A 288,358-nucleotide genomic window follows, 5' to 3' on the forward strand; every position below is an offset into this window, starting at 1 on the left:
AGCAAACCCGGAGCTTGTCAGTTCAAATCCTGGTACTGACACCACTGTGTGACCTGAGGAAGTCACTTCACCTACCTATGCTGCAAAAAACAAAAGCAATGCAACGAATTGTACCTCAGATGTTGCAAGTTGCTAGGATAAAGGCACAAGTCAAATAAATAAATATGTATTATACACATATAGGAACATGTATTTTCAGTTAAGTCATCTGTAGCAAACCTTTATAAATGAGGGTTTCTCCTTTTTAGGTAGTGCAAACTGTTTTCTCTTGGAGAGCTTTTTTCATTTCATTGAAAATTAAAGCAGCAACTGCCAAAATATGTAGCTTTCTTATTAATTTTTCAACATTGTGTAAAATAACTGCATACTGAATCATTTATTCGGTAAATGAACTTGTGAAGAAGGTGGAGCTGGAGTATTACGTCACTTCATTAACGTAAATGCCGTGACGGGGGGGCGGGTGTGTTGTGGGGGTTGACGGAGAGCTGAAGGCGGATGACGGAGATAGGAGGGTGGATGACGGAGAACCGACATCGGAGAACTGAGAGCGGACGTTGGTGGAAGGAGGGAGGAGGGGTGACGGGGGAGTCCTCGCAGGGAGGAGGAATATTTTGTTGAAGGTAGTAGGAATGATGGAGTTTTCTCTGAGAGAGGAGGATGTCCTAAAATGGGCACCGTATAATACAGCTATTTGCCAGAGTGGGGATCCCAAGAGAAATGTTAACTGACCAGTGATCCAACCTAACAGCAAAATTGATCAGACAGGTGAATAGTTTGTTAGGAAAGTGGGGGTTGAGGACCACACCCTATCACCCGCAAATGGATGGACTAGTGGAGCGATTAAATGCCACCTTAAAACAGATATTGAGGAAATTTGTTAGCATGACTGAATCAGATTGGAACCAATGGCTACCATACCTGTTGTTCGCATACCGGGAGGTTCCGCAGGCATCCACAGGATTCTCTCCATTTGAGCTGTTGTATGACTGTCATGTGCGAGGACCCCTTTCGGAAACCCTAGAGAGAGATAGAGACAGAACTGAATCCCAAAATGTGCTAATATTTGTTCTTAAGTTGCAGGAAAAATTTGCCAACCTGTCTCAATTGGTAAAAGTAAACATGGAAAATGTACAAGCCAAGCAGAAAGCGTGGTATGACAAGGCAGTCAGAGACCGAAAACTTACAGTTGGACAGAAGTTACTGTTATTATTGCCTACCTCAGAGAGCAGTCTTTTAGCCAAGTGGCAAGGTCCATACACTGTAGTTTCTCAAAAAGGTCCTGTCACTTATGAGATTGATATGCCTGATCACCCTAGGAAATTAAGGCAAACTTTTCATATTAATATTCTGAAGCCATGGCAGGAATATACTAACCCTTCCAGTCAGCTATTAATTCATAGTGTTCCGGAGGAAGAGAAATCAGAGGAGCAGTACTTGCCATCATGTAGAGAAGTCCAAGAAGGACCATCATTGGAACATCTAGAAGAGACAAAAGAGTAGAAGTACAACAGTTGATTCCTGAGGGTCTGTTTGGATCGTTGCCTGGTAAGACTCCTCTAATACATCATGATATTCACCTTACCTCCCCAGGTCCTGTGAGAAAACACCATACTGTAGGATTCCTGCACGCCTACAAGAGGTTTTCAGGGAGAAGTTGGAACAGTTGAAAGGTTTAGGCATCATCGAGCCTTCAGTGAGTGACTGGTGTAGTCCTGTGGTACTCGTTCCTAAAAAGAATGGACACATGAGGTTCTGTGTGGATTACAGTAAGCTTAACACCATCTCAGCTTTCGATACCTACCCAATGCCTAGAGTGGATGAGCTGGTGGAGCAGCTAGGTCCTGCAAAATATTTAACAACAATTGCTCTTTGCAAAGGTTATTGGCAGGTCCCACTCACAGAAGAGGCAAAACCACTTACCACTTTCAGGGATCCCGGAGGTTTGTACCAGTTCATGGGTTATGCCATTTGGGTTGCATGGATCTGCGGCAAACTTCCAGCACCTCATGGACAAAGTGCTGCAAGGAGCAGAGATGTACACTAGAGCATACATAGATGACATTGTTGTGTACAGTAAGACCTGGGAGGAACATCTACAACACCTGGCGGATGTGTTTGATAGGTTAAAAACAGCTGGGCTCAAGGTTAACCCTGAAAAGACAGTCATTGCCAAAGAGAAAGTGCAATACCTTGGGTACACCATAGGGGGCGGTTTGATCCGACCCCAAATCGACAAAATGGCCACTATAAAGGATCGTCTGCGTCCTGGAACAAAGAAGCAGGTCTGGTCATTCCTTAGTTTGGTGTTGAGGTACAGAAGATTTATTCCCAATTTTTCTGATATTGCAGTACCCCCTCATCGACCTGCTTAAAGGATCTGCACTACGAAACGTCAAATGGACAGAGTCATGTAAAAATGCCTTTCAATCTCTGAAAAAGATATTTTGTAAAAATGTTCTATTGCATTGTCCTGACTTTGCGAAACCTTTTATTTTGCAGGTTGACGCCTCTGGGGAAGGATTAGGAGCAGCCTTGATGCAGGGGGAGGGTGAAGAGAAGAGGCCAATTTTGTTTATTAATAGGAAGCTTTTTGACCGGTCTCACATACTAGACACCTAGAGTGTAGGCTAGTGATCCTAATTCCCACTACACCGGGTGTCACACAACTCATAAATCATTAATGCGTAGAATATTTTTTACACTTCAGGGCACTGGCTGGTTTACAAAAACAAGCCATACCAGCTACAATACAATGATTTCTCTGATTGAAAAGCCTTACATTGAAAAGATATCTTATAGTGGTAAGAAGAGCAAAAAGTGGATATTGCATCACCTGAGACTTTTTCAGGCTGTTTCAATCCTTGATTTACTCTATCTTTAGTGAAATGTTGCAAGTGTGTTATCTAGTAATGGAACTCATTTAGGAAAAAAAAATATTGTATTCTGTCTAATAATTATTCTCAACTTCCTCTTCTCCTTACAATATTATTTGTAAGACTGGCTTCACACTCCGTGACTTTGAGTTGGAGAGCATGTCACACTTAACAACTGCAGTTCCTGGACCGTGAGGATGTCAGATTACTTGACTATGAATCGCATGTGATGATAGACTGCATGACTTCCTCAGGACTTTTCTGCATAGTTTTGAAATTTTTGCTCATTTTGACAGCTAATTAACTTGCTAACTTACCCTGTCATTAATTATTTATGCCCCTCGGAATGCATTCCAGACAATCCATAGGGGTTTTGACAATCAAAGATTCTGAACATTTGGTCACAAATGGTGTATCTGTTCATATTTTGTCTGTGTTTACCACACTGTCATATTGATTCCTTAAGAGGAATGCTGTGTTTTGCTGTCTCTCTGGCAAGGGTTCCCAGAATGCTCTGCAGCAGCTCGTTGGTGATGTCATTGGAGTGACAGCTTATAGATCATCCTTTAGAGATCCCTTAGGATCTGATTTTGACAGATAAACCCTGTTTCACTGTGCTAAAGAACTTTATTTTTGCCCTTCTTGGTGACTGAATTTCTGCCCGTGTTCTTTGCCTTTCCTTTATCATTCTCTTTTTGGCTTTGATGCTTGACTGTATTATCTTCTGGTTTTGACCTCTTCCACATTCTCTGACTATAATTCTTCTGGTCATTTCTCATTTTTTCATTTACTGTCTCTCAGAACTGGTGGTTGTATGAATCTTTTCCAGGGGTGTTTAGATCTTCCACAGTCTTGGCCCACCTTCTTACTTTTTTCATTCTGTCATACTATGATAGACTGAGGACCTGAAACAGACAAAGCCTTCCTGCTATTTGTATGGTCCAAAACATCCACTTTCCTTTTTCTCCTGGCACCAATGGTACTTTTGTCTGAACACTCATTGATTGTTGACTCTCGCAAATGCTGGAGCCGATCACCACAACTAGTGACAAACTCACTACTCTTTGTTGTAATGAATTATACCGAACTATGAATACATTTCTGGAAATGTCGCACTGCACAACTGGTGGACATGCAAGTGCAGTGTGGCTGACCACAACTCTTCCTGCTTCTCTTCTTGGTATCTGGATGTGGCCCTTGGTGCCCCTGCTCTACTGCCAGGATGTTCTCCTGCATATGGAAAAGTCATCTTGGAATAAAGCAGCGTTGAAATCATCGGATGGAAACGTTCTCTTATCAGATTGGACAGTCAGCACCGACTCCAATCTAGAAAACCCATGAAATCGAGCAGGTGGCTAGTTGGCTGAGGTCTCCAGGACTGTGACTTCATTTTGACTTTGTCTTTTACAATTTTGATCTCCACCATTGTCAACTGACCATTGTTCATCATTTAATTAATGGACAGATATTGTTAGTTTCCATTTAAGTTTAATACGTTTCTACCTTGTTCTTTGTATGTTTTAGAAAATCTGCATTTATATGTGTACCAGTTCAGTATTAATTAAGTAGTATATCTGTACTTGTATTTTAAATGAAAATTGTTCACAGCACTCTTACCTGCGCTCAGTGAATAAATAACATGAATTGCATTTTATTGTTACTTTTATTGTAACTTGTTAAGAAAATGCAAATGAAAACTTTGAATGAAAATCTCCAGAACAGTTGTGGAGGATGACGGGATCTTAGGCAGCCTTGGATATAAATATCAATTGAATGTAGTATTAATATTATTATGGTTTGTTAGCTGTAGCAGTATGCTAATGAAGTATGGAACAGTGATGTTAAGATTCCAACTGAAGTTCTCACAAACAAAATTCTTTCTATTATTTCACAAGGTCAAACAATATTTGGTAGATAATTTCTATGAAATCTTTAATGCATGTTATGTAATATATACTACAATCCAGCAACATGGGTTTTAGTGAGGTCTTGCTATTTTTGAAGTCTGAAAAAGCTTTTGATCGAACTGAATGGGGTTATGCATTCACTGAATTAGACATTTTTGGATTTGCACCCCATATGTTTGCATAAATGCACACTGCCATGTGTACTAAAAGCATTGATTGAGTTCTCAGAAATCTAATGCTGCCAGATTTCTGTTAATAGCAATGCATTTCAATTTAAAGTTGCTCAGATTTCTTTAATTATCTTATAGTAGTTCACATACTTAGGAATTTGAATTAAACAACAACTTAAAGACATATTCAAATTTAATTCAGCGACCTGATGGAAAGTGTCAATCAAGACATTATTAGTTGGCTGTGTCTTCATCTTACATTAGAGGAGACAATTAACATTGTTAAACTGAATATCCCCTTAAATTCTCATTTCCTGTTGAGTGCACTGAGATATATGTTAATGAATAATTCTTTTAAAAATTACACACAATTGTAACATCATTCATTTAGAACACAAAGAGGCCACAGATAAAAGAAATTCATTCTTCACACATCTAGAGCTAAGAGAGAGGTGGGTGCTATCTAACGTCTGCTGGGTTTGAGATATACTTACTGCCAAACTGCAAAAAGAATCAGGAAGGAGTTAAACAACTCTGACTTGGTTAGCTGTGTGGAGAGCAAATCCTACTGATCACTGTAATGCACTCCTCTCAGGACAACCCAAAAAAGACATCAATCGATCGCAATGAGTGCAGAATGCAGCTGCTAGAATCTTAACTAGGAAAAGAAAATCCAAACACATCTACTTTTGTAGTTTTGATGTCATTACGCTGGTTACCCGTGCCATTTAGAATTGACTTTAAAATACTGCTTATGGTTTACAAAGCCTTAAATAATCTCGCTCCATCCTATATTTCAGAATGTCTTTCACCTTACACTCCAAATCGTAACCTTAGATCTTCAAATGAGTGTCTGCTTATAATTCCAAGAGCTAAACTTAAAAGAAGTGGTGAGGTGGCTCTCTGCTGTTATGAACCTAAAATCTGGAATAGCCTGCCAATAGGAATTCACCAGGCTGTGGAACACTTTAAAATACTGCTAAGAACACATTACTTTAACATGGCTTTCTCATAGCTTCATTTTAGTTTAATCCTGATATTGTGTGATGGCTCCACAATCTATACTAACCCCTACTTTCTCTGCTGTTCTTTTTCTGGTTTTCTGTGGTCGCGACCTGTGCCACCACCACCTGATCAAAGCACCATGATGTCCTTACATTGATGGATTGGAGGCCAGAGCTCCACATGAACATCATTGTCATATACCTCCAAGTGAAACTTAAAAACCACGAGCACGGATTGAGGTCATTTATGTTAGTTAGAATGCCTAGAGGGGGCTGGGTGGTCTTGTGGCCTTGGAACTCCTGAAGATTTTGTTTTTTCTCCAGTCGTCTGGAGTTTTTTTTTGTTGTTTTTACTGTCCTCCCTGGCCTGGCCATTGGACATTACTTTATTTTTTGTTAAGTAGAATTGCCATATTTTCTTTTTATATTTAGTCTTTTTTCTTTTTTTTCTCTTCCTTTATCCTGTAATCACTTTGAACTACATTTTTTTTATGAAGATGTGTTATATATTTAAATGTTGTTGTTGTTGTCATTCCTCTGTAATTTGTTTTCTCTGCACTTCTTCATTTACCACCAATTATGCACAGACCTTCTGCTCGAACACTCATTCAGAGTAGACCACCTATAGGGGGCACTTTATTATTGTGATGTTGTGGCCAATTGTTCCCTTAATAAAACAATCATATTTGTGCCCACCATCCCTAAGGTGTGCAATATTTAACATACACTGTGAAAGGTACTTGGACTAAAGTCGTGCATGTGAGCTTCAAGAAAGACCCATTCACACTTGGCTGTTGTAAATTTCCAGTGTTTGTTTAGAGTTTTTCATACTTTTTTCAATGCGGTGGGCTGGTGCCCTGCCCGGGGTTTGTTTTCTGCCTTGTGCCCTGTGTTGGCTGGGATTGGCTCCAGCATCCCCTGTGACCCTGTAGTTAGGATATAGCGGGTTGGATAATGGATGGATGGATACTTTTTTCAAGCGCTTTTCAAATGTTTTCAAGCTTTTTGTTTATTTATTCACTTTCACGTGTCTCACATTTCCCAGCATTTTCAGAGAAGTATTTTACAGGGAGAATATGAGTGACATCATTTCCATTTTGTAGGCTGTGAGTTGTTGTCGTGTTGTGAGGTGCTTGTCGTGTTTCCAAAAAGTCTTCAAGGACTTTAGTGCTCTTTTCCTAGTGATGACAAAACAGAAGAGCAGGTGTCATCAATGTCATGAATGAACATATCGGGTTCACCCTGTTGTGCAGCAAAGGGAAATCGAAAGAGAAATTATGGACTCTGAGACAGCATCCTGAAAACACAGCTTTAAATTAGCAAAGAAAATAATTATTTCACAGAAAAGAAAACCTGCTGCTGTCAGTATAACATCATGTAAGTTCATGATCAGGCCATCTAGTAACACCTAGTGAAGAAGAGGTTATCGTGCACAAATGGTAATCAACGCAAACAAATTGAACATGCACTATATGGACAAAAGTGTTGGGACACCTGACCATTACACCAACAGGGACTTTAATGACATTGCATTGAAATACATAGACTTTAATATGGAGTTGGTCCCCACTTTGGCAGCTATTTTAGGTTCCATTCTTCTTGGAAGGCTTTCCATAAGATTTTGAAATGTTTTTATAGGAATTTGTGTCAATTCATTCTGTAGAGCATCTCTGAGGACAGGCACTGATGTTGGATGAGAAGACAATTTCTGTTGCAATTCATCCCAAAGGTTAAGATGGGGTTAAGGTGTGGGCCAGTCAAGTTCTTCCACACCAAACTCATCCAAAGATGTCTTTACGGACCATGCTTTGTGCATCGGGGCACAGTCATGCTGGAATGGAATAGATTTAGAATAGATTTTAAATAAAAGAAAACCATATGGTCCTGCAAATGTTTAGGCCAGGGGTCTGTTGGTTTTTAATTGCTCATAATTAGCAATAACATCCAAATGACAAAAGAGACCAGCATTTCTCCGTTTAGCTTGTCACCATTTACACCCGTGTGTATTTATCATGCAATATTAGGTTTAATTAAATACTTGGAAGGAAAGTGAAGAGAATAAAGTGAAGGACTGAGAATTACTCATCTATTTTATCCATTAAATCATTTGGATGATATCCTTAGAAGAGGAAGAAAAGGATATGAGAATTACCTGACATAGCAGAGTTAAAACACTAACAAGCCATGAACTTAAATTATTGCCAAGAATTGCTTTCTAATTAAGTATCCGGGTTAGAACAAAAACCTACAGCCACTTCGGCCCTCCAGGACTGTGATTGAGGACCCCTGGTTTAGACAGTAACATTATGTGGTAACTGAAGATGAGCCAAGCACAAATTCCCTCATGTATTATATAAAGGTAATTTTTAATTGCAATCTACGGTACAAGTTTATATTGAATAGCATGTGTTTGAAGAGTTCAATCACAAAGCGCACATCACAGAACTACTGGACTAAAAAGATTGTCAATTAATAAGAGTCTTATGCAGTACTTGAATGAAATGTTACAAAAACATGACATATTCTGGCCTGCATGTTAAGATGTATACTGTTGTTACAGAATGTGATAAACACTATTTTATAAACTTCATATTGACATGGTGAGTCATGAAGATGGCAAATGTAATGTTTAGTGGGAGAGTTGTGACTTGAATTGGTTGTGTAGGTGAAGCAAGGGTTTGAGAATGAGCTGGCACAGAGCGGTTCATGGGAGAGCTTGGCTAATTAAGTATTTGTGTGTGATCGAGACATTAGTGCAACCATCTCTCATTGACAGCCCCAGGTGTTGGTAGTATAGCGCCTACACTGCTGCATGAAAGGTCTGAGTCCAGAGAGAGAGAAGGGAAAATAAGAAAGAAATGGAAATGAAAGCACAGCATATGTCCAAAAGCCAGCAGGAGAATTTGAGTGATAGACTGCCGGTCAGGTAGAAGTCTGTTGGAGGAGAAAGTGAGATGATTGTCAAGGATCAAGGGTTAAAGGTCCTAGAGTCATTATAGATGCTGATAAAGATAGCAGTAAGTACAGGAGGCACAATTCTAGCGAACACTGGCATAGATAACTAAAAGATAAATGAATAGATTGGTACCCATGGCATCAACAGTCTACTAATCTATTGTTGAATGGAGCAGAGGGGAGAGGAGGTTCACTGAATAAGAAGGAATTATGGCTGACTGTGATTTTATATTTTTATCTGTTTACTCTCAAAGTCTCTGGTTTTAAGGATCTATGCATTGAAAAATATTTATTAGAATTTCACAATGACTCTTTAAATTTTCCTTATTGGGCAAGAAACATGCACTTTTGTATTTCTTTACACCGCAAAACAAGTGTTTCCTCACGCTATCCTTGATTTCCGAACTACAAGATTCCGCGACTATGGACAATGCCAACATCCGAAAGGGCAGTGTGAGGTTTCACTGTCGACAGCTTTAGCCAAGTGCTTTATTTACTTCTATTGATTTACTTAAGAATTTATTGTTAATTATTATGGTCTGCTGCTATTTCTCTACTGCTCCCTCTGTTTGCTTGTGTCACCATGATGGCCTTCATGTGCTCTGTCAGCTTGTATACTGTAGTTATTCCGCAATGCTTGTTGTTAACACAGTCAGCCAACATGGCAGTGGTTGAGTTTTTAAAGAGGTGAGTTGCTGTAGATGATTTGTCAATTTTACCTGATCTTTTTGTAAAAAATGGTTGAGTTCATCTTTGTGAACTTTTCTCATTTTATAATGAATTCTCCTTTTCAGTTCTAGTCTATAAAGCATTAAGAAGACCAACACCCACGTAGATAACGCTGGTCTTGACTTGTAGCTCCACTCCTCACTGAACCTCATCATCAGGCCAGTGGTGTCCTTCACTGGGCTTTGTTAATTCCATCTCTCACAGCTCAAGGGTTGGATGTTCAGCATGCTTAATAATCTCAATATCTGTGAAATGGAAGAAGCTTGAAACCACAAGGACTCTTCCTAGACTCTTCATTCCAGACAAACTGAGTAACCAGATAAGAAGGGCCTTGGTCAGTGTGGCGTTCAAAAACACATTAGTGACTCTACCAGAGCTTCAGCAGAGATGGGAAAACCTGTCAAAATGACAACCACCTTAGTAGAACTCTATCAATTATATGTTTATACTAGAAGAATACCCGCGCTTCGCAGCGGAGAAGTAGTGTGTTAAAGAAGTTATGAAAAAGAAAAGCAAACATTTTAAAAATAACGTAAGATGATTGTTAATGTAATTGTTTTGTCATTGATATTGAGTGTTGTTGTCATATCTATCTATTTATATATATCTGTATATATTTATATATATCTATATATATATATACATATATATATATATATATATATATATATATATATATAGCAAAATACCTGTGATTGGCAGCGAGAAGTAAAAAGAAAAGGAAACATTTTAATAACGTAACATGATTGACAATGTAATTGTTTTGTCATTGTCATGAGTGTTGCTGTCATATATATATATATATATATATATATATATATATATATATATACACACACACACACTGACACATATACAAACATATATATATAAATATATATATATATATATATACATCTATACACATATATATGCACAGTTATATATATATATACACATATACACACATACATATATATACATATACATATATATACACATACTGTATATATACACACACACATATATACATACTGTATATACACATATACATATCTACATATATACTGTATATACACATATATATACAAATCTACATATATATATCCACATATATATATATTAGGGTGGACTCGATTAAAAAATTAATCCAATTAATTAGAGGCTGTGTAAGAATTAATCTTGATTAATCGTATGTAATCACACGTAAATTTGCCCCAAATCGCAAATGTTTTTTTTTTAATTTAAAAGTGTTTTAGTGGGCGACAGAATCAAATAATAGACATGTACATGAATATTGTAAACTGAAGCTGTTTTAATTTCTGAAAAAAAAGCCTTTAAACTGCATTTGAATTCAAAACAGAAACAAAAATATCCCTGGTTAAAATTGGGCAGACATAAAAATAAAGTGGTAGTTTAAGTACTTTAAGTAGATTTTCAGAATAGTATTGTCTTTAAATAATAATAACCAAAATTTCAACATAAAGTACAGTTTTTCTTCTTAAAAAATAAGTCAGAAACATAAAAGGTAATTTGACCAACTTAATCTTTAAACTCTGAGTAACCTTAGCCAAAATTATTTTGTACATTAGGCTAAAACAGTGTGATCATTGAACATTTTGTAATTAGATGTATTTAGAATTACTAACGGTCACGGAAGTCCAATGATCCCCAGTAAGAGCCACAAAGTCCGCTTTCTGTAATGCATCTAATTTTGCTTGCTTTTCAGTGTGCACAAAACCACGCTTTTATCAAGGCTTCGCTCGGGAAGTCGAAATGATCAGTCGTAGGAACGCGCTTTATTCCGACTCTAACATTTTTGTAGCTGTGATGTGTGCATCAGTGTAATGGATGTACCAGGAAATCATGCATTGACAAAAGTTCCGTTTGCTTGGAATTGAAAGTGTGATTAAATGCGTTATTTTTTAACGCGTTATGGAGGACATGCATCGAAGCTTCTCAGCTGTGCTTGTGCTAATAAAGGGAAACATTTTAAAAATAACTTGATTCAGCGTTAACCGAATATTTTTTCATACGTCCCAAACCAAGAAGATGTGAAGGTAAAATGAATCGGATAGCGCGCGTACATACTCAGTGCATCCCCTCTCGGAAATCGAACCTCGAATGTCCGCATTAGAGACGAAGACTCTACAATTGCGCCACAGCGTGTGGCTTGTCTATGCGAGTATGTACTGTAGATCGGGATTTATATATACACTAGCAAAATACCCGCGCTTCGCAGCGAAGAAGTAGTGTGTTAAAGAAGCAATGAAAAAGAAAAGGAAACATTTTGAAAATAACGTAACATGATTGTCAATGTTATTGTTTTGTCACTGCTGTGAGTGATGAGTGTTGTTGTCATATATATATATATATATAAATATAAATATAAATATATTGTGAACGCTGGCCCCGGCACAGACAGACGGACAACATTGTTTCACCACACACCATTTATTTTCACCAATATTATTTACAAAATGGCTCACGTGCACCCCAGTGCCTTCTCGCACCGAATTCCCCAAAGTCCAGGCCCACAGTCTCTTGTGCCTTCCTGGCCGCCTCCAGTCCTTCCTCTTGCTCAGTCCACTTCCACCCGACTTCCACACCATGACTGGAGGGAGGCGGCCCCTTAAATAATGCCCCGGATGAGCCCCAGGTGCTTCCGCCATCTGTTCCTTGGCCACGCCCCAGCGTGGCGGAAGTGTCGGCTGCCTTCCTGGCAGCTCTCCGGGCGCCACATAAAGTCTTCCCCCCGGCACTTCCTGGTGTGGCGGAAGTGTCGGCTCCGGGATAATTAGGCACTGGGCGCCGCCTGGCGGGGGCCACGGGTCCCTGCAGGGCTGGGCTTCCATGCCCTGTACCCGAGGCCCCCTGAACCAGGACGGACGCCCCACTCTGTCTGGAGGAGGCACTCGCCCTCCTCACGTCCTCAAGGTGTCCGGCCGGGCTCCAGCCCCAGCCGCGGACCGTACGGGATAAACCGGCATCGGAGTGCCGCCTGGCGGTGACCACGGGCCCCTACAGGGCTGGGCTTCCATGCCCTGTACCCGTGGTCCCCAACAGAACCAGGACGGACGCCCCCTCGCGGTGTGGAGGAGGCACAAGCCCTCCTCTCGTCCTCCAAGGCGCCCCGGCCGGGCTCCAGCTCCGGCCGGCGACTGCATGGGATCAACCGGCATCGGGGCGCCGCCTGGCGGTAACCACGGGCCCCTACAGGGTAGGGCTTCCATGCCCTCAACCCGTGGCTCCCAACAAAACCAGGACGGACGCCCCCTCGCGGTGTGGAGGAGGCACACCCGGCTGGGGACCACAATATATATATATTTACACACACACACAAACATATATCTATACATATCTATACATATACACATATATACATACATATATATCTACATATATACACATACATATACACACACATATATAAACATATATATACATATACATACATATCTACATATATACACACACAGCTATTTCAGATCAGTGCAATACGCTGTTTGTTAAAACGGATGACACCGCTCTTACGTGCAAGTCTGCGTGGATATTATGAACTATCGTATTTGTTCAAGTTCTATTTAAATTTTAAATAGAAGGAATTTTTATTTAGTCGACAGAAATATCTTTGGTAGGAATGGTAAAAACAGACAGGAATATTATTCCTGAATAAATCAACTCAAACCTTAAACAACTTATAATATTTTGCTCTCCATAAAAATATATCCTGTCTAAATTATACAAGTTAGAAATAAAGTAAACGTTAAAAGAACAAACATTCAAATTTCTTTACTCTTATGTAATTTTATATTTTATAAAAATAAACTTAGATTTTAAATATCCCAAAAGATTTTGCTCTCCATAAAAATATATCCTGTCAAAATTATACAAATTCAAATATGAACATGCTGCATAACAAAACCTGGAAATATAAATAAAATGTGTTCCTTTCAGCAATAACAAATCAAATCATTCAGTTGTCTTTGCTCATATGTCATTTTAGAGCTGGACGCCTGGCATCTTTTTGGCACAGGTTCGTTTCTGTTTGGTGTGAGGTTCTGTGTTGTGGAGATTCTCAGGATGGATTGCAGGTGCTCATCAGTGAGGCGACTCCTGTGTGCTGTTTTGTTAGTCTTTATCACTGAGAAGAGCTTCTCACACAGATATGTGCTACCAAACATGCACAAGGTTCGAGCCGCATGTAGACGGACTTTTTGTTCTTCAAAGTCACCAAAGCGCCGTGCAAACTCAGTGCGCCAGTTTATCAGCAAAGTGCGATTTGGGAACACCGTAGTGACGACTTGGTTTAACATTACTTGGTAATAGGGAAAGTGGGGCAAGTGGTTGTGTCTCCCATAAAAGCAGCTCAATTGAAATCACTTTGTGATTGTGCACGGGTAAAACGTCCGCTGAAGTGTCAGATTCTTATTTAATTCTTCTGCTTTCTGTATCTTCTGCATTGCATTCAGGTCTTTCAGGTTACCCTGATGTTTTGTTTTATAGTGCCGCCTTAGATTAAATTCTGTAATTACAGCCACATTAGCTCCACAAATGAGACACACGGGTTCAGTAAACATATACTCAGCCTCCCATCGGTTTTAAAGGCTCTATTTTCAGAATCAACTTTTCTCTTCAGCATCGTGTGAGCTAGCTTCGCAATAACTTGCAGCATCTTAAGGTAGACTTGATTAACGCGGTAACTGTTCGGCAAGGCAGCTGAAGCGCTGCATTATGGGATCTGTAGTTTATTGTGTTACCAGCGCTTCATATACCCGGGCTTTAATAACAATAATACAGTATATAAAATGATCTCGGGCGGATATAATTACGCCGGGCGGATGTGGCCCTGCCCTTGAGTTTGACACATATGGACTAAATAGAACTTGAAAAGATATATTTTTTCAAATGTGATCGCAATTCAGATAGAGTTGACGCGCACTACAGCCTGCATGCCTCAATAAGTCATCCTCCCTTGCCCTTACTTTTTACCGCTCATCTAATGAATACACTGAGTATGGCTTTACCAAAACAATCACTGATGGCTAATAAAGTATCCATTATTCGAGTATGTAGATCGGGTTATATATATATATATACATAATATACACAACACAAGTAGTGTGTTAAAAAAGGTAGAAAAAGAAAAGGGAACATTTTAAAAATAACGTAACATGACTGTCAATATACAGTATTTGTTTTGTGAGTGTTACTGACTGTTGCTGTCATCAAGGATTTGATTATCATTATTTCTTTCAATCAGGTTCGTATTTGTAGGATGTGTTGTGTTCAAGTTACATTCCGTGTTTGTCAATCGTTGTAAAGATGACAGGTTTCATTCATCGATTCGTTTCTTACTGCATCAATAAACAGCTCGTCTTCTTCTTTATCTGAGACCTGACACACTGCATGCACGGGTTTTTTACACTGTCTTCCTTTAGCGGGACATTGACTTTTTCCAACGTGTGCTTTGTTTCCGCAGTAGTTGGATTTATGAATATGCTTGTATGTATGAGACGCTTCATATTTTTTGCTGCCTTTTCAATTGTGTAATTCGGTTTTGTTCAGCTCTTTGGAACTGTTGCCTTTTATCTGTGCACGCGCCAGTTCACGTGAGCCTCGGTGTACATGCATCGAAGGTTCCCAGCTGTGCTGGTGCCATCTCGTGCTATGTCCGTGGCTGTATTTAATGTTACCTTAGTCCTGGCACTTAAAACTTTCTCTCGCAGTTTGCTGAGTTTGTGTCAAACACCACCCTGACCATCTCATCTTCCTCTCCATAAGCACAGTCCTTAACCCGTGAATATTTAGTGGCAGTTTGCTATTGGATTGCCGCTGACGGACGGCCTTATATGGGCAGGCACTAAATTACAAACGCCAGCGGCAGCCTGTCTATGAACTTAATTTAAAGTGTAGGTTTACATCGTGCTTTGTTTCAAGTAGCAGAACTCATGAATATGATTGTATATGTCACTTGCTCGCTTCTTATTGTTTCGCTGCCTTCTCAATTATATAATGCATGTTTTCTTCAGCGCTTTTTGAGGTCTTCCTGGTTTTCTATGTACTGCATGATTACGTGGGAGGCGTGATGATGTCACACGAAACTCCCCCCACGGCGTTGAAGCTCATCTCCATTACAGTAAATGGGGAAAAACTGCTTCCAGTTATGACCATTACGCGTAGAATTTCGATATAAAACCTGCCCAACTTTTGTAAGGAAGCTGTAAGGAATGAACCTGCCAAATTTCAGCCTTCCACCCACACGGGAAGTTGGAGAATTAGTGATGAGTCAGTGAGTGAGTGAGTCAGTGAGTGAGTGAGTGAGTGAGTGAGTGAGTGAGTGAGTGAGTGAGTGAAGGCTTTGCCTTTTATTAGTATAGATTAGAGTGGCAAGACCAAAGTCACTCTTGAGTAAACTCATATGACAGCCCACTTAGAGATTACCAAGTGGTTTTTAAAGGCTTTGTCTGATGAGGTAAAAAAATGAACTCTTTGGGCAGAACTCCGAGCACCATGTCTGGAGAAGACCAGGCACTGCTCATCAGCTGCCTAATACCTTCCCTATCGTGAATCATGGTGGTGACAGCATCATGTATGGGGATGTTTCTCAGTTGCAGGGACAGGAAGATTGGTCAAAATTAAGGGATTGATGAATTGAGCCAAATTTAAAGATGTCCTTGAAGAAAACCTACTCCAGTGTGCCTATGACCTCAAACTGATGTGATGGTTCGTCTTTCAACATGACAATGACCTGAAGCAAACAGCCAAGACAACACTGGAGAGGGTCCGAGACACATCTCTGACTGTCCTTCAATACCCTAGACAAAGCCCCAACTTAAACCCCACAAAACATCTGTGCAGACACCTGAAGATGGTAGTTTGCAGACGCGTCCCATCTAATCTCATAGAGTTTACGAGAATTCGCCAGGGAGAATGGGATAAACTGCCTAACTCCAGGTTTACCTAGACAGACTTACACAAGAAGACTCTAAGCTGTAATTGCTGCCAAGGGGGCTTCTACAATGTACTCAATTAAGGATCTGCAGACTTATGAGAATCAGGGATTTCAGTTTTTGATTTTTGTTAAAATTGTAAACCTTTCTGAAAACATGTTTTCACTTTATCATTAGAGGGTTGAGTATAGATTGATGGGCTGAAATGGCACATTTGTCATTTTAAAATTAAATCTACTGTACAAGGCACTAAACTGTGCTGAAAGTAAAGGTGTCTCAAAACTTTTTGGATCCTGTCACACACGTGCGATTAGGAGGCAATCAACAGGTCCAGAGGTGAGTGATTGGCTACAAGATGGGGGGTGGTATGATGGTGCTAATGCCTCTCTTTCTAACTCTGCAGAACTAAAGAAGAAAAATAATCATTTCACACTCGCAGCAACCCATATCTCAAACGGTTCATCATACACTCCAGGTCCCACCATGATGACGCCCCTTCCGGTTCCCGCTGATGACGTCACTTCCAATCCCGCCATAATGACGTCACTTCCGATCCTGCAATGATGATGTCACTTCCAGCTCCTGCTGATGAAGTCATTTCCGGCTTTCATAATTTCCTGTAGCCATCTTGTTTTTGTATAAAAGTCGACTGACATCTTTTGTTGAATGTCTGATAAAAATCTGCTTATCAACTTGACCGAGAGAAGAAAAACATTATGCAGGGCAAATCCCCAAACCATTATAATTGTCTTGTGAATTATTAAATCACAATCCACTGTATTTCAGCACGACCCAATGTGTCTCCAATTGCTCCAAGTGTCTATAAGCATTGGTTTCAAATATACAATTTGTTACAATTGATTTTGCCTTATTTATGTGATTCCCACCTCTGATGATTATTTTCCTCCTTTCCCCATTTTCCTTTGCAGAATTCTCAGTTGGCAGCTTCTGTAAGGTGGTGGACATAATGAACTTCTCGCACCTGAGCGTCCTTGGCTAGACGGAAACTCCATCCCCCTGAATGCCCTCATGCCAGAGACGGCCCTCTGTCTGCGCCTGGCATCTGTCATTGATTTGTAGGCTGATGATGGGCAATATTGGGTGGAAACCCACTTGAAGCTGAGGGTATGGAATGGCAGTGGGAGTGTTTATGTGTGAATGGGTTCCTGTTGGCCTCATTTGTGCCGTCACCTACACCCACTGCTGCCCATAGCTGAAAAGATATGTGATGTGAGGAAGGCGTGTGCCAATGGAGGGTGAGCTATGTACAGTATCTATCACTCGTGTGAGGCCCATTAATCATTACTAATCTTCTTTGTGTCTGTGTGTGCACTTGTGACTCCCCACCACCATAGGTGACACCTGGAGATCATACATCTAACTATAATCAGAAAGTCTTGTGAATGGATGAACATGACTTCAGCCTTGTATAGCATATATGGAAACAGTCTGCCATAGAAAATCCAACCCATATGCGACTGGAGGACTTTATTTTAATTCTAAACATTTTGAAACCCTTGATCACAAATTTGAATTACGTGGGTTTGACAATAATATGTTATATTATGTTACATTTGTAAGCACCAATTAGTCAAGACTGTATGGATTCTAATTACTTGAGTGACTAACTTACTAATGGGCTATAAATGAATTACTGTATTTGTATAAATACTGAATAAAACATTTTTATTAAAAAATGTCAGATCCATCAATATTTTTTTTAATTTATTGTCTGCTTTCACATTTATAATTTTTGTGGTTTAAATCAGCCATTATGAAAATCTGTATATTAATTCTTTATGAGCCATACTGTATATAGATTAAATAGGATCCATTTCTTAACACAATCACCCTGAGTCATCAATTATGAATATTTTGTGTAAGTTTAGAAAATGACAGAACTATTTGACTTTTTTAATGCAAAAAACTAAAGAAAAAAATGTCTTAATGAGTGTAAGACACCATCATTCACAATGTTTTTAAGACATGCAGTGATTTACTTCATGAGGTACAATTACATAATAAACAAGAACAGTTTTGTCTGATATCTCCAATATTAAAGTGTGTCCTTTAATTTAAATGTTTAAAGTCCAAATATTCTCAATTGTAATAGAAAATTGTCCTTTTTTACCCTCTGATGGAGGGCCATAGAGTACCAGATCATTAGGAAAGGATCAAAAATCAAGAATAACATCATATTTGAAATCACCAACCTTGAAATAGTCCAAAACGATACCCCACAGGCTTATGTCTGAAGTTCGTCACTTTTAACCTTCTGGGAGTCACTCTTAAGAGTGTTGGGACCACCAGTGAAGAATCAAATATCAAAAATATTATCATACTCATAATTAACCTCAACCTCAAAATAGCATAAAATGATACTTCATATGCCTATATTACTATTACCAGTATTTTCAAAGTTTTGTGAAAATTTGTCACTTTGATCACTTGTATTCCATTAGGGGTGAACCTTTGGGGTTGGTTGATGTGGTCTGCACAAGTTCAGTTCCTTCTGATTATTTTAGCTAAAGACACTTGTTTGTTTATTCTTTGTCATATAGATGCAATTTTCAACATAAAATATTGTCCAAAAAGTGCTTAAAAATAAGGGTTTTTAAGTCTAGAGGGTCAAAAACAGAGGAGGACCCCAAAAAGTGTAATGCCTTTTATAACTAGACATTAAAGACAAGTCAAATGGTATGTCGTATGTGGGAGTTTTCTCATACTAGTGACTCAGCAGGCACTGGACAAAAAAACTGAAGTGATTTCAATGCATCCATATGTAATTCTTTTAAACACAAAAACAGAACTGTTATATGTAACATAATGATAACGAAAATTCACTTTATTGGCCATATACAATGTCTTCCTATAACGAGCTTTTTGTAGTGCAGGTCAATGGGAAGCGTTAGCTGATCCCAACAGCAACAGGCGCAACTTTAACCTAAAATGAACACACCGGCCCACATTGTGTCAATTTAGAGTCAGCCTGATATGAACGTCTTTGGAGTGAGGAGGAAATTGGAATACCAAGTGAAAATCCTTGCATCCCCTCAGAGACCACAAAGTCCCAAAACCAAACCCATCTAGTTGGATGTATGAAATATGAGTGCTACCATTGCCCGCAATGCCATCCACTTCCTATGTTTACTGAAAGTATTCAGATACCTTCACTTTCTGCACACTTTATTGTGTTGGACATTTAATTTTAAATGGGAGAGTTTGCTATTTTTGCCCATTAACTTACGCTCACTAAAACATAATGACAAAGTGAACAGACTTCTTGTGTCACTTGGCCATATCCATTCTGAGTGCTGCTCTATCCCAGACTGAGATGTGACAGAGGAGATGGCCAGTTTATTCAGCTACAGCCTCACTGACAGCAATCATTAACTAAATATAAAATGAGCCAGGGAACAGAAGGTCATGAGAATCGTGAAAACAGAAGGGCTTGTCAAAGATTTTCCTTTGATCAAGAAATCTTTCTTCTATTTCCAGTTTTTGTCATCACCATTTTAGAACTCACTCGAAAATTGTTGGAAGCTTAGACAAAAATATTGGAAAAAATGTGCAGGACAATGTTTTAAAGTGATATGTAAATGAAACTCTATAATGAATGTATCTGATGCTTTTTTATGTGTGATCCAGTGGCCACTGATTTTAATCGTACTTTTAATTTCTTTGGCTGTATACCACTGAAGACCCAGTTGTTTGATACCTTCACTTTAATACTCAGTATAAAAGTAACAATTAACCTTATATGAACATGCATGGGTTTTAGAGGAAATATAATGTAGATAGATAGATAGATAGATAGATAGATAGATAGATAGATAGATAGATAGATAGATAGATAGATAGATAGATAGATAGATAGATAGATAGATAGATAATTTACAGTATAAAGTGCTTTCCTGATATTTAAAGCACTTAACATGGACAGTAGGAGAACCACTTCCACCACCAATGTGTAACATCCATGTGGATAATGCAATGGCAGCCATTTTTGTGCTAGTGCACTCAACACACATTAGCTATTAGGTAATGAAGTAGTGATAGTCAATAATCAGGACCATCTTAACATATGGGCACAATGGGCACTGGCCTGCCACCCCAGGAGCATAGTGGCCCACAATGTTTCTAATGTCTAGGTATGTTTCTGTTTTGCTGTAAAACCAGGGACCCCAGCACACTGTTTTGCTCTGGGGCCTATGATGCTATTAAAATGGCTCTAAGTCAATTAGAGACAGATGATAATTAGGGGGCCAGAATAGACAAGGTCATAATGGGCAAATTCTGCCAGAACATCAGGATATAAGATATACAGAATACAATTTTTTTAATAATCCAGCAAATGCTTGTGACCACAGAGAGTAGTCAGTACCTCGGTTTTATGTCTCAAAGGAAGGATTTCATAGAGAAACATAGTAAAGAGAAGCAGATTATCCACAGACTACACAAAGAGTGACCAAACCAGGATTCAAGCTCATTTCTTTGGATATAAGTGGTAGCATCAATAACTGATGCATCACATTAGAACATTAGAAAAATCATGACACCCAACAAGCTCATCCGTCCTATTCACCTAGCTTCTCCAAAACTATTTAAGATCGAGATTTGAAAGTCTCTAATGTACCACTTTCCACCACACTACTTGGTAATTTATTTCATGTGTCTATGAGATTCTATGTGTCTATGAGAAGCATTGCTGTGCTCAAATCTCATGAGTGTGTGGGTCCTTGTTCTAACTCTGAAGAGGTTCTCTTTTGACCTGGATGACATTATGAAGAGATGTCAATGTTTGAGAAGCAGACGCTGTGCCTGCTTGTGCAGATCAGCAAGCTGCTAGTGTCATGAAGGAAGCTGTCCTAGCATTTTGATATTACATGGATAGTGTCAGGGATGCCAGGGGAGATGACCCGGCTGTGACACCTTGGAGGACCAGAAGAGGGCGTACTCCCACCTTGGACCATGTGGGGGCCACCACCCTGGTTGCTTTGGGGGCCACCAGGCCAGGGGGGTGCCCCGATGCCTTGGGAACCCTGGACCTCAACACTTCTGCCACACCAGGAAGTGCTGGGGGGAAGAGAAGCAGGGACACCTGGAGTGCTTCCGGGAGTACAGCCGGCACTTCCGCCACACTGGGGCGTGTTGGTGGGAGATTGCCGGGAAGCACCTGGAGCACATCCGGTGTGGATAAAAGGGGCCGCCTCCCTTCAATCAAGGCTGGAGTCGGGTGAGGAGAGGACAAAGCAGGAGAAGCGAGAGTGCAGGCGGCCCGAAAAAAGGCAGAGAGTGAGAGAGGCCTGGACTTTGGGGGACTTGAAGGGGCATGTGTGCACGTTTGGAAATGTAAATATTGTAAATAAACGTGTGGTGGTGGAATTGCAACATGTCTGCCTGTCTGTGTCCAGAGGGCGTTCACAATAGATATCATATTACTGTGACTAATGAGGCTAATATTCATTTTATTTAGAATGTTACTTCATTATATGATTTGCAACTCAAAATATACATTTGATTGTTCCAAATAGAGAAAATACTGTATGTACAATATTCCCAATACTTAAGTGGTGGCACCTAATATTAAATTATGAAGGATGTATCAAAGTCTGAGAAACATGAAACCCCAGGTGAAAAGCTTAAGTTAAGAAGACACTGACAAGTAAGGGTTGCTTTGTATTCTTTCCATTTATTTGAACATATCAAGCTCTTATGACATGCAGGTCATGATGCACACCATTCAGGAACACTGGCTATCTGATTTGTGCTCAAGGCCAGTTGCAGCATGAGCAGCTGGCATCGAAAACCAGGCCAGCAGCGCAGTTCTGGTTGTAGGTGACACCATTCATGCAGTGCCAGAAATGGTTCTTGTTGGAGGTATCGGGGTAGAGGCCATTGGCTTTACCAGCACAGAATCCGCTGCCTCCACTGCTGCTTCCTCCACTGCCGCTGCTGCTGCCTCCACTACCGCTTCCACCACCAGCTGGAGGGTTGGGAGCCTGGGTGATTGGGGGCAGAGGGTTGGCGGGGGCGGTGCAGCCTGAAAAGGGTAAACAACACAAAAGTAAGCATTAGATACACTTGCTAACTAGCAGCACACCTCACATATACAGTACAATGGAGAGCACTGCATGAACATACCAGAGGTGTTTATTCCCAAAGCGCTCTTCAGGGTGTTGATCAGAGGGTACCTGCCCTGGTTACAGAATGTGCCAGAGAAGTCATCCAGATCAAGACTCCAGACCATAGCACCTCCAAAGTTGTTCTGCATGAGCCAGTTAGTCTGTAGAGGGAAGCAGAAAGAAGAATAGTGAGTGTGTTGAGAGCTGAAAATCAGACCCTATTCTGGAATAAGGGTAAATAAAAGTGTCTGGCTTTAAAATTGGTAGATTGACTGTACTGAAGTAGAAAGTGAAAGAGAAAAATAAGAAACATGAGAAATGCAAATTTAGGGCTAACTTGTGATGATGTAGAACCACAAAGAATAAGACTTTTAGCACAACCATTCTCTGCAATGTCTGGAATGTGCCGGATGTAATCCTACTAGGGTCCTACTGGTGTTTGATCAGTTACATTTGCTTCATCTCTGTGTCCAGTGGTCACATTTGAAGTGAAACTCTCCTTCGAGTTCAATACAAGTACACTTTAGTTTGTGCTAATGCCCACCTTGATCTTGAAGCTCTTCTCGTTGTCATAGCCGACCCACAGGTTGCCATTGTATGCATATGGGACGTCCTGAGCAGAATCCCAAGCCTGAGTCGCTCCCTGACCGAGGAAGGTGCAGATCTAAAGAAATAAAGAAAGAGAAAGATGTAAGAAGAAGCATTAATTTCAATTTGTTTTATTTTTGTATACCACTCTTCACTGAGTGCAGGTGCAGAACACAAAACAAAAGGTTCACAAGTAAAATGCAATTCCAACTACGAACGACTAATTACAGAATGAGTACATATAAAGATTCAAATTTGTTTAAGCATTTCCCAAATAATTAACATAGAGGGGACTTAACCATTTTGAACATTAAAATTATTGCTGAACTATGGAAAGGAGGAAAATCAAGCAAAAAAAATGTGCATATGGCGTAACATTCAGGTGTGTTCATAGACACAGGAGCAGCTCTCGAAAAAGTAAAAGAAAAAATATAAAAAATATACAAGGTAAAATAACCGTTCTCAAGTAAAACTGAAAAAGTAAACTCACAGAATGTACGTCTATTATAAGAAAGACATGTTTGCAAATTCACCAGAGCTTTTCAATGGGAGATTTTGAAATTTTAGAGATGGGTACAGCATGTTGTACTCCAGATAGCTCACCAAATATAACGTGGAGACAAATTTCAGTGAAGAATAAGTGGGGCAAATTTCAAAAAAATGGTCCGCTGGGAATCGAGTTGTTTCATGTGGATAGACAGACAGACATTATATGTCAACATATCAACAGACAAATATTCACTAAAAGAATTTCCATAATGGGACCAAAACAAAATCAAAAAACTGGAATGCTAGAAACACTACATGTGCTCAGAATAGTGGATGTTGCGAAGCTGAAGATACAAAGTGCTAGAACAGCACCACTCTTTGAACTCTCCTTTGTCTTCTTCTGCTCCACCGATTAGTGACTACTGCTTAATTAGCATATCCTAGCAACAGAGAATGGCAGAAGAGGCGGCTGGGGGTGGAGCCTCCAGACAGGCAAGCCACTGCTACACACCAGTGAAAACAGGAATAGGCCGACCAGGAGTTGATTTCTCATGCTGTATGTGAGCATTGGTGTGCCGGATTACAAAGAAAGAAGAAATGGTGTCATCAGTCATCAGCTGTATCAGCATGTGATGATGAGAAAAGATTTGTGGAATATAAATTGCTAATATCTCTGTATATTCAAGAAAATTTATATTACAGTCTATAATTATGTTTTAACCTTCACTTTTCTCCAGTTTAACAAGTGACACGGTGGTTGCAGACAAGGATTACAAGGTTTACAATGACATTCACACCTGACTTGGTCAGAAGGGTGGATCCATTCATTTGTCTCCCACACAATGATCCTGAAAGCCATACGGATTATATAAATCAACACCATACTGAAAGCAAAGCATTTCTTTTTAAAAAGTCTAAAGGAGTGTTGTCATCTTAAAAGCCCAGCAAGTGTTTTGTAATGTTAGTCTTGCAGAGCTAGTCGTGGTTGCCATATCAAAACCTTTAATGGAATCAAAGTCAATTCTTAGCTTTTCTGTTTCTCTTCTGAATCAAGATTCCTAATGTTTGACACAACACTACTATCATCCTTATTTGTTGTTAAATCTGAAATGTGCCATTATAGCTTGGTGATATTCCAGAATTACACATACTGAACTACCTGTAAATAGGCCTATCAACAACTACAACAACAATCACACAAGGAATGCCTCAATGGTCCCCTCAGCCTTGACTTCCAGAGAAGACAAGGAAGAACTCAAAGAAATTTGCAGGGAAAAAATGTAAAATATCCCAGGAAAGACAATCCAGAGAGAGGACTCTTTCCAGGTAGATTGGATGTGCAATGAATGTAAAGAATGGGGTAAATGCAAAACACAAAACAAAACACAAGCTAGATGACCAATCTATCATGGCCACCTCAGAGATGCAACAGAGCAGTACAAACTACTTTGTTCTCACACAACACTTCTAACCAAGTACAGGCGCAGAGTGAAGCAGCTACTTTCAAGGAAAAATGTAAGAATAGATTAAATCATTGACTAAATGCAGGATAAAGATATGTTCAAATACATCAAAAACAAATTAGAAACTACATTAACGTAAATGAAAAACACCATCTAACCATAAGTTAATTATAGAACCACAGCCAGATTGTAAAAAAGGAGAGAGACAACTCAGAGCTGACTTGATTGAGATTCTGAGAAAACAGTTTATCATCATGGCTCAGATTTCATGTGACCCTGTAAGAATTTGTTTTACTTTTCACTTTGTCTGGTATTTTTCCGCCCCCTCCATAAACTCCAACAACCAGTTTCAGCAGCCAAGGTCTAGATCTGTCACACCCAAGGCTGTCACCTGACTAGCTTTTCACACAGCCCTAATCTCAAATTTAAGATGCTAAGTCCTAATGACAAGCTTACCTGGCTTCTGGGGCTCACCTGGTCAACATGTGCTTACTTTAAAACATGACTTCCTGGCCTGTCTACAGGAGATGGTGTTTCTGTTCTGGGTTGGGTTTGACTTGATTTAGTATGAACTGTCACGGAAGCCCAATTATTTGATTGCTCTTTGCCAGCCCCCTCCCCATACATCAGTGGTTCGCAACCTGTGAAGCGGGCCCTCTTAGGGGTGCGTGAAGTAACAAAAAGGGGGCAGCGAAGATGTGAAAAAATGAAAACAAGAATCAAAAATATGAAAAAAACATCTGTTGAAACCAAAACAAATTAACTTAAACTACATTCTGATACTAGAACAATAAATATAGAGTTAGATAAATGCCATTAAAAGTTAAGTACATATAATAAAATATTCATCTACATTTCAAAAAAATGTTAGGGGCGGGCACGATTAAAACTGTTATAAAAACTCGGTCGCAAATACTTCAAGGTTGAGAAACGCTGCCATACATTCCACCATAGATAAATCAACTGACTCTGATCATGTCTGTTAGTCAGAGCTAAAAGATTCACCTCATAGTAGGACCAGAAGTTGGAATGCCTAGTGTAGAGTACTTGTAGGGTATTTGTTGGTACTATAGGATTACACATCTTTTAATATTACCGAATATACCCAGCCCAGTTTGGTAACCTCAAAATCACATCTCTGCTTTTTGCAAATAATGTGATCCTGTTGGCTTCATCAGCTGAACATTGCAGCAGTTTGCCACTGACCATGAAGTGGTCAGAACAAGGATCAGCACGTTCAAGTTTTGGATCATGTTTCTCACACAAAAAGACTGGAGTGAATACTCCAGGTCTTGGGAGAAGTTTAAATATCTTGGGGTCTTGCTCACAAATGAGAGAATAAAGGAGGAAGATCAGAGTGGTGTCAGCATTAATGGAGAACTTGCACTGGTCAATCGTGGTGAAGAAAGAGCTCTCTTGAAAGTTCTTAATGTATTGGTTAATCTATATTTTTACCCTAACCTGTGGCTATTAACTCTGGGTAGTGACCGAAAGAAGTATATTGCGGATACAAGTGCTTGAAATGAACGTCCTTTGCAAGGCATCTCAGTTCAGAATTTGGAGATAAGATTAGGAGTGCCAACATTTGGGGTGATCTCAAATTAGAGCTGCAGTCAGTTGAAATAGTTGAGGTATCTGATTAGAATGCCTCCTACATGCTTCCCTGCAGAGGTGTTTTGGGCATGTCCAACCTGGAAAAAACCTCAGGGCAGACCCAAGACACGTTGATGAGATAATATATTCCAGTTGGCCTAGGAATGCCTTGGTATTGGAGGGTGTTAGAGGAGGTGGCAGTGAAAAGGGACGTCTGAGCTTCTTTGCTTAGACTACTGCACCCAATAGTTGGATTGGATAAGTAGTAGAAAATGGATGGATGGATGGATGGATGGATACGTCTACCAACAATACAGAAGGCTGATTTTCTGGCCCTTTTCAAAAAAGTTTTTTTTTTGGCTCAAGTTTGATGTGATCTTGCAAAGTCATTCATTATGTTTCATTTTTCTTGCAATTTATGTCACTTGATTACTCTTTCTTCTCTTTCTTTCATCCAAGCAGCAATCTTAAAATTAGCTATTGCTCATATAATAATATTCTTTATTTTTTTCCACCTATCTGAAAAATCCATCCATCCATTATCCAACCCGCTATATCCTAACTACATGGTCACGGGGGTCTGCTGGGGCCAATCCCAGCCAACACAGGACGCAAGGAAGGAAACAAACCCCGGGCAGGGCACCAGCCCACCGCAGAGCACACACACACACACCCACCAAGCACACACTAGGGACAATTTAGGATCGCCAATGCACCGAACCTGCATGTCTTTGGACTGCAGGAGGAAACCGGAGTACCCAGAGAAAACCCATGCAGACATGGGGAGAACATGCAAACTCCACTCTCGGGTCCTGCGTATCCTAAATGTGAGGCAGTAGCACTACCCACTGTGCCACCGTGCCGCCCTATCTGGAAAATGTAACAGATATTCTTTATGCCATCTATTTCATTCAGTCATTGGCTTAAGTTTTTCAGTGCACCTTGCAGCATTCAAATGAATGACAGGGCTAAGGGACCCACCTCATAGTAGGCCCAGAAGCCGGATTGCCTGGTGTAGGGGCCAGCAGGTCCTGGTCCAGTAGTGGAAGCTCCTACGCCATTGTTGGAGGGATTGGCCAAGACGAAGGTGTGTCCATAGGTGGGGAAGCCAACCAACAGTTTCTCAGCTGGAGCACCATTGCTCTTCCAGTAGTTCATGGCATATTCCTGGTAAAAAGAAGAATCAGTATGCAAGAAGATTAGAAAAAAATCATTCTTATAAAAAGACACATCCATGAAATTTCATAACTTTAACTGATATAATGTTACAGGTATGAAGCAGTTATTTAGACATAACAAAAAATGAAAATAAAATTGTTCAAAAAGACATTGGAGTGGTGCAGTACTTAATGCTGCTGTCTCAATGCTTTTGAAAAGTGAGTTCAAATTCTGGTCCATTCATGTCTTCTATGCAGCTTGCTTCTTACTCTGCCTCTGCCTGGTAGTGCATTCTCCTCACATTATCTCAAAACACATACAAGTTTTATAAAAGGCTTCTTTAAGGTCACCAGTTATGGGCAAGTGTGGTTGTTTTAGTGAAGGTGGCCACCTAATGAACTGGTGTTCTGTTCAGGAATACTTTCTTTATGGAAAACAATTCTGGAGGGGTAGACCCCCAACATCTGCCCCCCTGCATAACTATCAATATATTATGAGGGTTGAGTAACTTTATGAACAGATGCATTAGGAAAGGCTGACTTGAAAAGATGAGCCATTTTGTTTATCTATTAACATGTCTTAATATTAAAACAAAAAATGTTTAAAATTGCAAAATTGACTTTATTGGAGATATCCAATTGAATTCCTTTTACAGTTTGGGTGCTTTTAATATTTTTTTTTTCAATTGTGGTACAGTGTGATGTGGAAAACTATATATAAAATGTATGAAATCTTCAAATATACATCAAACATGTTTTCAATACTATTTATTACTAATCCACCAGGGAAACAGGCTAATGGAAATTTATCATTTCTAACCATGTGCCCTAAATACAGCATGGAAAATGTCCATCTAACTATTAATTTTCTAATCTTCTTATCCTAACAGCACTGGACTGGACTGGGTGCCCGTCCATCACAAGGACCATTCACATACACGCAGACTCATTCACACCAAGCCAAATTAGAATCTCCATCTTACCTAAGATGTTTGTCTTTGAGATGTGAGAGGAAACAAGAGTATCAGAGGAAAACACATGTAGACATGGCAAAGCCATCATATGGCATGAGGTGGGGTTCAAACCCAGGATTCTGAGACACAAACCATTACGCCTCTCTATTATCTCTTATGCAAAGAGTGGTAAGCACCATCTTATTATTTTTCCATATAAATTTAAAGTATACATAAATGTATATAATAAGCACCAGCTCCGCACAACCCTAAATGGGTGGATAGCTCAGAAAATGGGTGGATGTATAAATATATTCATGAAAGATCATTAGTTTTTAACATCTCCTGAAAACAATTCTTTCTTTGAGTGTCACTTTATTCAATGATTGTGGATGACCATAATGGTCACCTGCGGTCACCTTGTAGACACATTGTATCAAGTTCTTCACATTTCACAAATTAAATGTTGATGTTTTGATTCTCTAACTTCTAGATGATGCATTAAAGCATTAAATATTTGATAAAAATTTTGTTTTGATGTGTTTATGTATTTATTTGTAGACTAGTTCTCCTCAGCTTTACTTACCACATTGAAGTAGATGTAGCTGCCCTGGTCAGCGGGTCCCTTGTACAGTGGGCTGTTCTCGCCAGTCTGGGTCTCCCAGGATCCGTGGAAGTCATAGGTCATGACATTGAGGTAATCAAGGTACCTGGTGCAAAGTTAACGGGACTAAGGTCAGATCACTGGGCCATCGATTTTTTCATTTTACTGTTGAATATAAACACAGTGCTCTACTCACTGAGAAACCTCAGCGATCTGATATCCAGAGTCAATGTTGGACTTTCCAGCAGCCACGGCAGCGGTGATCATGAGACGAGGGCGGTTGGTCTGTTTGGCCTCAGCCTCAAAAGCTGCCAGCATTTCCTAAAAGTAAGAAGGGGTGGAAGTTAAATGAATGGAAGGTGTTGATCTTCTATTCAATGGAATAGTAGTGGAAATTAGTTTTGTGTGGGAATACGTGTGTATTTGGTTTGCAGCTTAATATTGTAGTTAAGAAGCGCAATATTAATTTGTTTGAAGATGATATTTAAAAACATTTTTGTTTTACGTGTAATGTACCTATTAAAAGTAATGAGTCAGCATCAAAAAGACTCAAATAAAAATGCGCTTGCCCCTGCTGGGACAGATGAATTGTCTGCATTCATAGATCTTTGAAGAAAATATATCACCCATGTCTTAACATTTCTGGTTTTATTGAGTAAAGTGGTTATTTTAAATGGCTTTGCTGGTAACATAACTATACCTGCATAAGGACAGTGTAGAGCTGTTTGTCCTGAGGGAGACTGCCTCTGGAGCCAGGATATTCCCAGTCAATGTCCAAGCCATCAAATTCGTAGCCCCTGAGGAACTTGATCACAGACTGGATGAAGGTCTGGCGGGTTGCAGAAGTGGCAACCATGGCAGAGAACCTGACATGTGGGAATAAAAAGGTGGACAACAAACAATCAGACTGTGTTTGAGTTTGGATTGAAAGTTAGAAGATCAGAGAAGCCACAACATACTTAGCTGTTCCAAAGTTCCAACCACCAACAGACAGCAAGGTCTTCAGGTTCCCATTCCTATGGAAGAATGGAGTTCATGATTAAATCAAGCATCTCACCATTTGCCTAAATTCTTATCTCTTTTTACAGTTTTACTCACTGGTTTTTGAGGCCGTTGAACTGCTGGTAGAGGGTAGCATCATCCCACTCGTAGGTGCTGATCTGGTTGTTGTTCATTCCAGCAAAGGCATAGATCATAATGTCACATAAGCATGGGTCGACATTCTTGGGGAAATACTTCCCAGCTCCTGGTCTGTACTGGCCCCAGTTAGTGAAGTAACATGAAAGGATGTAGGACGATCCTGTGGTAGAAAAGGTTATGTCATGTGAATGGAAATGCAGAGTCCCCCAAGAGTATTACCAGTCATGTATTACTTCATAACTCCATGACACTTTTAAATGTATTTTGGTTTTTATGGTCACTATAGCTAACTTATGGAAGTAGCTATTAAAGGAAGCATTTACAGAGAATTTCTAGCCAACAACACTTGGACACTTTGGACTGTATATAGTAGCTCACCAGTTTAAACAGACTGAACATTCAGAATGTGGATGAGACTTTTCTGAACATCCTCACAATATCTGCAATGTCCTTGTCGTAGCTATTTCTGATTACCTTATGTGCCTATTGTGAATTTCATCAACCTGTGGGGTAGGAACGGTTATATATTGTGAATGGAAATGTGGAGTTCTTTCAGTAATGTGTTATTTTGTATCTGTCCAACACTTTTAAATTTAGTCTTACTTTGTAGCTCACCAATGACTAGTTACAAAGTTTAGTGAAAATGTTTAGATGTTCAACCACTTCAACAGCATCAAAGTGGACTTCAGATTTGATTCTCCAATATAAAAAGACTACAATTTGAAAGGTTTTTAATGTGGGTAAGAATTACCAGAAGAATTAGTACCATCTTCAAAACTCTATAGTGTTCTTGTCTGTTTTTTCTGTACTTTATACAGTAAATTCCCTATTTCCTAACACTTTTTAGTTTAGGTACTGTGAAAGTGCATCTATTACTCGTTTCCACGTATGTAAGAAGACCTTAAGAAAGGCTTCTTTTGGTCTTCATGACACTTATTCATCTTTGTGCAGTATGGAGTAATGACATGATGACTTCTTAATATGAAGGGCTCACAGGTCTTATAATAATATGTAATATCATGTCCCAGTCAAGTCACCCAGACTACTCCAAAGTGAAGTTTGCAGACTTTGCAGAGATGAACAAACACTTTACCGGATTTTTGGAAGTGTTATGGAGATCCAAAAAAAGTATTTGGTAAAGTCTTGTTACGTAAGAGTAAAACGAGTAATGGATACTTTTGGACTTAAGAACAGAAGAGTAGTTTTGGTTAAGTGTACGCTGTTCAGCTCATCATCTACTATCCTCTTGATATCTACAGAATATTAATGGGTAGATATTTGAAGGTCTTCACGCATTCATTTTCTGTTTCTTTAATTTTAGTAATTTGCACAAAAAATGAAATGTTATAATTTATAGATCACATTCTCAATCTTAATTCATTATAGTCATATTTAAACATCATTTATTCTTCATTTTCATGTACAAAATGAAAAGAAGACAAAAGTTACATGTTGACTACTATAAAATGTTTTCCTCCTTTGACTTAAAAAAGATGCAATATCCTCGCCATCTTGTGTATGTTGGTCAAATGTGTAAGTAAGAATTTCATTGTACTCGGTTATGTGACAAGAACTTAGAACTTGAACTTGAATTAGTCTCCAGTCAATGCCTTTTAATGATGAATTGCTTTGCCATTCTTGCTTTATATTTTGAATGCATTCCAGTAACTTTCTCCTCAAAATTCTTTTCACAAAAAATGGAAAGAGTCTTTCAAACACGGCCCAGATAGCTGCCTGGAACCTCAACTAGATCTTCTTAGATCTGAAGCTTGCTCTTCAGTTTTCAAGCGTTAAACATAGACAGTTAGAAACTTTGATAGACTAAAGTTAGTGGCCTCTACTCAGATTTGTGACCCCTGATGACTAAAACACTACTGCATTACTTCATATCATCATTTAAATTTATATCACCAACTCAAATATTCTCATATTTGAAACTAATATATGCATCCTTTGCTTTTTTATTTTCATTTACAGTAGGTTTGTTGCTGCCTTTGGCATATCAGGTATGCAATATTTCTAGATATTCTTTTACTTTCTGCTACTGTTGCCTTCTATACACTGTGACTATTTTGTTTTTATCAAATCCCACTTTAAGGGAAATCAAATTTCAGAAAAGTGCTGTAAGGAGAGATGACCTCTAGAAATCAAATATTGTCAAGTGGACTTAGCAGTCTGGTATCGGCAAGAGAAAGTTAGAGGTCAGATTAGTACTCACCTAGCTGCAGGTGCAGCAGGAAGGCCAGACCTGAAGCAGATAAATGGAAAAATGATGTTACAATAGTGCCACTCTAACTTTCCCCAGTAGTAAGTAAAGGAAAAAAGTGCTTATGATGTCTGTGCCAGCAGAGAAACATCTTGATTCTACCACCTCCCACATTGAAGTAATGGTTAATTTTGAACCCATTGCAAGTTTTACTCAAACAGAATAAAGAGAAAGACAATTTAACATGTACTCACCAGTCCAGATCAGCAGTTTACCCATCTTGAGCTTTGTGCGACAAACCAATGGCTCAATACCCCTTTATATACTTTGAAGACACACCTCAACCCTTCCTATTTTTAGGTAAGCCAGCCCCTCGATTGTTTGCCTAAAGAGGTGATAAAATTGTTCCCTGTTTTGAAAAGTGGATATAAGTTGCTGACACAGCAAAAATGGGACTTTAGAGGTCAATGAGAACAAAATCATGTCCTTGGATGTTCTGGAAATCTTCTAACCTTCAAAGCTGTTTGAAGAAGTGTTGTGTTTTTCTTTTCCATTTAACATTGTTAAACTGAATATCCCCTTAAATTCTCATTTACTATTGAGTGCATCGAGATATATGTTAATGAATAATTCTTTTAAAAATTACACTCAATTGTAACATCATTCATTTAGAACACAAAGAGGCCACAGATAAAAGAAGTTCATTCTTCACACATCTAGAGCTAAGAGAGAGGTGGGTGCTATCTAACGTCTGCTGGGTTTGAGATATACTTACTGCCAAACTGCAAAAAGAATCAGGAAGGAGTTAAACAACTCTGACTTGGTTAGCTGTGTGGAGAGCAAATCCTACTGATTACTGTAATGCACTCCTCTCAGGACAACCCAAAAAAGACATCAATTGATCGCAATGAGTGCAGAATGCAGCTGCTAGAATCTTAACTAGGAAAAGAAAATCCAAACACATCTACTTTTGTGGTTTTGCAGTTTTGATGTCACTACACTGGTTACCCGTGCCATTTAGAATTGACTTTAAAATACTGCTTATGGTTTACAAAGACTTAAATAATCTCGCTCCATCCTATATTTTAGAATGTCTTTCACCTTACACTCCAAATCGTAACCTTAGATCTTCAAATGAGTGTCTGCTGATAATTCCAAGAACTAAACTTAAAAGGAAGTGGTGAGGCGGCCCTCTGCTGTTATGAACCTAAAATCTGGAAGAGCTGACCAATAGGAATTCACCAGGCTGTGGAGCACTTTAAAAAACTGCTAGAAACACATTACCTTAACATAGCTTCATTTTAGTTTAATTCTGATATTCTTATATGCATTTAATTATCATTATCATTCATGGTGGCTCCACAATCCATACTAACCCCTACATTCTCTGCTGTTCTTTTTCTTGTTTTCTGTGGTCGCGATCTGCGCCACCACCACCTGATCAAAGCACCGTGCTATCCCTACATAGATGGATTGGAGGCCAGAGGTCACATGAACATCATTGTCAAATACCTCCAAGTGAAACTTAAAAACCATGAGGACTGCTTGAGGTCATTTATGTTAGTTAGAATGCCTAGAGGGGGCTGGGTGGTCTTGTGGCCTTGGAAGCCCTGCAGATTTTGTTTTTTTCTCCAGTCCTCTGGAGATTTTTTTGTTTTTTCTGTCCTCCCTGGCCTGACCATTGGACCTTACTTTATTCTTTGTTAATTAGTATTGCCTAATTTTATTTTTATATTTTGTCTTTTTTCCCCTCTTCCTTCATCCTGTAAATCACTTTGAGCTACATCTTTTGTATGAAAATGTGTTATATATTTAAATGTTGTTGTTGTTCTTGTCATTCCTCTCTAATTAGTTTTCACTGCTTCATTTATCACCAGTTATGCACAAACCTTCTGCTCCAACACTAATTCAGAGTTTACCACCTATACTGGGGGCACTTTATTGTTTTGATGTTGTAGCGAATTGTACCCTTAATAAAACAATCATATATGTGCCCACCATCACTAAAGTAGGCAATATTTAACACACACTGTGAAAGGTACTTGGAACTAAAGTCATGCATGTAAGTTTCAAGAAAGACAATGAGCCCATTCACACTTGGCTGTTGTAAATTTCCAGTGTTTGTTTAGAGTTTTTCATACTTTTTTCAAGTGCTTTTCAAATATTTTCAAGCTTTTTGTTTATTTATTCACTTTCACGTGTCTCTCATTTCCCAGCATTTTCAGAGAAGCATTTTACAGGGAAAGTATGAGTGACATCATTTCCATTTTGTAGGCTGTGAGTTGTTGTCGTGTTGTGAGGTGCTTCTCGTGTTTCCAGAAAGTCTTCTATGACTTTAGTGCTCTTTTTCCTAGTGATGACAGAACAGAAGAACAGGTGTCATCAAGGCGGCACGGTGGCGCAGTGGTAGCGCTGCTGCCTCGCAGTTAGGAGACCTGGGTTCGCTTCCCGGGTCCTCCCTGCGTGGAGTTTGCATGTTCTCCCCGTGTCTGCGTGGATTTCCTCCGGGCACTCCGGTTTCCTCCCGCAATCCAAAGACATGCAGGTTAGGTGGATTGGCGATTCTAAATTGGCCCTAGTGTGTGCTTGGTGTGTGGGTGTGTGTCTTGCGGTGGGTTGGCACCCTGCCCAGGATTGGTTCCTGCCTTGTGCCCTGTGTTGGCTGGGATTGGCTCCAGCAGACCCCCATGATCCTGTATTCGGATTCAGCGGGTTAGAAAATGGATGGATGGAGGTGTCATCAATGTCATGAGTGAACATATCGGGTTCACCGTGTTGTGCAAAGGGAGTCGAGAGAGTAATTATGGACTATCAGGCAGCATCCTGAAAACACAGTTGTAGATAAGCACATAAAATAATTGTGTTATTTCACAGAAAAAGAAAACCTGCTGCTGTCAGTACAATATCACGTAAAGTCATGATCAGGCCATGTAGTAACTGCTAGTGAAGAACAGGTTATCGTGCACAAAGGGTAATTAACGCAAATGAACTGAACATGCACTATATGGACGAAAGTGTTTGGAAGCCTGACCATTACACCAACAGGGACTTTAATGACATTGCATTGAAATGCATAGACTTTAATATGGAGTTGGTCCCCCCTTTGGCAGCTATTATAGGTTCCACTCTTCTTGGAATGCTTTCCATAAGATTTTGAAATGTTTTTGTGGGCATTTGTGGGCATTAAGTATCCATTATTCATAAAGCTTCAATTGGTGATCTGTTTTTCTGCATTAACCTCATATTTTTTCATACTTCTTCTCAAACCAAGGGGGTGCGAGGGTAAAATAAATCAGGAAGCGCTGATAGATATATATTGAATATATTGAAATAGTTTTACTGTCAAATAATGCAAACAGTACACGGCACATGTTTCACCCTAATTCTGGGCTCATCGGGTGTACACACTCACTGCACCCCCTCTCGGGAATCGAACCTCGGACGTCTGCGCTAGAGGCAAAGCCTCTCATGTTGCACCACGGCGTGTGGTTCGTTTATTTGACAGTATATAGTTCGGGGTGTATATATATAAAAATAAAAATATAAAAGATAACTTCAGTAGCCACAATAAATGCCTTTATTGAATAGACAAACCAGGGGTGAACAAGTTCCTTTCTACTGCAGCCACAGCCGCGACACACATAAAAAACATCAATAATAACTCATAAACTTGCAATATTATTTAGGAAAATCGAAACATTTTACTCACTAAAAATTCGAGATTATTTGTAAACAAAATCCATCGTCCTCTCTCCTCAAAAACAGTTCAATTACTCTGTCGTACGGATTATCCGTGCGCTTCAGTTCCATCAAAACTTCACTTTCTATCGCCATCGAAGCTAATGCTGAAAGGCGAACCCGCCCTATGGCATTTCTGGCATAAGTTTCAATTCGCTTTAGGGCTGAAAATGTCCGCTCGACAGAAGTTGTTTACACAGGAATGCTCACAGCCAAATATACCAATGTGAACAGCTGCCCCATGCTCTTATTCAGATTTTTATGATGAAGGAAGTCAAGGAGATCAGTGAGTGATTTTCCTGCAAAATCATGGCATACATCACAGTCAGTTCTGTTTTTAGCCGAGACAGATCAAAAAGCGCTCCGTGGCTCTTGTGTTAAAGTGGAGAAGGCTGCATGCCTGAAATTTTTCTTGTATTCCCGAAACTTCTAGGGCTCGAGGTGCGTGACAAACATCAGGTTTTTGTGGTCTTGAAATCTGGTCTGTGTCTGGCAAATAATATTGTCCAGAATCCTGCCATGGAGTTGGCTATAGTGCACGCAACGATCTTTTGCTCGGAGCGTTTGCAGTGCGTTCAGTGGCCTCGGAGAGTTCCTCATATCGGCTTCTATCCAATCAATGGGTCTGAATACGGTGACGTTGCTGTATGCCTGCTAGAGGGCCCTACTGACACCAACTCAAAATCTGATTGGTTGAAGCAACAGGTTAATCGACATTTATTCTGTGTTAGAGTGCCTCCACAACAGATTGTGAAAGCCTCTCTGCCTGGCAACAAATGATGGCTGAAATGTGATTGGTTAAATGTTTAATACGAAACTCCGCCTCCCACGGCTATCGCGCTGCATTCTATTACAGTATATGGACAAAAAGATGTTCCAGTTATGACCATTATGCATAGAATATCGAAATGAAACCTGCCCAACTTTTGTAAGTAAGCTGTAAGGAATGAGCCTGCCAAATTTCAGCCTTCTACCTACACAGGAAGTTGGAGAATTTGTGATGAGTGAGTCAGTCAGTGAGTGAGTCAGTGAGGGCTTTGCCTTTTATTAGTATAGATTCAGTAGCATCCAGTTGCACTGAAGACTGGCCTTGGTCATTGGTGACCATGAACTCAATGGTCACACTAACAGAGTTTCAGAAGTTCTCTGCTGAGGAGAACCTGTTGGAAGAAAAACCATTTCAGCAAAACTCCATCAGTCAGGCATTTATGGTAGTAAAAAGGTATGTGACAATGTATAAAGGACTCTGAGAGCATGAAAAAAAAGATTCTCTGGTCCAATGAGGCAAAAATTGAACTCTTAGGGCAAAACTTCAGGCACAGCTGACCTCCTACTTAATACCATCCCAATGGTGAAGCATGATGGCAGCAGCAGCATGTTACAAGGGTGCTGCTCAGCAACATGCACAGGACGACTGTTCAGAATTGAGGGAAGGATAAGAGAGAGAGGTTAGAAGCACACGCTGATACAGCACATTGCTCCACCCACCACACAACAAACCAACTCAGGATCCAAGATTGGGACCCAAGTGTAGCCATGCAATGGGTGACACCTCAGCAGCACACTAGTTCAGATGGAATGGAACCAATGTGAGGTTTTTATGGTGGCTGGAGTGCCAATTCTGCCACCAACCCCCAGGTTTTTCCTTGCAGGTTGGAGGGCCTACATGTAGGGCTGGATGCAGATTAACATCATACCCAGGACGGAGCAATTGCAGGTTAAGGGCCTTGCTCAAGGGCCCAATGAAGTAGAGTCACTTTTGGCTTTTATGGGATTCATTCGGCCAAATATAAAGAGGTCTATGAAGAACATCTGCACAGCAGTGCACACAGCCTCAGACTGGTGTGAAAGTTCACCTCTCATCATGACAATGACCCAAAGAATAGAGCCAAGACAATGCTGGGTGGGCACTGGGACAACTCACTGTGTGCTCTTGTGTCACTGTGTGTTCCAGGCTGAAACCACATAGAACATCTGTGGAGATACCTGAAGTTGGCAGTTTTCAGAAGCTTCCCATCCAATCTAATGCAATAAGAGAATCTGCTAGGAAAGATGGAATAAACTTCCCAAATCCAGGTGTGCAAAGCTTGTAGGGACATACCCAAGAAGACTTGGAGTTGTAATTGCTGCCAAACCGGCTTCCACAAAGTACTGAATTTAGGGTTTTGAATACTTAGGTTTGCCAATTCATTACAAATCAATCTGAGAACATTTTTTACTTTGTTATTATGAATTAAGTGCAGACCGATGGGCAAAAATGGCACCTTTTCCATTTGAAATTAAATCTTCAAGGCAATAAAGTGCGCAGAAAGTGAAGTGGTCTCAATACTTTCTGAATCCACTGTACACCTTCACTTCTCGCCTAGATGATGATGAAGATGGCACAAAACCATCTAGAAACAGAACACAGTTTGACACCTGCAACAAGCAGACACATCTATCTGGCTGATGCATGAATGGACCCAACTTAGTTAAACTCAACCTTCCATTAAACTGAGTTTTCCCAGCTGGGACCCCAAATCTTTTATCATTCTTATCGTCTTTATTACAGCATGTTTACACCATACTTTCAAACAATTCTTCCTTAAATAAAGCCGTGTATCTAGAAATTTCTGTTACTACATGCAAGTTAGACATTTTATTGCAAGAAGCCAGGCTGACATTTTTAACCTTCTATCAAAGTCTCCTATGGAAATTATACTATCAAGTTGTGATAAAGTTAAATATAGCATTTCCAGCCTCTATCAGTGTGTTCAAAGGAGCGTACGTGTGCCTCTAGATAATCTGCAGTAGCTTTAGGAGTGAGACCTTTCAATTACATTTTCAGATAATGAATAGAAGTCAGGCCTTGATAAAATGCACTTCATCAATTTGTGCCGAGCAAAGTCTACTTCAACCCTTAATTGTAAATCACATACATCTATCTCTTTCATCAAAGACTATTCATAAAGCAATGAGTGAAAGTCGTTAGACATCTGACTCAATGGTTGCTTGTGCTGCATGTGCCCTGCTGAGTCCCATTTTGAATAAAATATCTTTCAGATGGAATTAGATTCACTTTAATTCCTAATCCTCTTACAGCTCTGTTTGAAGTAATAAGTAATGGAACATTACTGTTTAATAAACAATCTGTTATCATAACTTACACTTTGCTAAAGCACGTTTGCCTTATCTTAGTGACATGGAAGAATCCTAACCCACCCTCTCAAACACAAAGGAAAAAAAAGTCAGATTAAATTGAAAAAAAAAATCAAGCAATAGTTCAAAAACTCTTTAGTCTCTGACGGTTATTTATTAATGTTGTCCTCAATTAATTAAACTGCTGAACCTCTACAAACCTTTTAGATACCCCCATATCTTTAAGTGATTACTTCATATTAATTCTTTTCTTTTTATGCTCTCTAGTTGAATAGCAAATGGAGTATCCGATCTGATTTAAATAAGATGTGCTGTACTGTAGCGATGAATGTCTGACTGACTTATAACTTACTCATTGTGATGTAAACTATATAATCAGTATAATGTAACAAAAAGAATAAAAAAAATCTCATCTCTAGAGAGTGAAATGCCACACAATGTGGTGTGGTGGAAAAAATTAATTTGCAAATGACTGAGGAAGGTATGAGGATTTCAGAATTGGACTTGAGATGAATGAGTGACTCATTCATTTCTTTATGCTATTGCTTTTGTATAACTTAAAATATTGGCACCAGAACTTTGGCAGCCAAGATCAGAGCTACCTAACATTCTTTTCGTAACTTCAGAAACATTTTCTATTGTTGAAGAGTGAGGAGGGAGATGAAAACCTCTGGCTTCTTGTTTTGATAATTCTATTCATTATTTTGCTATTCTCTGTTCTCCATTTGCTATTCTTATCCTTTCTAAAGGATCCTCATTTGCCCTTCCAGCACAATAAATTCTAAGATACATTTTAGAGGTTGGCACCATGGGCGAGTTAAGGATTCATGATTCATTCAATTATTATAATATAAGTTATAATTTAGGTCAGGGATGGGTATAGATGTACAAAGCACACACTGTGACAGTTGCTTTATCCAGGGTAATTTGCTGGACTACAGCATAGACAACGCTCACCTACTTTTTGAGTTCCACCTGATACTTTTTTTTTATTAACATTTGATTGAATTTATTTAAAGCAAGTAACATTCTATACAAGCCAGTCAAACTTGATAAACTAAATTCTAATCAACTCCACCTATGAGAGAGAGACCAAGGTAAACAGCCAGAGTAAAAGTTTAAGAGTAGAAAAAAAGGGGGAGAAAATCCTTTTCCCTAATTTAAGTGGTTTTTCTAAAATGTTATTAATTAGATCATGCCAAGTTTTAAAAAAAGTTTTGAACAGATCCTCTAAGTGAGAATTTTTTTTTTCAATTTCAAATAGTATATAACATCAGTTGCCCACTGACTTTACAAAGATAGACTAGGATTCTTCCAGTTGTGCAAGTATTTCCTTAAGAGGCATTAGCTCTCCGAAGTAAACAATATAGTAATATGACAGAAAAGGCGATATCCCTCCCATCGTGATTACAGCGGTATAAGAATCACATGAGAAAATTATACTTTAGCTTACATTTACTGACGGTTGACGCGGTTACAGACGGGAAGCATATGACAGACTTTTATTCAGGTGGAAGTCTGGATCTACGCCGTCTGCCATTTTTTCGTCACCACGCTGAGAGGGTTTTCGGACGGAGGTCCGACATAGCTTCGAAGGGTTTGGCTGTTGTCCAAGCCTTTAAATACTGTCTGCTTCACTTGCTGGTCTTCTCTGTCTCCAAGCAAGGGCAGGTAGGGACTGAACTCCTCCTCCACAAAATACAGAAATAACATAATGCCTACATGCCAGTTCTCATTCTCCCAACAAGGAAAGAAGATTTTGTACTGACAGAGGACAGAAATACTGTTCTGTGTTTAAGCTGACTGTACAATCCTCCAGTTGTCTTTGGCTATCTAGTCTATGCTTGGTTGGCAATTCTAAATGCTGAGCCCCTGTGTGCCAAACTTAGCATGCACATGTGAATGGAGCCTTTAACAGCGTTGATCAGGACAGTGACATAAAATATTAATGAAAAATGTATTATACCAGCAAGATAAGTCTACGTGCCAATAGTGTAGTAAAGGTAATTCCAGTTTGTTTGTTCTTCTTTACTTTAAGCCCATTTGGGAGTCCACCAAACACAGCTATCAATGGGTTAGGAGAAATTGTGACACCAAGGCTGTCTGAAAGGCATTTCAAGATTTTGGTCCAGAGTGATGTTAATTTGGCGAACGCCCAAACATGTGGCCTAGTGAGGCTGGATCTCGATTGCAATGTTCACAGGTTGGACCTTGCCCTGGAAACATTTTGGACAATTTTAAATGAGACCGATGTGCTCGATTAAAGATTTTAAGTTGAATAATTGAATGCTTTGCACATATGGATCTTGAGTGAATTGTATGCATGACTTCCTTTCACTCCTTTTCTGAAATGTTGAGTGAGAGATCCTTTTCCCACTGTACTCTGGGATTTTTGAAAGGAAGGGACTTTAAAATAGTTTTATATATTAGAGAAATGCTGCCCGTGTCCTCAAGACTGATGAATATTTCTTCCAGAATGGAAGTAGGTGGGAGTTGAGGAAAATTGGGTAGATTGTGATTAGCAACGTTTCTAATTTGGAGGTGTTGAAAGAACTGCGTTGCTGGGAAGTTAAATTTGGAATGTAATTGTTCGTAGGATGCAAAGACGTTATCTATGTACAGATCTCTAAGCGATTTAATCCTGAATGTTTTCCAAATATTAAAAACTACATACCTTTGAGAGTGTGGAAAAAGGTGATTATCGTGCAGTGGTGCCAAAGATAAAAGCTTCTCTGTCTTGAAGTGCTTCCTACATTGATTCCATATTCTGAGTGAGTGAAGCACAATTGGGTTGTTAGTATATTGGTGATGACTTGTACATATTGGGGTACAAAGCAAGGAATATAAACAAGTACTGCAGGATTGTATTTCTATTGCAGACCAAGACTATGTATGTTCATCTATTTCTGTCCATGTCCAGGTTTTTTTCACTATTTTCTGCCCAGTAATAAAATTGAAAGTTAGGTAGAGCCATGCCACCTTCTGCCTTAGGTCTATGCAGGGTCGTCCTTTGGATGTGGAGATATTTTGCATTTAAAATAAATGAGGTTATGATTGAATCTAATTTCTTAAAAAATGATTTGTTAATGTATATGGGATTGCCTTGAAATAGAAAAGAAACTTAGGAAGGATATTCATCTTAACAGTGTTAATTCTTCCAGGTAAAGTGAAATGAAGGGTTTGACCATCTATGCAAGTCTTGCTTAAGTGTTTCCATGCAGACAGCAAAATTTTGTTGAGAAAAACCTTTATGTTTACTTGTGATGTTTACCTCTAGGTATTTAAACTGATCTGTGATGATAAAACGATAGGTGTTTAATCTAATATTGCGAGCTAGAGAGTTCAGTGGGAAGAGCACACTTCTATTCAAATTAATTATGAGTCCAAAAATCTTTTGAAATTCTGCTAGTGCCTTTAGGACTGCAAGCACAGAATTTTGTGGATCTAATATATATATATAGTGCCATATCATCTGCATATACTGATATAGTGTTCAAGTCCTTCTCTGATAATCCCCTTTATCTCATAAGCATTTCAAAAGTGAACTGCCAGCAATGGTGACAAGGGGCATCCCTGTCTAGTACCATGTTCTAGTTTGAAGTAGTCTGAAAAAGTGTTGTCCAGCTGACCCTTCTTAATTGACTACTGGGAAGAAGCAAAGTTACCACCCAGGGGCTGGATATCCAGACTGAGAGATGTGCACTTGTTCATGAAACTGTTGCAAGAGTTGATATTGAAAGTCATAGAAATTATCATCAAAGTCAAAGCATAAAACCATACAAGTAGCCAAATGTGAATAGCCAGAAATCAGTTACCAAAAGAAAAGTTCACAGGTGAACTGCCATGAGTCAGAATTCAAAAGACATGCTGTCCCCAGAAGAACATGTAAAAGCATTTGTGGAGTCGTGAGGGGAGTTACAATGCATTGAAAGTTGAAATCCATCTAACAAGGTCAAGCACTTAAGTTGTTTTGTGCTTGGATCCGTAATCTCAGACACTGTGCTAACTGCACCACAAAGAGATTATGCCTTATTTGGTGTCCACCTTTGGTCAATTCAACTGATTGGTCCTAATTACAAAAGGCACACACCTGTCTATAGAAAGTCCAACACTTGAAAACGTGTGTCAGAGCAAAAACCAACCCACAAGGTCTGAGGAATTACTTGAAGAGATTAACTTCAACTTCATTGTCATATGTACTCAGCACAATGAAAATCTTATTCTGCGAGTTCTCCAGCCATAGACAAGAATACACAACAATAAGCTAAAAACACTCAGGTGAAAAGGAAATGCAAAAACAAACAGAAGGAAGAGTGCACATGCACGTAAACAGATGATTCAGTGTAAGCTCTGTAGATATATGGTCTCAAGATGGCCTTCCATCCTCCAGACAGTATTGAGGGGAGGGACAGTGGATGAGTTCTATTTACAAGCTTGATGGCATAAGAGAGAAAACTGTCTTTTAGCCTTGATGTTTTAGCTGCCAGGCTGTTATAATGTCTGTCTGATGGTAGCAGTATGACTAGTTCATGTTGTGAGTGTGTTGTGTCCTTGTTATATGCCCTCATGAGAACTCTGGTGTTACAGATGTCCCCTAGTGCAGGGAGTTCTGTTCCAACAATATTTTGCGTAGTTGTTACGGTCCGCTGTAGAGTACTTTTGCCAAAACAGAATGTGACTAAGTCGGTGAAGATACTCTCAATTGTGTATTTGTACATCATACAAATGCTGCCAGGGTAAGGATAAGGCAGGTCCAAGTGAGATCCTCCAAGATGTTACTGCCAATAAATTTCAATGTGGCCACCAGAGGTGGGTAGTAACGATTTACATTTACTCCGTTATATTTACTTGAGTAACTTTTTTAAAAAATTGTACTTCTAAGAGTAGTTTTACTGCACAATACTTTTTACTGTTACTTGAGTACATTTGTGAAGAAGAAATGCTACTCTTACTCCGCTACATTGGGCAACACTCAAATTTTTACTTTTTTTTCATTAGATACGCTATGTTTGTGCCAGAGAGAAGCCGCCAGTGGAGCTACTGCATGACTGTTTTACCAATGAGACGTAGCAACAATAATCACCTGACTCCATTTCACCAATCAGACGTAGCAACAATAATCACATGGCTCCATTTCACAAATCAGATGTAGCCATGTAGTCACATGACCACACACAAACTGTTTTGCGTCCTAGCAGCACAAATTCTTCACAGACAGGGAAAGAATACTGTACTTGAAAAATGAGATCCAACTCCTGCTGAAGCTTAACTATCACTTCACTGAGTGAAGAACAAGCAGGTTTTAACCAGACATGCACAGAAACAAACAGTCAAGGTAAAGTGAGACTTCTTGTTTGTGCACAAGCTTCCTTGTTCTAATGTTATTTTCTATCAGCTGTGCTGTTTGGAGGGCAAGTGAATATGCAGTATTATAATGTCAGTGTACTACAACCTACTCAAAGCATCATGATGCTCCGATGGATGGATTAAAAGCCAGAAGTCTACATGACCATCATCATCAAGTTCATTCCGTGAGAACCCTAAATCCCAAGAGGACTGTTTCATTTATGTTAGGTAGAATGTCCAGAGGGGACTGGGCAGTCTAATGATCTGGAATCCCTACAGATTTTATTTTTTTTCTCCAGCCGTCTGGAGTTTTTTTTGTTTTTTCTGTCCACCCTGGCCATTGGACCTTACTCTTATTCTATGTTAATTAATGTTGACTTATTTTATTTTCTTATTGTGTCTTTTATTTTTCTATTCTTTATTATGTAAAGCACTTTGAGCTACTGTTTGTATGAAAATGTGCTATATAAATAAATGTTGTTGTTGTTGTTTACAGTATATCTTGTCACTGTAAACAGTTTGCACTGTTCAAACATGCATGTTACCTACTGTAGGTATTGGCTTCAAACGTTTTGTTGTGAAAAACTGAGATTTGGAACTTTGTGTTATTTGTGCATCTTTATTTTGTAAAGATGTTATTTATTTTTACTAATTTTTTATTTTATTATTTGGAAATAGTAGAATTTGCACATTATTTTATATTTCTGTCTGTCTTATTACAACATTTCTAAAAAAGAAATAATTTATTATGTTCAAACGGTTACTCAGTACTTGAGTATTCTTTTCACCAAATACTTTTTTACTCTTACTTGAGTAATTATTTGGATGACTACTTTTTACTTCTACTAGTAGTAATATTATTTTGAAGTAACGCTACTGTTACTTGACTACAATATTTGGCTACTCTACCCACCTCTGGTGGCCACTCTCTCCACCTCAGTCTTTCCAATTTACAATGAATGCACACAAAATTGTGTTGAGGCACAGAGTTTGAGCAGACCGAGAACAATTTCTTTAGCATTGAAGGTGCCTAAGAGCATAGGGACCTCCATAATTCTTAAATGGAAGCAGTGTGGACCAACTAAGGCTCTTCCTAGAGCTGTCTGCCTGGCCAAACTTAGTAGCTGGAGTAAGAGGACCTTGGTAAGAGAGGTGATCAGCAATCCATGGTTACTCTGGCAGTGCTCCGTAGAACCTGTGTTACGATAGCAGAAACTTCCAGAAAAACAACCACCATTGCAACACTCCACAAATCTGGGCTTTACATCAGAGTGGTCAGACAATACATTAAAGCTCACTTGGAGTTTGCAAAATAGCTTCTAAATACTTGCACACTGTGAGAAACAATATTCTCTGGTGTGATGAAATCAAAATTAAACTGTTTGGCCTCAATTCTAAGCATCACATGTGGAAAAAAACAGGCTGTACTCATCACCTGTGCAATATCATTCCAGCAGTAAAGCATGGTGATGGTGGTATTAGTCTGTGGGGTTACTTTTTAGTGACAGGGACTGGAAGACTCGTCAGGGTGGAGATAAGCTAAATGGAACAAAGTGCAGTGATATCCTTAATGAGATCTCTGGACCTCAGACTGGGCCACCTTCCAACAGGACAATGGCTCTAAGCACAAAGCAAAGACAACACAGATGTGGCTTAAGGACAACTCTGGGAATAGTTTTGAGAAGCCCAGCCTGAGTCCATGCTTGAACCAAATCAAACACCTCTGGAGAGACCTGAAAATAGCTGTGCACTAATGGTCACCATCCAACCTGACAGAGCTTGAGAGGATCTGCAGAGAAGAACGGCTAATTACCCCAAACCCAGGTGTGTGAAGCTTGTTGTGACGTACCCAGGAAGACTCCAGGCTGGAACTGCTGCTAAAGGGGCTTCAACTAAATACTGAGTAAGAGGTCTCAGTACTTGTGCCAGTATAAGATTTCAGTTTTTTATTTTTAACATTTCTAAAATTTCTGTTTTCACTTTGTCAGCCTAGGGTATTGAGTGTTGCTTGGTGGTGAAAAAAAAATTAATTTAAATTATTTTAGCATAATGCTGCAACATAGCATAGTGTTAAAAAGTGAAACAATGAAGAGGTCTGAATGCTTTCTGAAGACACTGGATGTAATAAAATCTCTTTTGAGAGACAGGATATTGCTATTTTTCTCTCTCATATTACATCCCACACCCCCAAAATGGAGGGCTGATGTTATGATTATTTTGGCATTTTGACGTGTTCAGATTCTTGCTTTGTTTTTATTCTGGGTCTTCCTTTCCCTCCTACTATTGTTATTCATTTTTATCCCCATCTGTGTGATGTTTCCACTCCACCACTTTGTGTCATGATTTGGATAGCAGGTGTTCTCATTTTGTATATTTTTCATATTTTTCATCGCTGTGGCCATATTGTGCGCAGTTGCTATGGCCATTACCAGTTACATGAAACAGCAATCACCTGAATTATTTCATTGCTTCCTGCCTAAATAAGATGACTCGCTACCTTCAATGTCCACATTTCTGGATTTTCTACAACAACAACAACATTTATTTATATAGCACATTTTCATACAAAAAGTAGCTCAACGTGCTTTACATAATGAAGAAAGGAAAAATAAAAGACAGAATAAGATATTAAAATAGGACAACATTAGTTAACATAGAAAAGGAGTAAGGACTGATAGCCAGGGTGGACAAAAAAAACTCCAGACGGCTGGAGAAAAAAATAAAATCTGCAGGGGTTCCAGGCCACGGGACCACCCAGTCCCCTTCTGGGCATTCTACCTAACATAAATGAAATAGTCCTCTTTGCAGTTAGGGTTCTCACGGAGTCACTTGATGTTGATGGTCATACAGACTTCTGGCTTTTAATCCATCCATCATTGTTGGAACATTACGGTGCTTTGAGTAGATGGTGGTGGCACACGCCACCACCAAATGGACACCGGAAAAGGAAACAGAAGAGAGAGTAGGGGTTAGTACAGATTTTAGAGCCACCATGAATAGTTATTATAATGAGTTGGGTGTACAGAGTATCAGGATTTTAATTACAGTGAAGTTATGAGAAAGCCATGTTAAAGTAATGTGTTTTCAGCAGTTTTTTAAAGTGCTCCACCGTAGTCTTCTCGTGCTTAGGTTATTTCAAAGTGGTGAATTGGGTTTTTGGTTTCTGGTTTCAGTACTGGGCTTTGGTGATCTGAGTTTTTTGTTTTGTAGGTTTTTGACCTTTTGTTTTCTTGGCCATGTTTTCTCTGTTTCATTTCCCAATCCTTGTAAAATATTTGCTGTCACCTGCTTTATGGTATCATAACATTTGGGGTCTCGTGTTTAAAATCTTGCTTAGACTCCATGCTAAACTTTAGCTTATATTTAAAAGGTAAAAATGGTGTAAACACTAAAAGTGTCAGATTAGTAACACCAAACATATGCTAAGTTCTTTTATAAAACTATGTGCTCGTGCTCACAGTTTTAGCAACTACCCAAAAGTAACCAGTGTGATGTGTATGCAACATGGGAGATAGCTGCAGGACTCTTTTCACTGTAATTTAATCCTAGTGCTAGTGCTCCGGGGGTTGGCGCTCTGCCCTAATGCCTTTCTCACCTCCTCCCTCTGCAGACCAAATGATTGATGGCTAGATCACCTCTGACGTTACTTCTGGTGATTGTTCACCTGGACAATTCTCTTCCTGTCAGAAAGACCCAAAACTGGAAGCCCCTCCATCTTGGGATGGTTCTGTTTTGAACTCACGTCTTCAAAGTTGACTCCGCAATAAGCCGGGGCTTGATTTTACCGTGTAATTTCTGGTATTTTATAATGTGGGTCGTATAAGTCGAATGCAGAAAACTCACACTATTGGGCCAAGAGATTATGATATACTAATGCCCACCTGAGAGAGTAACCACTGAGCACACTGCCTTTTCTTCTACGTATTGTGCCTACGTGACCACACGGTAATACCTGAACTATTCAGAAGTGAAGCTTGCACTGTTTTGTGTTTTTTGTATCTCACACCCTCATACACCTTTATCGTAACAGCATCCCTTATCTACGATGGAGCCTTCGATCAGAAGAAAATATGAAGCTGGTTTTAAATTAAAAAATCAAATTGGTAATCTGCGCTGCTGCAACAAAATTCAATGTGTCTGAGAAACTAATGTGACATTGGAGGAGGCAAGAAGATGTAAAAAAAAAAAAAATTGGCACATTTTTGAAAGGGCATATAAGTTGGGGTCTGATTTTATGATCGATTTTTTCAGGTTTCAAGACCTGACTTATACTCGAGTACATATGGTATTTCTGTTGATTGTTCAAAGCCAATTATACGGGTTGACCAGACTGGTACCCCAACTCTGTATCATTGTCATCACTTTCTCTTACACCGTATATGGTATAAAAGCACCTTTTTTGAATATTCATCACCTAATCACCATATAAATTTGGCCATGTTCCTGAGTGATGTCTTTACTACAAACCAGGGAAGAACACACAGAACTTAAGATATTACTGACTGAAATGGAGAACTGCAAAAACGTTCTAATAACATTTGAGCATCACATATTAGTTGTAGGGCGGCACGGTGGCGCAGTGGGTAGCACTGCTGCCTCACAGTAAGGAGACCTGGGTTTGCTTCCCATGTTCACATGTTCTCCCTTTGTCTGTGTGGGTTTCTTCCGGATGCTCTGGTTTCCAAAGACATGCAGGTTATGTGCATTGGCGATTCTAAACTGTCCTTGGTGTGTGTGTGCGTGCCCTGCGGTGGGCTGGCACCCTGCCCAGGGTTTGTTTCCTTGCCTTGCGCCCTGTGTTGGCTGGAATTGGCTCCAGCAGACCCCCGTGACCCTGTAGTTAGGATATAGTGGGTTGGATAATGGATGGATGGATATTAGTTGTATATTAATGAAAATGAAAGTGCTTTCTGTTTACAAAAGCAAATTCATTCTTTGGTGGTGCCATAATCACAACACGTGTGCAGTGAATTGAGCCGATTACATTAGGAAAATCAGGAATTGTTGCAAATTGACTTTTGTTCTTTTGCTTGCTCACCCTGACTGTGAGGATGTATCTGGGTAGCATCTTAATTATATCATCCCATATAGATGGCATGACATGGCTCAGGGCTGACTGCAAGATAACTGAGCCATTCGGCAAGTTCACACTGAAAAGCACCTTTGCCAAATACCCTACGGTTGTTAGAATCTGTGGGGGAATGGAGATTGTGTGATTTCTGCATGACGGCCACTGTAATGTAGACTCTAATGCGACACTCAACTCCAACTGAATGGCTCCAAGCCACTCATCATCATTGTGAGCCAAAAAAATCATTGTGATCCCAAAATGTTTACACCTTACATAGACTGCCATTGGCAAAATCATTCAAAACAGCTAACACTGAAATTGCCAGTTACTGTATGTCATACAGTATACAGCTCACCCATTTTATAGACAAATATAGACAAGGCTACACACTAAGGAAATTAACATTAAGAGTGTGCATTAGGCATTGATACCAACATTGAAGTCAGCAGTATTGCTAGAACATGTTTGATCTAATTGATTCAAGAATAATGGAAGGTGACTGACACATTATTGAAATATGCAATAAAATGAGTTTTTCTTTTCATTTCATTGTTCGGCCACCTGGAATCACTAAAGTTGCAACAGACAAAAAGTCTGCATAGGACTTGCAGATGGTGGAAATTTGCTATAACACTAAGCTGATTTTAACACCAAGTTTATGTTTTATAAAACCCCAACCTTTGTGCAGTAGCTTTATTTAAACATAAACACGTTTTATTCATGAGGCCATTAGAATCTATACTAGCGTCATGAGGCACAAGGAAGGGGTCATTTGAGGAAAATTCTCATTCATTCACCCAGAAAAGGGCCAATTACCAGTTAAAATCTTTTAGATGGTGTTGGAGATGGATAGTGAGGGCGACTCAGCCGGGATGCCCAGGAGGACCAGAGGAGGGCTTACATCTTCCCTAGACCATGTGGGGGCGACTGCCCTGGTTCCTTTGGGGGCCACGGGTACAGAGCTTAGAAGCTCAACCCTGTAGGGGCCCGTGGTCACCACCAGGGTGCGCCCCTATGCCTTTGGAGCCCTGTATCTCGGCACTTTTGCCACACCCGGAAGTGCTGGGGGGAAGAGGAGCAGGGACACCTGGAGTGCTTCAGGGGATGCAGCCAGCACTTCCGCCACACTGGGGAGTGTCAGTGGAAGATTGCCGGGACACACCTGGAGCACATCCAGGGGAATATAAAATTGATCGCCTCCCTTCATACAATGGCTAGAGTCGGGTGGAAGATGGACAAGGTCTCTGGAGGATGCAAGGAGGCGGCCTGAAGAGTGAGAAGGCAGTGTGTGTTGGCCAGGACTTTTAAGGAATTTGGGGTTGTGTGGCACTTACTTGTAAATATGGACTTGATTAATAAACGTGGGTGATTGCAACATGTCCGCCTGTCTGTGTCCAGGCCAATCGCCACAATGGATATAATTTATATATGTTATGATTTCATTATAATTTTATTTTTTTTCTGTGCTTTAAAAATTGTTATTTTAGGATATGAAGTGTTTTTCACTCTATTAAAAAACAATGACTTTTTCCATTGTACCATTTTCTTTTCCTTATGGGTGCCAAGGTAAGCGGACTGGGTCTTAGAAGGAACAGAAAATAAAATAAATTTGGAGAAATGCTGGTCAAAACCAAGGGAATAAATTGAACATTCACCCAAACCAAACGACACGTCAAACTCAAAGAAGGGAAATTTAATACTAGTGGAAAGTATACTTTCACAAAGACATTCTAGAGCAGGGGTCTCCAACTTTTTTTCCCCTGAGAGCTGCTATTACAAAATGAAAATGGCCGAGAGCTACTCATGTTTTGTAACGTTTATTCTCATAGCTTATTTTAACCCAAACAAGCTGAATAAGCTTGTTTCGCCTGAACGTTTACAAAATGTTGGTGTCCACAACTCACATTTTGCATTAAAACATCACAAAAAATATTTAGTTCATCTGCAAGTGCATTTTGTATGTTTGTATGCATTTTCTAGTGTATCTCACACTATTGAATTAAAATATGAATGCTGTCGAAAAAAAACCAATGCAAATCCAAATACACAGATATGACTTATTCATTTGTCATTTTGTCACATGTCACTGTTTCACTTTATTCACATGTCCGGTTGCATGTGTGATGTGTATTTTAGTTAGTGAGATGACTGGCATTGCATGGAGTCAACAAGAGAGGCAGGTGTCTGATGGAGTGGAGCCACTTAGGTTCACTCTTATGGAGTCGTCTGTCAGTCTTGTTCTGAACTTTGGTTTCCTGGAATTCATGTCAGACTCACAGAGGTATGGAGACCCAAAAAAAGCAGTCATTTTCACAGCTGCTTGGTGAAGATTCTTATAGTTATCTGGCTCTATTAAGCTCCAGAAATACTGAGAATGCTGTTGAGACTTTAACTGCAGATTATTTTGAAGGTTTACTAATATATATTTAAAATCCAATGCCTGTCTGTCTGCTTTTCACGAGAGAACTTCTTAACGGATTTAGATCGGGTTTTTTTCTATAATTTGCTTGAACGTTGATTTTGCGACTTCTCTCATTTCGCTATGTATGACAGTTCGCTTGCGGTACCGATTTATTTACGCAAATGACTGAGACGCAGCGGGCTGAGGGGAGGGGCCTTCCTCACTCACTCTCCAGCTTTGGGGTGTGTTCTTTAACTCCACTTAGCTAACAAACGAGAGAACAATTGAGTTCAGCTTTGTTTGATATTTGAAATAAAGTTTTACTTTGGTCTTGATGAGTTTGAGTCCAGATATTCTCTTAAGTGTATGCCACATTGAAAAGATAGATTGCAATTTAGATTGTGGATCGTGATGTTGTGTTAAAAGGATTGTGATATGATTTTTGGAAAGATCGCCCACCCCTAATTTGACTAATCAAGTTTTCAAATTCACGTAGGATTCATTAACCCTTTGACGAGCTACTTGGAAAGGGGTTGCAAGTTACCGGTAGCACACGAGCGGCGTGTTGGAGACCCTGTTCTAGAGTTTCTTAGATTTTCACAAACATGGACAGTGAATGAATCTGTGAGACTGACTTTTGAAATGTTGTGTATATGAAGCAATCTGACTGACTTCTGGGCACACTCCCAGGTGCACTTGTTAGCAACCAGATGACAAAATGGCTATGTTCATAAAAAAACATTCTGATAAGGTTCATCGCACCATCACCCTCTGCTTCCTGTGTTTTAGCCAGTTCTGCACCTATCTACACACTGAACTCCCACTTCTTTTAGTTTGATGCCCAACCTCTCATTTGGCATCTTATTAAATACTTTCTGAAAGGTCAGGTCAGGTTGGGGAGCATGCACTGGTACAGTGTGGTGCCACACCCACCACATGACAAAACAGCTCGGGTCCTAGTTGGCAATCTCCCAGGCAGACCAGTCCCACCCTCCAGAAATGACCAGTCATCTGCCACTGCCAAGTGTTACATGGACATCCCCGTGGCCTGGTCCAGCCATGAGTGGTTGGGGTCCTCAACAATGAGGATCTTGTGAACCAGATCAACCTCCGAGAAATTGAAGCCACATGGTCAGTTTGCCATAACTGACCTTCCCTCACAATGCAGGTAATATGCCTCATTCTGAACATTAAGATAAATAAAATCATATGCACCACTTTGATCGTATCCTTTTGTTGCTTCCTCCAGCATGTTAGTAAAACACAACCTCCCTCGTATGAACCCATGGAGACTGATCAGTAAAACACCTATTCTTCCCATGTATTGCTCAATAATTCCTTCCATTAATTTACTTGTGCACATTAAGCTTAATGGCCTAGAGTTATTTAGATCGGCCCAGTCACCCTTTTTATATACCAGGATAATATTAGCTATTTTCCACTCCGTCAGAATTTCCCCAGTGAGCAATGACTTCCTAAATATTTGTGTAAAGGGTTTATATATAAATCACTAACTTAAGCACTCGACTATAAATGTTATCTAGTCCTGGTGATTTGTTTGATTTCTGCCTATTTAATCTAAGCTGCACTTCTCCCTCAACAATTTCCCAGTCACTCAATACCTCCTCAGTAGCCTCTTTCACTGCTGAAATGTTGCCCACTTCCTCACAATTGAAGACTTCAGTAAAGGTTTAGAGTATAAGCTGTTTCATTGTTTTTATGTTTTGATTCACCTCTACCTGTACCATCCCTGATACACTTTTTCTGAACTTTTTTTTTGATTACTAAAAACTGTAAGTATTTTTGGGGTCATCTTTTACTTTATCTTTTAGCTTCCCTAATATCCCTTCTAATGTTTGCTCTCATGCTCTCAAATGCCATTTGGTTAGTTAATTTTTCTTGTAAGATTTATAAAGCTGTCTTTACTAGTGGGACTGCATCCCTGTCCTCACCTATGGTCACATACTGGATAAGAACTGAAAAATAAGACTGGGAGTACAATGAGGAATCTAATGAAGAAAGCAAACTTTTTGAACACTTTATTTTGTTGCAGATTTAATTTTAAATCTTAAACCGTCAATTGGGGAAGAGGGAAAATATTAATTGTCAGAGGTACGGCTTGGTACAGATAGGTTTCTCAGTAATTCATCCAGGCCACAGGTCCTGGTAGTGTGGCTGCCGGCTGGGTAAGGGGTCAGCCGTTACACTGAAACTCATCAAGATCAACCTACCAAGACTGATACATTTTAGCAGAGGAGAGCCTCATAATTGCTTATGTCCTAACAGTGAAATGCTCTCTTTTTGTCCCCCATTTACACCCTGCACAGGCAACATTTTATGATAGACTCTTCTAACAGTTGTCACGTACAGTATGTGCACCAGAGGGTCACCTGCCAGTTTCGGCTAAAGTAAGTAAAAAATCAACCTAGTGGGGTGGGATTGCGCTATCACTAGCAGTTTTGTCTCCTTTTTCCTTCAAAGTCTCAAGAAACCACCCCTTGAGGGCAATGAGGTAAAGGAAGCCCCGCCTCTTCTGGTCCACTCGATATAAAAGGGGAGTGCTCTCAGAAGGTAAGCTCTCATTTCGATGCTGACCTTGCTTCTGTGCAGACCTAAGCAAGACCCTGTAACTTCCAGAGTGAAGGACTGTATACTCAAAAAGAATAATTGAGGTGTATATTTTTTGTTACCTTTATTATTTTCCTTCCATTTAAAATGGGGTTTTGTCCAGTTGGCACCCCAACCATTTGGCTTTGTCCTGCCTCTTCATTCACTCTGCTACACAGTCCGTGGACACTTAGCAGGCTCTCTCACGTTCTCTCTCTCTCTCTGTATATCTATATTTCAGTCCCATGGATAGCACAATACAATTTATTTCAATCATGTAATTTGCTGCACTGTGCAGTGATGAACGTTTAACATGAGGCAGTACTGCATGAACTACAGTCATGGCCAAAATTATCGGCACCCCTAGAATTTTCCCAGAAAATGCACCATTTCTCCCAGAAAATTGTTGCAATTACAAATGTTTTGTTATACACATTTATTTCCTTTATGTGCATTGGAACAACACAAAAAAACAGAAAAAAAAAGCCAAATCTGACATCATTTCACACAAAACTCAAAAACCGGGCTGAACAAAATTATTGGCACCCTCAATTTAATATTTGGTTGCACACCCTTTGGAAAAAATAACTGAAATCAAGCGCTTCCTATAACCATCAGCAAGCTTGTTACACCTCTCAGCTGGAATTTGCGACCACTCATCTTTTTCAAACTGCTCAAGGTCTCTCAGATTTGAAGGGCGCCTTCTCCCAACAGCAATTTTGAGATCTCTCCATAAGTGTTCAAATTAGATTTAGGTCCGGACTCATTGCTGGCCACTTCAGAACTCTCCAGCGCTTTGTCTTCAACCATTTCTGAGTGCTTTTAGAAGTATGTTTGGGGTCATTGTCCTGCTGGAACACCCATGACCTCTGACGCAGACCCAGCTTTCTGACACTGGGCCCTACATTGCGCCCCAATATCTTTTGGTAATCTTCAAATTTCATGATGCCTTGCACACAGTCAAGGTATCCAGTGCCAGAGGCAGCAAAACATCCTCAAAACATCTTAGAACCGCCACCTTGTTTGACTCTAGGTACTGTGTTATTTTCTTTGTAGGCCTCATTCCATTTTCTGGAAACAGTAGATTGATGAACTTTACCAAAAAGTTCTACCTTGGTCTCATCTGTACAAAAAGGATTTTGGCTTCCTCAAGTACATTTTGGCAAACTCCAGTCTGGCTTTTTTATGTTTCTGTGTCAGCAGTGGGGTCCTCCTGGCTCTCCTGCCATAGCGTTTCATTTCGTTCAGATATCGACAGATAGTTTGAGCTGACACTGTTGCATCCTGAGTCTGCAGAACAGCTTGTATATGTTTTGAAGTTGATTGGGGCTGTTTATCCACCATTCAGACAATCCTTCATTGCAGTCTTTTATCAATTTTTCTCTTCCGTCCACGTCCAGGGAGATTAGCTACAGTGCCATGTGTTGTGAACTTCTTGATTATGTTGCGCACAGTGGACAAAGGAACATGAAGATCTCTGGAGATTGTTGATATTTTTCCACAATTTTTGTTCTCAAGTTCTCAGACAATTTTCTGCTCTTCTTTCTGTTCTCCATGCTTAGTGTGGCACACTCAGACACACAACAGAAAGGTTGAGTCAACTTTCTCCATTTTAACTGGCTTCAGGTGTGATTGCTATATTGCCAGCACCTGTTTCTTGCCACAGGTGAGTTCAAACGAGCGTCATATGCTTGAAATTAAACAATTTACCCACAATTTTGAAAAGGTGCCAATAATTTTGTCCGGCCCATTTTTGGAGTTCTATGTGACACAATGTCAGATTTGGCTTTTTTCCTCTGTTTTTTGTGTTGTTTGAATGCACATAAAGAAAATAAACATGTGTATACCAAAACATTTGTAATTGCAACAATTTTCTGGGAGAAATGGTGCATTTTCTGGGAAAATTCCAGGGGTGCCGATAATTTCAGCCATGACTGTATTATGGAAGGGTAATATCCACGAGCGGTGTGGTGAAAAGTTGGCGACAAAAAAGACACTGACACACAAGAGTTGCTTCATATCATTGAATTTACTTTAAACTTTTTCTTACATATTGTGCTTTGTTGACATAAAGCTTGTGACATATGCTATGCAATCATTTACTATTCAAGCCCAGTTGCAGCAGGAGCAGCTGGGGTCAAAGACCAGGCCAGCAGCACAGTGTTGGTTGTAAGTGTTGCCATTCAAGCAGTGCCAGAAGTGGTTCTTGTTGGAGGCATCGGGGTAGAGGCCATTAGCTTTACCAGCACAGAATCCGCTGCCTCCACTGCTGCTTCCTCCACTGCCACTGCTGCTGCCTCCGCTACCGCTTCCACCACCAGCTGGAGGGTTGGGAGCCTGGGTGATTGGGGGCAGAGGGTTGGCGGGGGCGGTGCAGCCTGAAAAGGGTAAACAACACAAAAGTAAGCATCAGGTACACTTGCTAACTAGCAGCACACCTCACATATACAGTACAATGGAGAGCACTGCATGAACATACCAGAGGTGTTTATTCCCAAGGCGCTCTTCAGGGTGTTGATCAGAGGGTACCTGCCCTGGTTACAGAATGTGCCAGAGAAGTCATCCAGATCAAGACTCCAGACCATAGCACCTCCAAAGTTGTTCTGCATGAGCCAGTTGGCCTGTAGGGAGAAGAAGAAGAAGAAAAAAACAAGAGAATGCATTGGCATTACAAATGGTTGTATTTTCATCTGCAGAAAACAAGTATATGCCAGTAAACAAAAAAAAAGAAACAAATAAAAAGGATGACTGCATCATGTATTCCTTGTCAGTCTGTGATCGTTACTTCCATCATTAGGAAGGCTCAACAATAGATGCATTTTCTATACTGACTAAAGACATGAAATATTTCAGAGGCCATCCTAGTACAATTCTACAAAACCATAATTTCAACCATAATTGAAAGTGTGACCATCTGGTTCGGTCCCAAAAATAAATTACAGCGTGTTTTGAGGTCTGATGAGAAAATCATTGGCTGCACTCTTCTGTCTGTTGCAGAACTGAATGTGTCTAGCTTCATAAACCACATCAAAAGGACCACTACGGACTCATCTCACCCAGGTCATCACTTGTTCCAAAATCTCCCCTCTGGTAAACACTTTGGGTCAATGAAAACTAAAACTAATAGACAGTACTGTTTTTTTTTTTCCCAGAGCCATAGCCCTTACCATAGCCATCGCAAACCAGTAACCTAGACTATCCTCCTCACTAATTTGTATGTTCTTTCAAAAATGAATATTTGTGCATGTGTGTGTATTTTTGGATTTTTTTGATTTGATATACTTTGTTATTGCCCAAGGGGAAATTATATTTTTGCGTGACCTATGGGTGTTAGAATGTAGGGTGAGCCATTGTACAGCACCCCTAGAGCAGTATATGCATATACACATGTACTGTATGTGTGTACATGTGCCAACACTCTGTACACACACATGCTTTCATTTGCATATCTCCTGTTTATAATATACTATATCATAAAATTTTCAAGGTCATTGGGTTCTGGAGCCTAGCCAAGCACAGGGTGCAAGGCAGGAACAATCCCACGGCCAGGGTGCCAGTCTATCACAGGGGACTGTTTATAATATGTCATGTCATCTCATTTTGTAACACACTTAATCCAGACTGGGGTCACTGGGGGTTGACAGGGCTGGGGCCCATCCAATTTATATTATACGTTGTTTGATTAATGTTATTTGAATATGATGTTGCTTTCTATTGTAAGCAGCTTCCAAGCTACCAAGTTAAACTGCTGTACATTAAGTGGTACCAAATAAAAATGATTCTTACTCTGATTCTGATAAGAAGCCTGCCAAAACTGAACGCCATTATGAACACTGCTGCACATCCTCTCTTTGACACACTAACACTGAGGACTTTCAGCCAATGAATCATTCAGCAGAAGTGCATCAAGAAACACAATGGGGCTCCTTTATAGCAACAGCACTATATCTGTATAATGGATCACTGGGACTGGGACTGCCAAGTCAGAAGTTTTCTTTCTTTTTAATTTTCTTGCATTTTAGTCGTTTTGGAGTAATTTCAGAATATAGTCTTTCTTTCTTTCTGTAAAAAGCCTAATTTCCCCTGGGGACAAATAATTTTGTTTTCTCTCACTGCACTGTAAAACAGAATGCTTTAGAATCATTTGATCCTACTGCCATGAGATTTTATAATGCTGTTCTCAATAGAAGTGATTCATGTCCTGGTTGACACTCTGCCTTTCAACACTGTAACAATTGACCTATTTGTACTTTTTACTATTTATTTATTATTGTTTGTTCTCCTTGCTTTTATAATAATTTTTAAACAATTTTTACTGTTGTGTTTGGACTACTGGACACCTGAATTTCCCTGAAGGGATGAATAAATGATCGATCTATCTATCTATCTATCTATCTATCTATCTATCTATCTATCTATCTATCTATCTATCTATCTATCTATCTATCTATCTATCTATCTATCTATCTATCTATCTATCTATCTATCTCTGTCAAAAACAAGAATTCTAATTCTGAACTCTACCAGGGCCATGCTGTTGTGATTTGTCTGTCTGGTTTACGCTAATGCCCACCTTCATCTTGAAGCTCTTCTCATTGTCATAGCCAACCCAGAGGTTGCCATTGTAAGCATAGGGGACGTCCTGAGCAGAATCCCAAGCCTGAGTTGCTCCCTGGCCAAGGAAGGTGCAGATCTAAGGAAAGGAAAGGAAAAAAGGCAAAATGTGACATTAGACAAATGGAAGCAAGTAGGGATTAAAAAGAGTCGGCGTGTAGACCACGAGGTAAGGTAGCAAGTCATCACTGCACAATGTGGGTTGTGTTAATACTTGAGATCAGATAGTAAAATCAGACTCTAATCTCTTCCTTGAATGAGCATATGAGAGCAAGTTAAGCAAAGCAAAACTATCTCCTCAGACATGGTGTCAAATTTGGCCTCTATTAGCATCTTCTGGCTATTCCAAGATTTCTTTTTAAAATTGCCTCGATTTCTGAGTTTATTGTAATATCTCATTAAATTCAAAACATCTAATGAGGATCTTTAACTTAAAAGTTCTTAGTTTTTATCTTTATCTTATTCAGGCTACGGTCACAATGAATATTACCAGTAGTGCAGAGGTCTGGCTAATGCACATAGCATGAGTCAAAGGTTTAGGAAGAAGCCAAGAAATTCATAAAGCCAGTTGTCCTCCTGGTGGGTGCCTGACCTCAGTCAGTGAGGAGATGACCACTCAGCCCTGCTCACAGCACAACCTCCATGCAAACGATATAAAAGCACACCACCATCAACATGCATGTTTTCATTTAATTAAGACTGAATGAGGACCAGAAGTCGGCAAAGGATTCAAGAAAGCCACAGATTGTTGAATTACAAATGGTACTCCCATCAAGACCTGTCAAGCCATGTCATTAAATTGTAAGTTAGTCTACAATTTCTCTGTGAAAAAATAGATATTACTGGCATTATTTACAATCTCAAAGTACATTTAAAGTTGTAAATGTCAGCGTTTGTGTATCATTCAGCTTGTTGGATTCTCTAATATTAAATGTATTACTAGTATACAGTATATGTCTATCATCAACTCAGAAGGCTGATTTTCTGGACATTTTCTGGAATAACTTTGCTCTTTGGCTCACATAAAATCTGATCCTGCAAAGCCTTTATTATGTTTAATTTTTCTTGCAATTTATTTAACTTAATTACTCCTTCTCCTCATTTTTCCATCCAAATAGCAATCCTAAACCTATCTATTATTAATATAATCATTTCCTTGTTTTTTTCCAACTATCTGGTAAGCATACCATAAGCAGATGTGCTTATGTCATCTATTTTAATCGATCATTGGCTTACATTTTTTAGTGTGCCTTGCAGCATTCAAATGAAGAACAGGGCTAAGTGACCCACCTCATAGTAGGCCCAGAAGCCGGTTTGCCTGGTGTAGGGGCCAGCAGGTCCTGGTCCAGAGGTGGGAGCTCCTACGCCATTGTTGGAGGGGTTGGCCAAGACAAAGGTGTGTCCATAGGTGGGGAAACCAACCAACAGTTTCTCAGCTGGGGCACCATTGCTCTTCCAGTAGTTCATGGCGTATTCCTGAGAAGAAGAAAGATCAGTATGCAACAAGATTAAACAAAAGGAACACTGCCCAAGGTCCTTCAGTGAAATTTCATGAGAAAAATAGAAATAGTGATACCATTTTAAAGGTAACTATGCTGTTTTTTCTTAAGAATATTTCAAATAATGTAATGGAGAGGAGTTGACTTTATAAGAGAGCCATTTGAAGAAGTGCTCTTATTAAGATATTGAAGAGGACTCCTCCATTTATCTGATTGCTGATATTATCTAGAATAAATCTTTCATCTCTTCATGCACTGAAGTTAGAATATGGTACACATTATATAAAATAATTATATTAAAAATGAACAACATAATTAGCAATGTCTGAAAATGTGTTTCATGTGCAGGTCCATGACTGATCTCAAAAAGCATGAGTGGTGTGTTTGTTACCAACAGTATTGTCCTTAGTTTTCCACTTTCTATCTCTAATGGATCCAAAAAGTGGCTATTGCTAGCTTACACAGTTCATCCATCTATCCATCCATTATCCAACCCACTATATCCTAACTACAGGGTCATGGGGGTCTGCTGGAGCCAATTCCAGCCAACAGAGGGCACAAGGCAGGAAACAAACTCAGGCAGGGTGCCAGCCCACCGCAGTTACACAGTTCATTTAAGTTCAATTTCATGTATTCTTGTAAGGAGCATTTTATTGAAATTCTGGCATCTTGCCACCATTATTAGAGAAACTTCATTATAATTAACTAGCTGAAATACCCAGCGTTGCCTGGGAGGAAAATAAAGTGTATTTTTTTAATTGTTTGAGAAAAATATAATTAAACATAACACAACTTTAAAAAATAAAAATAAATTAACAAACAATGAAGACTGACTAATGTGCCTGTCTTACAGTCTTGTATGTACTGTATGTTATCATCCAGTTGAAGTTCAGATCTGGAGAACTCTATTTAATTTCAAAAGCAATAAGTGCATTGTGTCACTCGAACATAAAGAAGGCTGGCAGTCACCTCCAGTTTGCCCTCTGGTGGTCGTTTTGAGTGTCAACTGGATGATAACATGCATACAAGACTGCAAGATCACCCCCACCCTACCCAGAAGAGGGTGGCTTAGGGTTGATTTCACCATGCAGTATTTTTAGTCAACTAATGAGAAACATTTGTATCAAGTTTCATGAAAATCGCTCCAGCCATTCAGAAGTGATGCTGGAACATACATACAGTACATATACTGTACACACACACATACATTGACTTTTTATATACGTATATAGATTACTACATGCTTTGAGCCCCCTATTTGTTGATGAAACATTAAGTATTGTAATCAGTATATTTTGATTTTATATATTAAAGTCAAGTTTTGCTGGTGGATTGCTTCCAGCTCTATGTGTTTATGTATTTATTTGTAGACTAGTTCTCCTCAGCTTTACTTACCACATTGAAGTAGATGTAGCTGCCCTGGTCAGCGGGTCCCTTGTACAGTGGGCTGTTCTCACCAGTCTGGGTCTCCCAGGATCCGTGGAAGTCGTAGGTCATGACATTGAAATAATCAAGGTACCTGGTGCAAAGTTAATGGGACTAAGGTCAGATCACTGAGCCAACAACATTTCTCTTTTAGTGTTGAAAATAAAAGTGGTGCTGTACTCACTGAGAAACCTCGGCGATCTGATATCCAGAGTCAATGTTGGACTTTCCGGCAGCCACGGCAGCGGTGATCATGAGACGAGGGCGGTTGGACTGTTGGGCCTCAGCCTCAAAAGCTGCCAGCATTTCCTAAAAGCAAGAAGGTGTTGAGATATACCTGAATGAAGATGTTGTTGCAGATCACTCTGGCTTGCTATCTAAGAACTTTCAAAACATGGATACCAGAAAATACTGAAAATGAGTTTGTCTATCAAATATACATTGTCTACTCAGCTGGATCAATTCTACATTCATGCATCTGTATCTGTGGTTAGATTCTACATTCAAATATCTGTATTGAAAAGTGATCACCCTTGTGGTAATTTCAGTCTTGACATTTCCACACTTACAGGGTCTTTCTTTCTATCTATCTATCTATCTATCTATCTATCTATCTATCTATCTATCTATCTATCTATCTATCTATCTATCTATCTATCTATCTATCTATCTATCTATCTATCTATCTATCTATCTATCTATCTAAACTGTGGTTCTTTGCTGGTAATGTAACAATACCTGCATAAGGACAGTGTAGAGCTGTTTGTCCTGAGGGAGACTGCCTCTGGAGCCAGGATATTCCCAGTCAATGTCCAAGCCATCAAATTCGTAGCCCCTGAGGAACTTGATCACAGACTGGATGAAGGTCTGGCGGGTTGCAGAAGTGGCAACCATGGCAGAGAACCTGTCATGTGGGAATAAGAAGGTGGACAACAATCAATCAGACAATGTTTGAGTTTGGATTGAAATTGAAGCTAGAAGATCAGAGAAGCCACAACATACTTAGCTGTTCCAAAGTTCCAACCACCAATAGAGAGCAAGGTCTTCAGGTTTCCATTCCTATGGAAGAATGGGGAGCATGTTTAAATTGAACATCTCAGTATTTGCCTAAATTCTTATCTCATTTTAACAGTTTTACTCACTGATTTTTGAGGCCGTTGAACTGCTGGTAGAGGGTAGCATCATCCCACTCATAGGTGGTGATTTGGTTGTTGTTCATTCCAGCAAAGGCATAGATCATAATGTCACATAAGCATGGGTCGACGTTCTTGGGGAAATACTTCCCAGCTCCTGGTCTGTACTGGCCCCAGTTAGTGAAGTAACATGAAAGGATGTAGGACGATCCTGTGGTAGAAAAGGTTATGTGATGTGAACGGAAATGCAGAGTCCCCCAAGAGTATTTACCAGTCATGTACTACTTTATAACTACTTTATAACTCCATGACACTCTTGAATGTATTTTGGTTTTTAAGGTCACTTTAGCTAACTATAGGAAATAGCTGTTAAATGGAGCATTTACAGAGACTTTCTAGCCAACAACACTTGTACACTTTGGACTGTATATAGTTCACCAGTTTAAATAGACTGAACATTCAGAATGTGAATGAGAACTTTCTGAACATCCTCACAATATCTGTACTGTCCTTGTTGTAGTTGTTTCTGTTTACCTTATGTGCCTATCGTGAATTTCATCAACTGTCCCCGCAATGGTCTTTTAAACCAGTTCTGCTGAAATAGTTTGCTTTTCATGTCATCACTCTGTTCAAGACCCTGGGTGCTTTAAATGCCATTCTCAGAGTGTTTATCTACAATGCCATTGGGTATTTACCTCATTTTTGTGTTTGACATATAAGAGTATTCTAATTAAAGGAATGCTCCATCCAAAAGTGTGATTTTTTTATATTGTGATGGACAGCAAGCTAAAATCCTTGCAGAGAGGGTAGTGTAGTGAATGGACTGGGGAGATAGCTTCCCAAGAGTGCATGCTTCCCAACATGGTGGGAGGCAGGATTCCTGGGCCATTATGCCCATTCATGTACCTGCAGGGCAGGGCTGGATTAACCATTAATCAAAATAAGCACTTGCTTCGGACATCAAGGGAAAGGGGGCACCACAGAAACCATGGGTCATTTGGTGCAAAACTGCAAATAGTGCGACTGAACCAAGTTCCACAAAAAGGGGCTCCCACATTATGTGAGAAAATGACATACATTTGAATCCAAAAAATAAAAAAATAGTAATAATAAAGGTTAATGATATATATTAATCTTAGGAATACAACAAAATTAAAATCTGGTAACTGCCATACGGTCCGACAAGACTCACGTGATCGTTCTTGTCTTGGTCATGTTGCTTAGGGCAACTAAATGTCTTAACATTGTCTTGCTGCAGGGCATGCTGGGGATTGCAGTCCCATGGCACAACCCTGCTGGGTTATGTGGGTGCTGACAGGGGAAGCTGCAGGGAGCTGTCCCTATTTTCCAGCACTCCTGCCTGACCTGGGAATGATTCCGCATTAACTTGAAATTACTCCTGGGTCTGAAATAAAGGGGACTCTGTCCACTAAAGGATACAAGTCAGGCGAGGAGTCAGACTAAGCTCACCTGGGAAGAGTGGAGGGAAAAAGAAGCTTGTATTGTAGTTGTGAATGAAGAATGGATCAGTACAAAATAGTAATTTGTGTGCACTGAAACTGTGTCTGTGAAGTTGTGTCAAGAGTTAGAAGGCCATGAGATATCCCCTAAAGGCCACAATATGTTATTTACTTTTTGTAATTTGCAGTGACGGTCAAGAAGAAAATTTATACTCATGTTTCATCCCAAATAGAGATGACAAAGTTTGAAGATGAGATGGTCTAGTGTTTGGCACAAACTCAGCGAAAGTGCGAGAGAAACTTTTAAGTGCTGGGTCTTAGCTAACATTAAATAAAGCCGTGGACATCGCAAGATCACACAAGAAATGGGCTCACGTGAACTGACTGTGAACGCAGTATGTAGAGAACAAGGAAGAGCTCCAAAGAGCGCTGAACAAAAAACGCAATACACAATTAAGAAGGCAGCAAAAGAATATGAAGCGAGTGACGCATACAAGCATATTCATAAGTGCAGCTACTGCGTAAACAAAGCACGGTGTAAACCATAAGTTTAAATTAAGTTTATAGACACGCTGGTGCTGGCGTTTGTCATGCCTACGGCAAATACAATATTCGCGAGATACAAGTTTAATGAGAAGACACAAGGTATAAACGAGACTTTGGATCACTTTGTAATGGAGTTAAAATTACTGTAGCGAGAAACTTTTAGCTGCCGGGTCTTAGCTAACATTAAATAAAGCCGTGGACATTGCAAGATCACACAAGAGATGGGCTCACGTAAACTGACTGTGAACGCAGTACGTAGAGAACAAGGAAGAGTTCCAAAGAGCGCTGAACAAAAAACGCATTACACAATTGAGAAGGCAGCAAAAGAATATGAAGCGAGTGATGCATACAAGCATATTCATAAGTGCAGCTACTGCGGAAACAAAGCACGGTGTAAACCTTAAGTTTAAATTAAGTTTACGGACACGCTGCCGCTGTCGTTTGTCATGCCTACGATGAATACAATATTCGCGAGATACAAGTTTAATGAGAAGACACGGGGTATAAACGAGACTGTTATTTTTAAAATGTTTCCTTTTCTTTTTCATAACTTCTTTAACACACTTCTTCTCCGCTGTGAAGCGCGGGTATTTTGCTAGTAGTTTAATAAATTAAAACCCCATGACAGCAAGGTGGTTCTTCTCACTAATCGTGGCACCGCGACATGTTACATATTGATTAACATGCGAGTAAGAATGTCACTGTACTCTGTACACAGGACAATTAGAACCCTTAAGTGTATTTCCCAACTAAAATCTCAGATCCTATCGACTATTCCAAATTCAGCCAATCTTTTACTTTCCTTTTTCACTCTATAGTTATACAGTTGCATTGTTTCTCCACTTTGATTGCAAAACATAATTTTATTTATACACTATAAACAAAATAGAGCCTTCTTAATATTTTGGCTTACAGTAAAATTGCCTCAAAGTTTTTTTTTCCACAAAAAGCCTACATAGGAATTTAAATGCTGTTTTGTAAAGTCCAACACCATGGACATGTCAACCCATCTGAATCCACATTATTAATTTCCTAAAGACTTTGGGGTTCTTCTGAGGTTCTGCCACTAATATTCACAGCTCAGATTTCCATTCTGCACTGCCTAAATAATTTAAATAAAGGCCCCTCAAAACCTTCTTATCGCTTTGTCGATACACTTCATTCAGTACAATTCACTCAGCAATGAGGAAGTCTCAGCTGACCTGAACTCCATCTTGTTATCAACTTCCAGCATGTAACTCTAAATCAAACAGCCAGATGCCTCAAAAGGATTACTTGAAACTAAGGTACAGAATGATTTGTTTCTTTTTACTTTCACTAAAATGGCATTGAATCTTTACAGAATTACTCGCATTTCCTTATAGGCCTTAGTACCATTCACCGAAGTACATTAATTTATTTTGCGGCATGGTTCCTAAAGTTATTTTAGCTCTTTCTTATGTTCCTTATGGAAGGTTTCACATAAAGTGAAAACCAATTAACTAATCTACAACAGTGTTATAGGAAGAGATGACTTCTAGATAGCAATATGCGTCTTATGAACTTTAACATTGGTCAAAGAATTCATTGAGTACTCACCTAGCTGCAGGTGCAGCAGGAAGGCCAAACCTAAAGCAGACAAATTGAACATTGTAGTTTAGTCAGCATCATGGACTGAACAAATTTTGCATACTTTAAGTATAAAATCATGCTGGTGCTATCTTTGCCAGCAGAGTCAAGTCTAACACTTATTACCCTCAAAAATGAAGGCAAATGGGGCGATCAAGTTTAAAACTAACAAAAGGATTTACTCTGAGAACAAAGAGTATGAAGAAGAAAGGAGTACTCACCAGTCCAGATCAACAGCTTACCCATGTTGAGTTCTGTGCAATAGACGGTGTCTCTCTGGCCCTTATATACTCAAAGGACTGCCTTTATCCTTCATATCATTATGTAAGCCCAGGCGTTCGATTATTTGAACAAAAGACAAAGCCTTTGCCAAAAGTGATAAAAATGTTCCATGTTGTAGATGGTCCAATAGAATTAAATTTTCAGCGTCATTGAGCACTGTGCCATGTCCTTGAATGTGGATGAAAGTGTGTGTTGTTTGAACATTTTGAAAATGTATGTTTTTTTATTGTCTTTATTATAAAATGAAACTATCAAGCAGTCTAAATGAGGTATGAGGGCTGAACAGTCTTATTAATCGGTGGTCCTCTGAAGAGTGCTGGCCATGTCACCCACTCAATTGGCAACAGTGATTGTTAATAGTATAACCTTTATTAACTCTGTCTCACCATGTTGGAATGGTATAAGGTATTTTAATGCAAATCTGACAACTTATGCTCTGATCTTTTTTGTTTAGGTAGCTTTTAGATTATAAGTAAAAAATGAATTTTTATTTTCCAATTTGTTTAGCTACTGTATGTCAGATTAAGTAACTTACTCAGTTTACATAGTCAGTAATAATGGAGATCAAACATACGGGCTTCTGTTTATGTACCACTGGAATGCATACAGTACCATATCAAATGAGGGGTAATATATGGGGCATATCATAACCTTACAGTTTCGTAACAGTGTCCACTGCAAGAAATGTTATGTAAAACATTCATGGAGTGGATACATACAGTGGATTTAGAAAGATTTCAGAAGCCTTCAATTTCTGCAGTTAGTTGTGTTGTAGACTTAATGTTAAATGGATACATTTGCCATTGTTGTCCATCAATCTACACCTAATAACCCATAATGACAAAGGGAAAACATGTTTTTCGGAAAGGTTTTGCAAATTTATTCAATATCAAAAACTAAAATTGCTCATTCATATAAATATTCAGATCCTTCCCTGTGACACTCCATATTATAGCTTTATTTCTCCTTGAGATGTACCTAGAACCTGGTTGGGGTCCACCTGTGGTACAATGAATTGTTTAAAAAGGCCCACACCTGTATATACTGTAGAAGGTCCTACAATTTACACTACATGTCAGGACAAAAAACAAAGCCATGAAGTCCATGGAACTCTCTGTAGACCTCTGCCATCAAGTTGTTGTGAGGCGTAGATCAGGGCAAGGGGATCACTTTCTAAAGTTTTGTGTGTTCCCAGAAATGCAGGGGTGTCAATAATTGTGAAATGGAAGAAGTTTGGAACTAACAGGACTATTCCTAGAGCTGGTTGATTGGCTAACTTGAGTAACTAGGCAAGAAGGACCTTGGTCAAGGTGGTGGTGAAGAATATAATGGTGACTCTAACAGAGCCTCAGGAGTTCTCTGCTGAAATGAGATAACCTGCCAAAAGGATTAATACAGTATATGACGTTTTAGAGCCCTGGTGATGTTAATTGGTCTCAAACCTGGAGTTAAGTGGGCAGTTTATTCAGGTAAGGACACCCTAAAATTTGTAGCAGCCTCCAGGCTTCTTCTGCACATGGTGACTCACTTGCCTTCCCTGCCCAGGTGGTGTTGGTCTAGTTGGCATCAGGTCACCTCCAGAGGCGAGGGCACCTCTTTTCTTTCTAATCTTATGTTGGCCACGATGATCAAATGCCCGTGAAAGGTACGTACACACCAAACGATGCACTTAATCTTAAGTGCTTCTGATTAAAAGTCTGGGCAAACATTGCCTGCAATGGCTCCATTTGGTGTTTCTATTAAAAACTCTGATAACTTTAAGCAAATAAAGGAAATTAACTAGATTCCTAATGCCTTGTTTCTAGTGCAAGGCTACACGTTTATGTAAGACAATTTTTAGATGTGCTTTCCAATGTTTTTTCTGCTAGAATGTGTCTTCCTATGCTTTAGATGCCAACCCCAGCCACACTGTGAATTTATGGTTGAAAGTCATACATTATAAGCTTCTTTCTGTAGACACTAACTGTCACTAACTTGAGAAGCCAAAATTGCGGTAATTTTATGAGCAATTTCAGATGTTTCTTTCTGGAAAGGTTTTCATCAGGCTATGGAGATTATGAGTTTGTTGTAACAAATTTCCATTCATTCTATCCAGAGATGTTCTTTGCATTGTCGATCAGGTTGTGTAGTCAGAAAGTTTTGAGAAAGCAGATGTCTTTTGGAGTTAATAATGAATCATACTTTTATCTACCATCCACAACAGGGAACATTTTTATCACTTTTGGCAAAGGTCAATATAGTGCCTTTGCTGTTTTATATTGTGACATGGGGCCCATCAAAGTACCACCTAGACAAAGTTAAAAGAAAACAAAACTATACAGCATTCATCTCCTTGAACATCTTTATGTTTTAGTGTGGAATCCTAATGTATTTAACTGAGATTGTTTGCCATTCATAAATGTAAAGTATTCTATACCATCAAAGTAAAAAAAATCCAAAATTAAAAATTACAACAGAAAATAACTGATGCCGTGTGTATTCACACAAACTCTCAGTGAATATTTTCTAGGACCTTCTTTGGCAGCAGTTATACCTGTGACCACCAGTGTTGTATATTTTGAAAGCAGATGTTTGGCCCATTTTTATTGGCAAAACTGAACAAGCTCAATCAATCAGGTTAGATAAACATCATCTATAAGCCACGATCTTCATGTCATTCCACAGATACTCAAGTGGACTGTGGTCTATGTCTTCACAGGGCCACTCCAGGACAATCACCTTTTTTGTTTTTAAGCATTTTCTTCATGTTTCAGATTGTTGTCCTTATGGAGAATGAAATGCCTCCTAAGCCCTAGTGTTCTTGCAGACTCAGCCACTTCTCCTCCTGCAATTTTTATACTTATCCCGTTCCATTTCCATATAATGTACAAAGCACCTATTGTGAAAGCCCATGCCTGTCTGTCTGTCCTCATGAAACAACTCACCCAAACCCTGTGGACCAATTTTGTTGAGATGTGGCACACCTTTTCCTAAAGTAATTTATCGATATTTATTCAATTTTTTGTTGCAATATCTCAATCCTTTAAAATGTAAAAATTCCCATTGAGAAGCTTCAGCAAATTTGTGATCTCATCCATCATAAAATTAACAAACATTCTCTGCATCGTCAGCCAGGAATTAGTTTACTGTTTCAGCTTTACCTTGACAGCAGTTGCTTGAATTGAATATTTTGTATTTTGTCCACTGTTACTTGTCTGACAGTCATTCAAATTATCCAATGCAGGTGAGTCAGATGCCGGGCAGAGTGGGCAGGAGCTGACACAACAGCTCCAGACGCCGGGCAGAGTGGGCAGGAGCTGACACAACAGTGCCTTCACCTGCTGCTTTAGGTAAGTAACTAACTGGACAAAAAAATCACTTCTTTAAAAATAAATGGAAGGGGAAAGCAATTATGTAATCAAATATAAGAATTAACTGATATTATCTGCAGATTGTTATTGTAAAGAACTGGCATTACCAACCTGGAGCTAAATGGTGTTTTACCTAAATAACATGGGAAAGATGTAGCTGCCCTAAGTGAGGTAAAATAGGATAGGTTTAAAAATGGACCATGATATCACGAGTTGGGGGCATTCTGTGGCTTAAGCCCTGATCTCTGGTCCTCAGCCTCTGACCTTTCACTCCCAGCTATACAGAAACAATCCCAGCGGGCCCCTGATCTTCTTAACCATATTGTACCATTTGTATTCCTATTACATTACGACTTACGAACGAGGCCACAGCTGCGACGCATGTGCCTTAGTAACTGCCGCTCCATCATCTTCAGCCTGGGGATGCTGCAAGCGGCGGCTGGAAGGGGGCAACTTCGCTGCTCGCGCAATGTAGTGTCCCTCGGGTGGCTCCCGGCGCAAAGCGGTGACCCATGGTCCATAGTCACCGGGGCCACAGCTATCGCTCGTGTGCAGGATGATGGTTTGCTGCCCGCCTACTATGCCGCCGCAGTTACTGCACCTGACTGGACGCAGGCTGGATAGAGTGGAGGGGGGTGTTTCACTGCCCACCTAGCACACACAGCTGGTAATGCTGCAAGCGCTGATGCGGTTGTGGCTGAACGGAGGCCATTGAGGGTGAACGGGGCCGCGGGGGTAGCATTGTAGTGTGCCTCGGATGGCTGCCTGTTGAATTGGGGTTGGGTGATTCACTACCTGCCTTTGGCCGCACCATGTTTGTTCTCGGTGGGCGGACACTGCAGGCAGCATACTAAAGTGGAAGTGACTGTGAGGTGGGCGAGTGATGAACCCCCACCTCGCTGCCGCAAGTCAGTCTCAATAGCAAGCCTGCTTGTACTGTTACGCACATAGCAGGAAGTTGTCTCTTGTCAGTACATTAGACGTGTTGATGACGGGTGCCTTCCTGCTGTGATAGCGTGTATAGTGCTGTGCAGAAGAACTCATCTTAACCTTTTGTCTTCACCCTTCAAGAATGTCTCTGAAACACAAATTTGATGCAAGTGATACAGTAAAGAAGAGAAAAACCATCACCATTGAAAATAAAGTAGAAATAATAAAAAGGTGAGAGAGAGGGGAAACTCCATCATTCATTGGCAGAACACTTGGTTACAGACGGTCAACAATAGCATTTATCACAATAATGTACCTGTTCCAACTTTCATACAAATTCAACTTAAGTACAAACCTACAGTCCCTATCTCGTACGTAACCTGGGGACTGCCTGTACTTTCAAAAATGTAAGAAAATTGTACAATTAGTCACAGATCTTCCACCCACTAACACATATCAGTCAATGACATTTTCACATAACTTGAATTGTAGGCTGCTGTTTATGGAAACCAATGAGCCACCACACACCTATTTGTGCTCAGTTTTTAACTCCACTGTAAAGTGCTGTTAAAAATAAGATATTTAATGTGATCTGCTAACCCATGAAATTACAGTCTATTGTCGCTATTACTTTTGAATATGATTTATTGTTACAAAATAACTTAAAAATGTAATGACTGACTCTTGGATGAAGTAAATAAAAATGTGAATGGCTCCAACTTTCATATCATTTAACTTAGTCAATAAGCGTACCTGAATGTTACGCCATGCGGACATTGTCCTAATTGTTGTTTCTGAGCTTTCCATTCCTCATCACGAAGAAGCATCTCCAAGGCATACTGTTGCCAAAACCATTCTTTCCGTTATGGATGGTGGTCCCATTGTGATGTGCCGTGTCAGGTGTGCACCAACCAAACCGCTTGGGACTAAAGCCTAAAAGATCAATTTTGGCCTCATTAGACCAGAAAGTGCCATGAAAAAGTATTTACCCCTTTCCTCGTTTCTTCTAGTTTTGCTTATTCATAATACTTGTTCCTGATCTCCAGAAAAAAATGTAATAAAATACAAAAGACAACCCAAATAAACACTTGTGATAGACAGCCGGGGATCTTGCCCGGTTGGGACACCCTTTTGAGGAGAGGACCTTTGGAATGGACATGTCAACAATAGTATCTCCCCCGGGACACGAGAGGGCAGCCCCCCTGGTTTGTATTAGCCCAACCCTGCTGGGGCCAGTGGCCACCATCAGGGGGCACTTGGACAGCTCCGGAGCCTTGGAACACAGCAATTTGGAAGAACTGCCAGAAGAGGAGCTGAACTCACATGCAGCACTTCCACCAGGTGCAGCATAAAGGAGGCCGTCTCGCTCTACTCGGGGAGCTGGAGCCGGGAGGAGTAAGACAGAGCTTGCGAGTGAGGTATGGAGGTGGCAGAAGAAAGGATTGAATTTATTGGGGTATGGGGTTTGTGCATTGTGTTGTGCCAAAAAATCAATAAACATGTGGGTTCTGGACATTGTTGGTCTGTGTGTCTGTCTGTAGCCGGGCTGATCTTCTACACACTATACACAATTTTTAAATGATCACTTGATTTTTTGAAGGAAAAAAGTTCACCAACACTTATGTCACCTTCCCCAATGTGACAAAGTAATTGCTCCTTAAACGTGATACTTGGTTGTGTCACCTTTAGCAGCAACAACTGCAATCAGACTTTTTTGGTAACAAAAGATCAATCCTTGGCATTGCTCTGCAGAAATTTGGACTCTTGTCTACAGCATTGCTTAAATTCAGCCCCATTGGGGAGTTTTGACTATGAAAAGCCCAGTTAAGGTCCTGCCACAACATCAAAAAGGGGCTCAAGTTCAGACCTTGACTAGGCCTCTCCAACACCTTAATTATATTTTATTTTTTTCAACTATTCAGAGGTGGACTTGAACAGGAGCTTCAGATGATTGTCCTGCTGTATAACCCAATTGTACTTGAGCTCCAGATCACAGACTGATGACCGGACATTGTCCTGCAGTACTTTGGTAGACAGCTGAATTTACGCATCCCTCAATAATGGTAAGATGTCCAGGCCCTAAAGCAGCAAAGTATATTTACACCATCACACTCCCGCCGCCATGTTTGGCTATCAGCATGATGTTCTAATTCTGAAAACTTGAATTACTTTTACACCAGATGTAACGGGACCCACATCTTCCAAAACGTTCCACTTCTGATTCATCAATCCACTGAACAATAAACCTCAAGTGTTTTTTGGCACATGATGCTTTAGGTTTCTCTTCTTTAGCAGTGGTTTTTGCCTTGCAACTCAACTCTCCCACGGATACCATTTCTGTGCAGTCTTTCTAATGGTGGAATCATGAGCACTGACAATAACTGAGCTGGGAGAGGCCTGAAGTTCCTTAAATGTTCATCTGGGTTCTTCTCTGACTTCCCAGATGAGTTTGCTAAGGGCTTTTGGAGATGTTTTGCTAAGCCAACCACTCCTGGGCAGATTTACCACTGCTCCAAGTTTTCTCCATTTGGAGATGACGGCTGTCACAGTGGCTTGCTGGAGGTTTTAGACAGATTGCTTTGTAACTCTTTGATAGATTTTATTAGCATTCTTCATCAGGTTTTCTGGAATTCTTTTAATTGAGTTGTGTGGTGTGCTGCTTGTTGAGACCTTTTAGCCAACTTCACATTACTGGGAAGGTTCTTTTTACGTGAAGTTTAGAGTCAGTATGAGTTACAGCAACCAAACTCTGTTTGTCTAGTCTAATTTAACTCATTATCATTTAAATTTGGTTTACTGGTTGAGTGACTAAAGGGGTGTTATGGCCTGTTAAAGGCTAGGGGGTATAGAAGTAGGCTGCAGACAAGTAAGAGAGAGACAAACCTGCTTGATACTCCATTTATTGTCAAAAAGAAAAACCTCAAAATATGAGGAAAGTTGTACACAAAACAGAAGTAAGGCAGGAGGACAACACTAACTTCACGATCTAGCTAAGTTTACACAGCTAGATGCACACTATCCACATCTATCATGTAGATGGTTAGCTAACAACAATTACATTTCTTTAACAAGCAATAAGAAAAAAATCCCAAAGCCAGGCCATCCAACCCTAACTCTCTGTACCTTTCTCTGTGATACCCAAATCCTTCTCCTCTCACACACTCTCTCTACCCTAAAACCCAAACAAGCTTCATTTTATAACCTACCTCCCGCCTACAAACCCAGATGATTTAATAACAGTGGGCAAGTCAATAGGTGGGTAATTAGGGCAGAACTCAATTAAGTCATCTGCACCAAATTAAAGAAAACAGGCTTAATTTACCAAGTAACGTAACAGGGGCAATACATTTTTAACATGGGTAATACAGGTGTTGATAATCTTTATTCATTCAATAAATAAAATGATCATTTTAAAATGGTATTGTGTTCATTCATGTTGTCTTTTGTATTATACAAAATTTGTTTGGAGCTCAGAAACATTTAGGTGTTATGATTGAGTAAAAATAGAGGAAATCAGGAAGGGGGCAACTATCTTTTCACAGCACTGTAAGTGGCCTTTAGATTTGGAGGAGGAGAAGAGGAAATTGCCAATGGAAATAGGGCACGGGTTTAAGATCCAAAAAACTCAGTGGGCTGCTTCTGCTACATGACACGTGGGTTCAGATCCCATTACTGGCACTGTGTGGATAAGAGCAAGTCACTTCACCTGCCTGTACTGCAATTGGAAAAACAAAAGAAATGATTGTATCTCGAAAGTTGTAAGTCACCTTAGATAGTAATGATAATTTTGCTGCTGTTTGTTGGGGAGGCAGTATGACCCATAAGAACACTACAAGGCTGGACAAGGTGCTGAAGGCTGGTGGATTCGCAGGGAAATGTGGTGGAAAGGTGTATGGAGAAGAAGGTATGGGCCATCCTTGACAATAGCAGTCACCCTCTCCACAACATTTTGGAGGGTCGGAGAAGTAAGTATAGCACTTGTCTTCTCTCACTACACTATAGAACAGAACACTTTAGAAGATGTATCTATCTATTTACTTATTTATCTAAAAAGGTGGTTTACTCCAAAAGAAGTCTGCATATTTGTACCCCACTAATAGAATTTTAAAGATGTTCAAACTATGCTGTTGATAGGTTGGATTACAATCCTTTCTTTTGTGTACATATAATATACTTTAACATTTTAAACCCCTCCGAAGTGTTTCCATTGGCCCCCCTTGGTATTTATTTATCTAAATAATATTTATCTTAGGTTTACTGACTGATTATTCTTTCCATTTTAAGCAGTCTGATATTTTATCAATGAACCTTTTCAAACTAACAGTTTAAATAGCAATGGGTAAATTCACTTATCGGTAGATAAATGTCACATGACCCTACAAAAAGACAAAAAGTTTCAAGGACCTGCGTTTAATCACCGGTCTGTGTTGTGTCTGCACATTCTACCCAATGAAGATGTGTCTGTTAAGTTCATTGAAAAACACTAAATTGTGTTTCTCAAGTGATGGAATGACATCCCATCAAATGCTATTTCCTATGTTTTCCTGATGATGCTGTGACCAGAAGAGGGCATTGTAGAACCCCAAAATCTAGACACAACCTCATCGACACAGGTCCCAGTTTAAATAAAAGGTTTATTTACACAGGTACCTTTCAGCACAAATTTCTTGTTAAATATAATGAAATCTTCTCTCTTTCTCTTTCTCTCTCTCTGCTCCTCCTCTCTTCTTCCCAGGCAAGCCTTGTCCCTCCTTCATTACCAACTCCAACTCGCCTGGATGAGTTAGAGCAGCTTCTTTTATCTCTGACCCGGGAGGACTTCTGGTGCTAGGACATAGCCCGATGGAAGCACTTCCAGGTCAAATGAAAGTCCCTTAAAGTAGGGATTGCAAATCCTGGCAGCTACTCCTGGCAGCCCCCACGGAACCCAACATGACTGCCCAATGCAACTACAAGTCTCAGCATACCCTATTGGATGCCTGTGTGGGAATCCAAATCCAAGAATAGTACTTGTATGTTGTTGTCTACCCTTGTCTCCTGGCAGGGTAAAGGATCCATGTCCCAACTTAGCCACTGCTGGTAAAGCATTTCCTTCAATAGAGGTGAGGATAGGAGCACATGCTGATACAGTGCACTGCTGCACCCACCACATGGCAGATCAACTTAGGATCCCCAGATTAGGATCCAAGTGCAGCCATGCAATGGGTGACACCTTAGCACGGATTTTTGGCATCCATTACTTCATCCATGTTGCAAATGAGGAGTTATTTCAACAAAGTGGCCTGAAAAGTCTCCATAACATCATTGCTCATTGTAGACTATGCTTCGCTGGCCGCGTCTTTTGAATGGCAGCTAATCAAAACCCAAAAATGGCCATGACATGGAAACTATCAGTCAGTCGGTGAGGGAGGGGATGACCATGAATAACCTGGTGTGGGACTTTCATTGATAATCTGAAACGACTTGATATGTGATGGGCTGAGGCAGAAGAAATCGCAACCGATCGTATTCACTGGAAACGTGTTGCCTGATATGCTACATAACTATTGGTGGAAATAGACTAGATTAAACTAGAATGAGTGAGTGTGCAGCTGGCGGCTGAGCTCCATGGTAAAAAATATCATCAATATTTCAATCCATTAATTTTATTTTTTGACAGTTTTGTGCCCTGACCTTTAGAATTATGATAGCCAAAATGTCCAACCTTTACATTCTGTAGCTGTAATTCTTAAACTGGGCCAAAGTGGACCAGAACTCAGTTTCAGTAAACACTCTTGGTCCATTTATATCATGTCTGTCAAGCTCAATCCATTCATTTTGCAAACTGATTATCCTCTTAATTGTAGCAGGGATCTTTTCCAAGTAAATGTTTTTTGTAAAACTGATCAGAATCCTGGAAGCAGCACACTTTGTGGCTGCTGGGTAGCTGGAACCCTAAAACAACTAAAGTGCCAGGAGCAGTCTGGTGATAAGAGGAAGTGTGGAATGGCAGTCGGCACATGATCTGGGTTCTGCATCACAAATAGTGTTTTGTCAGTTTATGATGATAGGGTGGCCAGATCCTTCCACAACCAATGTAATCTAGATGGGAAACATGTTGATATAGGCGTGATCTTTGAAATCACAGAACATCTGATTTGGCAGACAGCATCTGTTTTCAATAAAACTGACAAAACTGTTGAGTAAAGACAGTGAATTGGCATTCCTACAAGGCACTGCACAGTGTAATGTGCAGACTGCAATGTCTGCAGAAAGAACTGCACTAAAAAATTGGTCACTTCTGAAATATGGGCTAAATAATGATTTTAAGAAAAGTATTTAACATGAAGAATAGATGTTGAAGATGGATGGGCATCCTAGCTGGGGATGGTTGTTTATTCTGTTCCGGGTCAGGAGGCTGTATAACGGATAGATAAATACAGACTACAACCAAGGACTTTGTGTTCCCCCAGTACGCTGGGTGGCTGTCTAGTGTGGCTCCTGTTTGAATGCTTGAAAGCGTTTACTTGGGAGTTGTAGCTCAGCCAAGGAAAACAGAGAGAAAATGGAAGTAGCATTATGCCTGTTTGTTTGTGTGCAAAGCATCTTTTTGGAAGTAGCCCCACTTGTAACAAAAGTAGTACCTTAATAAAAGATTCTTTTGCACCAGAGTCTCAGTTGTGTGTCTGAGATTTTGGGTTTATATATACTAGAGGCGCCCCCAGCTCGCTTCGCTCGCGAACCCCGATACTTGAGCTGCGTACTACCTTTTTTGAAGTTCTGCAAAGTTGCAGGGGATGCGAATGTACAATTTACTAACTATTTTACATTACAGAAAGTAATTAACCATATAAAAAAATAGTAAAACATAATAATTTGAAAGTAAATTATGTTTCATGTTGCGCTAGAGTTATTCGTTGCGTAATATGATTTCATTCTGTTTAGCTCTGAAATTAACTCTCAAAAACGTTTTAAACTTATACTTTTACTGTAAAACTCAAAAGTCAAAACAATATTTTGAATTAAATTTTCATCAATAGCGCATTGAATTGTGATTCTGTGTTTATACTTTCATCGTGACAATGCAACATATATAACTGCTTGTGATTGAATTTCATTTCTTTCTCTCTATTAAATAAAATGACTTTTTTTGAATTTTTGGATCTGAGGTTTGTAAATTGTCTTTGCAAAAGCTATTCTAATGGGAAACTGTTAACGTTTTAATACAAATGACATATCTACTTTGTTGTCTAATTTTATCCCCTGCAGATGTACTACATTACCTTTCTTGGATACATCCTTCTTTCCACAGTAATTTGTGTGGAGGAAGACCGGACGGTGTTAACAGTTATAGATATTCTTCAGGATATTGTAATTGGATGTTTTCATGTTCCACATGATCACCACCAACTGTTTCAGCATAGTCTACTGATATGAATTTAACCACTTGCAGTGTAACCGATTGACATGTTTGGCATTGATTCATTTGATATCATTGTTTCTCGGTGCTAGGATTGCCCGTGTACTCATTTTTTCTGTTGATAACCCTTCGTGATGAAATTCTTCAATAAAATTTGGACATAATATGTCTTCTTTAATTGGGAACTTAAAGTGAGGAAAATGTCAAAATTTAAAAGAGCTGAGAGAACAAGAATTATGTCTGTCAAAAGCATTCACACAAATGAGAAGTGAGAGTACCGTGTACGTGTTTTTCTATGGTTGAGAGGAGGGCGTGACTTAAAAAACTCTCATGGCCAAAGTCTTGACTCACGATACTTGAAAAAAAATCTTCCAAAAAGTCTTGTCTAGTCGCAGGATTTTTAAAAATTTTTTATATATTTTAAAATATATATATAATAGCCATCCCTCTGCCCGCATAGAAGTGAAACAGGACAGTGAGGAGGGCCCTGCCTGGCTCCCTACTCCTGACATCACGCTTCCCCTCCCCTTAAGCCTCTGTCTTGGATTAGCGAGAATATATCACCCCTGCAAATGATTGAATGAATCTGTTCCGCAAGCAAGCTATGATACTTAGCACAATGTCAGAGGTAGCAAAATCAAATAAAACGTTCAGGCAAATTACAGAAAAAAACCTGATCTTAATCCATTAAGTAGTTCTCTCGTGAAAAGCAGACAGACATACAGACGGACGTTGTATATAAGCCCGTACTGTAAAAAGCCCAGACTCGTAGAAACCAATTATTCTCGCACTTCAATCAATTACATCAGTTGTGTATTAGCAGCTCCTTGTCAGTTTCGTTTTGCTGATGTGCTTGCCTTACTTGTGTATTAGCGGCAGCGGTTTCACTTTGGTGACAGAACCCTACTTTGCTTCATTTCATCAATAATTTTCAAGCATACGAGGTGGCTACCCCAAACTCCTCCAGACCGCGAGGGGGTGTCCGCCCCGGTTACGTTGGTGGCCTCGGGTAGGGGGCATGGAAGCCCAGCCCTGTAGGGGCCCGTGGCCACTGCCAGGCGGCGCCCCACTTCCAGACCATCATCTGCCACATCCGGCCGAGGATGGAGCCCGGCCGGGACGCCAAGGAGGACCAGAGGAGGGCTTGAACCTCCACCAGACCATGAGGGGGTGTCCACCCTGGTTATGTTGGTGGCCTCGGGTAGGGGGCATGGAAGCCCAGCCCTGTAGGGGCCCGTGGCCACCGCCAGGCGGCACCCGCTGCCTGAATAGCCCTGGAGCCCAGCACTTCCGCCACACCAGGAAGTGCTGGGGGGAAGACGACATTGGACACCCGGATGGCTTCCGGGTGCGCAGCCGGCACTTCCGCCACACAAGGGCATGTCTGTGGAGGAGTGCTGGGGAGCAGCTGGAGCCCATCCGGGTTCCCATAAAAGGGGCCGCCTCCCAGCAGTCGGGGCGAGAGTTGGGAGGAAGGAAGACAAAGCTGGCGAGAGGACAGGAGGCGGCCAGAAAAGGACTGTGTGTCCTGGACTTTGGGGAATCGGTGCTGGAGCCATTGGGGTGTGACTGTACGGTAGACTTTTGTAAATATTAGTGTAAATAAACGGTTTGTTGGGTGAAAACAAAGATGTCCGTCTGTCTGTGTCCAGGCCAGCGTTCACAATATATATATATATATATATATATACTGTATTTAGAAGTGAAGGTCTGTAATATGTTTTACATATTTCTAACTAGAAATCCACAAAAGGGGAAGATGAATCAGCCATCCATCCATCCATTATCCAACTCGCTATGTCCTAACTACAGGGTCATGGGGGTCTGCTGGAGCCAATCCAAGCCAACACAGGGCACAAGGCAGGAAACAAACCCCGGGCAGGGCGCCAACCCACCGCAGGGCACACACAAACACACCAAGCACACACACGGGACAATTTAGAATCACCAATGCACCTAACCTACATGTCTTTGGACTGTGGGAGGAAACTTGAGTACCCGGAGGAAACCCATGCAGACATGGAGAGAAAATGCAAACTTCACGCAGGGAGGACTCAGGAATGCGAACCCGGGTCTTCTAACTGCGAGGCAGCAGCACTACCCACTGCGCCACCGTGCAACTCCAAGATGAATCATATATTTAAAATTGTTTTTTATTCCTAAGCTTTCAACCAGTATGAGGAGTCATCATCAGAGGAAAATTATTAGACATTCAGGAATCAAAGGCAATATATAGCAGCTGAGAAAGGGGTGTAGGTGGGTGTAAGGGAGAGGAATAATAAGGTGGGGTTCAGAGGGTGTTGGTCATAAAGTCTTTTTAACATGTTCTTCTTTTCAAGCCTGCATATGCTATTTTCATGTCCATGTGTCTGTTGATGGTGTTTTTGTTTGACAGCCACATTACAGCCAGCTCTCTGACACTTTTAGTATTAGCCTTGAATCTTACCTGCACTGTGTCCCAGTTAAACGTATGTGCTATTTTGTGCCCTGATCTGGAGAAGATGTGCGCTGTACTTTCTGCAAACACCAAGATGATAAGTAAGGCTGTGCCAGGTGGAATGGGAGTTCAGGTTGGAGTTGATTGTCTGCAAAGGTCTGTGGTGATTCCTATGTAAATGTTGTTTGATAAATGCCTTAGCAATAGCTGTTTGGTGTGAACAGATGGAAAATCTATCATATAGTGGATTTCCTATCTATCTATCTATCTATCTATCTATCTATCTATCTATCTATCTATCTATCTATCTATCTATCTATCTATCTATCTATCATATAGTGGATTTCCTATCTATCTATCTATCTATCTATCTATCTATCTATCTATCTATCTATCTATCTATCTATCTATGTGTGTGTGTATATGCGGTATATACAGTATATTATGTACTTCTTATAGTTGAATGTAGGTCTTTTGCATTGTAATCCAGGCCTACTTTGTCATCTCCCAGTCCTGCATTACATTGTTACTCTGAAGGTGACTTTCTTCTTCGTGTTTGTTTCCCTACTTAAGCACTGCTTAGCTCTAAATGTGTCCTGAAACTGTCAGATTCACCAGGTAACTTTACTGCCACCTGCAGTTGAAAACCAGCATACCAGGCACTGTTAAGATTTGTCACACTTCAAGGCTAACCATACATCCCTACTTATTGGTTGTATTATTAGGGTATAGTCAGATTTTACTTGAAAGTATTTTTATTGCAAGAAAGATTTCTCATCATGTTTTTCAGAACTAAAGACCAAAAGTCTAAAACTCAGTAGGTATCTACAAAGCTGACCTCTGAACGAGTTTTTTTTTTCCTGGGTGACTTTTGTGAAGTCTCATAAATGATGTCAAATATACTATCCAACTTCACTACATTCTTTGATTTAATGCAATTGCATTAAATTGCTATTATTACAAATTATTACAAATCTCTTCTTGTTCCGGCGTCTTTGCGATCCTCTAAAAGATCCATCCTATAAAAGATATTGTAATAGAAGCTTTGGGTTCTGATTATATCATGTCATTTTGCCTTTACTTAATAAAAAGTTAATCACAAAAAAATAAGCTTTGGACTGAGAAATGTTGCTACTCTGTAGAGCTGGTGGATAGGAGTTGATCCTGAACAGTTTGTTGACAAGTTCTTTCAGATGTCATAATACCTGATTCTAAATCAGTTGTCGCATCTTTGAATGGTTTCAGAAAAGAAACCACAGTTGTATCTTTTTGTTGATGCGGCCAATCATCAAATTTCTGTAACACTGAACCCAACATATTGAAATTAGAGACAAGCAGACACCAGGCACAAGTCCAGCAAAACACCCATTTATTTGAAGTGTAGGAAATGTTTCCTTTTGTTTCCCCACCACTGTACTGTGTACAGCACAATAAACACACACCTTCTTTCTCCATTTGCCTCCACTCCTCCTCTGGAAAGCTTCCCCCCTCTCTCTATCTTTCTCTTTCTTTCTCTCTCTCTCTCTGTCTGTCTGTCTGTCTGTCCCTCCTGCCTCTGGCTCTGTAAGTGAAGTGGGGCAGCTCCTTTTATGTTTCACCTGGGAGTACTCCAAGTGGCTCATTAGTAAGGTCTAGAATCACTCCCAGGTGTGGTGAAAGACTAAAGTAGGGTTCTGCAGCTCCCCCTGGTGGCTGCCATGGAACACAACAGGGCTGTGCCAGACTCCAATTCCCATGGAGTCCTGCAGGGAGGTGCTGCTGGAACCCAGGAGTACTGCCATCTAGTGCTTTGGGGGAAGCAGTGCCCTGTGTATATCTGCTTTTTTATCTCATTTAAATTTAATTGTAATTTTAATTTACAGACTCTAGCTCCTACCCACTCCAGCCTGCAATACTTAAAATCCATTCTGCGTCGCAGCAAATGCATTGGGCCTCGCGAGTACCATGGTAATCCTGTGGGTGTGCAGAACTTGTCTGTTGCACTCAGGACATTTTTTTTTTTCGCCACAGAAACCATAAACTGCAGACTGCTAGGCATTTCAAAATCTAAATGCTGATATAAGACATAATTTTACCTGCTAAAATCTTTATTTTAATTTTTTTTTGCATTTTGAACTGATGTTAATGCAAGCAAGGTATTTGACTTACATTTTAAATCATTGTTAATCTGAATCTTTATCTTTGGGTTAATTTCTTTTGAATGTGCAAAAATAACTTAATTTGTTATCCTAGGGTAATTAGGATCAGAAAGCACATCATCTTGGAAAAGAAAACATTGACGTAATGAGATTATTGGTGATTTGTGTATTGATTGTTAAATCTAGATGAAAAATGGTCCTTTTAAGTGGTAATCATGCTACATATTAACAAGGGAACAAAATAAGGAAGTAGAACAGGAGAGAGAAGATCGTCACCCAGACTGAATCTGAACTCCCAGAGACCTTTGTGAAATGAAGACAAATTTCCACAGATGCGCACCTGGAGTCCACCTGTGGCAAATTGAACTGATGGACACCATTTAGAAAGGCAGACACCTGTGTATAGAAAGTCCCATCATTTACAAGTCCAAGGAACTCTCTATAGATCTCCATGATCAAATTGTGATGATGCATGGAGTAACAAGAATGCCCTGTGTTTTTAAAACAAGTTAGTGTTTTTGGGGTCTCCGTTAGAACATAAGACTGATTTATACACTGCTGGAAAATGTTATGAAGTAGTCCTGTGGTAAATTCTTCCAAGTTTCTTTCAGGATTTGCTAGAACACATTTTGATTTTGGCTGCTTTCTGTTCTTTTTTTTCTGTCCAAGTGATTCTTCACAGCTTCAGTTATGAGGAGATCCGGGCTCTGAGGTAGCCTAAAGCTGTTAGTGTTTCATCTACAGACATCCATTCCAAGTAGGTCTTAATTGTATTTTCAGTTTTTGGCATGTTTTAGTATGTTATCATCCTGGAAGATTAATATTTTGCCAGGAAATCTTTTTCCCAAAAGTACAATATGATGACTAAAAATGTGTTTATATTTTTCAGCAGTGCTCATTCCACTGATCTTGACCAGATTCCCTGTGCAGTCGGCTGAAGTGCACTTACAGACTACGACAGAGTGGCCACTGTGCCTCACACAACACTACAGACAGGCTTCTCACCAACTCTTCCTCTGACATACGGGCATCTTTGTGACCCCAAATGTTCAAATTTGGACTTATCAGCCCTATAAGACATTTCACCACTGCTTGCTGCTTTGCGTTATATGGCCTTTCACATTCTACAATCTACTTGTTGCCATTCCACAAGGGTGCTGCAGCATGTGCTACAAGTCCAGTTTCCTTTAAGCCTTTTGCACAGTTGAAGTACATGCTTTGGCGCCAGAAGGCTCTGCCAGACGCCGAGAAAGCACTTTGCTGGATTTCCTTCTGTCTTTTAAGGATGTGACCTTTGAGTCCTGTTCATTACATGCTGCCAGCATTTGTGGGCACAATTGGTTCCAACTTTTTGGCCACTGCCTGTGTGGGAATTGTTAGAACATTTTGCCTAATTTTAGTTTTAGTTACTGTATTGGCTGCTGACATTGCTGCCTCTCACAACAGTCTGTGCCAACGTAGATTAATACTGAGACCAGCTGGTGTCAATCCATTTGCTTCTTGGCCTTCATTATTACCAGCATACATACTTTATCTAATTCTTTTCCATCATTTGTAATTATATAATAATGTGGATCCAGTCTTGGAATTATCCCCAATTTCACACAGTCTTTATTTTGCCTCCTGTTTTTAACACCCTGTGTGTCATAGCTGGCATAACAAATCTCTGGGAAGCCTACAGAATTTGCTCGATGGCAGGTGGACATTTACATTCTTTGGACTGATTCTTTTTTGAATCCCCCATGCTGTGTACAAGACCTTGTATTTCATAGTTTCCATAACCAAACCACAAACATTCTCACAGTTTGATGAAGTCCTTTCTAGTCTCCTCTCATTTTAAGGTCTTCACTTTTCCTCCTTGTTCCCTCATTCCACATATGGCTTCTTGCTTGATATTCAAGAGATCTATATTTTTGTCCTATTTCTGTATTATCTTTATATTCTTAGCAGGAATATGAAACCTCTAGGTTCAGGCTAGGGTGTAAACTTCAGATGTAGTCTTTCTGCTCCCATCTTCTTCTGGGATCACCAGCTTCCTTTCAACGACATGTTGTTACATTATTTTAATGACTTGTCCAGATATGAGCGACTAGGCTGAGAGGTATACGTAAGAACTGTGAGAATAAATTGAAGGAGCTGAATGTTTTTATTAAAAGTGTTAGATCAGTGGATTCAGGCTGCCACTTTAAAATGAGTTCAACGACAGCACAGGGACACATTTGGAAGCTTGTTAAGTGAACATTTCATACACATGGCAGAAACATTTTCTTCAGACAGAGAACCATAGACACATGGAACGAATTACCAAGTAGTCTGGCAAAGAGTAGGTCTTTAGAAGATCTCGACTAGATGTTATTTTGGAAGAATAAGTTGAATAAGATTGCTGAGCTTTGTAAGTCTGAAGGACTTGTTCTTGTCAAAATTTGTATAATGCTCTAATGTGTGTATGGCAGCATGATTGTGTATGACCTGAGACCTCATTTATAAAGTTTGGTTTTTCACAAAAAGAGTCCCAAAATGTGAACACACAACTTTCCATACAAACATCAAGATTTCTGAAATTTCCTCTTGGGATCAATAAAGGATCCATCCTTCTATATAATTGTCGGGATTGTCCTTCCGTCCCGTGAGTGCTACGCAGGCCGGAGTTTCACACACGCCCCATGCACGATGGGATTTGTAGTTTCGTTTTTCCAGGTAAAAGATGATTTTCTACTCCAAACTGTGCGATGTCTTCTTCTTTCCTACTATATAAAAGCGGTCGGGATTGTCCTTCCGTCCCGTGAGTGGAAAGCGTAGCGGTATTCCGCTTATCACAGTCTTACTACTTGCAGCTTGCGGTACGAAGCGACATGATGTGAGCAGAGTTCTGGTGCTCCCATCGTTCCCTTGCTTTTCTGCGTGATGTGCTGGAAAAATAGACAAAATTATGTCTCTGGAAATAATTAATGTTGATGGAGTACAAATGCTTCACCGCGTAGTAAATATCAGGGGGGTTCAAAAGGGTGACCTCAATATAGAAAAAAATTTTAAATTTCATCACAAAAATAACAGAAACTACGAGTATTAAAGTAATACCGCTCAAATGCAATATAACCAAATTAATGAGTTTGTATAAAATATCAAATTGATCTACATATTGAATTGCCTTAAGAAGTGGTCAACTTAAAAGTCGGTCGTCTAAAAAGGCAGGTCAGCCTAGTACACTCATAGGACTTGAGCACAGCAATGCTTCAGCAGTGAAGAGTACCCAATTGGATTTCCCACAAATGTTAGAGTGTTTTTCTTCACACAGAGACTAAGAGACATATAAAATAAATCGCCAAGTAATATGGTGGGGAGTGACGTATTAGAGACTTTCAAATCTTGACCTTTTGATGAAGCTAGGTGAATAGGATGGATGAGCTTGTTGGGTGTCTTGGTTGTTCTAATGTGATGCAACAGTCATTGATGCTGCCTCTCATTTCCAAAGAACTGGGTTTGAATCCTTCTTTGGTCACTCTGTGTAGAGTCTGTGAATTATTTGCTTCTCTGTATGAGTTTTCTCCATGAAATCCTTCCTTTGAATGAAACATAAAACTGAGGTACTGACTCTCTGTGGTCACAATCAATCCCTAAATCCTTCAAAAATAGTATGGTGTACCCTGACGTCCTGGCAAAATTTGACCATTATGACTTTGTCTTCCTCCTAATTATCGCCTGTCTCTAACTGACTATCACTACTCTATGATCTAACAGCTGATGTGCGTTGAGCACAAAATGGCTGCCAGGGCATTATCCAGGTGGATGCTACACATTGGTGGTGGAAGAGGTTCCCCTAGTGTCTATGTAAAGCGCTTCAAATATCCGGAAAGCACTTTATACTGCAAATCTATCTATCTATCTATCTATCTATCTATCTATCTATCTATCTATCTATCTATCTATCTATCTACAGTATACTTGTGTTTAAGTTCTCCCATGGATAAGTCTGGACTTGAATTGACCTTATAATTTCCGGTATTTTATAATGTCAGTCGTATAAGTCAAATGCGGAAAACTCACACTATTAGATTATGATGTGCTATCGCCCACTTGAGAGAGTAACCACGGAGCACACTTAATTTATTTTCTATGTATTGTGCCTACGTGACCACGCGGTAATACCTGAACTATTCTGAAGCGATGTTTGCACTGTTTTGTGTTTTTTGTATCTCACTCCCTCAAATACCTTTATCGTAAGAGTATCCCTTATATACGATGGAGTGTTGGATCAGAAGAAAATATGAAGCTGGTTTTAAATTAAACGTCATTGAAGTGGCGAAAGAAATTGGTAACTCTGCTGCTGCAACAAAATTCGATGCGTCTAAGAAACTGATGTGACATTGATGGAGGCAAGAAGATGTAAAAAAAAAAATAAATTAAGTGTCATATTTTTGAACTGGCGTATAAGTCGAGGTCTGATTTTATGATCGATTTTTTGGGTTTCAAGACCCAACTTATATGCACGAATATATATGGTATCTATAAAAGAAAACTTGACAGGGTTACATGCGTATATTTACTACAACTCTAAGCCATATGTATGCAACATTTCCAAGAAAGTGGGAAATGGCGACACCCTTGATCAAGTGGGCAATGCAGGCAAACCAGCTAAACGACGACGTGCACACATAATAATTCATATCTCCAAGCTGTTGCTATAATGTACATTAACATCACAAACATATTACACCTCAAAGTGATAAATATGATGCACACACTGTAGTTTAGTTCCCTTTTTAGAGAGCCAATGTTGCATATTTAAATGGAGAACTTTTTCGGTTATTCATCAGTTAATATTGCCTACTTGTTGTCAAACTTCAGCTGCATTGTGCTTGCTGTGCTGGAATCCATTACTGGACTGGGCTCTACATCCAGTTTTCGTATGGTGTAGGTACACATGAATAAAACATAACATGCTTTGCCACCCTAAAAAGTCAATTTGCAGCAGTGTCTGATTCTCCTAACGTAATCGGAGCACTTTATTGCACTCATATTGAGGCCACCTAATAAGAATGAAGGTGCTTTTGTTAACTTTGAGGAATGATATTCCATCAATGCACAAGTCATCTGCGATGCCAATATGTGGCTGACAAACTTCATGTCTCAGTGGCCTTGGCCAAGCCGCCATTTATTTATTTTGATGCAAAGTTACTTTGACAGATGTGATGGGGCCGTATGTGGTGAATGACTTGTTGGTAAGTGGTAAGGTAACTGGCTGAACCCTCAGTGTTTCATATGGCCTGTAATATTCATTCTAACAGCAGTCAGGTCATTACATGTGCCAGGTAATAGCAGCTACCTGCTCAGGTACTGATGCCTTACACCTTTCCTGGACCCCAAGAACACAGAAGAGAAGCACTATAATGCCAAGCATGATCTTGCACTCTCAATTGTGAAGCACATCCATACACTCTTGAATGCAAGTGGTGGGGTCTTGAAGCATCAGAAGGGGGCTCCTGTACCAGCCAATGAAGTTCTGCATCATCATGACTGCATATGTATGAGGTTCATTAGCATGCTCCATATATGAATGTGTAATCGTAGCGTTCAACATGCATTCTCATACGCATTATTTACAAGGTGATTGTAATGTATGAAGGTTAAATTGCATAGAAATGTGTATATGCCATGTTTTATAAATCTGATTTTTTGTTTTTGGAATATGCACGTTCTTGGGTTTTTTTTTTGTTTTGCTGTGCATATATTTTCATGTTCAAATAAATGCAGAGTTTTCTAAATGAGGTCCATGGCATATTAAGAACAATGACTTACATGTTTTTGGTTACATCCTCCTGAGTTGAATAAAAAAAGTACACAACTGATGACTTCTAAAAACTTATTTAGGACTTTAATATGAGGTAACACAATGATTAGCACTACAGGCTCATGAATCCAGCATCCACATTCTGCATCTGGTTGCTGCCCACATGGAGTTTGCATGTTCTTCCAACATCTGCATGGATATTGTTCCAGGTACCCTGGGTTTTCTCCCACAGATGTGTGTGTTAAGGTAACTGACAATTCCAAATTGGTCCTGTGTGGTTTTATACGTGAGTCACATCCGTGATGGACTGGTGCCAAATCCATGGCTGTTTCCCATCATGCACTCAGTGCTGTTGGAATTAGGCTACAAAATGTGATTAAACAGGTTTGAAAATGTTATGCTACGTAGACCTACATTGTGACAATCTGCATGTTGGGTTAATTGGCGATGCTAAATTGGTCCTGCTGTATGTGTATGTGTGTTTTGTGTGTGTGTTCATCCTGTGATGGACTGCTGCCCTATTCAGGGATTGTTCCTGTCTTGCACCCTATGCTTGCTGGGATAGGTACTAGCTTCTGCTCTGAAAACGTGGTTTTGAAGATGGATGGATGATATTACAGTGACCAACTCAATGATAAAATTGTAATGCACTAAACTGACCAGAAGAGGGAGACAGGAGCACAGAATTTGCAGAACAATCAAAATATCAAGGGTGTCATAAAATGTTTTATAAAAAATAAGAATTGTAACAAAAAGAGTACATAATTCAGCCTTTACATCTTCGTTATTTAGCTAATAGCCGAGTTGCCTAATATTCTGTCTTTTAAAAGATGTCTTTGTCTCCAGTTCAACAGATTACCTTTGGCTGTTGTGTGAAGGAGTCCTTCCAAGGTTGCATGCACTCCCCTGTAATCTCCATTAGATGTCCTCAGCTCTGTGATTCATTATTTAACTGTAAGATTATTTTAGGATCAGTTTATCAATGAAAGACCTGCATTAGACCCTCAGATAGACTAAAGAAATTCAGTGTATGGCAGTGGTGGGACACATTTGGAGTCCCAAGTATTGTAGAGTTAAAAGGGGTCTTGCCCTAAAAAGGGGCAATTTAAAGGTGAACCTGGAGATGAAGAAGAAGAGACAAGTAACAAGCAGAGTGCTGAACCCAGGAAGACAAAAAATCATAGTGTCAGAGCCAAAATAAAATCCAATTCAAAGATTGAAGCCAATGAACTTAGGATCAAAAATCAGCAATAAGCACGAGAAATGAGGAGTTTCTAAACATGTATCCCATTACTAGAAAACAGGAAGTTTGGGCTGCTCTGTTATATAGTCGCAGTAATGAGACACCAAAGTGAACAGTGTGGCCTTCAGGGGGGTGCACCAGCTCTCCAATCTGACACAGCCAGATGCAGACACACGTTCAGCATAGCACACAGGTTTATTTTTGACTGTGACTGAGACTTTATCTCTTCCTTCTGTCGCTGTCCACCTCCATCCATCTCCAGCAAGCTTTGTCACCTTCCTCCTGAGTCTGGCTGCTGGAGTAGTGGTAGCCAGCTCCTTTTATGTGATACCCTGGAGTACTTCTGGTGTCCTGTAGGCTTGGTCCGGAAACCACTTCCGGGTAATGTGGCAGCCTGATGAAGCAGGGCATTGCAGTCTCTGCAGAATCCCTGTAACCCAACCAAACTCCAATTCCCAGCAGGCCCTGTGGCAATCCATGGTGCCATAGCAACCCAGAGGGGCTACCATCTAGTAATGCCCTGCGCACACTCTCTCCCCTGGTCCTTCCACTTTGGAGGGGTCACAGCTGGACAAGGGCACCGGCCATCTGCCACAACAGTCAATCATGTGACCAGCAGTTGCTGAGGCAACAGTAAACACTATGACAACATCCATGTTCAAGACATCACAAAATGGCAGTCCTAATAATAATTTAATGTTCAGCGTTATGCTTGCTGCTGGATAAATGAGTCAAAAATGTTGAATTTTGTTCAACAATAAAAAAAATGTTCTTATGTGTAACAGAAACATGAACACACCAGGACATCAGCATACAGTAAATACAGTAGGAAAGGTATGTCGAATATTCACTGCTATACTGATGCAGATTTAGTACACGTCCTTCAGGTGATACATTTTGAAACAGTCACCACCGCACAGCCGACCTCAGACCTGGGACCGTAGAAGTGTCTCTTTATGCACTTTTCTTATCATATTTTCTCTGTTGCTTGCACATGAGAGAGTAGAATGTCAGTGTCGGCCCTGCATGATCGACTTTCCCCTTGTGTCATTGTAGGCTACCATAGTGGAAGGTCTAGTGAATTCCACATTTCCACCAACACGAACATTGACGGTTACTGCACTGTGCTTCTAATGTCTTCCTTGTCTTTCTAATTGATTGCAGTCATTTTGACTTTTTTGCCCTGCACTTATTGGTACCATGATGAACCTTAACGTGGCACATTGTGTTGTTTTCAAACTCATAAATTAGAACAAATCACCCCGTCGCTTTCTGATTCTTCTGTCAGGCTGTACTGAGTGATATGGCTCTTGTGGTGAGACTGTTTCATCCCATCTGTACAAAAATGAAAGCCGACTGTCCTGCAGGTCATTGACATGAAGCCCAATTAACACGTGAACACCACTCTTTAATTAAATAAAAAGATACCTGTACATTCTGGCAGCCTGGAGAAAAAGCTGCTATGTGGAGCTACACAATGGCTTTTCCACCACTAGAGGAGAACAAAAGTCCAGCGAGGATATTGTTTTTGATTTATCTAATCATCTATTGTCTCTTTACCAAATGAGGCCATTACCAGCCACACTGCACTCAGGCCAAGGCACCATTTTTGGAATGCATGCTCAGCCATCACAAGACACACTCTAATCCTTCATCTGCCTGTTTGCTAAATGAAATTTTAGGATCGCTCAAAGTTGGAGCATAATCTGTAAAAATTAGAAAAAGAGCAAGAGCCAGACATAGATGTGATGCCCACCCATCATAGGGTACACTCATTTATCCATGCATCCATTTACTGAATTCAAATAATTCAGGAATTTCTTGGAGCCAGAGGCCATCCTGTGAGCAACACTCAAAGTTGCAGGGTCTCCTGGTGCATGTGAGTTTCTTCTGGATGCTGTGGTGTCCTCCAACACTCCAAAGGTAGATGGATTGACGTGTGTGTGTGGGTGTGAGTGTGTGTGTTAACTTTCTGCTTCCCTGTCCAGGTCTTGTCCCTTCCTTGTGCCTGATAGGCTCCAGACTCTCATGACCCACCTGCAGAAAAACAGGTTTTGATAGATACATAGATAGATAGATAGATAGATAGATAGATAGATAGATAGATAGATAGATAGATAGATAGATAGATAGATAGATAGATAGATAGATAGATGTTTTGTTCCTGGGGGAAATTTGGCTTTTTACGGAAGCTCTTTAAATAAACACATGCATAAATAAGTAGACAAGTAAGTAAGTAAATAAAATAAATAAATAACAACACACTTTGGTCTGGAATTACTAAAAGCAAGAAAAATTCAAAAGAAAAAAGATAAGTTCAGAGTGAGGCATTATGCAGAAGTATTGCTGTTGGCATAAAGGACCCACATTGTGTTTCTTGACATGCTTCTGCTGAATAATTCCTTGGCTGAAAGTCCTCAATATTGGTGTGTCAGAGAGAGGATGTGCAGCATTGTTCATAATGGCACTCAGTTTTGTTTTAATTCTCTCCTTTATTATGACGAGCAGGAGGTCCAGTTTATGTCTTTTAACTAAGCTTACCCTCATAAATAGCTTGTTGATTTGGTGGGCCTCTCTTGAAGTGATGTTAATAGCACAGCACACCACAGCATAGAAAATCCCACTGGCCATCACAGAGTTATAAAAGATGTGAAGTGTGTCACTTCCCACATTAAAGAAAAGGAGTCTCCTAAGGAAAATTGATGGATGGATGGATGTGAAATGGGAAGAGATCCTACATGCACTTTTTCTTATGTGCAATTAAAATCAGATTCTTTAAATCTTCTACATGATTAGTTTTCTCATGAGCAAATTTTACTTGTGCAGTTCTTTAGAATGGTATCTCTACTTCTACTCAAGTATGACTCTTAAATATTTGACCCTATACTGCAATTGACACTGCACTGTCAGAAGCCTTCCTAGATTGTGGTGGTGCTATCTGAACTATTATCTGTAAATGTATATACATTTACTGTATGTATATAGTGATCATCCACCACAAAACCTCCAAATACAATTTTGTAAATGACTAAATATAGAATTAGCATACATAAGAGCACAAAAAGTGTTTTTATGTGTAGAAGTAAGCCCTTGCTTCACAAAAGTTCCCAAAGCCCCTTCTGTGTCACTTGTTTCTTTTCTTAATGTAAAAATATAAGCAAAAAGGGATATAAATACATCCATTGGAAGGCAGACGTTATGTAGGGGGCACTTCCATTGTAAAACAATCACCATGAGTAGATTTAAAGTGCAAAGATGAGATGTTTAGGCACCACACTAGATGGCTGGGCACTTGTTGGCACGGATCACTGACGTCCTAAATATGGGAAATATGTGGCTATGAAAAAAAAAATCTGTAAACCTGATGTACAATTTACTAATACTCGAATTAACCCCGCAATACCATCCCTCCCCTGAAAAGGAAATGAATTGTCAGCCTGTGTAGCGATTGCGTGTCCTTTTCGAGTCTGGACCTATACTGACACCCTGTGGTAAAAGATGTGTATTGCAAATTGGAGTGCTAGAGTTAGGCAAGAATAGAGTGAGAGCAGACATCCGCACCTTGAAGAGGAGCCACGAAAAGCCAACCGGAAGTCAAGGAACTTCACAAACGGCCGTGACGTGAATATATGGACCATTTGTATGCATGCAGGCGGCTTAGCGGATTTACAGCTGAGCTCCACTTAAACAGGGTGTAATGGAGAAACGTGCCAGTTAGATGGGCACTTCAGGTAAAGCGTCCACTGTGCGAGACCCGAGTTAATTCTACTACAATTTAACTTCCCACTAGACACCTCAGCCCAGCACATCCGCCACGGTTGCCATCCATCCATCATGTGTGGAGTTCTCACATTTTGTTCTTCACGTACATAGCATTTTTGTTTTCTAAATCGCCTATCAAATTCTCGAAAACTGGATTTCAACTGTGAGACAGCGGGCCTATTAAGTGGTCATCTTTACTCCATAGTTGCATTGTAAACATAACTGAGCTGACTGTACACCCATTTTTAAAGCACGCGTGCACAGAAAACCGGCAAAAATGGGCATTGTCCCAGACTACACTACCACATTTGAAAACGATCTCGTCCACACTGGCGTTTTCGTTTACAAATGAATCCCTGTCCATACTGAAATGCCAGAAAACGCAAATGATCGTGACCTTCACGTACACTGGGCATGCGCGCATCGGCACAGACTCCTCCAATAAAATTTAGAGCCCTGTGAAAGTCGGATTCCCGTGTGCTTTTTGTACATTCAAATAGTGATGGGAACTCCGGCTCTTAGCTTCGGCTCTTTTGGATCGCTCTTACGGCTCCCAAATGGCTCTTCGTTTAGTATCACTTGGATGCTTATATTTTAGCCTAATTAAGCAATTATGAATGGTTTGTGTATAAGCAATTTTCTTATTCATTGTTTTCAGACATTACGTATTTTTATGCATTGTTTCCATTACAAAACATACACCGTTACTATTGTTTAACATTTTAATAAAAGCTTTAAATGAACAACTTAACACAAAACCTCAGCAAACAAATAAAGGCCAATCTCAACAACAACACAACACTATGACTCTTTGAATAAAAGTTTTTAGGCCAGGAACATACATGGGGTTTAAGGCCTGTACAAAAGTTGTAAATCCAATGTCCTCCACAATGGAAAATGGTTGAAAGTCGCTAGCTATCATTTTAGCCAGCTCCTCATCGGTACTTATTTGTTTGTCTAGTGTCATTTGTTTTGGAATAAATGTGCTTATTTTAGTTTGAACTGAAGACCGTGTTATACCTACAGTTTTCGGTAAGACAGTGGATGCTGCAGCAGAAGTACTTGTCTCTTTTCTAGGGTCAGTGGATGGCAGGAGAGAGGGCACGCTCTCCTCCAGTTGCACGGATGGGTGGGTGGATCTTATAGCCTATGTCTGTGCAGGTTTGTTGTTGACCCTGCTCTAACGGATATTTTCATATTACAAATTCTGCACTTAGCTTTGCAGTCTCCAATATCACTTAAATGCAGTCAGATGCTGCTTCTTTTTCGGCTTTCACTCATTTCTTTACTCTTCTTTTTTTTCTTCACGATACGCTTGCATTTAAATCTTGCTCCTCGTCTGTCGCATCGACAGGTACACAGAGCGTCAGTGTCGCTCTGTGTACCTGGCCTGTACCAACACTCGCTGTCTTCGGAGCATCTGCCGCCCTTCCTTCTTTCACATAGTGGTACGATCCTAGTCCGATGTGTTGTTTGTGAACGAGCCGGCATTATGAGCAAATGTTCTGTGTGCCCATATAAATAAAGTCTCGTCCCTGCCGAATGGATTTTCAGCAGAGCTGAGCAGGAGCGGCTGAAGCTTCGGCTCTGCTCGACAGTGATCGGCTCCTCTCGTTCGCTTCAAAGCATCGGTTCTTAGAGCCGGCTCGTTCGCGAACGACACATCATTACATTCAAAACTATCAGCGTGCGCAGGATTCTGCTAGCGAGTTAACAACATTTAGAAAATAAATTCTATAAAGAGCCGCAGCGAATTGTCTCTGTATAACGTTATTACGGGGAATATGGTCTTACAGTCTTCAGAACTGGCGGCGGTCGTCATGCCGTTAAATAAAAAGAAAGCTAATCTTCAAACGACACTTTAAAATGCGAGATGATTGAATATAAGTAATTCACAGTAATCGAAGCACTTCTTGTATCAAGCAACATTTGTAAATCTAACTCAACAGATTAAATAAATCTATGCGAGAATCTAAATGGTCGCTTTACTTCACTGTGATTTCATTTCTTTGTGTTCTGTAATGTCCCGAGCTCAGCAGCATTCTACACCCATCCACTTCGTTAACCGTCGCGTTATCAATTTTGCTGCGCAATGCGCGCCTCCTTTACTGAACAGATTAAGTTTAAATAATAAACGATGTTTGGAGTCTGTCGACTGAGTTATTTCCAATCAGATTTTCACGAGACTCTGATTTTTTCACTACAACGGTAACGCGGGATTTCCGCCAAGTAACTGTGGCGTTGTGTGCTCAGTAGTAGGAACCTTCTCGGAATTACAGCAAAACTGTAGCGACCAGTAAGTATTTTGCTTTTTATGAATGTCATGGAAAGCAGCTGTTCTATGCCCGCTATGTTGGAAATGCTTTTCTTCTGCGATAGGTGACCAATCAGAGAATGAATCGTTGTAGTGATCAGGATCCAATTAGGGAAGGGCCACGAAATAACGCGGTCGTCCATTCTAGCGATTGGGAGGTCCGGCTCTTTTCAAAGATTCGTCTCTTTTGGCTTGGCGCCCTCAGAAGTAGAAGGGTCTAGCTGCAGCTTGCAATACCTATTACATAGATCAGGTAACGCCCACAACGTCAGTCACAAAACGCCGTTTGACTCAAATAACCTTCCTACAACCCTAATCTTAACCATAGTGTAACGAGGCCCTGATGATAATCATAGTCTAATGTGATGGGTGTTACGTGACTGACGTTGAGGGCGTTTTGCGATGTCGGGGCATTACATGACTGACCTCATAAATACTGCGGTCTGCGCTCTACAATTACACTCTAGAAGAGCCGACTCCTACGGCTCCCAAATGGCTCTTCATCTAGTATCACTTGGATCCTTCTATTTTAGCCCAGTTTAGCAATTATGAATGCTTTGTGTATTGGTAAGCAATTTTTATTCAGTGTTTTCATAAAAGCCATGTGTGTTATTGGCTAATTTTTATACTTAATGTCTCAAATGACTTTAAATTCTCAGGTAGCCTTAATCAAATTTATGGTTCTTAGGAGCTGTTGTTTTTCCTTGAAGCGATGGATGTGAGGATGAAAAAGGCTTTGGACAGTACATTGCAATGCCCACACACGTGCATGACCAACTTGAAGCTGTCAACTAGCATAACCAGCAGGTCGTGTGGGGTTGTGGGAGGACAACCAGAGTGCAAACGTAATTAAAAATGACACATTTTGTACAAATGTTCAGACATGAGCTAAGACCTCTGTTCAGGTGATAAGTGCTGGTGAAGGCTTGCTTGAAGTTAGAGATGCAGGAGGAATCCATGCTGACCAATAAACAGAATTACATTCAGCATAATGTCACATGCACACTATTCCAATGTAAGTCTTAATAATAATTTTATACTTTACTTATTAGCAATGCAAAAAGTGAGCGGAGGTTATTGCCTTTGGGTCACAGCATTACAAGTCTGCATTCTCAGCTGAGATCTGGCTTTGAGGAGGTTGCACATACTTTGTACTTCAAATCACATACAGTACCTATAAGAGTTATTTCTTTTTTTATTGTAAACTCGAAAGACATTCCATATTACTTTGATTTCCGTGTGGCACCTTTCAAATCAAATTATAATGTGGTTAGTCAAAGGAACCCACCCAAACATTTTAATAGCCTAGATGTTGAAAGAAACACACCATGTGAGTGCTTATACCATTTATGACTAAATAAAAATGATTTCAGTTTTTTAATTAAGCGAGCCTATTATCTACTTAAATAGAATGGGATAGGTTGTGCACACCAAAGTTCAATGTGCCTGTATGCTGTTAGGGCATGATGCAGTTAAAACACAGGCTAACAAAGTTGAATTATTTGTATTATAATTGTACATTTATAAATGTAGCTCTGTAAAAATACTAGCAGTTTCCAGTAGATGGCCCCCAAATACGTCCTCCAGTTGGTGAGTAAACTGAGATTCAACATACTGTGTGACATGTGTCTGCTGTTCATTCCTCCGTTCAGTACACAAACTGATTCTTTTGGTGAAATAGTTCAGTATACTGTACTCCGAGTCTCTTGTCTGCAGTTTGTAAACAAACTTGCAATGGTCTTCCAGATCAGTAGGGGCAAACTAGTTCATTCAGTCAGTCCGTGTACTGAGAGTGGGAAGTGCTTGATGTCATCTACCAGGTCAGTCATTGGCATATTGTCATCATGACCGTTTTCTGAAACAGTTTACTGATGGGCTATTTCCCGAAAAACAGCATTTAAATGAGGTTAAGGTGATAGCCCTGGACTGTCATGGAATCCAATATATAACATAGCAAACACTCCTTGAAAAGATTTGTTCTTTAATATCATTGTACCAGTAAGTTCATTCAGAGACCAAGACAAGTACGAAAGAACTGGCTCATTTGTTCATTGCATATCACTGGTGTAGATGTCCAGAAAGTTGGACAGTGCACACCCAGTGATGTGCTCAGCTGATCTCATCACTATGTCTGGAGCCTTGTAGTCCTACTATGTGCTTTTTCCAAACCAGGTTGTTATATGGTAGATTTATCAAAGTTCTTTAGTATCTAGGGGGCAGCCTAAAATACCAGAGGCAACTCAGGCGACAGAGACATTGTTATGCCTTCTTCACTGAGGTGTCATTGTGCTTTTAGTAGGTCAAGTCCTGTGTGATGTGGACCACGGGGTATCTGAAGCTATCCACATTCTGTATTCCCAAAGTCCACAATCAGCTGTTTGGTCTTGCTGACATTCAGGAAAAGGCTGTTATACTAACAAGTGCGTAAGACTCACCGCTTCATCCAGGTAGGCTTCCTCATAGTAGTTAGAGAGATCAGGCCTACCACACCTCCATCATCATCACACTTGACAATGATGTTAGAGTCATGTGCAGCCATGAAGACATAAATATAGAGGGAGACAGAAGATGACCCAGAACACAGTCCGGTGGAACCCCTGTGTTAAGACTGAGGGACGATGAAGTGCGGCCTCCCACTTGAACCACCTTCCCAGTCTGCCTGTGAAGAAGTTAAAGCCCATCTGCACAATGAAGTGCTCAGAGGCAGGTTCCTGTACATGGTATGGAGCTTAGAGGGATTTATTGGGATAAAAGCCAAACTATAGTGTACAAATGTTATTTGCACATAAGCCCCTCTCCTGTTGCCCAGGTGGGCCACTGCTGTATGCAGGATCAAAGTGATGGCATCATCTCTGGATTTACTGGAGTAATATGCAAACAGAAGTGGATGTAGGTTTTTTGGCAGTGAAGACCATTTGTAATTCTTGACTAGCCTCTCAAAATACTTCATTGCTATAGATGTTACTACAATTGGATGGTAGTCATTCAGGCAGGTTGGGTGTGATTTCTTAGGTATAGGAACAATGGTGGATCTTTTAAATCATTTAGGTATGCCAGACTGATTTAAATAGAAATTAAATTTAGAAGTGGTATTTGGCCTTGCCCTTTTCACACCAAAGTTTGAGTGGAATTCCTTGAATCTTTTAATTATATTGTGCACTGTAGAGGGTGAAATGCTCAAATCCTACCGATTTCTCTTTGAGGAATGTTGTTCTCAGAATTCTGGATCACTTGCTGACGCATCAGTTGGCGAGCCTCAACCCGTCCTTACTCTTAAAAGGAGTAGGCCCTTTTCACATGATCCTGACATTATGTAGTAGAACACGGTAGACTCACCCAAGTCACATCACCTTGTTATTTCAACTTGTCAGACTGTTTTCTGTCCCAAACTACACTTGTCCAAACTGTTTTTGGAATATGTTGCAGGCATCAATTTCACAGTAAATACATATTTTCAAAAAACAATTCAACGGGTTATACTTAAAACACCTTTATACTGTTTCATATTAGTTTTTTCTTTAAATGCAAGTCAAAGTAAATTTACAGATCCCTTCTCATTTTCCATATTGCTCTAACTGTCTTGGAATTGGAGTTATAAAATTTATTGGCATTTGTACTTTTAGCAGCAGTATTTAGGTTTAGGGAGGTGTGCTTTGCTAGGGTTAAATTAGTTGTATGATGATTTTCAAGTTTGGATACTTTCTAGGGCCACACACCAACTTTCCCAATAGACGGTGTGAAAAGATTCACACAGACTCAACACACTTAAAAAGGTTTGGGGCAGCCACCCGTTTATTATCCCTGGCTGCAATGGGTTGATTTTTGAGACAAGTGTCTTGGTTGGAATCCAGACATGAACTGCTGAAGGTTTGGAAAGATGGTGGTTTTAAGTGACTAAACCAGAAGTGACCTTCTTCTGACGTTAGTCTAGGTGTCGGAACTGGAAGTGACATCATCCTAGGCACCATAACTGGAAGTGACGTCATCCTAGGCGCCAGAACTGGAGGGGACGTCATCCTAGGTGCCGGAACTGGAAGTGGAATCATCCTGGCACCACCGGAACCGGAAGTGACATCTTCAATGTTGAGTCAGACTGGTTTTCCCATGGCTGGTCTGTAGAGATAACAGGAGAAGGTTTAGTGCACCCAGCCACCCCCTAGCCTGGCATGGAACTACCTTCGCTTGGTTCATGCAATGTCCTCCTACTCGCACGTGCATGACAACAGTCACATATGTACAGCTGGGTGCCACTTTTCAGTCTCCGAAAAGGTAACCAGTACTACTTTGAGGTGAAAGGGGGCACTGGCACTCACCGTTTATCCTCTCTCCACCACAGTTCAGAGAAGACGTTCCAGGATGGCACCTATCTCCACCCAAAATGTCCTGAGAAGGTTCTGCCATTTCCATCCTGGGCACTATAAAAACAGGCTCTTCCCCTGGAAGCAGGTGGTCATTCTAGATCAGAGACAAAGCTGCCTTTGAGGTGCCATTGTATAGGCTGGAAAGCCTCACTAATTAAGTGCCAAGGGCACTAGTTTTTGTTTTTTTTAATTTTCTTCAACTGTCATTAAACAGGGTTGCCTGGTTGGCACTCCAGCCTTTCTCTGGAATACTTGGTCTGTTCACAAGACTTATAAAGATAGTCTGAATGAGTCGATTGACAACAAACAAAACATCATTTTTTTTGCAGTGTGTAGGGAAAGTACACAATTTTTCTGAGTAAATGGGTGCCATGTTATTACACAGTCATTTACAACACGCTCTTTGAAATTTTGAGCTGTTTTCACGACTGTAAAAATGTGTTTCCCAATTATATGCTTTGGGGATTCCTACAGTAGTTCCCCGTAGTGGCCAGTTACTATAAATCATTTTGACAAGAGAAAACCTCCTGCCTCGAAATAAAATACTTCATACTAGAGCACATCAAGTGGCCCATCAAACTACAGCTCTGCTGTTCCAGCCTTACCCTTCCTCACCATGTCCATACCTGACTGACCACCTAATGTAGCCAGGTAGCTGTATGCTGAGGTCTCAGCCAGTGACACAGAGGAGGAACACACAGAGGACTTTAACATCAAAGCCCATAAGGTTATCTGAATGATCTATTTAAAAATCAGCCTGGTTTATATTTAGGTCTGCCCTCCAATGCTGGTTCTTTTCTTGCACCCACTGGTGCCATTTTATATGCTGGCTTTCTGTAGCAATCTTCTTTTTTTTAAATATCCATTCATAAAATAGATGGAAGTTTTATAAATTGAAGGATCTGAAACGCTATTGAGGACCGCACAGTGGCACAATGGTTAGCCCAGCTTTAGGTTCAGTTATCACCTGTTCGCTGCCTGTGTGATGTCTGCATGTTTTCTCTCTGTTTGTGTATGTGTTTGGCTTTCAGTTCTTCTCAAAAGCATGAAATTAGTTTAATGACTGTAAATTAGTCTGGTGTGAACACGGGTGGGTGTGCCGGTGAGTGACTGTGCCTTACCATGGAGTGGCTTCCAGTCTAAGGTTGGTTGGTTCCTTCTTGATGCCATATGGAGAGGCTTCTTCTCACTGTAACTTTGAATTGAATTAAGTGGGTTTGCAAAATGGATGAATTACATTTATTGATACATAAGGTGTTTACAAATTCTAAGTCTCTTCTACTCTTTTTGTGCTTTTTCCTCATTCTGTTGTTCTTTTTGTCTTTTTTTGTGTATTTTGTCACTCATGTTAGAGCAAGCATTGACACATACTGCAGAGAGAGGCATAAAGTTCATTGCTTGAACCTTAAATAAATAAAATGACAACATGGTACTTAACCTGTTTAGCAAGACACACCCCTGAAGGATTGCTTAAGGTGAAAGAGAAAGGCACGTAATCGTCAAAGACTTTGTGCCAAAGGTGACTCCATGACAAGGGAGCAGTTGCTTAAGCTCACTGCTCAAGTAGTAACCTGCTTCCATCATGAAGGTGCTTGTGAGCCTTAAGGCAGACAGACACTCCTTTTATAGGCAACTAGCTCCCTGGGATGTCTGCGTGTACACCATTGCTGGGTACCCACTGTGTGACCCACATATTCCAGTATGGGGAGTAGGATATTGAAGCATTCCCCAGGTGGCGAGCTCATATGGGCACCAAATGTCTCCAACACGGGCCATACTATGGAATCCATCAATAACTTATTTGGCTGATGCCTTTATCCAAGGCAGCTTACAGCGTTTGAGATGTAGTTGGTTACGTTTCTTTTTGTTTCTCCAACTGGGGACCACAGGCAGGTGAAGTGACTTGCTTATTGTCACACAGTCTCCATAGTGGGATTTGAATTTGAGGTTTTTCCACTCTTCCAATACACTTGTACCGGATAATCAAGTGCACAATTTGATGGATCCCATATGGGACACCCACATGTGAACCATATTTTGGCGCATATAGGACACATCTGGTGGCTATATGGGCGTGCTACAGGACAGGGACCAACCCTGTATGGGATGCCAGTCAATAACATGGCACATTAATGTGCATACACTCACCCAGGGCCACTTCAGAGTCACCAATTAACCTAACATCCATATGTTTGGCTTGTGGAAGAAAATCAGAATACCCAGATGATACTAATCTGCACACAAGGAGAACTTGCAAATTCCACCTAGTCTGTGACTTTACCCAACATCAAAACAGACCCCTGGTGTTGTAAAGCAGCTTCACTAACCATTTCTGTTTAATTTGATTCACTTTATCTTATATAGCACCCTTAACAGTAGAAAGGCTCACTGCAGGATTATTCCATCATCCAAAATGTAAAGGCTACCAGGGAATCTAAACATACGAGACAGTTCTATAATGTGCAAAGGCCGCTCTGCTCACCGTAAACTCTAACATCACAGAGAAAGGCTTTACTGCACATTTCCCTGAAGGTGCGACCATTGTAGGCCTTGCATGTACACCAAAGCTAATAACTGAGGGCTAACTGTGGCTCTCACGCTTCTCTAAAGTGCAAGTATGCATCATCCCACAGTCCTTTGAATATGCAGAGTAACACAATTTGCCAAAGCAAATATGCATGCCTGTAGGAAACAAAGGGCACGGAATAATCCACCCACCCAGTTCCCATCTTATGCTACCCATTTCTCTGGGTGTGTATCAGATCCGTTCAGCCAGCTGACAGTTTTGGCCCCCATATGTTTAATAAAAGGACTTGGACTTCAGGAATACAAAAAAAGGAACTTGTAATGGGAAAAAAGGTCAGAGACCACCTTGTAGGAAAATGTGTGTGAAATACACCCAGTTATGGTAAGATGTAATAGGAGTGACACCATATTTAATCAATTTAGCAGATGTCTTTACCGAGCTTGATTTGCGCATTTCTAAAGTCCACCATAAGGGTTTGTGTATCTGTGTGTCCATCTGGTTGCTATGTCTCTGTCATTCCCACAGATGGCGCATCACAAACATTTGTAGTAATGAAATGCACTTCATTTGTCCTTCCAACAGGTGGCACATCAGAAACATTAGCACTGCTTTTACAAAGCTCATACCAGATGGCTTATAGCAGAGTCATATGCATTGTGTGGGGCACTGCAAACATTTAAGCTGAGGTTTACATTGATTATAAGGTTTCAGCCAGTCTTAGACAGCTAGTTGACCTTAATAAAAGAATAAATGTTTGTGTATCCATCCAGTTATGTCTCTGTCATTCCCACGAATGTGGCATCACAAACATTTGCAGTAATAACATGCACTGCATTTGCCATTCCATCAGATGGCACATCACAAGCATTAACACTGTTTTTACAAATCACATACTAAATGGCATACAACAGAGACATATGCAATGCTTTTTTATGTGCCCATCAGATGGCACATTACAAACATTCATAGAAATGCATTTTATTACTCAAATGTTTGTGATGTACAGTTTGTTGGAGGGACAAAAGCAATTTAATTTAATACTACATGCATTACAAAAAGATGATGCCCTGTAAACATTAACACTGAGGTCTACGGTGATTTTTTAGATTTCAACCAGTCTTAGATGGGTAGCACAGCTACCATTCTATAAAGTTCAGTGGTGAGGACTGAACTTGCATTCTTGCACTTTATAATCCAAAACAATTTACAGTACACCATGCATATAGACCTTATTTTCTGTAATGCCTTTCTACTGTGAACACAATGGCTGTTTACACACTTTCTCCTTCAGACCTCAATAACGTTTGTTGAGACAGGTTGACAATTGAATTGGCATCCTTGTAACTTAAAATTGTTGCACCTACATACTTTATTTTCTATAGAGTTTTTATAACTCTATTACTTATACTTCTGTATCTACAAAGTTGCAAGGAAGACAAGAGATGATAAAACGGTGCAGAGGACAGTACCTCTCCCTAAGAGTGAAACTCGTACTGACAGTCAAAACATGGCACTCCAGTGTGGATAGAGGGGTCAGGAGCCACTAGAGGACTCAAGCCCTGTCACTGAAAGGACTGCTTTTGAGGATGCCCAAGAGAGTGGGGCCATGGAAGAATGGCAGCCAGCGAGTACAACTTGTAACACCAACATATACATATTCTTGGGACTGGCTCAGACAGACGACCATTTAAGGGCTTATCAGAGGGGCTGGGCTACTGGAGGGCACTCAAGTCAGATGCATAGAGCATAGAGGCATGTCTGACAAAAGAGGTGACCTCAAGATGGCGTTGAAAGGCAACATTGACAATACGGAAATTTAGGAGTTAAGATCTACAGGGAAACTGAGGCTGTGGAGGACGTGAGGGATTATTTAGAAATATTCCAATTATGTGCTGTAATGCTTTCCACTCTGAGCATTATTCAGATCTATTGGTAGATATGATATGTTGTCTCCAATTGTCTTTGGTGAATTAAATGACTTACTCCAGAATGACAGATTGAATATATATCCATCCATCCATTATCCAACATGTTATATCCTAACACAGGGTCACAGGGGTCTGCTGGAGTCAATCCCAGCAAACACAGGGCGCAAGGCAGGAACAAATCTCAGGCAGCGCGCCAGCCCACCACAGTTTTATATATATATATACACACATATGTACACACATATATAGTGGACACAGACAGGCAGACATGGTATTATGCACCACCACATGGTTATTTACAGTTACTAAGTGCCACACAATCCCAAGACTTCCCCAAAGTCCAGGCCTCTCACACACTGTGCCTTTCTCTTCGGACCGCCTCCACTCTCTCTTCTCCTGCTTCATCCTCTTCTCACCCGACTCCAGCCTTGAATGAAGGGAGGTGGCCCCTTTTATCCACACCCGGATGTGCTCCAGGTGTCTCCCGGCAACCTCCCACCGACACACCCCAGTGTGGCAGAAGTGCCGGCTGCATCCCCGGAAGCACTCCAGGTGTCCCTGCTCCTCTTCCCCCCAGCACTTCCGGATGTGGCGGAAATGCTGAGGTCCAGGGCTCCAAAGGTACGCAGGCGCCCCTCGGCGGTGACCCCAGGCCCCTACAGGGTTGAGCTTCCAAGCTCCCTACCCGTGGTCCCCATAGCAACCAGGGTGGTTGCCCCCACATGGTCTGGGGAAGGCGCAAGCCCTCCTCCGGTCCTCCTGGGCGTCCTGGCCGGGTCGCCTCCCCATACTAGCTGTTCCCTGTGGCTTTACCTGTGTAGTAGTGAAACAGGACAAACTTTAAAATTAAAAAAAAAAGTCATAATTTGTATTGAGAAGAATTTAAATTGATAGCTTTCATATCTGATGGTCTTTTGATATACAATATTTTTGATTTTGCTATCAGGGGCAAGAATATAGCTGTGATCTCTTTTCTAAAAATGTAAAAAGTTGACAAGGTATCTCTGGGCAAGCCGAAAGTAGGTATGCTCCAATTTCAAACGTTGCCACTGTATCTGATCGTGTTCAGCTCTGATGGCAGAGCATCCCCCGCATGAGAAGAAGAGCACGTGGCCGTGATATCTCTGCCAATGAGCAGGTACCCTCTAAAACACACATAGCTATGATCTCTCTCTCAAAAAAATCAACTGTTACTCTTTAACAACCTCTAGATGATAATGCATGCTGAACAAACAGGTATCGCTAGCTAAGCAGAGGCAAGGTACACTCCAACATGTGGCAAGAGGTAGAGTGACTCGAACGGAGGCTGGCGCGTGAGTGAGGAGGGCCCAGTCCGGCTTCCTACTCCTGAGGCCTGCTTCCCCTTCCCCTTGGTCTGCAGCCTGTCTCTTGGATTTGTGCGAATAAATCAGTGCTGCAACCAAACTCTAATACTTACCACAATGAGAGAAGTCACAAAATCCACTGGAATGTTCAAGCAAATTATAGAAAAAAACCTGATCTAAATCCATTAAGTAGTTCTCTTGTGAAAAGCGGACAGATATACAGACAGACAGACAGACAGACAGATGTTGGATATTATATACTGTATATATAATATATCATGAATCCTGAAGTTGTCTCCCAGGCACACATTTATATATATTGCTCAAAAAAATTAAAGGAACACTTTTGAATCAGAGTATAGCATCAAGTCAATGAAACTTCTGGGCTATTGATCTGATCAGTTGTAGCGAAGGGGGTTGTTAATCAGTTTCAGCTGCATTAGTGTTAATGAAATTAACAACAGGGGCACTAAAGGGGCAACAATGAGACGACCCCCAAAACAGGAATGAATGGTTTAACAGGTGGAGGCCACTGACATTTTTCCCTCAACATCTTTTCTGACTGTTTTTTCACTCGTTTTGCATTTGGCTACAGTCAGTGTCACTACTGGTAGCATGAGGCGATACCTGGACCCTACAGAGGTTGCACAGGTAGTCCAACTTCTCCAGGATGGCGCATCAATATGTATCACTGCCAGAAGGTTTGCTGTGTCTCCCAGCACAGTCTCAAGGGTTTGGAGGAGATTCCAGGAGACAGGCAGTTACTCTAGGAGAGCTGGACAGGACTGTAGAAAGTCCTTAACCCATCAGCAAGACCAGTACTGCACCTTTGGGCAAGGAGGAACAGGTTGAGCACTGCCAGAGCCCTACAAAATTACCTCCAACAGGCCACTGGTGTGAATGTCTCTGACCAAAAAATCAGAAACAGACATTCATGAGGGTGGCCTGGGGCCCGACTTCCTCTAGTGGGCCCTGTGCCTGGCACCGTGGGACTTGATTGTCATTTGCCATAGAATACCAGAATTGGCAGGTCCACCACTGTTTGAACACACTGTTTGAACACTGTTTGAATCACCCTGTGATTTTCACAGATGACAGCAGGTTCACCCTGAGCACATGTGACAGACGTGAAAGCGTCTGGAGAAGCCGTGGAGATCATTATGCTGCCTGTAATATCGTTCAGCATGACCGGTTTGGTGGTGGGTCAGTGATGGTCTGGAGAGGCATATCCATGGAGGGTCACACAGATCTCTACAGGCTAGACAACAGCACCTTGACTGCCATTAGGTATCGGGATGAAATCCTTGAACCCATTGTCAGACCCCACACTGGTGTAGTGGATCCTAGGTTCCTCCTGGTGCACAACAATGCCCAGCATCTTGTGACGAGAGTATGCAGGCTGTTCCTGAAGGATGAAGGAATTCATACCATTGACTGGTCCCCACGCTCACTCGCCTGACCTAAATCCAGTAGAACACCTCTGGGACATTATGTTTCGATCCATCCGACGCTGCCAGGTTGGGAGGAGATCCCCCAGGACACCATCCGTCATCTCATTAGGAGCATGCCAACCAAGTTGTTAGGCATGCATACAAGCACGTGGGGGCCGCACAAACTACAGAGTATGATTCTAAGTTGCTGCATTGACGTTTCGGCAAAATTAACTAGCCTGCCGCATCATTTTTTTCCCATTGATTTCCAGGGTGTCTTTGACTTCAGCCTTCTGTAGGTTGATAATTTTCATTTCCAAACGATGTGCCATCCTTTCGTTCCTAACACATGACCCAGTCCATATAAGTATAGATATCCAGCAGGATTTTTTTCCCCATTGAGATCTGATGTTTTTCAAAGTGTTCCTTTAATTTTTTTGAGCAGTTTATGTATATATATGTGTATATATATATATATATATATATATATATATATATATATATATGTGTATATATATATATATACTGTATATATAGTATATATATATATATATATAATATATTTTGATGTTGCAGCCTTCTGCTAAAATCATTTAAATTACATATTTCCCAACATCAAACAACACTCAATACCCCAAAATCATAGAACAAAAACAAGATTTTATATTTTTTTGCAAATCTATTAAAAATAGAAAACAGAAATATCACATTGAGTCAGTAATTCGTTGAAGCCCCTTTGGCAGCGATTACAGCCTGAAGTGTTCCTTGGTCTGACATGATAAGCTTCACACTCCTGGATTCAAGAATCTTCTGCCATTCTTCTGTGCAGATTCTCTCTGGCTCTGTCAGTTGGGATGGAGACCATAGGTGAATAACTTTTTCTGGTCTCTCCAGAGATGTTTGACTGTGTTCAAGTCCATGCTGTGTCTGGGCCATTCAAGGACATTCTCAGAGTTGTCCCTAACCCACTCTTGTGTTGTTTTAGCTTTGTTCTTTGGATAATTGTCCTATTGGAAGGTAAACCTTTGACTCAGTCTAAGTCCTAGAGCTCTCTGAAGCAGGTTTTTATTAAGCGTATCTCGGTACTTTACCATGTTCACCTTTTCCTCAACTCTGTTTAGTCTCCTAGTTCCTGCAGCTTAAAAAATATCCCACAGCTTAATGCTGCTGCCACCACCACACTTTACTATTGGAATGCTATTATGCAGGTGACGGGCGGTGCCAAGTATCCTTCAGACATGACACTAATCCTGCTTTCATCAGACTCTTACTTCTCACAGTCTGAGAGTGTTTCAGATGGCATTTTGCAAACTCAAAGTGGACTTCCATGTATATTTTACTGAGAAGTTTTTGTCTGGCTACTCTGTCATAAAGCCAAGATCAGTGGAGTGTTGCAATGATGGTTGTCCTTCTGGAACGTTTCACCCATCTCCACACACACATTCTCTGGAGCACAGGGACAGTGACCTTCAAGTTCTTGGTCACCACTCTTACCATGGCCCGTCTTCAATAATTGTTCAGTCTGGTCGGGCAGCCAGCTCTAGCAAGAGTCGTGGTTGTTCCAAACTTCCTTTGTTTAACAATTATGGAGGCCACTGTACTATTGGGTAACTTCAATGCTGCAGGAATTTTTTGTAGCCTTCCCCAGATCTGTGCCTTGACACAATCTTGTTCCTTGGCAGTTCCTTCAACATTGTGGCTTGGTTTTTGCTCTGATACAGTTGTCAGAAGCAGGACTTTCTACAGACAGGTGTGTACCTTTCTTAATCACATGTTAAAATTAAATTAAATTGAAAACAGGATAAGCTTCAGATGACGATGATACATTTCAAGTGCCATAGCAAAGGGTGACAATGTGATATTTCTTTTTTTTAGTACATTTGCAAAAACGTCTAAAATCCTATTTTCACTTTGTCATTCTAGAGTATTGAGTGTTGCTTAAAGTGGATAAAAAATGAATTTATGTATTTTTAACCCAAGGCTGCAACATAACAAAATATGAAATAAATGAATACCTTCTGAATCCACTGTAAATATATACCATACCGTTTTCTAAACCTGCTTAATCCTGAGCAGGGTCTCAAGGGGCTGGAGCCCCAGCAACCACTGGCCACAAGGCAGGAACAGTCCCCTGGACAAAGTGCAAGTCAGTCGCAGGGTGAACGCACACACACACACACATTTACACAATGTAGACACTTTACAACTACAGCAAGTGTATACAGCATATATAATTATAATAATGCTGATATTTTAGATAGCATCTCATACATTCCTTGATCTCACGGATCGATGTCTGCATTTTCAATCCGTTTCTTTCAGTTGCCTTGTTAAACATGGTTTTGTAGTTATTAAATTCCTTTTTTATTCTGATCTTTGTTTCTCATGTATTCATTTTCTTTGATTTGATTCCCGTTTCTGTGGTTACGGCCACAGTTGTCTCTGTTTGGCTGCAGGGGTGGGGTCTTGAGAGGGGTTGGAGGGGGAGACCTTGCCAAGCCCTGCAAGTCCAGTCATAGCTGCGGCACACGCACTCCCGCCGAGATTTCGCTATCGGTGCCCGCAAGGCGGCGCAGCTCGACCTCTTCTACAGTGGAGACGGAGAAAGGCAAGGCAGGGAACGAGAGAAAGAAAGAAAGAAAGAGAGAGCGAGCGAGCGAGCGAGAGGGAGGGAGGAAATGCATTGTCTGCTCACATATGCCCGAGACGCGGCCCGGCCGGGAAGAAACATCGGCTCGCTTGTGACAATCTGACGCCGAACCGGATCTGATTAAACGGACTTCAAGTAGAGCACAGTCAGCTGTGACCACGTTAGTCTTTTCCAGCAGGTGAAGGCGAAGAAGTGACAAGTGTAGCCGATCTGGGATTTGTTTAAGCTAGGATACAAGACACGACAAAGTGCGTCTGCAGCGTGAATCTGACAGCGGAGTGAACTCTGCAGCAGAGCGGTGCCGATCCGTTCCGAGAGGAGGCAGACTCCAGAACTAAGTCATACCGGGAGAGCTCAGGTGAGGGGGGCACCGCTGCGCGGTTGGGTGAAAGGGAGTGTGGAAGAGGTCATCCAAGCGGGGTTCATTCCGCGTGTGTGTTCTGGTTATTCAGACAAAAGCCCGGGCACAATGAAGGGGCTGCTCGTACCTTCTCTATTGTGCGCAAGCGCTAGCAGGTGCACTCCGAAGAATGCTCGGTATGGTCTCGATGGCGACTATCGTGTAACTGACAACTTTTCGGTTGTACCGGAGGTAAACACTATAGTGGATGATCCGTCTTAAGATCTTTGTTTTGGGCGGGATGGATATCGGGAGCAATCCTCACAATAATAATCACCCCATGGGAGTTAGGGATGTTAAAACCACTGGTGGGGTGGCCGGATTGTTATCACTTACTTGTGGCAGATGAGATAATTACTGAATACTGCACTTAAATAATATTACCCGAACTCAATGAAGGGGATTCGGTTCAAAAACAATAACCTTTCCTGAGAGCTCAATGGCGATTATAACATACCAGCTGATTTTGTGAGGAAAGGGACCTTCGACCACAATTACTAAGAACAGCAATTCTAGAGACCCTCATTTGTAAGCAAATATGTAACAGAGAGCAAGTGAGCAGTGAACCCTGAAACGCCTCTGTTGGCCAGGATGATGATAAATGGTCAGGCGTTGAATGTAGATCTTTGTTATGTAATTCTGTATTGATTTATTCTTCTTTGGTATTTTAGACAGGCCATTTATTAAGCCCCTTCTTTACCTGTTTTTAATTTTCTCTTTCTTGTAACTTTTTCTTTTTGTATGAAAATGTAGCTGCACTAATTTATGTAGGTTCCCCCAGTCTAGCAACATGACTACCTCTCAAAGTGTGAGTTTCTAATAGTGGAGCTTGATGGAAAGTGATTAAGTTTGGGGCCAAGAACAGACTGGTGGATGCTCATCTAATATCACAACCCTGGAAGCCTACTGATCATTTTTTAGGTGCTTCCCAAAGTATAAGTAGAGTAATCACAGTGGATGATGATTCCTGAAAACCAGCTAGCGACTTTAACTAGACTGACTGTACTCAATAGTGGAGGGTGCCATTAGCAGCTCATGGAAAGGATGTGTGGTGATTGTGAGTGATGGTGGGTGGACAGAGATGATTACGTACTGGTTCTCAGCTGATCATCTTTAGGTAACTGCATCTATATTTGAATAGGCAAGGTGGTATGAAGTGGGCATGGGTCTGGATAGTAATGATCTGATCTTAATTGTATGTTATCTTGGGTGAAATTAAACGCTCCCTACTAACAGCATTGAGAGCACCCTTTCCCATTGTGTGACTGTGTGGCATGCCAGCTGCATGGATGCCAATCTGAATGATCTGCATTGTGTGATGAAGGTGGCTTAGCAAATCATCGGGATGGGCTTCTTGCATCTGCACAGTGTATATGTTAGCTCACTGAAGTAGAAGGCTAGCAGCAAAAGTGGGGAACACAACACACCCTGGAAATTCCTGGTTTGACCCGTTACCATCGGTATAGAGTGATCCAGTCTCACACAAACAGACTGAAAAATATATTTTTTTTCCCCAGATAAAAACAAGTGGCCTCCATCACCTCCATGCCCAACTGCTGAGAACTGATTTAAACCCCACCTTGATCTGTTATTGTACACACACACAATTTAGCCCCCAAAGGTTTAGTCATTTATCATTTATCTATTGCTAGTTATTATTTTACTATTCTTTCTTTCTTTATCTATCTATCGATCTATCTATCTATCTATCTATCTATCTATCTATCTATCTATCTATCTATCTATCTATCTACTGGGGACAGGTGAAAGGAACCCTAGGTGCTTTGGGGCAGGGGCGGGGATTGGCGTTTCTTTGAACTGAGGAAGAGATAAGAGACATGCCTGTTAGTGGCATCCCCTCTCTCGCCCCAGTAGGATATTACATACCTAAATAAATACCTACATACAGAAACGATGGAGAGGAGCGGATTTGAGCCTCTGAATGACAATGAAGGGCTGAGGGTTTTGGAGGGCCGGAAACTAAAGCTTCGCTCTTGCTGCAGGCCCCTGCTCTTTGGTTGCCACTTTCCACTTGCTTGTATTTCATACTCTGGTCCTTCCTTGGTGTTCCTCAGTTGCTCAAGTGTAAATATATATGTATATACTGTGTGTGTATATATATATATATATATATATATATATATATATATATATATATATATATATATATATATATATATATAATATTTGAATTATTTTCTATTTATTTGTTGCTTTTCCTAAGAGAGAGAGAGATAGACCTTTATTTGTCCCCTGCAGAAAACTGTCTTTTTACAAAAGCTCCATGAATATATAAGCTCCAGAATAACTCACAAGAAATAAATCTAAAAAGAAACAAAACCGTTGATTTGGCAGTCACAGTCAAAGTGAGGCACTATAAAGGTGAATTGCTGTTGGTATAAAGGAGTTCTATTGTGTTTTTTGACACGCTTCTGCTGAATAATTCAGTGACTGAAAGTCCTCCGTGTTGGTGTGTCAGAGAGAGGATGTGTAGCATTGTTCATAACGGCACTCAGTTTTGCTGTCATCCTCTTCTCTTTGTCTACCTCCAGGGTGTCCAGAGTTTTAACTAGCTTGTTGGTTCAGTGGGCCCCTCTTGAAGTGATGTTTCTGGCCCAGCACACCACAGTGTAGAAAATCACATTGTTGTAGAAAATGTGAAGGATGTCACCCCTCAGATTAAATAAAGGAGAAAGAGTCTGCTCTGCCCTTTCTTCTATAGATGTTCTGTGTTATGAGACCAGTCCAACTTGTCATTAATGTGGACTCCAAGTAGTTGTAGGAGTGGACCACCTCTACATCCACTTCTTGAATAGTGACTGGACACTGAGGCTGTTTGGTGTGGTGATAGTCAATAACCAGTTCCATGTTAAATGCAGACTATTATTTCTCTTCCTGACTCCTCTACTTCGTCTCATCTCCCTTTATCAATACATTCCATAAGTGCATAGTCAAATGAGAATTTCTGCAAATGACTTGACCTGGTGTTATATTTATAGTCTAAGATGTGCAGAGTGAAGACATATGGAGACAGGACTGCTCCTTGTGGTGCTCCAGTGTTGCTCATACAGTCCCTGAGCCTCATAAATTGTGACAGAGAGTCCATTATCCAGGGCACCATGGGTCCATCCACCTGCATATCTCTTGAGTTTACCTCATAACAGGGATGGCTGGATGACGTTGAAGGCACTAAATAAATCTAAAAACACAATCCTCGCAGTGCTGCCAACTTTGTGCAGGTGAGAATAAGCCTTGTGGAGCAGAGAGATAATTGCATCCTCCGCTCCAGTCTTTGTCTGATAGACAAATGCAGTGCGTCCTGGTGGTCTGACAAATAAACATTTCTTCTTCTAATGTGAAGATTATCAGGTAGACTGCATGAGAAGGGCTGTGGAGTCAGAGTAGGAGTTGGAAGCAATTATTGGGTTTCTAGAGTCGGAGTCTATAAAAATGTATCAATTTCAACTAAATGTAAATTGTAATGTATAGTAATGTGTTAAAAGTTTCAATTTTACATATGCTATTTTAAAGAAACTTATTTTCTGGCCTTTTAATAAAAATATAACCTGTTTTTTAATTTTGTAAGTTTAATCTTTTGTTAAATGTTAAGAAGGTGTTTGTTTCTCACACTACAGACTCTGATGTTCTTCTTCTCTTATGCAGTTACCCATCTGGGCCTTCCCTTTTATTCCTATCCTGTTTAAATCTCGTTCTCCCTCTTTTCTCAAGACAGTAATAAACACTTTAGAATGAAATCTTAAATTTCTTGGCAGTCAGTCCCATGGAATAACCTTTATTCCGAAAGACTAACATCTCTTTATTATAAAAGGAAATCCTGGGATGAGACTTTCTCTGAGATAATTTCCAGTCCTGTGAGAGAATTTCAGGTCCCGCGAGACGAGACTTTGTGCCAAGAGATTTTGACAAGTCCCGCCCTCCTCTCAAACATTTACAACCACGCCCACGGTCCACTCACTTCTCATTCGTGTGAATGCTATTGTCAGACCCAGTTCCTGCGCTCTCAGCTCCAAGCTGGGTCTGAAGCAAAAGACAAAGAGTAGAAGATAAAGTAGAACATTGATACACATGCAGAGCAGGTTAGAGATTATGAAAGTACTAAAATTCCAAAGTCTTAAAAACTGATAGTAAATATCGCATAAGCGCTAACAAACGGAAATTATTATTCCGTGAAATAACAGAACAGCGAAAAGAGATCAAATATATGGACATAGGTGATATGACAGAAGTATGTAGATATTGTATGGCTTGAAACTTTAAGTCGGAGACTTGTAGATCGTCTAATTTGTGTTGCCATCAGGGAAAAGGAGTGTTTCTTCCCAATGAAGAGATTTATCCGCGAGGATTAAAAGATTTGTTGTTTGGTGAACGTGAAATCCACATACTTGAGTGGCAGAGACGTGAAGTAGCTGGGGTGTAGTGCAGGCCGGAGGGTTGATGAGCGATGCGAGCAGGGGGTGAAGCCCCCTAGTTTTTCTTAAAGAAAATCTGTTTCATGTTGGCCATTTTGTAACCCAGAAGTGAAGTTTTGCAATGCCAGTACCTTGTAACAGAAGTAAGAGTTCAGTGGGGCTAATGCAGTTACAATGGTTTCTCTAATAACCAATTAGCATTAATATGTAACTAATTAAGGATAAGCTTAGGGAGATTACTATTAGGAATTGCTGCTGAAAAAGGGGCTTTGTAGCCATATTTGATTAATAAATGAACACTCTGTCATTTCAAGCAGTAATAGCCATTATTCACACTCATAATGCCTTGGCTATAATTTTAAATCATTTTAATGATACCTCAATATAAAGGCATCAATTCCTTTCAAAAACATGAACATTTCTAGGTGACCCCTAACTTTTAACCTGTACTGTATATTGGCTAAGATTACAAATAGAGGACCTGGAGTCCGAGAGAGTGGTACAAATAAAATTGAGGAGTCGGCATCACAGTTAATGGTTTTGTGTACCGACACAACAGCCCTGTGCATGAGGATTACAATAAAGGGCACTCCGGGAGCTCATTTGTTTAATATCACTCTGCAGGGACAGGGGTTTAAGAGCAGAGTTCTTAAACCGTTTCAGCAACTTTTGATTCTGTAGTGTGCATTGTGCAGCAACTTTTAATAAGCAGGCCTGGCTGCGTGTGGCCTTAAGCAGCTGTGCACTGTGGTGGCCTTGATGGAGGGGGGAGATGTTGTGAGGTGGAACACCGAAAGTGCTTGCTGTTGTGTGTGCTGTAAAAGACTTTTCATTTTTTTTGATTGTTTTAATAATGAGATAATGGACTGCACCCGTGTCATCGTAATGTTACAGTAAGGTGGTGTTCCTTTTTTTTTGGTCACAGAACATTGATTTTGATTTGTTGCCTTGAAGTGTTAAAACCACATCCTACAGCTGTGTAGTAAGTGGGATGGTGGGGGTTGGGGACAGTCTTAAGACCCTTTTACGAGAGAGTACAAAGTTGGTACTGTATGTGGCAGTGTGACAGCCTTTTGTCTCTGAATTGCTTGCCCTTCATTAGTATTTGGGGTTATGATGGGCTCCTCCTGATGTGACTCGTATGGGAGGTGTGCTGAAGTTAATATGGTGCACATGAAGCTCTTTATAAACCTGGCTATGTTCATTTCTCTCCTCCTGAAAGCAGAGATGATTTGGGACTATGTACAGATTTTGTATTGTAAGCTAGTGAGGGAAGAAGGGATGCTGGGCTATAAACAAGGTCAATCGTATTACATTTTTTTCCTTAATCTGAACAACAAACCCAGCACAGCTGAATAGTGCGGCCAAAGTGCCGGCCTTTTTTTGCTCTCTAGGCGCCACTGTCTGAGAAGAAGGATTGTGCATGTGGGTCACAGGGTGGCTCTGTCTGTGTACCTCATTGTTATCCTGATGGGCAGTTATGAGATTGGACTGAAAAATCGGCAGGCTTGACGTTCAAATCCCTCCTGTGGTGCAATGTTTAGCCCTCAGTAACTCGTTTTGCTTGCCTATGCTACAAAAAACATAGGCAAGAGTTGCAAGAGAAGCTTTATCAGCGTATATCTGTAAAAGGAAATCAAAACATGGTGACAGTTGACACAGGAAAAGAAGAAGAAAAGAAAAACAGGTTAGTGAAGACCGAGCGGCCAAAATATTTTTGTAGCTTTTGTTTTCACTGTTTGACTATGAAATGAACCCTCGCCTATTTTTTTTTCCCCATCTAAAGCACACTTTAATAAGAAGTGTATTTTTCTATAACCTTAATGGACCTTGGCACATGATTTGCAGTGAAAGGTGCTCTCCAAAATAATTTGTCTCTCTGGATAGCATGACAGTCTTCTGGACCCCGCATGAAGTTTCTCTAGTGGAGATGCAGGTCCTTCCTTTTTTATATTATAGTATGTCATCGAGCCTTTGGCATAGCAGGCCTGCCTAAAACCCGGCTCCTTGGGGCTGCCTTTGAAATGCTTCCCACGACTCAGAAGGATATTTTAAGAACTGGAGAGCATCCAAGGTTATTGTACTGGTGATAAAAGTAATGCCCTGCTTGATTTTTGCTTTGTTTTGGAGGAGAGTTCAAGGTGAATTCATTTTGGGATCATCTTATTAAAGCGCTCCTTTGGTGGTTTGGGCAGTATAGCAGTGCAGCGGTTGGTGCTGCTGCCTCCCAGCTCTCGAATCCTGGGTTTGAATTCCAAAGTGGAAGTTGCACATTCTCCTTATGTCTGCATGAGTTTTCATGCCGTGTACCTCATGGTGTGGTCACTGTAGCTTTCCCTGCTCTCAGTGTTGGTGTGTCTGACAATGCCCAATGATGGACTGGCAGCCAGTCCTTAACTCTTTCAGGACTGATGCTGACTTTTGTCAAAATTCAGGGGTAGAGGACGGTAATCGGCTGTAAACTGAGACAGAACTCGCCCTTACGTTTTAGTTTGACTCTCTTTGCTTGAAGGAAAGTTACGTAGCTTTGTTGGCTTGACCTCGATTCCTGCGCATGCAGGAGTGGTGAAGAGCAAACAGACTCTAAAATGGCAACAACGACTGCCAAGACTAAAGCAAATGTGCAAAGCAAAATACTCCATGGACGTTTTACGTATTATTGCTGAATCGGACTCTGACTTTTTGGACTCTGAGTTTGATGCAAGGGATCTGGAGGTGGAAAAGCTTCAGCCTATTGGTCCCCAGCTAATTGCGGTGCTGAACATGTCTTTGTAGTGGATATGCCTACAGCAGCGTTCGCCTAGGAGGACCACCACTTATGATGACAAGAGGTAGAAACCATATTGCGTCACACTGCGACTCCCACTGTCACCCACCTGCTGTGTGAAGACAGAGTGGTAGCCGGCCTGCCGTTTTTTGGAAAAAGTATTCAGCCCTCAAAGAGTTAATGTTTCCCACTTTATTCCCAGTGCTGTTTTACCACAACTCTGAACTGAATGAGCAGGTTAGTAAACTGATGAATGGATAGTCTTGTCCTTACTTTCACTAGATAATATGATTATGAGAGTGAGTACCCATGTAGGACTGAAGCTGGACATTAGGGTGCATGGGTAGTGCTGCTTGAAAATGCGAGGCTTCTCCTGTAAAGCCGATGTCACATTAGGCAACATCTAGTCATTGGGTATGTCACACCTGCTGACTGCTGCTGCTGATCTTGTTGCTGGGCCATATTGGTTTACACGACCAATAATCACTGGGTATGTCACATATAATGACTGAAAGCTGACTTTTCAGCACAGTTCCGCTTGCCTATTTCTGTGACAGCTAATAACGTGCTGCCTGATTAACCCATCACTGCGTGAATGGTTAACAGCTGCAGTACAATACAATACAATACAATTTATTTTTTTGTATAGCCCAAAATCACACGAGGAGCGTCGCAATGGGCTTTAACAGGCCCTGCCTCTTGACATCCCCTCAGCCTTGACTCTCTAAGAAGACCAGGAAAAACTCCCAAAAAACTCCAGTAGGCAAAAAATGGAAGAAACCTCAGGAAAGGCAGTTCAAAGAGAGACCCCTTTCCAGGTTGGTTGGGTGTGCTGTGGGTGTCAAAAAGAAGGGGGTCAATACAATACAATACACAGAACAGAACAAATCCTCCATACATTATACAAATAAAAATTTTAGAAGTACGTAGCAGTACAGTGAGCTCAGCCACAATCTTTGCCCTTTTTTCCTTTTCCAATTCTGTTGTGGCACATGAAATGCCAGACATCGGGCGGATGAGCTTCTCTTCAGTATGTGAGTTTCACTATACTCGCATTTCTTATTCTGCATTGCTGCATTATATGAATTGTACTTCAATTCATTGGTTATTAATGCTCAAGCCCACAGTGCCCAGCCCTACGACCGAAGACAAAGTCAGACCTGTTTGATTGTGCCAGAGTGAGTCATTGGTGTAATGGACAGCATGCAGGGGCTGGCAGCCCAGCCTGAGTTGAATATGGAGTCTTACCCGGCCGGCAGGCCACAGCAAAGGAAGGACGGAGAGTGATAAGCATTGCTGCTTATTCTCTTCCCCCAATACACTAGGTGGCAGCCTCCCTGGTGTAGGATTACCACACAAATGGCCACAGTTCATGCTGGGACCTGTAGTTCTGTGGGGCAGCCCTGTTGGTTTCCGTGGGGCCGCCAGGGGGAGCCGAAATGATTCCGAATCCCAACATTTTGGGACTTCCAATTGACCCAGAAGTATATTCACCCTAGCACTGGGAGTACTCCTGAGTCCAAGATGAAAGAGACCACTTAACCTCTTCGGTGAGTCTGAGTCAGGAGAGGAGAAGGACAAAGCTCGCCTGGAGAAGTAGAAGGAGAGTAGGAAAAAAAGGAGAATTATGTGGTTTATGTTGTTGTACAAGGTACTTGCAGTGATTTTTAATGGAACTTGTGTCATTGTGATTATGTTTTAGGGTTTTGTTTTGCTGCATTTCCTGCTGGTGGTCACACTGGGTATGTCACACTACGTGACAGGCTTCACTGGAGCACACCAACGACCGCTTTCAACTCACAAAGATTATGTCAATGAAGGCTACAACTGAAAATCGTTGGAAAAATCATGAAATACAAGGTGGTCCTAAGGAATTTGGTTGACCGACTGCCGCATGATAAGGAGTAATGTTAATTTTAACCATAGGACAAACTAGGCAGTTCAGTGAAACGTTTGATAGGCAGATGTTTGTGGACGTTTCCGTTGGATTTCATGTCCAAATCCTTAATCAACTATAGGATGTGTGGCACAGAAATAAGAGGCAGTGTATGCTGAAAGGTGTGTGTACGTGATCATAATGTCACTTGACAGTTCGTGAGGTTTTGGAAGGCACCTACCAACGTTGGTGATTTATTGCAACTGTAAAGCAAACACAACGAAAGCTTGCTGTTTGTAACGTCTGGACACATACTGTATAGGGTGGGGCAGTGCACTATGGGTATCGACTACAGCTACATCTCCTGTTGCATTGCACGACTTTTCCAGTGATTTTCAATTATGGACTTCATTTACATAATCTTAATGCATTAGAGGAAGTCATGGCACACTGCTGTGCTTGTGAGTCGTGTAGTCTGATGTACTCAGTCCAACCACTCTGCTACTCATCGCAACAAAGTCAAACACATTTTATTTTGTCTTAAGTTGTAGTTGTTGAGAACCAATGAGCGCTCAGCCTTAAATGCAATGCATGTAATTCAACTACGAGAAATAACAAACGTGGATGTTTTGGAGAGGCTCATCTGCCTGCTGTCTTATGTTATATGTATTATGACAAAATGCAAATAATATGAGAGCTGAGTTTGCTGTACCCGGAAAGCATTCATACTGCACCGGCTTTGTCAGGCATCCATTTTGTCAGAAAAAGGGGTTGAATTGCAGTACTTGGGAAATGTAAAGCTCTGCTGGAAAGTTGTCATGGAGTTGTGTAGCTTGTCATGTTCTGTGATTTCTGGTTATGTATTCTGACATCCTCTTCCAGTCGTTGAGTTTGACAGCCCCCCTGACTGGGAGTCATAAAATATGCCACTGGCTTAAGCAAATTAACTAGTTCTTCGTTGCCTTGTACATAAGATACGCAGGAAGCACCTTTGCCTATGGAGCACATTAACTATAATGTGCCATGTTGTGCTCTTCCGAAAAAGAGTTCTGCACTAGTGGTTGAAACTTCAGTTATGTTGATTGATGAACAGTTTAATAGTTCATGTCAGAAAAGATCAATTACCTTTCTACCCAGCTCCTTTTTTTTGTATATATCCTTCTGTACACCTGATTCTGTGTGCAAGCCCACAAATTAAAAAGGCAGCAGAATCTGAATGGAGAGCTCCCTATTTATTATGTTACCAATCAGTCGCTCGTCAATAATTTGGCAATTCTTAACTGATCTGTTGTTTTCATTGTGCTTGGCCAAAGATTTGTTACTGCCTTCCACTCATTTTGCAGGGTCCGGCTCTGAGGTGGAAGTGTCTGGGAGACGGATGTAGGCCTACAGGGCTACCCTTCTATAGGGTGGTCCAGATTTAATTATGCAATTTTCATTACGCTATTTTTTTACATAGAGATTTCACACAAAATTATTTTTGTTGCCAATAAATGGCAGCACCTGCCCTGCATTCTAAAATGGCGGGGAGATGGTTGTCAGTCGAACAGCAGCAGGTGCGATGAGTTCGCTTTTTTATAATTGCATAATTAGATCTGGACCACCCTGTACTTGCCTCCATACATCCTGCACGCCACTGTGAAATACCAATAAAGCTTCTTCATGTAGAAAATTTTTAATGGCAAAAAACTGTACACTAATTAACGTTGACCAGATGAATGTTTAATTACAGGAAGTTTAAACTGTAGCATATACAAGATAGCCAGGTTGGTATCTCATTAGATGTGTTTATTCTCGGATCAATGTGGGAAATCAATAGAAGATCAGGTAACATGCAGTGCTGTTAACATTAAGTTCTCGGAATGAGCACATTGTATCCATTTGCTCAGGATTTATTTTTTTCCAAAACTTGCTTTCAGATTAAGTGTGTTTGGTGATTTTTATCGATCAGGTTAAATTAACTTGTGACTATAAATTAGCTTGGAATGAATGGTAGCAACTGTATTTGTGAGTGTGTGTCATCAATATAGTGCATTGGCACTCTGTCCAGGGTCGCACCCTGCATGTCAAGAAATGTGGATTTGGTAAATAGATGGAATATTTAACTGAGCTTTACCTTTACAATATGCACTTCCTTTCACAGAGTACACCTTTATAAGCTCCCTGCATGTCAAGAAATGTGGATTTGGTAAATAGATGGAATATTTAACTGAGCTTTACCTTTACAATATGCACTTCCTTTCACAGAGTACACCTTTATAAGCTCTCCCTACAAAGCAAACAGGAGTAGAGTTCAAAGTAACAAGATGCATGCAGCATTATTCAAAACAAATAAAATTTCCAGGATACAGTTACATTGTTTTTACGTAATGTTAATGTAAAATGCCTAAAATAAACACATAATCTATATATATAATTCACTAAGACAGGACAACCATTGAAAGCACGCCGGAAGGGGCGTGGATTCACTGAGCCACCGACAAGTAAGACACCTATGGCGCACGCAGGAAGGAGCCACGCCCACCAACTCTTGGCACCTCCGATCCATGTTGACTGTTCATAGAGGCATGTTTCTCGCAGAGGTGAATCGCCATATGCAGCGTGTGAAACTGTTTGTGAGGGGTATCCCATGGGATCTTTAAAACAATCCTTTACAACTGAGGTTAAAACACAATGAAGTAAGCAGTCTTTAAAAACCGAGTTTTCGATTACGACGCACGACCTCGTGCTCCATAGCAAACTGTTTTACACGCTACATACAGCAATTCGCATCCACAACAAACGTGCGTCTTCTTAGATGCTCCTGCAGGAACACAGAAAGTCTACATGAGTCACAGGTGCATCTGGACTGTGCAAAGATGACAACGACTCAAGTGACGAGTTGGAGGTGGGCACATGAGCGATGGCGGTCTGCCAGTTTTCATTCACGGACGATTGTGTGTTGGTTCGTTCCGTGGATTGTTGTTATGTTGCTTTTTTTGCTGATTTATTACATTACCGATTTTTCAAATGTTAATTTTCTCCCTGTGCTTAAAAATCATTAAAAAACCGGCCTGATTATGTTAAATTCGGATACATTCACATTTAAAATGCATAGTGTTAGGTTCAAAGTACATCCTCTAGATTCTCTGCAATGCATCATCAATAATGTTACCTGTGGCCATTGGGTGTTTGGGGTCTTTTAGCATCATCCCCCCCTCGCCCAGGTGACCCAGCCATGATTGATCAGTCCCCAGCCTGCCTCACACCAGCAACAACCCCCAGATTTTAATCCAAAGCTACCTAGTGGCTTCATCTATGGCTGTTCTCTTTGCAGCCCCTGTAATAGCCACCTGGTTGAATGCTCTGCACAGTGGGAGCACACCTTTATTCATTCTCAGAGAGTCCAGCAACCAATACAACTCTACCAGTTCCTGGTACTAGGTTAAACCAAAATGTATTGGCAATTAGAAAATTATGGGGCAAAGGATAGAAGCTGATGTAATACAACACTCACGCAGCGCAGTGCTCTGCCATTAGTCTCATTGAAGCAATAATTAAATGAACGTGGATGTTGCACTGTGGGATTGCCCCATTATTAAACAATGTGCCATAGTGAGATTTCTGTGGTCAGAGGGAGTGAAACTTGTTGATGTTGGGTTCTGCAGATCAGTAAGCTGTTTGGGTACCCATCTTATGCAAAATTTACAGTACCTCAACTCATCATGCACTATGGCATGTGCAGATCCATAGCTGACATCCAAATGTGCAGCAATAGTGGATAACATAATCCATCGGTCTTCTCTCATGAAGGCGTTCACCATGCCGATGTAGACTTGTATACACAATGTTCATGGTCAACCAAATCAAGCTTTGTAGGCTACACTTGTCCTTCCCAATTTAAACCTTTCTACCCATTCATAAACTTTTTATTGAGTCCTGCTGTTTTCACTTCAGTACTGAGTCAACATTCTCTGGTGAATTTCATCAGGTTTCACTCCCTCTGATCAAAGAAATCTCACTACACAGGGCTGTCTTAACATATGGACACAATAGGCCAGGGGCTGCAGGAGCATATGGGCCCACGATGTTTCTGATGCCCATGTATGTTTCTGTTTTGCTATCAAAATGGGGACCCCAGTGCACTGCTTTGTTGGGGCCTATAATGCGTTGTTTGGTAATGGTGTAATCCTGCAGCAGAACGTCCATGTTCATTTGACTTTGGCTAGACTAATGGTAGAGTGCTGTGCTATGCGTGTTATACCCATAAGCCATTGAGAATGTGTTGTATTGTATCAGCTTCAGTCTGTTGTGGTTAGCTCATAATTTTCACACTGCCTTTTCTTTTTGATTTACCCTCATACTTGTCATGCTTTTTTTTTTTTGTTTGCTTCCTAAATGCATCATTCCCTGGGTACTGTGAGCTCAGAATAATTAGTTGTTAGGTAGCTTCTGACAGGCTGATCATGTGTAGATGAAAAATTGTTAAAATTATGTGTGCTGGAAAGCTCAGTCTTTTGCCCAGGTCCACTTTGGGCTGCTAGTCAGATGCTGTAGTTGAAGACCAGTGTGTATTACAAGCTGTAACTATAGCCTCTCTCCAGCCTTGACAAAAGCCAATGGTCTTCTTTTGAGGATGTTGATATTTAATGGTGTTGATGGCTGTGGCTACACTGTCAGCAACTATGAGCTCCTTGTAATGGACCCAGAAGTATCGGCCTTACTCAAGGATTTTCTGGTAGCTGCTGAGAAAGTGATCCAGAGATCGTCTTCTTTCCTTAGATGTGAAGGTTTGCTGGGCTCGATACCGTATCCCAAATGCCTTTGACAAGGAGCTGGACATGATGGAAGTCAGATATTAGTCCAGGTATATCTGCGCCATAGTGCCCTTTCCCACCTAGTTCATGCTCCATGCTCCCTAAACCCCATCATCCTGTTTGCCCTTTCTTCCTCCACACTTACTCACACTTCTTCTGGACTCAGACTGTGTCGCTCTTTGCCCTTGGCCTTATCAACCTAGATATTTTAGTACATGCCATGTACAACATTACAACTGTCTATCACACGTCACATCAAGCATGCCATAATGGAGTAGTCATGGGTGGCATACAGCAAGTGTGTCTGCCCGTGCCGAGTGTAGTGAATGACGTTGAGGAGAAAGAAAATTGAAGGCTTTTTGGACAGTTTTTAATGAGCCAGACCTTGCAGAGTAGAGATATTTTCCAGCCAGTGATATATTTTCAGAGTTTTATTTTTTTTTCCAGTTGATGGGTTCCAGGTATTTGAAGCCTTAGAAGCAGTGGGCACAATCATGAAATGAATCCTTGAATAACATCTAATAGTCTGCAACACAGTGATGATAACAGATACAACAACATCATAAAATCTAAACAAAAGACTGGACTTATCTCCTTCATTATGTGACTTTGAGAGCTATCTGAACAGATTATAGATATTGTGATGCCCACAGTAAACCCTGTAAATGTGATTTTGTGATAATTTGCAAGATGCCGTTGACTAGCATTGGCCCAGTGAAACTGTCACTCCTCTCTTCAGGTTGATACATTGGCTCCCTGTGCAGCACGCGTTAAGTTCAAATCCCCGGTGCTTGCCTACAGAGTAGTCAGTGGGTCAGCAACTGTGTATATGGAGACATTGGTGAAGCCCTATGCGCCCACTCAGGTCTGCCAGTGAACAGCGTCTACTGATGCCACCTCTGCGTGGTATCAAGTCTCAATCCAGACTCTTGTCCTGTGTAGTTTCTAGTTGGTGGAATGTGCACCTTCATCCATACTGCTGACTCCCTCAGGTGTACAGGGCTGAAGAGCAGAATTCAAAAATGTATTTCACAAAAACTGTATAAGACAGAAACACATCACTGGATACAGGAAAGTTCAAAGTTTGGTCCTATGGCCTTTGAGCTTGCATGCACCTAACATGAGCACCATGTGTACTACAGCGTGACAAACATCAAAACGGTAGACCATTTCTTACCACACACGAGTCAACTAGTCCCTAGTTACTGAATTCACAGCTTCCTCAATTCGATGTTGCAAATCTTGAAGATTAGCGGGCATAGGTGGAACAAACACTCTTTCTTTAATGTACCCCCATAGATTAAAATCTGGAGACCTGGGAGGCCATATACGATGAGCAAGATCTTGTTATCCAGCACTTCCAATACAATTGCATGCAAAATGATTTCTCTTGTGGAGTTGTCGCCATTTTACTATAAGCAGGAAACAGCACTCGTTGCCATTCCCTGGTACATTTAGGCAGGCTTTTAAACTTTGAACTTTCCTCTATCCAGTGATGTGCGGAATGTGTTTCTGTCTTATACCATTTGTTTGAAATGCATTTTTGAAATCTGCTCTTTCATTTTGAATAGCCCGGTATTTAAGAAGCCACTGAAGAGCCATATGGGCGGAGTGGTGGCTCTGAAGCTAGGGATTTGCACTGGCAATCGGAAGGTTGCCGGTTCGAATCCCGTAAATACCAAAAGGGACTCTGCTCTGTTGGGCCCTTGAGCAAGGCCCTTAACCTGCAATTACTCTGTCCTGGGTATGACACTAATCTGCATCCAGCTCTGCATGAAGGCCCTCCAACCTGCAGGTACAAACTTGGGGGTTGCTGGCAGAATTGGCACTCCAGCCACCATAAAAAACCTCGCACTGTTCCACTCCGTCTGAACTAGTGTGGTGCTGAGGTATCCCATTGCATCCCATTGCATGCCTGCACTTGGGTCCTAATCTGGGTCCTGAATTGGTTTGTGGTGGGTGCGGCAATGCACTGTATCACTGCGCGCTCCTAACCTCATGAAGAGCCATCTGTTCTGTGAATATCTGTCTAATTGATTGAAGAAGAATACAACTGTTCTCTGTGATCTTTTATATTGTTGGGTAAGTTTAATTGCTTTATCGATTATAATCCACGATTGTAAATTATTAATTATTATATCTTTTCACCTTTTGTTACTCATCTTGTGCATGCTTTGTAAAATCACTGTTCCCAGCATACAGCTTTGCATTTTTGTCATTTGACTGGCTTATAGCTGGAGGGAAAATGCTGTATTCGGCAGAACAGGTGATTAAAGTATGTCGTCTTTGTCAAACAGTGTGAGCCATCTCTGAGGCAGGACCATTGTGATTGTCTTGCTGCAATATGTAAAATATTCTGCTTTTGTTTTAGGGAAGCTTTCCCTGCCATAAACGTGGCCATTGAAGCCGTTTTTTGCATTACTACCCCCTTTTTTTTTTTGTGAATGGTCTCGGGGCTGTCGCTTTGTAATCACAGATGTGTCCCAAAGGGCAATGGGAAAGGAAGGATGGAAGTGAGAAATCAAAACCAGTCAAGCAGGAAGTCACAGCTAACATCTGTTCACTGCTTTCAAATAACCAATAGTGTCTGATTTCTTGCCCTATTTACAAAGCAGCAGATCAGATGAAATTACACAGCGTAACATTCTGAAACTTGTTTCATCCAATTCAGGGGGGCAGGGGGCTGGAGTCTATTCTAGCAGCAATAGTTGCAGGGCAGCAACTAACCCTGGATGAGTTGCTGGTTTTGACTACAGGGGTCTCTCACATACACCATCATTAGCTAAGGCTGACCATTTTCGATTTACTGATTAACCTGACATGCAGTAATGTGCAGACCCCACAACCGCAGTGACCAAATGTGGGATTCAAACCTAGGACTCTAGATCTGTTAAGCTGAAGCCCTGAATCACTGTACCACAATATTCTCTGGTAGACTTCTGCATTACAGATGCTTTAGGATTGAATTGCTACAAGGAAGGAATTAAAGCATTAGAGGTCCAAACGGAGAGTCAAACAGCAGAAAGCAACAATTGAACTCGGTTCAAAGAAAAGAAATGGGCCGCTCGAAGCTGAGTATGGAATGAAAAGAGTTTTTGAAAACTAAAAGTGAAGTGAATGGCACTGCCTCACAGATCTTGCATCTCGCATCTTGGATTCCAATCCCACTTCTGGTTGTTATCCATGTGGAGTCTGAATGTTCTTCTAGTGTATGTATGGGTTTTCTTTCAGATGCTCTGGCTTTCCATCTCTATTTCTCTGTTTCTCTTCCCTCTCTGCTGGTTTCCTTAAACACCCCCTAAAAGACATGCATGTTATCTTAGTAAAATACTCCACCCAAAAAAAATTATACAGGGATACATCATAAAGTAAAGGCAATTTGAAAATTACGCAGTGCCCGCAACAGATAGAAGCGGATGTAGTATAACACATTTGTGATGACTTATGGGTGATTTGAACATTCACAGTGCAGTGCTCTACCATTAGTCTAGTTGAAGCCAAGGTCAAATGAACATGGACACTCCGCTGCAGGATTGCACCATTGTTGAACATTGTTGGGCAGAGAAAGCGAAACTTCTTGAAATTCACCAAATGATGTTACCTTGTACAGAGCACTAAGCTGTTTGGGTACCCAACTTATGCAAACTTTACAGTACCCCAAGTTGTCATACAGTATGGCATGTGCAGATCCATAGCTGATATCTGAATGTGCAATGACAATGGACAGTGTAATCCATTGGTCTTCCCAGATGAAGGCATTCACCATTTCGATGCAGGCTTGTGTGTGTGATGTTGGTGGTCAACCAGATTGCACTTCATTGCTTACACTTGTTCTTCTTACTTTAAACCTTTCTACCCATTCATAAAGTTCTCGCTGAGTTACAGCATGCTGTTTTCAGTTCCATACTGAGCCAACACCCTGTGGTGAATTTCAGCAGGTTTCACTCCCACTACCTGAAGAAATCTCACTATGGCATGTTGTTCAACAATGGTGCAATCTTGCAACAAAGTGTCCATGTTCATTTGACCTTGGCTTCAACTAGACTAATGGCACACACGCTACACTGTGTGCGTTCGAATTACCCATAAGCCATTGCAAGTGTGCAGTACATCAGCTTCTATCTGTTGTGGTTACTGTGTGATTTTTCAAATTGCCTTTACATTTTGATTTACCCTCATTGTTTTTTTTACTTACCCACTGTAATTTGTATTAATGCCTAGAAAGTAAATTAATCTCATAGATTCATTGAGAATGAATATAACAAGGTTTCTGAAAGAATGAGATCAAATGGTGACCAATGGCAAACAACAGCAATCAATATAAAAACATCCATGAAAAAATGCCACATTATTCATGTCGTGTAAATCACACGTCAGCTCATCTAGTTGTATGCTCACATTTTCCAAACCATTATATCCTAACTACAGGGCCACAGAGGTCTGCTGGAGCCAATCCCAGCCAATACAGGGCGCAAGGCAGGAAACAAACCCTGGGCAGGGCGCCAGCCCACTGCAGGGCGCGCACACACACACCCCCACACACTAGGCATACATTTTTAGAATTGCCAGTGCACCTAACCTGCATGCCTTTGGACTGTGGGAGGAAACCGGAGTACCCGGAGGAAATCCGCACAGGCACTGGGAGAACATGCAAACTCCATGCAGGGAGGACCCAGGAAGCAAACCCGGGTCTCCTAACTGCAAGGCAGCAGCGCTACCACTGAGCCACCATGCCGCCCACACAGGTGTTATTTTGTGAAAAATTTGTAAAATAAATAACTCCAGAAAATTAAAGTAGTCCACAAACAGGAAGCCCCTTCACACAGGCCTGTGCATTTGAATTGAAGACCTGGCTCTGCCCCTTATTTATTAATCAAGAGTCCTGTCTTTATTTCAAAAGCACGACCTCATGTGATGGGGCTTTTTGTTTGAAGACTACTTTCACTTTATGGAGTTATTTATTTATCAACACATTAGCAAAAGTGTTTAATGCTTGGAAAACATACAGGATTACATCACATAGAGATTTGTACATAGATAACGTCTTTGCATCCTACGAACAATTACACTCCAAATTTCCTATCACGATTTTTCCACTATTTCCAAATTAGAAACTTTACTAAACAAAATCTGCCCAATTTTCATCACCTCACACTTATTTCTATTCCAGAAGAGATATTGGTCAGTCTTGAGGACTCGGATAGCATTCCTATAATAATATAAAACCATTTTAAAGTCCCTTCCTTTCAAAGATCCATTGGGAAAAGGATCTCTCACTCAACATCTCAGAAAAGGAGTGGAAGGTAGCAATGTACAGAATTCACTCTAGCACCATATGAGCAAAGCATATAATTATTCAACTTAAAGTCTTTTTTTGAGCACATCTGTCTCGTCTAAGATTATCTAAGATGTTTCCAGGGCAAGGTCCAACCTGCAAACGTTGCAATCGAGCTCCAGCCTCATTGGGCCATACACTCTGGGCGTTCACCAAATCAACATCATTCTGGACCAAAACTTTTAAATGCCATTCAGACAGCCTTGGAGTCACAATCCCTCCTAATCCACAAACAGCCGTGTTTGCTGGGCTCCCAGATGGGCTTAAAGTGGAGAAGGACAAACAAACTGTAATTGCCTTTACTACACTATTGGCACGTAGACTTATCCTGCTCAACTGGAAGAATCCTAACTCTTCTCTTTTAAGTCGGTGGATAACTGATGTTATATACTACTTGAAATTGGAAAGAATGAAATACTCACGTAAAGGATCTGTACAAACTGTTTTAAAAACCAGGCAGGATCTAATCAATAACATTTTAGAATAAGCATTTATGCTGGGGAAAAGGATTCTCTTTCCTCTTTTCTACTCTTAAAGTTTTACTCTGGCTGTTGGCCCTCCTTTCTTTCTCATGGGTGGGGTTGATTTGAATTTAGTTTTGTCAAGTTTGACTTGCTTATATGGAATGTTACTAGCATGTAATAAATTCAATAAAACAGAAAAAAATACATTAGCAAAAAATGCATGCATTTTGCATGTTGTGAGTGTACTACTTACTGGATGACCTGATGTGTAGATTATGCGACACGAGTAACAAGAGATTGTTTTCAAGGACACGTATTGTTTACTGTTGGTCACCATTGGGTCTCATTCTATCAGAGACTTTGTTATGACTGTTCTCCAAGAAAACATGACTTACACAAAGTACATGGGACAAGTACAATATAAAAAAATCATTTTTGATTGGCCAATTCCTTCTACTGGTGATATCAAATTGGCTGTGTGTGAGTGGCCCAATGTGATGGACTGCTGTAGTGTTCACAATTCATTTCCGCTTTGCTCCAAAAGCTTCTGGGGTAGGCTGCAGCCCCTGATTCTGAACAGGATTAAGCTGGTTTGAGAATGATGTATTAAGCTATGTTTAGAGGTGAATATGACCACTGAAGTGGGAGTGAAGAAGCAATTGGTTGGGTGGCATTTCGGCATTGGATTCACCTTGTCTCATTATACCCAGTGGACATAAGAACAATGGTCAGTTTAGGCTTAAAATGGCACATTATCATCCAAGTTATTAATAGTTTGTACTGGAGGAATGTCACTACCTTGTGTGGCCATTGAATTTATTTATTTAACTCTTTCAGGGTGGATGTCGACTTTTGTTGAAATTCAACGTTAGAGGACTGTAATCGGCTGTAAGCTGTGAAAAAACTCCTATTTACGTTTCAGTTCAACTCTGTTTGCTAGAAACATGAGTAACAAGAAGCAAACACCCACTAAAATATCATTGACATATAGCGAGAGATCAAAGCAAACGTGCAAAGCAAAATACTCATGTTTAGCATATTATTGTTGAATCCGACTTGTCTGACTCTGATTTTGATACAAGTAATCTGGAGAAGGAGATCGAAAAATGAAAGTGAGGTATTGGCATCAGCTAATTGCTTCCCTGCTGTTTGTGGTGCTGAACACTTTCAGATAGCTGATGCGCCTACGACAACGTTCACCTGGGAGGAACACAATTTACGATGACAAGAGATACAAACCAGATTGTGTCGTACTGCAACCGCCATCGCTTCCCTCCCACTGTACAAAGACTGCCAGGTAGTCGGCCTTCATGCAGCTGCCAGAAACGGCAAACAGGTGGTGACTGCAGCCACAGCACGCAGCATCAGACATTTTTTGTTCATTTATGTGTGAAATCATTGCTTTTTGTGCTTTTCAAAGTTTTTTTTAGAAACATTTTCAGCCCTCAAAGAGTGTATTTAAATGCTGATTGGCTTTTGGCAGAGGTGCTTCTTTGCATGTTGATGGAGATTTGTCATATGTTAACGTCCACTTCCTTGGGGTCGGCGTTCCCATTGTTTAGCACCACCGTCCTTTACCCATATTGGTTAGACTGTTGGTCAGACCTGAAGCTTTAATACAAAGTGACTTGTGAATCAAAAGTTTGTGACGGGGCAAGTTGGGCATTACCTTAGACTGAAGACTCTTCATTGTGTTGTAGATGGGATGTAAACAGCAGAGTCTTTTGTTTTCGAAACACTAATTGCCCGCTATTTTGTTTGTGCTTCCCTGATTGGTTTCTGCTCATTACAACGTGTCATTTCCTGATTGGTCACAATTGTCGACACTGCTATTGTGGGCTGCATCAGGAGTGGGCAGGAGGAGGAGTACAGGAAGCTAATCAAAGACTTTGTTAAATGGTGCGACTCAAACCACTTACACCTTAACACCAGCAAGACCAAGGAGCTGGTGGTGGATTTTAGGAGGCCCAGGCCCCTTATGGACCCTGTGATCATCAGAGGTGACTGTGTGCAGAGGGTGCATACCTATAAATATCTGGGAGTGCAGCTGGATGACAAATTGGACTGGACTGCCAATACTGATGCTCTGTGTAAGAAAGGTCAGAGCCGACTATACTTCCTTAGAAGGTTGGCGTCCTTCAACATCTGCAATAAGATGCTGCAGATGTTTTACCAGGTGGTTGTGGCGAGTGTCCTCTTCTACGCGGTGGTGTGCTGGGGAGGCAGCATAAAGAAGAAAGACGCCTCACGCCTGGACAAACTTGTTAAGAAGGCAGGTTCTATTGTAGGAGTAAAGTTGGACAGTTTAACATCTGTGGCAGAGCGACGGGCATTAAGCAAACTCCTGTCAATCATGGAGAATCCACTGCATCCACTGAAAAGGATCATCTCCAGGCAGAGGAGTAGCTTCAGTGACAGACTTTTGTCACTGTCCTGCTCCACTGACAGACTGAGAAGATCGTTCCTCCCTCACACTATGCAACTCTTCAATTCCACCCAGGGGAGTAAATGCTAACATTATTCAAAGTTATTGTCTGTTTTTACATGCATTTTTATTACTCTTTAATATTGTTTTTTGTATCAGTGTACTACTGCTGGATTATGTGAATTTCCCCTTGGGATTAATAAAGTATCTATCTATCTATCAGCATAGCAGACATAGAAGAGGTGTTTTCCATGGAGCTTGTTGTGTGGCCTACCTGTTTGCATCTAAATTGTGTTTTGTACAGTTTGAATGCTGCATATGTGCTCAAAAGGCAAATCGGTGGCTACAATTTTGCAGTAAATCCCGTGGTCAGAGGCATTACCATCCCTTCGATTTTTCTGCCAATGCGTACGTGCCCAGTGTAGGTGAATGTCTACGTCATGTCATGTCATGTCAAGTCTTTAGTTGTTTTAGTGTAGACGGAGATACTTTTGTAAGTGATGTGAAAGCGCTAGTATGGGTGGTGATCGCTTTGGTTTACATGAATGCTAGTATAGACGTAGCCTAGTCATTTGGTTGAATGAGGATATCAGTGTTAACAGATAGAGAATTTGTAGTAATTAAGACTGTACACAAAACATTTAAAAAAGGGACTGGGACAAAAATTATATTATATAGTTGTGGGGACATACTGTAGCTCTTGCGTGTCTGGTGAAAAAAAAAACAGTTTTGTTAGTTTATAACAGAGAAACCTGCAAGTTCAGAAAGGATATGGCATAAAGTGCTGTTGAAAGGCACTGCCACTCAGTGTCTTCTTGGTACTTTTTTCTGCTATTTGGTAGCTCAGAACTAGCTACTATTTCAGGGCTCTCCATCATCAAGAGAATATTTTCTAAGCTTTGACTCTTTCTCTCACAAGGCACGTGGCCAGATTTCAGTGCTGAGGTACAATATCAATTGCCCCTGTTTACCTGTACACTCTACATTTCCACTTTTTTTGTGTTGTACAGTTAAGTAAAGTCCCAAAATGTATGGTAAGCTCCTCAAAAGCTCCCATGTGACAACATATCATCATCTACACGGAGCTACAATACACTTTTAACCCTTATACTCCAACCTCCACTCCTTGCCTTGTATTTTTTGTTTTCTTCCATGAAGCTGCTAATGCTCTGAGCAAAACACGGATTTGTTTGGCTTTACCCATTATCAAGGAATTAACATCATTTTAGCTTGATGAGCTTACGCTCCTCATTGAGCACATTTTTTCAGAGCACAAAGAGTTAAATGGTGCTTAAAGCAGAATCAAGTCAGCATGTCTGTGTTTTTGGGAGGACAAACTTCCTATTCAGAGCAGGAACTGACAGCGAACAGAGGCGAAGTTCAGATTTCAGCTGTGCCGTCCGTCGGCCCCGATCCAAGATCTGCTGCCAGTCTGGCTGTTTTGCATGAGCATAAAGCGGTGCCCATGTGAGTATTTGTTGTAGGGCAACTCTTTAGTGCGTGGATGCAAAAAGACTAAAACATAAAAGCTAACCCAAACAGCCTCACATGCCAGCTGGGATCTGGAGGGCCAAACTGTTGGCATGCCCTGGCATTCAGCATAGTGTCAGAAATAACAAGAGCTGGTAGTGATCTTCTGCACCCCACCTTAATGTTATCTCTGCTGTAATGCACGTATGGCAGCCAGCAAGTTTCATGCAGGATATGTTGGATAGCCACCTCTTAAAGACTGGCAGTAGGCTTGTCTGTCAGGTTTGTATGAGACAAACTAGAGATCAGTACTACTGTGGAAATCGCTCAGAGAGTCAGCCACAGAGGCAGATTACGGGCAACTCATTTCCAGCATCTGTTTTGGGTCTGCAGTTAAATCAAAAGCAGAGGAGCTCCGCTGATGCACTGGAAAGCTTTCCTTTTTCATCAGTTATCTGTGACACAAAGTCCCAGTCTCACTAAGTAATGGCTTTGTTAACAACTTTGGCATAATGTTCACTAAGGAAGGCGCTATATAATTTTGCAATAAATAATCCTTTTCCTTTAAATACAATAAACATTTCTCTGTGAAATACATTTCATCATAATGCTGCTCAGTGGTTATTGCTGCTGCTTTATGCATCCAGCTTTTTATATTCAGTTCTTGATCTGTGTGTAGCTGAGGCCCCCTCGTTACCCTTTTATGTTATAGATAGATAGATAGATAGATAGATAGGCAGGGGCATGTTTAGTTTTTTACAGAAGCTCAATAAATAAATAACAACCCACAAATACACAAAAGAATTACTAAAAAGAAAGAAAATTTCTGACTTGACTTAAGATAAGAGAGCCATCACATGGGAGAAACTGTTAAGGCGTATTGCTGTAGGTGTGAAGGAGGCCCGGTAGTGTTTCTTGATATTTTATATATTCATAGGTTGGCACCTTACCCAGTGTCAGTTCCTGCTTTATGCCCCATGATGCCAGCATACACTCTCACCACTGCTGCGGCACTGTATTGGAAAAGCAGGTTAAGTAAATGACTTATTATTCCATCTTAAACAAGTTTGGATTAGAACCTGGAAGCTGAAAGATTCAAAGTGCTTTTTGGGTGTTTTTACTGTATTCCCTGAATTTACTGTTTCTTGTTTGAATTATAACCTACCTTAACATTTTTAAATCCAATTAAACTCTTTCAGGGTCACAGAGGGCCGCCATTATTATTTTTTTTTAAATGTATCCTCATACTGTACAGTGACCTCCACACTGTTTAGAACAAAGACACATTATCTCTCTCTCTACCCTTCTGCTCCACAGTTTAAAATCACAAATCAAACAATTCAGACATCGTGATTAAAGTGCACATTGCAGACTTTCATTTGCAAGTATTTGCATACAGTTTGGTCAGAGCAAGTAGAAATGACAAGTCTTTCTATACATGATCCCGTCATTTCAGGGAACCTTAGTGTTTGGGACTCAGCAATGGTTGGCATATTAAAGCAGTCATATTTAGTACTTTGTCACATAACCCATGAAGACAATGACTGCTGAAGTCTGTAATTCATAAACTTCACCAGGTGCTGAGGATCTTCACTGGTGCTGCTCTGCAAAGCCTCTAATGCAGCCATCTTCAGCTCCTGCATGCTTCTGGGATTTCATCCCTCATGTTTTCTCTTCATTATATGGAAGGTCTGCTCAATTGGATTTAAATTGGGTGACTGGCCATTCAATAATTTTCCGAATTTATAGCTTTGAAAAACTCCTGTGTTTCTTAACATTATTTTTGGGATCATTATCTTGTTGTGGGATGAAGCACCACCTAATGAGTTTGGAGGCATATACTGAACTTGAGCAGATAAGATGTTTCTACGCACCTCAGAATTCATTGTGTGACTGCCATCAGCAGTTCCATCATCAACGAAGAGAAGTGTGCCAGGACCTGTGGCAGCCACCAGCATATTGTTTAACAGATGAGGTGGTCTGCTTTGGATCTTGGGCAGTTCCTTTATATTTTCACACTCTGCTCTTGCTGTCACTCTGATTCAGGTTCATCTTTGACTCTTCTGTCCACAGGACCCTTTTCTTGAATTCTGCAGGCTCTTTTAAGTTCTTATAAGCTGTAACCTGGCCATCCTGTTTTTGTGGCTAACTGGCTAACTAGAGGTTGCATCTTGCAGTGTGGTCTTGTATTTCTGTTCATGAAGTTTTGTGCAGATAGTCATCCCTGACACGTCCATATCTGCCTCCTGAGGACTGTTTCTGATCTGTCAGACAGGAGTTTGGGAATTTTACTTTAACACAGTGAGGATTCTTCTGTCAACAGCAGTGGAGGTCTTCCTTGACCCACCAGCCCCTCTGTGATTACTGAGCTCACCAGCTCGTTCTTTCTTCTTAATGATATTCCTGACAGTTGAATTTAGTAATCTTGAGGTTTTACCGATGTCTCTAATGAATTTCATTGGCACAGCCCTTGTCCTGAAGTTGAGCAATAGCAGCTATATAATTCAAAGTTAGTCTGTAGGTAGAAGCAAGCCAATTTTATGACTGCTAAAATAAATCATTGGAACTCACCTAAGTAATCACAAGCACCCTGAAAATGCCCTGAAACAAGGACACCTTGTAATAAAAAAGTGTTGTCATTTCTACGTGGTGTGGCCAAAATGTATGCAGATACCCTTAAATGAAAGTCTGCAATGTACACTTTAATCAAATCTGAATTGTTTGCTTTATACTTTTAAACTGTGGAGCAGAGGGGTAAATGAAGGAAAAATGTGTCTTTGTCCCAAACATTATGGAAGCCATTGCATATTATATTAATAACTGCTGAATTTGGCAGGTTGCAATGAAAAATGCTAAGAAAAGCACTTTACAAGATATACCAGCCTTCGATTTACAGTAAAATATGCCTCATAAACCACAAAATCTGCATAAAATAACATATCACATCATAGCAGGACTTGAATATTATTTAAACTCTAAACTGGCCTGCTGTGAATGAGGGTCAGTGCTCACCATAACAGACTGGACCTTAACATGGCGTAGATCCTCCTTTGCACCCAATTCTGTTGAGAATTATGTGGGTCTGATAATTGGTGGATATTCTTTTTTTTAGGTTTTTATTTACTTCATATTGAAGTGTTTTATTTTTGTCTGAAGTATGCTGAACCAAATACAACATCCTCTCTGACACACTAATACTGAGGTCTTTCAGCCAACAAATTATTCAGCAGAACTGTGGAAAGAAATGCTACTGGGGGTCCTCCTTACCAGCAGAAATATGCCTGTATAGTGCCTCACTGGGACCCTAACTACTCATTTTACCTTTAGCCAGGTCAGACGTTTCTCTTTCTTTCTAGTTACTCTGGTATGTGTTTGAAAAGGGTTTGTTGTTTGTCATAATATATTTATTTATTTATTGAGCTTCTATAAAATGCCAAATTTCCTCTGGAGACAAGTAAAGATCGGTCTGTCTATCCATCTATCCATCCATCCATCCATCCATTAATTACCTGGATTCCAGACTTTTCAAGTAAAAATTGGCAGTTTTACAGAGGACCATCTGATGATCACGAGGGAGGAGTGTTTGACAGACATCTGTCTTTATTGTGGTAGCCTGCTGTTTTCCAGTTCATGTCTTCCTTCTGAAATTTGCTTCTTCTCCCCATGTCTATTTGAATTTTCTTCCACAGCTTACAAACTGGCTGTTGTGTTAAAAGCTGTGCTAACATTATGTTACTTTTATATTAATTAGTTGATGATTTTATCCAAAGTGACTTACAAATCATGAGAGTACAGCTGAATTATTTCCATATTTCTAAATGTGTGTGCACAGGCTTGTGGACTGACATGCTCAAAGTTTTACACGCTGAGTCAGAGGTGCGTATTAAAGCATCCTTGTCCTTTGACAGTCCAGATTCCTTTGTCAGCTGGCCATACTGTCTACCTAATGGTTGTTATTTGTGTATGCATGTGTGCTTAGCAGTAGTATGGATCCTTTCCATGATGGGTTTCTGCCACATGATCGGTGCTCCCAATATCTTAGCCTTGGATACAAAAACTGGAGCAACACAGATCTGTACACAGAATGCACACTCTCATCTTGTGTTCTAATGCCAATTTCCTTGTGAAATCCTTTGATATGATTGATTATAAAAGGCACTATATTATATCAGATAGTAACAGACTACACATAATGCCTTTCCAATTATACCCTGCCAAAAGTGTAGCTTCCTGAGAAATCAAAATGCAAGGAATTAAGTAATGTAGTCTTCAGAAAAGAGTCCATATAAACATGGGAAAGCAGCAGAAAGTATGGTTGTACATCAGGTGGTTCTGCAGCATACTGTTTGGAGGAACTGCATTCATTTTTGAGGAGTTAAAGTAATTTCTCTGTTCATTTTGTCTCCTCCAATAACATGGTGTTTAGGTGATTTGCAACTGTAAATTGGCTTAGTGTGGGAATGAGCACTAGTGTGTCCAGCAGTAAACTAGAATCCAGTCCAGTGATGGTCCCTGCCTTGCCTTGTACCCGATCTGCCTTACCAGACTCAGATTACAGGAGTAGACTAGTTCAGGGAAAAAGTTGAGGATGAGTGAGTGAATGTGCGAGTCCAGTAATTATTAGGCAGTGCTCTGGAAAGTCCTCACTTCTCTCTCATTTTAACCAGAAAAAAACAGCAGGATAGAAAATATTCATAGATGGATATCTGGTGGATTCAGAAAGTACTCGTACCCATTCACTTTATGTAATCTTTATTCTGTTTAAAGATTTCATTTTAAATGGATAAAAATGACAAACTGTTTACTGAAAATAGTTTTCAGGAAAATTTGCAAATTTATAAAAAAATCAAAAGCTGAAATCTCTCATTTATTTAAACTTTGCTGTTGCAATCTAAATTGTGGTCAGGTTCATCCCTGTTAGCTTTAATTCTCCTCTGTGTCTAGAACCTGATAGGAGGCCTCCTGTGTCAAACGGAATTGAAACGAGAGACACACACTTGTGTAAAAATAGGGTCCCACAATTCACACTGCCTGTCAGGATGAAAACCAAGCTATGATCTCCAAGGGGCTCTCTGTAAACCACCATAATCAAATTGTGGTGAGGCATAGATCAGGGCAAAGGGATAAAACCATTTCTGAAGTGTTCTCAGGAGCACAGGTGCTTTAATAATTGTGAAATTTAAGAAGTTTGAAACCACCTGAGCTCTTCCTAGAATGAGTAACCACCCATCCAGAATGAGTAACTAGGCGAAAAGGGTCGGGGAAGTGACCAAGAACGCAGTGGTTACTCTAAAAGAGCTGCAGATGTCCTCTGCTGAAATGGGAGAACCTTTCTTGAGGACGTCAATACTGGGAGCTCTCCTTTAATCTGATGTTTATGGTAGAGTGACTGAAGAGAGGTCACTTTTGAGTAAATGTTTGCCAAATGGCAATTAAAGAACTCTGAGAGCATGAGGGAAAAGATTCTCTGGTCTGATGAGACAAAGACTGAGCTCTTTGAGCAGATCTCTAAGCACTACATCTGGCAAAGAGCAGGCAGTACTCATCACCTGCCTAATACCATCCCTACGATGAAGCATGGTGTTGGCAGCATCATGCTATGACAGTGCTTCTCAGCGGCAGGGACAAAGAGACCGAATTGAGGAAAGGGTAAATGGATTAAAAGCAGAGAGGTCCTTGAAGAAAACCTGATCCAGAGTACACATGACCTCAGACTTTGGTGACAGTTCATCTTTCAGTCTGACAATGACCCAGAGCATACAGCCAACACAATGCTGGAGTGGCTTTAGGACAGATCACTGTCTGGCCCACACATAAACCCCATAAAACATTTGTAGAGAGAAGATGGGGGTTTACAGATGATCCAATTAAAGATCCAATCTAATGGAGCTTGAGAGGATCTGCCAGGAAGAATAGGATAAGCTGCCCAGATCCAGGTGTGCAAGACTTGTAGAGGCTTACCCAAGAAGACTCAAAGCTGGAATTGCTGCTAAAGGGGCTGTTACAAAGTACTTCATTAATGATGTGAATACTTTGTGAATGAGATATTTCAGTTTTTGATTCTGAACAAATTTGCAAAACTTTCTTAAAGCATGTTTCCAGTTTGTTATTGTACGTTATTGAGTGTTGATTGATGGGAAAAAAATGGCACATTTGTCCGACACCAAAATAAAGTAAGCAAAAAGTGAAGGAACCTGAAAACACTCTGAATCCATTGTTGGTAAATGTTGAATTGTATGTACAACTGTTTGTAAGGGAAGGTCCAATAGAGGATGGTAAAACAGTCATTTTGATGTTGTTGACAACAGAGGAGCATCATGCTGAAATAATTAAAATAGAAGTTGGTGACATGTGTGCACACTCGCTGTGACAGGGAGAGGACGGCTGCACCTCCAGACTGAGAAGGGCCATTTCACATGGTTTGAGCATTTAGTTAAGATGCAGTCTGGGTGCTAAGTTACTTTTTCAGTAGTTCATTTAACTGATGGTGTTTATGACTTACAAATTGAAAGCGTACTTTTGTTATTTTCATAACAAGCACCCACCAACCGGAAGAACACCAAGGCATTCTATATCGATTGTGTCCTTCATCTCTTGGCTGGCTTTGGAGTATCTAAGAAATAGAGTGCCGTAGTTTGCTCACACTGAAATGCTGGCAACTCAACACCCGACCAGGAACAGCAGATTGTATGTGAAGTGAACTTAGGACGACGTGGCAAGTCCTCTGTTTGATCATGGACTTCTGGTCCGACAGTGGTGGTCTACAGCCAGACTCTACTGCCGAGATGTCCTGCAGGTCAGCTGTCTGCACGTGTTCTGAATCAGCCTGCATGCTCAGCCTTCAGGATTTATGTTGTTAGGATGAATTTGCTTCAGCACATAAACCCTTGTGCTATCCCTGCATCTTTTTATCTGTTTTTCCAGATTAGTTTTTTTCTTTTATTTTAGCGTTCTTTTAAATTGACTGACTGGGTGGCTGGGGGTTGTGAGCGATGCTCTCAGAAACAGGCCAGTGTTAGAAATGAATAAATATTTAAAGCCAGGCTTCCTTCTTGATGATTTGAAGAGTGTCAGTGAATGAGAGAGACAGAGATGGAGAGCGCCGTCACATGTGTGTGGGATGCCCTCAGGAGGGGGGTAGGGTTCAGGGTCTGGCTTTGTCTGTGCTGCTCAGCGGCAGCCGTGAGACTGCGCCTGAAATTCCTGCTTCACGTGACGTGGCTTCTGGCCCTTTTGTTTTGTAAATCTGGGAAATCAGTTCTAATTGAAACCGATTAATTCCTTGTGGGAGGTGAATTCTGCCAGGCTGCCTTTCAGCAGCTGGGTGTCTTTCTCTGTGGAACAATGCCAAACCTGTGCTCCACCCCCACCCCCCCAAACCACCCCCTACTGCTGGACGCATCGAAATGCTGCTTCTGGGTGGAAGCATGCCATCAGAACGCTTTGGCGCCACCGGCCTTTGTAAGGCCCCCAAGTCTTGCTCATTTATGATGCATGCGTCTGAATCTTTTGTTGTTTTTGACATTGGCCGGCTGTGGTCAGCAGCACTTCTGCCTTAGCGGAACCCCCCTTTCATCTCTGCAAGCCGCCTGGAACTGAAGCACTGACTGCTGTGAAGGGCAAGTTGTCCTCTTGATTGGACACACTGTTGACCACTTCTCACTCCTGACATCTGTGAGCCTGGTCAGTCAGACTCCTGTAGAGACGCCCTCGGGGAAAGACAGGAGAGACAACGCAGGAAAGAAAGAAACTATAAAACGGCAGGAGCCGCCTCTGGCTGGTTAATTCATACACCAAAGCTGTCTGGCTGACCAACTTTGCCTCATTATCAACAGGAAAGTGGTGGGTCTAATAAGACTGAGCAGACTGGTTCCATCCAACCTTGCTCATGAAACTTCTAAGTTGAGCTCCATCCCCTCAAGACTAGGAAATGGATGGATGGATTAATGAACAGTGAACAAGCAGCAAAGGAGCCAGTCTGTTAAAGCTGGGAGGTGTGCAAATGTGGCTGTGCAGAAACACACGCTGCACCTGCTGTTCTGTCTTTTTTTTTTTTTTTTTTTTTGACCCAGGCATCATTTTTAATATACATTTCGGTGTTGTACCATTTTTCACCTGAGTGCTTAATATATTGTGCTGATTAACTGAATTTATTTTAGCTTTGTTCCTTCACTTTCACTTCCCCCCTGCCTTAGGTAATGCTTACTAGCATCTTGTGTCATTGAGATGGTCATACATTTAGCTGAGGTCCAACAGAGCTGACACAAAATGGAGCACCTATTGCCTTCCACATACTGTCTCCATCTCATGATTTTCGATTATGCTAACATAATCCCCTTACGATCTCCTCGGGGGCGGACTGGCCATTAGGGCATTTGGGCAATGCTCGTAACTAGGGCCGCAGACTCTGGTCTGGTCATGGGCCAGCTGTTTCATGAAATACATTTTCTGTACTGATTACTGTTTGACATTAACATTAATTTTCTAAACTACTAAACAGTATCTGTCTGGTACTGCGATTTATATAGTCCTATATAATATACCGTATTACGTCATCAAGTTGTTTTAGTTGTCAGTACACAACGTTGCAGCGAAAAATTTGGTCAAAACTGCCTTTTGCCTATTTCTGTTTCGATACCGCTTCATTTCGGTTATCATTGCAATTTATTTTATCTGATATCTAGTATTTAAATTCGTCTGTACTAATAATTAGTTTAGATTATGTATTATGCATTTTATTGTTCTCTGGTCGTCAGCATGAGTGGTAATTAGTGGTTTTCAGCTGTGATTATTAGTATGATGAAATAAAGTTATAAAGCACAGGATAGGAATTTTTTGTATTAGGATGGAACATTTATAGTTTATCGTTAAGTTAATGGAACATTTCAATTGTGAGGTTTTCATTTTAATCTCGGTTATAATTTATTCCATTGTGAATGTACAGCTACTAACCTACAAGGGTACTGGCACTTGGACATAACCTTTGACATGTAACGTGTAAGCCATGTTACTAAATTTTTGTTTTTCATTACATTTTATTTCTGAGTATGTCGTCAAATTTTAAATTGTGTCTAAACAATAGTGTACAGATAAAATTTGGCAAAAGTTTAGATAGAGTTCATATCATAGGCTTATCATAGGTAAGAAAATTAAAATGAATAATTGGCCGAGTGGGTCGACCTCGTCACCTCACTCATTGAAGGATGCCCGGGCAGGTTGTGACACCCAGTCCGCTCCTGGATCTCCCAATATGAAAATGTGCAATATTTAAGTAAGTAGGATCGTATACTGTACTAGCTATGTAAGCCTTTGCTTTAAAAAGCCCGGGGTCCTTGAAACTATTGAAATCGTCAGATGAAAAATTGAAATGTAGAGATATCAGGTAATTGAAAGGAACTGCTCTGGGTATCCCTCTTCTGGGTTTCATTTTACCGACGGACGTGCTCGCCTCGCTTGTGTATTAGTGGCGGGAGGAAAAGTAAAAGGGATACCGTCTCACTAATAAGAGTTTTTCTCCTTTCTCGTCAGTTTTACCTTGGCAACAGAGTCGCTTTCTTCTTCCGACTCGTTAACTACGGGCTGCCTTGCCGGCTCTCAGAGCTTCATGCTGTAGTAGCCTAGCATTTCCAGGCCGGACAGACAGACAGACACACACATTTCCACGCGTAGACGTTATATATATATATATATATATATATATATATATATATATATATATATAAAGAGAGGCTGATATTATTATATAGCATTTTTCAGTCTGATGTATGTATTGCTTCATTCCTGCTGGTTTTCTTGATGTGGCCATACCCAGTATGCGCTCCGCCAGTCCCAGCAGGCTTTCCATTTAACTGCCAAGCATATATGGAAAGTCAAATCTTGAAGTAGAAGACACACTTGTAAATGTGAGTGCCCGTGTAGGGTTGTCATTAATTTTTATAGCCATGCTGCACCGCAGGAGATGCTCTGTTGGACAAAAAAGGTTTAGAAATTTTTAGTTTGTATGCATATTAAATTCTAATAATTAATTAAAATGCTTAAAATTACATACAAATTATGGAAACTCACCTTGGTACTGCATGTGCTGCAGACTGTATATGGTGACTCTGTGCAATGCAGGCCAATTACTTTACTGCAAAATACTCATATTTAGAATTTGGGCTCTCAAGTTTAATGGCTTCAGACTTTTTTTAAATTAAATAAGAGATTGTCTACTTCCATCTTTTCCTCTTTTTACATATCGTGTTGATGTAGTTGCCCAGTTCTTAACAGTGGGTGCCATTGTTAGGCACTTTTCAATCTTTTCCTCTCTGTTGCCTGTGGGATTTCTCTGGATGCTGAGGGTTACGATTGCTTAACAAGCAAAGTGTATGAGAGTGTGTCTAGCATTGGATCGGCATCTTCTCCAGGGTTTGTTCCAGGCATGTTCAACAAAAGAAGATTTGTGCTGTGAAAAAGCAGACCTACAGGCCACCAATCTAATGCTTTAGATGCATGCTGATTAATGTTGCAGAGTCACCACTATAATGGAATAGTATCAAGTCCACCTGCACTAGTGATGGGCAATTTGCAGGTGATTTATACCTTTTGAATGACACTCTTCAGTGATTCATAGGAATCGATTTAATTGACCTCAGTGGAAGTGCTAAAGTACAAGCGTGATGCCGTCAGCCTATTTCACGTAAATATTTAAAGCACATACGTGATGCCGTCAGCATGTTTCATCTAGACTTTTAAAGCTCATGTGCAAGTACCGCCTGTCTGATTCATGATTCTCGTTCACTTCACTTACAATTCTTTCTTGTTAAAACTAAATCACTGTCAGTGAACAAGAACTCTGGCATTGATCATTCTCTTGTTCATCATACAAGTTCAATACAGTAACAACATAATTGTATTAGAATGTTTTAATTGTATTGTACAATTCATTATTATTCATTATGCATTATTGTTGTAAACAGAATATTTAAACATAATATTAAACTAACACATTTATGGCCCTTTGTAAATTAAATAAATTAGTCAGTTAAAGTTGAAACTTATAAAAATAACATTCTAATTTGTAACAGTTCTTTACGTTCAGCTTCACTTTAGCACATACTTTTTAGCAGTTCGTTGAATGCACCCAGCTTCAAGTTTGAACTTAATCAATATCTGAGAACGATTCACTTGATTCTCAATCATTTGGTTTGAAAAAGAGTCACTGGTTTCTCATGGTACAATTTTTCTTCTTATGATTCTCCAATTAATTTTATATGATTATGAATTACCAGCATGTTTAATGCATAATATAATAAAATGGAGGCAGAACTCTTTGTTTTTCCCAGTTGATTCTGGGTTCGTCTGGGTTGTGTTCTTGCTCCTTCTCTGTTCAATGCTTGTATGGATTGGGTGTTGGGCAAGGTCGTGGCGTCCAGCGGCTGTGGGGCATCTGTTGGTGAAGAAAGATTCACGGATCTTGACTTTGCTGACGATGCTCTGATCTTCGTGGAGTCAATGGAGGTTCTGATCGGGGCGCTCGAGAGACTGAGTGAGGAGTCTGAGCGTCTGGGCTTGCGAGTGTCCTGATAAAAACCAAGAACCAGGACTTTAATGACCTCTTGGGCACAGCCATCAGCAGTCTGTCTGTTTGTGGAGAGAGTGTTGACCTTGTCGAGAGGTTTACTTACCTCAACAGTGACATTCATGTCTCTGGTGACTCTTCCTGTGAAGTCAGTAGATGGACTGGGAGAGCATGGGAGGTCATGAGGTCGCTGGAAAGGAGTGTGTGGCGTTCTCGATATCTATGCAAAAGGATGAAGGTCCAAGTCTTTAGAGTCCTGGTGCTTCCTGTCTTGCTATATGGTTGCGAGACATGGACGCTATTCAGTGACCTGAGACGAAGAGTGGACTCCTTTGGTACTGTCTCTCCGGAAAATCCTTGGGTACCGTTGGTTTGATTTTGTGTCGAATGAGCAGTTGCTCATGGAGTCCTGAATTAGGCACATTACCTGCATTGTGTGGGAGTGTCAGTGATGGCACTACAGCCATGTGGTGCATTTCCCTGAGGGTAATCTGGCTGGCAGGATCCTCATTGTTGGGGATTCGAGTGGCTGGATTAAGCCAAGGGGTTGCCCACGTAACACCTGGCTGCGGCAGATAGAGGGTCATTTTCGGAGGGTGGGACTGGACCATGCGTCTGCCTGGGGGGTTGCAAGCCGGGATCCGAAGTCATTTCATCATGTAGTGGGTGCGGCAACGCACTGTACCAGTGCATGCTCCCCAACTTGACTTGATAATAAATATAAATAATATAATTATATAAAAAATTAATTTGCAATAAATTCAAGGGAAACCTCATCCCTGCCAAGGTTTTCTTTTTATTTTGGATGAATCAAATGGTAAACTGAAAGAGTCTAATTAGTTAAGTGAATCGAAATGCCCATCACGCTACCTCTCACTTCTTAGCAGGAAAGCGAATGTGGTTCGTTTGCTGATCTATGAGAGTTGAAGATCATTCACTTTGTTTTACACAAGAGCGAATGCTGCACTAATTTAAAAAGCATAATCGTAAGCAAGTGTGCCTTGCACTATTTCATGTTAGAAATGTAACAATCAAATTGCCTTCCCAACCCAACCATAAAAATTATGCTTTTTGCCCACTGGTTAGAAAATAGTACACCTTTATTCCGATTTTGAAACAGGGAATCACTATTTAAATAGATTTAGCTTTTATCTTTCTTTTAGTTTCTGTCATCCACTTGTTGTTTGGCCTATTGAATTAAAAAAAATCAAATTACCAGTCACTTGTGTTGCACAATGGCTGAGTCCAAAGAATAGTTGCAGTGCCAGCCCAGCCACCCCATTTAATAGTGAGCAACAAATATTGACAACCAAATAAAGAGGCGTTTATGCTTTGTGCTGTGGGGGTTCAGGGAGCCAAAGTCTCAGTGAGTAGCCAATATCACCTGGCAAATGTAATGACATGATTGCTGTTGCAATAAATAGCATGTGGCATATGAAAATCTGAAGGTTTAGCCAGTTACCTTATCAGCAAGCCAGCCATCACATAAATGAGCATCAGCAAGGCATCTGCCAGTGTTACTTTGCCTCAAAGTAAATGAATCATGGGTTGACCAAGGGCGCTGAGCCATGATGTGTGTTGGTGTTCTTAGCGGCACAGATGACTTGTATGAAATGTAACTGAAAATGGTTAATAAAAGGCTGCATCAATTGTCTTTTTATGTTGACCTGTACACCCGCATCATATGGAAATTGAATATAGCACACATCAGTCAGTTAATGCGTCTGTGCATAGCGGGCAAGATGGAGGTGAAGCTTGGTGGAGATATTTCTGACCTTTCGATTAGAAAGCCAGCCATTGTTAAAACCTAGATTTGAACAGGTGTCCCATTTCATTTTTAAGCTTTTATTTTCCGGTGGTGCTCCATGTCCCATAGCTTCTACTATAAAACACCAGGGCAGTATAGAAAACACTTAATTTTGCATTTCAAATGTGTATATACCATGTTTGTGAAGAAATAACGTTGACTTGAAAAACACTAAACTTATTCTCTAACTAATATCCAGTAGTTTAGCTAACCTTAGACTGATAGAACTTGAAGGGAAATGTCCTGCTCATATGAAAAGACCTAAGCTGCCTCAGGAAATACAGTTGACTCTGGTCCTTTTTTATATGGCTTCTGTGTGATATGTGTCTTCTGTGTCATTGAGTGCATCACAATCTAGATTTCTCCCCAGTTGTATACCAAGATACTTAAATATCCAACCTGTTCTTTGTTGTAATTTGTATGTTCCATCTAACCTTTATCACTTAGCCCCCATAGTCATATCCTGTAAAAAAAGAAAATGAATCATTCATTCATTTCGTTGTGAACTTTTTTTCACTCAATTCCTTATTCTTCAAAATATCTTTTTTTTTTTTTTTTTTTTACCTCTTACAGTTAATTTTCTTTCTCTTTATGCTACTGTTTCATCCTATTCTGATGTCCATATCTTTGCCTCCACAGATCAGCCAGACCAATGCAGCTTCTGAGGAACCCATAACACCCTGTGGGATTCTATTTCCTTCTTGTGCTGGACAATGTCAGTGCCGCAGACGCACAGTGATAACGAGCAGAGATGGGGCTGTCTGAAGCCCTTAGGGCTGAGCACTCGTGAACTTGTCCTGGCTGAAGCCTTGCAAATGGAGTATGATGCCTTGTCTCGTCTCAGACAGGACAAGGATAGACCAGCACTGCAGAGGGGACTCTCGGGATCTGACCCAACTCTAAATCTGCAGTCTTCTCCACAAAATTCTTCTTCAAGTCTTCTGAGAAATAGCCAGGAATCCCACCAATTCACAAAGGAGCCTGTGTACATTCTTAGTAATTCCATGAAGGAGACGGACATGCTATCAAAAAGCCTACCAACTCACAACCCACCTCCAGCTATCCCTCCTCGGATCCCTCTTCGGGACTCGGATGAGCTCCCTTCCACTCATCTCCAAAGAAGTGTAGTGCCACGTGATGTTAACGTGTTCACGCCAGAGGCCGACCAGCCCAAACTAAGTATGAGAACTGGTGACCTTTTACGGGAGTATCAGGAGCTAAATGACACGTTGGTGAAGCTCAATAGCGGAAGTAGTGACGCACAATGTGACAGGAGGAGCAACAGAGAAACATCAGGAAAGCCAGTGGCACGCAGCAAGACGCTTCCTCCTCAGATACCCCCAAGAACTCTCCAACCCAGGCTCCGCAAGGATAAGGACAACCGACGGGCCTCAGCGAATCCGGTAAGGTGATAGAGTGCATGTAGTACTGTAGCTATAAGATGTTTATTGTAATTTTGTATGCCTTTTAAGTTGTTCGATAACTGCCTTAGAAGCTGTGTGATCAATAGTAAAATATTTTATTGATTGTAAGCCACTTTATACAGGAGTATTTAGTACATTTCAACTAATAGTTTTGAAACTTTTGAAAGTCACTATCTAGAATGGTTGATTGGTGTATGGGCAGACAGTGGCTCTGGCTTCATTCATTATATAAAAGGCATTTGAATTTACCGTATTGTAAATTGGTTTTAAGAAGTAGCTGTATAAACTAACTTCAGTTTATAAAATAAAGCTCAGTGTCCAAGTTCTCAGTTCAGCTTTATACTTTATTTTCATGTGTACATAGTACAATAAAATTCTTACCTGCCTGTCTCTCACACACTAATGATAATAGTACAATACCAAAAACCAAGGACACATTGAATGTGTCTCTTAAGTAACCTTATGACGTATTCCCGAATCTAGTGGTGTGTTTGGCAATGATGACCTTTTGCTAGAATGAAGAGGGGATGAGGCCTTAAATAATTCAGTTTGCCTTTCTAAGGCAGCATGTGTTATATATGTTATGGACAGAAGGGAGATGTTTGGTATTCTGTGCTGATATCAACTCAGCCTGAAGTGCTGTGTGGTTCTGAGCTATGCAGATGCTGTTGAGTATAGATGAAGACATCTCAGTTTTTCTTAGCTGTCTAAGGAAGTAGAAGTACTGGTGAGCCACTTTGATGATAACCGAGATGTGTAGTAACCACTTTATGTTGTCACTCTGTGATGGTTCAGGTCAGCTTCTTACTCCCTCTTCATTTTTGGGAGCCTCTTGAACCCGACACCGTCAGTACCATAACCAAGATGAGCTTGGCAGATGAGAACAAAATTCACATGAAGCAAGAGGATGGTAAAAAAAAAAAAAAATTGCAGTGCTCTAAATGTTCCATAAATAAATAATCCATAAAAGCAAAGGTGAGATGGAGGTTAAAAATTAAAATAAATAAATCCATTAAAATCAGAGGTTAAAACACAGGCTGGAAACTTCTGTAAAAACACTAGCCTCAGTGCCCATTTAAAACAGATTCCTCCTTGTCTAATCCCTTCCCAGATCTTGCAGGTCAAGGAGAAGACTACCAGCAGACTCAGACAACCTTTTGTCCTGGCTTGTGTTCCCATCACCATTTCTACTGCGTTCCATGGGGAGACCCTGAGCCCCTGATCCGCTTGTACTGCTGCCAGTCAGTCAGCTCCACCCAGCACAAGTGCCCTGTCCTCCCACCACTGTCAGTCCGTTGAGTCCTCCTGGTGAGATCACAATCCTAAGCCCAATGGTTGGTCCTGCTAAAGGGACCGTTCAGTTCCTTCCTGAGCTCCAGCCACTCGCGCTCCTTCCTGGGGTTCCATACCCATCCGTCTGCTTCCTTTCATAGCACCAGCTCTCTCTCACACTCCTGCCTCTCTTCTTTTCCCTTTAACCTCCACTCTCTTTTCTTGTCTTTTTTTGTTTTGTTCCTTCTCCTCCTCTCTCGCACTCGCACTTCATTTTTTAAACGCGGGGACGTGGCACAGCTGTGGCATTCAGCAGCTCTCGGCATCAATTAGGGGTGCGGACAATCCTACACCTGTGCACTAAGTTTAGGGCCATCCGCTTCTGCATCGTGCATAGGAACAGCTCTTGCAACATTACCACACCTCCACCTGAAGATCAGTCATGGACCTCACTTTACCACACACTCCACGAAATTTAAATGTGCTAATCGTCTCCAAAGTTTCTCCTCTAATGTAGAAGTCAGTGTGGTTTGCAGGTGTTAGTGTGGTCTTCATACTGCATCCTGAATTCGGTGAACACCTCCTTCATTTTGATGACATTAAGGGTGAGACTGTAGTCCTGACAACACAGTGCCAGAAGATAAATATGTTCTCTAAAAGCTGTGTCAGCATTCTTGGTGATATGGCCTATGCTGGTGCTGTCATCAGCAAATTTAATCTTGAAGTTAAAGCTGCATCTGGCCACAGAGTCATAGCTGAAACCAGAAGTATGGGCTGACCACTATACATTCTGTGGTGCCTAAGTTCAAGATGAATGTGGAGGAAGTAACATTACCAACTAACTTGTGCTTGATCTATTCATTTGTAAGTGTAAAATTGCTTGATCAGCTTTGATGGTACAACAGTGTTAAATGGTGATTCTAGTACAGCATTTCTTATTATCCAGTTGTGCAAAAGATTTGGCATCCTTTCTTAATCGGTTGTGATGATATGTAAAGTAGAGGTGGTCCAAAGTATCTGGGTTTCTGCACTGGTCTTTGAAGTATGAATATCTCAGATAAACAATAAGAGAAAATGGAAAACTAGAAATAAACTATTCAATGTTATCTGGTTGGAAAAAATGGAAATATGAATTTGGAGTGTTATGTGACTGAAAAATCAGTGCAAGAGTGAAGAGTATAGTGTATAAAATAGTGGTCAGGCCAGCATTGTTGTATGGATCAGAAACCTGTGCAGTTAATAAGATACATGAACGGAAACCGGATACTACAGAAATTAGGATTGTGAGAGGAATGTATTGAGTAACAAAGCATGATAAGATTAAGAATGTGTAAATAGGAGGTACAATTGAAATATTGAAAAGAAGGTTAAACTGGTAAGGGTATGTCCTGAGAGTAGAATGAAACTATCTGGGACGAAGAAGGGAGGTGTTTGGATGGAAGAGGACAACCAAAAAAAAGTGGATGGACTGTATGATGGGGGAAGTAAAGGAGAAAGGGGTGTCAGACGATGAAGTGTTCAACAGATGAGAATGAAGGATCATTAGAAAAGTTAGACTAAACAAGCCATTCAGTCCAACAAAGCTTGCCAGTTTTATCCACTAAATTCCTCCAATACACCATCAAGTCAAGTTTTGAAGGTCCCTAAAGTTCTGCCTGTCTACCACACTACTTAGTAACCTATTCCATGTAGCTATGGTACTCTGTGTGAAGAAAAACATTCTAATGATGGTGCGAAATTTACCCTTAAGTTTCCTGCTGTGTCCCTGTGTTCTGATTAGCTCATTTTAAGGTAACAGTCTCAATCCACCGTTCTAATTCCCTTCATAATTTTAAAAACTTCAGTCCTGATGCCTCTTAATCTTCTTTTGCTTAAACTGTAAACACTCAGCTCTTTTAATCTTTCCTCATAATTTATCCCCTGTAGCTCCAGAATCAGCCTAGTCGCTCTTCTCTGGACTTTTTCCAGAGCTGCTATGTCTTTTTAATAGCCTGGAGACCAAATCTGTACAGAGTACTCCAGGTGAGGTCTAACAAGTGTGTTTATTTAACCAGAGGCTGGTTAATAGGAAAATGAGAAAAGCTTCAGGAGGAGGAGAAGACTGAGTGAGTGCCAAAGGACTATAATCATTAAGTTAGTCATTTATATTCTTTGGCATAGGGATAGTTGTCATTTTGAAGCAGATGGGAAACAAAGGTTCTCTCGGTGAGATACTGAGATGTACTTGAAAACATCAGCTAATTAGTTGCTACAGGTTTTTAAAAGGACTGGTTGTGTTATCTATGTTGACTCATTTAAACATCTTCCTTACCTCATTCGCAGAAGCATAGAAAGATTAATCGTATGGTGCAGCAAGAACCACATGGCAAGCAGTTTGTTATCATACTCAAAGCAAGAATTTAGTTCATGGGAAGGACTTATCCCATTTTTTATATTTACCAACTTTAATTACTTTTCTGAGCTTTTACCTTTATTTATTGTATGTTGCTATATTACCAAACTGAAATGCATAACTGCATGTCTTTAGGAATTTTAGGATATCACTAGTAATCCACTGTTGCTTATTAGGACATATTCAGATTATTTTCATATTTTTTTAATTGTATGCACATTTTTATAATGAATCAATTACATCAGATATATACTCATCCAGATCAGATGTAGAAGCTCTATACGTGTCCCAACTTACTGAATTAAAACAATCTTTTTCTTGCCAGCTCCTTCCACTTAAGTCTCTAGTCATTAGCTGGCAGTAAGAGTACTGAGAGGTGGTCTAACTGTCCAAGATATCATGGGTACTTTAGTTTCCTCTCACATTCTTAAGATACACTTCAGATTAATTGACGCCTGTTATATGGTTGCAGTATAAGGAATATTGAAGGGAGAGTGATTGATGTGGCATATTACCCTAGCTTTGTGTGTTTTAAAAGTGCTCTCTATTATTATTTTACTTCCATGTAAATACATTTTTGGAGATGGGGTCAAAAATTTGCATTCGAGTTAAGCTCAGATTTTGATTCTTCGATGTTCAAAACGTCGAGATAAGATGATTTTTAGTCTGTGTGTGTCTGTGGAAAATTGAATTTGGAGTCATAAAGTTACAATTTTCGTGCCTTGTATAAAACTTTTGCCTTGCATGGAGCTACTGGCTGACTACATCCAAGTGAATAATGGTTTCTAAAATATCTGTACTCAATGCCGAGGTCTACAGAATATGCAATGAAAACTTCCAAAAAAAATTGATCATCCTTCTTCAAAGAAGTTGCATCGTGTTTGTCTTGTTATGGGCTCCAGGCCTGTTGTTTTCGATCTAGTCTGGTCCTGCATTTATCACAATATCCTTCAAAAACCATTTGATCAACTTCATGTGCAGCAATAACTGTCATAGAAATTGTTTAATTAAATGGGATTTTTGCAGTCTGCTGTGTATAGACACAACACCGGGCCTATTGATCTGCAATGTTTTTGCTTGAGTAGTTTTGAGATAAAGTACAAGTTACATAGATAGACTGTATGGGCCATTACATATTTTTTTTTGTTTATAAGTAAATTTGTTTTATATGTTCTGATTTCAGTTTTTAACAAGTTCTATATAAAACATTCCATCGTTAATTAGTAGCACTTTGGCATGGGTTCAAATTCTAGCCAAGGCATTGTCCGAGTTGAGTTTTCAGAATCTCTCTCTCTCTTGTAGTTTTCTTCGCACATTCCAAAAATGTGTATTTTAGACGAATTGGGGACTCTAGATTGAGCTAGTATGTGTGAGTGTGGGCATATCTGTGGATGTGACTTTCAACTGTTTGTTGCTTTATGTGAGATTAAAAGTGTCTAGCAGTTTATTGAGCTTAATCTAATAATGCCTCATTACAAATGCACTGTATAAAGTATAGTAAATCCTAATTAATGAGTAGTTTTGGTTGCTCAAGTTTTGTGACATTTGTTCATTACTTCTGATTTTGTGAGTTGGTGTGCCGTGTTGTACTGTTTTTAACATTCCTCTTGAAAGGTGCCGCATATGGTAAAGCTTCAGTGGTTTGTTAGTATACTGCTTTTGCAATGACTTTTATTTTGCATGTTTGGCAAGCAGTGTACTTTAACCCCTCACAAACACTTTTGCTAAATGTCTCTTTTTTATCTTACATTGACCCAGAATTAGATGTGTAACAGTGATCTTTACTCCTCTGATTCCAGGTACCCTACCAACCAAGGCTTTCAGGCTTCACTTATGAGCTCTTTCAAGTGTCAGAAGAAAGAGACGAAGAGGTTGCAGCTTTCTGTCATATGCTGGACAAGTAAGAAATTACGTGTTTCTTTTCAGACACCATACTCTATTCTTCCTAAATTATCAGGGCAATCAAACTATCTAGCCTGTTATAGCACTAGAACATTGTCAAGATGCAGTTGATGGGCGCCTGGATGCCACACTTCTCATAGAGATTACAGTTCTGTTCATCCTTTTCACTCCTGTACCCCACAATAGTTTAAGCTAGGACTCATAGTTTATAATTTAATATACACAGTTAATACATATAGTACAAATACACATAGTTAATACATGTACATATGATATACCTACAGTAGATATAATATACATATAATATATATAATTATACATTTATTATACATACCGTAGTTAATACATATACATATATTTTAATATACAGATACATATTATATACATAGATATACTATATATATATATATATATATATATATATATATATATATATATATATATATATATATATATATAATAATTCTACATGTAATACACACAGTTCATGCATATACATATAGTTTAGTATATATAGTTAATGGTTTAATCTAGGACTCACATAGTTTATAGTTTAATATACACAGTTAATACATACAGTACAAATACACAGTTAATACATATACATATAATATACCTACATTAGATATAATATAGATATAATGTATATAATTGTACATTTAGATATACATAGTTAATACATATACATATGGTTTAGTATACATATGATATATATAGATATGCTATAAATATCATATAATTATACATTCAATATTTATCCATCCATCCGTTATCCAACCCGCTATATCCTAACTACAGGGTCACAGGGGTCTGCTGGAGCCAATCCTAGCAAACACAGGGTGCAAGGCAGGAAACAAACCCCAGGCAGGGTGCCAGCCCACTGTAGGGCATGCACACACATACACACCAAGCACACACTAGGGACAATTTAGAATCGCCAATGCACCTAACCTGCATGTCTTTGGACTGTCGGTGGAAATCGGAGTACCCAGAGGAAACCCATGCAGACATGGCAAGAACATGCAAACTCCACGCAGGGAGGACCTGGGAAGCGAACTTGTGTCTCCTAACTGCGAGGCAGCAGCGCTACCACTGCGCCACCGTGCCGCCCCATTTAATATACGTACTGTAGTTAATACATATAGTTTAATATACATCGTTAATAGTTTAATCTAGGACTCACATGTTGTTTGTTGCCTACATTTATTATTCTGCCTCAGACTTTTAGGTCCTTATTACATACTGTATGTGACTAGTGTCTTATCAATCAGAATAATTTGGAGAGGGTAAAATAATAGGTTCATTTTGGACATAATTCTATGAGTACAAACATCTGCTTACTCCTTAGCATTGAAACGAAACAAATAGTTCACACCCCTAGCTCAGTAAGTAGGGACCTAATGGGGTGTGGGTTGGACTGACAGTTACAGGCAAAGCTCATCTTTCAGTTGCCCTTTCTGTTTTGGTGATATGGATAGTGAAACATAAATAAAGCAGAAGATGTTGCAGTAGTTAGTTCTGTTACCTCCCAGCTTCAACAGTCTCAGTTCAACTGCTGGCCCATTTGCCGTGTCTGTATACATTCTGCCTGAGTTTATGTTTCCTCAGAGTAGTACTGTTGGGTAAATTGGTGTTTGTGTGTGCGTGTGTGTACGTGACTGTGTGTGAGTGTCTAACCTGTCTAGGCTTGGCTTCTGCATGGTGCCCGAAGAGATTTCAGCTCAATATGATACTGTTATCAACAATGCTGTGTGTATATATGTGTATGTGTATGTATATATATTTGTTTAATGTGTCCTGTTAATGTCCTTGTAGAGTCATAGAATTGGAATGTTTCAACCCTTTTATTTTATTCACCCACCCCCTGTCCCATTTTCAGGTTGCGCAGTGCCTACCCCTGCACAGACTTCTCCTCAAATGCCGGCTTTGTCTGGAGTCCAGCCTTGACCAACCAAGATCACACCTGCCAGCACAGTAGGATTGTCAAGGTCACAGTTAACAAGGAAAATCTGAGAGAGCCACTCACGTTCAACTGTGACAGTAAGTAGCTGGCGTCACACATAACCTGTCTTGTTTGGACAGAACTTCATGGTGCATGTTTAACTGATTTTATCCATTTTAATAAATTGAGACCCTCTTTCCAAACTTGGGCCATTTGCTGTAGGGAGATCTGATGAAGACAGAATAGGAGTCGTTGCTTGATTATATACAGTTTTATTACAGTGGCAATATTTTATTATTAAACTGTGGAGATGATTTTCAGGGCAAGGGGTGGCAATGTAGGCTGCACTGTTAGGGTGTTACAGTTTAATCTTCTGTACTGTATATGCCCTCCCCAATCCCTACTCTCTTAATAGAATGGTTCTTAAATAGTTCTTTAATGAATTGTGTTGTTCTACACTCTTAAAAGTAAAGGTGCCAAAGTGGTTCTTCAGAGAGATGCATTAAGGGGAAACTTTTTGCTTCCCAAAAGATTCATCCACATGAAGGTTCCAGAAAGAACTTTTATTTATTTAGATCTGTAACATGTTACATGCTGTAAATAACTATGAATAGATGGCAATGGACTTATGAAATACCATTAAGTCATGATTTTAAAAGGATTCTTCATGCATACAGCTATGCAGGCTAAGTTCAGGTTTTCTTAATTGGTTTGTGTCCTGTTTGGCAGCCTACCATACAGTACATTAAAGATTTCAGTTTTTTTTTTCCTTCTATATATTGGAAGTTTTTCAAAGTTCAAAAAACCAACATCATATGCAGAGAGCCCTTTTCAGAATGGCATGGTGCTTTGTCAAGTAGGGAACCACACAGCTCAATAAAGAACCATAAAATTCCATTAAAGATCCAGGATTTTTAAGAGTGCAGGTCTTGAACCCTTGCTTGACAAAAAACCATTTAATCCTGGGAAAGTTTTTTTTTTTTGTTTTTTTTTATATACAAGAAATTGGTTCCTTAGGTTTTTAATATTCCTGATATGTGTACAAAACAGACATCTTTAATGTTTAGTAGGTTACTTGGCAGGATACTGACAGATTAAGAAAACCTGAACTTAGCCTGTTGTATTGTATGCAGCAAGAGGTCTTTTAAAATCAGAAACCCTTTGGTATTTTACAAATCTATTATCACCTACTCATGGTTTTTATATGAAACCTGTTATGTGCCAAATTAAATAAATGTTCTTTCTAACACCTAAAATGGTTTCTTTATGGCATCGCTCCAGAGAACAATGTTTGCTTCTAGAATTACACCAATAGTCAACAGTAGGTATTTTTTATAACCCGAGTACCTATTTTCTTTATTGAAATGCATTTATTTAAATTCCTATTTTATTCAAAGCACCTTATAACTCACATTGCTTCAGATGTTTTCATTTTTACAAATTGATCTTTGAGAGTTGAAGTTATCTGCCTTGAATCATGCAATCTGTTGACTGGTCTGAAGTGTTGAAAGTCAAATGATATTAAATAGAGGTACAGATGCAAGAAAATAGTAATTACGACAGTTGAAATACGTAATGCTTTTATATGGCACTTTTCAATAGTGAACACAGTCTCTTGGAGTTTACAGGCGCAGGCCCACTCCATATGCTGTTATTTTACATTACATCCTCTATACTATGAGCTCCAGTAAAAAGATTTGTTTGGGGTTACACAGTAAGTCAGCAGTGTAGTCTAAGGCCGGTATCTTGCTACGGGGGGCAAGTCAAGTTTTACAGATGCAGTTTCTGAATATTCTACCTCCAAGGGTATCAAATTATACAAGCAATTATTTAAAGAAGTGACTGATTTCACAATTCCCTCATGACGTTTCATATCTCAGATTGCAATGAGATAGTACTGAAACATTGTCTCATTGTAGCAGCCTATCTTCAATGTGAAGCACACCAGAATAAGAAGAGGAGTAAGTACTGCAGGACTTCAGCCTTTCCCTCAGTCTTTTTTCTTTTTCCATGATGTCATGTTAAAATAAATATGAATCACTGAAGAGATTGTAGCATTGTCTTCAAAAGTTTGACAAGACTGTCCTCTGTTTGCAGATCCAAAACAGATTACCTTCTTTTCTTCCAGCCGCCATTGTTCTTTACTGTTTGGGGGCATCGTGTACATTGCATTTCCTGTTGAGCAGTCACTGGCTGATACCTCTGACAGATACAAGAGCCCAATGACTTGCAGTTCACTACAAGAAAATCAAACCAGTCTGATTTTGTCATAGCAAGATGCAGAGTGTTTGTGGTGGCTGTGAAGAGCACTGTGACTGAGCTGCAGGATGTGTCACACTAGATAACTGGCGGTCATGGGCAAGCACTCTGTGTTCAACTTCCTGTAATTTTCTTAAGATTATGTACAGTTTATGAAGTCCACAACAGAAAAATATATGAAAACATTAAATCATCCAGTCCTTAACCATTACATAGCAACATGCTGTGCCTTACCCACTGAAGTGATCCTATTGGAGAGTTGTCTTCAATCCCATGATAAGAGGATTGGTAATTCTGTATCACACGCTTATGGCATTATACGCTGAGGTGGCATGTACAGTATAAATGAAAGCAAGTCTTAGAGACTAACCACTTGGATTTTGCTACTGGGAGGCCAAGCACATGAACATGGGCCATGGAGGCTGTATTATTATGGAGTAGGAACAGCCTCCACAGTCATAAGGTAAAGGAGGAGGAGGAGGTTGATTGGGGACATGGACTGATACAGTGCATTGCCGCACCTACCACACGATGAACCACCCGGATTGACACCTCAGCACTACAATGGAACAGTGTGAGTTTTTTTATGGTGGCTGGAGTGCCAGTCCTGCCACCAACTCCCAAGTTTTCCCTGCAAAATGGAGGATCTGCTTGCAGGGCTGGATGCAGATTAACGTCATACCCAGGACGAAGCAATAGCAGGTTAAGGGCCTTGCTCAAGGACGCAAAGAAGTAGAGTCACTTCTGACATTTACAGGATTTGAACTGGCAACCTTTCCGTTTGCCGGTGCAGATCCCTAGCCTCAGAGTCACCACTCAAAAAAGTTGACAATGCAGTCACCACCAGATGTAGAGTTTCCTTCACCAGTAAACAGAACTCTATAAAGCATGCAAGATGAGGGTTTATATAAGGTCATAATGTGTCCATATAACATACATTCTTCATTATTTGATTAGTTTTCACTATCAGTTTTGTCTTGGGTAGCAGCTTATAGTCTGAGGCTTCCCACCGAGAAAGAGGTGCGTCATAGAGATGGCATTCACACAGTATAAGCGAGCCATTGTGGTCCAGTAAACAAACAAAAACACCCAAGTGAATCCTTTCCAAATTTCATGTCTGTGTTTCAGTCTCCTCGACTGTAGACCTCCTGATTTACCAGACTCTGCTCTATATGAATGATGACCTGGACCAGATAGATGTGGACTGCTACGTGCTCAAAGTGTGTGGTCTGGAAGAGTTCCTGCAGAAGTGAGTGTAATTATTTTCTTAAAGCTTCTCTGTTTGCTGCCTGTTGCTCTGCGCTGGTGGAGACTAGGTTGCATGTACTGATAGAATCCTTTCTATCTTTTTTTGAAGAATAAAAACAATAAGCATTAAAAAAACATATGTCTGTAGGTGGAGCATCTGTCCAAAATCTGGGTTCATCAGATCCAGCGCCTTTGTTCTACTTCTATAAACAGCAAACCAGGAAAGCTTGAAAATAATGTTCAGACCATAATTTTGTTGATTTGGTTAGAAATTACCTAAATGATAATATGTTCTTATTGTGCTGTTTCTTAAAATACATCCAGCTGTACAGAAACAAAATTCTCCACTAATACAATGTAAAACACCTGTAATGGCACATTACACGATAACATGCAGTTAATACGCTTGACTTGAGCGTTCCTAGTTTTCATCCTCTTTCTCTGTATGTTTAGCATTCGTTTGCTCAGAGGTTGATGTGCTTGCTGCTTCCTGAGCAGCTCTTCTTTTCTCTACACTAGCAGCCCGCTTCTTCTCTTCTTTCTTTGGCATCATTTTGTGTTAAAACTGATTAAGTCAGTTGTTGTGTTGCAATTACTTAGTACGTTTTCCTTATTTTTTCACTTAAGCTGGCACTTAGGTGTTCAATCTGCCTCAAGAATGATTTAAGATATGAAGACATAGAGGAAGTGATGGAGAAGGTGGTAGGGATGAGAATGGCACCAACAACTCATGCGCCACACGGCCACCCTGCTTGCTGCTGCCGAGAGTTGATTCTACAATAAAATAAAAATTAAAAGAGGAATAACCGTGGAGGTCAATCATCACCCTGAAAGCGGATAGTAGACGTCACATAGTATATGTGTACCAAATTTCAGGTCAATTGGTCAAATGGTTTGCGAGCTACAGGTGATTTAAAATCCTGGACAGACAGACAGCCACAGTAGCATGTTATACAAGAAGATGAGATCAGCTGTAAAACCTTCCTTCATTTGCCAGAAGAACATAATTTTAAGATTATTGTTGATCACAGAAAATATTGCAGTTTTGCTTTAGTGGAAAATACATGTCTAAACAGAACTTGCAACCCATACCTGTTTAGCCAAAGCAGGCAATATATTTCAAAAGCACAAATTTATTTGCTGTATTCAAATACTTTGGCTCTCTGCTGAAGTCATAAAATTAAACAGGTGGTTCCATGTCCTTCCCCACCAATTTTGTGAGTATAACCTCTTAGAACTTGCAGTTACCTATTTTAAAGTTTGTACATTGGTTTATTGTACCCAAATTCATTGGCAGCAACTGGCCTGAAATAAGTGACGTCCTGCTTTATTGTGTACTATGATGGACTGGTGTCCTGTCCCAGTTTGTACCAAATTCTGCCAGAATAGGTGACCTGCAGCCTTTTACATCAGGGCTGTGTAACACAAGAATCCAGACCTTGGACCTTTTTAATGTGGCCCACCTTCAATGTTCAAGACGTTTTACGTACAGAAGCGATGGCTGTTAATTTTGTCAAAGACGTCCTTTAACGTCTATTTATATGTAGATTATACAGTATAATTTTGCCACATTACATTTCCAACTGGAATGAAAATGTGTCCTCAGTGTGCGCTCCCATATATCTGCACAGCACAGTGCACCACAGCCATTAACCTGTTGTTAAAATTAAAACTGGATGCCAGAACAAAAACTGAAAAGAAGGTGACATACAACACTGCCTTAAAGAACTTTTGTGTTTTAGCATGATGGCAAAGATGTGACAATCTTATGAAGGAGACAATAGCTCAACTTCACCCATATCACTGTGCTCACATTTTATAGCTACATAGGTGGCAGCACTGGCCACCTTATCATGCCTTACCTGACTGCTGCCACTACCCTACAGAATTCTTTTATCTTTAATGCTGACTTGACTGTTGTTTGTGGATAGAAAATGCACTTAAATTTCCACTTGTACAAAATTTGATTGCTTATAGTTTCTGATCAGCTAAAAATGTGGACGCTGTGATCTGTCAACAGAGTGTTTACACCCAGACCTTGAATGCGGCCAAGTGCCATCTGATTATGATGCATACAAATGCAGATGTAAACAAATTTACTTTGCTGTAGCTACATTATGTGCTGTAAATTTTTTACTAAATACTGATTTCGGTCCCCTGGATGCTGGTAGATTTCTTAACTTGCTGCAATTTCCAAGGAAAGAAAAGGTGATTAAGAGGGAAGACCATTTCAAGCGAGACATGAGGCAAAATATGTGAGCATGAGTAGGCCCCGTGGTGAACTAGTGATGTCACATTTCATTACTTTTAGTCGCTGGGTATGTCAGACTGGCAGACTGCAGTTGCTGAACTTGTCATTGGATCATGTCAGTTTACCTGACTGGAAATTGCTGGGCATGTCACCTTTAACAATTGTGTGCAGACCTTCCATCACAGTTGTGCTCACTCCTTTCTGAAACAGCCAATGGCGCACTGCCTAACAGACCTAGAGTTGTATGAATGGTTAACAGATATGGTGATTTCAGCTGTAATCCTGGATCATTTTTTTTGTTCTTTTTTTCCATTCTGTCATGGTACAGAAAATACAAGACATCTGACAGACAAGCTTCTTATCAGTTTGTGAGGTTCAAAGCCCACACATTTCTTATTCCTCGTCGCTGCATTTCTATGCATTGTGCTTCTGAATGAGCATTTATTGGTTGCCAGCTCTCATACACACAGAGCCCTCGTCTATGACTAAAGACATTTTGTCAAAGTGAGTCATGAACTAATTGGAGTGAGTTGCTGGGCACGTCACATTACGAGACTGGCTTCACAGGAGCATACCACTGTCTGGGTTCAACTCGCTAAGAATATGTAAATAACAGCCATGACTGAAAATTGTCTGTCTGTCTATGTATCTATCTGTCTATCAGATGGATATGGACATACATAAGAAAAAAACTGTGATCCTTTAGAGTACTTAAATCCTTGCAATTTTAGGTAAGCCTGTAGAAATCCTATCTTCTAAAAAAAAAAATATATATATATATATATATATATATATATATATATATATATATATATATATATATATATATAGTCACAAACTTGACCACAAGTCATAGCAAGGTTTGGGGTAGCCACTCATATAATTGGTTTCCTGGCTGAAAAATTGCAAACAAAAGATATCAATGGTGTGCACAAATCAGAGTCCAAAACAGAACTGAGGGAGTAGGGGAAAGATGGAGAAGACAGGGAGTGAGGTCAAAGGGGTCAGGCTCATAAGTGTCTTTAGCCATAGGCTCAAGCCCGGACATGACATCAAAGAGACTGGAGCCGACAAGGTCTTCCTCTATAGGCTCAGACCCGGAAGTGACGTCAACAGGGCCAGGTGAAATCTCCCGTAAATAGTCTGCAGGAAAGGGAGAAAAAGAATTAGTACACTCTGCCACATTCTAATCTGATTTGTAATTGCCCTTACTCAAGCCCTTTAGCTGCCTCCCATGCGCACGCGTGTGACAATATATATATAGTGACAGATGGTCGGGGCCATTGCCTGGCCGGGACACCTCCATGCTGGGAGAACCGGTGTGGCAGCCCCCCTGGGTTGCAGTGGTGCCTTGAACTCCCACAGGGCTTCATGGGAGTTGGAGTTTGGTGCAGTCCTTCTGGGATCCGTGGGCAGTGCCAGGGGTGCTACAGTATTGCTGATGGTTTGTGCACTGTGTGTGCTGTAGGGAAGAAAATAAACGTGTGTTTTGGGACTTCTACATGTCCTGTGTGTGTCTGTAGCCAGGCTAATTCCAATATATATATATATATATATATATATATATATATATATATATATATATATATATATATATATATATATATATATATGTATGTGCTTCGAAAGTATTCACAGCGCATCACTTTTTCCACATTTTGTTATGTTACAGCCTTATTCCAAAATGGATTAAATTCATTTTTTTCCTCAAAATTCTACACACAGCCCCTCATAATGACAATGTGAAAAAAGTTTACTTGAGGTTTTTGCAAATTTATTAAAAATAAAAAACTGAGAAATCACATGTACATAAGTATTCACAGCCTTTGCTCAATACTTTGTCGATGCACCTTTGGCAGCAATTACAGCCTCAAGTCTTTTTGAATATGATGCCACAAGCTTGGCACACCTATCCTTGGCCAGTTTCGCCCATTCCTCTTTGCAGCACCTCTCAAGCTCCATCAGGTTAGATGGGAAGCGTCGGTGCACAGCCATTTTAAGATCTCTCCACAGATGTTCAATCGGATTGAAGTCTGGGCTCTGGCTGGACCACTCAAGGACATTCACAGAGTTGTCCTGAAACCACTCCTTTGATATTTTGGCTGTGTGCTTAGGGTTGTTGTCCTGCTGAAAGATGAACTGTCACCCCAGTCTGAGGTCAAGAGCGCTCTGGAGCAGGTTTTTATCCAGGATGTCTCTATACATTGCTGCAGTCATCTTTCCCTTTATCCTGACTAGTCTCCCAGTTCCTGCCCCTGAGAAACATCCCCACAGCATGATGCTGCCACCACCATGCTTCACTGTAGGGATGGTATTGGCCTGGTGATGAGTGGTGCCTGGTTTCCTCCAAACGTGACGCCTGGCATTGTCTCAGCAGACCAGAGAATTTTGTTTCTCATGGTCTGAGAGTCCATCAGGTGCCTTTTGGCAAACTCCAGGTGGGCTGCCATGTGCCTTTTACTAAGGAGTGGCTTCCGTCTGGCCACTCTATCATACAGGCCTGATTGGTGGATTGCTGCAGAGATGGTTGTCCTTCTGGGAGGTTCTCCTCTCTCCACAGATGACCTCTGGAGCTCTGACAGAGTGACCATCAGGTTCTTGGTCACCTCCCTGACTAAGGCTTTTCTCCCCCGATCGCTCAGTTTAGATGGCCGGCCAGCTCTAGGAAGAGTCCTGGTGGTTTCGAACTTCTTCCACTTATGGATGATGGAGGCCACTGTGCTCATTGGGACCTTCAAAGCAGCAGAAATGTTTCTGTAACCTTCCCCAGATTTGTGCCTCGAGACAATCCTGTCTCGGGGGTCTACAGACAATTCCTTTGACTTCAGGCTTGGTTTGTGCTCTGATATGAACTGTCAACTGTGGGACCTTATATAGACAGGTGTGTGCTTTTCCAATTCATGTTTAATCAACTGAATAAACCACAGGTGGACTCCAATTAAGCTGCAGAAACATCTCAAGGACGATCAGGGGAAACAGGATGCACCTGAGCTCAGTTTTGAGCTTCATGGCAAAGGCTGTGAATACATGTGCTTTCTCAATTTTTTTATTTTTAATAAATTTGCAAAAATCTCAAACTTTTTTCACGTTGTCATTATGGGGTGTTGTGTGTAGAATTCTGAGGAAAAAAATGAATTTAATCCATTTTGGAATAAGGCTGTAACATAACAAAATGTGGAAAAAGTGATGCGCTGTGAATACTTTCCGGATGCACTGTATATGAGTATGCATACAGTATGTATAAAATATATAGAAAAATACATAAAAAATAAATTTTCTTTACATGTTCAGCACCCCAAAAACCCTCAACTGGATGAAGCAGGTTTGAGAATGTTATGTTACATTTGAATCACATCAAGCCAAACTATTAGTAATGGTGCCATGTTTCATTCACTTGTTCTTAGTTCAAAATAAACATTAATTTGTGTATGCTTGTAAGTAAGAGAGATAAAAACCACAGTGCGTCTGCCTTAGTTTCCAGAAAGCTGACAAGAAAGCTAGTGGCTGAAACCTAAACAAAGCGGTTTGGTCAAGTGGCCTGGGAAAAAAATGCCTGCAAACACATAAATAACCTCTGACATGTCCAGAAGAAGTGACAGTTTCTACACTTGGGGAATGCTGTACTGCTGGACTATTTATTACGTTTGTATTCTAAATTTGGCAAAGAGACCATTAAGACGGAACTACCACTCCACGACAGAGCTCTTCCTTTTCTACTGCCAGCAGTTGTCGTTTTTATCTCATCATCATAAAGAATATTTATGAGCCAAACAACATTCACACATGCTGGAGGCGTCTTGCTTCTTTTTCCTGTACGTTTTGTGATACGAGGCCGGATGTAAGGGAAGGTGAAAACATGTGTTTCTGTTCAAGTGTGAGCGACGTGGTAGTTTAGGGAGGGGGAAGTAAAGCAGAGCAGCTGTGTAACAGGAAGTGTGAAGGTCCCAGATAACTAAAAGGTTACCGTGTACAGCCTAAGGAGGCTTGGACTTCCTGTGATTAACAGGACCATTGTTCTGTGTTGGTCAGACAGCTAGGATGCACACTTTATCTTGTATTCCAATTTTAAATTCTATTTTGTATAAGAAAATATGACAAGAGTTCCTTCATTTCGGGGTTCTAGTTTTCAAATTCTGATTTTTTTAAATGCCTGCTCCCGTTGATTTAATTCTATGATTCTTTCAGTATTTCATAGATCCCAGATAGTCTTCCAAACCCTAACTAAAGTTACTCTTCTTCTGCAGTCATCAGATGCTGGGCAGCCATGAATACGTCCAACAGTGTCAGAGGAATGACCGGGAGATTTTGTTGAAACTGATGGAGCGAAAGGATATATGCCGCCAACTTGCTCGGATGGTATGCTGGGGGGACAGTTGGGTTATCACAGGTCTGACAAGATGGTGATTGTGATGGGTGGGCTTAGGGAAGGCCCCAGTGTATTGCTCTAAAGGAAAATTAAAGAGGCTTTCTGGCAAAATTATTAAGGGATGACAATTCATGTCATAAGTGAAAAAACCTTGCTTGAAGAGAGGATCTTAGGTTGCATAAAGTTTGTCTGGCTTGCCAAATGGCCAGATTGTCAGTTAATGTGATTTTTATTACATTTTAGCCAAAGTTTAAGAATCTTTCTGTTACTCATCATTTAAAATATGTGTGATGACATATTTTAATATTGCCTAGCTAAGTACATTTCGGTTATGGTTTTGTATTTGTAAATGTATAGAAGTGCTCGGAACCTGTTCTAATTGAATAGCACTATATAAAAACAAGCAGAAACTAACTGCATTGAATAAGGAAGTAAAATAGCTGACTGGGGAAGTTTGTATTCACAGCAATATACAGAATAACAGAGTGTTAGGACAGCTTAGTCAAAACATTCTGTGCAAAATATTTGAACAATGAGTCTGTGATACCATGACATGGCAAGGTATAAGTGTGAAATGATACCAGAAGAATGATGAACTGAGATAATTCTTTTACTGTCATCCAACTCCATATAGCTCTGTCTAATATGTGAAGTAAATAATCATAGTTGGAATAGCTGGCTGATTATGTAAATACACCAAATGTTTTGACAGGATGAAGATGATGCCACCTCCTCTACAATGAACCAGAGTCTTCTGCTCCAGGAGCGCCCCATCAAACAGATTGTTACCAGGTGAGGGTGAATGTTGCATCTTTAGTGGTATACATCTTAATATTCAACTTTCTATGTCCCATGTTCAAAGTTGTCCTTTTCATGCAGTGGCAAGTCCAGATTGCTCCACCGTGCTGCATGCTAAGACTTTTTCTTATAAAATTTGATTACACAGTCTAACAATCTTCTGTGGTTTCACAGAGAGGCCATGATCCTTCTACTTGATACCTTTCATACTGAAGGAGAGTCATTTCTACTTGCTCAGGTACCTATTTGTTTTGTTTCTCACAGATTTTTGTCATGTTCTCCAGTTCATGTTTAGTTCTACTGCCTCTTAGTCCTCTGTTAATCTACTCTGAATCATTCCGCTAGTCAGCTGTTGATCATTCTGATGTTACACCCACCTATAGTATGTGAATCACTCTTCAGTGTCATTCTGAAATCATGCCGTACTATACAATTTACATTTGAGTGATTATGAGATGTCATCAATACCTTTTAGGCCAGACTAAAGTAATTTACAAACCTTTTCGTAGGGGTTCTTGCATAGGTCACTGGAAATTGTTGCAGGTATTTAACTTGTTGGCTTACCAAGTCCTCTGGAGATGAAGTAAGTAAAATTTATTTGTAGAGCATCTGTCACAGACATGACATCACAAAGCACTGTATAACGAAAACACATAAGTGTCATCCAAATATAACAAAAAAAGAAAAATTAGACAAAAATAAACAAAAAGTCCAAGCAGAGACTACTCAGTTGTGTTCAAAAGCCTGCTTAAATAAAAATGTCTTAAGTTGCTTACCAAAAGAATCAACTAAGTCAGCCATTCACAACTCTAACAGAAGACCATTCCAAAACCTTGGCGCAACAGACTGAAAAGCACAAAGCCAGGTACAAGGAATAATGAAAACTAAGACTGGGTTTTAATAGTAGATCAAATGGCCACATATTAAAATGTAGATTTATTTGTTGAGTTTATTTTAATGTTTGCTGATGTGGTGGTGTGGTAGTTCATCCAGTGATTCATTCTCTGTCTATGTACATGATAAATACTCTCATGGGTTTGTCTTTGGCTACTCTGGTTTTCTTCCCATGTTCTAAAGACATGTAAGTTAGATTGATAAGCAACTCTAAAATAGCCCTGTATTAGTGAGGATGATGTAATGTAAAGGATTGGCGTGGTCCCTGCCTGGCACCCCATACCGGTAGGATACGCTTCCCTGCAACACTGATCATGGCTGGATAGACGTTTTAAACTATGTTTACATTTTTGCACAATGTTTGCCATGCAGTTTTAATGTTTGTCATCTCATTGTTAATTGGCAGTCGTTTTGAATATTGTGTATAAAAGACTACCTTTTCCAAACTAAGGTGTCTGAATAAGAGTGATCCTATAGAAAATAAATAATTTTAAAATCATTATTGCCAATCTTTATTGATTTTTTTCCCTTTTGATTTGTTTTCTATTGGTAATTTTATATTGTTACTAGGGGGCTTACCCCCTGCTTGCTTTGCTCGCTAACTCTCCTTTTCTGTGCTACGTGCCAGCCACTTCGCATCTCTGCTGCTCGTGTTGTGGGCTGAACGCACTCTAAGGAGACGCGGTTGCTCCTCCGAAACCCCCTCTTGAATGGTGATACAATGGGAAACAAATACTTTTTTTTTTTAACCTCGATCAGCTGCTGGCTTGCTGCTGCTGCTGTGCCGCATGATCTGCTTCTTGCGTGGCGCTGCAAACATTTAAAAGACTGTACAGCAGCTGTCTTTGTCATCTTCTACTGTACTTGCCTTTTATTTGCGGCCCTGGGTGTGGTTAAATCTCTTGGCACAAAGTCTCATCTCGCGGGACGTGAGTTCTTGATATTTTTTAGTTTATAATTTAAAAACAGACTAAGAATGTGAAAATCTAATAACATCACATTAAAGTTCGATAAATTCTGAAAAGAATGATACCAAACATATATATATATGTAGGTTTTAAAATAACCTCGATCTAAAGCGTGACAAAAAATGTGACATAAAAATGTCACAAAAATCGTTGCACTTTTAGGCTTAGGATTTTATTTATTTATCTTTTTTAATAAAACCCTTGTGTGCGTCCAGGTGTCCGTGTGTGTGTCTTCTGGTGAAGTGCGCATGAGCGGGGCTGCACTTGTTTATTCTCTCCCTGTGCAGAGAGAGAGAGACACACACATAGGCGCATGCGCGAGAGAGACACACACACACACACAGGTGCACGCGTGCATTGTTACAATGTTACTTTTCTTGGTTGTTTATTAAATTATGGATTTTTCAAATGTTCATTTTTTTCCCTGTGCTTAAAACTCACAGTTTTTAGCGAGCAGTTCATAGCGCTATAATGCAAACTCTTGCAGTGTTAGTTTTCTCTGTTGTTCAAGGCTTTCTCTGTGTTATTCAATGTTTTTATATTTAGTTTACCATTTCGCTGTACATTCTATGGTATAGTTAACTATATTTATGCTTAAAAACTTAAAAAAATATATATTTACATACAGTTTGTACAGTCTGGAACGGAATAATTGTATTTACATACAATCCTATGGGGGAAATTGCTTCGGTTCACGACCAAATCAGGTTTCGAGCAGAGTTTTGGAACGCATTGTGGTTGTGAACCGAGGTTCAACTGTATTACTGTCAGAGAAAATTAAACGCATTTTACGGAAATACAAACCAGTATTACTGCGAGAGAAAATTAAAGGCACACAATACAGTGATGCATATTATAGCCACATACAAGGTCCCTTGCCATTTAATATAGAATTTTCTTACTAATGTTTATGCACTACTGTTCTAGCGCCCGTTATTGTAACAGGCTTAATGTCTAGTATATATATATTAGATGAATCTTTACAGTTTTTACTAAGAATATGGTCTCTGCTGTCCATAGATTGAAAATACCTGTTTAGTGAACTTTCTGTAATGCTACTGTGATTCAACTCCCTGGAATACCACTGGATCATTTTTAGGTCACATTGTCCTTTATAAAACATTGCTGCCTGATTGTGTGGCCATCGTGTCTTCCTAAAATGAACTCTGGCACAACTCTTCCGTAGCTGAATTATAAAATCAGAACAATCTAGATGAGAATAGGCCAATCAACCCAACAAAGGTCTTGCCAGTCCCATCCACTTAATTCTTCCAAAATAACATCAAGTTAAGTTTTGAAAGCCCCTAACATCCTACAGTCCACCACACTACTGGGTAACTTATTCTATGTGTCTATGGTTCTCTTTGTAAAGAAAATATTTCTAATGTTTGTGCAAAGTTTTCAAATGAAACTCGTTTACATGAACTCATTTTAAAGTAAAAGTCTCCATCCACTGTACTAATCTCCTTCATAATTTTAAACACTTCGATCATGTCTCCAATTAATCTTCTTTTGCTTAAACTGAAAAAGCTCAGCTCTTTTAACCTTTCTTGGAATCAGTCTAGTCGCTCTTCTCTGGATTTTCTCTAGTGCTGCTATGTCCTTTTTGTAGCCTGGAGGCCAAAACTCCAGATGAGGCTTCACCAGTTTGTTATAAATCTTCAGCATACCTTACTTGGACTTGTACTCCATACATCAAGGCACTATATAACCTAAAATTCTGTTAGCCTTCTTAATGGCTTCTGAACACTGTGTGAAAGTTGATAGTTCTGAGTCCACTACGACTCGTAAATCCTTCTCATAAGGTGGACTTTTGATTTTCAGACCTTCCCTTGTGTATTCAAATGTAACAGTTTTCTTATAACATGTACTACTTTACTTACATTAAATTTCATCTGTTACAAACCTGCCCAAGCCTTAACAGTATACAGAATTATGTACTATCCTAAAACTCTTATAATTCCTGTACTCGTGTGCATTTTTGTGTTTTATGGACAAACTTTGAAGACATATGAGTAATTTGAATTTCATGCAGGCTAGGTTCATTAGTTCTTCTAAATTAGTCCAATCTGTGTGAGTGTTTCCCTTGTTAGACCAGCACTGTGCTCAAGGTTGGTCCCTGAGTTAAGACTGCTGCTGCTGGGATTGGCACTGGCCTACTGCAAGCTTGAAATCTGCACACATTAGATGATGAATGGATGGTATTCCTAAAATCTGCTGAGGATGTTCTAATTGGTCCTCTACAAAGCTGACTTATGCCCGATGTATCTAATGCTCATTGAGGTCATTGATCCCATTGCAGGAGGTTGCTTTAAGTATTTAGAGATGTAGTGTTCTGTTAGTTGTTTGCCATTGATTATTAATATGTCTTATGAACTTTTGACCTGAGGTGTGTAGATTGATGTAAACATTTAGTATCCTAATTTGAAAGGATGTTTTGTCATTTTTCACAGCATTCTGATTTTGGCCACCGGGTTGAGCGTCTGGTGCAGTCAGTGAAGGCACTGTGCAGCACTCTCGCTTCAGTGGAGACACCTGATATCACTGAGGCCCTAAGCCTGTTACCAGCATGTCCCTGTCGCCTGCAACCTCGTGTCCTTAAGGTAAGGTAGGAAGAGAAGTGAACCCATAACATCAAGGGCCAGGACTGAGTGTGCCAAGTTTCAGGACAAGGCTGGCCTGTTTAACTATAACCTTACAATAATGGCACTGACTTTTTCCAGACCTTCAATTGTGTGCTGGATTGCCTTTTAACATTTGTTAGTCAAAGTGGGTTAGGTCTTCCTGTGTAAAACCCAACCCAGGTAGACCACAGAGGATCATTTGGATATAAAAGTATGTTTTAGAAGAGTTCCTTTCTATTTGCTAATTTATGTCTTCATCTTTTCTTACAGGATGTGGCAGTAATGGACCAGATAGAGTACAGAGGTAATCAGCAGCTCATGCCACTCCCTTCCACATGTTGTTTTGAGTGACGGTGTGAAGACTCCTGGGGGGTGGGGGAGGAGAAAAGTCCCCACATTACTGTCTTATTCATTTACTGTACATGATGTAAGCATTTTACTAAAGGGATGTTGCTCAGTTTTCAGAAGGCAGCAGTGGCAGCAGGATTTTCTTCCATCTAGTCTCTTAATTAGAACCCAATTCTTGCAGTTAATAAAGCTTGGTATTATAATTGTGTCAGTTATTTTTAATATTGGAGATGTTCTCTTTTTTTTTAGTTTTCTAGTCTGGGTCAGAATAGAACCTTCAAACCTTCTTTTTTATCCCCCTTGTTTATTTCCTGATAATTTATAGTGAATACAAACTGATTAACATGCAGAGTCAGGTTAACTGTTGGTTCCTTTGCTTTTCCATCTAAATTATTTTCCATTTAACAATAATTGGCTTCTAATTAAGAAACTGACTAAGTTCCTCCATAATCTGTAAGTATGTAAAACGTGTTTAGCGTGTGGTAGTATATTGATTGATTGAATTAAAGTCCCTAGGTGGCATGATGGTTTTGGATTCCTCTGAGACAAGCAATGTCCTCTTAAAGTCTAAAGATATGTTGTTATATTCGTTATCCATTCACTCATCCATTGTTTGTCCACATTTTTAAGAGCAGGGCTGTGAGGAGATTAAGTATTAATTACAGAGTGCGAACCTAGGCAGGACGGGACACTTGTCCAAAGCAGTCCATAATGATACTGGGCCAAAATAAAGTTCTCTATCCCATTTCCCAATAAAATGACATTGCATTTCTCTTTTTGCCATTTTTGACTGCTGACTTCATTATGAGACCAATCATAATGGACAAATTGTTACAGTATGTGTTAGCTTAATTCAGGAACTCTTTTTGTGATAGGGTACGTTACTCATTTTTTTATTTATCATGTGATAGTACAAGTTTTCTGAATCCCTGTTTATGGCCAACTTTATCTACAGCATAAGGAAGCAGGTGTGCTGGCTACAGTGCTAATTCCGCTACCAAGTTGGTCTATGAATACTTCTTCCTGCTTTTGTTGTGGAAGTTGAAAATAATGAAAAAGTAAAGATGTGTGGGATGAAATGAATGGAGTGTAGTTGCAAACAGGATTTGATTATTTCAATAATTCTCTTTGAGTTTATTTACATAAACATTTTACAATATTGTTCTCAAAGATTGCTTTTTGTTGGGATGGAAAAGTGTGGGGAAGTGGATCAGTCAATTCAAAGAATGTGGGCTGAATTGTGTCAGACAAATGGAGTGTGAGCCTGAATCTGAGCTTGAAGTGCCTTGGAGGAAGTGAGTTAGTGGATTAACTACCATGCCTCTTTTTTCAAATGTAATATCCTCCACTCCATGACAGGCTCAACCAGGTGCTTTTCTGTTCTGGCTTGCTCTTCAGGTCAAACCAAACTCTTGATTCCTTTGCATTTTCATTATCTTTTTCTGCAGAACGAGTGGTGGAGACTCTGACAGCATCCATCCTGGACCTGGTAGAGCTATACTGCTGCACATTTAAAGCCAATTTCCACACTGCCATGCAGGGCAACCAGAGAGTGGCACCAACACAGGAGGTGCTGCACATCGACAGCCCACTCAGTTTCAATGTTTATGCTGCACATCGCATCCCGATAACCTGGGCCACAAGGTAGGGTAAAATGGGGGATACACAGGGTTTGTGGGAGGTAATAGAGTTTGAAAGCATCTCATTGATGGTATAGTAGGCAAGACATACATCTCATTGTGTTGATTCAGTATGGGCCTGTGGCTAAGAAGTAGTAAGATCAAAGGAAAATATAAAAGACAGATCTCAATCTGTGCTGAAGAGTTTTTATTTTTGAGAAACAAATATGTGGTGTGTTTGTGTCTATTGTTAGAGTCCTAGATCTGTTGCAATTTTGGTGAGCGAACACTGCAAGGAGTAAAAGGGAAGCCTGAAAAATGAATACACTCACAAGCCACTTTATTAGGAACACCTTGCTAGTGCTGGGTTGGACCCCGTTTTGCCTTGAGAACTTCCATAATTCTTTGTGGCATAGATTCAACAAGGTGTTGGAAACATTCCTCCGGGATTTTGGTCCATATTGACATGATAGCTTTGCAGATTTGTTAGCTGTACATCCATGATGTGAATCTCCCATTCCACCACATCCCAAAGGTGCTCTATTGGATTGAGATCTGGTAATTGAGGAGGCCATTTGAGTACAGTGAACTCACTGTCATGTTCAAGAAACCAGTTTGAGATGATTTCAGCTTTGCGACATGGTGTGTTATCCTGCTGAAAATAAAACCATCAGAAGATGGGCACACTGTGGTCATAAAGGCATGGACATCGTCAGCAACAATACTCTGGTAGGCTGTGGCATTTAAACAATGCTCAGCTGGTACTAAGGGGCCTAAAGTGTGCCAAGAAAGTATCTCCCACACCATTACACCACCACCAACTTGAACCGTTGATACAAGGTAAGATGGATCCATGTTTTCTTGTTACTGATGCCTCACAACAAGAGAACTGGGGCTCATGTCTTGCGTGCTCCAGTTTCTTCTCACAACCCAAAGACATGCAGGTTAGGTGAACTGGCATTGCTAAATTGGCCCTAGTGTGTGTTTGAGCGCAAACTTGTTCACCCTGAGATGGACTCGTGCCCTGTCTGGGAGTTGTTGCTGTCTTACTTTTGATGTCTGCAGGGAGAGGGTCCAGCTTCCCAGCAACACTGCGCAGGATAACCAGGTTTGAAAAAGAACAAATGAATCGACCCTGAATTTGCCATGGAAAAGTCTACATATCTCTCAATGATTGTGTATGAATTCAATTATAGCAGCCCACTGGCCTGGTGTCTGACATTTTTTATCATGCATGGGGTGAGCTTCTCGTCTGCCGACAATCCACTCATTTTCACTACACCTTGTACTGTTGAGAAAAAAAAGAAATCCTGGCAGTGACAGAAAAGGGAGGAGTTAGGCATTTATCTAGTTGGCCTCATTGGAGATTTTAACTATACATTTGCATCACTTGATCATGTTACAAGATTTTTTTTTTGTATCTTTTCTGCTTGACGAATATGTGATCTTTATTATGTGTCAGTTGTTTCCTGACTTATTTTACTCATGAATTATTCCCTTTCATATCCTAATGCAGCTGCCGCTTTACTTTTTAGAGACACTCTAGTCACATGTCTAGTACAGAATGGTACAGGTGGCGTTGCAGTGTTTACCTTCCCATGTTTGCCATGCAAAGTTGTTACAATATTGATACTGATTAATGAGAATGCAAGGCAAAAGGAATTTGTGACACACCTAAACCCTCATTTCTTTAATCTGACTAAATCTAAGCTTTTTCTTATAGTTTGTAGATTTTTGTGTGAGGAAAAGATGTATTTATTTTCTTCCTTTTAATGCATTATTCCTGAGACAGGAAAAACCTCTAGCTGTTAGTAAAGTATGGTTGTATTATGTGCTGCTAGTTCAGTTTATTATTCACCATTTTATTATTGCAAGTTGACTGATATTGTAGATGTGTGTTCAAATACATATATTCTTATTTATCAAGGATCTGGAATTGATTTATTTAACAACAAAAACATAAAAATTTGACAAAGGAAAGGTGACCATTCAGTCCATCCAGCTTGTTTGTTTAGCTAATGGTTAAATCAATGGCGTAGCGTGGATGTCAGCCGCCCGGGGCGGAGGAAAATTTTGCCGCCTCCTTATTTAGGTATTTCAATTTAAATGTCTAAAATATACAGTAAATCCTTGCCGCCCCTAAAAGTGCCGCCCGGGGCGGGCCGCCCCCACTATGCTACGCCACTGTGTTAAACTGTCCCAATATCTCATTTTGATACTTCTTAAAGGTTGTGAGGGTTTCTCCTTCAACTCTATGTCTCAGTATTTATCTCCAGTTCCACAACTCTTTGCTTAAAGAAGTGCTTTCTGGCTCCAGTCCTAAATGCACTACCACTTAATTTCCAATGGTGTCCTCGAGTTTGTGATTTACCATTAATACTGGATATACACAGTGAGTCTGCATATTGATTTGGCAAAATTTTACACCGGATGTCCTTCCTGACGTAACCCTCCCCATTTATCCGGGCTTGGGACCAGCACGAAGAAACACACTGGTTTGTGCAACCCTTGTGGCTGGGTTCTCAAGAATCTCAAGAAGTGCGATAGTCCGAGAGATGCAGAAGTAGACAAGAGTACAAGAAGATGAGGCACAAGGTGAAGAGAGAGGTGGTGGAGTCTAAAGAAAAGGCATATGATGAGTTGTATGACAGGTTGGATACTAAAGACGGAGAAAGGACCTGTACCGATTGGCTAGACAGAGTGACGAGCTGGGAAAGATGTGCAGCAGGTTAGGGTGATAAAGGATAAAGATGGAAACATACTCACAAGCTAGGAGAGTGTGTTGAGCAGATGGAAAGAGTACTTTAAGAGGCTGATGAATGAAGAGAACGGGAGAGAGAAGAGGTTTGATGTGGAGATAGTGAATCAGGAAGTGCAACGGATTAGCAAGGAGGAAGTACGGATAGCTGTGAAGAGGATGAAGAATGGAAAGGCCTTTGGTCCAGATGACATACCTGTGGAAGCATCGAGCTGTTTAGGAGAGATGGCAGTGGAGTTTTTAACCAGATTGTTTAATGGAATCTTGGAAAGTGAGAGGATGCCTGAGGAGTGGAGAAGAAGTTTACTGATGCCAATATTTAAGAATAAGGGGGATGTGCAGGACTGTAGTACCTACACTGGGATAAAATTGATGAGCCACAGCATGAAGTTATGGGAAAGAGTAGTGGAAGCTAGGTTAAGAAGTGAGGTGATGATTAGTGAGCAGCAATATGGTTTCACACCAAGAAAGAGCAAGGCCTAAGAGAAAGTTTATGGATGTGGTGAGAGAGGACATGCAGGTGATGTGTGTAACAGAACAAGATACAGAGGACAGAAAGATATGGAAGAAGATGATCCACTGTGGAAACACCTAACGGGAGCAGCCGAAAGAAGAAGAAGAAGACTGGACATACACAGTGAGATTGTAAGTCTGATTTGCAGTCAGCGGGTTTTCTGAGTTGTCCTGAATTTTAGCATCATCAGACTTCATTTCACATGTAGTATGAGAGGGGTTGTGATGCCCAGTTGCCTCTCATGAATGATCTGTTATACAATTGGAAGGATTTCTGCCTTGTCAGAAATTTCAGTTGGTTGCCCTGTAGTGTGAGTAGTCTCATGACCCAATTTTTGGATTTGGTCATTAGATTTCTTTAAGTATCAATCACAGTATATGGTACGCTGGGTATTGCCGTTGTCATGCTCAATTTCACATTTTTGATTTGAAAAATCGAAGTATCATATAACAACACACGTACAACTAAATGGCCAAGGACAAAAGCATCTTAGGAAACTTTTACTGGAAGAACTCAAAATAAACACAATGGTAAATTGCTATGTACCTCTAATTCAATATTTATCCACACCTTAACCTTCTGTGTGTCCAGTTATGCCTTGTCCTTTTCTTTGTACTTTCAGAGCACAGTACAGCAAGTATTAGTAACACGGCTCTTTTCTTCATTGACATTTTGACAAAGCTATTGCCATCATGTTTTTTGAATGGGTAAAAGTGTCTGTCAGAGCCACGTACACGTACAATCCGAGCACCCGCATGGTGGCATATCAATCGAACCGACTGTGTTTGCACAGTTTGAGCACATATACAACTTGTGTCTCTTATCGTACGGTGTGAGTAATCGGTTGCCTATGGTTTCTAAAAATTGCACAGTGTACAGTATGCCCAGCATAAGCTGAAGGAATTTTGGTAGATCTACATTATTTATTATTATTTAATGATTCAAGCACTGCTAAATTTAAATTTTTTCCTCATCTTGTTTTCTTCAGAATCGCCTGTAATTCTGAGTTCATGAAAGACGTTACCCTTTATGTTAGCCTCTGCGAGTGTTTTTTTTTTTTTTAATTGCCTCATAATGAAACTGGAGTCTTGTCAAACAAGTTGTCTCACTAGTTGTCAAAAGGCTTTTTAACACCTACATATACTTAGATTTAATGTGTTAGAGGTTGTGCTCAACATTGATACCTCTTGCTTTATTTTTAACTGTGTTTATAAAGTATACAGTGATACATACACATGTATGGCACATTTATGAGCCCTTATTGTAGATACATATTACTAGGCGAACATTTCTTAACCAAAACTAGGATTTTTTTTTTTGTAAGAATAGTTTTTTTTGACCCACAAAAATCTGAGTATTGTTTAGAGAAATGGGTAGCACAGTAGTACAGTGGTTAGTGCTGCTGCCACAAAGCTCAAGGAAACAGGCTTAAGTTGCAAAACGATGAAGATCAAGGGATCTTTGAAGGTGGTACTCGGTTTATGCTAGACATTCTGTATGAAGTACAGCACTGTATGTACAGAATGTGTGTCTGTATGATAATCAGCAACGTTGTAAGATACTTATGGTATATATTTCTGAAACCTTTACATAACTTGTCTAAGAGTTTTAATAAATAAAATAATACTTTGTGTTTAACATGAAGGAATGAATAAAAGTGCTCAAAAACTAAAGTTGTTTATGTGTAAAGTGCTGCATGAGCACTAGAGTGATCAACATAATGAAAGAGTGGGAGGCAGTACAATGTAAATAGTGCAATGCAAAACTAAAGATGATTACAATTAGAGAAAACAGCATTTAAACACAGGATGCTGTATGGTTTAAATAGTGGTACTCAACTGTGATAGAGGATGTGAGCGCTTTATTGGAAGCTGCCATATTTTAAAAAAGTCCATCAATAATGAAAGGTCCCCACAGTTCTAACAGTCTGACCCAAATGCAAACACGAAGCCCATACCTTAAATCTGTGCCCCTGCTGGAAAACAAGAAGTTAGTTTGAGTGAAGAGAGAAGTTTATTTTGTAAGCAGAATCTTGCAGCTAGTGGAAAGAGTGAGTTCAAGTGAGAAGCACTTGTACAACTAAATATATTGGTGAATATACTTTTTTTCGCATTATTTTATGTATGTCTGAGTTTATTTATATCACAGTTTACCTAATTAGTATTTACATATGTTAATTTATTTTATATATAAACATCTATGCGTGGAAGTGTGTGTGTCTGTCCGGCCCAGAAGTGAGAGATGGATTCAGGGTAATTGCTCCACCTCTGAGAATACACAAGTGATGCCAGCACGTCGGCAAAGCAAAACTTCTGAACAAAGAGTCACTTGCTTAGCGGCTAATACAGAAGTGAGGCGAGCAGATCGGCAAAATGGTGTCCCTTTTACATTTCCTCCCACTACTGATACACAAGCAAGATGTGCACGCCGGCAAAAGGAAACCTCCGAAGAAAGACAGTCGCTTTGCCCTAATGCACAAACGATGTGAGCACATCGGCAACACGAAACGTCCTAGGAGAGAGATACCCAGAGTAGTTCTTTTCAATTACCTGACATCTCTACATTTCAGTTTTTTTCTGACAATTTCAATACTTTCTAGGACCCCATGCTTTTTACAGCACAAGCTTACACAGCTAGTGTACATATATATTTTGTTTATGTCCAGAGAATTAATCTCAGAATAATCTCAGATTAATCTCAGAATAATTTGTCTTTTCCCTATTTCTGCCTCCTTGTAAGCATAGCTATAAACAAAGTAGAATGGAAATAGAATGAAAGCTAAAGTGTTGTCAGTGTGCATCTTCCTGTTCAGGACCTATCCCTGTTTCTAAGATGGACTGGCTTGTCTGTTTGCCCATCTTTCAGTTACCACACCAAAGCACTATCTTCACTCCTCTCATCTCTTTCTCCATGTCTTCCTTTGGTCTCGTTCTGCTGCCAGTTAACATTTGAACCAGTTCTCTTCCTGACTTTTAACTCACAGACACTTTTGTCTGATGTTGTATAAACTTCACATCTAAATCATGTTCCAACCAACTCCACAATTACTTCCAAGGTGACTGCAGCCCTTCTTCACATGCTAAAACATGAGATCAATGGCGCCACCGCACCTCCAGAGTACTCAGTACATTTATCTAGGGCTAGGTCTTCTTGTAGTGGAAATTTGCAACTCCCATTCTAGAACTGTGTTCCCACTTTGTGTGGTTAACATGTACCAGAGAGGACACATCTTGTTCACCAAACAAGAACATTCAAGTTAAGTTTATTGTCATGTAGCGAGTACAATAAATTCTGAGTGATGTGATGAGAGTTCATTGTAGTTAAATATAACAAGAAGTACATAAACATTAAAATGTATGTAAAACGTTTGTAAAACCTTTACCAAGACTTTTAACATTTTTAAACAAGGTTAGGTTTTTCAAAGCATGTTACAGGTGTAAAGTACATGTGGCAACAGAAGTACTCACAAAGGAGTGCCTGTTTCTGTTAATCACTTGTATAATTTAAGTGCCTTGAGCATGGGAAAGGCACTATATAAATACAGGGTGAGTCAAAATTATGTTAACATACTTTAGATGTGCAAGATGATTTACAGGAATATCTCAACCTGTTCGCCATCATGTTCAACACATGTACCATATGTGGCACATAAATTGTCCACAAAAATTTTATATAGTATATACATGGCAGTACCATTAGTGTTAACATAATTTTGACTCACCCTGTAAAATGTATCATCATTTTTCATCTGTGTACATAACCATCAGTATTATTTATACTTAACTTTTAGTAACTTGTTATAGATCTCATATGCCTAATGTACAAAATATGCAGACTGTCATGAAGTTCAGGTACGCTCCTTTGCTTAGCTACCAAAGATTGCAGGTTCTTATTTGTTCATTCAATTTTATGAAAGGTGAAAAGTGATATTCTAAATAAAAAGACTGTAAGTAGATGCTTCAGTACTGCTGCTAGCTTCCTGCTGTTTGCCAAACTGGATGACTACAGCACTTATAAAACCACCTGGCACTAATATAAAATGTAGAATTGTATTAACTTATTTAAAATGTTTCTTGTCATTTTTACTTTTTCATACATTTTGGTGAATCCTGTTAAATTTTGCATTTCTTTTTTAATTCAGAGTTTCATGTACTGTACTGTTCTGACAGATATTCTTTTGTGTTTTGTGTATATGGTTGCTCTTCAGTATATTCAATTAAATTTATATTTTATATAGTGAGCTTTATATTTGTGCTCCCAGAACAAAAAGCAGATTTATAGAATGTATGAAAGGAGGGACTATATGCACTAAACAAACCATCTTTAGTCAATACGCACTACTGTAGTTACAGAAATTTGTACATCTTTAAGCACACAAAAATTGATTATAATAATTTATAGTCACGATTTCTAACCTTTATCTCCAAATATTCATCAAGCAATAAACATTTATAGTGATACCTTTTGACACTTATAAGCTTCTTGAAAAGGAAGAGAATTGTCTTAAGGTTTTCTCCACATTGATAACAAAACCTACTAACACATACTCACACACTTTATTTATCTTGTAAGACAACTGACCACAATCACAAAACCTTTCCAAGCACGTGATCCCACCCAAAGTGAGTCTTCTAATTGATAGCCTAGGCCCAACCCCTCCCTCCTATGGGACCACTGGCTTTTGTTGCCTTCAGCAACTCTTTGGCTTCACTACATTTCTATGCATATGCCTTTGATCACAGGTGTCAGCTTTGTATTTTGTTCAGTGTAAGGTGATCAGTGTCTCCTCTGTGCTCCCCCACCTGCTTTCTTATATAAGCATCTTTGTGTCATCCTCCTTCCTCATCATCATCCCCCAGCCCTCTTTTTTTTTTTTAATAACTGGATTGGCTTACTCCCGAATTTTCCCACCCCGCAGCGGAACTGTCAGTGGTATGACCCGACTTATTATTATACCCTGGGGTTTGCAGCTCCTCCTCCTCCTGACCTCTTGTGACCTGCTTATTGTTCAGAACTGAAACGGATGCTGATTGATGATTGGTGGCTGACAAAGAAGGCAGCCTGGGAACCTTGTGCGCCCCTTCACCTCTCCGACTGTGAGAGCGGCTGGCTGGTCGCTAGGCACCTGTCACATGGTGTGCCATCTGTCTGTCTGGGGGATGATGCTCTTGGGGTGGAGGCTTTGGTGGTGGTGGTGGTGGTGGCGGATGGGCGGGGGGGGGGGGGTTATGTTATGCAGAGGAAGGCCTGGAATCATATGTTCATGTCCAAAGAGACACAGCAAAGTTTAGAAAAAACAGCAAAGCGAAAACCTGATTCTTTAAGCATACTAGTGATGTGGTTAAAAAAAAAAAAAAAGTACATGCCTAAAAAAAGAGGAATTAAGGCAGCCAGATTCATAAAAGAGTATTTAAATATGACACAGCTTTGTACATGGAGATGAGCTACATTTAATGTGGAAATTTGGATTACAATACAGCAGGATAGAGGGTCAGCAATGGAAGCAGTTATAGAACATGCAGTAGTACAGTAAATGAAAAGCACTGGCATTTCTTTCAGTGTGGTTCCAGTCTTGTGTCAGATACTGGTAAGATAAACTGTTGCCCCTAGGACAAAAAATTGGATTGAGCAGGTTTGACCATAAATGAATCGATATGTGGAGGCAAATTAACTGGGGATTTTATAGTAATGGTTGATTATAATTACCCTGGTATAAACCAATACACAGAACAGAAATTCATAAATGTAATAATTTGTCTTTTTACATCCAATATTTCACATTAGCAACAAGTAATTACTTTTCAAGGGCCACTTATCCTTTTTTCCTTAAACATTTCATCCAATTCAGCTTTCCAAAAGTCAGAGCCAATATTTAAAAAAATACAAACAACCTTTATATAACAGGATACATTTCTATGGTAAAATACAATTCTAAAGCATATTAAGCCTCAAGGGATATAATAAATTTTTTTACATTTATATGTTGCAGTCGGAGCACAGGAAGTTTAAATGACTTCCTGAAGGTAAGAAGGTGAAAACTGAACCAAAAACCCCAGACTTAAAGTTTAGTTCATTAACCACTAGACCACACTGCTTGACATAATAGTGGAATGGCAGTGGGTTAGATTTAGAAAGAATACTTTGAAATAAAAAAAACCTTGTCATTTTTTCCATTAGTTTGAGACAAGCTAAAAAAATGATAGATATGGATACTAAAAGAGTGAAGAAAACTACTGAAGGAAAGGCTATTCTATAGTTGACTTTGACAATGGGCCTATAAATAAAAGATCAAAATTATGAAGGTTGCTGAAATTGACAAAATATGGATGAAGAATACTGCTTATAATACAAAAGTGAAAATGTTTAATAATAACAAAAAAAAAATCAGTCCCGGTTGGAGGTTGAGTTAGGTTAGGTAGACTAATATCCCAGAGTGAAATTAAGAGTGTCATTTAGGACAATAGTTCTCAAGTGCATCTCAAAAAAGTTCTTCAATAAATTGGACTCCTACCATAGTTAAGCAAGCTTTTGTTGCCCAGTTTGTTTATATGCATGAATCAAAATATTACAAACTAGTTACGGTACATTTTTACTGAAAAAATCATTTATTTATATACTTAAAAGTTTTTTTTTTATTTTCTGATTATTTATGTCACCATTTTCTAATAATTACAGAACTGGGTAATGGTAAAATAGCTGCCCTGTAGCAGTGAGTGTTGCTTGCCCTGGTATATGCTGTGCTTGCCATTCATTGTCAGTATTCAGATACACTTTAGAGAGCAAACTCTTCAAGTGAATTAAAAAGAAAAATAAATTAAGCATCTAAAGATATGGCAAGAAATATACTGTATATTTCTTCACTACTTATACATATACATCTAACCCTAATGCATTTCCTGACTGCAATATAAGAGAAGAAAAAAAGGTCACCTAATAAAACGGTGAGATCAATTAAAGGTTCAAATGACTGACTGATTGTGAAACTGGTTGGAACAAAAGTCCTGCAGCCACGGAGGCTCCCAAGAGTGAACTTGAGAACCATTGGTTTATTGAATGCATTGCTAAAGAAATGGCAAACACATTTGATTTTTTTTTCTTATGTTTTCCTATATGAAGAAGATAAATGCTAGAGGCCACAGGAAATGTTCACGTTATGTTGAGCAATTCACTGTGTAACACAATTTTTGTTCCTGGCTTCCAAGAGTTATATTTCAACTGCTTATGTCTAAAGCCTATGGAAAAACGACTACATTCAGCACAAACTTTGATTTTATGACCACAGCCCAGAAAATTTCGTATTTATAGTGACAAAACAAGGGAATTTTTATCGTTTCGTTCATGCGGTCTGATAAAGAACAATACATGCATGGTAAATAGACAAAGACAGTCAAAACCACTCAAAAAGGTTCAGAAATGAGTAGGTTTTCTAGATTTGCGACTGTACTGCAAATCGCTTTCTCGAAGAAGCCCCCAAATGTAGTCTCCCAATCATGTTTTCGTTATACTGTTCTTGCACGCTTTCATCCAACAAGTTCCACTGCTTGAGCCTGGATGTCAGAAGCTCAGCATTGGACTTGGTAAGACCAAGGTCTCTGATCAGATCGTTGACGTCTCTCTGGTTAGGGAAGTATGGCCTTTTCTCTGCAATATCTTCCTCACTGTCTGACTTGCTGCTGTCATATGAAGATGGCTGATCCCTCTTCGGAGGAGTGGGAACGGGCAGCTCGGGGCAGTATGGTACTGTGGCAATGGAAGAAGGAATGTCTGGATAAACGATTTGAGGCGCATTCTTGCCAGTGCGACGTTTGGTAGGATCCACTATGCAGAAATAGCAGTTGTTTCAGTGGTCAGTCGGTTGCCGCCAAATTCACGGGATAGCAAACTTCATGGCTCTCTTTTCTCCCCTGTACCAACCTTCAAGAGTTTTCTTGCAATATTCACATGTGAAATGAGGTGTCCAGGGCTTGTCTTGATCCCCGATAGGCATGTCGAAGTATGCCTTGTAGGCCTCACACATCTTACGACATGCTTTCACGGAATACTTTCTCGATCTTGTCTTTATAAATTGTCCACAGACATAGCAAAGTGCATCTGCTGGGTGCAAGCAACCTCTTGATGCCATCTAAATCAAATCAAAAAAATAACATAAACCGAAATGTTGGTTCGAGTCACCCTTGCTTTTATACTTGTATGACTACTATTTGACAGTCTGAGAATGTTCTAAAAAGTTCTAAAAGTTTCTCGAAAGTTCTAGATACTTCTGGAAAATTCTAGAAACTTCTGGATAATTCTAACAGTTCAAGAATATTCTAGAAGACTATTCAGTATTGAATGCGAATCGAGAATTTTCTCGAAAACAGACAAATTTTAAAATATCATTGTCCTGATCACAAAAGCAAAGTTTTTGTGGAACAACAGCTATTTTCTATTTTTTTTAGGCATAACGGGTTAGGAAAACACACTTTGTACCCAGGAACAAAATAAAAATAAAAATTTGCTACATAGTGTATAGATTGTAAAGTCGTAAAACTGAAATCAAATACATGTGCTGTGAAAAACCTAGGGAGGCGTACTTAAATGTGTTATTTTTTTAAACTATCAGCATTTGGAAATTTGAAACTGATTTCAGTACTATCAGTAGTTTAGGGTGACCTTTTCTAGACAAAATACTAAAAGCTAAAAGATTGTACTTCACAAATATTTATTGAACGTACAGTAAGTGAACAAAATAAAATTTCTTTAAATGGAAAAATTGTCTATCTTTCAAAATCTAGTGTAACTTTGTTAGCAAGTGCTTAGTAAGCATTTCTTAGAACTTTGTAATAGCCGCTTACATTATATGAATGGGATTGTTACTCATTTCACCACACGCAACTCCATCTGTGTGATGGCTGAAGGCTTTCTTCTATATATAATAGTCAAATCCTCCAAAGCTTTTTGATAGTCTTTACATTTAAGTGTTTATGTAGTCCTTAGAAATCTCAACTTTTCTTCTTTTTGATCAATTTTTTGAAGATTTGCTGAGAAGTTCAGGATTATTATCCCTGCTGGTTGATTTCCAGTTTAGCTTCACATTTTACACACATTGTCTCCCTTTTTGCTCATGTATTCTGTGATAAATCTGTTGAATTCATGCTTAATTTAATGACAGCTGCAAAATAGCCCCCAAAAATAATGTACCCATGACCACCACCATCTTAGTTCCAACAATGTTCTTCCATTCCATGTTTTTGGTTTGCACCAAACATTATAAACTGTGCTATGGAAGTGTTGCTCCACATTTGATTAATCTGTCTAGAGCAGGGGTGTCGACCTCTGGGCCAGGATGGCCGCAGTGGCTGCAGGTTTTCATTCCCACCCTTTTCCTAATCTGTAAAAAGTTTTCACTGCTAATTAACTTTTTTCCCTTCATTTTAATTGCCATGTTTTTAATGATTTAGTCCGCTGAATTTATTCCTTTCTTCATAAAATGACAGTCAAACAGAAATGAGATGTGAGACGAGATGACAGATGACCAGCTAAACTGGGATTTCAAACTCCAACCAATCTCTTAATGAGAAGCCGATTTTTGCTGCTAATTAAACTCGTTTGTTTGATTCCATGGCTTGTTGCTGCTCTCATTCTGCCACAGCAGACTTTTCCAAAACTGATTGATTTTTCTGTTTTTTCTAAGAACGTCGTCAAAATGTTTTAGTGACCTGAGAGATCAACCTTACCAAGACCATCACCTTTCTTTATTTTCAGGTCTTGTTTGATGGGCACAGGTGAGCTGGTCACATGGCGGTTTGTTTTGTGTCTCATTATTGTTTGCTGCTAATTAGGGAAAAAGAGACAACTAAGGGGCCTGAGTCAAACTAATTAAAACTTAAGGCAAAATAAGTTAATTAGCAGCCAAAACTGGTCACTAGTGAGGAGGATGGTCAGAATGAAAACCTGCAGCCACTGCGGCCCACCAGAACCAGAATTTGACACCATTGGTCTAGAGCATAATGTTCTGGAAGTTGTGTTCTACTCCCAGATGTTCTTTTGTGAGAGCAGAGGTTTCTTCCCTGCTAACTTCCCATGTGGACTGTATTTATGCAGTTTATTTCTGATACTTTATTCACACCTTTAAACCTTTTGATGTAAACATGTATCTCTTTGTTGCTGGCAAGTGTGCAGAATTTAATTAGAAAATATCCGTATTTTCTGCTGAGTGATTGCACTTGAAAGTCATTTGGCACTTTTTTGTAATGACTCCAGGACCTTTTAACAGTCATTCTTCATCTATGTGTTGTTTGTTTGGGGTGATTGTATGGGTGCTATAGATATCCTGCTAATCTTGGCATTATTTGCTAATACATACTTGCATGGTTAAGACTACACTTTTACCGTTGCTACAAAGCTGAGCTCTTAAATATTTTCTGTGATTATTAGTTAACTATTTTTGGCTGGTTTTGTTCACCTTAGACTTTGGGACTGACTAAATTATCTGCGTTTATTATCCATCGATTCTAACATTTGTAAAGTGTGGCCTTTTGATGTTATTTATTAGACTTGGTTACCTTCATCTGTTGATAGCATTGAAGTGAGGATCAGATTTCTACATGTTGCCATGTGTTAAAATATTCAACACTTTTCAAAGAGCGTAATTATTTTCTCACAGCACTATGAATTAGCAGACTTAGGCAATATTTATCCTAGAGTCTAAACACAGCTTGTAATTAAATATTGCATTCAAACTTTTGACATAAATTTTTCAGAGGTTATTATTACGAACAAGTGAAATGTTTAAGGCCTGGAAGCCAGCCAATATGGCTTGAAAAGTGAATTCATCTCTTTGAACAAGCTAATTTCAGTATATTAAGCGTAAGTTATATCTTAGGTAAATTAATTCAAGTAATTATAAAAAATAAAAACACAGAAAATGCATGTTATCAAGCCAGTTTTGACTGGAGTTTAATAAAGAAACAATCGATAGTAGTGGAGTGGATAATATTTACTTTGACATTGAACAAGCTTTTGATGTAGCAGCCACAGAGAGATTAGGAAGACAAGAAACAAAGATTCCATTCAGTTTGCAAATGAAAACAAAAAAATAGCTTAGATTTTAGCTTAGATTTTTTATTAATAAAAAGATATATGAAATGGTCATTGGGAGTGAGAGATGTCCAAACGGTCCGGTGATGAGCTGTTGCTCTTTAATTGTTATGTGTTATTTACAAGAAAATGCAAAGCTGCAAATTCCAACAACGACTAGTGCTGCAGCCCCAGCTCCTGATAAGATGGCAAATACGATGGTGTACAGGATACATTGGCATATGCAAAAGCCTTTAAAAAATGGACCAGGACAGAATTCAGGTGTGAATGTGTTTGTGGGTAACTGTAAAGAATTTCACACAGAGAGGAAAATTATTAGGTAAGATTAAGGACTGTATATTTAGAACTAGAAAATCAAATTTAGAGCCCTAACAAACAGATGAATGTTCACTACCAGTGATGGTGTACACTATATTTTCTTATTTTCTAACTGTGTGCACATTTACAGTAAAATAGTATTGATTTAAATATTGGTGAAAGTTTTTTTTTATTATTTAGTTTTCAAAAAGCAATTTTATCAGAGGTTTATTTTGTGTGACTGCCCATTCCTGGCCCACATAAATAAAGACTACTTGGTCACGTTTGCTCACACTTGCACTGTAAAATAGTTGAATCTGGTACCAAAGGATTTCCTTGGGATTGCAAACCTCTTACAGAGGTGTTTTAAAAGCTATTAAGATACTGGGTCATATAACACATTGTATAAAGTACAAACCAACAGATGTTTTCCTTAAACGTTATAACAGGTTTGTAAAGCCACATACGGGATACTGTGTAGTTTTGTAACAGTTGTAACAATTAAAGCAGAACAATTGCTTAATAAGTTCTGGATGACAGCTGCTTACTGGATTACAGAGTATAAGCTATGAAAAAGAGTAATGGAGCTGAGACTTTTAATCCAAAGCAAAAAGGGACAAAATGGGGAAATGGTAGAAGTGCTACACGTCAGAATATGGAATTATTATGATGGACACAGAGTTCAAGGATTATCATGAAGAAAGGAATAATAACCAGGAGATGAATAACACAAGATAAGAAACATAGTAAGAGACAAATGCTCAGGCAACCAAAACACAAGGGCAAAAAGACAGAAATCAGTAGTCGAAGGCAGAAAAGTTCAGAAAACCAAAAACGAAACCTGATGTTAGGACCTGCTTGTTTTAAAACTAACTATCGCAAGTCATGATACCACCTCCATATTTATGTCATCACTTTATATGATGTAAGAAATATGACAATTGCAGCCTTGTGACACATTCTGCTGCATTGCATAAACAGCGAAGAAGACAGAAATAAAAAATAAATCTAAACAACTAGAAAAATTACAAAACAGAATCTACAAAGCAAAAAAACAGTTGCTAAGATGCATGTATAAAATCTCTTAATCATTACAAGTATGATATGCTATAACTAAAGTTTGTCATTGTTATTACTCGATAAATAGATAGATACTTTATCAATCCCAATGGGAAATTCACAAACTTCATACTTCATGGAATTAACACCCAGTTTAAATTTTTAATAAATATCGTAAAACATTTCACATTATGAAATGCTTGTGATATTACTGATTTGTACTACTGATTCTTTGTATATTTTCAGAAGAAAGTGATAAAAAGGAGCATTCTCCTTCAGAGCTAAACTGGACATTGTTTTTGACATATTAGATGAATAAAATTTTCCAAGCATTTTAATGAGCTATTCAATATAAAGTATTTTCTTATGTTCTTACGAACTGTTGCCAAAATCTTCCAGGCAAATAAGTTGCTTCCCAGGCAGTCATATTCATTTACATCCATCCATCCATTATACAACCCGCTATATCCTAACTACAGGGTCACGGAGGGGTCTGCTGGAGCCAATCCGAGCCAACACAGAGCGCAAGGCAGGAAACAAACCCTGGGCAGGGCGCTGGCCCACTGCAGGACACACGCGCACTAGGGACAATTTAGAATCGCCAGTGCACCTAACCTGCATGTCTTTGGACTGTGGGAGGAAACCAGAGTACCCGGAGGAAACCCACACAGACACGGGGAGAACATGCAAACTCCACGCAGGGAGGACCCGGGATGCAAACCCAGGTCTCCTAACTGCGAGGCAGCAGCGCTACCACTGTGCCACCGTGCCGCCCTATTCATTTACATTTAAATTTTATCCTAGAAAACAGTTTCCTCATTTAATAGATGAGTCAGCCATGGTTAACTAACATTGATAGCTCTCGCAAAAATAAAGCTGTAATAGCCAGATGACACTTAAATCAGTGCTCAGTAATACTGTATAAGTGCAGAGAGTAACAAAGTTGCTTCAGAACTCTTACATAAACCTGATTTGCACTGTGGCAGCAAGCTAGAGCTTGTAGCTCCCAGGGTTCAAAAAGTGGTGGGAAAGGGAGTTAAAACGTACATTTAATGCTTTGCTGCAACCAGAACAGAGTATGTAGTGCTTCAAAATATATCCTTAATTTTATGTGTCTTTTCTTTGCCAATTTCCTCTCACAGCTATGAACAGTTCTACCTGTCCTGCTCCCTGACCCATGGTGGGGTGGAGCTTGGTCCTTCCCAGCACACTAGCAAGCAGAGTGTGAGCAAGTACCTTTTTCATCTGGTTATGTGGGATCAGAGGTAAGTGTCTAAGGGACAGCTAGGTTTGATGCCTCTGTCTAGAATGAATATAATAATTCTCAAATGCCTGCTCTGACTGTTTCATTCAATTTGTGTTGCAGTCAGACTTGCTGTGTTTATTTATATTTGGTTGACATTGTACATCATCTCTATCTTTCCTTGCCAGTAAACAATATAACAGATACTTGGTGCCTTTCAATTCTTAATAGTCTTTGCTCCTCAATAGTTCTTCACTTATTTGGATTCCTTATTAGGCCCACACCTCATTCCTTGGAGACTTCAGAGTTACTTTTCAATGGAGGGAAACATTTCAGATACTTCAGTTTCTTTAACCACTTATTCCTTGTACTGATTGGGATTTTTTTAGGCTCCACAACACTGTTTTTATTTTTGTTCTGTTTTGAATTTCTACTTGGTTGTCTAATCTTTACATTCTCTCATTGACCCTTCATATGTGGCTTGTAGTAATACATTCCTTGAGGATTTATGAATTCTTAATTCCTTACAGTCTCATTGACTCTCCATGTCTCTGGTATTATGTATTCATTTGGGTGCCTGGCACCCATTAATTTTTGTGTCTTTAGGAAATAATTTCTCTTTGGAATGTTTAGAATCCCTGCTTTCTAGATTAAGCAGATATGCAGGTACTAAGGTACTAATCTGTTCATTTGTGTTGGAACCATTTATCCTATGGATTTTTACTTCTTTTTACCTAGTTTCTTTTACATTCTTTTTCCTTCTAGTATTCCACATTCCTTGAGGACTTATAGATTCCTGACTCCTCATGGATTGATGTTTCTGGTTTTCACTTGGCTGGGTTTCTGACATTCCTAAATCTTCATATGTTTGAGCATCTCCTATTCCTTATAATGTTCTGGATTTCCAGCTACTTGCTTAATGGCCCCTAATAATTATCTGCATATCTCCACCATACTAGCAACAGTAATAAAATACTAAAACAATGAACAAAAAGCAGACAGTGAGTATAACATTAAATACACCATGAGATGATATATAAAATGAACACTCATGCAGTCCAGTGATCAAGGATCTTTTATTGTCATTCCAACATCCATGTACAGAGACGAAATTCGGTCCTCAGGTCCCAGTAATTAAACACTGCCCACTATAACCCCATACAACATTTCTGATCCCTAGGTTCATGATTTGCTACACATACTAACTTATTGGCCCCACTGTCCCACTAACACTCTTAGTTTCTACAGTCTTGCATTTTAGCCACCCCTTGCTGTGGTTTATAGATTTTTCCCCTAATTTGGGTGGTTTTTGGATTTTTCTGTTCATTTTGGAATTGCAGAATCCTGACTCCTTAAAGTCTCATTGATCTTCCATGCGCTTTTATCTTTGAGAGTTCCAATTCTTGGGCTTCTGCTCTCCCTAAATCTTTATTTTAGTATTTGTAATTTTTTGGAATATGTGGCATTTTTGCTTCTTGTTAAACTTCAGTAAATCAAAGAATCTCCCTGGAGTTTTTGTATTTCTTTTGGCGTTGGTTACTGTCTAGGACTTCCTTCTTGGGGTACCTGGGCTTTCCTACTGTTTGAGTCACTAACAGTTTTACTTCTTTTGCTTGCTGGAATTCTGTATATTTTTAGGTCTTCCTGATTTCTCACACTTTAGAGTCTCTGTGACCTTCTATGCATTAATATCTGTGGATTTCCTCAATCCTGTGAAGTTGTCCTAAAACACTTTTTTTGATATTCCAGAATTACTAAGTGCTTAATGTTTGTTGGACCTTCTGTCCCATAAAAAAATTGGTGTATTGATGTCTTTGATTTTTTTGGGGCTCTGGGACTCCTCCGTCCTTAGGCTTTTTATAACCATTGATTTCTTATGCTACTCAGATTGCTGGTTTCTTTTAGAGTACAGGTTTCATAATAATGTCAAATATCTCTAAGTCCAGAATTATATGATATGTGATATATAGCTCTGAACTGAGCTGAAGAACCTTTTAATCCCTATAATATGAAAAGCTAAGGCTCTTGGTGGTTTGAGACTTGCAGTATTATTAGTATGTACGCTCCTTTATTTCCTGTGACAACCTGCATTGTACAATTGCTCATTGCTTTGAGGTTTGCTTCCTGTGAGCCATTTAATGTCCAAACTGATTACTTTTGTTCTGTCAGAGATAATTACATTAGAGACCAGGGTACTAGGTATCTGTTATTGACGTTGGTCTCGCACATCTTCTCTCAATTTTCTATAGGGTCACTTTTCCCGTGCAGATTAATCGCCTTCCACGCGAGGCCCAGCTGACAGTAACTCTATATGCCACTCCTCTACCACCTCCTGGGAGTACAGATGATAAAAGCAGACAGCGAAGCAATGTGGAGGCCCTGGGATGGGTGACAATGCCCCTTTTCAACTTCCGACGGTAAGGGCCATCTGGGTACATTCAGACTCCAGGCTGTGTGAGTAATATGTAATAATGTTGGAGGTTGGTGTACTCTGAGACTAGTTACTCTTGGCAAGAGTTAGCCTCATAGACCAATATAGTGAACTGAACATCAGTGACCTTAGAAAATCATAACCCGAGCTTCTAATTACTGTCTAACAAGTATACTGTTTGCTTTTAAGCAAGGTTATTTTCAACTCAACTTTTATTGTCATTCAGCCACATATATTGTATAGTATATGATATATCAGTGCTTCTGTTTCTGCAGACAATGTATTTAGATTAGTTATAGTGCCCAATTTAATGCAAAAGCCAGAGAATCGCAGATTTTGAAAGGCAGAGGATTGCTGGTTTCTTAATTTTGTGCATGGACCAGGACTTCATGCTTATTACTGAAGCCTGGAATTTATAAAAGCTTTGTGATGCGTGATTTTATCTATGGATTCATCATGAAATAAGAGGTAAAATGGACTTTTGGAACCACCTAGCTTTCTTTTTAAACATAAATAGGGGATTATGGTTCAGACTATTCAGACTATGTATCAGTGTTGGAGTTTGTTCTTGAACAATCTCTTCTGAAGTACAGTAGATTCTACATATAGATTATTGACTCCAGAGATCAAAATACAACTGTTGGCTTATTTAATGTGTCAGATTTAGACTCTTTAAATTTTAACTTATGTTTCTGGATGGGCATACTCTTATGTGCTGTCTTGTCTATCCAGTGTTCTAGCTTGTGGGAGAAAGCTTCTAGGCTTGTGGCCTTCAACCCCTGGAGGTGGAAATGCCCGCTCTAGTACTCCTAACTTTAGCCAACCAGATAGTGTCATTTTGCAGGTATGTATATTATTATTATTATTATTATTATTATTATTATTATTCATACTTTATTGGTTCCCAAGCAAAATGTAGATATTTTTGATCCCTCTTCAAAACTCTCTGTGACTACTCTTTCTCACTCTTCATGTTATGTTCTGCTGCCTGATATAAGCCTGGAGAGCAGGAAGATGGATATTCTGGTCTGCCATTCCACCTTATTAGGCTTTCTTCATAAAGTGTTAAGCTCTTAAAGTGACATTAAAGGTCATCACAGTAGAAATATGACAGTTCCAACCTGTGCCTCACCATCAGTTTGTTTGCATGTGCAGTTTTGACCATTTGCACCATTTGTACATTCAAAGACAAGCAAAGCCTAAAAAATGTATAAACTTTTAATGTATTCAACTTACAATATGCACATAGAACCCAAAGTGTGGAGTCAGGGCCTGCAACGTTGGTCCCATGGATTCATGGAGCACTGATGTATATAATTAGCCAGTGATTGCCGTGTTCCTTGCCGTGTCCCCTTGAATTTGTTAATTAGATGTACTGTGATCTCCCTTAATGAGAGGCGTTGGCAGGAAAATGCTGCTCTGTAATTAGGTCAGTGAGCTTGCTCTCTGACTGACTGCCTCTGAAGGGAATCTGGACTGAAAGGTACATCTGCTACAAATCAGCACAGCAGTCCTCATCTGCCCTGCATTTACTTCACTCTCTGTTTCTTTCTTTCTTTCCATATCCACTCCCATCTCTCCTTTTTGTTTCACCCATTCTGCTTTCCAGCTGTGTTCCGAGTTCATTGCTGTTCACTGTTCGTTTTTTATTTCTATCATGTTGTCTTGTTTGCATTGTTAAGCCCTTTAGCTTCACCGGTTATCTATAACAGACTGTATGGATAAGCTTAAGATATATACCATATGATATAAGAGAATAGAATTACACAGTGGTGCAGTGATTAGCACTACTGTCTCATGACTCAGGAGAATTCAGTTCAGATCACAACTCAGCACTTTCCACATGGAGCTCACACATTCTCACTATGTCTATGTATAGCAAGGATGTCAAATTTAGTCCAGCCCCTGGATCTTTCTGAAGTGGCAAACTTCATCAATAATCAAAATTACAAGTTACATATAGCCTGGCTACTATTTCACTATTTCAATGACCATTATTTATTTTACACTGATCAAACGCATGTGTTCCTCTGCAAAATTTGTTGTATTCAACAATGTCCGAATTTCAGAAGTGGACTTTCTCATTAAAAAAACTACTGGATATTAAATCTTAAATAGGTTTAACAATGAAATGGAATATACTTTTGTGAGCAAATATTCTTAATCAAAATAAGCAAATACTCAATACAAAATAGCCTCAACCTAAGAGAATAGATGATGTAAAAAGACAGAGTTAAAAATTCCTGATGTTGGCAGCGTGAGCAGAGAACCTAGTTTTAGAAACTAGTCATCGCCCTCTAGTGGCACCCGGTTGCCCACACTGTTTTTTGATCTTTTTATTGATATTGCACATAATCAAGACCAACTTTTATGTCTGTTACCCCAAATACAACAGACTACACTTCTAAATTTTCTACAGGTTGGTCCACAAAGATTTACACTGTATCCCTTAGGTTATAAACGGCATCAGTTAAATTGATTTGTGACCAATGGAGTGCTTTTCCAAGTAGTTAATTCACCTGTATAGCAGCCATTTAAGATAAAATATCTAAATACTTGAAAATCGATATACCCATACATTATTTATTTTCCTCTTCATCCATTGACCAATTTTATGAATCTGGTTTCTCCATTGCAGGGTTGTGGGATTGCACAAAACATTAACCAGCCCTGAATAAGATCAACACTCATACATGTAATGAGATAATTTAGAGTCTCTCTCTCTGTGTCCTGTCCTGTTTCACTTCTGTGTGGGCGAAGCCACAGGGGACAGCTAGTTATTAATAAATTCATGAAATTCATGTCAACATTTTCATGGACCTTCTTTTTCAGTTTAATACTCGCTACCCATTTTCTTCCATCCCTTCTCAGGTGTCTCACTTGTCTTCTTTTATCTTGCCTTATCTCTCAGGTAGATGTTGTTTTGAAATATACCGTCTACGGTGTTGCTTAAAATTTGAGAAATATCTATCATATAGTGCCTTCCATATCTATCTATCTATCTATCTATCTATCTATCTATCTATCTATCTATCTATCTATCTATCTATCTATCTATCATCTCATGTTCTCTAACTGTTTTTTGCTTTATGTTTTTAGGTGGATTTCCCTACTTCCTCATTTGATGTGGTCTTCTCAACTCCCCGGGCTGCTGACTATAGTCCAAAGTATGAGTTCAGTCACCTGGATCAAGACAGCCAGAGGCAACTGCAAGAGGTCCTACATAAGAACTCCTCTTTCTGGTGGGGATCATTTTTTTTTTATTATGGTGTTGCTTTGTCCCAATTTCTATTTCTCTCATGTTCTAAGCTTTTACATATCGTGAACATGTGATGGCATAATGCTTACTTTTGAAGCACCCAACAGGAGAGAGATGCACATATGAGGGTGAATCCTGTAACCACATTAAGTACTGTACCTAGTTTACTCACTTGAGCCTTTTAAGAATATAAGGTGTTGCAAAAACTAGAGCAGACCATTCAGTTCTTTACACTTGTTTGGTTAGCTAATTGTTAAGCTTTCCCAACATCTCATTTAGATACCATTACGAAACAGATGAAGGAAAATTCATATTCTGCCTATGTCATTAAATCTGACATCTAGTACACACTATTAGAGAGTGTTGCCTAAATGACCCATTAATAGATTAAGTCTGTTTTGTATAGTACCTTTCATAAAGTGAGTATGTGAGGCCGCAGCACTGTAGGTTCCAGTGCACCTTCTTTAACAAGTGATATTTGTGACTCATACTCTCACACAGGGAGACTGAAGGGAGTGACCATAAACACAAGAAACAAACAGAAAGCGATTAATCTTCAACATGCTGGTGCCTGTCTGTCAGGTGTGGCATCTTGTTTTCTTGCCCACCAATATAATGCAACACTTAATAGACTCCACTCATTTATAAAAACTACTGTCATGGCCTTCCACCTTCCAATTAAGCCTTTAGCATTTAATATCATGCAAAGCAGGGATGGGCAAGTTGCTGCTTCGTGGTGATAGAAAATGTACACATGACTCTGCCAGGGTCAGAATACTTCAATTACTCTTCTTACTGCACACTTCTTAATTGTACAGTAAATTATCTTCCCTGATTTAGTATTAACAATATTAATCACCAAGGTAAAGCAACATTGTGGTTAGCGCCAGTATTATACAGTCCCAGCATTGTGCCCAAATTCTTTGCCTTGTTGCTATCTGTATGTAGTTTTCACTTTGTCTCCGAGTCAGCTTGGCTTTTTCTCCAGTAGTTCTGGCTTTCTTGACTCAATCACTACGGCATGTGACTTTTAGTTATTCAGTTGATTCTTATTTGGCACTGCATGTGACTGGGCATTGCGATGGACTGGGAGCCCATCCATGGTTGGTTTCTGTCATGTATTTGATGCTGCTGGAATAGATTTCGGTCCCTTGTTGCCTTAAATTGGATTAAGTCACTTCCACAAAGTTATCTTGTTATGAAAATGATATATTTGCAATACGATTCTGCATCTCCAAAGTACTTCCTGAGAATGTTATTAAACATTGCTTGATTATAACTCGTAAATGCTAACCAAACTTCATTACTCTTAGATTATGCAGAGTATTTCACAGTTTGTCTATTGGCTTTCACCATTTAATGATCATATAAGACTGGACTTAATCAATGGTGATATTGTTGAACAGCCTGTTTCCCTTTTTAGATCTGAAAAGTTTGAATCTGTAGCATTCTGAAGGTATTTTGATTATGTATATTAATAGTGGGGGCGGCACAGTGGTAGCACTGCTGCCTCGCAGTTAGAAGACCCGGGTTCACTTCCTGGGTCCTCCCTGCATGGAGTTTGCGTGTTCTCTTCGTGTCTCCGTGGTTTTCCTCCCACAGTCCAAAGACATGCAGGTTAGGTGCATTGGCGATTCTAAATTGTCCCTAGTGTGTCCTTGGTGTGTGTGTGTGCCCTGCAGTGAGCTGGCGCCCTGCCCGGGGTTTATTTCCTGCCTTGCACCCTGTGTTGGCTGGGATTGGCTCCAGCAGTCCCCCGTGACCCTGTAGTTAGGATATAGCGGATTGGATAATGGATGGATGGATGGAGGCTAGTTCACTGCTCACAAATAATCAAACCCAAATGTGAAGTAATAATTTATTTCCCCCAACCATATCTTCTATACCTAGTGTTGGCCAAATTAAACAAGACTGTGTCAGCAGGATCACCATTTCCCCATAACCGAGCCATCGAATCCCTGGTAGGGGATACTTTTTATTAGGTTTATGGGAGCATTATTGTCACATGTGCAGGGTACAAGTAACCAGAAGTAGTAAATCAACTTATTGTTTTTTTTTTTACTTTTCCCTTTATTTTTATTGCAATATGCATTAATGCACTAATAGAATTTAAAATATTCTATTTACCTTACCCTCCATTTGATATTACCAATTATTCTTTTCTTTTTTCTTATTAAATAACACATTTGAAAGAAGAAAAACAGAAATATTGAAAGGTGTGAGATCTTAGTCTGCCTTGTTTTTCTGTAAAATAGCTTTGCTGATCCCGATTCCTGGGCCTTTGTGAGCCAGGTCATTACTCATGTGCAGCGTGGACTGTTTGTGTTCTCTGTGTTTTCTTTCCACATCCCAGAGAGGTGAGGTTTAAATTAACTGGCAAATACAAATCGATCTCATATATAAAACATGGTGAATGTGTGCCTTACGCTTCACTGCTTCTTCATCTAGGATAGGTTCCGACGTTGTGTCCGGTGCTGCAGGTATTGGCACTTGCTTCCTATGGCCATAAACTGAAAAAGTAGGTTAAATAAATGGATGGATGGAGGATGGTGTAGGGTGCTTCAAACTGAGCAAGAAAGCAATGTAATAAAGCAAAGGGCATTGTAATGCTTAACCCTGTCATGAAAAAGCTGATTCAGAAAATGAGTGGATGGATGGAATCCGGTTATTTTCCTCATCTCAAAGACATGCTTGTTAAGTTATTAAATGGCAACATTGAAACGGCCTGGTATGGGGGAGTTTAGGTGGGTGCATGCTTGTGTGATTGAGTGTGCCCCATAATGGGCTGTCATCCTCAGCCCATGGTTGGTTCCTACTTTGTGACCAAAGATGCCAGCATAAGTTCTGTCCTTCAGTGAACCTATATTGGAATTAACAGGGTCAGAACTTGGATAAACTAAAGAAATGAATATATTCATTTGTAATTACATTGCATTTAATATGTAAATATATGTATATAATCTATCCACCCATCTATCCATGGTTCAGATCTTTTTTTTTTTTTTTTCGGGGAACAGTTTGATTCAAAGCTTCGTTGATAAATTGGATCAATGGTTCAATGTAATGTTATACAAGCAACTAACCAACCTTTATTCTACATAACATCTTGTCTATCTTGAACACCACCTACAATACAGGACAGTACTGTACAATAATAATAATAATAATAAATTACATTTATATAGTGCTTTGCTGGCTACTCCAAACCTATACATAGATGGAGGGGAACCACTTCAACCATCACAGATGTGTAGCATCCACCTAGGTGATGCTATAGCAGCCATTATTGTGCCAGTACGCTCACCAAATATTACTATTGGCAAGTGAGGGTATGAGGGAGAGAGTTCGTTAGAGACTGGGAATAATTAGTGGGGCAGAGTGGATGAAGCTGCGACGGGCAATTTAGCCATGACATTGGGATAAACCCTACTTTTTCAAAAGATGCCCAGGGATCTTTAATGACCACAAAGAGTCAGGTTTTATGTCTCTTCCAAAGGACTGTGCCATATTTATAGCACTGTGTCTCAGACACTGCACTGGGTCATTTAGATCTACACACAGACCACAGGGTAAGAGCTACCTGATGATGTCACTAAAACCTCTTTCAACAGCAACTGGAACTTTTCCTAGATGGTCTCCCATACATTACAGATGGTATAGTACAGAAATACAGATTCTATTGTTTGAATGTATTTTTTACAACTGCAACAGGGGTGCATTTATTGACTTGCTCAACATCACATAGTGAGTCACAGGTTGACTGAACATAAAACCTTACCATTTAAAGTCCAGTGCTCTTCCACAACATCACACTGTACTGCAAAATACTAAGCACTATACCTTGGACTTCATGCTAAACAAATCAATAAGAAACTATAAGAAATAATCAGATCTACTTACATTAGCAATTTTCATAAAATAGTCTTTTTTGCCCAAAAGCAATAATTTGCTTTTTGCTCACTTTAAACTGTCCCGTAGTAGACAGCTTCTTATGCAAGCAATTGTAAGGTGAAAGTAGTTACAACCAAACAGTCGGGAATAATAAAAAATAGTAGAAGCAATGTGAGGCATGTTTAAAGCCATCCTGAAACATAATAATAAAATAAATAATAATAGATTTTATTTATATCGCGCTTTATATTAAACAATCTCAAAGTGCTACAAAAGAAGAATAAAAATTAACAAACAAAAAAATCTATAGAAATAAATTAACAGAAAGCCTTTCTAAAAAGATAAGTTTTTAGGCTTTGTTTGAAGGCATCAATCGACTGTGGGACTCTCAGGTAGTCGGGGAGGGAATTCCACAGCCTCGGCGCCACCGAAGAAAAGGCTCTATCACCCATAGTGCTAAGTTTAGTTCTGGGAACTTGAAGAGTGTTGGTATGCACAGAGCGGAGGGTGCGTGAGGAAGTATGAGGGATAAGGAGTTCCTGTAAATACAGGGGAGCAGATCCATAGATGCACTGATGGGTAAGGAGGGAAACCTTGTACTCAATTCTAAGTGGTACAGGGAGCCAGTGAAGGGTTTTCAGGATAGGAGTGATGTGGTCATGCTTTGCACCCTCATCAGGATCCTGGCAGCGCTGTTCTGAATGTACTGGAGTCTCTGGATACTCTTGCCAGGAATCCCAATGAGGAGCGCATTACAGTAATCCAGCCTGGACGAGACAAAGGCATGGACAAGCCTCTCTGCATCTGCCAGGGTAATTGTTGGACAGAGTTTAGCAATGTTCCTGAGATGGTGAAAAGATGACTTACAGAGATGTTTAATGTGGGTGTCAAAAGTTAGTTGAGAATCCATTTTAACACCCAAGTTTGTAACAAATGTAGAAAGAGGTATCTTTTTTCCAGAGAAGGTGATACTGGTGATGGTAGTGGAACAAGCTGGTGTGGTGTGCCAACTAAAATGGCTTCTGTTTTAGATCTGTTTAGCTGAAGGAAGTTGAGCCTCATCCATGCCTCTATTTCCTCCAAACAAATAGTCAGTGCAGATGTTGGCAGAGGAGCAGTAGAGGAGGTGGGAGTAGTCCTAAGATAAAGCTGAGTGTCATCGGCATAACAATGAAAAGAAAAACCATGTCTGCTAATGACACTTCCAAGGGGGAGCATATAAATGTTGAAAAGGATGGGGCCCAACACAGAGCCCTGTGGAACACCACAGGTAACATTATGGGTGTGAGATTTTGCACTGCCAAGTGCGACATACTCAGTTCTACTGGTCAAATAAGATGTGAACCAATTTTGAACAGTTCCTGAAAGTCCAAGGGTGTATTGCAGACGGTGAAGAAGAATATTATGATCAATTGTATCAAAAGCAGCTGTCAGGTCAAGGAGAATAAGTAAAGAAGGAGAACCAGTATCTGCTGACATCAGAAGGTCATTTGTGACCCTGACCAGGGCTGTTTCGGTGCTATGGCCAGGGCGAAAACCAGACTGAAACTTTTCAAACAGATTATTCAGTTTGAGATGATCACAAGTTGTACTGCAACTATTTTTCCAGAACTTTAGAAAGAAATGGAAGATTAGAGATGGGTCTATAGTTAGACAGAACTTCAGGATCCAGGGTGGGTTTTTTTATTAGTGGTCTGATGACAGCAGTTTTTAGTGCTGATGGAATATGGCCAACCAAAAGGGATTGGTTTATAATCCCGGTGATAAGTGTAGAAATAGCAGAAATGTTGGCCTTCAGCAAGGCTGAGGGAAAAGGGTCCAGGTAACTGGTAGACGGTTTCATTTTCCTGATGACGTCCTCCACCTCTTCCCGTGTGGCAACAGAGAAGGAGCAAAGGGGCTGGACAGTCTCAGGCAGCTGGTCGACAGTTGAGGATAACAGAAAATCCATGGTAGAGAGGTTTAAGCGAATGTTATAAACCTTTTGTCTGAAAAAATTGATATGCAGATTACACCTCTCATCAGTGGCCTCGGAATGAGCACATGAAGGAGGTTTAAGAAGATGATTTATAGTAGAAAAAGTTTTTTTGGATCCCTGGAGCTATTTGTAATGATGGTAGAATAGAATCTGGACCGTGCAACCTTCAAAGCTTCCGCATACGCCCTTCTATGTTCCATATAGGCCTGTTTGTGAACAGTCAACCCAGAAGCCTTGAACCGTCGCTCAAGGACACGCCCAGCCGCCTTCATTTTTCGCAGCTCGCAGGTGTACCATGGTGCTGAGCACGAAAATGAGACGGACCTAGACGCAAAGGGGCATGAAAGTCAAGGAGACTGCTCAGAGACTGGTTGTAGAGATCAACGAGGTCATCAACAGAGCTGGAACTGGTAAGATCAGTGGAAAGAAGTTTAAGGTCCAGGGCCAAGGCATCCACATTGATGTTCTTCAAATTTCTAAAATGAATCTGCCGCTTTGGTTTGGTACGAGGGGAGAAAAAGGGTAGCTCCATTGACACTACTTTGTGGTCTGAAATACCAAGATCATAAACCTGTAACTTACTAATTAAAGCAAAGTTTGAAATAACCAAGTCAAGTGTATGACCCCTAGAGTGTGTGGGGACATCAACATATTGTTGTAAGTTGAGGGAATCTAACAACTCAAGAAAATCAACAGTGAGATAACCTTTAGGATTATCAATATGAATATTTATATCTCCCAGGATTATGATGTTGGCAGAGGTGGCACACAATGTTGTGAGAAGATCAGTCATTTCCGGAATAAAAGCAGAGTTAGGTTTTGGAGGTCGATAGATAAGAACAACAGTCATGGGAAAAGGGGGCTTGCATTTAAATGCAAGACACTCGCAGGAAGATGTTACAGGTAACGAAATAGGGGACACCCCCATTACCTGACGATAGATGATGGCTAAACCACCACCACGCCCAGTGCTGCGAGCTGCTTCCAAATAACTGTAGCCAGATGGACATGCTTCATTTAAGGCAGAGTAAGCCTCTGACTGGTGCCAGGTTTCTGTTAGACACATGAAGTCAAGTCCCTTCTCCCTGATGTGTTCTTCAATCAGTGAGGATTTATTGCTGATGGATTGAGTATTAAACAATTCAAATTTGACCAGCGATTTTGGAGTAAATCTCAGTAGATATCTCTTCACATGTCACAACTAGGCTTCCATAGTAAAGAAAATGAATCGTGTTTTTAAAGGCATAACACTATTATTCATTAGTATTATGAAAACTGTTTATCAGGCCTTAATCTGCCTGACTGTAGAAATTTTCATTTAGTTGGTGACACGGTAATACAATAGGTTAGTATGAAGCTGGCACATTCTGTCCATGTCTGTGTGAGTGAGTTTTTCCTTGATATATCTTAGTTTTCCTTACCAAGTTTTAATGTTTAAGTTAATTAGTAACTTTGAATTTGCCCAGCATGACTGTGTGTACTGTATATGTGAATGTACCCTTCAATGAACTGACTCCAAGTCTAGGGTTGATTTTGGTCTTGCAGTCGCTGCTGCCGGTGTGGCACTAGCTTCTTGCAAAACTTAGTTGGAGAAGTGGCACAGAAAATGGATGAATTTTGATTAACATTTAGAAATGAATAGCTTTGTATACAAACAATTTGTTCAAGCCAAACTGATTATACGGTGGATTCAGAAAGTATTTAGACACATTCACTTTTTTTGCATTTTGCTATATTGCAGCCTTGTCCTAAATTCATTCAAATTAAATTTTTCCCACTATCAAGCAATATTCAATACCCAAGAATGACAAAGTGCAAACAGGATTCTAAAAATGTTTGCAAATGTATTAAATATAATAAACTGAAGTATCACATTTACCTGGAGACTTCTTGGATGTGATGTGACAAGCTTCACACATCTGGATTTAGAAATTTTTCTGCCATTATTCCTATTGCAGATACTGTCAAGCTCTGTTAGGTCCGATAGAGATAGTCAGTGGACAACAGTTTTCAGGTATCTCTAGAGATGTTTGTTTGGATTCATGTCTGGACTCAGGCTGAGCAACTCAAGGATATTCTAAGAGTTGTCCTTTATGCACTTCTGTGTTATCTTTGTTTTGTGCTTAGAGTCATTGTCCTTTTGGAAGGGGAACCTGCAGCACAGCCCAAGGTCCAGAGTATCTTGCAGCATGTTTACATTAAGGATATCTCTGTACTTTTTCTCTGTTCAGTATTCCCTCAACCTTGTCTAGTCTCCCAGTCCCTGCCATGGAAATACAAACCCACAGCATGATGCTGCCGCCACCATGTTTCACCATTGGAACAATATTGCACAAGTGATGAGCAATGCCTAGTTTCTTCCAAAAAACTTCAAGCAGGCTTTTATGTGCCATTTACTGTTGAGAGGCTTCTGTCTTACCATCCCATTTCCACACAAGTTCTGTACTCAGCCAAAGTACACATCGAGTTCTTGGCCACGTCTCTTATCAAGGCTCTTCTCCCACCACTGCTCAGTTTGGCCAGGCGACCAACTCTAGGAAGAATCTTGGTTGTCCAAAACTGCTTTCATTTGTGAATTTTGGAGGCCACTGTGGAACATGCAGTGCCACAGGAACTTTTTGTAGCCTTCTCCAGATCAGTGGCTTAACACAATACTGTATCTAAGCTCTGCAAGAAATTCCTTCAGCCTCATGGCTTGGCTATTGTTCTTGTACTCATTTTCATCTGTGGGACCTTCTATACACAGGTGTTTGCCTTTCCTATTCTTGTTCAATCACAATCAAGTGAATTGACCACAGATAGACTCCAAATGAGGTGTTGAAACACAATAACAATAATCAGTAGAATGGAATACACCAAGTGTCACATCAAAGGGTCTGAATACATGTTGTAATATTTCAGTGTTTTCCATCCATCCATTATCCAACCCGCTATATCCTAACTACAGGGTCATGAGGGGTCTGTTGAAGCCAATCTTAGCCAACAAGGCACAAGGCAGGAAACAAACCCCGGGCAGGGCGCCAGCCCACCGCAGGGCACACCCACATACCAAGCACACATTAGGGACATTTTAGAATCGCCAATTCACCTAACCTGCATGTCTTTGGACTGCGGGAGGAAACCCACGCAGACACAGGAAGAACATGCAAACACCATGCAGGGAGGACCCAGGAAGTAAACCAGGGTCTCCTAACTGCGAGGCATTTCAGTTTTTTATTTTTAATAAATGTAATAAATCCTGTTTTTGTTTTCTCATTCTGGAGTATTAAGTGTGCATAAATAGTTTTAGCCCAAGGCTGCAACATGATAAAATGTAAAAAATGAACGTGACTGAATACTTTCTGAATCCACTGTATAAATAAGAAGAATGTGGGCAGAGTATTTAAACATGATATATTTTGAAGAAGAGTGAATGGCTGCGACTGTCCTCCCTGGCCATGGGACCTTACTCTTATTCTATGTTAATTAGTGTTGTCTTATTCTAATTCTTGCTTTGTCTTTTATTTCTCTTTTCTTCACCATGTAAAGCACTTTGAGCTACATTATTTGTATGAAAATGTGCTATATAAATACATTTTGTTGTTGTTGTCTGTTCAAGAAAAAAAAAGGGATTCTTGTACTGAATACACAAGTTGATGAACAATTCTTTCATGGAGTGATTTTAAATTATTAAAGATGCCACATATTCAGATTTAGACTAAGACCCAGGATTTGATTAGGTCATTCCAGAACATAAGCATTTTTCTTTTCAAGCCACTAACTTGTAGCATTGGCCAGATATTTTGAGTCATTGTTCAGTTGGATTAATAACTCAGAATATCATTAATATTTACCTGAGTCAAGAATCTCTTTTTTGCCTGTCTCCACAAACTTTCCAGGGTAATGTCGAGAAGAATCCTTATAGTATGATTCTGTCACCCCCACACTTTCCAGCCAGAATGATATGCTTTGTTTCTTATTTTTGCCAAATATAGCACTTACCAAAAAGATATCCTCTGCCATAAATATTTTTGTGTACTGGAGAAAAAACCTTTAGCTGAACCAAGGCCTTTTTTTCAGTGCTGTCAAAGAATTTCTTCTGCATGCATTCACACTACGTTATAACTCAGACATTTCCACTGCCCTGCGGAATGAGGAGGGAGGAGGGATTAGGTCAGGCATGGGAAATCTGACAGAAAGCGAAAGGAAATATGAGACCTGGCATTGCATGAGACGCAAGCGTCTCAGCTGTTGGGCGTTTGGCATGAAGTAAAATATTGTACAGTAGTTATAAGAGTAGAACATTTTAGAAAGTAAGGTGATACAAGAAATCAGTAATGTTAATTGTTAACTTTACAGATCTTGCTGTATAGGGAAAAATCTATATATTGTCTTTTTCTGTTTGGAGTATTTCTGAGGATTATATTGTTTTATTTAAGATTGTTCATGGTGAGTATGATTACCTCACAACTCCAAAGGTGTGATTTCATATCCTAGACTGGTCACCAATCACCCGATGGAGTTTATACATTCTCACTAATGCGTTTTTTTGGTGGTACTTCATGTATCTCCCACATCTCAAACTTGCAGGTTAGGTTTGTGACTTCAAATTGTTCTGTATAGAATGAGTTTGAGGGTATGTGAGAATTTGCCCTGAGATAGTTGACTGTCTCATTCAGGATTTGTTCCTGTCTTCTACCAAATACTGCTAGAGTAGGCTTCAGCTTAATGCAACCCTGTAACTAAATTAATTTGTTCACAATATAATATTTTATTTTTCATACCCTTGGCCAAGGTTGTACACTATCAGAGCTCCCCACAACTCTGCACTTGATAAGCAGATCAGCAAATAGATGGATGGATTATTTATTTTGAAAAAAGGTAACCTGGCATTAGTTTCATTGAAAGGTATTGTCATTTTAGATGATCCTTCCTTGTAGAGCTTTCAGTTGTTGAACTTATCTTTATGGAATGACCTTGGCTCCTCCATATGATATGCAGGAATAGGAAGTGTTTTTTTAAAGGTCCAGACATAGGAATTTTATTTGTACAGCAGAATAAATAAATGATTATAAATATTTCATGTTGAAGGCCCATAGCTGTGAATTATTATAGTGCAGATATTTTAGAGGAATGTGTAAATATCCAGTTATATTACCCAGGCCTTTTATAAGGTCCTAAAATAGGAAATTTGTTTATAGAACATCTAATCCCAGCAGTCATCCTTACAAAATGATCACTTATTTAGTAGCTATCTATTTAGATAAATAGAACTAATTTTAACATGTTTTAAAAATCAGATTAATCTTTGTTAACTTTCCTAGGATAAGAATTTTGAAAACCTGGTGCACAAACGCTTCTTGCTAAGCAATGAAGAATGTGAGCTTTAGTTTAAGAAGTGTGAATAATTTAAATGTTCAAAAATTCAGATTTATTTTCCAATGATTCCATGAGGTTGTATGATCATTCTTTCTAAAATGAACTAGAAGACAAATCCTGAACTAGAAGGTTAATCCTTATGGAGTATTCAAAAAATCATACAGTATTTCCATGTACATTTTATTTTAGTGATACCATAGGAAACCACTTAGTAGATTTTGAAATATAATACAATCAATTGTACTGTATAATACACAATAACATATGCAATGTTTATAATGTACACAAATAAATGTAGAATAAAATGAACAAGTAATTAAACCAAGTCAACAACTTAGATAGTATTTAATTCAAAACCTAACACATTGAATCAAATGAAGTAAACAGGATAGATAGAATGGTACAGGGGTGCCTTAATGCCTCTGTCTACATTAACCTTTACAGATTTATTCTGGTGTGTGTTTGTGTGCGTTTATATCTGTCTTTTCATCATCCAGCATGTGCTCTGGCTGGGCAAACAAGCTGTTAGCTAGCTATCTTCACTTATGCATTTTTTCTAAGTCTGTGTGCGCATATATTTCTATAAAATATGTATCTTAAAAAATACTTGTGCAAATATTTTGAAAATCAATAGTCTTGGTCCAAGGACTAAAAATCTACATTAATTAAACAATTTGTATGGCAATTATCATTGGACAAAAGTCAAACCATTTTTGAAGAATATAGAGATAAGTACTGAGAAAAATGGAAAAAAAAAATCAGTTGGCCTGGAACCTGTGACAACAAAAAAAATGATTAAGCTTCTTTGAAAAAGTAAGGTAATTTTTTCAGAAGATACAAGTTTCCACCCCATGGTAAAATTAACTTTTTTCTGCACTTTGAACATAATAAAATCAGAAACTGAACTTAACTCTATAGCACATTTTTCACCCCATCACCAAACTCTGATTTACTTCAAAATAAAAAGTATCCTCTTTTATTTTTTTAATTTACAGTAAAAATCATTTGGGGATATGTAGTATTTGAACAGTAAAAGTCCTTCAGAAATATTCAAATCATTGTAAAATGCCCTTTTGAACAGTAGCTGTGAGGCTCCAGTAGTACTAGTCATCATGTAAGGGGAACTGCTTTTTAGTTGAGTATTCAAAAAATACAATCCACTTTACTAGGAAAAGTGGAATAAATTGATGTATAATTCAGTGTTTTGACTAATGCCACTGTGTTTGAACACTTATTCTAAACATTGCAACTCTGACAGTATTTTGTTTTTCCTTCAGCTTGATCGTCAACCTAAATTTACAATACCCCTTGGTGCTGCTTCCAGCATATTCTGAAATCATGCTTAGTATACTTTGACGCATGGCTTAAACCAATGGGATTTGATGTTTGCTTCTTGCAGAAGTTGACCACTAAGTGAGGCGTAATATGTGACATCACTATTCAAAAGTTAATGCAAGAATGAATCTATCTATCAATCTATCAATCGTACAGCGTTTGAACAGGTGTAACGATAAAACATGTATTACCATCAGTTCGTCGTGGTGTATTAGATCTATCATTAACTTGTACAGCCTTAGCCTTAATAGCGATAGGCAATGAGTTATTCATGCCTGAGGAACTACAGCCAGGGAGAACCCCCGCTGTTTTCATCCTTATGTGCAAATGTACCTGCTGATGAGGATGGGCGGTAAGGAACAGTTGAGCACAAAAAAGAGCGTCTCTTCTTCTCCATCTTCAGGTGAGGTGCCTAAGGCAGCTGTTTCTGGGGCGTTTGTTTGAATTGTAACATTTGAATCTGGACAAACGTTGGGTCGAGCAGTTTCTGCATATTTTGTTTGTTGACTCATGGATCTTGAGATTGATAGAAAAATGTCCGAAGCGCCGCGTGTTAGAGCTGCATGATTGGTGCATCAAGAAAACGATATTTTGAAAAAAGTACAGTGTATTATAAGCTGGCTTAGTCTTTATTTAACTGAGAAACTTAACGGACAAAATGCATATGTGCTGTGTTAATGGAAAAGTGAAAAAAAAAATAGGAAAAGCTACATCAATCACATAGCTAATTATGTATAACTGTAAAATTTTTCGCCATCCCAATTTATGATAAAGCCGCTGATAGATTTGTAGATTCCATCTATCTATCCAATTTCCACTTCCTTTCATATCTATCAACCTATCTGTGTTCGCGACACATTAATAAGGCAGTTGCGTTTATTGGATTTAACATGGCCGTTCAATCTGTTTGATTTAGTTAACTTTAGACAGTATAACTGCATTAAAAAAAGATGTAAGCCATTTTGAATTCGCACTCGTACGCGGACACATTTTTTCAAAGGCTCAAAAAATAACCAACACAGTGCGACATACGACAACTACCGAAACTTCTTGAACAAGTGGTGCTGCGTGCCGTTTCTTTTATATGTATATGAAGATTCTTACGGGCTGATAGCGGAAATGGTTGACTGTTGGCTACTTCACCTACTGCTCTCCCGTCTACTGTATTACTAAGGTGACCATCCGTCCACGTTTTCCGGGGACAGTTACCTTTTTCGGACAACTGTCTCCACTCAGAAACATGTCCCCGTTTTGTCCTCGGTTGAAGATTTCGTCCCCGGTTTTAGTTGGTTCACTTTTTTGAATGTATCTCATCACCACGATAATTTGAACTCGGCGCGCGTGCACGGTGTATTGACGGAGGTCATGCTTTACCACATCCTGCAACTTTGGCGAGAAATCACGTGATAAGCTTTCGCTTTGTACTCTGTAGTGTTTAGAGTCTCTACTCGTCATCTGTATGTAGATTTTACGCTCCTCTAGAAACCCCCGTCCCCGGATTGGCCGAAAAAGGTTCTGGTCACCTTTGTATTACCCTTCTTCAAAGTCCACGCACCATAAACGCTTAAGGCACAGACGTAATTCCTACGGTGTTATTTCGTCTATGAAATGGTAATTTTGACCATTTAAACTGGAAACTAATTTCGATGGTCCCCTACTGTCACATATTGTGTGAAGTACAAAACACGGTAAAAACACATTACCTTTAAAGTCATATATATATCATTTACCATTTAAGTTTGACTCCTAATGTATTCATAAACTAAAATATATGCTTCTTTATTCATTTTTTAACGGTAAAGAATACCTAACACATTTATTTGCTGCCTACACATTAATACAAAACCTTTCCTGGATTATTGGGTAGATATCATATACACAAAACAAAACGCTATTGTCCTGTAACATTGAATGCCTCAGTTTTTTAAACTCACTTCCAGTTTTATTTAAATACCATATGGTCCACATATGTATTTAAAATGTAACCAATAATAGAGTTAAAAGAACGTAATTAATTACAAAGCAATTTAACAGAAAAGATGCAGTATATATTTCTTGTGTATTCACAACGTTAGTCATCTGATGAATAGTTTTATAAAAGAAATGTGCCTGTTTTGTTTTTGCATTTTTCAGATTATATATGGAATTAAAATCAAAGTGTAATTCTGATTTAAAATAATTAACACATAACATTATTAGATCATTTGAATTCTTCACATTTTTGAAAAAAACATAAAAATAAACACTCAGCATACAAAACCATCCAAGTCACAGATCCATATCAGGCTAGAGAACTAGTATCAGTTTTGGTCTGCCTAAATTAACTACACATAAAAACAAATATTGACACTGGACAGAAGGAATGTTTACAGTTCTTTTAAAGATTATGGAGATGTTCGTCTGGCAAATAATTAATGGAAGGAGTTAACGTAGGGCACTTGGCAGACAGGGATCCAAAAACTAATGCAAATGGAAGTATGTGCATGTAAACAGTGTGGCAACTGAAGACTCGAAAATTGGCAACCAACATCTTTGTGTGTCCACCGAAGTTTATGTTCTTTAAATAATGAAGAGCTGAGCAGTTCTAGAAATGTATTTTGTTCAGCTACTCATAACCCACTTTTCAAACTAGCATAAATATTCATAATAGTTATTTTATGATACAATCTGCACAGAAGGATTGTATACATCTAATCTGTATCATAAAGCATACAGCCCAATTAGCACCATTTAAATATTTTCATATACTAATATACACATATATTATAGTGTACTGTATACTACTTGTTGTGCGTGTTTTATATATACAGTACAGGCCAAAAGTTTGGACACACCTCCTCATTTAATGTGTTTTCTTTATTTTCATGACCATTTACATTGGTAGATTCTCACTGAAGGCATCAAAACTATGAATGAATACATGTGGAGTTATGTACTTAACAAAAAAGAGTGAAATAACTGAAAACATGTTTTATATTCTAGTTTCTTCAAAATAGCCACCCTTTGCTCTGCTTACTGCTTTGCACACTCTTGGCATTCTCTCGATGAGCTTCAACAGGTAGTCACCTGTTATATATATTATATAAAATGTATATATTTATATATATATAATGTGTGTGTGTAAACTTGTGAAAGTTTTTCACTGCAATGGACTCTTCAGTATCTCAGTACCTGCTGTTCAGTTTCATCCAACAACATAAAATGATTGCAATTTCAGAATTTTATGCTGGAAATTATTTGCCACTGTTAGTTAGGAACTCATTCAACTGAGGGAATACATTTATAAATGAACTCACAACAAATAATAGAAAACCAAATGAAAAGCAAAAACTACCTGTGCCACATTGCATGTTTTCTCAATACAGTCAGCTTTAGGCCTTTTACAGCGTGATCCTGGGGTATTGTGTTGTGTACGATGAAGTTCTTTTTGCTGTAATATGTTGCTTATGTAGTCTTGGGCGTATTTGTTGTGAACCTGAAATTTTGTAGGTTTTATTTGTATTGTTTGTATTAATGAAAATCTAGTGCCCCATGCTAAATTTGTTCTGGCTTCAACCTTGCTGTATGGTTGAAATATGTACAGTTTGTGCTGCTATACGTATTGTCATTTTCAACGCCTCCAGCAGATTGACTGCAGAGGCCAACAGAGTCCCATTTGCAGGATATTTATATTTTATTAACTAATTTAATAAGGTTTGGAAATAATATACAGTATTTTGTTGAGCTGAGTGTAAGTGACATTGCACCTCGTAGCTTTTTAGTATAGGTCAAATTCCGTTACAACGAAGTGCCAGGGACCTAAAAAATATTATGTTGTAATGAATAAATCGTAGTAATGAGATTCTGTATTTGTCACAATAGTGCTTCCTTTAACTTGCTTCCAGGCCTTTGCAATAATTTTAGTAGCTTCTTTCACGTCAATTTTCATCTCCTCCTGTCTGCAGGTGATGCTGATAAGAATTTTTCTCAGCATTTCCTTTGTGATAATACACTTTCAGGGTGTGAATGATGCCCAAATCCAATGGCTAAAGCACTGCCGTGTAATTAGGCGGAGGGATCTCAACTCAAACATTATCTAAATGTTAAAGCATGCTGGGAGCGGCACAGTTATTAGTCAGAAGCAGAATCTTCATTTTCTTCTTCATATTTTGGGTACCCAAAAATTCCCCCCACCCTAATCGAGACGACTCACTGAGGTGCGCCCAGAAGTGTGATTGCCGCATCTGTGGAAGATTGCTTGTCACAGTGCTACAGCAGAGTGCTGGAAAAGCAAATCCGAGCCGATCGCGGTTGAGCGCCTGCCGTCGACAGGTGATGCAAGGAACAGTATTACTTGGCCACTATCCTGGACACGACCCTGCCTGACTGCTGTGTCTGTGTATTTGAGAGTAGTAGATCCCACTTCAATAAATAACCGTGGTTTTCCTGTTTCAAGCTGAATAAAGCTTTTTTTTTTTGCTAAAGTACTGAGACTCGGCCTCATGTTTTTGGGTGCAAGACTGACTCACGTGGCAAAATATCCTTATCAAGTTGTCGCAGCCAGTTTCCCAAAATGTATTGAGTCATCCAAGCTCACTGGTTTGCTTTATACTCGCAAGGAAGGAATGTAATGCGCTTAAAACACCAAGGACAGGTTGACTTGCCAATGATGAGAGGAATAACTGCTTTTTCGACGTCTTCAAATTCAGCAGTTCACACATGTTTCCGCTGAGGCCCAAGGTTTGCAACCTGAGATTTTTCTTCTATTTTTGCTTGGTCTTTCAAGAAAGTTGACAATGATGATGGCGACATTCTGAATTTACTGGTAAAGTCTTTTTTCTTTTTGCTGGAATCGAGAGCTATAAAAATTTTAAGTTTGTTTTTCTAATGTGAACTGTTGTCATTTTTTATGTGTGTCATTTCTATCGCAGGGTGACAATGAGTTACATTCAAATGGATATTTTTCAAATGTTGATGAGCAATAAGCAAAAGGTATCACAGAAAACAAACACAGGAAAAAAACAGTATGAGTAAAGCTCAAAGAAAGAAAAAATGTATAATGTTTCTGTTCGGGGATCATTGTGCACAACTAAGCTGCGACCACAGAACTAACTGCTCTGTGGATGATTCATTCAGGCATTTCAAGGTCTTTTGGGCACTTCGTTATAATGAAAGTATCTGCTGAATGTATTTTGTAGTAACAAGATTTTTATAGACTGTCTTATGGTGAAACTGTTCGGACCATAAAACATTTGTTGTAAAGATAATTGTTGTAACGGAATTTGACCTGTGTGTAGGTAATTTCTATAGTATGATACGTGGCAGGTTGAGAGACGCATTTAAGTTCATGTGAGGTACTAGTAGGAATATTTGTGTTTTACAGTCTAATTGCTTATAGTCTTTATTTTTTTTTCCAGTTGGAGCACAGGAAGATGAAGTGATTTGCTCATCTTATCTTTCCGTGTTCTTTTTTTTATTTTTATAAAGCACATTTAACAACAATGTGAGGGTGACCAAAATGCTGCACAGAGTAAAAACTGCACATAAGAGATAATATCAACAATAAAAATAAAATCACACTAAAACATCACAGTACATCAACAACTATACTCAGTGTTAACAAAACACCAAACCAAAGTACACCAAACCTGGTGACATCATAAACACTTTGTACTGTGTCCCCAAAAGCCATAGTAAAAAAATGACTTTAAGCGTGATTTGAATGTAGTTCTGACATTAGAAAGCAGTCCATTTCAAAGGTTTGGGGCAGCCATTGTAAATAACTTGATCACCACTTATGTATGCAGCAAGACTGTACTACCACCAGAAGAGATTGAGAAGAGGATCTGAGCCACTTGGTGGTGAAATACTTGGAATGAGGCTCTGAGATATAAGGAGGAGCCATGTTATTTTGGGCATTAAACACAAACAAAAACCCTATACTTGACAGGCAGCCAGCAAAGAGAAGCTATACAGGTGACGAGTTCCCTCTTACAGGTGCCTGTTAGTAACCTGTCTGCCACATTTTGAAACAGCTGTAGACAAGCTAAAAAGGACCGAATAATCCAAACATACAATGAATCGAAGTAATCCAGCTGACTTAAAATAAAAGCATGGGCAAATGCCTTCAGGTTTTTTGGTTGATATAAAGCGTTTCATTGTACCCGTATTTCTAAGATGGAAGAAATTACCTTTGACAACTGCATTTATCTCTCTCTTTTTCAAAATAGAGAGAAGAATCAAAAATCACTCTGAATTATCAATTTGAGAAGGAGAATATTCATGGCAAATTATGTTGGGGCTTAAATGAACCCTACAGGTTAATGTAGCAGAGGAAGAGAAAAAAATGCCAGTATTTACAGAAAAAGATCTGTTATTAAGATATGATTTAAACCATGTATGGGCGGTCCTTTGAATGCTTAGCTTTTGAATTTTTATTAGATTTTCACCCCTTGAGAAATTCAGACAGTAGTTAACAGCAATTAGTGTAACTAGCCAACCCGCAGCGTAGCATGCACTGCATAATTATCAACGTGAACAGTCAACGTGGCTCACAGCTGCATGTGGACTGTAGCACAGACCAAAGTGAGTGAGGATGTGTTTGGTGACGTGTTGGGGGTGGGCACATACCTCGAGAGCGAGGGTGGACGCAGGAGGAGGGTGAGTTGGTGGGTGGGGCTCTGTTGTGCGTTCCCCATGACGTGGGAGGAGGGTTAGAGTGGGCGGTCGGGGCTCTGTCATGCGTAACCCATGGTCGAGCGACTTGGTCAATTATATATACAGTGGAACCTTGGTTCACAACCATAATTCGTTCCAAAACTCTGGTCGTAAACCGATTTGGTCGTGAAACCGAGGTAATTTCCCCCATAGGATTGTATGTAAATACAATTAATCTGTTCCAGACCGTACGAACTGTATGTAAATATATATTTTTTTAAGTTTTTAAGCACAAATATAGTTAACTATACCATTGAATGCACAGCGTAATAGTAAACTAAATGTACAAACATTAAATAACACTGAGAAAACCTTGAACAACAGAGAAAACTAACTTTGCAAGAGTTTGCACTATAGCAATACGAACCGCTCGCTAAAAACACTTTTTTTTAATGAGTTTTAAGCACAGGGAAAAAAATGAACATTTGAAAAATCCGTAATTTAATAAACCACCAAGAAAAGTAACATTGCAACAATGCACACGCACGCCTGTGTGTGTGTGTCTCTCGCGTGCCTGTATGTGTCAGTCTTTCGCGAGAGCGTGTGTGTGTGTCTCTCTCACGCGCTTGTGTGTGTCTCTCACGCACCCCTGTGTGTGTGTGTGTGCGTGTGCGTCTCTCTCACGCGCCTGTGTGTGTGTGCCTCTCTCGCGCGCCTGTGTGTGTGCGCCTCTCTCGCGCACCTGTGTGTGTGTCTTTCTCTCCCACGTCTGTGTGTGTGTGTCTCTCGCGTACCTGTATGTGTCTCTCTTTCGCGAGAGCGTGTGTGTGTGTCTTTCTCACGCGCCTGTGTGTGTGTCTTTCTCTCCCACGTCTGTGTGTGTATCTCTCTCTCGCGGGCCTGTGTCTCTCTCATGTGGACTGTAGCACAGACGGAAGCGACTGAGGCTGTGTTTGGTGAGTTGTTGCATGCAGGCACATGAGCAGGCAGTGCACATGCCTCGAGAGCGACGGTGGACGCAGGAGGAGGGTTACAGTTGGCAGGCGGGGCTCTGTCGTGCGTAACCCATGACGCGGGAGGAGGGTTAGAGTTGGTGGGCGGGGCTCTATTGAGCGTATCCCATGGTCATAGAGTTGGCGGGCGTGGCTCCTTGTCTTGCTTGCGCTCAGTGTCTTGCGTGCCCTTAGTGAATTATATATATAGATGCTGAATATTTCTTTCATGCAGGAGCTATTTATATTAAATCTTTATGAATAAAAAGAATTCTAGTTAATTCTGTAATGAAATCTCTACTTTCTGTACATCACAAAGATATTATGTTTTGGTTCATTGGCGACTCTAAATGCGCCCAATTTGGCAGTGTGTATGAGTCTGCCCTGCTATGGTTAGTTGTTTCACACACCAGTATAGGCCCTGGCTTCGTGAAGACTTGAAGCAGATAAGCACATTGGATAATGGGTGGATGTTTTTAGTTACAGGATACACGTTATCCTTGCTACTTGGTTTTCTTCTATATAAGCAGTTGTAAAAATGTGTTATAATTTTAAAGTTTTTAGATGGGTATTTAAACCATCAGGAAGTTTTGTGTCAGGTAAAAACTGTGGAAATTTGATTAGAAAAAGTCTATTTAGATTAGATATACTTTATTTGTCCCCAAGGGGAAATTAAATCTTTACAGCAGTCCAAGCAATGCAGCAAGAAGTAGAAATTTAGTTTACGTTGAAAGCCTGCTTAAAAGAATGTCACTTTCCTCATTGGCATCTCTGCAATTTTAGCAATCTCTCTTGCAGATGCCCTTATCCAGAAGTTACAAGAAGAGTTCCCACAGCATTAGAGACTGTTCATTTGCAATGCCTGGTGCCTGGGGACCATCTGCTTATTTACAGTATCCTACCACATTCATTCTTTATTATTGGCTGTTTTTATTGTTGCTTGTTACAGCAAAAGTATTGTTTAGAATTAAAAGAGGTATTGTTAATAAAGTAAAAAGCTCACCCTCAGTAGTTAGGTCTAGGATATTATGAACAAAGTGAGCATCTAAGCACCAGCACTCCAGTTGGCATTCTTGTTTGTGGATGCTCTCTAATTTTGGAAGTGTTACTTAATACAGGGCCAAGCTGCCCACACCCTAAAGCTTATTGGGATACACATATTTAAGGTATATAGACACATACATAACACATGTCTGGTTGGTTAGCTACATTTGATCAGAGCTATAGCTTGCAGCTGATAAGGTGGTACTCTGCATTTCCGTCTGTAAACAGGATGCAGTTCATTTCTTTTTGCTCCACAACAGAAACAAAAAAATAATCGCCATCCACAATTCACCATGGTCAAGTTCTGTATTTTCCCCCCAACACACCCCACCCCCCTGCTCCTCCTCCTCCACTGTAGGATTGGATTGCCAGCCCCATGTGGCCTCTTCTAGCCAGTTGCTGAAATTTGTTTTGCAGATGACAGCTCGTCAACAGGCATTTCATCCTTCCCCGGGACATAATATAGAGCTCTTATTTGGAGGAGACTCCAAAAACTAAGGTGTTTGGCTGTAAGAGTATTTTTCAGACAATCTTGTTTCTTTATAATCTTGCAAAGATCTTTTGCTCCCTCTGGTGGCAGCAGAAATTAAAAAAAACAAATCTAGCACGCTAGACTTGGCACTATAGGGGTATATTGAAATTCTTTTCCGGCACAGCCCTGCCTTTTGTCTAGTGTTTTCCAAGAGAGACTGCAACTCTGTATTAAGTGTTTTTACTTTATTCAGAATGGACGGATGGATTGATGGACCTGCAACTGACACCCTCTTTCTTTTTCCAGACTTTTCATGGGGAAGACTCTCAGGTCGAAATTGCATTTTTATTGCAGTTTACTTTTGATATTAATTACTCTTTTGTTACAGTTCTTTCTTGGTTTCTTCCCTGTTTTGTTCCCCCTTTTTCTTTTTTCTACCTCCTTCTGGAAATTTAGAAAGTTGTACTTCAATCAGTTTTATATCTCTCATTGGTGAGTGTATGCTCTTGTGGTTTTTGAATTAAAATTTCCTGCCTATACATCTAACACAACAGCTAACTTGTTTGAGCTAATACCTGGGTTACTTTTCCATATTCTAGGTCTGATTGACATGTGACATGGTTTCTATCAGTTTTAATCCCTCAGAATCCTTCAAATCGATGTCCAAATATTTCCTGGGTCTGGAACCCCTGGGACTAGTACTGCTTGAAGTGTTTTAGCAGGAGTTTATTCTCCTAGGTTCTACACTTTGATGCAGTGGCTTTTTATTAATTTTTAACTCTGATTACTACTGGGGGGTGTACTGCCATGTTGTTATTTAACATAATCTTTTTGTCTCCTAGTAGTTTGTTTGATGCAATAAGAGACTGTTATGAAGACAGGGTTTTCTCCCCTAGGTGCTACGTTCCACTCATATACTACTCAGCTTTAATCATTTGCAGACATTATGATATAGTTGTCCAAACATAATTCAATCTGTCTATATCAACAAGTCGATACTAAAATATAAGGTGCTGTGACATTTGTAAACCAAAGCAGTAAATCACTCTTCTCGGTTCTGTACTGTATTTTAATGAATGTCCTTATGCATAATTCCGTAACACTATTATGCGGTCACTCACACATAATCCAGTCTGTCCACCAGCCCTTTGTGAGGTGGCGGTAGGTAGTACTACTATGTATTGCCTTCCTTTAGTGATGTGAGAAAGTGTTTTAGTGCTCAGAGTCAGTCTCCTAGTTTGTCAAATTTGATACATTTGCTGCCTGCCGTAATTCAAATATAACTTAATTTGTCCTCCAACATCTGAAAGAGAGTTCTTTTGATAACATAGCAGACTTTAATAAAACAGATGGCTGCTCCTCCTGGTTGTATAGTTAGATACAGTCATTTCTGATTATCTTCCAACTGTAGTGGTTATTCAGACATGCAGTAATCTAGTATGCTGTGCATCTGGAGAGAAAAATATTAGATGCTAAGAGTTCCTCTGATGAAAGGGGGTTGGGGTTACTCTCCTAGACTCTGCTCATTTTGTTTATTGATTCTGCTCAATAATACTCTAAATCAATAGGGGTTCTGTTGCATATATTCAAACATAACACAGTTTGTCCATCTACACCAAAATGTAGCACTAAAAGGTTGATTTACTCCTCACCCTGATCATTAGAAGTAACCATCATTCAGTTTTACAAAGATAATTCAGTCTGTTCGCCACTAACTAAAGTATTTGTGGTACTAGAATGGTTCATAACCTCTTCTGGATGCTAAACCTGTTACATCTGATGTTTGGATACTTATGCCATTGATTTCATCCCTTCTGATCAACTTGACACTACTGTCTTATGCCATTGATTTCATCCCCTCTGATCAACTTGACTACTATCTTTTTTTAAGCCAGAATCCTTTTCTTTTTTTTGGCAGGCTGACCCCGGATAATCGGAAGCTAATGTGGGAGAAGAGATATTTCTGTTACACAGAGACCAGTTGCCTTCCTTTAGTGCTTGCTAGTGCTCCCAGCTGGGAATGGGCCTGCCTTCCTGATATTTACGCCCTGCTGAAGCAGTGGACTTGCATGAACCACCTGGATGCACTAGGCCTGCTGCATGCCACGTAAGTGTTCAGGACAATCTTGATTAAAGGATTGATCACTTGGGAGAAAGGAATAATTGCACAAACATGACAGATTCATTTAAATGAGATGTAAAATATGGTCCAGCATGGCGGAATAGTTAAAAGTTCCCCATTTCATTCTTTTTAACTGCACTGATCTCACTTTGTCTGTACAGATTTCCTGATCAGGAAGTACGCCACACAGCTGTCCGGTGGATGGACTCCATCTCAGACCCTGAGCTGCTTGACTTCCTGCCACAGTTAGTGCAGGTAGGCTGTGTTTTACCATTTTCTGCATGTTATTCTGTCCAGAAATTCTGGGCAGTAGACGCATAGAGTGTCAAAACCGTGGAAGATCAGGCGATGTCTTCCTAGTCTGAACTAGGATGACCAGCCAGGATGTGTTCCACCACAAGTGATGCCCTCTTTCTCTCTGATTTTAGCTGTTATTTTTGTTCAACAGGCCCTAAAGTATGAATGTTATCTTGATAGTCCATTAGTCAGATTCCTGCTACGCAGAGCCATCAGAGATGTTCGTGTTGCACACTACCTCTTCTGGTAGGTACTCCTGGTCAAATCAGGCAATGTTATAGATAGCAGTGGGCATCTTTGTTGCCTACAGTATAACACTTCAGTAAAAATTTATTTTCTCCACTACCAAAGGTAGTTTTTGACCAAAGTGAATGTTTGTGTCTTGTCCAATTTTGTCACCCTACAGGTTGCTGAAGGATGCACTCCAGGACTCCCAGTTCGCTGTGCGATACCAGTACCTGCTGGCTGCCCTCCTCTGCTGCTCTGGACGAGGTTTACGAGAAGAATTTGACCGGCAGTGCTGGCTGGTCAACATACTGGCCAAAGTAGCCCAGCGTGTCCGAGAGGCTTCCCCATCCTCCCGGCAAGTAAGTTGGTGTTGTTCATGAGTTTCACCACTCTGGCCCCACGAACGAGTCAGTTATCACTAATCACACTTTTCCATTTGCAGGGTATTCTGCGTGAGGGTCTCAGTGAAGTGCAACACTTCTTCAAGGTCAACAGCAGTTGTCGCCTCCCTCTTAACCCAGGTCTGCTGGCAAAAGGCATCCACATCCAGGTAAGAGGAAAAATGGTTTGAAGATTTAATTTCTTTGCTTAATACTGTTTTTTTCTTTTTTTAGTTTAGACCTCCTTGTTGGGATTATAGTGACTACAGAGTAGTGAGCTGCTGTGATGCAGAGAAGTGGTGGTTTAAATGTGACATATGAGTAGTTTATCTCTTAATTCCATTCTTCTGTCATTTCCTTACAGGGCTGTTCTTATTTCAATTCTAATGCAGTTCCACTTAAACTGTCATTTCTGAATGTGGACTCATTAGGAGACAACATCGAAGTCATCTTCAAGGTTAGTCTGCCCATTTTAATCACACTCGTGACTGATACACTTTGGGTAAATAAAAGATAAAAGAGTATGTTGCAAGTTGCATCTTTGGTTTATGCAAAACTGTCCACTTCTATCTAGTCAGGGGATGACCTGCGACAGGACATGCTGACACTACAAATTATACGTGTCATGAACAAGATCTGGCTGCAGGAAGGTCTGAACATGAGGATGGTCAACTTCCGATGCTTCTCAACTGGTCGTGGTCGAGGTAAGAAAGAGTTTATTTGTGAAGTGGTGGCTGACCAGAGTAGAATAGGTTAATTTCTTTTATCATACTGTTCATCCTCTGAATTTCAGGGATGGTGGAAATGATCCCAAATGCAGAAACTTTGCGGAAGATCCAAGTTGAGCATGGAGTAACTGGGTCCTTCAAAGATCGACCACTGGCTGACTGGTTGCAGAAGCACAATCCCAGTGAAGATGAATATGAAAAGGTTAGATGAAGGAAGACTATTGCTAAAGAGGCCCACTCCAGTATATATTACTGGGTGCTGGTAAATGATCAGAATTCCAGATTTGAAATAATACAATTGAATTGTAGTGTTTCAAAGTAATCACTTGTCACAGATACAATTTTATTTCTGTTTTATTCTTTATTTACTAATATACTTGTGCCAAGCATATTGGATATCATGTGTTGATGTGAATTTTAAATTACTTGGAAATAATCCACTATTGTGGGGAACTGCTTGTTGACCAAACAAACTGGTATTTGTTTGCTATGTCAAATTTATGTAAAATGTGTGATAAGCAGGATATGAATGTACTTTAGAACCTAGCATTTATCCATCCATCCATCCATCCATCCATCCATTATGCAACCCGCTATATCCTAACTAGCATTTATCCATTTTTAAAATCTACACTTTGCAGTGCAGGTAAACATGGAGCCAAACCTATCTTGACATCAACAGGTATAAGACAAATGTTAATTCTGATTGGAGGAAAGCACAAAATGCAACATTTTCTAAAACATTTAGCACCGTACTTGCGTCTTCTTCCCTATCACTCATGAAAGTTGCTTTGTTGAACAATTTATGCTTTAAGCACAGTAGACATCTTATGAACCGTACCATCATCCGTGTTCTTTTGTGTTTCTGTCCTTTGTTGACTGTATATTAAACTTAATTAATCTAAATTTGCTTTGGCTAATGCAGGGAAGTTATTTTGTTGACTTAATAGTGTAGGCCCCTGGTGAAACATATACTGATCTATAAAGTATACAGCTACTGGTTCTGTTTTATCAACGGCTCACTGTGCTACATTGAGTGAGTCTCTTAATTTAGAAGACTTCACACTGGAGAAATACAGAAAAAGTCCAGTTATGTACTTAAAATGCCAATTTAGATAAAGGCACCAGCTAACTAAATAAATGAACTAAGCACCATATTTGCTAATTTCAACAGAGTGTCATGGGAGGCTGGAGTCTGTTCTGCCAGTATTGGGAATAAATTAGAGGCTATTGACAGACAGGTTGCTGAACACACTCATGCATATGCACTCATCCCTATACACATATATTCTTGGTCTCCCTCTACAATTTCCTTACCAGTTTTGTGCAACATGCCACCCTACTCATAAATCTGTACCCAAATAGTGGTTCATCCTGCAGTGACATACAAGTAACCAGTGATGTCAGTGGGCACCATGCCTTTGAAAGCAATTGGCTCTGGGAAATTAAACAAAGTGGCAGAACTTTTCGTGTATCCTATGGTTCATGTTCTGTCAATATTCCTTCAGGCAGTGGAAAACTTCATCTACTCTTGTGCTGGATGCTGTGTGGCAACCTACATCCTGGGCATCTGTGACCGGCACAATGACAACATTATGCTGAGGACCTCTGGCCACATGTTCCATATTGATTTTGGCAAGTTCTTGGGCCACGCTCAGATGTTTGGCAATATTAAACGGTAAGATTGATACACAGCACCTGGTGATTTGATGAATAAAGTTTCCTTTCCCTTAACTTGTGAGTGTTTGTGTTTGTGCAGGGACCGGGCACCTTTTGTCTTCACGTCTGACATGGCGTATGTGATCAATGGAGGAGACAAGCCATCCAGTCGCTTTCACGACTTTGTAGACCTGTGCTGTGAAGCTTATAATCTGATCCGCAAGCACACACATCTCTTTCTCAATCTGCTGGGTCTGGTAGGACATGTGTTTCCTAGTGATTAGGATTATTTTAATTGTGGAAGCTGTAAACCCTTAAACTGCTACATACTTGGGGGTTAATGCACCCCTGGACACCAAATACATTTTTGCTGCACTTATTCAGGAAACGTCACAATTCACCAAGAAAAAGCAAAATTTTAATGGAACACATTTTTTCATACGAAAGGCATCACAATTACTGCAACACTGATCGTTTTACACACTGCCAATGAACTGTAAAAACTATAAAAATCTACTGCAACAATCTTATAATATATGTGCAAGGTGCAACTGACGCCATTGATGAAATGTAGTAAATCACCAAACCAATTGCTCTTGAACTGGCTGCACGCAAGCACATAGAGGTCATGGCTGATGCTTGCTGGCTAGTCTAGTGCAGCGGCTGAATCCCAGGGACAGTGATGCTGATTCACTAGGGGGCGGCAGTAGTCATGAGCTGGCTCCTCAATGAATGTATGGCACGGACTGCTCAGCTCCGGCACACTGGCGAATTACACTGGGAACCGACTATAGCTAGTTGTGCCATTCAACGAATATACGTTGCCGAATATACTGTACTTTGGTATGCTGGCAAATTGCACTGGGAACCGAATATAGCCGATTATGGTGGTTTAAGGGTTAATGTAGTTGCTTGACGCAATAGTGCCAAGTAAACTAGCACCCTACATTCTTTAAATATTTCTCCCCTCTCTTTGTAGATGCTGTCCTGTGGAATTCCAGAACTTTCTGACCTGCAAGATCTAAAGTATGTTTATGATGCACTACGCCCTCAGGACTCTGAGGCTGATGCCACCATGTACTTCACCAGGTGAGATGACCATTGGACAGCTAGTACCCATTTGTCTGTTCTTCACTACAAAGTGGTTTGCTACTGAGCTCTTTGTTTGCTCAATATAAAACTCTTCACCTCTCTTTCTATCTCATTTATTACAGGCTGATTGAATCCAGTCTTGGCAGTGTAGCAACCAAGCTTAACTTTTTCATCCATAGTCTGGCGCAGATGAAATTTGCCTCCACAGAAGAAAAGCCCTGCCTGTCCTTTGCGCCTCAGGTTCATACAATGAAGGTTGATGGACTTATCAAAAACTTGTTTGTATGTGGACATGTGAAGACTTCAAACTCCAGCAAAGGATATGTAAGTTTGAATCTGTGACATTCCTGTACACTGAAGTGGTGTCACTTTAGGTTGTAGTAAAGGAGGTTTCACAGTAAGTTCAGTCAGTTTCTCCATTTGTGGTCTTGAGTCACCTAATCTCTTAGAGTTTTAGTGGAGGCTCACTCCCCATAAGACACCAAAGCACCTGTTATTTGGGGAGGAGGCAGGTGGATACCGAGAGGATCCCAGTTGCACCTTCAACTACCTGAGTCTCCTCTGCACTTTGTGCTTCATGGAATTCAGTGTTAAACTGGGAGGTATTTCGTTCTGATTTCAAAGTAATTTGATTAAGTGTTATTCTGAGTCACCTTGATGAGATTTTACACTGGAGGATGTGTTACCCTGGTTTAATTTAGTCTCACCTTAGCCAGTGATTCCCCATATAACTGAGTCTTGGCACTTTAGCTGTCTCTGTTTCAAAACACTCTCCTGCATCATAATCTTCTGAATGTAATTATTTCGACCTCTTGTGCTTTGGAGGAATTTTAAGATATAATCCCAAGAAATATTAAAAATTGCATAGAAGAGGAAGCACAGATATTTTCCACATATACGTACAGTATGTTATCTAGAATCTATTGTTTTCAGACTTCAATCTTGTCATGTAGCCCAGGCAGCTTACAGTCATTTTATTATTAACAATAAATAGCCTGCATGGGTTTGATTTTTGTGTGCTACCATTGAGTTTTTATTTTATTTATTTTATGTCTCCACTCTTAACACTTGTAGAGCTACATGATCAAGGTGCAGCGTGAGGGTCAGCCACAGTCTGTAGTGGTCCAGAGAAGCTTTGAGGAGTTTCATGAGTTGCACACCAAATTGAGACTACTGTTCCCATCATCCAAGCTGCCTAGGTAAATATATTTCCTGTGAACATAAGCTTAATGCAGTGTTTCTCAAATAGTGGGGCGCTCTGTCAAGGGGGGAGCGTTTGACCTCGGGGAACATGCTTTTTTATTTTTCTTTAAATCTTTTCTGTTAAATTTAATAAAGCTTTTCTTTGTTGTAAATTGGTCCATATTTCTTTCTTTTTTTATTCTCTTATACGTTAATAAGGATACAGTGTTATGCAGAGGTGTACTTATAACAATTTTATAGACAAATGATACTATTTATAGTTGCGTGGGGGGCGTGAGATGTTTTCTTCTTCCTAGGGGGGGCATGACAGAAAATAATTGAGAAGCACTGGCTTAATGTAAATGTCTTGCAGGAGAATTATGGGATATTTGGGTTTACTCCTTTGTGTATTTTTCCAATTTGAGAGGTGTTTTGCTTGGCCTTAGTGCTTTATAATAAGTTTTAAAGGATGCAATATACTTAACACATTGTTATATCTTTTTGCTCTGAAAACATTAGAGGAATTAGCTAAACTGAATCATATAGTTAACAGTTTACTTTCCCAGCACTTGATTAAAGAAGGCTGTGTATAGTAAAGCCTGTGAAGCAAAAGTGAGAATTTACTTATGGCATCTTTGACTACAGTTAGTTGTTCTGGTGTTCAAAGTTCAAAAAATGAAGCTGGTTTGGGGAATCTACTTCTTTTATGTAGCTACGACAGTCTGGCTCTCACTTCTTGGGCTAGCTGCTTGGAGGTTGTGTAAGCATGTGAATTAATGCAATTAATACATTTTATAATTCTTCTTGCATTAGGTTTCCCAGCAGATTTGTGTTTGGTCGATCACGTGGTGAGGCAGTGGCAGACCGTAGGAAGGATGAGTTGAATGGATATGTGTGGCACTTGATCCACACCGCCCCTGAAGTGGCCCAGGTAAGCACTTGAACTTAAATCCTAGTAGCACTAAAGTACAGGGTGGGCCATTTATATGGATACACCTTAATAAAATGGGAATGGTTGGTGATATTAACTTCCTGTTTGTGGCACATTAGTATATATGAGGGGGAAAACTTTTCAAGATGGGTGGTGACCATGGTGGCCATTTTGAAGTCGGCCATTTTGGATCCAACTTTTGTTTTTTCAATAGGAAGAGGGTCATGTGACACATCAAACTTATTGTGAATTTCACAAGAAAAACAATGGTGTGCTTGGTTTTAACGTAACTTTATTCTTTCATGAGTTATTTACAAGTTTCTGACCACTTATAAAATGTGTTCAATGTGCTGCCCATTGTGTTGGATTGTCAATGCAACCCTCTTCTCCCACTCTTCACACACTGATAGCAACAAGGAGAAATGCTAGCACAGGCTTCCAGTATCCGTAGTTTCAGGTGCTGCACATCTCGTATCTTCACAGCATAGACAATTGCCTTCAGATGACCCCAAAGATAAAAGTCTAAGGGGGTCAGATCGGGAGATTCAACTGGCCCACGACGACCAATCCACTTTCCAGGAAACTGTTCATCTAGGAATGCTCGGACCTGACACCCATAATGTGGTGGTGCACCATCTTGCTGGAAAAACTCAGGAAAGTGCCAGCTTCAGTGCATAAAGAGGGAAACACATCATCATGTAGCAATTTCGCATATCCAGTGGCCTTGAGGTTTCCATTGATGAAGAATGGCCCCACTATCTTTGTACCCCATATACCACACCATACCATCAATTTTTTTGTTCCAACAGTCTTGGAGGGATCTATCCAATGTGGGTTAGTGTCAGACCAATAGCGGTGGTTTTGTTTGTTAACTTCACCATTCACATAAAAGTTTGCCTCATCACTGAACAAAATCTTCTGCGTAAACTGAGGGTCCTGTTCCAATTTTGTTTTGCCCATTCTGCAAATTCAGTGCCGATCTGGGTCATCCTTGTTGAGATGCTGCAGTAGCTGGAGTTTGTAAGGGTGCCATTTGTGAGTAGCTAATATCCGCGAAGGGATGTTCGACTAATGCCACTCTCCAGTGACATGCAGCGAGTGCTACGCTGTGGGCTCTTGCTGAATGAAGCTAGGCCAGCCACTGATGTTTCTTCATTAGTGACAGTTTTCATGCGTCCACATTTTGGCAAATCCAACACTGAACCAGTTTCACGAAACTTAGCAAGCAGTTTGCTAACTGTAGCATGGGAGATGGGTGGTCTCGTAGGGTGTCTTGCATTGAAATCTGCTGCAATGACCGGTTACTGCGTTCACCAGACATCAACACAATTTCTATCCGCTCCTTACGTGTTAACCTCTGCGACATGTCAATGGCTGTAAACAAAGAGAAACTTGTAAATAACTCATGAAAGAATAAAGTTACGTTAAAACCAAGCACACCATTGTTTTTCTTGTGAAATTCCCAATAAGTTTGATGTGTCACATGACCCTCTTCCTATTGAAAAACAAAAGTTGGATCCAAAATGGCCACCATGGTCACCACCCATCTTGAAAAGTTTTCCCCTCACATATACTAATGTGCCACAAACAGGAAGTTAATATCACCAACCATTCCCATTTTAAGGTGTATCCATATAAATGGCCCACCCTGTACAACGAGTGAATCAGGAATGTCAAAGTGTAGATTAGGATTTAAGTGGTATTGTCCTAGATAGAACCTGAACTAACCAGAGTCAAATGGAGGTGTCATAGTCTCTCACCAGTTTGGACAAGGTTGAGTAGGGAGAAGAAAGTGTAGCATAGCCTTGACACCAAATGAAGGAGTAAATAGTACATAGAAAATGTTCATGTCAAGAATAGCAAGGAAAGAGTGTTACAACTTGGCATTAGGCTGAACAGACCAAATCACTTGCATCATACCGTCATACCAAGTCTGATACAATGAATCAAGAATGTCATTTTGTGGCTCAGGGATAGAAAGAGTGACACCCTGGTTGTAGTATGCCTGGCAGACGGAAGACTAGCATAGACAAGGCCCAAGTTGAATACATTTAATCAGATGCAATAACCCTGCAGTAAACTGAAAGGAATGAAGAAAGAGTGGCATAGCCTGCCACTGGATGGACATTTAATCACAAGACTGGACACCTCTTCCAGATTCAGTCAAGATGGTCTTGCTACATTGCTGCTAAACATAATGAAATGAGTACCATTTTGACATTCTCCTTTTTTACCATTTTTGAATGCAGTGTGACCTCATCTACTCTTTCTTTCATCCACTGCCAAGGGATGAGAGACCAGAGAAATTAGTGAATGTTACCCAGCCTAAATCAGGTAACCATTTACTCTGTCTACCTATCTCCTGTTCTAAGGTTCTTTTTAATTTCGCTTTGTCTCCTTCAAAGTTTCACCATCATATCTTGTTGTTCTACCTCATAGATATGACATGGGCGCCTCCTGCAGGGCAGATATCTGGTGAGGTGAAGCTGTCCATCTCCTACAAGACTGACAAGCTATGCATTATGGTCATGCATATTCGTGGATTGGTGAGTGCACAGGATCCTTACACCATGGAGCTTAAATTGCTTTAGCTTTACTTTGGAGTATCTAGCACAAGAATCCAGTCTGGCCGTCAGCTACATCTATAGATTTCAAGGTTTGGTTTAATGATCTCCAGGACTTTTTGACTTGTGAGCCTAAAAGAAAAATTATGAAGATTAAATTATGATTAGATAAATGAAATGATTTGTAACAATCTGGCTTTTTGTGGTTAGGCAGGCAACACTGGATTATGGTGAAAAAGAGGTAACTCTAACAGATGTGAGCTTATGATAGCCCACTTACTTGTGTATGTGATACAGAATAACACTCACACAACTTCTCCTTCTCAACAGCCACCTCTACAGGATGGGGCTGACCCAAATCCATACGTCAAACTTTACTTATTGCCTGATCCACAGAAAACCAGTAAGAGGAAGACTAAGGCTGCTCGTCGCACCAGAAATCCAACATACAATGAAATGGTGAGTAGTAGGTAGGGTGGTAGTGATGCAGAATTAAAACAGAGTGAGATACAGTACACCTAGAAGGAGAATATGTATTTTATGCCAGAGAAAGAAATTATAAATTAATAAATAAATAAATGTCTTTCTACAATAGGAAAAACTATATACAAGTGTATACTACACTAATATGTTCTCTACCAGGCGTTTTTAAGGGAAATATATCTATATAGCCCTGCGGTGGGTTGGCGCCCTGCCCGGGGTTTATTTCCTGCCTTGTGCCCTGTGTTGGCTGGGATTGGCTCCAGCATACCCCCGTGACCCCATAGTTAGGATATAGTGGGTTGGATAATGGATGGATATATCTATATATAAAAAGGAAGAATGTTTGAAGTTTAATGTTAAAAACATTCTATATTACAAAAGTATATTGATGTACAAGAAGAAATGGAGCAATGTAAAATAAAAATTAATTGCCAATTCTTAGTGTTAATAACAGCACTAATAAAATAAAACATTTTATATATATATATATATATATATATATACATATATATATATATATATATATATAAACTGCTCAAAAAATTAAAGGAACACTTTGAAAACAAATCAGATCTCAATGGGAAAAAGAAATCCTCCTGGATATCTATACTGATATAGACTGGGTAATGTGTTAGGAACGAAAGGATGCCACATCATTTGATGGAAATGAAAATGATCAACCTACAGAGCCCTGAATTCAAAGACGCCCAAAAATCAGAGTGAAAAAATTATGTGGCAGGCTAGTCCATTTTGCCAAAATTTAATTGCAGCAACTCAAAATTGTACGCAGCACTTTGTATGACCCTGTGTTCTTGTATACATGCCTGACAACATCGGTGCATGCTTCTAATGAGATGACAGATGGTGTTGTGGGGGATCTCCTCCCAGATCTGGACCAGGGCATCACTGAGCTCCTGGACAGTCTGAGGTGCAACCTGGTGGCATTGGATGGACCAAAACATAATGTCCCAGAGGTGTTCTATTGGATTTAGGTCAGGAAAGTGTGGTGGCCAGTCAATGGTATCAATTCCTTCATCCTCCAGGAACTGCCTGCATACTCTCACCACATGAGGCCTGGAATTGTCGTGCACCAGGAGCCGCTGTACCAGCATAGGGTCTGACAATGGGTCCAAGGATTTCATCCTGATACCTAATGGCAGCCAAGGTGCCTTTGTCAAGCCTGTAGCGGTCTGTGTGACCCTCCATGGATATGCCTCCCCAGACAATCATTAACCCACCACCAAACTGCTCATGCTGAATGATGTTACAGGCAGCATAATGTTCTTCATGGCTTCTCCAGACCCTTTCACTTCTGTCACATGCTCAGGGTGAACCTGCTCTCATCTGTAAAAAGCACAGGGCACCAGTGGTACATCTGCCAATTCTGGTATTCTATGGCGAATGCCAATCGAGCTGCATGCTGCTGGGCAGTGAGCTCAGGGCCCATTAGAGGACATGGGGCCCTTGGGTCACCCTCATGAAGTCTTTCTGGTTGTTTGGTCAGAGACATTCACACCAGTGGCCTGCTGGAGGTCATTTTGTTATCTTGTGTTTTGAGATAATCTGGCCTAAAAGAAGCATGTACAGTACAGAAAAAAGTAGTCATCCCAGAATAGACCCTTGTAGTATACCATATACAAAGAATATGCAAAGAATTTTCTATCTGTTAAGTAAGACTGAAACCAATTTAAGACACTGCCAGAGAAGCCCACCCATTGTCTAAGGTGATTTATAAGAATACTGTGGTCTATATTGTCAAATGCTGCATCCGGGTATAAGAAAATAAGAACAGATATATACCTTCTGTCCTCATTAACCCACAGGTCATTTACTTCTTTAACCAATGCTGTTTCTATACTGGTATGATTTGTTCTAAAACCTGATAAATTACTTTGTGGTGTGTTTTGTTTTGTTTTTTTAGCTTGTTTATGATGGAATACCACGTGGAGACCTTGAGCAAAGAGTCATCCATCTCCGTGTGCTTAGTGAGGAGGGATTTTGGGAGAATCCTTTGCTTGGGGAGACCCGAATACCACTAAGTGAATTTGACCCTAATCACCAGAAGGTGGACTGGTACCAGTTAAACAGTGGCAGCCAAGATGTTACCCGATAAGCCATAGAAAAGATGGGGCTTTTGGGGGGTGCAAAATGAAGAAATGGTGATGTGCGTGTGTGACTAAAAGTGTATGAAATAGAGAACTGTAGAGTGTGAAGGATGTCTTGGTGAAATAGGGGAATCATTTGTAAGATGGAAAGATATGAGAATGTATACCCCCACGGAGGGAGCAACTGTGTCTGCTCCCATTCCAGAATCACTTTCTCTTTCTGCACTGCAGATCACAGACCACATGAGTTCAGTATTCTCAGTGGAGACAGCAGGACTTGGAAGAGACTGTGAAGTGTGCAGCCATAGAACCAACTAGGAGTCTATGCATGGCAGTATATGAGGCACATCAACCTAAAGCCCTACTTGGGTTGTTTTGGCACTTGTACAGGGATGTGCTAAGGAAATGCCTTTCAAGAACAGCAGTAACCCCCCACCATCCACATGCCAAACAACCTTCATTTCTGTATATTATGAGGCAGACTTGTTATGTTTTTCCTTGTAACCTTGGTGGTGACACCAATTTTGCTCCACTACTTCTGGAGCCAAGGTAATCCATGTTGCCAAAAAAGCCTCATGCATATCTTACCATAAAATTCTGGATTAAATTCTGTACTACTACGCAAGAAGGCAGCCTGTCAACTCCTTCCTTCTTGTATCCTTCATGGTGTCAGATGGCCTTGCTTAAGTCTAACCAGGTGAAGACGAAATTGTGCTAAAGACCTTGGTGAAGGAGATAATAACTACTGAATTCTTTTGTTGAAAAATGGACAAATACAGTAATGACATTTTATATCTGTGTGTGTGTCTGGGTGGCTAAAAAGAGCCAAGCAAGCAATATTTTCATGTTTTTATACGTGTCACATCATTAATGGTATTGTTCTATGTGGAGTCATCTTTAGTCAACAGCATGTTCTTAAAGTATGGCACATGCCCTAATGGTTACATAAAAAGCACATTGAGGAGGATAGTGTTCAAACAGAAACGCGCTGAAGGTGTGGATAGTTTGCTGGTACTGTAAGCATTTTGAGGCAAAATTCTACGGATGCTTTAATGTTTTTATAAACTTCATTGGAATATTTATTTGTGGAGGCATGTTTACCACTGTCTAGAAACATATGGCTTATTCTTCAATTTATTGGCCCTATGTACACGTAAGAATTATTTATGAATATACAGACTCTAAATTTTCCTAGATTTATATAACTCTAAATGTGTGGACTGTCCATGAATTTATGTATTTCTTGTGAACGTCCTGATTGTTCATAAATTTGCACTTTCAGTTTATAAAACTCCTAAATTTTATAAATTGTCAATGAAGACTGCGTAAATTTACATATTTCAAAAAGCTGAAAACTGTGAATGCATGGACTACTCATGACTTTTAATTATTGATTTCATAAATTCCTACCTGTGTAAGGACTATACAAATATGAACTTAAATCCAGAATTTAGGAATTGTTCATAACTGTACAGACAGTTGTAAATTTAGTTGTGCACAATTGATGATATTCCTGAATTTATTAACTTTTAATGACTGCATAGACAATTCATAAACTTGCAAGTTTTTTGTGTTACTGAAAATTATTAGTGTATAAATGTACATCATTTATGAGTGTATTAACTGTTCATGAGTGTGAAAGCCATTCATACTTTTTTATGCTCTTGTTGTACAGTTTTTCCAAATTTATGAATCTTTGAATTGTTGAGTCGAGACTATTCATCACTTAACAGAGTCCGTTTTTCTGTTTTCTAAATTTAGACAGTCAAGAACTGGGCTATCTTTAAACATATGTGTTTCCTGATTTTGTGACATGATTAATATATGTTCGTAAATTTAGAATAATATTATTTTACAGACTTTTACAGAATTTTTTGGCAGTGAATAATATAGTCCATAAATTTCCCATAATTGTTGAATTTTAGTGTGGCCTATTTCTGCTTGCACATTTACAGATTTCCTCAACTGAACCTTGTACTGTTTGTACAATGGACGTAAGTTGACCGTGTTTATGTATTATTTAAAAGTATACATGCTTTCCATTAATATTCAGATTATGTGAGTTTATTTGTTAAATGTACAAAGTAAATGAAATTACAGAACATATCAAAATTATTAATTTAGAAACCACCCGTGTATTTGAAGACATTCTTATTGAGAGCTTATACTACTTTACATGGGATAGCAAACTGAATTTTCAGCTCATTTGAATTCATAAGTTTTGGTGGATTCATCAGTTTATGCAGTTTACAAAGAAAATTTATAGTCTCAAATAACATCTTTTGACAATTTGTTCATGGACCAAATGTAGGAACTCTGTGAAGATGTCAAGTGTCTAAATGTATAAGCGGTCTATGCATTCTGTAGTTGCCTGTAAATCTGCCATGTTTGTGAATTCATGGACAGTACCACCAGTCAGCTATGTGCACCTTCACTGCAGAGAGGGTCTGTCAGCAGGTCAAGTACAGTTTGTTGAACACGTTATGTTTCCTCATAATTAAGACAGTGTTGTGGTTTATAAGCCAGCAGTATTTTTTATTCCTTTTCAAGAATGCCTGGCTGGGTTTCTGTGCTTATTCCTGTGGCCTGAGTTTTGATTACCAAGGGGGATGATGGGCAGTGCCTCCTATGGCTCAACATGGTTTGAGTGTAGCCTGATGAATTAAAGGAGCACTAATACTTAAATACACAGCAGATTGATGCTCCGTAGGTCAGTCATATTGGCATCATGGGAAAGAAGTACTGGGGAACGGAACTGGAATCTTAATTTCATTACCTTACGGGGCTTCTAAACTTCTATACTGAAAACTGGTGCCAGCCTGTAGGAGATGTTTGACCTTTCCTACTTCATATAGTTGTAAACATTTTTATGGTGCTCAGGCATGGCCGGGTCTTAATCAAAGTAAACGTCTCTATTATTCTGCCTGCCTGGACTTGAGATCTGGCTACTTTAAGTGTATGTTTATGGTCTTTTAATGGCCATTATGTGCCCAACAGCAGGGTAATTAGGTGGGGTGGATGGCTTGGGGTGGCCATTGTGCTGTGTGCTATCTGCAGCGGTGCCACCTTTCTGTCCCCTGGAGGCAGTGACCGTGTTGAGATGCATCATTGACAGATAAGCAGATGCGTAGTGTCCTCTGGAAGACTGGCCCTATGGGCTGTCAAGGATAGAATGGAATAGAATGTAAGTTCAAACTGAACAGGACGTGTTGCAAATGCAGCACTTATTATTCTTGTAGGATTTTTAAAAAAAGCTCAGTGTTTGTTTGTATCATTGTGTGTATGTGTGTCTATATGTAGATTTGTTTGGTTAATTATGAAGTTCTTTTTTAATTTTATTTGCACTAAATAAAAGGCAATAATTTAACAAAAAATGTCTAGAGACTTGTGCTTTAGTTGCATTTTGTGCTTATTTTATTTTTTTTCCTTGTGGTTAGGTTTGGAACAGCCATTTCAACTACTTAATTCTTTGTAGTATGTGTTGCAGGACCATAAGAAACATTGGCAGTAATAGCTGAGGTGACATCCTACGTAATAAAACACAAGCAAACATGAAGCTGCTAGCTCAGAAGTGCACTTTCATGGTGTCTCCCTTTTATAAGAATGCACACCCAGACCTACACGCACCATTTATCGACGGACTTTAATGGCTAGAGTATACATCCAGTGCCTATTTGTCTTTCATTTTTACCACTTTGCAGAGACTTGCTTTCACTTTGACATTAAAGAGTCTTATTCTGTTATGCCAAAAGAGGGGGCTTCCAAGGGGCTCATTACTTAGTACAGGCACTGTATATGGAAATCTCCAAGTTCAATTTTAACTTTCTAAACTTTTCACAATTGTATGTAGTGTGTTCATTTTGTGTGACTCTTTCTCTGCCATTACTCCCTTAAATTGACATAGTGCATTTTTGCAACAATTGCATCATAAATCCTAATATTTTCAGATACTTTATTTTAAGGGGTGATAATAGTGATAAAAAATCCATTTCCACTCGTCTTGCATTTTTGTTCACGAAGAGCACGGGGCTGTAATTCTAACACCAGCCTTGATTATGATAAAATGCACTGCCACCTCAGTTATTAATTGGTGTACTCGTGCTTGAAAGTCAAGTTTTCAGATGTCTAAGTCACATTGTCACTGAAGTCTGAATGTCAGGCCTAAGTATACTGTATGCTGTTATGACACCCATTTAAAGATTTTTCAAGTAATGAAAACTGAACCTTGGTGTGTTCTATTCGCTAGTCATGGCATCGTGAGCGACAATGTGCTGCAAGCTGATGAGCATGCAAGTAAGAATTTCACTGTGCTGTGTACACGTGATGATAATGACCCTATCAAATATATTATATTTTCACAAGCCAAGTGAATACTGATAATAATAATAATAATACATTTTATTTATATAGTGCCTTTCCCATGCTACAACATGCACACTTACAGAATATAAGAAAGAACGGCAGGGTATACAGTATATACAGTAGCATTGTACAAACCAAATAAATAAATAAAGAAGATTAAGACAGTAAATTCAGAGAAAGCCTAACAGACAACAGAACTGATGGTCTAGCACACACACATACAGGTTACATGAGTATCTTAACAGAGAGGTAAACTGAGAGAAGGGGAATGAAGTCAAGTAGAGCTAAAAGCCTTTCTGAACAGATGAGTTTTGAGTTGTTTTGTAAAAGAATTCATGGAGTCAGCTGACCTGATTAATTTCGGTAGGTCATTCTAGAGTCTGGGCGCCATACAGCTGAAGGCCCTGCTGTCACCCATGGAGTGAAGATTAGTGTGGGGCACAACAAGATTACCAGAATCAGAGGACCTTAGTGGGCGGACAGGCACATAGTGATGGAGAAGATCACTGATGTAGTTTGGCGCGAGGTTATTTAAGGCTTTGTAGGTTATTAGTAGGATTTTATATTCGATTCTGTAAGACACAGGGAGCCAGTGAAGGTGGAGCAGGATGGGTGTGATTTGCTCGCTGCTGCTGGTTCGAGTAAGGACTCTTGCAGCCGAGTTTTGAATAAGCTGGAGCTGAGATATAAGATTATAAGGGGCACCTACAATAATCGATGTGGGATGTGATAAAAACATGGACATGTTTCTCAGCATTAGAAAAGGAGAGGAAGGAGCGGACATGGGATATGTTACGGAGGTGAAAGTAAGAAAGTTTCTTAATGTGATTTATGTGGGCAGAGTAAGAAAGGGAGGAATCAAAAATGACACCGAGATTCTTTGCAGTAGAGGCAGGTCTGATGAGATCACCACCAAGATTGAATGGGAAGGAGCTCATTTTATTAAGTTGCATTTTAGTCCCAATTTGCAGGAGTTCAGTTTTGTTGCAATTTAATTTTAAAGAGTTCTGCTCCATCCAGGTTTTAATTTCACTAAGGCAGGTTGTGAACTGAGAAAGCTCTGATGAAGTTCCACTTTTAACATTGAAGTAGAGTTGAGTATCATCTGCATAAATGATATCCCAGTCTATAGCTACGAATAATATGGCCAAGGGGAAGCATATAAATACAGAAGAGAACAGGGCTGATGACAGAGCCCTGAGGAACACCTTGTGTGAGTGGCGCCGAGCTGGATCTGCTGTTGCCAAGACTAACAAACTCTTGCCTATCAGTCAGATAGGACTTGAACCACTGGAGGGCAGTGCCAGAGATACCCAGCATGTTCTCCATTCTGAACAGTAAAATGTCATGTCTGACAGTGTCAAATGCTGCACTGAGGTCTAACAATTAATATGCTGCTTTGTCCAAAGTCTGCTGCCATAAGCAAATCATTGATCATTAGAGAGATACTGTATCTGGATTGAAGAGTAAGGCTGCTTTTCAAAGGATATGATAGATAGATAGATAGATACTTTATTAATCCCAAGGGGAAATTCACATAATCCAGCAGCAGTATACTGATACAAAAAACAATATTAAATTAAATAGTAATAAAAATGCATGTAAAAGCAGACAATAACTTTAAATAATGTTAGCATTTACTCCCCCGGGTGGAATTGAAGAGTCGCATAGTGTGAGGGAGGAACGATCTCCTCAGTCTGTCATTGGAGCAAGACGGTGACAAAAGTCTGTCACTGAAGCTACTCCTCTGCCTGGAAATGACACTGCTCAGTGGATGTAGTGGATTCTTCATGATTGACAGGAGTTTGCTTAGTGCCCGTCGCTCTGCCACAGATGTTAAACTGTCCAACTTTACTCCTACAATAGAGCCTGCCTTCTTAACAAGTTTGTCCAGGCGTAAGACATCCTTCTTCTTTATGCTGCCTCCCCAGCACACCACCGCGTAGAAGAGGGCACTCACCACAACCGTCTGGTAGAACATCTGCAGCATCTTATTGCAGATGTTGAAGGACGCCAACCTTCTCAGAAAGTATAGTCTGCTCTGAGCTTTCTTACATAGAGCATCAGTATTGGCAGTCCAGTCCAATTTGTCATCCAGCTGCACTCCCAGATATTTAAAGGTCTGCACCCTCTGCACACAGTCACCTCTGATGATCACGGGGTCCATGAAGGGCCTGGGCCTCCTAAAATCCACCACCAGCTCCTTGGTCTTGCTGGTGTTAAGGTGTAAGTAGTTTGAGTCACACCATTTAACAAAGTCTCTGATTAGCTTCCTGTACTCCTCCTCCTGCCCACTCCTGATGCAGCCCACAATAGCAGTGTCATCGGCAAACTTTTGCACGTGGCAGGACTCCGAGTCTGATGTATATAGATTGAACAGGACCGGAGAAAGTACAGTCCCCTGCGGCGCCCCTGTATTTCTGACCACAATGTCAGACCTGCAGTTCCCAAGACGCACATATTGAGGTCTGTCTGTAAGATAGTCCACGATCCATGCCACCAGGTGTGAGTCTACTCCCATCTCAGTCATCTTGTCTCTAAGGAGCAGAGGTTGGATGGTGTTGAAGGCGCTAGTGGGGAAGTAGCTGCGTGGGGTACCCAGCACTTCCCAGGGTTGGAGCACCAACTGAACCTACAGTCGTCAGCTGTACAAATGGGGAACTTGTGGAAAATCTGTGAGAAATCGGGTCAAAGGTATGGATTTGAATACTGGACAAACACACTTGTAACTTTATATACTGTATCAGATCAATACACAGGGTGTAAAAAGTAAAAATTTACTGTTAAACTGAGCATAAGACCAATTAAACTGAGACAAAGTTTATTACACTTTAATTGTCATAACCAAATCATGCAAGCATAGAGCTTCCATGAAACATAACAGATCATGGATAACATTCTCAGACCTGCTTAATCCAACTCACACACTTCATAAGGTCAGTTTGGAATAGAAACGGAGACGCTAGGAGAACACACAAACTCCACACAGACAATGTCCACAAGTAGGATTCAACCCCAGGTTGCACCAACTACTCCATCAGTCATTTTTTAACCCACTTTAACAGTATCACAGGGGGTGTTGGAGCCTAGACCTGTTAGTATAGGGCATAAGGCAGGCCAAACACACACACACACACACACTAGGGCCAATTTAGCATTGCCAATCCACTCTAATGTTCAATGTCTTTGTATTGTGGGAGGAAACCAGAGCACCTGGAGGTACATGCAGGGAGGGCCCAGGAAACAAACCCTGGTCTCCTTAGTGCAAGGCAGCAGTGCTACCACTGTGCCGCCCTATCGCCATACAGAAAAATATAAATGAAAAACATTGATTTCACTTAACTTATGGAAACATTAACAATGTGACCACAAGGGGGCACCAGAGAGCCCCAAACCTCAGACACAGCAATATGCGACACGTCAATAGAATAAAATAAAGGATAGCTATTCCACCAAGCACCTTTACAAACCTCCAGCAATGTGCTACAATTATACAATAATGAGCAATAAACCAACAGTTCTTCCTCCTCCTCATCATCCACCTCTGTTGAGCATTGCCTGCTGCCTCCTGGCTCTGACTGAATTACTTGAGGCATCGGGCTCCCTTTTGCACCAGACCTAGGAATGCTTCCCGGTGCCATGTCTTGTCTTCCGGGGAGCACTTCAGGGCCATAAGGAAAGTAGAGAGGTCCTCCCCTGACAGCATCCTTTATTGGTACTTAGAGACCCCGACATGGTTGTATTTCCAGACTCCATATCCCAAGCACACCTGTGGGCATTCCAACCGAGTTCCCATGTTAGGACCACTGTCACTTTGGATATGCAGGATTTTGCTGGTCCTTCCATTATTTGATGCCGGCCAGATACAAAGTTATTTTTTTGTTCTGCCAGCCAATCCGTCTACGTCATCGCAATGGCCTCCTGGGTAACAAATTATTCTCTGTTCTAGCCAAAGTGCTTGTTCTCCTAGTACACAATCTATACTAATAAATACATATATAAGCCCATAGCCTGCAGCTCGGTCGCCGTGTGAGGCGGAGTTGCGTCCCTCGTCATGCCTCCCACGTAATTGAGTGCCTGCCCATATAAGGCTGTCCGTCAGCAGCTTTCCAATAGACACGCTGCTTCGAAATATTCGTGGGTGAAGGACTGTGCTTATGCAAACGAAAATTAAATGGTCAGGGATAGACTTGTGTTTGGCACAAACTCAGCGAAAGTGTGAGAGAAACTTTTAAGTGCCGGGTCTGAGCTAACATTAAATAAAGCCATGGACATCGCAAGATCGCACGGGATAGCACAGGCACAACTGAGAACTTTCGATGCATGTACTCCGAGTGGCTCACGTGAACTTACTTTGCAGGACTGGGAAAGCTAAACCCATGCATGCAGTGTTTGATGTCTCAGATAAAGAGGAAGACGAGCTGTTTATTGATGCAGTAAGACAGGAAAAACCCTCTGAAGCTGAACAAACCTCTGTAGACATATCAATAGGAAAGCAAAGTGTAAAGGTTAAGTTTACATTAAGTTCATAGACACGCTGACGCTAAATATTCGCAGGCAAATCCACACCTTAATACCAGGAATGCCTGTTAAACATCTTAGATTCACGAGTACCGATTTGGGTAGTAAACGCTTCGATGAATGAAACCTGTTATCTTTACAACGGTTGACAACGAAGATGAGATGGTCAGGGATAGACTACACAAACACGGAATATAACTTGAACACAACACATCCTCCAAATACGAACCTGATTGAAAGAAATAATGATAATCAAATCCTTGATGACAGCAACACTCATAACAGTCACAAAACAATTACATTGACAATTATGTTACGTTATTTTTAAAATGTTTCCTTTTCTTTTTCATAACTTCTTTAACATACTACTTCTCTGCTGCGAAGTGCAGGTATTTTGCTAGTATATAGTAAATCCAAAAAAAGCCCAACCGAATACAAGGTTCAGAGCATATAATGTGATATTCATCCTTCCTTTTTCTACCCGGTTTATCCAGCTCAGGGTTGCAGGGATTCAGTGCCCACCCTATCAGCATTTGGCATAAGGCCATCACAAAGCACTCTTGGCCAAGCTTGATCTTGGCAGACCTGTTTTAACACATATTTGGGATTTTGGGGAAAAACACAAAAATGATAAAAATAGAGAGAACACGCAAACTCCTCACAGATGTTGAACAAGTGTCAATTCAGACTCGGAACACAAGAGCTCTGTGGCACTAGTCTTACCCATTGTGCCACTGTGAACAGTTCAAATGAATATAGCACAGAGAAACTAGTAGAGCTGCAGTCAGAGCACAAGGCACCGAGATGTGACTCCCAGATGAGCATGCTGTGTAGACTTTGTATTTTCTCCCAGAGTTTATGTGGGTTTGTCACTGGTGACTTACACATCACACAAATACACGTTATGTAGTAGTGGCAGTAGGATCACATCTAGAGTACAGTGGATGTCTTACCTGTAGGTCCAATCAACTTGCACCTTGTCACCAATTTTATGAGTCATGATAAACAAGAATGTATTAAAAGGGTCACCTTGAAAAACAACCAACCTACTTTTAAACAAGCTTCTTCCTTTGCCACAACTAAAGAATTGGTTTGTACAAGTCCATTATTGCAGTGTTCATCGGTGCCCTGTACAGTGTTGGTCCCTATTTTGTCCCCAGTGCTGCAAGGATCCATGATGCTGTATTAGAAAAAAACTTCAGCAGAATCCCAAGTGATAAAATGAACTCTTAGTGTTGAAGATATGCAGCTGGGTGAGCCTATGGTGCCCTGGATGATGGACTGTCTGGCAGACCACATTTTGTGAGGCCGAAGATCTTTGTTTCTCATACAGATGTGAGCAACACTGGAGCGCCACAATGAACAGCCCTTTTGTCCTTCCTCTTCACTCCATACATCTCAGACTATAAATATAACACCAGGCCTGGGGCCTCATGTATAAACGGTGCATACGCACAAAAATGTTATGTAACCCTGTTTCCACGCTTACATCGCGATGTATAAAACCTAAATTTGGTGTTAAGCCACGCACTTTTTCACGCTAGGTAAATGCTTAGTGTACGCAAGTTCTCCGCTCTGTTTTGCAAACTGGCGGCACCCAGCATCAAAGCAGTGCTTTTGTTCCAGTGTGGTTTCCCTTTCTTTTTTAGATCCACATCTCTGACGCGGCTTTATCAAATACATTGAAATTAACCGCGTATTGTTTATTAGTTTAAGGCATCTTATTGTAATTAACCTGTAATAATGGTCCATGGAATGGCAATACTATTCCAAATACCATAGCTGCTTTAGCATTGTTACTCTCAAGTATTTATCCCACTGTATCTGAGTGTGGAATCACAGCTCTACAGCAGCTGATCGGAAATAGGATTATCGGTATACAGCATCAAGCACATGCTGTCTATTTGAACTGCTCTCATACAGCAAACGCTTCAAATTCTTTCCTGTACGGACGTCACGGTTCAGAAACAGTTTCATCCCAAGAACTCTAAACGCACTCAATCAGTCCATCAAATGCTCCTTGTAGAGCTGTTTGTACCTATAAGTACAATTAACCACTGTAAACTTGCGATACAGTTATAATATTGCACTTCTTGAGCCACTTTATAAAGTGCGTATTTACATATGATGACGATATCATTTTTAAGATGAAATGCAGCAAAATAGGACAGCCGGCACTTCCGCCACGCTGGGGCGTGGCCAAGGGAGGAATGCCAGGAACACCTGGGCTCATCCAGGGACTGCATAAAAGGGGCCGTCTCCATTCATTCAGTGCTGGAGTCGGAAGGAGGCAGGACGAAGCACAGAGGAGGTGTGGAGGCGGCCCGAAGAGAGGCATTTGAGTGTTGGGGTGTTTTGTGCACATTGGACTGGGTCTTAGTGACCATAAGAATTGTAAATATTGTAAATAAACACGTGTGGTGGTTGAAGAACAACATGTCCGCCTGTCTGTGTCCGGGTTGGCTCCACAAAAGATATTTCAATGTTCCTTAAAAGTTTTGAAGAATCTGCGTTCTAAGCTTACAGATGGCTTAACATCTAATACAAAGCTGATTGTGTGGTGATTGATCACTTGGAGAAAGAAAAGGAAGGACAGGAATTGGAGGTTAGTACGTTTGAAAGAGACAGGACTGCTGCAATAAATTATTTCATTGAAGGTCACGCATGGTGCAGCAAACATCTTGCGTGGGGCAGGAACAATCTCTGGATGGGGCGCCAGCTCATCACTATCACTGTGCCACTGTGTTCCCATGTTTAATAACATGCTTTAATTCATATCATCATGAGAGCCCCACCAAACCAACAAGCTAATTTAAAAGGTAAGCTCAGTTATATGGTGGTCTGGACCCCCTGGATTTAGTAGCAAAGGAGAGAATTAAATCAAACCTAAGTGCAACGCTGCACATTTTCTCTCTCACAAACACACACACTAACACTGAGGACTTTCAGCCAACAGATCATTCACCAGAAGTGTTTAAAGAAATGCTATTGGGGGCTCCTTTATACCAACAGCAAAACGTCTGCATAATGCATCACTGAGAATATAAATGCCAAGTCAAAAGTTTTATTTCTTTTTAAATTTAGTCAAGGTGTTCCATTACATTCAGATCTGGTGACTGGAAAGGCCACAGAACTCATTGGCATGCTCATGACACCAGTTTGTGGGGACTTTTGCTTTATGACATGGTTCATTTTGAAGCTCGAAGTAGCCATCAGAAGATGGGTAAATTGTGGTTCACCGACAAAAGCGCGATAGACATATGAGCCCTGACAAAACCACGACGGACAAATGAGCGCCGACAAACCCGCTAACTGGTTTTCGACAAATGCGCACCGACAAAATCGCTGCGACAAAATCGCGGGAGAGGCCAAGAGAGTGGGACGCGTATGTGCGCATTATGTACACATTATGAGCTCGGTTATAACTGTTATAACTGCTGATGGCATGCCGCAAACAAATAACTCAGTCTAGGGTTGGCATAACGCGTCGAATATAAAGCGGAATTACCAGCAGTCAGGCAGCCAGTAAGTCTAAATACGCTCAACTATCAAGACGTCTTGATGCAATTCTTCCTACATATGCAGGCCGTGATCTTAAGCACTATCTGCGTGCCGTGCTGATGGCATGCCGCGTCTCATAATATTGACTTCCAAAATAAACATTATTATATATGCTTTAAACTAGTAATTCATATTTAATGAAACTTTCGCGATTTTGTTGGCACGATTTTGTCTGCGCGATTTTGTTGGCATGATTTTGTCTGCGCGATTTTGTCGGCGCTATTTTGACTGCGCGTTTTAATCGGCGCTATTTTGTCACCGTTCATACGTCTATCTCGCAAATGTCGGGTTACAGTAAATTGTGACCATGAAGGGATGCACACGATCAGCAACAATACTCAAATATCTGTGGCATTCAACTGAGGATTGATTGGAATTAACAGGCCCAAAGAGTGCCAAGAAAAAACATTCCCCCCACCGTTACACCACCAGCAACATGGACTGTTGATACCAGGCAGGTGCTTTTCCAGTCTTCAGCTGTCCAGTTTTATTGACTCTGTGCCAACTGCAGCCTCAGTTTTCTATTCTTGGTTGACAAGAGTGTAACCCGGCCTGGTCTTCTGCTGTTGTAGCCCATCTGCCTCAGAGTTCAACATGTTGTGTATTCTGAGATGTTTTTCTCTTCTTCACAGTTGTGGTTATATGTCACTGTAGCCTTTCTGTCACCCTAGTCTGGCCATTTTTCTCTGAATTCTTATCAACAAGGCATTTTTGTTTGCAGAAATGCCACTCAATGGATGTTTTTGTACCATTTTGACTAAACTCTAGAGAGAGTTGTGCCTGATAATCCTGGAGGATCAGCAGTCAGGCTTCAGGAGGGGCCATCCCACCAAGATGATTCTACTTGCCATTGTCAACACATTTCACTGGGCTAGAGCTACCAACATGTCACCTGTCCTCATCCTGCTAGATCTCTCCTCTGCTAACAGATCCTCCATGCCACCCTCTCTGACCTTTAGTATTACTGGGACAACTGCCTTCAATAATATTACCAGGTGTCCTGGCATGAAAAGATATCAGGGGGGCACCAGGCAAGCATGGATGTTCCACAAGGATCCGTGCTGGTTCCTCTCCTCTTCTCTCTATATACCTCCTCAGTAGGTCCTTGTGACAGTGTGGGTCAGCCCCACACTACTGGTCCTTCCTTCTGGTGAGCCTCTTGAACCCACTACCGCCGATAAAATACCCAAGGAATGAGCCAGTGGATGAGAACACTCACGCAAAGGAAGAGGTAGGTGTATAAAGTTGACAAGTGCTTTTATTAAAATGATTCAAAATGAAAGACTGTCCCAAAGTACAGTGCTCTCTTCCATGAATAATACATTCATAAAAACAGTGAACATCCTTGCAGTTAAAAATCCAGAACATAAAACAAGAATAAAACCATCACAGTCATCAGGTCCTTGTTCCATTGAATGAGCCCAGCACAACATCCACTTCATCTCCCCAGTTTACCCATTGTTCACTCAGCTGATGGAGACACTAGCAGCCACATACTCTCCAACCCAACACCCATCTTGGCTGAGGCAAGCGTTATCGGTCAGACCTCTCATGGTTGGTTGTCCTCTTATCTTCCTTCTTGCTCACTCCGGCATCCCTAGAGAGAATTCCACCACTCCACAACATTAAATCAGTAGGGATGATCCGCCCCCGGATCATCAATCCTTCACGGGGACATCCACTGCACTGCCTTTCACAAACCCTGGATGGCTGGTCCTGCCTCTCCTACCAATGCTGTTCTCGCAGCTCTTGTCTTTCTTCTCTTCTCCCTTCTGTCTCCTGAAGGCTCCTGTTATTCTAATACTCCTAACGGGGTGGAGGTGCGAACGCGCCACACCCTCCGTGGAAGTAATGAGGCACCTGGCTGTTGCACTCAATAGCGCTCGTCTTCAGGAAGGCCCCCCCCCCATATGGCAGGCCATTTTAACATTTAACAACGCTGATATCATTGGTTTTAAATTGGACATCACACTTTTAAAATTTGATATTGAGCTTTGGATATCTGATATAAAGTTTTTGAAATTTGAAATTGTGCTTTTGAGAGCGTAAAAGCTAATATATGTTGGCAGGCCCTTTTAATATCTAATCCATTTTCCCTTCTTATGAAATGTGATATCAGGCTTATAAAATTTGATATCTTATTTTTGAAATTTATCAAGAAATTGAAATTTGTTTTTAAAATTCTAAAATTTGATGTAACACATTTAAAATTTGATATCACACTTTTGAAATTTGATATCAACATCCTTAAACTTGACATCAGATTTTTAAAGCACGGAATCAAATTCCCAAAGCGTGATATCAAATTTTAAATGTGTTACATCAAATTTTAGAAGCCTAATATCAGATTTCATAAAAGTGATATCAAAATGATAAAACATAATTGAGAGTTTTAAAGCATTTAAGCTTTCATATGAAATGTCAAAAGTGTGATATCAAATTTTAAGACTTTGATATCAAATTTTCAAAAGCTTGATATTAAATTTTAAAAGTGTCATACAGTATAACGTTTCAAAAGCTTGTTATTAAATTTAAAATCGTGATATCAAACATTACATTGTTGATATCCATTTTTAAAAACTAGTTAACAAATTTCAAAAGCTCAATATCAAATTGTATAAACCTGATATCGAATTTGATAAACATATCAAAAGCACAAATTAAGATGTGAGTTTAAAATGCATATATATCAGCAGTTAAGCTATCATATCAAATTTTAAAAGTGTGATGTTAAATTTTAAAAACTTGAACTCAAATTTCAAAAGTACAATATCAAATTTCTAAGTGGTGATATCAAGCTTAAAACTTGCGATACCAGCATCTGAAAGCAAATATCAGATTAAAGGAATTACATTTTAAAATGGCTTGCCATACCCCTGAGCTGTGCTCTGAGTGAAGTGTGGTCGCACCCGATTAGCACCTGCACTCATGCCAGGCGCAATTATTTATTTTAAATCAGCACAGTGCCACAGACCCCTTACCACAGTCCTATCATCTAGTGCCATGGTTTTTACCATCCATGTAGTGCTGATGATATGCAGCTGTACCCTTCATTCCTTCCAGAGGACCACACAGAGTTCTCTGCTAGAACTTCTGCGTGTCTCACTGATATTTACATTTTCATTTATTTGCTAAGCAGATGCTTTTATCCAAAGTGACTTACAACAACAGTAAACAATCGAGTAACATTAAGCTATGGCCTGTTTGTTCAGCAAGTGTAACAGGACGGGTAAGAAACGTTTATTGCCACAAGTGAATTAAACTTAAACAAATTAACCAAGAATATAAAGAGCAAAGTTTTTTTTCCTTCATCAATTAGACAGATGTTCACAGAACAGATGTGTCATCAATGGCTTCTTAAATACATTGAGGGAGTAAGTATGGATGGAGATGGTCAGCACCTTCTACCAACTAGAAACTACACAAGACAAGAGTCAAGATTGTGACTTGGGACTTGCCACGTAGAGGTGGCATCAGTAGATGCTGTTCCCTGGCAGACCTGAGTGGACAAGAAGGAGTACAGCATTTCACCAGTGTCTCCATATACTCTGGAGCTGACCCACTTATTACTTTGTAGGCAAGCATCAGAGATCTGAACTTAATGCGTGCTGCTACACAGTGCCAATGTAGTGACCTGAAGAGAGGAGTGACATGTTGACGTCTCGGCTTATTAAATGCAAGACGGGCTGCTGCATTCTGGATCATCTGCAGCAGCTTTATAGCACATGCCGGTACTCCTGCCAGAGACGAGTTACAGTAGTCAAGACACAATAAGACCAAAGCCTGGACCAGAAGTTGTGCTGCATATTCCATGAGATAAGGTCTGATCTTGCAGATGTTGTACCACATGAACTTACATGAGCAACAAACAAAAGAAATGTGGTCAGAAAAAGATAGCTGCTCCTGAATCACCACCCCAAGGTTGCATACTGACTTGGCAGGAGTTAGCAGAAGTGAGCCAAGCTGTACAGAGATGGGGAAATGAGAAGACTGGCTGGCCGGGATCACAAGAAGCTCAGTTTTTACCAGGTTGAGCTGTAGATGGTGGTCCTTCAGCCAGGTTGAGATATATCAGTAGGACATTCAGAGACTCTAGCTGATTCTGTATTGTCCTCTGGAGTGAAGGACAGGTATAGCTGTGTATCATGGGCATAGCACTGATAGCAGAACTCATGGGATTGGATGATGGAGCTCAGTGAGGTTGTGCACAGAGAGAAGAGTAGAGGGCCCAGCACCGATCCTTGGGGTACACCAGTGCATGTCTGGCATGGATTTGACAACTCCACTCGCCAGGACACACTGTAGCATCAGCCCAAGATCTAGGACTCAAACCATCTGAAAGCAGTCCTAGTGATGCCAAGGTCAGAGAGGGTTGCAGAAGAGAGATCTAGCAGAATCAAGACTGATGACAGGTTGGTAGTTCTAGCATGGTGTAGCTGGTTGACCATAGTCAGTACAGCCATCTCAGTCGAGTGGTTCCTCTTGAAGCTGGTGATATCACAACCTGGATGAATAAACACAATCTCCAGCTCAGTGTGGGTAAGACAGATCTTCCTGTTATACCAGTTCCTTCATCTGTTCCGTCTGCTCAGCACCTCATCCCTGTTTAGCTTTGTTAATTTTCTCTAACAGTGGCCAAGTCAGTACAAAACCTTGGGATGGTGATCAATGGCTAGCTGTTCGTCAGTGATCATATTGCTACGGTCTCTCTGTTTTGCAGATTCACACTATATAATGTCCACAAAAATAGACTGTATCTAACATGGTTTGCAGCACAAGTCCTGGCCCAGGCTTTGGTCAGGTCATTTCTGGACTAATGTACTCTCTGCTGGCAGGAGTACTGGCATGTGTCATAAAACCACAGCAGATGATTCAAAATGCATCAGTGCATTTGGTAATCAAGCAGTTGAGGTGGGCACATGCCACTCCTCTTTTCAGATCACTACATTGGTGACCTGTGACAGCACTATGATGTTGCAGGTTGGCTCCAACTTCTCACTCCTGTTTGGGAGCCTCTTGAACACGCCACCATTGATAATGTAAACAAGGAAGGCTGGGCAAATGAGGACACTTCTGTAGCAAGAGGTAGGTGTAACAGTGCGCAGTACTTTTATTTAAAACAAAGACAAACATTGTTTAAATAGTGCAGTTATTGCTTCAACAATAAATAAATTAAATAATAAAAAAAAAACCAGTGCACTCTGTGGAGGATAAAAATCTATCAAATAAATATTCATAAACTTCATTAAAATGAGGTTAAAATCTCAAAAGCAGGAAGCCTCCCCGTAAAATCAAGTCCATGGTGAATCCCTTTAAAATCGATATCCCCACAAGGAGCCTTGGTGTAGAGAAGATGCCCGGCCGACAGGCTCATCCAACTTTTCTTTACATGCCCGGCTCTCTGCGGTCTTTGGCTCCCCACAGGGAGTGACCCTCAGCAGCCCCAAACGTTGGCCTCATGATCCCCAAGGGGCTCTCCTCCCAGCTGCCTGTCTCTTCTCTCTCTCTCCTTTTTGTCATTCTCAACACAGACCACATCCTCATCTGCAGATGTGCTCCATCTCAACATAGCCGCACAAGCATACACACCAACAGAGATCAAGCCAGCTATTTATTTATTTAAATACTGACCACTGTCTTCTAAGCTGTGGACCCACTATTCCACAAGCACGTATTACGTTTAAATCCTTGATTCCTGCCTACAGCTTAGTCAATGGGTCAGTACTCATTTCTATATATATAAAATCCAATGTCTGACTATCTGTATGTCTGTCCGCTTTTCACAAGAGAACTACTTTTTTCTATAACTTGCTTGAACATTCCAGTTGATTTTGCGACTTCTCTCATCATGCTAATTATCATAGTTCGCTTGTAGGAGTGATATATTCGTGTTGATCTGAGACAGCGGCTGCCTTGAAGCCTGACATCAGAAGTGGGGAGTCGGTCAACCTCTGCGTTTTGGAGTGTACTTTACCTCCGCTTTGCTAGCGATACCTTTTTGTTTATTGCTTTTTAAAGTTTGTCCTGTTTCACTGCTCAGCGGAGCCACGGGTTATGTATGTTATATATGGAGACACATGTGAGGTTCTTTTGTTCTTTTCGACCTATATAGTCTGCTCTTGAACGGCATCTGGTGATGTCTCCACTATGTGGCATCAAATCTCAATCCAATACAGCTCTTACCATGGCTGCCCCTTTGAAATTCTGACTCCCTCAATGCTTTTTAAAAAGCCGTTGAAGTCACTTTTTCAGTGAATTTCTATCTTGTATCAGCTGCTAGGTTTTTATAATCAGAATTGTAGGCTATTCACTTTCCTTTCGTAATTTCAAACACTTCAATCATTTCACCTCTTAATCTCCATTTACTTAAACTGAAAAGGTTGAGCTCTTTCAGTCTCTCTTCATAGCTCATACCTCTTAGTACCGGAATCAGCTTAGTCGCTCTTCTCTGGACTTTCATATCATATGATCCCATATTGTAACTTAGTCAAATGTGAAAGGCAGGTTATGGGCAGATCGCTAATTAGATGCCTAAACTGTACAAATGTGGTAAAAACATTAAACAGGTTGATTACTTTTTTTTCTATAAAATTTGGTCTGTTGTTCCCACAAAGATCTAAAATACACGTCCGTACTTCTTCTCTAACGCACGAAGCGAGCAGATCTTCACTCACTGAGAGAGAAGGGTAATGCTCGGTAGGCGTGATAGATAACTTTGATTGACAATTACTCGGCTCTTAGATCCGCCCACAAGTACAGTAGTCTGCAAGTGCAAGCAGCAAGTGTTGGGACGGGTGACGCACATGCACAAACAATACGACAAAAATGATTAAGCAAAAACCCAGCAGTTTATGTTAATAAAGTTCACAGGCGTGGCAAATGTATCCCAGCAAGCTGGGACAAAAAAGTCAAACAATAACAACCGACTCAGACATTCAAAAAACGCACATCACAACAATCACGGTTGCTAAGCACAGCGGTTTAGTTGCACCCCGTCTACAGGGCACTAGAAACTCATTTCCGTCAAAAAAAAAAAGAAAATATAAAAATAAATGTATTTCATAATAAAGACTAACTATCTCATTATTACGCTTTACTAACTTAAATTTATGACATAGTATCTTATAATTTCGATTTAATATTTCATAATTACTACTTACTGTCTCGTAAGTTTGACTTAGTATCTCATTATTATAACTTTCCATCTCGTACCTATGACTTACTATCTCATAATTCCAACCTAGTATCTCATTATTATGACTTACTATCTCGTAATTGTAACTTAGTAACTTAGTATCTTGTAATTTCAATTTAATATCTCATTATTACGAGTTTTTATATCATAATAATGACTTAGCATCTCATAATTTCGATTTTGTATCTCATTATTACGACTTACTATCTCATAATTTCGAGTTAGCATCTCATTATCCTGATTTACAAACTCATAATTTCGAGTTAATATCTCATTATTACAACTTAATGTCTCATAATTTCGAACTAGTATCTCGAAATTATGAATTACTTTTTGAGCTTTCATTGGACAAAATAGAGTCACATGACTTCAGCAGTTTTAGAGCCGAGGTTCCATGGGCTTCAATAGGGGGAAATGGACTTCCATATAAAAGTGACCAGTAAATGGAAACAAAAATGTTTTTTATTACTTGATCAACTTCAGTGGGTTTAATAGCGTTAATGCCATATTTGACTTTCTTAAAATATTTTCTTCCCAAATTTCACATTACTGAGATTTTGTTCAATTGGGAGGCTGAGAGAGAAGCTCCCAATGTAACAGAACCTGAAAGCAGGTGTGTAAATTAGACTGCGCCTGAAAATGTTAACCTACTACTTTTCGTAAAATTAAAGTAAGTATAAAATCTTTATCTCGCTATAACTAAATAGGCATACATATCAGAATGAAACTGAAAACGTAAATGTGCGGATATAGCTTCTTTGTTCGTAGGAATACTTATGAACGCTTTGACGTCACGTGTTTTAAAGTTTTTTCGTCGCCTCTTGACTAGAGAAAACACTTGTTACCTGTCCCCCCACTTAAGATATTCCGTTCGACGAGACGTTGAGGTTTTGGGACTTACTCTGCCATTTTTTGACCTCTAGACCCGAAAACCCGTATTTTTAATCATATTTTGTTGAGAAAATTACACCCTTAAGCGAATATTAAACTAATGGGTGTCTTTAACAAACAAATGATCAGATGGACTTGACGTTGTGCATGCCACGTCAAACGACCCCACGGGTTCACCTCCTAACGGGACACGAGGAATGCAGTTACTCCTTTTTTGTCAATCGGTATTACAGGCAGATGCTATTCTATTTCGAGGTTGCTGATAACGAAAATACTATTTTTGATAATTGATTATTTTCCGGTGATCCTAACACTGTAAGTGCCACTAACAGAAGGTTACAAATGGTAGATTTCAAACATGAGCTGTGGGATATCATTTTAGAGTATTTCAAAGTCAGTTGATTGCGAATATAATGTTATTTTCGATCCTTTGGGATCTGTCCCTCTGGGGACCTCTGCTAGAGGGTGTAAATTATACATTTCTATCCAATTAAGAATATTTAGACTTTTAACATTTAAAGCCCACATTTTTATATTTCAAATATCCAACGCAACTATTTGTTTATTATGTACTTCTACCACAGGAAGTAAATCATTTCTTATCTTATGAAGACTCCGAAATAGGGCGACTCATGCTAATTCTGACTTTGTATTGGTTATTATTTATCCCCAAAATTCCAACTCATTTTATGTTTTGATTTTAAAAAATCGGGTACTAGTAAAATAATTATAATTAATAAAAATGCAGATTATTTTAGAAAATACTTCTTAATTTTGTATAATGCTTTCAGAATATAACAGGAACTGCATAGCAGTATGACTTTGTTCATAAATGTTATTTAAAAAAAAGACTTTATCAAGTCCGAAGCAAAAGTACAAAAGTGCAGCTATCTGATAGGAAGACATCTGGCGAACCAAAAGTCACTAAGCCAATCAGTAGATAAGTTTGTTAGGGTCATCAGCTTGCGTGATAGGCGCTTCACTGTACAGTCCAAAAGCTTCAAGCTGTTCCCTGAAGAAGGCCCGTTTGTAATATTCTGATATTTACTTTTTTCAGTTTTTGCTTGTCTAAACTTTAAATTTAACCCTCTGGCAATTTGCTGCTTACCTTTTCACCATTTTAGGTCATTCATTGCATTTCAACTGATTACACTTGAAGAAAAACTGAGGTGTTATAAAACTTTGGACTGGTAGTATATATTTATTATGAATGATATTATTATAACATCCCAATTTGGAAGGGCGTAATCTGTGCAAAATGACTATTATCTGTGCAAGCTCTTGCTGCACACTTAGACTCAAAAGAGTTAATTTGTAGACGTCCCCTTACGGTGCACACTTCTGATAGTTGAACGACCTTCCCTTGCTGTTTCTGATGAAATCCTGTCAAGGGAGGAGGGCGTCGACGTTGTAGAGACGGGGACCGTGAAATGTGCAGGGCTTATGAGAGATAAAGGGGGGTCGTTTTGCCACTAGAGACATATGTAATCAAATTAAGTTTATTGCACGTTATTACGTGGTAGTTGGTTGGTACGCTTTAAGTGGTGATTCGCTTTGTTTTATTTCTTTCTGTTATTTAATTGTAAATCCTCGTTGGACCGTGTGCAAGAAGGCAACAGGAGAGCGACAAACGAAAAGTAAAACCAAATTTAAAAAATTAAAATGGCCTGCACTTTCTCTGTGGGCAGCTGTGGCAGAGAGAACATTTGTGTCGGACAGTGGCGCACAGGAAAGCGCCGTGGACAAAGGCAAGGCGCGAAGAATTGTGCGCCGGGATCCCCCAACGGCTGGGCCGCTCGCTAGACCCGGGGTCAGGACTGGATAGGCCGGCCGCGGTTTCTTTGGGACGGAATGCCCCCGAGGCCTGCCTGAAAAGGTTTGACGTATGGAAGTTTTATTTTATTTTTTTACTTTTATAATAGAAGGTTGACAGGATTACTCCTTCGTCCTTTTTATTTTTTCTATTGATGAACAGTATAATCGCTGGTACAAATTTCATTTTTTCTTCCTAATTGCAATTTGGCGGCATGGAAACTAACGGCCTGTACACGAAGCAGCGCGTCACGTCCTTCATGCGGTCTGAAGAGCAGGGAAACTCGTGGATTGGGACACTGACCGCCCTTGTTACTAGGCCCAGCCTGCTACTTCAGCGCTACTTTCCAACCTGGACAGGTATCGGCAGTGTCTGTGACTTCCGAAAGGCGGTCCAGGGGCAGGATCGCAGCCCACCGCTGTCTTTGGTGCACTGTCAGCATGGAGATGATTTTCTCTCCGCTGGCACATCTCTAAGCTGGTTTAACGCACAGGCCTTGCAGGAGGTGGGGTTGATGGACTTGGAGCCGACACTTGTGGCACTGGACGGGTGTTGTATGAAAAAGGTAAACCACAGCCAGAATCTGCCAGACGAACAGCAAATTAAACGAGAGCCGACAGCCTCGTGTGGTTATGTATCCACTGTACGGAAATCTTTAAACCAGGAGTGGTTACATATGGCGTCTGTCATGTCTGCTCAGAGTAGCCAGTTGATGACTCCAAACTTGCCGGTTGCTGTTAGTAAGACTTGTGTTAGGCATTCGCCTTTGGAATCCAGTGCAAAATGGAACTGGTGGGCCAATTTGTGGGGTTGGACCGATTATGGCAAACCAGATCCAGATGAAGCCCAAAATCGAGATGAACGACACCTGTTGCAGTCTCTTGCAAACGATTCTCACAACCAGCTTTTTTGTGGGGAAAATACGGGATGCTTGTCACATAATAGAAAGGCTGACAATAGCAGCACCGAAGCGGCCTTACCAGAAGGGTTGTTGTGTCCCGAAAAGCCTCGGCTGGATCTGACGCTGGTCTGCAGTATCGCGGCAGGCAGCGAGGTGCTTCTCCTTACCCCTGATCAGGATAATGGGTATTCGAGTCTGGAGGAAGAACATTCTGCAGGTAAACTTGCCAAAATGGACCCTTCCTCCAGAGCAGAAGTAGTTATACATCCTTGTTGCACACAGCTTACGGACCTCCCTGATGAATTTTCTGTCATTGGTTCAGATAAGGAGAACTTGGTAAATGAAGCTGTAAATTTTCATCCTGCTGAGGAAACGGCAGAATGTGTCACACCTGGAGACACTCTGCCCTCCGTTTCCAAACCCCAGTGTCAGAATAAAATGATCTCTTATATTATCGGGGGCTACTGCACTAGTGAAAGCTCTAGTGAGGATTCAGATGTGGCTTGCAGCGAGGAGGATGATGATGGTTTTGACAATGATAGCTCATCTGTATTTTCAGATTCAGATGAAGAGAATTCACCAGAACCAGAGAACCTACTGGGCTTCTTTACTCAAAGCTCAGATCCCTATAATCTCCAAAATTTCACTGCAACTATCCGGAGTGCCAAACCCAGTAATCCAAGTGAGGAACAAGAAAATTCAAATACAGATGAGGGTTCAGAGGAAGAGAGTTCTCTAGGTTCATCCTCTTCAGAGGAAGAGGAGGATGAAGAGAAAGAGGAAACAGATTCTGAGGATGACCAGAGCAGTGATGAGGAAGAAAATCTCAAGCTCTGGAATTACTTTGCTTGTGGCAAGGACCCCTATAGCCCCTTTAATTTCCAAGGTCCTGTAAGAACTAAAAAGGCTTGGCAAAACCAGACTCCTCTCTCTAGCTGCCAAGCAGCAAACCAGCAAAGCCTACTTTGCCATAACGTAATGAAAGGACCTTTGGACAGCTACTCATTAGAAACCTCCTCCCATGAGGAGGATCGCTTGGACAGTGGCTTCTATGAGGCTGTCTGCAGCAGGGAGGAAGAAAAAGAAGATCTAGTATTTGTCAAGAGGAAGAAGGTAATGTCTTTTATGAGATGGATAAGTGTATGCTTAGCTTAATTCCTGTTTTATTTCTTTATAATTTACTGTAGTAACTCCTCTACCTTTTCTTGAATTTCAATGATTTGGGAGTTTTTAGGATTAAGGTGGCTGCTGTATTGTTTTTTTTTTGTACTTTGCTCATAATGAAGAAAGGTAGTTATTTGTAGTGCATGTGCCACTTTAACTTTTTCATATTTTTCTTTTTCAACATCTCATTTCTCTCATCCTTTCATTTGAAGCCTTTCAAATCAATTGTAATGTGAAAAGTATTTGGATTGTTAAAGCAGTATCTGCTGGTTTGGCACTTTTTTGAAAATTTGGGCCATTGTGTGTTACCAGCAGGTTTATTTGTATAGTACAGTAAGCACTGGCATACTGTCCAGATTTGTTCCTGCCTTGTGCCCAATGATTGCATCCCTGAGACCCTGCTCTGGATGGAGGAGGGAGAAATAGTGTTAATCAAGGGGTGCCTGACATCTTTGGAGTTCTGGGTTCAAGTCTGGGTACTACTCACTGGAGTGCATTTTATTCCTTGGTTTATCGGTGGGTTCTCTGGTTATTCTCCAAAACTGCAAAGTCTGAACAGGATTTTTAGAATGGGTTGGAAAATGAGGTATATTATATCGAAAAGTGTGAAAAAATAGTTTAGCAGATGACCAATTACAGTATTTTGCAGCATAATATTCTCAGCCCTGCTTAATTCAGACTACTAGGTGTTTGAAAATTTTCTCAGCTACATTGGGCAAAAGGCTGGGACTGGCCTAATCTGTACATTCTTAGGATGTTGGAGGCTAAACAAACAGAGACGAGGAGAATCTGTATACTCCACAAAGACAATGACTGGGTGTAAGATTTTAACACTGCATCACTGTGCTCTCCTACTTTACAGCCTTTTAATTGGGGTGGGGGGAGTGCAAAAAATAGGTGAAGGACCGATGGGTCAACTTGTTCTCTAACTTGGTGTTATACAATATATTTGACATAGCCTGTGGACTTTGTATTTAGTTTACACCATTCTGTAAGTCGTCTTTTATAAACTTAATGGCTGTTTTAAACCTACTGTATTCATTAACTTGATTGTATCCTGCTTTACAATACTATATCTGCATTATTTAGGGCTTATCTGTTTTTTGTTATCAGTTCTTTATTTCTGTTACTATAACATATTTTTTCTATTTCATATGAGAAAAATGAGAGGACCATAATTATCAATTTAAATGGCTAATAGTACTCAATACTTTACATTTTTCAAAATGAACTTAAACATAGCCATATCATGATTTTATGTAATTTTAGCTGTCTCAATTTTACAAAAACAAGCACTTAATAGTTAAAAGGATACATTGCTCAGACATTAAATTTGCCAAATATATAATGTAGATGTATTTTTATCTTCTCACTAATGAGAGATTTGAAACGAGGACAGTTTTTTATACATATTAGAAGTTACTGTTTAAAATCTTTTTGTGACCAAGAGTAAGTTAAACTTTGTAATAAATAAATAAATGTGCATTTATTTATTTTAGAACTCTTTCAGTTTGAGGTATTCCCTAAGGAATGAATAGATAATATGCCCTGTAGTTCACATGGGAAATTGGTTGGCATGATGTAAAACGCATGCAACAAAATTGGCCCTTGTTGATCATGCTGATGAAATGTGACTTTTTAGAATATCTACAAGATTAAACCGAGATTACCAGCTATTATTTCAAAGCATGCTGATGAACCAGTAAAATAACCATTGTCAGATCCATTGCTGAAAGTCCAAATTAAATATGGAAGCTAGGGTATTTATTATGCAGTGCTGTTACAACGTATTACACCGTATGAATTTATTTTTTTACACTGACACTTATGATCCTCTTTTCAACAATATTAATATGTAAAAAGGTCTACTTAAACTAAAAATGCACACATTTTCAAGCATTAGCAGAAATGCATTTGGATTGTGTAGAAAAAGCTAGAGCACCTTTTATTACTTCACATGTCTAAAATTTGATTCTGGTGCACCAAAACATTGAAGTCCCATTTCTTCATGATGAGAAAAACTCATTGTCTTCACAGCAGAGATGTGCTGCTCCATTATGCCATAAACAAAAGAGCTGTTTGAGTTGGGGTGTAAGGTGCTCCAGTGATGTTAGATTTTAGATTCATTAATGTCCTGCTATTTTATTAAAGCAGCAATACTGCTGGCTTCTATGTTGGATACATTTTAACCAGCTTTAAAATAGTATTCTCACAGTTACTAGTGGCATAAGGCCAGGGTACGTTGTTAAACAATCATTTACATGTTTTTCCTCTGTAACTTGCCATGAACAAATAATACTGTGAGCGTGATTCAAAATCGGTGCTTGAGATGGATTTGAAATTGGTTAAGGCCGGAGAAGCTACAAGTGCAATAGAATGAGAAGTTACAAATACAGTCGACCCTTGATATACGACCGACCTGATATGCGAACAACTTGATTTACGACCAAAATTTTTTTTTGATTTGTGACCAACATCTTGCGTTACGACCCGAATGCGGTCACGTGTATCCGCTTGTGCGATTGTAAACAAACAGCCGAGAGCGTTCGCAAGCATCATTCGGAGCCCAGATACATGTGTTTGTGGATGTAATTTCGGTCAGTGCAGTGATTATATATATATATATATATATATATATATATATATATATATATATATATATATATATATATATATATATATATATATATATATATATATATATATATATATATATATATATATATATAAATATATAAATTCACTAAGACCATGGCAAGCAAGGCGCATAATTGCTAAGGAAGAGAAGGTAAAGAAAGCGATTGTTAAGGAATGTTAGCTAGCGGCCTGGCGCGGCACATAATGATGTCATCAGCCTGAGTCAGCACGGAGTGTATTATTACAGCAGTTCACAACACGACCAGCTTTGAATTGAGTGCTCGACTACTGTTATTAACTTTAGAAAACAGCGATCACAATTGAAACGAAGAAGGAAATTGTGTTGAAATATGAGAGTGGTGTTCGTGTGACCGATCTCGCGAATATGTACATCATGTCGAAATCCACCATCTTGACAATTTTGCAAAGAAAAGATTTTTCCATAAGGTGGCTCCTTCTAAACAATAACCACCTTCCGTTTCATTCTCCTCCTCCTCCCTTCCTGCACCCAAAGATGTCAAATTAAATGGTGAGTACAGTGTGAAATCGTTGTTTCTGGTAGGCTAGGCACTTTTTATACCTTTTTGATTGGTACATTAGAAAAATTATTGGTGTTTTGGTAAATTATGCACATTATACAACCCTTTTTTATTATGAAAAGGTTAAGTAAGTGTTGCTGTGGGAGGTTCGGAGCGCATTATGGGTATTTCCATTATTTCTTATTGGAAAAATAGTCTTGACTTGCAGCCAACTTGAGTTACAACCAGCCCTCGCGAATGAATTGAGTTTGTAAGTCAAGGGTCCACTGTAAATGAAAGCATGCTTGATTGAATACAAATGGATACAGGTTAACACCAGCATACCTGGTGTCACAAATTAAATGAACCCTGTGTTCCAAGAAAGTGTAATACAACAGGATTGGAAGAAATGCACTGTTATGGCATGAAGTGAATCACATATACAGGGCAGCTGTTCATGCTATTTCATTTATGTGACCATTTCCAGAATCCACTGCCACCCCAGCTACTGTTGCTTTTGTTCTAGAATGCATTTTTGGTAGCAAAGACATATTGACACATGACCTGTTATTTAGAGGAACTCCAATCACTCATTGAATTGTGGAAGAAGCTGTCTGACCACAGAAGTGCATTTCTGATGAAGTGGCAGCATCCTCCCTTCATTGCTTTGGAAGGCAACAACTTGAAAAGGAGAGGCATAGATAAGATGCACAATTTCATTTATGATCCAAAAAAGAATGAGGAAAACGGTGTACTTTGCTTGTTTAAGAGCTTAAACGATACTTTGTTTTGCAGGTACTTGATTTTTCTTTTTGTCAGCAGTCTGTGTTGCAGTTTGTTGCACTTTTGTTTGTTTATATTCATAACTGTGATGAAAAAAGATGCACTTTGAAGTTATTCATTCATGGTGTATATGTATTTACCACATTAAATTGTGCTCTATATAGTTAACAGTTTCCTAAAAAAAAAAATATATATATATATAAATGTATGTATATATCTTGCCTGCACTGGTGCCTTACAATGCATGCAGTGGGGTACAAATCACTAGTGTAAGCCTAAAAGAAAACATGCCTTTTCATGGCATTTATGATAACAAAAGGGATCTGGAAATGATTAAATTACATGTACCATTTTTCTCAAGGTAAGTATATGTATTCATTTGTGTGAGTTCTCCAATAAATACGAAAATAAAACCAAGACGACAAAGGCTGTGGTAGTGCACACAGTTGTTTTGCTTTGAAAATGGCTAAATCTCATAATACTGCTTTGTTTTTTCTATAACGACATATAAAATGGCTTATACAGTGTGTATGTAATTACAAGACACGGTTCAATACTCGACAACTGTCTTTGAAACTGGTTTGAAAAACGGACATATCCGGTAGGTTTGTACATCTTTTTTTTTTTGTTTTCTGGTGATGCTTTGTGCCACAATGTCTGCATTGGCATTTTACAATGCAGGCATCATTTTAAAAGAAAAAAAATATAGCAGATGCTTAAATTTAGAACACCATTTATTCTGGCAAATACATATCGGGTTTCTGAAGAAATTACTTCAACTTGAAAAATTGCAAAGTAGTCCTTAAACATGATGCAGTTTTCCATTTTGTTACTATTAGCACACTACCACACAAACAGATACACTTGTACATGTTCATTGTTTACATTTATTATATGTATACTATAGGCGTTTTGCACAATTATCATTTTTGTGTTTTGGTTATTGTACTTTTTGAGTTAAGTCCCACACCTAAGTTCGTAACCCTGGTCAAAAGCTTTAGGCACTAGACCTTTTCTGTTTTAAACCTTGCTCCAAGTGATTGGCAATTATCTTCCAAAGAAGGATAATTGGTACCCAAGAGACCAAAAAGAGTTTTGCAGTCATTTCCAAGCATTTTTTCACTCAATTGCTCTGTTGTTTGAAATTTTTTAAATCATCGACAATCTATCCTGGCTAGGTCATCCCAACAAAACAGTTCAAGAGCTGTCTGAAAGATGATACTGGAGATCTCCGAGTGCTACAGAATGACATCAAGGGATTCATAGGAAAGTCTTGTCAGACCTTGTCAAAGAGCATGAGTCAACCATTCCAAAGTGAACATACAATATCGCCCTACATTTGAGCTGAGGAATCATCTGTCAAAAAAGAATGTTGATGTATGACTAAAGTTAGCCAGACAACATCCGAAGAATAGGACACTTGAAACCGTGTACCCTAGACAGATGTGGCTGAACGGCTCCACATTATTCTCCATACCAAGAATGTTCTGTTAGATGAAAACCAAAGAACTGGGTTTGATCAAGACAATCTCATATCATGTATAAAATATGGTTGTGTAAGTATTTTAGTTTGGGCTTGCTTTTCAGTCTCCAGGCCTGGCCAGCTTGCCATCATAGGATCAACCCTATTTCTACACTGTGCCTGTGGCCCAGCTATGAAAAATGGTGTGATAAATGAATCCCTAAGGAATTCTTTGGATCTCTGGAAAGCTTTAAAATCAAAAAACTGTTGGGTTCCCTTAAGAAATTGTTGTAAAACCTGTTACTGTGTTATAAATTGGACAGTGCCCAATTACTGACTTTGCAAGAAAATAGGGCAAATATTAATTTGAGTAGGCCAGCATAAGAGGTGTTCCTTTTTGAATTAGGATGCTTCCTGCTTCTGCTGTTCATGCTCTTAACAAATCAGAGCTGCAGGGTAGTGTTAATGACAATTCTTTTAGCCCAGCTGTTCTAAAACTATAAAAAGAAAGTGTTCAGCTGAAAAATTTTGGATCTTTAAAAAAAAAAAATTAAATAAATAAAAGAGAACAATGAAAAATCCCAAATGACGAAATTTTATCTGAAGGTTATGCTTGAGTTAAAGTGAAAACCAATTAGTCTGTGAGCAGCTTTCACTATACTGTACAGCAAAAAAGTGTGTCACTTAAAGTAGCATTTCTTTGTGACGAGGGTCATAAGTTTGAGGTGGTATGGCTTTCATTTAAAGATTTCATACACATTTATAATTTCAATAGTCTGTTTAAGATGTTCATATTCTGAGTGATTTCAAGAGTGTGTATTCCATAGTGCCAGAGTAAGATTTCAGTGTTAAACCAGCAATGGGTCATGATTGGTATACCCCCGATTACCATAAGTATTTCACAAGACAGACGAGATTTATTGAATGTGAAGTCAGCCATCAGAAAGCTGAAACATACAATGCATCCGGAAAGTGTTCACAGCGCATCACTTTTTCCACATTTTGTTATATTACAGCCTTATTCCAAAATGGATTAAATTCATTTGTTTTCCTCCGAATTCTACACACAACACACCATAATAACAATGTGAAAAAAAGTTTACTTGAGGTTTTTGTAAATTTATTTAGCCCATTCCTCTTTACAGCACATCTCAAGCTCCATCAGGTTGGAAGGGAAGCATCGGTGCACGGCCATTTTAAGATCTCTCCAGAGATGTTCAATTGGATTCAAGTCTGGGCTCTGGCTAGGCCACTCGAGGACATTCACAGAGTTGTCCTGAAGCCACTCCTTTGATATCTTGGCTGTGTACTTAGAGTCGTCGTCCTGTTGAAAGATGAACCGTCTCCCCAGTCTGAGGTCAAGAGTGCTCTGGAGCAGGTTTTCATCCAGGATGTCTCTGTACATGGCTTCCGTCTGGCCACTCTACCATACAGGCCTGATTGGTGGATTGCTGCAGAAATGGTTGTCCTTCTGGAAGGTTCTCCTCCCTCCACAGAGGACCTCTGGAGCTCTGACAGAGTGACCATCGGGTCCTTGGTCACCTCCCTGACTAAGGCTCTTCTCCCCCAATCACTCGGTTTAGATGGCCGGCCAGCTCTAGGAAGAGTCCTGGTGGTTTCGAACTTCTTCCACTTATGGATGATGGAGGTCACTGTGCTCATTGAGACCTTCAAAGCAGCCGAAAGTTTTCTACAACCTTTCCCAAATTTGTGCCTCAACACAATCCTGTCTCGGAGGTCTACAGACAATTCCTTTGACTTCATGCTTGGTTTGTGCTCTGACATGACCTGTCAACTGTGGGACCTTATATAGACGGGTGTGTGCCTTTCCAAATCGTGTCCAATCAACTGAATTTACCACAGGTGGACTCCAATTAAGCTGCAGAAACATCTCAAGGATGAACAGGGGAAACAGGATACACAAGAGCTCAATTCTGAGCTTCATGGCAAAGGCTGTGAATACTTATGTAAATGTGCTTTCTCAATTTATTATTTTTAATAAATTTGAAAAAATCTCAAGTAAACTTTTTCACATTGTCATTATGGGATGTCGTGTGTAAAAATCTGAGGAAAAAAATGAGTTTAATCCATTTTGGAATAAGGCTGTAACATAACAAAATGTGGAAAAAGTGATGCGCTGTGAATACTTTCTGGATACACTGTAAGTGAACCTTTCAATAAGAAAAATCAATTTCTTATTTTTTTAACCATTGACTTGCCTGTTCACAAATCAAAACCCAAATCTTGACCCCATGGAAATGCTGTGAGGGGTCTTCAAGTAGGTAGTAAATGCAGAAAAGCCTTTAAGATCTTCAGTTGCAGGATGGTTCTGTAATGAGAAATGGCCAAATATGTCTCCAAAGTTGGTGTCCAACAATTGAAAGAAATTTCTATAAGATGTTGTTTCTGCTGAAAGGAGCAACAACTTTTATTGAAGCTAGCATTGTCCCTGTTTTGTTCGTAATAGACATTTGCATTTTGTTTAATAAATTATATGGTGGGGGGAAGAACTTTCATTCTTGTAATCTGATAAATTACATCATAAATCACTTTACTTCTCGGTACTCTTGAAATGATAATCGGTTATCCATACAATTCACACCTTATTGCGTGATGTACTTTTTCACAGCATTGCACTCCTATCAGACTACCATTGTTTACTGTTACTGATAAGGTACAAATTTGGATTTCAAAATAACAAAATTAATTGTGTTTTTAATAATTTTTTTTTATATTTAGTGTTTTCTTTCCCCATTCAACAGATGTTTTATTATGTTTGATTAGTCAATTTCTGCTTGCCTTCCTTCCTCGCCACCACAGTCAGCCTTGGGAGTTATTATAGTAGCATCTTTGCTTTTGAGTGACAGTATTCGGTATTTCACAATTCAAAACACTAACTGGCTTCCTTGTGCTACAGGTAACGTTTTCTGTTGAGGTAGAGGAGTTCTACACAAGTTGTGATGAAGATCGTCACGGCCCTTGGGAAGAGCTGGCACGGGATAGGTGCAGATTTCTCCGTCGAATACAAGAAACTGAAGACTCAATTGGATACTGCCTCTCAGCTGCCCACCGTGAACTTGTGCTTCAAAGACTGCTTTCAAAATAATAATTTTGCAAAATTTCAGAATTCATGGAAGAGTCGTAGTTATGAATTAAGGGCATGGAAATGCTAGCAAGGGCTTTTAAAGTCATCATCTAGTAATGGTCTGATCTTAGTTTGTGCTTCCTATTTCCCTGCTGGCATGTCTGTTATCAATGCAGTAAGACACACTGAGCTTTCTGTTTGGATGCAACACTGGCACTTTCTATAATTCCCATAAGATTGAAAGGAATAAAGTAAATTGTATTTTGTTTAAGATATTTTTGTCAAATAGACCAGTATTCAGTTTGTGCTGCTTTTAATTTTTTTTTTTTTACCAAAATGCAGGCAATTTTTTGGCGTTTATTTCCAAACTTGGATTTTACATATTCCTTTTCTATGCAAATACTTTTGCATGCCAAATATGCAACAATGAAATGTTAGGCTGTGTGCAATGCATTTAGTTTGCTCAGTAGCCTTTAATGTAAGGCCTGTAAGCCAGATAATCTAAATCTTGCCATCAGTAGGATTCAAACAGTACATGTAAAATGGCAGACCTAGGTGGAAATTTGAAACATATCTGTCTGTGTTATACCATGGCACATTTTGGAAGAATTGTAGCAGTTATGCTTTCCGGAGAGGAAAAACGAGGTGCGCCACAGTCAATTGTTTTTAAATTGTGTTGGCTTTTTGAATAAGCACACCCAGTCCAATGTATGTATAGCTGAAGTTGCTTAGCACTTTTCAGAACGTTGTGTGTATTAGAATATATGATATACTTCTCAGATTAAATTCATTGTCACATCTCAGAAAAGCTAGTGAAAGTTTTTCATTGAACTAATCCAAAGCTGCTAAACCAGGACTGGTGTTTTCTGCTTGTCTTATGGGTCTTTCGAGTGTAAAAGTGTGTAGTTGTGTTGATCAGTGCAGTGAATAACTAGTGTAAGTGTATGTCTGCTGTTGAACTTGGAGGTATTTTTAGGCCAGGATATACCACTGCGTAGGAGATCGCACTTACAGAGCACAGCAGTGTCAATTTATGGAGGCTACAAATAACAGACTGTACTACTCTTTTTTTGTTTGTTTTTGTGCTGCAGAATTTTAACGTAGGCATGAAACATGGCTGTGAATCATGTTGATTTGTTTTTCATCATTAGCCTAACTATTTATTAAATATTTTTAAGTGAAGTAAAAAATGAGTGAAATGTATTGCATAAAACAAATTGAATGTTCAAAATGTAGAAAAGTTACTTGTTCATTATACTTTTAAAACTGTGCCAATGAGTTCATATCATATCAGTTTGTATGAATCCTGGTATGTAAATTTATAATGTATGAACTGATGTAACTTAGTATTTCAAAGTAATGCTTTGTATGTGTTTTGCATTTTGCACATGCAAATTGTTTCTGCATACTTTAAGAAAAACTGTCATAACCTGTTTAAATGATAGCTAAAATATATCAGATTGGTGATTGATAAAAAGAAAAGAGAAAATACTTATAAACATAGAAAGTATAACTTTACTGAACAGCCCCTGAGGTACGTGCAGATGTCAGTATTGAAAGAATTTTAGTATTGAAGCCTGTTCTAAACATTACTGCTTTTAATCAGAAGCATGCAGAGACACAATTCTGCTGTTAGTGCAGCAAGCAAGCCAGTGTTTAAAATGTGCATCCTAGTCAAGCTTTGCATTAAATTATTTTTCTTTGATTTTAGCTTTCAGGTTTAAGCGTCCTAAAGAGTGATTTCTTGGAAGGCATAGTTTGAATTTTACACAGCATAAACATCTTCTCTTCCAATGATCTTGAGAAAACTAGTATTGTTCTAACAAATATTGAGTTTAAGATATTCATAAATTTATTTTTGTATTTTTCAGTCAGTGATTCTGCATCCACTCAGAAAAAATGAACACAGCAGTAAATTACTATTTTTAAAATTGAAAAGACTGTTTGTGACAAAAATTATATATTGCAAGAAATATATATATACACATATATACATAAAGAAATCCAGTCAATAAAAATTAAATGTTTCAATGAATGGTTCCTTTTTTTCTTTTTAAGAAATGATGGTTTCCCCCCAGTTTTCAGAATATATTAATACACATTTTATGAAGGTTTTCCTTATACATATATTTATGACTTGCATTCTATGATGTTTGACTTGAATTTGTGCTGACTGCTGATTACTTTTTTTAGATGCGTTCACATATAATCTGAAAAGCAACTACTGTGGTCACCATATCTGTCTACATGAAACAACTCTGCTCCCATTTGACCAGTTTTGTTGAGATTTATTACAAAAGTTCAGTTTTTGCTGAGGCATCAAGAATACAGCATACAGTACAAATATTTTAATGTTTCAAGCTCTCCCATTGAAAATCTTTGGCAAATCTGCAAACTTGTGTATCTTCAGACAAAGAAACATTCGCAGATTTGCTGTTTCAGATTTACGTTGAGTAAGAGAGGTCAGCTAAGATATATTATATTTGAGATTTTGGCATATACACTATTTCCCATTTGGCAGGAAAGGACATTTTAGTATATCGATGTTTATCCTAAATATGTCAAAATCTCAAAAATGCCTTGATGGATCTGATTGAAATTTGATGACATGATGGAGGAAATAAAATTACATGATAAGTGTTTGACAGTATTTGTTAGTATTATGCTAATGTATCATGTGCTGCACTGACCACATGCTTTATGCAAATTAAGGACACTGCAAAAGTGATTGATAGGGTGGAAGGACAGGGGAAAAAAAGATGTGATCATGTTTTAAAATGGAAAGAGAAAGTTCAGTGAGGTTCAAAGAAGATATAATGTTCAATGGTTGGCATACAATGTTTTTTGCTGTTGACTGCTGGCACTCTTCGATGCTTAGCAGCTCTCCTCTTGGTATTCTGTTCTGCTCTGTCCATGTGTTACATGAACAATGAGCTGGGTTGAGAGGGGATACGTAGATGGGTGGTGGACCCCTGTGAAGTGTCAAGTGCTGATGAATGATGACTGTTTGGGGGTGGGGGTGTATTTAGGTATGGGGCAGTTGACCTATGGAGTGCCATGGGTGCCTAGCCAAGGGGTAAACGATGTGGTACAGCTACAGGGTTTTTCCAATCTGCTGTGCCCTTTTGAGGGAGTGAGCAGCATGTTAACACCTCTGACAGTTTAAAAGACAACATAACTGCAGCCGATTACTCATTTCAAATCAAAAGAATACATTTGAATGTAAAATTGTGTTTTGAAATGATCTTCAACAGATTCCAAATCACTTGGAAAAAAGCAGAAATGTTTTTTAATGGACAACTGTAAAACGGTAAGTAGCTCCCGTGACCTAATAATATATTATTACTTGTTATCTGTCTAATGCCTTTATCCAAGTTGAAATACGACATTGATTACATTTCTTTGGTTTTTCCAGGTGAAGTACAGGCAGTTGAAGTAACTTGTTTGTGTGCCTCTACCACTACGCCACACTGCCTGCTAATAACGTTGGTCCTTGAGCACTTAGTTATGTTGTACTTCTGATAAACCTGATTAGCCGATGGCACTGTAACAGAGGCTCATTGTCTATGAAGTGTCCTGGGTGAAGCTGGATAACCTGTGTTGCATTTTTTCCCCTTTTTTTTTTTTTTTTAATAACCAGACAGTCATTAATTGCAACAAAATGGATGCAAGCTACAGGTTTGGCAGATGCCAAGGGAGGCACACATGTGCAAGCTGCAACACCTGACTTCTGCTGCTTGAGTAAGTTAGCCATAGAATTAAAAAACAGTATGTTTTCCTTAAAGCCACCTCCCTGACACATTATCTGCACATTCTAATATTTCGCGTAATTTTTTTTTAACACTAATGTCAAAGTTCCAGACCTTTCTACATCAGGAACCAAAGCATCCAATAGTTTTATTTTGAGACTTAAATAACTCTCCATGTTTTAAGAAATGTAGGCTATAATTAGTCACAGACCCTCCTCAACTAACAATAGCGCATCAGTCAGTGCCATTTTTGCATCACTTGACTTGGAATGTGCTGGCTACAATAGCTGTTGAATCACCATAGGCCTGTTGGGCTTTGTTGTTAACATATGTGACATAAAGTGTAAAGTGCTGTTAAAAAGTCTTGTATTTAATGTAGAAGTGAATGATTTATTATTTTAAAAATAGTTACTGTTTAAGAAAGTTTAAAACGCTCAAGTGTTTCACGTTGGTAGACTATTAATGGTTATCCAAGGCCCCATATGGCACCTGAATGTAGCGTCATGTGTACATTTTCTATCTTTATACAGCTAGAACAGGTTTAAGAGGCATTGGCCTTTAGTACTAGTAGTAGTTAAGGTGTTTTCCAGCAATCAGTCTGTGATTACATTAGGGAGATGCCATTCAAATCTTTCGTGGGCCTAGCTTTTCAAGATGTCCAGGTCATCTGTACTGTCTGTCGTTGCTTTGCGTGACCTCCACCTTTGCTATTGCTTTCTTCTAGGTAACCAAATTCCTTTCTTGAAAACAAAATACCATACTCGGGAGTGTTCAATGTCAGCTGTGGACGGCCACGGTGGTTTCAGATTTTTGTTTCAATCCAGTTTCGGAATTAGGTTTAAGTTACTGATGCAAAAACCATTATTGCTCAAGCAGTATTTTTGTGCTTAACACCTGCATTTGCAGTAATTTCAGATTCATTCTGAAACTAACTGCCAGTTAATGTTGACATGCAGATGACAAAGGAGTCGCCAGCTCACCATCTAACCTTGTCCCATTTATGCCTGTGTGTACTTACTTAACAGGGTGTAGATCAGAGTTTTACATGTCAAAGGTCTGATCATAATCTGATATTTGGGTGGTTACCTACCATGTAACGCTTGTGGTTGGTTGGCCAGTTGGCAAACATCTGCACCACACCCTCTCAGGTGCGAGAAGCAGATTGTGGACATGATGTACAGTATTTTACCTGTAAGTCAAGCATGCACTGGTACAGTGTGCACCCACTGCACGACAAAATAACTCGGGATCCTGGTTTGCAACCCCCCCAGGCAGACATGCGGTCCAGTCCCACCCTCCGGAAATGACCCTCTATCTTCCACAGGTGTTATGTGGATGACCCCTTGGCCTGGTCCAGCTACTCGGGTCCCTAACAATGAGGATCTTATGAGCCGGATATCCCACGGGGAAACGTGCCACATGGCCTTAGTGCCGTAACTGACACTTCCTCACAATGCAGGTAATGTGACTCATTCAGGGACTCCATGAGCAACCGCCCATTTGACACAGAGTCAAACCAACGGTACCCAAGGATTTTCCGGAGGGACGCAGTACCAAAGGAGTCCAGTCTTCGTGTCAGGTCACTGGATAGCGTCCATGTCTTGCAACCACATAGCAAGACAGAAAGCTACAAGAACTCTAAAGATTTGGACCTTCATCCTTTTGCATAGATATCAGGAGTGCCACACACCCCTTTCCAGTGACCTCATGACCTCCCATGCTCTCCCAATACATCTATTGACTTCATAGGAAGAGTCATCAGAGACACTGCCAAGGTAAGTAAACCTCTCGACAAGGTCGACACTCTCTCCGCAAACAGACACACTGCTGATGGCTGTGCCCAAGGGGTCATTAAAGGCCTGGATCTTGGTTTTTATCAGGACACTCGCAAGCCCAGACACTCGCTCCGTCTCTCGAGTGCCCCGATCAGAGCCTCCATTTTACCTGCCATATAATGCACAGTACACAACAAGTGTTCCCCCCTAATTGGGGCTCATCAGGTGTACTCACTTGATTGTTATCAGATCTATGCATGTAATACTCCGATCTTAACACTTTCAAGTAAGTGAACAAGCCGTAATGGCGCAACGTCTGAGGCTTTGCCTTTGGTGCTGATGTCTGGGTTCAGTCCCCACAGGGGGAAGCAAAAGTGCTGGGTATACTTTACTGGGCCAGAACAGGGAAAATTTAGATGCACAATAAACCTAAACTACACATCTTTAGGGAATAGGAGCAAAGCAGAGTTCTTGGAGAAACACAACCTTAAAGGCTTCCCATGTGTTTAACTCCCACCTACGAATAAACATCGATGGCAACTCTAACCTCTTTACCACTTTGCAGCCCAGCGGTAATTAAGCAGTGTTTTAAATTAAAAGTTTCCCAGGTGCAATAAGTCAGCCTTGCACGGAGTACAAAACCTTACTTCACACACCTAATGTTCGTTACTCAAAACCGGTTGTTAAATTCATATTCTGTAAAGACCTAATATCAGGTAGAACGTAACTTGTCGGACCTGAATAGCAGGGTCTTGTATGAGCCATATGTCACAGATCATTTGAGACGTGGGTATCTGACTACTACTTCCTGATGTCCTTGAATACAGGTATAAGGTGAACAATAATGGTTTGCTCTTGCTAACTCCAGGGTTGATAAGGTAATAATGTTTGTGTTCTCAGTATTACTTAGGCAGTATTCATTACTGTTTGCTTTTTCCTTGTAGGGTGTGGTAGTTTGGAGGACATGGTTTAGTCGGGGCTTTAACAGAACAACACCTACTTTGCTGGTAGAAGTTGGAGGTTACACAGTGTTGTAAAATTTGGATTACCGTACTTGCTACACTCATATCTTGCTTATGAATAAATATTTAACTTTAATGCCTTGTGTACTCCAGGTATATTTCCAAACATGTAGCTCTGGTGGCATGGGTGGCACAGTGGTAGCACTTCTGCCTTACAATGAGACCAGGGTTCACATCCCAGGTCCTCCCTGTGTCGAGTTTGCATGCTCTGCATGGGTTTCCTCGCACTGTCCAAAGACATGTAAGTTAGGTGAACTGGTGACGCTAAACTGGTCCTACTGTGTATTTGGTGTGTGGGTGCATATTTGCCCCATGATGGACTGGTGTCCTGTCCAGGGATTGCTCCTGCTTTGCACCCTATGCTAGCTGGGATAGACTCTCTTACCCTCCATCGACACTTTATTACTGTAAGTAGGTTAGAAAGTTTTATGCTTTATCCATCTGTTGATCTTCCAAACCCGCTTATCCAGGGCAGGATCACAGGAAGCTGAAGCGTATTCCAGTAAGCATAGGGCACAAGGCTGCAACAATCCAGTGCTGCTCAAATAATAACGCAGGTAACTTCAATAGAATACGTATTGCGGTAGGTTACATATCAACTCATATGTTCAGCACATCAACATAAATTTAGCGATTTATGACCTATTCCTGGCTGAAATAATCTTTTAATATTGTGATTGCAGGAACATTTGCCTCTGGAAATGTACTTTGTGAATGCTTATACCCATGGCTGCTGAGAGGCACTATATAACCCAACAGCCTACTAGCTTTATTAATCACTTCTGTGTACACTACCAGTAACGCATCCAACAAGCCTGTTTCACAAGATGTGCTTAAAAGTGTCAGACCACCTAATGTATAAACCTTATACATTAAATGTCCTCTGCCTCATATCTGCTGCACTAAATCCATCATGTTTAGTATCATCTGCAAACTTATCTAGCTTGTTAGCTACTAGTTACAGCATCCTGTCTTCTTTCTGCCATTCATGTCCAAGACTCTACAGTACATAGCCCACAACCACCTCTCCTCTTTTCTCTACGACAACAATCTACTTGACCCTTATCAGTATGGATTTGGCAAGGGACGCCACACTGCTTTCAGTCACAAATGGTTCTAGATCTTCCTGAGCAGGTCTCCTCTCTTCTGTCCTTATTCTTCTTAACCATACATCAGCTTTTGACTCTATTGACCACTCCTTGATTATTTTTTTCTCTCAATACGCTTGGAATCAGCAGTTGTGATTTGGACTGGTTCAAATTCTACCTGTCCGATCCCTTTGTGTCTCATGGATTAACTCCTTGTCTTCTCCACGGAAACTCTTCACAGTTATACAGGGCTATTCAAAATGAAAGAACAGAGTTCAAACAAATGGTATAAAAGACAAACACATTCCGCACATCACTGGATAGAGGAAAGTTCAAAGGTTGGTCCTATTGTCCTTGAGGTTGCATGCACTCAAGATGAGCACCATGTGTAGCACAACACACGTCAAAACGGTGGACCATTTCTTGCCACACACGAGTCAACTGGTCCCTAGTTACTGAATTCACAACTTCCTCAATTCGATATCTCAAATCTTGAAGATTAGCAGGCATAGGTGGAACAAATGCTCTTTCTTTAATGTTCCCCGATAGATAAAAATTGCAGTGGGTAAGGTCTCCATTGACGATGAGCAAGAACTTGTTGTCCATCTCTTCCAATCCATCGTCATGGAATGGTGTCGTTCAGGTTACACCGGATCTTGTGGTGTTGTCGCCATTTTACTCTAAATGAGAAACATCGCTCGGTGGCATGCACTTGTATACAGTAATCCCTCGCTATATCGCGCTTCAACTTTCGCGGCTTCACTCTATCGCGGATTTTAAATGTAAGCACATCTAAATATATATCACGGATTTTTCGCTGGTTTGCGGCTTTCTGTGGACAATGGGTCTTTTAATTTATGGTACATGCTTCCTCAGTTTGTTTGCCCAGTTGATTTCATACAAGGGACGCTATTGGCGGATGGCTTAGAAGCTACCCAATCAGAGCATGTATTACATATTAACTAAAACTCCTCAGTGATATAAGATATGCTTCCCGTGCGGTGCTTGATTGTTTGCTTCTCTCTATCTCTCTCACTCTCTCTGCCTGACAGAGGGGGTGTGAGCAGAGGGGCTGTTTGGCTAGAAGATACGGACGCTCCTCTACAAAATGCCACTTTATCACGGTGCTTCTGCATACTTAAAAGCACGTATTGATTTTTTGATTGTTTGCTTTTCTTAGCGAGCGCTCTCTCTGACATTCTCTGCTCCTGACGGCGCTCCTTTGAAGAGAAGATATATTTGCATTCTTTTAATTGTGAGAAAGAACTGCCATCTCAGTCTTGTCATGGAGCACAGTTTAAACTTTTGACAAAAGGGTGTTATTTATTTATTTCATGTCTACAGGGCTCTAATAATGTTAACAGTGTGGGAGAGTTTATAAGGGCTTAAAATATATATAAAAATAACCATACAAACATATGGTATCTACTATCGCGGGGGGATCTGGAATGCAACCCCCGCGATTGAGGAGGGATTACTGTATTTGAACTTCCCTCTATCCAGTGATGTGCAGAATATGTTTCTGTCATATACAGGTTGTTTAAAATACATTTTTGAAATCTGTTCTTTCATTTTGAATAGCCCAGTACTTCAAAAAATGTGTTGGGTCCACTTCTCTTTTTCACTCCTTAGACAATGTTATTTCTTTCTTCTCCTACCACCACTATACTAATGATGCAAAGATCCTCTTCTCATTTCGCAAAGATCCTCTTCTCATTTCTCTAACAGCTTACAAGGTTTCAGCCCAGATCTCCAGCTGTCTCTCTGCCATCTCATCATGGATGCATTTTCATCATCCTAAGCTTAATCTGTCCAAGTCAGGTACCTTGTGTTTGCTATTGTGACTCTCCTTCCTTAGAATTGTTTCTAAGCATTGTCTTTGAATATGTCACCCTTTCACCTTCAGTCGCAGTCAGGAGTCTTGGTGTGACTCTGGACTCCTTACTTTCATTCATTGAATATTTTTCTTCAGTGCCCCAATCCTATGGTTTCTGTTGTTTCTTCTTTCTTAATATTTATAGGATCTGACCTTTCCTCACTAATTATGCCATGGAAACTCCTTATTCAGGCTCTGGTTCTCTCTCAGCTGGACTACTGCAGCTCTCTCCATGTGGGGCTTCCTTCAGTTGCTGCTCAACCTCTTCATCTCCTCCAGAATGTCTCATCTTGACTGGTGTTCTTTCCCTGTTCCTCATTTTACTCTTACTACACCACAGCTGCAGTCTCTCCACTGGTTTCCTGTTGCTGTAAGGGTCCAGTTTCCAAACTCTTTTCTTGATCTACAGTTCTCTGAATTTTTCTGCTTCTCAGTATCCTGTCTTTTCATATGGTCCTTTCAAGATGTTTTCACTCTTCCTCTGCTTGTCTGCTGACTGTCACTGCCCTTGCCAGAAGTGCTAAGACTGGACAATGTGTCTCCATTCTTGATCCAAAGCTGTGGATTGAATGCCCTTTGTCTTTTACAACACCACCCAAATTACATGTTTTGGTGTCTTTGAAGACACACCTTTTCATTAAATATTTTATAATTGCTTAGTTTCTTTCCTAGAAGGAAACTGCTGTTGTAATGACTAAGAGTTTAGGATTCTTTTTTATTTATTTATATATATATATTTATATTTATTTATTTATCACTCACGCGCGAGTAGGAGACTGCGGACGGACCTTAAACCGCTTCGAAAGACATTCGCCGGCAGGGAGTGGCGGGTACTAACCTTTCTCCTTTAATGTCTTCCAGGAAAAGAGACGCTCCGCCATCATAAGCCTTCCCGCAGTACGTCCCAAAGCTTTCCCAGCATTCCTCCATTTCCGGCTCCTCCCCTATAAAATGGCCGACGCCTCAAAATGGCGTCGCGCATATGAACTGTTTTGTTTATATTTGACCCGATTTTTGATTTATTGAATTGTGGATTGTCTGCAATATACGGGGCTGGAAAACCCCAAACCTTTATGCTGTTTGTTGTTACATCTTTTACAATATATATTAAACATTTTGTTTAATTTTTATTAAAATCAAGTAACATTCCATACAAGTAAGTCAAACTTGACAAAATTAAGTTCAAATCAACCCCACCCAGCAGAGAGAGAGCAAGGCCAACAGCATTTTAAGAGCAGTATAGATGGAAAGGAGCCTTTCTCCCCATCCATCCATCCATTATCCAACCTGCTACATCCTAACTACAGGCTCACGTGGGTCTGCTGGAGCCAATCTCAGCCAACATAGGGTGCAAGGCAGGAAACAAACCCCCGGGCAGGGCGCCAGCCCACCGCAGGGCGTCTTTCTCCCCAATATAAGTGCCTATTCTAAAATCCTGTTGATGTGGAAAAAGTGTTGTCATTTCTACCGGCTGTGACCAAAATGTATGTAAATCCCCTTAACTGAAAGTCAGCAACGTGCACTTTTATCTTGTGTGAATTATTTGATTTGTAATTTTAAACTGGGGAGGAGAGGGTTAAGCTAAGGAAAAATTTAATTGTCCCAAACATTATAGGGGGGCACTCTATTTTTCTGTGTGTCGTGTATCTCATGGTGTTTTCTTGTTTGTTCATCAATCATCACTGTTTGTGTTTTAATTGCATTTCACTTTGTTGTATGTTTCTAGCCAAACTGTGTTTGTAAATGATGTTTAGTATGATGGATTTTTAAGTGGAAGTGTGTTTTAAATGAACTAGAATGTGAATGTAAATTTAAAAATTCTGTTTGATTGCATTTTGTGCAGTTGTTATTCTCTCAGCCGGTAGTTATCTTTATATATAAAAGTCTATGCGTGGACCCAAGGTGGAGAATCTTATCAGGACTCAGATGGCTGTAGATTAGGACAGCTGTATTTACATGAGACACAAGAAGCACAATGGCACAATATAGTGTCCTGCGCCATGCTGCCACTAAACATGTCATAAATATTGCAAGCATGGCAAAGTGTCTCTGTTAGAATATCAATAAAACTCTGGGCAACAAAAATGAAGAACATGAGAAGTATGTAAGGTGATACAGGAATTGGAGCTGCATGGTTTGGGGCCTGGGGTGGTACAACAAAGAGAATGTGACCAAACTGGAAAAAGAGTCATGCTGCCTGGCAGCTTAAATGATTTATTTGGCACCAGCAAAGAGCTGCACTAGTCAGCAGCATATTGAACTTCTTATTTATTTATTTATTAGAACCTTCTACCTGCAAACATGAGATGGGGAGCAACAGCAATAAAAATGTACCTTGTGTTTATGGATGCTGGGAGAGACTTCAACTGGGCATGCAATAACAAATGTAACTTGGCAAAAAAATGGTAGAAATTACATATACAGACATAGTGCATATACAGAATGTGATGAAAATGCTAACATGGAAATGATTTTTTTCCAATTGCAGGGCAGTGTGAGGTAGAGGCAGCCAAGTGGGTTGGGGTTAGGGGTCCTTTGATAGGTGATCCCTTGTAGTTTTGTGTTGGCTACATGCCTTGGTCCAGCATGCAGCGTGCTTTTGCTGTTGAAGTGTTCTTCAAAAACAACAAATCCTCTAGATGGTGACGTCCTAAATTTGAAAACAATTCTTCAGTGGGTGACTAAGTTTAGACAGATGGGCATAATATTGAACAGAAAATCTCCTGTCCTCTGACTGTACGAACGTCTGAAAACATCCACGCTGTAAAAGCATCATTTTTGCAGTCTCCTTGACGTTCAGCGCACAAGCATTCTTCTGCCTTAGGCGTTTCCAACACGTCTTTGAGGAGGTATTTTGCATGAGGACCTTAATTTCCATCCATATAAAATGATGGTTTTGCAGGAACTCACTGGGAGAGCCGTAGAGAGCGTTCTGCATGGACATTCTGCAAACCGTTTATCGAGATGCCATCATCATGTGCAGTGATGAGGCACATTTCCATTTGAATGGTTGCATAAATAAGCAAAACATTTGCTATTTGGCTGAAACCAACCCTCGTGAACTTCATCAGAAACCCCTGCACAGTGAGCGTGTTACAGTTTGGAATTGTAGGCCCTTACTTTTTTGAGGAGGGGGTACCAACAGTCACCATCACTTCAGAACATTGCATTGAAATGCTAGAGAACTTTTTGCAGCCCCAAATGAAAGAAATGGATGTGGGGGAAGCCTGGTTTCAACAAGATAGAGCAACATTTCATACTGAGCGGCGATCCGTGCAAGCTTTGTGGGAGATGTTTTCAGGGAAGCTAATTTCCCTGTGCGGCGATATCAGGTGGCCTTCACATTGGCCTGATCTCGCTCCGTGTGATTTCTTCTTGTGGGGCTCTCTCAAGTCGAAGGCATACACACAGTGACCTCAAAATCTTGAAGCTCTCAAGAACACCATTCACGATGAAATCGCAGTTATTTCCTTTGAAATTTTCTCGAGGAGTGTATCGCTAATGAAGACATCATATTTAAAACACAGTGAAAAAATCTATTTTGTATACCCTTTCTTGCGTCGTAATGAAATGTATTTTATCTTTTAGCGTTTTTGTAGAATAAATGTTTGAAATGTGGTACTTCTTTTTGGCTCACCCAGTAGTTGACTGAAATGGCAAGTTAATTTGACTTTGGAGAAAGAAACAAGTTAGAAAATATAAGAATGGAGTAATGTTCAGGTACATTCGTGGAATTTTCCGAGATACTGAATTTGGGACTTTCATTAGTTGTCAGTTATAATCATCAAAATTAAAAGAAATAAACATTTGAAATACATCAGTCTGTGTGTAATGAATGAATCTAATATACAAGTTTCACTTTTTGAATGGAATTACTGAAATAAATTAACTTTGTCATGATATTCTAATTTTATGACCGGCACCTGTAGTCTGGATGGAATCTGCTTTAGGGATTTGGATTGAAGTCTGCCGGAAGAAGAATAACGGCGGTGCTACACATTCGCCTGAAGTGGCTCCTTTAGAAGAGCTGTAACGCTCTCCTTTGTTGAGCAGTAAAACTAAACTCATCGTTATCAGCCAAGTCATCGTGTCATTGTTGGTGAGTAACCATAATTAATTTTCTACTTACAGTACTTAGTACAAGTACGTACGTTTAGTGTCACTGTACACACATTTACTGTATACAGTTTTTCTTGCATTGTACGTATTTATTGCTAGTGGCCTGTCTATTGTAATGGCTGTAACATATGTGATATCGGAGACACTCTATCTTTAAAATAATATTTATTTTTTACTGTATATAAACAGTGTGTTTATATACATAATTTCAATGAATCTTACCTAATATCTAAGAGAATACAAAGGGTTTATGCTGTATAACTGTGCGGGGAATATTTATAAACGGTGTGGGAGAGTTTATAAGGGCTTAAAATATATAAAAATAACCATACAAACATATGGTTTCTACTTTGGGGATTTTCACCTACCGCGGGGGGGTCTGGAACAGGGATTACTGTACATACATACATACACACTTGTATATATTCACCTAATAAAAGTGTCTGTCTGTGTCTCTGTTCAGTTGCTATGTCTCTATCATTCCAACAGATGGCACATCACAAACATTTGTAGCAATAAAATGCATTGTATTTGTTATTCCAACACATGGTGCATCACAAACATTAACACTGTTTTTACAAATTCCATACCAAATAGCATACAAAAGAGACATATACATTGACATTGTAGCAATGCATTTACACCCATACTGGTAGGGCAGCATCTACCATTGTGTCTCCATACTGACAGTAAGTCAGTGATTCGCCATTTTAAATGGATCATTATGTGAAAATTGCTCTAAGCAGTGAAAACGCCCAGCATGCACTTCTGTTTTTATTTCTCAGCTCAGATTTGCACGGAGCCAGGAATTCACCCTATGAGCAGTGGGCACATGCCAACAACTAGCTGGATGACTTTACTGACACCAACCTCCTTTAGTCAACGAGTATGCCATGTAAGAAAGAGGGATGGTGACATTAGAATCACCGTGGGTCACTGAGATGTTTGTGTTCACAGAAGTAATTCCAGGATGGAATATGAAAGGCTCATCCCTGCCAAAGCCCATTGACTCTTGAGATGCGAGCTAAAATGAGACAAGAAGTCAACTGGCAATGGAGAAGAAAGAGCAGAGGTGTGGAAAGAGAGAAAATGAGAGCAGAGGTAGAAGAGTATTGTGCTGTTTGGCTTGTTGTAGGCACACCCTTAGACAGGGAAAAACAACATTTAGAGTTTATTGCTTTGATACTTTCAGCTTTTTTCATCCCTCTCTATTTTTGTTTAATAAAAACATTATTTACACAACTCTAAATAACTGGGAAAGAGAAGCTAGAGGAAGACGACCTGCGATCTTCTTATATAATACACTACCATGGCTGTCTGTCTGTCTGTCATGGATTTTAAATCACCTGTAGCTCTATTGACCTGAAATTTGGTACACATATACTATGTGACGTCTACTATCTGCTTTCGGGGTGATGACTGACCCCTAAGGTTATTCCTTTTTTTATTTTATTTTATTGTAGAATCAACTCTCGGCAGCGGCCAGCAGGGCGGCTCTGCGGCAAATGTGTACGAGCGCCGTTCTCATTCCCTACCACCTTCGCCATCACTTCCCCTGCCTCCTCATATCTTAAATCATTCTTGAGGCAGATTGAAGACTTAAGTGCCAGCTTAAGTGAAAAATTAAAGAAAACGTACTAAGTAATTGCAACACAAAACACTGACTTCATCATTTTTAACACAAAAAGATGCAGGTGAAAGAAGAGAAGCGGGGTGGAGAAAAGAAGAGCTGCTCAGGAAGCAGCAAGCACATCAACCTCTGAGCAAATGAATGCTAAACGTACAGAGAAAGAGGATGAAAACTAGGAATATCAAGTCAAGTGTATTCACTGCATGTTATCGTGTAATACATAATCATGTGAGATGCTGTTATTTTTTTTTCACCCCATTTCCTAATAGAAGACAGGATTATTGCTGCTGCATCACAGTCCTGGCCAGGATCTGGCTGTAGTTTTCAATTCTCCTCATGTCTAGACTGTGTGCTGCACTAAAGTGGCAACTGAAAACTGGCCCAGTGCGAGTGGAAGTGGGCCCTGTGATGGACTGGCACGCTCACATTCCTTTGGCTTTATTCTAGCAGGGTGCTCCCAGAAGACCCTTAACTAAAGTCACTGTCCTGTTTGTGAAACCAGCTTGAGATGATTCAGGATTTCCAATATGGACCATTAACCTGCTAGAAGTGTAGACTGTGGCCATTGAGTAATGCATGTGGACAGCAGCGGCATTTAGACATGCTACAGCATATTGTGCCAAGAAACCCTTCTCACAAATAGAGTAGCCTGTAAATTTTGGTCTTACAGATATTTTAATCTGCAAAATTACAATGAACTTTATTTCTTGGACACTGTTGGATGATGTGGAGATAGTGAATCAGGAAGTGCAACTGATTAGCAAGAAGGAAGTAAGGACAGCTATGAACAGAATGGTCCAGATGACATACCTATAGAAGCATGGAGGGGGTTATGAGAGATGGCAGTGGAGTTTTTAACCAGATTGTTTAATGGAATCTTGGAAAGTGAGAGGATGCCTGAGGAGTGGAGAAGAAGTTTACTGGTGCCAATGTTTAAGAATAAGGGGGATGTGCAGGACTGTAATAACTACAGGGGGATCAAATTGATGAGCCACAGCATGAAGTTATGGGAAAGAGTAGTGGAAGCTAAGTTAAGAAGTGAGGTGATGATTAGTGAGCAGCAGTATGGTTTCATGCCAAGAAAGAGCACCACAGATACGATGTTTGCTCTGAGGATGTTGATGGAGAAGTTTAGAGAAGGCCAGAAGGAGTTACATTGCATCTTTGTGGACCTGGAGAAAGCATATGACAGTGTGTCTTGAGAGGAGTTGTGAGGAAGTTGGGAGTGACAGAGAATCATGTAAGAGTTGTACAGGATATGTACGAGGGAAGTGTGACCGTGGTGAGGTCTGCGGTAGGAGTGACGGATGCATTCAAGGTGGAGGTGGGATTACATCTTGGATCGGCTCTGATCCCTTTCTTATTTGCAATGGTGGTGGACAGGTTGACAGACGAGATTAGACAGGAGTCTCCATGGACTGTGATGTTTGCTGATGACATTGTGATCTGAAGCGAAAGTAGGGAGCAGGTTGAGGAGACCCTGGAGAGGTGGAGATATGCTCTAGAGAGGAGAGGAATGAAGGTCAGTAGGAACAAGAGAGAATACATGTGTGTAAATGAGAGGGAGGTCAGTAAAATGGTGAGGATGCAAGGAGTAGAGTTTGCAAAGGTGGATGAGTCTAAATACTTGGGATCAACAGTACAGAGTAATGGAGATTGTGGAAGAGAAGTGAAAAAGAGAATGCAGGCAGGATGGAGAAGAGTGTCAGGAGTGATTTGTGACAGACGGGTATCAGCAAGAGTGAAAGGGAAGGTCTACAGGACGGTAGTGAGACCAGCTATGTTATATGGGTTGGAGATGGTGGCACTGACCAGAAAGCAGGAGACAGAGCTGGAGTTGGTAGAGTTAAAGATGTTAAGATTTGCACTGAGTGTGACGAGGATGGATAGGATTAGAAATGAGTACATTAGAGGATCACCTCAAGTTGGACTGTTGGGAGACAAAGTCAGAGAGATAAGATTGCGTTGGTTTGGACAAGTGCAGAGGAGAGATACTTAGTATACTGGGAGAAGGATGCTAAGGATAGAGCTGCCAGGGAAGAGGAAAAGAAGAAGGCCTAAGAGAAGGTTTATGGATGTGGTGAGAGAGGACATGCAGGTGATGGGTGTAACAGAACAAGATGCAGAGGATAGAAAGATATGGAAGAAGGTGATCCGCTGTGGCAACCCCTAATGGGAGCAGCCGAAAGAAGAAGAAGAAGCAGTTATTGTAATTTCTTTAATACAAAAAAAAAAAAAAAAATCAGGGTTTAGTCTGGATATTCAGGTCATTTATGAACTATTTTGACTAGAAATTGCTACTTTCTCTTAGATATATTTGCTAACTTTTTGCACAGTGAACATCACGTTTTAGTTGCTGTTTTATTTTGTTGCTTGTTGTAAGCACATTGGATTCAGAAAATATTCAGACCCCCTTCCCTTTGTGCACTTTTCTGTGTTGTAGATTTAACCTTAAATGGATAAATGTGCCATTTGTGCTCATCAATCTACACTCAAAGCCCCACTATAACAAAGTGGAAAAATATTTTCAGAAAGGTTTGCAAATGTATTAAAAATAAAAAAAACTGTCATGGAAGTATAGAGGCCTTTGGCTGTAGCATTCCACATTGGGGTCACGTCCATCCTGTTTGTTCTAACTATACTTGAGATGTGTCCAGAAGTTGATTGGAGTCTACCTCTGGAAAACTAAATGGACTGGACATCATTTAGAAAGGCAAACACCTGTGCATAGAAATTCCACAATTCACACTGCCTGTCAGGCCAAAACCAAGCCATGAAATGCACGGAAACCTTTGTAAACCTCTGTGATCAAAGTGTGGTGAGGCATAGATTAGGGTAAGGGGATGAAGCCATTTTTAAAGTTTTGAATGTTCTCATGAGCACAGTGGCCTTGATAACCATGAAATGTAAGACATTTGGAACCAGCAGAACTCCTCCAAGAGGTGGCTGTCCAGACAAACTAAACCTCTGGGCAAGAAGGCTGAGAACAGCATGAGAACACGAGGATCACCCTAACAGACCTTCAGAAGTCACCTACTGAGATAGGTGAACCTGTTGGAAGGACAACTATCTCAGCAGCATCAATCAGGTATTTATGGTAGACAGAAGCCACTCTTGAGCAGAAGGCATATGACACCCTACTTAGACTCTGAGAGTACCAGGAAAAAGATCCTCTGATCTGATGAGAAAAAATTGAACTCTTTGGGCAGAACTCCAAGCACTGCATCTGGAAAAGACCAGGAACTGCTCATCACCTGCCTCATACCAGCCCTGTGGTGAAGCATGGGGGTGCTTCTCAGTGACACGGATAGGCAAATGGGCCTGAATTGAGGGAAGGATGAATGCTGCCAAGTACAAACTCTGACAATCTTCAAGAAGTATCTGGATGAAATATTCAGACAGCTTAGTTATTAGCTAAACAAACAAACAAACCTAATGGACTGAATGGTTTTTCTCTCATTTGTCACTTATGTTCTTATATTTAGAGAGGTCTTTGAAGAAAACCTGCTCCAGAGTGAATCTGCTCTCACTTTAGGGTGACAGTTCAGTTTTCAGCATGACAATGAACTGAAACACACAGCCAAGACAATTGTGAAGTGTCTTTGGAACAAGTCTCTTAATTGTCTTTGAGTGGACCAGTCAAAGCTCAGACTTAAACTCCATAGAACATCTGCAGAGAGAGACCCAAAGATGGCAGTTTATAGATGCTTCCTATTCAATCTAACCGAGCTTGAGAGGATCTGCCAGAAAGAATGGGATGAACTGCTCAAATCCAGGTCTGTAAACCTTGTAGAGACTTACCTACAAAGACTCAAAGCAGCCAAATACTTTCCAAAGCTGCGTCTACAAAATACTGAATTAAGGGTCAGAATACTTTTATGAATGAGAAATTTGATTTTTAATAAATGTGTTTTCACTTTGTCATTATGAGTTAAAGAATGTAGATAAGGTGGCAAAAATGGCAAATGCATCTATTTAAAATTAAATCTGCAACATTCTGCACACATGCAACTGTGCAGAAAGTAAGTGAATCTGAATACTTTCCGGATTCACTTAATTTTGGAATTTCCAATTATCTTCCATGCTTACTGGTCCAGTAGTGTGTTGATTAATATTCCGACTTTTCTTTTTTTATGACATTCCTATTTATATTTGAAATATGAAACAAGTTTCAACATTCACTCATGCAAATGAAAAAGGTGACTCAATGAAATGTCAGCTGGAAGAGCAAACATCTGCTGGAAATCCAAACTGCAGTTAAGAGGGATTTTTAAGATAAGAATGTTCACACATCCATTAACTCCTTAACTCCACTTTATCTATTACGGGGTCAAAGGAGGAGATAGGCTTTGTTGGCTGCACTGTGCAAAAGGCAAGAAACACACCCAGATGGAGTACAAGTTCTTAGTAGACCCCATTAGCACTGAACCAATATGGAGGCATTTGTCAGACTAAGCTACACTTCTGGGTGGCTTAGAGTGCACCAGTTTTAACATAGGGCACAGGACTACAATGTGTAGTAGCTATTTATACACTGCAACTTGTATGTGTGAAAACAATGTATATTTAAAAGGAAAATGTTTCTGAGTCTTGTAATGAAACTGAAATAGCTGGGGGAAGGTCTACACTAGGATCTGAACTCTGATTTATGGAGCTGCTAGGCAGAAAACACAGGCAACACACAACTAAAAATGGTAATTAAAGAAAAATCTAAAGATGAAAAGCATCATACTCTTACTAACACTGATGATATTGTATACAATATGTAAACAGGGGTGCCCTCCCAGGGTTGCTAGACATCGCCATTTGAGCGGGACTGTCCTGAGCTCAACAGACAAATCCCGAGTCCCGCACTGCCTCTGCAAATCCAGACTGAGCAAATAATGTGTGTTAAAAAAATGTTAAATCCATTTTTATATTGACTATCCAATTAATGAGGCCCAATAAATCTTGTATACAGCCTGGTGTATGATGAATAAAATTTGTAACTGTCAGCTGAATCCGAGTGTTTCAATCGTGTTAGTTTACGTCGTGTGCTTGTGTCGCCGTTATGTTTGCTGCGAATGAGCGTTCAAAGTGTACTGTTGTGATTATTCTGTGATTCTAATCTATGTCTGTTCTCTTCTATATGTGTAATTAACTTATTTGCGTAATCTTTTTTTGTCTTCCTTAGTTCCTTAACATATTTTGATCGTTCGAAATGGTGGCTGTCCCGATCTGTGATTTTGGAAATCCTCCTGATGCTGGTACAATTATAAGCCGAGGTAAACGATCGTGACCTAAATCGTGCCAGTATTGCACACAAGCAAATTCACGCAAATTATATACAATATGTTGTTTTATAGTGTCCGCACGTAATGAAAAATACACAGTATAAGCACAGACAAGTGTTAATACAGATAATCATCGACAGTCGAAGCACTTTCAAACGTATATCATTCACCTTGACAATTTTCACGTTGCAAACGAGATGCGGGGCATTTCTTTGTTTTCGAATTTTCGCGTTACTCTTAATCAGTGTCAACCGAATGGACTAACAGGTTACTCAGTTAAGCGCTGTCAATGAACGTACACTTCACAGTTCTGGGATAAGCAAGGCAACACCTGAGTAGCCAAATAATGCACACCCTAAACTTTTTACTTTACGTAATGTTACCGGCTTGTCTGTTGTTTAAAGACGACGGGCTTTGAATGTAATCATTTTATCATATGTAAGCCTGCTTCATCAGTTCAAATGTGTAGGAAAGTGTCGCTATAGGTTACAAGCTCCTCGCCAAAGCAGATACGCGACAGAAACCTACAAAAAGCCTTATCACGCCTGTTCAGAAATGATAGGCGTGCTCCGCATTTAGTAAGTGCGTCGTATCAGCTGCCCGTTTTCTTCTTCTACGCAGCTACCCCTTCGGATAAGACGCCGTGAGTAAAAACAGCACTGAACATTCCATCAGCTCGACCCCACCCACAATTCTCAGCACAGTGTTTGAAGCCTATGCCATCTTCCTCATTAGTGAATATACCTCAATGGGCGTGTCATATTTTGACAAACAGCGGGTACGATAGGTTGGAGAAGGAGAACTGTTGGCGTCTTTCGGAATTTTATTGGCTACTCGATAAAGGGGCGGTCTTATCTCGCTACCGTTCAACAAACAGCTGCGTTGCTTTCACGACTTGTGCACCCAGGTGGTTTTTTCCCCAAAGGGACTTTAGAAAGCTGCAAATAAACACACATTTAAGAAGATCTGAAGAAAGTTAATGATAGCAATTTTAATCAAAGATGCCTTACTGATAGCATTTTTTTCCCTTTCTTTTTCTTTAAATGTGCTCTTTAGTGGCCTTCTCAGTCACCTGATCCTAATCCAATAGAACACATTTGGGATGTTGGTAGAATGGAAGATTCACTGAATGAATGTGCAGCTGACAAATCTGCGGAAATTGAGTGATGCAATCCTGTCAACATAAACCAGAATCTCAAAGGAATCCAACATCTTGTGGAATCCATGCCACAAAGAACCAAGGCTGTTCTGAGAGCAAGCTGTGGCCCTACCTAGTATTAGTATAGTGGTCCTAAAATTTGCTCCATGAGTGTATGTGTATACATATAGAATGTATTTTTGCAATAGATATAAATTAATGCACTCTACTTATGTGGAGTTTGCTCTTTTCATTTTATCCTAGTAATTAGAATTAACATCAAGTGGAGTCACCAGAGCAAAGGACATCCATCCATCCACCCATTATCCAACCTGCTATATCTTAACTACAGGGTCACAGGGATCGGCTGGAGCCAATCCCAGCCAACACAGGGTGCAAGGCAGGAAACAAACCCTGGGCAGGGCGCGCACACACACACACACACACACAACAAGCACACACTAGGGACAATTTAGGATCGCCAATGCACCTAACCTGCATGTCTTTGGACTGTGGGAGGAGATCGGAGCACCCGGAGGAAACCCACGCAGATGCGGGGATAACATGCAAACTCCACACAGGGAGGACCCGGGAAGCAAACTCCTAACTGCAAGGCAGCAGCGCTACCACAGCTACCATGCCGCCTGGCAAAGGACACAAATGGCTAAAATTCTGCAGACACTTCAGTGTCAGACAGACTCAC

The 288,358-nt window shown here is 40.0% G+C and overlaps 4 protein-coding genes across 4 annotated transcripts; 2 read left to right on the forward strand and 2 right to left on the reverse strand.

Moving 5' to 3' along the window:
- Positions 1 to 22,242: 22,242 nt before the first annotated feature.
- Positions 22,243 to 33,167, reverse strand: LOC120526668 (acidic mammalian chitinase-like). The gene is made up of 11 exons (XM_039749822.1): positions 33,143 to 33,167; positions 32,901 to 32,930; positions 30,641 to 30,842; positions 30,502 to 30,558; positions 30,243 to 30,408; positions 29,739 to 29,863; positions 29,525 to 29,648; positions 27,810 to 27,995; positions 23,240 to 23,359; positions 22,715 to 22,856; positions 22,243 to 22,613 (listed from the first exon to the last, which is right to left on the reverse strand). Exons 1-11 carry the CDS (start codon positions 33,165 to 33,167, stop codon positions 22,342 to 22,344), a joined length of 1,449 nt encoding a protein of 482 aa, XP_039605756.1. The 3' UTR covers positions 22,243 to 22,341.
- A 24,032-nt stretch (positions 33,168 to 57,199) lies between these two features.
- LOC120526905 (acidic mammalian chitinase-like) lies at positions 57,200 to 67,722 on the reverse strand. The gene is made up of 11 exons (XM_039750006.1): positions 67,696 to 67,722; positions 67,445 to 67,474; positions 63,870 to 64,071; positions 63,730 to 63,786; positions 63,466 to 63,631; positions 62,912 to 63,036; positions 62,698 to 62,821; positions 61,094 to 61,279; positions 59,763 to 59,882; positions 57,669 to 57,810; positions 57,200 to 57,567 (listed from the first exon to the last, which is right to left on the reverse strand). The coding sequence occupies exons 1-11, from the start codon at positions 67,718 to 67,720 to the stop codon at positions 57,296 to 57,298; spliced, it is 1,449 nt and encodes a 482-aa protein (XP_039605940.1). The 5' UTR covers positions 67,721 to 67,722; the 3' UTR covers positions 57,200 to 57,295.
- Positions 67,723 to 111,288: 43,566 nt separating this feature from the next.
- pik3c2b (phosphatidylinositol-4-phosphate 3-kinase, catalytic subunit type 2 beta) lies at positions 111,289 to 236,409 on the forward strand. Its single transcript, XM_039749181.1, has 33 exons — positions 111,289 to 111,696; positions 149,308 to 150,071; positions 155,556 to 155,656; positions 157,538 to 157,698; positions 160,988 to 161,108; positions 167,603 to 167,714; positions 168,437 to 168,516; positions 168,697 to 168,760; positions 172,838 to 172,987; positions 173,279 to 173,312; positions 174,805 to 175,000; positions 191,825 to 191,947; positions 194,175 to 194,342; positions 195,089 to 195,200; positions 197,456 to 197,598; positions 221,240 to 221,428; positions 221,605 to 221,698; positions 221,892 to 221,986; positions 222,147 to 222,327; positions 222,411 to 222,518; positions 222,713 to 222,805; positions 222,923 to 223,052; positions 223,142 to 223,278; positions 224,585 to 224,754; positions 224,836 to 224,992; positions 225,715 to 225,824; positions 225,950 to 226,151; positions 226,902 to 227,026; positions 227,823 to 227,940; positions 230,190 to 230,274; positions 230,380 to 230,486; positions 230,835 to 230,963; positions 232,909 to 236,409. The coding sequence occupies exons 2-33, from the start codon at positions 149,382 to 149,384 to the stop codon at positions 233,098 to 233,100; spliced, it is 4,677 nt and encodes a 1,558-aa protein (XP_039605115.1). The 5' UTR covers positions 111,289 to 111,696; positions 149,308 to 149,381; the 3' UTR covers positions 233,101 to 236,409.
- Positions 236,410 to 255,002: 18,593 nt separating this feature from the next.
- LOC120526171 (protein phosphatase 1 regulatory subunit 15B) lies at positions 255,003 to 267,870 on the forward strand. The gene is made up of 2 exons (XM_039749193.1): positions 255,003 to 257,449; positions 265,818 to 267,870. The coding sequence occupies exons 1-2, from the start codon at positions 255,650 to 255,652 to the stop codon at positions 266,004 to 266,006; spliced, it is 1,989 nt and encodes a 662-aa protein (XP_039605127.1). The 5' UTR covers positions 255,003 to 255,649; the 3' UTR covers positions 266,007 to 267,870.
- The last annotated feature ends 20,488 nt before the right edge of the window (positions 267,871 to 288,358 follow it).

Source organism: Polypterus senegalus, chromosome 3 (assembly GCF_016835505.1).
Source record: "Polypterus senegalus isolate Bchr_013 chromosome 3, ASM1683550v1, whole genome shotgun sequence".
Classification (NCBI taxonomy): domain Eukaryota; kingdom Metazoa; phylum Chordata; class Cladistia; order Polypteriformes; family Polypteridae; genus Polypterus; species Polypterus senegalus.

What these genes read in the sequence shown, in the direction of transcription:
- LOC120526668 (XM_039749822.1), bottom strand. Translation starts at nt 33,167, where the DNA reads ATGGGTAAACTGCTGATCTGGACTG. An exon ending in TTCAACGGCCTCAAAAACCA is followed by an intron (nt 30,559 to 30,640) that starts GTGAGTAAAACT and finishes ATTCTTCCATAG; the next exon opens with GAATGGGAACCTGAAGACCT. An exon ending in AGAAGAGCTTCAAGATCAAG is followed by an intron (nt 22,857 to 23,239) that starts GTGGGCATTAGC and finishes TTCCCTCTACAG; the next exon opens with ACTAACTGGCTCATGCAGAA.
- LOC120526905 (XM_039750006.1), bottom strand. Translation starts at nt 67,720, where the DNA reads ATGGGTAAGCTGTTGATCTGGACTG. An exon ending in TTCAACGGCCTCAAAAATCA is followed by an intron (nt 63,787 to 63,869) that starts GTGAGTAAAACT and finishes ATTCTTCCATAG; the next exon opens with GAATGGAAACCTGAAGACCT. An exon ending in TGGAACTTTGGAACAGCTAA is followed by an intron (nt 63,632 to 63,729) that starts GTATGTTGTGGC and finishes CCCACATGACAG; the next exon opens with GTTCTCTGCCATGGTTGCCA.
- pik3c2b (XM_039749181.1), top strand. Translation starts at nt 149,382, where the DNA reads ATGTCAGTGCCGCAGACGCACAGTGATAACGAGCAGAGATGGGGCTGT. An exon ending in CAGATAGTGTCATTTTGCAG is followed by an intron (nt 195,201 to 197,455) that starts GTATGTATATTA and finishes TTATGTTTTTAG; the next exon opens with GTGGATTTCCCTACTTCCTC. An exon ending in CCATCATCCAAGCTGCCTAG is followed by an intron (nt 227,027 to 227,822) that starts GTAAATATATTT and finishes TTCTTGCATTAG; the next exon opens with GTTTCCCAGCAGATTTGTGT.
- LOC120526171 (XM_039749193.1), top strand. Translation starts at nt 255,650, where the DNA reads ATGGAAACTAACGGCCTGTACACGAAGCAGCGCGTCACGTCCTTCATG. An exon ending in TATTTGTCAAGAGGAAGAAG is followed by an intron (nt 257,450 to 265,817) that starts GTAATGTCTTTT and finishes CTTGTGCTACAG; the next exon opens with GTAACGTTTTCTGTTGAGGT.